The 275,030-nt window shown below is 42.5% G+C and overlaps 1 protein-coding gene across 2 annotated transcripts; it reads left to right on the top strand.

Annotated features, from left to right (window-relative positions):
- Window positions 1-31,517: 31,517 nt before the first annotated feature.
- On the top strand, window positions 31,518-230,539 carry Med13l (mediator complex subunit 13L). Of its 2 annotated transcripts, none has more exons than XM_090320164.1 (31): window positions 31,518-31,656; window positions 64,082-64,319; window positions 132,068-132,152; window positions 142,874-142,957; window positions 177,955-178,100; window positions 181,397-181,591; window positions 181,901-182,089; window positions 186,268-186,433; window positions 186,766-186,870; window positions 189,455-190,186; window positions 191,389-191,614; window positions 192,643-192,748; window positions 193,089-193,213; window positions 194,027-194,126; window positions 199,339-199,556; window positions 199,991-200,196; window positions 203,747-204,684; window positions 207,856-208,035; window positions 208,560-208,783; window positions 211,064-211,256; window positions 212,233-212,659; window positions 213,308-213,527; window positions 214,490-214,678; window positions 216,406-216,629; window positions 216,799-216,941; window positions 219,228-219,386; window positions 220,776-220,952; window positions 222,393-222,550; window positions 225,303-225,464; window positions 226,721-226,833; window positions 227,826-230,539. In XM_090320164.1, the coding sequence occupies exons 1-31, from the start codon at window positions 31,585-31,587 to the stop codon at window positions 227,956-227,958; spliced, it is 6,633 nt and encodes a 2,210-aa protein (XP_090176290.1). In that variant the 5' UTR covers window positions 31,518-31,584; the 3' UTR covers window positions 227,959-230,539. The 2 variants fall into 2 exon arrangements, with proteins under 2 accessions (XP_090176290.1, XP_090176289.1); XM_090320163.1 differs by having other exon boundaries at window positions 199,336-199,556.
- Window positions 230,540-275,030: the final 44,491 nt, after the last annotated feature.

The following is a 275,030-nucleotide window of genomic DNA, read 5'->3' as shown; positions in this document are numbered from 1 at the left end:
GCATCTGAATAGCTCCAGGCAGGAATCTTTCTTTCTTTCTTTTCTTTCTTTCTTTCTTTCTTTCTTTCTTTCTTTCTTTCTTTCTTTCTTTCTTTCTTTCTTTCTGAATAGCTCCAGGCAGGAATCTTTCTTTCTTTCTTTCTTTTCTTTCTTTCTTTCTTTCTTTCTTTCTTTCTTTCTTTCTTTTTTTTTTTTTTTTTGTGGGTCAGGGGTTTGAACTCTGGACCTGGGCTTTGTCCCTGAGCCTTTCAGCTGAAGGCTACCACTCTACCCTTGAGCCAAGCCCCACTTCTCATTTTCTAGAGGTTCATTGACAATAAGAGTCTCAGGTCCTTTTATGCCTGGGCTTGCTTTGAACCTTGATCCTCAGACCTCAGCCTCCTGAGGAGCTAGGATTACAGGCATGAGCCACCGCACCAGCCAGGCAGGAATCTTACAGAGTGATTTCCATCTTTAGAACAGCCCAGGGTAGGTGAGCTGTTCTGTGCTTCATGCTACCGGGGCTACTGGTGTGTCAGCTTCCTGAGGCTGTGGTGAGGAGAGCCTGGAAAACTCTAGCTTGAAACATAAATGATGCAGTTTGTTCCTGTTTGGAAGGGAAAGGTCTGAAAATGAGGTGTTGGCAGACCATGCTGTCCCTAACCTAGAAGGGTCTATGTCAGGTCTTCCCTTAACCCTCAAAGAGTCCAAGAGTCTGGCTTCATTGAAATCATATACTGTGATGGCCACCCCTGCCCCTTCCTTCTTCCTTCCTTCCTTCCTTCCTTCCTTCCTTCCTTCCTTCCTTCCTCCCTCCCTCCCTCCCTCCCTTCCTTCTTTCCTTCCTTTGTCTGAGATCAGCACGCAAACTGGGCACCTTATGCTTTTGCTCATTGGCCAGTGTTCTGCCATGTGAGCCACGTCTCCATCTCCAGTGCACCTCCGGCTCTCCTCTGAAGACTTCCCTCTTCACCCAAGATGATTACATTCCTTCATTTAGGCATATCTGTTTCTCCAAAACACATCATGTACCCAGCTCCTGGAGAATTAACTGTGTATCTTCTTTGCACAGTCCTGTAGGCTTGGAATTCAGGGCATTTGAGCCACTGCCCTCCACCCTTTGAGCTTTTGTTTGTTTTTAGATAGGGTCATTTGTGTTTTCAGCCTCTATCTTCCTACCTCCACCTTCCTGAGTAGTTGTGATTATAGACTCTGGCAGGCCATAGCCAAAGGCACACACGCACACACATATGTATATATTTCTTTTTTCTTTTTTTTGCCAGTCCTGGGGCTTGAACCATTTCTGGCTTTTTCTTTATTTGTGGTACTGAGGAATCAAACCCAGGGCTTCATGGGTACTGGGCAAGCACTGTGACCCACTAAGTCACAGTCTCAGCCCCAGAAGGCAACTTTTAGGCCTTGGGTTCAAGCCCCTGCAGCAGCACAAAAGAAATAGATAATAAAATAAAATAAAATCGAAGAAGTGTCAGCTAGAGAATGGAGGGAGGCCCATATTTGAAGCCATGAGTTCGAGCTTAGCTGGTGCTCATCCACGTGGCTGTGCCAGGAGACAGTGGTTAGATCTGCTGCAGCACAGGTAAGTCAGGAGTGGGGTACTCAGAGCCCATCAAATGGCCCCTCCCTGGCATTTCTTCTGGGGGGAGGACAGGCTCGCTGCATTCCACTTACTTCTTCTTAATGCAGGGGTGGACAGGGACCAGCAGGGAGTCCCAGGATGCCTTGGGCCTCCACAGTGGGGTGTTTCAGTTCTTCCCAGTGGGGGGGGGCGGGGTGCTGGGCCCTGGGGAATTCTGCAGATCGGGACAATAAGGAGCCACAGTCCGGCTTGGGCAAGTATTGTGAAACAAAGCAAGGCCCCTGGGCAGAACCCTGGTAACCTGTAGCCTCAAATAGAGTTGCTTCTGAAAATAAAGTCGTGATTTTAGAGTCTTTATTATTATTATTTAAGATATACTATTTTGTATGGATGTGTGATGTGTGAATACAAAACTGAGAGCCTTCCTTTTTGGGGGGAGGGGGCAGTCCTGGGACTTGAACTCAGGGCCTGGGCATTGTCCCCGAGCTTCTTTTGCTCAAGGCTAGTGCTCTACCACTTGAGCCACAGCACCACTTCCAGCTTTTTTCCCTGTACCAAGGAATTGAACCCAGGGCTTTAAGCATGCTAGGCAAGCACATTACCTCAAAGCCACATTCCAGCCAAGAGGGCATTCTTCTCAAGTCTGTGGCAAGGTGTCTTTGTACAAATCCCTCCCTTCTGTCCCCTGCAACCCCTCTGTACACAGAGTTAGGCTGAACAGGGACTTTTTCCTACCTTGCTACTTCTCTGACTCCCTTTCAGAGCCCCTCCCTTCCCCATACCTGGGCAGTATTATTCTAGCTGTGGAGGTGAGGGACAGGATGCATTGTGTGCTGGTGGAGGGAGAGCTTTGAAGAAGAGCCAGAAGTGGCAATGGCACACAGGATGGGTTTTCATGTGTCTGCTGCTTGCATAACCACCCAGAGTCCTGCTCAGCTCAGAGCTATGTGCATGCCATGCTGAAATGCATCACAGCTCTCCACCTCCTCCTCCTCCTCCTCCTCCTCCTCCTCCTCCTCCTCCTCCTCCCTTCTATTTGCTATTTGCATTGGGTCCCATTGTCAACACAGACAGGCCTGGTGGTACAGTGGAAATTAATGTGAGGTGGGAGGAGGGGGGTTGATGAATGGCCCCAGAGGCTTTCACATGAAATCCTAGCTACTCAGGAAGCGGAGACTTGAGGATCCTGGCTCAAAGCTAGCCTGGGCAGGAACAGACCATGAGACCCTTATCTCCAATGAATCAGCAAAAAGCCAGAAAAGAAGGCATGGCTTAAGTGGTAGAGCACCAGCTTTGAGCAAAAGTTTAGGAAGAAAGCCCTGTCCCTGAGTTCAAGCACCAGTACCACGGGAGAGAGAAAGAGAAGGAGGGAGAGAGAATGAAAGAGAGAGAGAGGGAGGGAGAGAGAGAGAGAATATAGAGGATTCAAAGACCCTGTAAGGAAGAGTGATAAAGGAAAAACTCTACAAAAGAGCCTGCCAGGCACAGGAAGGCCCCTTCCCTGACGTTCTCCCAGGCATGGTGAACACATGCTCGGAGACACAGCATACCTGCTGCTGTTCCTATGGCTCTATCCGCAGCACCAGGAAATCTATGTGGGCTCAGTTAATGACAATGACGAACACCATTTGACAAGCTAAATATTAGCTCATGAGAACTGAGTATAGTTGTAAGTCTTAAGTACAGATACAAATAATTAACAATAAGCTTGCTGGCGTGAATACAGTCTAATTAACTGCCAAAAAAAAAATCAAGCCTTAATCCAGAGCAAACTGAAAATGACAGGGAAACAAGCCCTATGCCAGCTTTGAGGGTAAAATTGGAGATGGAGAGAGAGAGAGAGAGAGAGAGAGAGAGAGAGAGAGAGAGAGAGAGAGAATGCCATTTGGTGATTTACATGGGTGGTGGTGATGATTAATATCAACTCCCCTCTGCTGACGTCAAGGCCAAAAGAAATGCTTGGGTCCCCATTTCTCCATGCTGGGGCCAGATGTCTGGGAAGAGCTTGGCAGTTGCTTGGGGGACCCTGAGAGGCAGGCTGGAGGCGCAGAGCTGGCCTTCCTCGGGAAAGCATCCATCTCTCTGAGCTGACCTCCTGCCTCTGGAATTTTGAGTGAAGAGAAGGTGAATTGGAAGGAAGCCAGTTGTCTCTTGGACATCCGTTCTTCTTCCAGAAAGGGATTCTAGACTTGGCTGTTCCATGGAAAAACTCCAAGATAGGATACCTAGTTGAGAGGCCAGTGCCAGCCGAGATTCCCGAGGCTGGGAGATCTAGAAATGAACATTTCCCTAACAGACACTGCTTTCTGTATGTGACACACAAGCAATATTTGCAGTCAGTGGAAAAGACTGGCCTGGAAGTGTTCTGTGGGAGCCACAGAATGTGGCTTCATTGCCAGTGGCATTGCTGTGGTCTGGGGGAGGCACTACCCCTCTGTAGTAAACCTTGTTCCCTTTGGTGATTTTTGTCACCCACTGGAAGCCCTAGAAGAATTTGCCAGCTATTTCCTTCCCTCCCTTGCGTTTTTCCCTCCCGCCCTCCTTCCCTCTACTACCTCTCTTGCTTGCTTGCTTTTATTTCAAAACTGGGGGTTTGAATCAGAGCTTCGTGCTCTTGATTGGCTCTCCCCCCCCCCCCCTTCAAGGGCAGCACTTGATCTGTATTATCTCCACCTCTGGCACTTTGATGGCTAACTGCAGTTAAGAGTCACCCAGACTGGTATGGAATGGTGACCCTCTCATCTCAGCCTCCTGAGTAGCAGGGATTACTGGTGTGAGCCACCAGCCTGTCTCCTGCTGGAACACGCCCACCTTTCTGATAGGCCCAGGCTGCCTTTATCCTTCAGGGACTACATACCAGCTTGATGCTAAGCCCTTTGCTTGCAAGTCGTCAAGGAATCCACCCCAGAAGAGATAACGGGAGCCAGGCTTGCATAATGTGCTCAGCACCTGGCTGTCTCACTGCCTCCCTACTCCACGGGGGAGGCCTTGCCCTCCCCGTCCAAGCCCACCATCCCTCCGTGAATCACCACAGCAACTCTAGCTGCTTTCCCACAGCTGATTCCACACGTGCTTGGGTCAACACAGACCGATGAGGGGCACTTGACTCAGCCATCAGCTCTCCCCAGCTTCCCAGTTTGTCATCCCGTCTCCTGGCTTTTCCAACCAGCATGGAAGGACTCCCGTCTTCAGGCCTTTGTGCTGCCCATTTCTTCTCTACCTATCTAATTGACCGGTCCCATCCCTGCCTTCATCCAAGCTTGCTTCAATGTCCATCTGTCAGCCCATCCATTCACTTATCCACCCACCTACCTACCTTTCCTTTCTTTTCTCACATCCATCCACCCATGATATGACCATCTATCTTGTCAATCTAGCCATCCATTTACCCATTGACATAGTCATCTATCCATCATCCATTTTCATCTACTCATCCATCCTTCCATCTACTCACCTGTCCACTCATCCATCTATCCAGTCATCTATCATGCATCCATCCATCCACCAACCATCTTCCTTTCCTTCCCTCATATCTATCTATCCACCCATAATCATCCATCCTTCTATCCATTCACCTACCCATCTATTTATCCCTTAATCATCCATTTATCACCCAACCAATCTTCCTTCCTTTCTTAGGGCTTGAACTTGGGGCCTGGGTACTGTCCCTGAGCTTCTTTTGCTCAAGGCTAATACTCGCCACAGCACTACTTCCAGCCTTTTCTGTTTATGTAGTACTGAGCAATCAAACCCAGGACTTCATGGCAGGCAAGTATTCTACCACTAAGCTACATTACCAGCCCTACTTTGGGTTTTTGAGTGATTAATCAGAAATAAGAGTCTTATGGGGACTTTCCTGCCTAGGCTGGCTTTGAACCATGATCCTTTGATCTCAGCTTCCTGAGTAGGTAGGGTTACAGTCGCAGTGCCTGGCTCCAATCTTCCTTTCTTCTTTTTCTTTCCTTTTCTTTCTTTCTTTCCTTCCCTCTTTCATTCATTCTTTCCTTTCATCTTAGGTGATTTGGGGCTAACCATTTTAAATTCAGTCTTACACTGAGACTTCCCTTGACTAGATTGGATTGTAAACTCTGTGGAGTTAAGATATAATCATTAACATTCCCAGAAATGGTAGCATGCCAGGGCTGGGGTTATAGCTTATGGATGGCATGTCCAGAGTCCTAGGTTCAATTCCCAGCACTGGGAAAAAATATCAAAACAAGGTGGCATGTCTGGCATAATACTATTCTGACAAGCTGACAAGGTGATTTCTTCCATTTCTTTTTCATAACCTAAGCCATATGCCCTTGTTAAAAAAAAAATCTAAAAAATATAGAAATCCCCCTTTTCACCTATTCATTTCTTACCCTTTGTGATTAACCACCACCATCTACGTCTTGATGTCCGTGCTTTCTGATCTTTCTCTACTCTACTTATGTGAAAATGTTCATATAAGCATTCATAATACTGTTGAAGTTCTGAGTCAGTTTATTTTATTTTTTTCAAAAAAAAATGAACTCATACTGGATAGATAGGTCTGCAAGTTGCCTCTTCCTACTTAGTACCATATCACACATTTTTTCCATCTGAGTACATAAAGATTTATCTCTTTGGTCTTCATGGCTACCGGATATGGCTTCCTCCTTACTTACTGAACCGGTCCCTTCTTGTCAGATCCTTATCTGGACTTCAGTCTTTCACCATCGGCAACCAGGCTAGGAAGAACACCCTGTTCCCAGAGCCATGCCTAGTTGTGGGAGTTTTTCTGTGGGAGAGATTCCTAGAAGTGAAATTTCTGGGCTAAAGTCAAATTCCTTCTGTTCTGGGACATTTTAACAATGCATCAGTTTGAGGACACAGATGTATATTGTCTCTGGCTTTAGGACAAGAAACAAAAACATCAACAACAACAACAACAACCAAATTAGAACTCAGAGCTTTCAGCTCAGGCTGTGCCAAGCACCACCCTATCTGGGACCATAGCTATTTTCATTCATTTTTATAGATTCATTGTCTCCTGCTTGACTCCAGCAGAGGGAAAAGAAATCAGGTCCTTCTGTGTCATTCTTCAGACATTTAGAGGAAATTGATTTTCCACATGGGCTGGAACCAAGCAAAGGATGCAAATGGCCCATAAGGCCTTGCGACAGACTTTTACCACCAGCACTAGCCACACTCGCATGGAACCCCAACTTGAGATGTTTTATTAACACAAATAATTCCTTATCAGGCTAATACTGCAAACTGCCAAAAAGCAGCAGCCATTCTAAAATAGTATTTTGTTCTAATCCCTTTTAAAGGGAAGAACTTGCGGAGCCTTAAAATGTTTGGAGGGAGGGAAGATTTTATTTTCTTAAGCAAGAACCGAAGGCAAAACTTGCCTTACCTCACTACTCTGTGTGTGTGTGTGTGTGTGTGTGTGTGTGTGTGTGTGTGTAGTACTGAGACTTGAACTTGGGGCCTGGGAACTGTCCCTGAACTTTTTTTTTTTTTTGCTCTAGGCTAGTGCTCAATCATTTGAGCTAAAAATTTCACTTCTGGCTTTCTGGCAGTTAAATGGAGATCAGAGTGTCTTTCCTGTCTGGGTTGGCTTTGAACTACAGTCCTCAGATCTCAGCCTCCTGAAGAGCTAGGATTATAGAAGTAAACCACCTTTGCCTGGCCAGAGCCCACATTCTTATGTGCATGGAGTTTGGTAAGTAAGAATGAAGCACACAGGAATTGCCAGACGGGGTCAGGGCCTTACAGAGAGAAGCAAGGAACTTTGATTTAATTCTAAGTACATTATGAAGTCACTTAAGGGTTTCAGCCATGGATTTAGCATGATTTAGCATGTATGTCTTAAAAAGGCAGCCACACAAAGAAAGGCCAGTGGGACAATACAAGAGGAATCAATACACTTAACACTGGGGTTGGCACAAAGGAAGTGTGGTAATAAGTGTAATTGTTTTTCATTATTATCTTCATTACCATTATTATTATCACAGCTCTTTTATTCATCTAGAGCTGGTTCATGATTCTTGAATGTTTTGGCTTACAGGATACTTGCCAAAGCAATCCAACAAGCCAGTGAAATCTTCAAGTTGATTTTCCAAGTATTTTTATATCCTTGGAGAGATGACACCTGCAGCCAGGAAGAGTAGTGAATGCGTTTGTGAGTGCAGCCATTTCCTCTTTTTTTGGTGTGTGTGTGGGGGGTGGGGGGCAGGTCTGAAGTTGATGGGGTTGCAAAGACAGCACTGGGTCTTTTTTTGTTTTCTTTTGGTGCTGGTCCTGGGGCTTAAACTCAAAGCCAGGCCACTCTTCTTCCAATTTTGTGCTGGTTAATTGGAGATAGAGTCTCATGAATTTTCCTGCCTGGGATTGACTTTGAACCACGATCCTCAGATCTCAGCATCCTGGGTAGCTGGGACTTAGGGGTGTGACCCCTAATGCCCAACTCATGCCTGGTACTGCATTTGAACTCAGGGCCTTGCACATCTGCATTACCACTTCAGGCATGTTCTCAGTGTGTTGTGTGTGTGTGTGTTTTGAATTTAGCTTATATTTTTCAGAATGGGTCTCTCGCCATGATCATGGTGATTCCAGTCTCTACTTCCTGAGTAGCTGGATTACAGATATAAACTACCACCTTTGTCTTAATAATTCCTTTTTACAGATGAGGAAACTGAGGCTCAGACACCAAGTCATTTCCCAGCCCTCAGAATCTGAGGTTTAGTGAAGATTCTTAGAGCTTCTAGGTCATGGGTGTGATTGTGTCTAATTGTGGTCATGCCCTCCTGCTCTCCCCCCACCCATATTATCTCTTGGGGCTGGGACTATGATGTGCCACCCCTCTGTGACTCCTGGAGAGGGTTGTGGTGCCCCATTGTGAGCACACACCTGCAAGACCAGGGCCACCTTCTCAGCTTTCTTTCCTGTTCATGGAAAGACTTTTGACCCTGCTTTCTCAGATTCTTTTCTTCCCCCATCCATCCCCAGGGCATGGGCCCCTCTCGGGTGCCCCCCCCCTTCCAATCTCTCCATGTGCACCAAGGGTGATGGCCGGGCTGGAGACAAGGACGCCTTTCTTCAAAGTGGTTCACCCTCATCTCATAAATTCTCAGCTGGGCTTGATTGGCTGCGAGGAAAGAGAGCTGGGGGGGGGGGGTGTTGCTTGGCTCCCAGATACAAAGTGAGTTGTGTGCCATCGACCCACGTGAGGTCAGCCACAGAGGCCTGCGCCTTCTCACAGATCCCAAAGGACAAAATGCCACAGAGCCTGGTCACAGGATCCAAAAAAAATAAAAATCAAAAAAACAAAAAACAAAAAACAAAACCCATCCACTGCAAGACAAAGGAAAGCAGACAGCTAGGGAGAGCCAGACGATGCGGAGGCATGGCAAACTCAGCAGCCCATTTTTAACCTGACCATTGGGAGAGCTTTTAACTCTTTCCTCCCCTCCCCCTCACAGTGTCCTGCCATGTGGAGCGTAGACACTGTCCCATGCCAGCCTTTGAAGGGAAGGCACCAAAGTCAGCCAAGCTTGCCAGCAACGTTTTACCACTTTCAAGAACTTACATTGCCCATGCAACATTATCCCAATGTTTCCCATTTTTAGGCACTAAATTAGTCCAACTGTGCCTTCTAATTCTGTAGACACAATCCAGCTTGTACAAATGTCCCTCTCTCCCATTTCTGGGTGGATTTTTGCATATTTACAGACTGCCAACTCTGTCGCGTGTTCTTGGGGGGAAAAGAGAAGTTTAAAATCATCTCAGCTGCTTACCGTGAAGCAAATGTTGTAGAGCTCAAGGTTTGGATTTAGCAAAGCTGCACATGGCATGTGCAGGAAAAGAAAACCAGACCAACATCCTACATCGACCACTATTGTTCATCCTGTAAGAAGCAGAACTGTAATTTATTGAACATTGACTATGAACCCAACCATTTCCCAGATCTCACTCTCTTTGACAAATGTGTGTGTGTGTGTGTGTACACTCGCACGTGTGCATGCACATGCACATGCACATGTGTAGATATTGTGGTACTGGGGTTTGAACTCAGGGTCTGTTGCTCAACTTGCTTGTACATGATTGGCACTCTACCACTCGATCCATGACTCCAGCCAAGCTTTTGGCTAGTTGATTGGGGATAGAGCTTCATAGACTTTCCTTTTTCAAGCTGGTTTTGAACCACAGTCCTCTAAATCTCAACCTCCTAACCAACTAGGATTACGGAAAGGGCTACTGACATTCAGCTTTTTGTGTGTGGTCCCAGTACTGGTGTTTGAACTCAGGGCCTTGAGCTTTGGCTTGGCTTTTTCACATCAAGGTAGAAAAGTCCTTTTACCTTTTTTTCAATCAAGGCTGGTGCTCTATTACTTGAGCCCACTTGCACTTCTGGCTTTTTGGTGATTAGCCGGAGATAAGGCTCTCACGAACTTTGCTGCCTGGACTGGCTGTGCATCATGATCAGGCTGCCTAGATGTGAGCCATTCCTGTGCAGTACTCAGTGCAACTCTTGCCACTAAAAAGGAAGTGTGGAGTCAGGCACTGGTGGCTCATGCCTGTAATCCTAAGTACTCAGGAGGCTGACATCTGAGGATCATGGTTCAAAGCCAGCCTGCATAGGCAAGTCTGCAACACTCTGATCTCCAATAAACTGCCTAGAAAAAGTCAGAAGTGGTGCTGTGGCTCAAATGATAGAGTGCTAACCTTGAACAAAAGAAGTTCAGTGACAGAGCCCAGGCCAGGTTCAAGTCTCGGGACTGGCAAAAAAAAAAAAGGCAAAAAGGAAGAAAGGAAGAGAAAAATAAAAGGAAGGAGGAAGAAGAAGAAGAAGAAGAAGAGGAGGAGGAGGAGGAGGAGGGAGGAAGAGGAGGAGGAGGAGGAGGAGGAGGAAGAGGAAGAAGAAGAAGAAGAAGAAGAAGAAGAAGAAGAAGAAGAAGAAGAAGAAGAAGAAAAGGAAGAGGAAGAGGAGGAGGAGGAAAAAGAAGAAGAAGAAGAAGAAGAAGAAGAAGAAGAAGAAGAAGAAGAAGAAGAGGAGGAGGAGGAGGAAGGAGGAGGTAGAGGAGAAAGAGGAGGAGGAGGAGGAAGAAGAAGAACTGGGAACGTAACTCAAGTGGAAGAGCACCTGCCAAGTAAACATAAGGCCTTGAGTTTAGTACAGGAGGGTTAGGGGGATAAAAAGAAAGGAAAAGATATGAAAGCCAGGTCTGGTGGCACATGCCTGTAATCTCAGTGGTTAAGTGGTGGAGGCAGAGCTATCATGAATTTGAGGTCAGCCTGGGCTACATGCAAGCTCTTGTCTCTAAATAAGTAAATAAACAGGGAAGGAAGTTGTGCATGTGTTGCGTAGGTTTTGTGTGGGTTGTGTGTGTTTGCATATGTTGTATGCTATCATGTGTGTATGTATTGTATAGTGCACACTTAAAAGCATGAGGGAATAGCAATGCTGCAAACTAGGCCAGAAGAGACTGGAATCTGAGTTATTTTAGTCCCACCCCCAAGTACAATTTGGAGAGTTCAAAGTCATCTCCAGCTCTGCCGAATCAAAAGTCTGAAGCCATCTGGTCCCCTGGACCAAGGGCAGCTGAGTGAGTGGGGTGACAAAATCCTTTGGACAATGCCCCCGAGGCTGTGGCTTGAGGGGGAAGCAGAGATAAAGGTTTCTTTCCCAGCTGGCCTCAGCTTTATCAAGAAACAGCAAGTCCAGCAAGAAGTTGGGAGTGGGGGAAGCAGAACACTTCAGCTATACCCGCCCAAGACAAACCCCTATGTGTCTGGCAAGAGGCAGTCCTTGCTGATTCCAGGCCTATATTTTTTCATTTCTTGTTTTAACAGTCATAAACGCCTCCCAATGCCAAAGCAGAACATGACTTTAATCCAGATAAAATAAATTCCTAAACCCTGAAAACTATATGGAGATTTACAGGCCAATTTTGAAAAGCGAGAGTCTCAGTAGATTCCAAGAATGGCACGTATCCACATGCCAGGCACTGGGTGCTAGCCTTGAAACTGTGCCCCTGGGGACCAGGTCCTGCCTGGGACGGAACAGGACTGGCGGCCACTCAGCTCCAGTGCCTCTGGGCTCTGGGGTCTCTTGGCTTTCAGGAAGCCCTCATGTGTCTCAGTGCCTCTCCCAGACTTCCCTCCACCCCTGGCTGTTACAGCAAACCACAGTCAAACTCTCCTAGCTCCAGCTGCCAAGTTTTCTCTAAGTAAACACAGAATCAGGGAGATGAGTTCTGTTCCATTCCCAGCACGGTGGGGTGGGTCAAGGCTGGCCGGGTACCAAGGCTGAGAATCAGGCTGGGGTCAGATCTAGGGTAACTGTGGGCTATGCACATTGCCCCCCAGTTCTCAGAGACTACAAATCAGGGACCCTCTGGGTCCTCTTGGATCTTATTCCCTTTCTCTGAGCAGAACCAGTGAGCTGTTGCTTCTAAGCAGTTCAAGAAGAAAAGGGGGCTGGGTAGGAAATGAGCCCTAGGCCAGGAGCTGGTAGCTCATGCCTGTAATACCAGCTACTCAGGAAAGGTTGAAATCTGAAGGTTGTGGTGGGAAGTCAAAACTGGCAGGGAAGTCAATTCAACTCTTATCTACAAGTAACCATCCAAAAGCTAGAAGTAGAGGTGTGGCTCAAGTGCTAGAATACCAAACTTAAGCAATAAAAGCTAAGGGACAGAGCCCTGGGTCCTAAGTTTTAAACTCCAGGACCAACGTTGACAGAAGAAGAAGAAGAAGAAGAAGAAGAAGAAGAAGAAGAAGAAGAAGAAGAAGAAGAGGAGGAGGAGGAGGAGGAGGAGGAGGAGGAGGAGGAGGAGGAGGAGGAGGAGGAGGAGGAGGAGAAAAAAAGAAGAGGAGGAGGAGGAGAAAAAGAAGAAGAGGAGGAGGAGGAGGAGGAGGAGGAGAAAAAGAAGAGGAGGAGGAGGAGGAAGAAGAGGAAGAAGAAGAAGAAGAAGAAGAAGAAGAAGAAGAAGAAGAAGAAGAAGAAGAAGAGGAGGAGGAGGAGGAGGAGGAGGAGGAGGAGAGATAGTTCATCATGATCATAGAATGTAAGTGAGAAAATTGCAGCCAGGCTCAACATAGCATCTTGTTGTAAGGAGTCTCTGGTCCTGAATTTATGAAGCTTCAGGAGATGATTGTTGTATTCATTGAAGTTGCTCTGAACTCAGACACTTCTTTTGACTTCTTCTTTGAGACTGTGGCTTAGGTTGGCCTTGAACTCCTGGATCAGAGCATCCCCTAGTCTCAGTATTTCCTGAGTAGCTGGGGCTATAGGCATGAACCATCCTGCCCAGCAACTCACCTCTCACTGCTTCTCCTCCTTTCCATCCCTTCTTTCTCCTTCCACTTCATTCTTTCTCCTCTTCCTCCTCCTCTTCTTTATCTTTTATTTATTTATTTATTTATTTATTTATTTATTTATTTTTTCCCAGTCCTGCGCCTTGAACTCAGGGCCTGAGCACTGGAATTGAACCTGAGTCTTCGTGCATGCTAGGTAAGCACTCTACCACTAGGCCAAACTCCAGATCCTGTCTTTCTTTTTTTTTCTTTTTCTTTTTTTTGTACTAGAATTTGAATTCAGGACCACATGCTTGCTAGGAGAAAGCGAGTACAATTACTCTAACACTTGAGCCATACCCCAACCCTTTTTATCCAGAAGTCCTGGACTGTAATCCTATTTGCCATGCTGGGATCACAGATAGAAATTGCTGTGCTCAGTTTTTGTTGTTGTTATAATGGTAGAGATGGAGTCCTTGAGACTTTTTGCCTCAGCTGGCCTTAAATGGCTCTCCAAACAATCTTAGCCTCCAAAGTATTTAGGATTACAAGGCATGAGCCTTCCTTCTTAACCCTCCCTTTTTGATCTAGTCTGTTCTACCCTAGGTAGCTTTAGGGCTTTCCAGATACAAATTGAACTCTCTCTAATCATCTGTGAGTTCCACAAAGTCTAAGGGTGATTGGACAAGCAAGACAATCATCCTTTGAAGAGGGGGCAAAAGAATGGTGCCTTACCTGGCAGTAATTTTATTCTAGATTTCCACATGATACAGTTCAGATATGCATATAACACAATATAGGTTGTTTTTACATAGATGGAAATGTCTACATATACAGGGAATGAAAGAGACAAATACACAGAGGCATATAGAGGCAAGATGCCTGTGACATTTTGCTGAGTGCAAAAAAAAAAAGAGAAAACATTGTCACACTTGTAACAACTCATTTACCTCCTCCAGTACTTTAGGCAGTCCCAGAGGACAGACATTGCAACTGTATCCTCTTCCCTGAGTCTCCAGTGCCTGGCGCCTCTAAGGTCTTTAAATACATTGTTTCTATTGCTTAATTAGAGATTTACCAACATGTTAGCACTAGCCGTGACTGAGTTATGGAATTACAGGTCATTTTCACTCTCTCATTGATATTTGTCTATATTATCACCTTGCTGAGGATCAGCATTCTGGAATTTTCCACTGAAAGGTGGAAAGGTTTCTGTATGTCTTTCCTTTCTCTTCCTCTTTGCAAATGAGGCATTTATTTCCTTTCTTCTTATAATCTGATCAAGTAAAAAGCTTTATGAAATTAAAAACTAGATGTGATGGACTGATGGGAATTGGAGGAGAGGTTCCACTCCCTTTGACACCCATTGGATGACACCAGGGCAGGAAAACCAATCAGCATCAAGGACTCAACTCAGTCCTTGGGAGGAGCTGGGCCACCGTGGGGGAACCCTGTAGATTGGATCTTGTGTGCTTGAGCTCCTTCTGTAGCTCCGCACAGCCTCAGAGCTGTCAGGACAGGGCCAAATGCACACTTCCAGGCTGGCTTGCTGTGGTCACATAGAAAGCGCCATTTTTTTAGTCGTAGCTATTTCCCTGAGGAAATAGCTTGAATGGCACACTGCAGAAATGGAGAGGGGGGAAAATCAGTTTCTGTGCTTTGAATACTTTGATCTTCCTACTCATCCTCTATCTACCTATTCATCTGCCTGTCTGTCATCTGTTATCCATGCCTATTATCTAGCCACGTATCTATCTCTATTATCTATATATGTGTACATGCACCCATCTATCCATTTCTGTTTTACTAGCTATCCTCTCTCTCTCTCTCTCTCTCTCCCTCTCTCTCTCTCTCTCTCTCTCTCTCTCTCTCTCTCTCTCTCTCTCTCTCTCCCTCCCTCCCTTCCTCCCCCCTCTCTCTCTGCCAGTCCTGGGACTTGAACTCTAGACCTGAGCAATGTCCTTGAGCTTTTTGCTCAAGGCTAGCACTCTACCACTTGAGCCACAGTATTGTTCCAGATTTTCTGTTTATGTGGTACTGAGAAATTGAACCCAGTGCTTCATGCATGTGCTACTACTAAGCCACATTCCTAGCCCTATCCACTCCTTCCTATTATCTATCTACATATCCATCTATTCTTATTATCTAATATGCATCTGTTTATCCATCTGTCCATCTATCCATCATCTATTTATCTTTCTATCCCTGTTATCTATCCATGCATGTGTCCATCTCTGTCTATCTAGATCCCTATCTGTCTGTCTATCTTCCCCATTATCTCTTTATCCAAGTACCTGTATGTCTATTGTTCCTGTGTATGTATGTATCCGTCTGTGTGTCTGTCTCTGCACCTATCTTTTGGTTATTTATCTGCCCATTCATCGACCATCTATTTATTTATTTATTTTTTCCCAGTCCTGGGCTTGAGCTCAGGGCCTGAGCACTGTCCTTGGACTTTCTCAAGGCTAGAGCTCTACCACTTGAGCCTCAGCACCACTTCTGGCTTTTTTCTATGTGTGTGGTACTGAGGAATTGAACCTGGGTCTTCGTGCATGCTAGGCAAGCACTCTACCACTAGGCCAAACTCCCAGTCCCTCGACCATCTATTTATTTATATATACTCTACTCTTTTCTCTTTGACCATCTCTAAGCTGCCCACAGATGCCATAAGGCTGAGAGACATGTGTGTTCTCCGGTACTAGAACAAGGTAGAGATTATACCTTCGTAGCAGCTATGATGATTGACTCAGAGCCTCTGGGTTTCCAGGCACAGTGACAGGGAAACCGGAAAGTGCTTAGCACATGGCCTGACCAACACATGAGGTGGTGGAAGGGGGTGGGGGAAGAGAAGAAAACCATTATTTGCAGTTCATTTCTTTGTTAGTGGTTGTAATTACAGATCTTGGCTCTTACTTCCATCAAACCTCATTCATTCACAACAATTGGTGTGAAGGGCAGAGTAAGAGGTCTGTCTGCAGTGGGGGACTGTTTAGAATCCTTAAACAAAATGGACCTTTTCTTGCTTTTGAGTACAGAGAACTTGACAAAGAAAGGGTTTCCAAGTAGTTGTATTTCCCTTCTGCTCTAATTGACATTTAAAACTCATCTGGATTTGGCAGGAATTTACTTAGGTAAGAGAGTGGGGTTAAAAGCCTTAAGATAATTAATTCTTTTTGAAGCTAAACATGCCCTACTCTGTGTGCTGTGTCTTCTCTGGTCAGCTTGACTTCACAGGTAATCCAGAGGTAAACGGCAGCTCAGGCCAGGTTGAAGGAGAACAAATTCCATTATTAGCACAGTTCAAATTAATGAGATTTTCCTTTACTTCAGTTTCAAGAGGCTAAAAGCCATTTAGTAACTCGATACCTCTTGTGAGTCTCATTACTGGAACCGTTTGTAAAACATAGTTTGGTCTTTGGTTACCATAGGAAATTGAAAAGACCCAATGACTGTTCCATTTTGGATCCAAGTTTTATGTCAGGCAATTCATTTTAAGCTTTGATGATTTTTTAATTTAAAAAATTCCCCTACCATAGCTTGGGAAAAGCAACTATTAATACAGAGGGAATACATGAAAGAGGCCTGGATCAGTTGAGTCAGTATGAACAGAGAAACAATGACCAACCAGTTTCTTGTCAGAGTTCTAGGCAAAAAGAGAGTGAGAGATGCAGGAAGGAAGGAAGAAAGGAAAGAAAGAAGGAAGGAAGGGGCAGGGAGGGAAGGAGGGAAGGAAGGAAAAGAAAAAATACAAGAATGAAAAGAAGTAAATCCAGATTTTCAAGCTTTATATTATTTTTTCCTAAGCCACAAATACAGGAAGATTTTCCTGGTTCTCTGTGTCTGGCAACCTCTTAAGATGAAGTTGGATTTGTCCCAAAAACCAAATAACAAAATTAATTCATGAACATGGACCTTCCAGAATGCTATCCTACCCCCCTACCCCTTTCATTTTGTTTAGTCACTTTTATAGTCCTTTCTTTCTTCGAAGTAATTTGGCTTTGATTGCTTCTTCGTGAAATTCTAATGGCAAGACTGTGTCTAATTTCTGTTTTATGAAGAAATCACCAAACTCTACAAAGGAATGCACTGAGCGGCAGAGTCAAATAAAATCTTGTAATGTGAAAACTCTATCAACTCTGACTGGAAAGATTCTTGTGTTTCAATTAGATCCTGAGAAATGTTCTTATATAAACTGACAAGATTTGGTTGACAGTGTTCCTTTTCTCAGAAAACATAATTCACAGTCCTGTGTGTGTGACTCACACCTGTAAATCTTAGCTACTCAGGAGGGTGAGATCTGAGAATCGAGATTCAAAGCCAATTAACCAGTGAAATGCCGGAATTAGAGCTGTGGCTCAAGGGATAGATAACATGTTAACCTGCCTTGAAAAAGCCAAGTGAGAGCTTGAGGCTCTGAGTTCAAACGCCAATACTGGCATCCCCCAAAAATTTATTTTAAATTTAAAGTAATAATAACAAGAGTTAGCATTTAAACAGTACTTTACACCTTCAAAGCACTCCATAAACATGAGCTCTAATTCTCCCAGAGTGCTCTGGTCTTTGATGTTAGGAAAAAGCTGGCTGCACAGTGGGGGCTAGAGCTCCATCCAGAAGAAGTGGGCCCAATTAGCTAATTGTAACACTTTCATTTCTTCCCCCTGTTTAGTTTCATTTTTTTTCTCCTCTCTCCCCATCTCCCTTTTGTTCTTATTTAGAGCTCTCATCCACCAGGTCATCCATGGTTAGAAGTTAGGCCCCTTTCCAAATTGGACCATCAGCAGCACGCTACTACACATCTGGCCCTGCCCCCATTCACAATCAAATCATAATAGTAATAGTAATATCTTCACTTTTTTTTTTTTTTTTTTGCTAATCCAGGGGACTGAACTCAGGGCCTGAGCACTGTCCTTGGGCTTTCTCAAGGCTAGAGCTCTACCACTTGAGCCATAGCACCATTTCTGGCTTTTCTATTCATGTGGGACTGAGGAATTGAATCTGGGTCTTTGTGCATGCTAGGCAAGCACTCTACCACTAGGCCAAACACCTGGCCCCGGATCTTTCTTTATTAAAAGGAAAATCTGGCCATCTTAACTCAGGGTTAATTCACTTCTCGGTAGAGATTTGCTTTCATGTAGGAAATGGAAGCTTGGGTGGCACTGATTGGCTAAGTCTGGGATGCCAGCAGTGCAGGATGACAAGGCCCCAGGCAGGCAAACAGTCCTTCAGTAAACTTGCACAGCCAGCCTCTTCTCCACTCTTGTTTGAAGTAGAAATTCCCCTCACCTTCCTCTCACTGTTTTGAGGCTTGAACTCAAGGCCTCACCCACTCTTGGCTTTGGGTTTCTCCAGGCTGTCATGATACCACATTAGCCACAAGCTCCACTTCCGGTGTTTTGCTGATTCATTGGTAGAGTCTCACGTTCTTTCCTGCTTGTGCTAACTTTGAACCATGATACTCAGGTCAGACTCCTGAGTAGCTAAAATTACAGGTGTGAGTCACAGTGCCTGGCTGACTTGGCATTTTATTATTATTATTATCATCATCATCATTATTACTAAGAATTTGTTTGAGTGAAAAAATGCCTGCGAGTTTGCAGATGAATATGCAAGCACATTGATGCAAGTAATAAATGGGGAGAGGAGCATGAAGACCCACACTTACACGTTGTAGGATGAAGTGAAGCATATCCAGATGACAGAGCCCAGGCACTGACATGTGCAGGTCGGTGACGTGGCTCTTCATGTCCTTACATGGGTCCGGTGGAAGCTCAGGGGTCTTATTTATCTCACACATCTTCAGAGCATCTACTGTGTGCCAGGCAGTGTTCTAGACCCTGGTGGTGCCCAAGGAACAAAGGGGATGGCATCCATACATTGTAACATTCTACTAGGAATCATTCTAAGTAGTATCTGGCAACAATGTATTTCTCAAGTTAAGAGGAATATGTTCAAAAGCAAGGTTTAGCCAGGTGCTGGTTGCTCACTGCCTGTAATCCTAGCTACTCAGGAAGCTGAGATTTGAGGATCAAGGCTTAAAGCCAGCCTGGGCAAGAAAGTCTGTAAGACTCTTCTCACCAATTAAATTCCAGAAAACAGAAAGCAGCGCTGTGGCTCAAAGTGATAGAGCAAAAACCGTGATCATGAAGAGCTTCAGGGCCAGTGTCCAGGCCCTGAGTTCAAGTTCCACAACTGATTCCCCATTCCCCCACCCCACCCCCCGCCAAAAAAAAAAGAAGCAAGGATCATGGGAATGACTGAAATAAATACTTAAATACTTAGGCCTTCCTTCCTTCCTTCCTTCCTTCCTTCCTTCCTTTCTTCCCTCCCTCCCTCCCTTCCCTCCCTCCCTTCCTTCCTTCCTTCCCTCCTTCCTTCCTTCCTTCCCTCCTTCCTTCCTTCCTTCCTTTATCTCCCTCCCCTCCCCTTTTCCCTCCCTCCCTGCTTGCTTGCTTGCTTGCTTGCTTTCTTTCTTTCTTTCTTTCTTTCTTTCTTTCTTTCTTTCTTTCTTTCTTTCTTTCTTTCTTGTCCCAGGGCTTGACCTCAGGGCCTGAGCACTGCCCTTGGACTTTCTCAAGGCTAGAACCCTACCACTTGAGCCACAGCATCATTTCTGGCTTTTTCTATGTAGTACCAAGGAATCAAACCTGGATCTTCTTGCATGCTATGTGCAAGCACTCTACAATGGGGCCAAACTCTCAGCCCAAGCAGTTTTTTTTTATAAATATATATTTCAGTACCCATGTCATAACCTAAGAGAAATGAAAGCTTATGATCACACCAAAACTTTTGCGGGAAAGTTAATAGTGACTTTCTTTGTAATCGCCCCCAAACTGGAAACAACACTAATGTGCTACAACTGGCAGATGGATAAACCAGTTGTGGTCCTGTGATGCAAAGGAACATTATACAGTACCAAAAAGGGATGGATTGTTTCCTCGTGGGGACAGGATTGATGAACCCCACATGGACTATACAAAGTGAGGGAGGCTAGAGGTAAAGGGTTATGAACTTTGTGATTCCATTTATCTGACATTCTGGGAAAGACAAATTATAGAAACAGAGGCTAGATTCATCATTGACAGGAGCTATGGGTGAAAGAAAGGATGACCAAGGGGAAAAGAGGGAATTTTAGATTGCTGGATGTTCTAAACTTTGATTACAACTTATTAATTATAGATGTCCAGAACCCTACATTAAGATGACAGATTTTACAATATGCAAATTGTATCCTCATAAGACTGATTAGAGAAAAAGAGTACTCCAGGTGAGCTAGCTCATGCTGAGAATCCCAGCTATGCAGAAGGCATAATAAGCTCAATGGGGTAGTGTGGGCCTGTGACCTCCAACTATATGGAAAGCAGAGACAGGAGGGTCTCAGGGCCAAAACTTAAAAAACTGAAAAATGAATAATTAAAAAAAAAATGACCAAAGTAAAAAAAAAGGGATGGGGGTATAGCTGAAATGGTACTGCATCTGCCTAGCGAATATGAGGCCTTGAGTTCAAACTCTAGCATTTTTTTTTAAAAAGGTAGACTGTTACCTAAAAAATATGTTATATTCCATTTGTGTAAATAATAATAGTAATGACAGGTTAAGATATATTTTAGAAGCATAGATGAATGACCAGGGTGGTAAATTACTAACAAGAGTTAGGCTGGGGAAAAGGGTGCTTTATTTTCTAAATTATGTATTCCTGTGGTGTCTGAATAGTTTAGAGGACATGCATTACTTTCAACAGGAAAGGTGAAAATCAGATTCCTATGCAACTATTTCATCCCTGGCTCTGTCCAGGCGGCTATGGAGGCACAGAACTCTATAGACATGGGCAGATTAGCCCAGGTGTTTCACAAACACTTGTCTTTCTCATGAGACTGAAGACACAACGAGGCTTCTCACACAGCAGCCTGGCCAAGTCCTTCTTCCCCTGTGGCCTGGCACACCTCTGTCCTTCCCAGGCCAGATGACAAAAGTGTGCTCTATCCCCCTGCCTGTGGCTGGTGAGAAATGGCCCTCAGGTCCCAGAGGACTGGCTTTTCAGGGCAGAGAGGTGTGAGACTTGGTGTTAACAGAGCTCTGATCCTCCTGCCTGAGCCCAGCATGGTTTCACATGTCCCAGCTAATGTTGATTGACACTTGGTCTATGCTGATCTCCCACTAGGGGCAGGAAAGGGACTTGTTATTTAGTGGCATTTTTTTCCTTTTTCTTTTTTTTTTGTGGGTCATGGGGCTTTTCAGCTCAAGGCTCCCACCCTACCCCTTGAGCCACAGTGCCACTTCCCATTTCCTAGTGATTAATTGAAGAAACAAGTCTCACATTCCTTAGTGCCTGGGCTGGCTTTGAACTGTGATCCTCAGATCTTAGCCTCCTGAGTAGCTAGGATTACAGGCATGAGCCATCGCACCTGGCTTTTTTTCTTTTTCTTTTTTGGTGTTGGTCTTGGGGTTTGAACTTAGCTCAGGTGCTTTCCCTGAGCTTCTCTTTCTCAAGGCTAACCACTCTATCACTTGGGCCACAGCCCCACTTCAGCCTTTTTTTTTTTTTTCCAGTCCTGGGGCTTGAACTCAGAGCCTGAACACTGTCCTTGGGCTTTCTCAAGGCCACAGCTCTGCACTTGAGCCGCAGTACCACTTCCAGCTTTTTTCTATGTATGTGATACCAAGAAATTGAACCCAAGTCTTTGTGCATGCTAGGCAAGCATTCTACCAGTAGGCTAAACTCCTGGTCCACTTCTGGCTCTGTGTGTGTGTGTGTGTGTGTGTGTGTGTGTGTGTGTGTGTGTATCTGTGTAGTTAATAGGAAATAAGTGTTACAGACTTTCCTGCCCTGGCTGGCTTCGAACCTCAATCCTCAGATCTTAGCCTCCTGAGTAGTAGCTGGAATTATAGGCAGGAGTCACCAGTGCCCAGTAGAAAATCATTTTGTAATATCTATTTCTTTAAAAAAAATTTCAAGTGAGCACGTGGAGGTTGCTTCTTCTTCTCCTTCTTCTTCTTCTTCTTCTTCTTCTTCTTCTTCTTCTTCTTCTTCTTCTTCTTCTTCTTCTTCTTTCTTCTTTTGGTGAGACTAAAAGAAACGGGAGGGGCGTTCTTTTCAATCCCCATTGTGGCAAATTCCCATAACACAACTTGCTAACATTTACAGAAGCTGTTGTGATTAAGTGGGAAGCAAGCTACTGAAAAAAAATCTACAACAAGAAGTCAGCAAAGTAAGATCAAGAGACTATAAAGTAAACAATATATAGAGAATGAAATGTAATTTATTTCCTGGGGGAAGTGATCTCAGCCGACAGCCGCCACAGTGGCTGTTTGCTCCATTTCCATCGACGAGAGACTATTGCAGTCAGCGGATTTGAAAATTGAGAAATTGTGTTCGCAATTTACAAAACCAATTGATTATAAATCACCAGCGTCCTGAGAGATTGGCGGAGGCCATCGTTGAAAGGAAAAACTGAGATCCAAGTGGGAGTGTTGAGTTGCCTGGTTTTCTCTAGCTGAGAACTTACACATCTAGGTGTCTGGTAAAATCCAGTGAGCTGTCACTGGAGCCAGGTGAACACAAAAAGATGACTTTCATCCCTATGCTGGTGACTCCTGCCTGTCAACCGAGCTACTCAGGAGGCTGAGATCTAAGGAGTAAAGTTCAAAGCCAACTGGGGCAGGAAAGTCCTCTTGAGACAATCTCTAGTTAACCACCAAAACAAACAAACAAACAAAAACAGAAGTGGAGCTGTGGCTCAAAGTGGTACAGAGCTAACCTTGAGTAAAAAAGCACCCAGGCTCTGAGTTCAAGCCTCTTGACCCACAGAAAAAAAAGAGAGAAAAGATGACTTTCACAGAGGGTTTTTTTTTTGTTGTTGTTGTTTAATGACTGCCAAATTGGTGCACAGATAAGGGAAAGACCACACTCCACCCAAGTATTGCTTTTAAAGAAAATAATCTCTTGCAGAATGTTAAGATCTAGGCCCTAAGGGCGAGGACTCAGCCAGCAGATAGATTACACACCTGTGCTGGAGAACCGGAAATGTCTTCTTAGATCTGGGCACTTAAAGGGCCAGACAGTTTGGAGAGACCTGATCTGGTTCCTGGACCATGGAGGCATTTGTTCAGCTTGGATATCAGCCCTCCGAAGCCAACATCCACTTGTGTGTGTGTGTGTGTGTGGGGGTCAGATCGGTTACCAACTCACCTATCCAGACCTGGGCCCATAGCCCTGATTGAAGGCATGAGTGAAACCCTTATAAAACCCTTGCAAGAGTTTGGGCACTTTTCCTGAGACCTGGCACAGAGCGCAGAACACAGAAAGGGTGAGGCATGCTGGCACAGCTCTGCACGCAGTTGGTGTCAGCCTTCCCAGAGAGCAGCCTGGCTCTGGGCTGCCTGGCCAGACTCATCTGTCACGAGCCTTGAATTCACATTTGAGGACCCTCTAGAGGGAAAGTTCTGGGCTATCTTGTGAACACTTCTTTCTTTTATGCCAGTTCTGGGACTTGAACTCAGGGCCTGAGCACTGTCAGTTTTTTCACTCAAGGCTGGTAGCAGTCTACCACTTGAGCCATACCTCTACTTCTGGCTTTTTGCTGCCTATTTGGAGATATGAGTCTTCACATATTTTCCTGCTTGGTTTGACTTTGAATTGCAATCTTTCTATCTCAACCTCCTGAGTAGCTGAGATTACAGGTATGAGCTACTAATGCCCAGTAACAGTCTATTTTAAAATGGGCTTTGCCCACCTTAAAAATCAAGTTGGCTGTTGTATACCTTGAGGCTGTTCAACTCTTGCCCTTTCTCTCCCCCCGCCCCCTCAATATGTGAGTGTATGTCTAGAGGAAACAGAACCAAGTTTCAGTTGACATATTTTGCCACCTGCTGCAAAGTGAAGGAAACTTGGTAAAGGGTAAAGAAATAATTATACATACAGTCACTTTTTTGTGTGTGTGTGGTGGAGGTAATAGAGTCAAAGAAACATAGGAGCGAGACTATACCCACATTTCTTTATTTCAAATTATTGGCTATTTGAAAACAATTCACTGAGAGTTACTAAAATCCACCCAAGCTAGGTATAGGTACTCATGCCTGTCAACCTAGTGACTCAGGAGCTAAGATCTGAGGATTGAGGATTGAGGTTCAAAGCCAGCATCAGCAGGAAAGTTGCTGGTGAAACTTTTTTTTTTTTTTTTTTTTTTTCCAGCTCAGGGCCTGAGCACTGTCCTTGGGCTTTCTCAAGGCTGAAGCTCTACCATTTGAGCCACAGCACCACTTCTGCCTCTTTTTATATATGTGGTACAGAGGAATCAAGCCCAGGTCTTTGTGCATGCTAGTCAAGTACTCTTACCACTAGGCCACACTCTCAGCCCCTGGTGAAACTCTTATTTCCAATGAACCACCACAAAACTGGAAGTGGCACTGTGGCTTAAAGTGGGAGAGTGCTAGCCTTGAAGAAAAAGCTCAGGGATGACTCCCAGGCCCTGAATTCAAGCCCCCAAGTTCAAGTTTGTACTTGCACCAGAGGAAGGGGTGAGGAGAAGGAGCTTGCATCTTAATCATAATAGCTGACATTCACAGAGCACCTATTATGCACCAGTCAGGGCTCTGTAGCCTGTAACCCACTGACCTCTCACAATACATGTAAAAGGTATGCCTGCCTATGACCTTGCTTTAAGGATGAGGAAATGGAGGCACAGAGAGGTTAAACCACAGCTTAAGGTGGTGGAGAGAAGAGGTGGTAGGGCTTGGATTTGAACTTTAAAAGTCGTATCCCCTCCTGTCCTCAGCCATAGCTTTGCCTTGTTTCTACTTCTATCTTAGGAGAGAGATTGAAGCAATTAGGATATCTGTAGAGGTCATGAGCAAAACTGTTATTGCCTAAATATTTGTAGCCTAATTGTAGTCTAAGACCCTTCTCACAGAAGGAGCTAAGCAACCTAAAAATTGACTTATGAAAGCAAAGAGATAAAAAGCATAGGATTGTCTTATGGAAGAATCTAGAAAAAAAAAGTTCTTGTACAGTTAGGGGGATGAATTATCTATCTTTGTGTCGGATATAGGCTGAAAGCCAGTGTAGTCATTGTGCCTAGCTTTGTGTGGTCTGCTTGGACAGACATTTGGTTCTCTTCTGTTTTAAGCAGCTGCCTCAAGAGGAAGGTGTAAATGTTCAAGACAGATATGAGAAGGTAAACCTCACTGGAGTTCCAAGAAAGCACATTTAAGCAACTATGATGCTCTTTTCACCCATCAGGTTGGCAAAAATGAAGGCTGGCAGAAGGTAAATGTTGGCAGGATGGTGGGGAAGTATACCCTCTTTCCTTATTGCTCTAGAGAGTGTGTAAATTGCTACAGCATTTGGGGGAAATCTTCTGCTTGTATTTTTCTTTTTCTTTTTGTCTTGCCGGGGATTGAACTTGGGATCAAAACTCTGGATCAAATTCATGATCTCTCAAATGCTAGGCAAAAATGGCACCATATCTCCAGCCCCCTGACTGTATTTATTAATAATAAAATATGCATTTATTAACAATAAAAAACAGTCTTTGGGGGGATTTTATTCCACAGAAATAAAAAAACATCATTATGTGAGTATATATAGGTAAAGATATTTATGGCACCATATTTAGACTATGAAAAAAATGGGAAACCATCTGAATGTTTAGGAATAGGGGAAATAATTGGATAAATTATGGCCCCAGAATTCTATGAGACATTATAACAACAAATATAACAATGAACTAGATGCAGATCTATAGGCCTAGAGATATATTTGTAACTAGTGGTTAAATGCAAAGAGCGGATTGCAAAGGGACACAATCCCATTTTCTTTTCTTTCTTTCTTTTTTCTTTTCTTTTCTTTTTTGGCAGTCCTGGGCTTGTGCTCAGGGCCTGAGCACTGTCCTTGCAGTTTCTCAAGGCTAGAGTTCTACCACTTGAGCCTCAGCACCACTTCTGGCTTTTTTCTATGTATGTGGTACCGAGGAATCAAACCTGGGTCTTCATGGATGTTAGGCAAGCATTCTACCATTATGCTAAACTCCCAGCCACTATCTCATTTTCATAAAATCTAAAGAACACCCCTTAGTGATGTGTCTTTACATTGTATTCATAGATGGAGCTTGCAGAACAAATGATGTCCCTCATACCAAAGATGGCTTTGGTATCTCAGAGCTCAGAGAGGCAAAGAGAATAGTATTCTTTATTTTTGTTGTTTTATGTTTTGTTTATGCCAGTCCTGGGGATTGAGCTCTGGGATTAGTCTGGGCATTGCCTCTGAGCTTTTTCACTACTTGAACCACAGCTCCACTTTTGGGTCTTTTGGTGGTTCATTAGCCATAAATCTCACAGACATTTCCTTCTTGGGAAGGATCCTCAGATCTCAGCCTCCTGAATACTTAGGATAAACAGGTGTTGAGTCACTGAGCACCCAGTGGCTTTCCTTTGTGTGTGTGTGTGTGTGTGAGGGTGGGGAGGGGAGTCCATAATTCCATGCTGTTGGAATTGCAAGGGCTTCCGTTTTGCACTGTGTAATCTGTAATAAGGTAAATTGAAGGAAGGTGTGGTAAAGGGGGAAAGATGTCCATTGTGATGTGATTACATTCTGTGTGTGAGGATGGACAAGTGACTTGTGATGATTGCAGGCCATTGATCATTGCCTTTGAGGCCTGGCGCAACTTAAAACTTTCCTGGTCATCACTGTGTGAGGTCAGTGCCTGGGAAGAACTGTGGGTCACAGAGGTTAAATGACCCACTGAAGCTTGCACAGTGAGGGCACAGCGGGGCTTGGAACCCAGGTGTGTCTTACTGCAAAGCCATGTTCTAACTCCTTACCATATGGCCCCACTCTGCAACTGTGGCAGTTTCCTGTGGTCTAATCGATGGTTCCTCCTTGGCTTCTATCTCTGCTTCTGTTTTCACTCTGCCCTTATATTTGGAAACCATAAAAGGGAACTAACCTGTCATTTTCAGAAGAAGGCCTTAGACCCCGGCAGAGTAGAACTTTTTGTTTCCTGCTTAGGACAGCAGGAGTCTCCTAAAGAGAGAAACTGAGTCATGAGGCTTTCTGGGAGGGCACCTCCCATCTTGGGAACTGGACTCCAGTTCTATGCCTGCTTCCTGGCTCCTCCCGGTCAGTCTGTGGATAGGTTTTGTTTTGTTCTTTGTTAATCTTATCTCCGGAGGTTTTACCATGGACTCCCTTTGCTTTCTCAATTGAGAACTCTGGATCTTAATCAGTCATCTCAACTGGGCAGACAAAGCCAAGGAGCTGTTGCTAGGCAGACCCACCAGTTCCTCCAAGGCTGCTGCTTTGCACACTCGAGGAAACTGAGGCCCAGAAAGCTCGAGCGGCATGTCTGAGGTTAGAACCCAGTCCTTCTGCTTTCCATTTCTATTGGCAGGGTGATCACTTGTTGCACCTCCAGGATTTTCTCTTCTACATTGAAACTGTAGACCAGATAGGCACAAAGCTACAGATCTTCCTGCTTCTATCTCTGGAGTGCTGGGATTACAGGTGTATATTGTGATGGCTTTTTAGTTCACTTTTATGATGCCATTTGAGTGCTCCATTTTATGTACTCAATTAAAATGGGTTTTTCACTTATTACATAGCCTAGGTCATATGAATGTTCATTTTGTTTTCAAGAGAGGAGCCTGATGCTGATGCCTCCCATTTGTGATCTGACCTAATCAAGAAGCTGAGATGTGAGGATCTTCGTTTGAAGCCAGCTCCTGGCAGAAAAGTCCATGAGACTCTTATCTCTGATTACCCAGCAAAATGTCTTGAGGGAGGGTATGGGTCAAAGGTTAGGGTGTCATCCTTGAGCAGTAAAACCAACAGCAAGCATCCTGGGTGTGAATTCAAGTCCTAGCACCAACACACACACACACACACACACACAAACACACATACACACACACTTTTTTTTTTCTTTTTAAAGGAAAATGCAAGTGGGGTGTGGTGGTACATCCCTGTAATCTCAGTGTTCAGAAAGCTGAGGTAGGAGAAGGGCAAATTCAAGACCAGCATAAGCAGCATGGTTCAAGACTGCTTCCACACACAAACACAATAGCAGAGACAACAGAAATCAAAGGGTACCACAAAAGTAACTCCTCTTCCTTTCTCAACTCCCAGCTCTGCTTCCCAGAGACAAGTGCTAGCAATAGTATCTTGTTAACCTTCTAGAGGTATCTCAATTAATAATCTATATTTGAGATCATTCTGTATTAGTACACATAGCGCTCATTATTTTTAATGGCTGCGTGGGATTAAATCATTTTGTTAGCTCTTCCCTAAATGAGGAACAAGTAAGCAGTTCCCAGTTTTTGCCTACACACAGTGTTATCATTCATATTTGTATGAATGCCTGTCTCCTTGCCTCTACACTCATGTGACACTTTTCCAGGGAAGATTCCTGGGTCAAAGGTCATGTACATTGCCAACCAAAGCTACCTAAGATGGTAAAGAGAGTTTTTCTTTTCTCCACATAGGCCTAAGATTAAAACAACCGTAACTGTCAAATGTTATGAGTTCAAATTTGTTTTCCTTTGTGACTATCTTAGACTACTACTCTGGCTGCAGTAACAAGTTGCCATAGAATCTAAGTGGCTCATACAACAGGGATGTCTAAGATGAAGGGACTGCTGGCTGGTTCCAGTTTGGGCTAAGGCCCTCTTCCTAGTTCTGTATCTTCACATGGCAGAGAGAGAAGCCAGCTTCCAGTTCTCTCCCATTACCCATCTTTTCTTATCATCTTGCCATGGGGGACTTGGATCTCTTGCTAATGACCTCTCAAGGGCTAAAATTCCACTGTGGTAACAACAAATTGACCGAGTTTTGGGTAGGTCACAAATCTTCAGTCCTAGCCTGGCCAGGTGACTCATGCCTGTTATCCTAGCTACTCAGGAGGCTGAGATCTAAGGATCATAGCCAGCCTGGGCAAGAAAGTTTGAGAGACCCTAATATCCAATCACCAAAAAAAGACATATGTGATGCTATGGCTCAACTGGTAGAGCACCAGCTTTGGGTGAAAAATCTAAGGGACAAGTGCCCTGGCCCTGAATTCAAGTCCCAGTACTAATGAAACCTCTAAATCCTTTAGTCTAGCAATGAGGTTGGTATTCCTATTTTTTTTTTTTTTTTGGTGGGCCATGGGGTTAGAATTTGGCCTGGGTGCTGTCCCTGAGCTCTTCAGTTTAAGGCTACCGCCCTATCCTCAAGCCAAGCCCCACTTCCTGTTTTCTAGAGGTTAATTGGAGATAAGAGTCTCAGGTTCTTTTGTGCCCGGGCTGGCTTTGAGCCTTGATCCTCAGATCTCAGCCTCCTGAGTAGCTAGGATGACAGGCGTGAGATCCCAGCCTGGCTGGTATTCCTCTTTTAAAGCCAGTCTTCCTAATCTCTTCACTTTTCTGATAGGTTTTGGGCTGGGAGGTTTTTACTGTTAAAGCCTTCAGCTTTGTTGAACCATGTGACTAAGGTATAGAGTGATGGGCCACCAGCCCCTCTAATCAGTCAGGGTCTCAGTGACCTCACACATGTCGGTGAAGTGACAGGAATGTGACATTGGCTAGAGGTTAGTGGGTGACAATTAGAACTCCCCCCTCCCCTCAGGGTAAAACCATGTGCAAGGGGAATCACAGCATGGTCTCGGAAAGTGCAGCTTTCTTGGCATCTTTCCAGCCAGCCTACTGGGCTCAGATCTGGACTTAGCTACTCAGAAACGTTGTGCACTTGGAAATATTTCAAACCTCTGAGCTTGGCCTTACTCCTGTGGAGGCTAACAGCAACATCTACTGTGGTGGTTTGAAGCTTCCCTTATCTGGGTCCCAATAGTGTCAACCAGCCATCACACCCTTCAGTGATAGTAAATAGAACTTACAACCTGTGGGCCTTGCTGCAGCACTCTTTGTGGTAGTAAAAGCTCAATTCATATATTTTAAGATTTCTGAGGACGGAAGGGCAAAGGCAGGCTAGGAGGGAAGTCTTTTATCTCCAATGAACCAACCAAGTTGGCAGTGGAGGTGTGGCACAAGTTCTAGAGTGCTTGGCTTCAGTGATAAAGCTAAGGCCTGGGCTGAATTTAAGACTCAATACATGCGCGCGCGCGCACACACACACACACACACACTAGTTTTCCTGCTTTCACAAAACCCCCACTTCTCCACTGATTTCCATTCTTCCACTTCGTGGAAAGTTTTGCGCTCCTTATCTGTTTTTTTTTTGGGGGGGGGAGTGGGTACCCAAACTTGCCTGGAGAAAAGCCTCCCATCAGCACTCCCAGGAGTTGTAGCTGCCTGAGAGAAGGGGGCCAGGAGGGAAGATGTGCCCTCCCAGCCATCGCCTGGAGCAAGGATGCAGGAACCATTTATGCAACTTAGGAATGGATGCACGCACGCACGCGAGCCGAGACGCGGCGGTGGTGTGCGGCAGCGCGGGGACCCGTGGGCCCGGCCCGGACGCGTGCGTGGAGGTCCAGCGGGACGGCAGGCTGCGGCGCGCCTGGGTTCGAATCCCCACGTCTGGGGCCAGTGACCTAATCTCTTTGTGCTTCACTTCTCCCGCCCGTGGACAGCGGCCCGCGGCGCCGGGGAGCTGTGGGAGCCGCGACCCCGGGGCCTGGCCGGCTGGGTCCCGAGGCCGCGGAGGGCGTGCCGCGGCGGGCGGGGGGCGCGCGGCCCGCGGTTCCCTCGCCCCGCCGAGGCCCAGGCCTGGGCCCGCCAGGGCGGGGCGCCCACGACCGGGCCAGCCCCGGGCGCGCCCTCGGCCGCCCGCCCGGAACACCGACCGCCCGGCACTTCTTTCTCTCCCTCGAGCTTCCTCCCTCTTCCCGGCCCGAAGATCCGGCGGCGCTCGGCTCAGCAGCGCCGCCCCGGAGCCGCCGCCGCCGCGGCTCCCGGCCCCTCCCCCCCCCCGCCCGCTCCCCGCCCCCCGCTCCCCCCCCCGCGCGGGCGGCGCCCGTCACGTGACTCCCGCCAGCCAATGGCGGGCCGAGCCGCGGTCGGCGGCCGCCATTGCTGTCAGAGCGAGCGAGCCCGGGGAGGGAGGAGAAGCGAGGCTGACTGGGGAGGAGGGGGGGGTGGGGGAGGAAGAGGAAGGAGGGGACGTCGCTCGGCTGCCGGGGTCGCCCGCTGGCTTCGTCCGCACCCCCCCCTCGCGAGTTCGCGCTCCGCGGCGGCGGCTCGGAGGCGGAGGCGGCGGCGGCGGCGGCTCCGGGGCTCGCCTCCCCTCACGCGCCGGCGGGGCCCGAGGGGGACTCGGTGGCTGGAGATAAACAAGGCGGCGGCGGCGGCAGCGGAGGAGGCGGCGGCGGCGGCGGCGGCGGCGGCGGAGGAGCCGGGAAGGCGGAGGCGGCGGCCGGCCCCGCAGCGCCAGCCCGAGAGGCAGCGGCGGCCCTGAGAGGCGGGGAGGGCGCCGGGCCGCGCGGACAGCGCCCCCCGCCGCCGCCGCCGGAGCCGTAGCCGCCGCCGCCACCGCCGCCGCCGCCGCCGCCCGAGCAGGAAGGAGCCCCGAGCAGGAAGGAGCCGCGCGCCGCCCCCCTCCCCCGACTCCGGCCCGGGCCCGGGCCCGCCGCCCCCGGCGCGGCGTCGCCGCCGCGGCGCCTCCCGCCGGCCCGCCCGCCGGCCCTCGCGCCCTCCCTCGGCCGCGGCGGGGGCCCCGGCCGCCCCGCGCTCCCCGGCGAGGCGCCGCCGCCCGGCCCGGCCTCGCCTCGGACGCCTCGCTCCGACATGCCCCGCTCTGGCGGCCGGGCTCGCGGAGGATCATGACTGCGGCAGCGAACTGGGTGGCGAACGGGGCGAGCCTGGAGGATTGTCACTCCAACCTCTTTTCGCTGGTGAGTCGTGGGGGCCGCGCGCGCGCGGGGCGGGGGCCGGGCCGGGCCGGGCCGAGCGCGGGGCCGAGGGAGCGGGCGGGGCGGGGGGGGGGGGGGCCCGGCCGCCGCCGCCGCCGCCGCCGCCGACCAACTTTCTCCTCCCGCCGCCGGGACTTCGCCCCTCCCTCGCCTCTCCCGGACGGTCGCGTCTCGCCGTCCCCCCCTCCTCCTCCTCCTGCTCGCGCTCTCTCTCCCTTTCGGATCTTCGCTTCCCCCTCCGCCTCGAATGCCATCCCGTGTGTATTTGGCTCTCCGTGGGTGAGCGCGGCGTTCGGCGTGGAATCTGCATGTGGAAGTCGTCTCGGAGCTGCTGCCTCTGGGTCGCACCCCCAGCGCCCACCCCGCGTGGCGATCACACCCCCTTCCCCTCCCCTTTCTCTACCCCCCACCCCCCAAATGTGAGAGGCTTCGCCTGGAGCGGCCGGCGCCCGCGAGCCGCCGCAGCCGCAGTCGGATCGCTAGTTGGCCGGATCGCCCGCCCGTCTTTTGAATTTTCATTTATTTTTTGGTAAAAATTCAAATTCCGTAGTGACACCTGCAGTTTCACCCGAAAACACTCGAGCGAGTGCGATCGCGTCGGGTTAGGACTGACCCCAGCACCCGACGCTCCCGCGGTTGTCAGCGCGGACGGCCGCCTGCCCCTCGGGTTTACCGCGCCGGAGAGCCGGGGAGCCATGGCGCGGAGCCCACGGAAGGTGGGGGAAGCTCTGCCGCCTCCTCCGCTCCCGTGTCTCTTAAAAACTGTTTTCCCTGTCCTCACCACGAACACACACACACACGGCTACAAGATGCCGGGCGGCTTGATGACATCGTCGTGTGTGTGTTTTTTTTTAAATCTGCCTTTGCCACTCTTCTCTGAAAACTGACAACTTTTCCTTCGGATTTGCCTGGCCGGCCTTAATCTTGAAGCAGTTTGGATGTCGATTGTTCTCGTGGTAGCCTGGCACCCAGCGACGGCGTCTAGATTCGTCGAAATTAAAAATGATAGGGCTCCGGCAACTCTTCCTTGGCGGTGGCAGTGACATTTGGTGGTAAATGCCATCTTTGCTTTTGATGGGGTCGTATTACCTAGCTCTCAAGCATTCACGTTGTTAAGCCTGGTGTTTAGACTAATAATTGCAGTGCGTGGTCTTTAAATATGTGCTTTGTGCCTGAGTTACTGTATGTAGAGTTATGTGCCCGGGAGAGTACGGATTTGTTTAAATAGTCAGCAAAGGTTTGTAAACAGATGTAAGACAATTATGTTTCAAACTCAGAATATAACTGGTAAATTGGCAGAATGGTTTAATTTAAGCCTTAAAAACCCAACTTATTTTAAGTTGTGCACCCTAGTTTTTGCAGGGAGGGATGTCTTATCTTTGGGGAGCAAACAGTTGTAGATTATTTTCTGCAACCTCTGTTGTAGATAGCATTATTTTCTCTTAATCTTTGTTTACACTGGGTAAATAATTTAGTGTTCAAATTGTAATTAGTTACATTAATTATGGGTAACATAGATGCTTTTTTTTTTCTTTGAAACTAGTGGAGAAATACACATTCTTGCCAACTTTTTAACTGGAAGTGTTACTGAATGTTTATGCAGATAAAAAAGTAAACTTGTGATTTTTATCTATAAAGACTGGATGACATACTGTCATTGCTTCGACTGTAGCAATAGACTTTTTTTTTTAACCCAACAGTTTTATCTAGATATTTAATCTGGATAAATAATTGTACGTTGTATTTCTTTCTCTCAATTCTGTGGTAATCTCCCTTGATCTTTTGACATCGGGGAATAAAACACCTATTGCCTCTTCTTTTTCTCACTCAATCTTGCCATTTGATATTAGGTTCAGGGATTTTCTTAGATCCACAAACGTATTGATTAAGGGGCACTTAAAATGGTTTTTGTTTGGCAGCTGGTGACCACATTGACACTTTTACAGGTAATTAAAATAACCAAGTAGACCCAGACTAGTGAGGAGAGAGTGCCCAAATTACCATCTATCATCCTGACTAGTAATGGCTTGTGTGTCGATGGCTAATTTATATACAGTAAATTTTGTCCACAGATCACACTCTATGTGTAGTTATTCTTTTGGATAATTCTGTGTGACTTTTTTAAAAAGGTTAAGTAAACATGGTAATACTAGAGAAGGTGTTTGGGTTTCTGTTATGAAAACAGTTTTTGTAGAAGAGGACAGGTCATGATTTTTAAAAATTATGAGTGAGACTTGTGAATTTTTCTGGCTCCAAGATTAATTTTTTTTCTTGCAAATCATGTACATCAACAACCTAGAATATTAAAAATATGATACCTAAGTACATTATATAGAGTTAATTCCCAAGGTGATATCTTGAAGTAGAGCATGATTTATAAATAGTTGACTCAAAAATGGGATGGTGTTTTGTGATAAGTACTTGGCAGTTTTTTTCTTTTTTCCTTAAAGCAAGACTTTCTTTTAGAATAGCAAGACTGAAGTAAGGGAAATAGGAAAAGAGAAACATTTCCAGCTCCTCTTGCAGGAAATAGGAACTTAGATTCCAAGCCTACGGTTTTCTGTTTTTTTTTTTTTTGAACAGAAAAAAAATATTTCTAAAAAATAGTTCTAGATACTATTAGTATAGACTGACATACAAGCTAAAGATTCGTTTTGTATCATAGAAATGACCCACTCACTTTCTGTTCCCTTGAAGTGGTCATACAGCTTAGCAAAATTGATTGTGGAACCATATTCCTTATGATTGTTGGTAGTCAGTGTTTACTTACTTTGTTTCCTGGTTTTCTACCACAGTATCACATTCCCTAAATTAGCTTCTGAACCTCCATTCCCCTTTCTTAACCTGTGAAAATGCCATTGTGTCTGTATGATATGGGTCATTGTATGTGTTTCTTCCTACTGCTGTGAGATTTGTAGCCTCTGCATTAAATAACCATGCCTGACTGTGCCTTTGTGACTCTAAACTGTTTTTTTCCTGCTGTCCATGATGTTTCTGGTGACCCTTGCTATGTATTCCAGTTACGATTCAGCTAAGTGAGTTAAATCTGCCTTTTTGGAAAGTGTAACAGTGAACCCGATGGCAGTGAGTTCACCCTAGTGGAAAGACAGATCATAATTTCCAGATGTTTCTTTTGTTTTTGTTTCTCTATTGAGGTAATATGGAGAAAGTGATTTTTGTGTTCTTTAGCCAGATTTAGGTATGCACTCTGATTTGAGGGAGCCATCACTGATTCTTAAGATACTTGCTTCATATGCATGTTGTTTTGTTTGCTTTAGCATATTGCTGACTATGGGTAATTGGGTGATGTTCTCAAATTCTCACTAAAGTAAAACACATGTACACACATCAGTACTTAATTCTTATTGAAGACCTTTAATTTTATATTTGGAGCTTTAATTTAAGGTAAATTGTTGGCCTAATTTCTTTTCATCTTAAGAGATTTTTTTTTCTCCAGAAACAGAAAAGAATTGTAGAAATCTTCGAAATCTGATTTTCTGAGCTAGAAAAAAATGGAGAGGATTTTCAAATGAAAATGACTTTAAAAAGTAAATGATTTCTTTAATCTTCTAAAGTGCTAAAATACTATGTGCAGAGTATTTTTTAAATCTCAATTTGCAATTTTAATATTTACATTTGAAGCATTTTTATGGTTCATTTCCTTTATTAAACATTTTCTGTTTACCATTTGTTGTTAGTAGCACATGGTATTGCAGTATGTATATATTTTTAATAGCAATAATTGCCACCCAGTAATAGTTGCCATATTAACCTCAAATTGCTAATAAATATTTTTAAGTACATAATAGCAATTTAAGGCATAGTGCAGCAGTTTACTGGACTGTTTTAAAGAGCTATTTGTATGTGTGATGAGTTCATAATTTTAAAGAGAAAAATCATGTACCCATGACCTGTATGCTACAAATGTTTTGCTATTTTATTGCTTGATGGTGTTCATTGGGGAAAAGCTAGGTTGCTTTGTTTCCTTTTCTTCATGAGGAATGAGTGTTGGTATTGGTGTGTGCATTTAGGACTGGAAGAGTACTTTGAGTTTATGCCAGGTGCTTAAATAGCTTAGTTATCACATTCTGTGGAATTCTCTGATCATTCTTTACATGAGTGTATTGGATATGTAATTCAGAGAAAAATCTCAAGGCATTCTGTTAAGTAATATTAACATATACTAGTGGGTTTATCCGTTATGGGAAATTCAGCTTTTTTGTTTACTCCGCTACATATAGCTTGTGGATTGTGTTCATGAACACTTTTTTTTTAATTTTTATTTTTTGTCAGCCCTGAGGCTTAGGGCCTGAGCACTGCCTTTGGACTTTTCCTCAAGTGTAGAGCTCTGTCACTAGAGCTCTACCACTTGGGCCACAGCATCATTTCCAGCTTTTTTTTTTTTTTTTTTTTTTTTTTTGCCAGTCCTGGGCTTGGGTTCAGGGCCTGAGCACTGTCCTTGGACTTTCTCAAGGCTTAGAACTCTACCACTTGAGCCTCAGCACCACTTCCAGCTTTTTTTCTATGTACATGGTACCGAGGAATCGAATGTGGGTCTTCGTGCATGCTAGGCAAGCACTCTACCACTAGGCCAAACTCCCGGCCCCCATTTCCAGCTTTTTTCTGTGTATCTGGTACCAAGGAATCGAACCTGGGTCTTCATACTTGCTAAGCAAGCACTCTACCACGAGGCCAAACTCCTAGCCCCATGGAAACTTTTTATTAGAGATTTTTTTATACTCTGCTATTAGTAAGAATTGTGATGAACTCTTTCAGTGTAATTAGTAAGGAGATTATTTATCTGGGTATTTAAATGAATACTTTAGCTATCTCTAAAAGTTTGATTCAAGATGGATTTTTTTTTTGGTCAGTCCTTGGGCCTTCTCAAGGCTAGAACTTTACCACTTGAGCCACAGCATCACTTCTGGCTTTTTCTATGTATGTGGTACTGAGGAATCGAACCCAGGCCTTTGTGCATGTTAGGCAAGCACTCTACCACTAGGCCAAACTCCTGGCCCAAGATGGATTATTTATTTTATTATCGGTAGTGGGGCTTGAACTCTGGGCCTGTGCACTGCCTCTGAGCTCTTTCAGCACAAGGCTATTGCCCTACCCCTTGAGCCACAGCACCACTTCTGGTTTTCTAGTGGTTAATTGGAGATTAGAATCTCAGGGACTTTTGTCCCTGTGCTGGCTTGGAACTTTGACCCGTAGATCTCATCCTTCCCAGGAGCTAGGATTACAGGTGTGAGCTTGCCTGCTAAGATGGATTTTTTTTTTTTTTCGCCAGTCCTGGGGCTTGAACTCAGAGCCTAGGCATTGACTTTGGACATTTTTTTTGCTCAAGGGTAGCACTCTGCCACTTGAGCCACAGCACCACTTCTGGCTTTTTCTATGTGGTTCCGGGGAATTGAACCTAGGGCTTTGTGCATACTAGGCGAGCACGCTACCATTATTAGGCCTTGCTCCTAGCCCCAAGATAGATTATTTTTGATAGAAGAGAATAATAAAAAGACTTTAGTAGAAGAAAATTATTATTATTTTTTGTCAGTTGTGGGGATTGAACTCTGGGCCTGAGTGTTGTCCCTGAGCTCTTCAGCTCAAGGCTAGCACTCTGCCACTGAGCCATAGCACCATTTCCAGTTTTCTGGTGGTTAATTGGAGAAAAGAGTCTCAAGGTCTTTTGTGCCTGAGCTGGCTCTGAACTGTGGTCTTCAAATCTCATCCTCCTGAGTAGCTAGGATTATAGGTTTGAGCCAGTGCCCTGCTAATGATTTATTTGGCCAGAGGATATTTTATTTCACAGCAGCTAGCTAGTAAGAGATACAAAGTTTATGAAAATGAGCTGTATTTGAATATTAGGTGTTGGTAAATAAGCTCTGCACTATTCATTTTAAACATTTACTGGAAATAGAAAGGAGTTCTGAATATTTCTATTAGAGCATTTAAGATGCTGTATGTGCCAATCTGCTTCACAAACTGTTATGACTTACAAGAATTTATATTTTGTCATTTGATGAACATTTCTGTTTTAAGAAGTTATACTTAATGCATTGCAAAGTGAATTAATTAGATAGGCTAAAATTGTGCCTATGGGCTATTGCTTAAAACAGAAACAAAAAAGCCTGAACAACCAAAAGCACCCATATCTTTGTTTTCAGAGGACTTGCTGAGAGTTTCAGGATTTGTGAATCAAGCCAGTCATTGGTGGTTTATGTCTGTAATCCTAAGTATTGAGGAGGCTGACATCTGTGGATCTATGTTTAAAGCCAGCTTGGCCAGGAAAGTCTGAGAGACTTCCTTGATCTTCAGTTAACCACCAAAAAGTCATACACATAGACACACACACACACACACACACACACACACACACACACAGTTTAACTCAGTATTTGTAATGTATTTTTGGAGTTGAGGACTTCTTTCCCCCTCTTGAGTTCAGATAATTTCCTTTCATAGTAGATGCTTTCATTGTTTATTTGAAAGATTTGAAGGTGTTAGCTTTGTTCTGTTGAGGGAATTCACTTCATTACATAGGAGAGATGATATTCCATTAATCTTGGTAAATATTAGCATAAATGAGGATTTGTGAGTTTACTCATTTACATGAATTAAATATGTATGCTTTCCCAATTTTTGTTTGGTATAGTCACTCTTGTACATACATAGGTTTTCTAGCATAGTTTTCCAGTTTTGCTGCATTTGAAAGATATTTTTAAGTTTTATGATTGGTATTTTTCAAAGAATTTCCCACTTACTATGTTTTGTTACTTAGTTTTTTAGATTATTGGTAGTACAGAGTAGATTCTGTTTTCATAAGTGGATATAATATGTATCTGTAGAAATTCTTTTCTTTATTAGCACTTTTTTTTTTTTTTTTTTTTTTTGCCAGTCATGGGCTTGAGCTCAGGGCCTGAGCACTGTCCTTGGACTTTCTCAAGGCTAGAGCTCTACCACTTGAGCCTCAGCACCACTTCTGGCTTTTTTCTATGAATGTGGTACCAAGGAATCGAACCCGGGTCTTCGTGCATGCTAGGCAAGCACTTTAACCACTAGGCCAAACTCCGGGCCCCTATTAGCACTTTTTAGTTATGTTTGTTGAAGTGGAATTTTCCTTTTTTATGATAATGTGTATGATGTATGCTAGTGTATATTATGCTAATATATATTTGGATTTCAGTATTTTAATTTTTAAATTTTCTTTTATTTTCAGGGTTACAGTTACATTGGTCAGGTAGTAAGTGCATTACTTCTCACACATTGATACCCCTTTCCCAAGTTTTTGTCTCCATTTCCCTCCTCCCAACCCATCCCAATCAACTTGTTTTTCCCCCCTTCCCCTCCCTATTTCAGATAAACAAATAAACCTGTATATATAATATACCAGGATTACATTATACCTGGATCACAATATACCAGGATTAAAAAGGATTACTTTTTTCTTTTTCCATGAAAATCAATTGTTTCCAAGAATGTTACTTTCACTGAAACTTCTATAGTTCATTATCCAAGTTCCTTTTTTAAAAAAAATTGGTTCTGAGAGTTGAACTCCTGGATTGAGTGCTCTAAATCCTTTAATCTAGCAATGAGGTTGGTATTCCTCTTCTTTTTTTTTTGGTGGGCCATGGGGCTAGAACTTGGCCTGGGTGCTGTCCCTGAGCTCTTCAGTTCAAGGCCCTACCCCCTGAGCCAAGCCTAAGCCCCACTTCCCTTTTCTAGGGGTTAATTGGAGATAAAAGTCTCAGGTCCTTTTGTGCCTGGGGTGGCTTTAAACGTTGAACCTCAGATCTCAGCCTCTTGAGTAGCTAGAATTACAGGCAGGAGCCCCTGCTGTGCTGCTTATTTTTTGTTGGGTGTGGGGCTTGAACTCTGGGCCTAGGTGCTGTCCCTGAGCTTTTTAGCTCAAGGCTACCACTCTACCCCTTGAGCCATAGCGCCACTTCCTCTCTCAGACTTTTCTGTCCCAGCTGGCTGAGATCCTTAGGTCTGTAAGCTTCTGGAGTAGCTAGGATTACTGAGCCACTTGTAGGCTGGCTCTCTCTCTCTCTCTCTCTCTCTATTTTTTTTTTAAGTATAGCTCAAATGTCATGTCTTCTGTGAAGCTTTCCCTTTCCCTGACTTCCTCAGGCAGAGCTACTCACGTAGGCTCTTGATGTGGTTCTGATAGGTAGATAAGCTTTGATGGAGTCAGTGACCCTGTCAAAATCATCTTGCCTTCTCTCCAAGGATGGACACTCATTCACTATTTTTTTTTTTTTAACCAGTCTTGGGGCTTGTGCTCAGGGCCTGAACACTACACTGTCTTTGGGCTTTCTCAAGGCTAGAGCCCTACCACTTGAGCCACAGCACCATTTCTGGCTTTTTTTTTCTATGCATGCAGTATCGAGGAATTGAACCCAGGTCTTTGTGCATGCTAGGCAAACACTCTACCACTAGGCCAAACTCCTGGCCCCTCATTCACTATTTTTTAAACTAATGACTGTTCTCTATTTCCCCAGGGCATTCTCAAATGTCCTTTTGTGTTTGTGTTCCATATATACATATATATATATATTTGTATATATATATGTGTGTGTGTATGTGTGTGTGTGTATATATATATATATATATATATATATAATTTTTTTTTTGGATGGGTCATGGGGCTTGAACTCTGGGCCTGGGTGCTGTCCCTGAGCTCTTCAGCTCAAGACTACCACCCTACCCCTAGAGCCTCAGCCCCACTTCTTATTTTTCTAGTGGCTAATTGGAGATAAGAGTCTCAGATTCTTAGTGCCCAGGCTGGCTTTGAACCGTGATCCTCAGAGTAGCTAGAATTACAGGTGTGAGTCATCGCACCTGTCTTGTGTACTCTGTTTTTATCTTAGCTTATGTACATGTTCTGTATTGTGAATATATATTATCTAGGCTGAATTGAATGTTTTGTAGTTTGGTACTGTTGTAGGGGAACTCTAGAAAGCTATATTAAAGATAATGACAACTGATCTGAGACAGTTCTTAATTATACCTCAGAGGAATAGGAATTTAGTATTAGATTTTTCTCTGGTAAGTAAACTATAGATTTTGGAATCTATTGGTTCCAAGAAAACCTTGGTTATTCAAGGAAAAGACCTTGAGTTAATTAGAACTAAAGCTAGACAGTTGGAATGGTAAAATGACCTAACTGTTGCAGTTAGGAGCAATTGCATATTTTAATACTTTTTTTTTTTTTAAGAGTTGGGAATGGAGGGGCTGGAATTTGGCCTAGTTGTAGAGTGCTTGCCTGGGATGCATGAAGACCCGGGTTCAATTCCTCAGTACCATATACATAGAAAAAAGCTGGAAGTGGTGCTGTGGCTCAAATGGTAGAGCACTAGCCTTGAGAAAAGTCCAAGGACAGTGCTCAGGCCCTGAGTTCAAGCCCAACGACTGCCAAAAAAATAAAATAAAAAATTCACTGTCAAAAAAAAAAAGTTGGGAAGGGAACAGATTACATTATTGAGGTAGTTCTTAGGTATTTTCTCACAATAAGCCAGGACTGAAGCAGAAAAACTTGAAAAACTTACATTTGAATGTTCCTTTTAATTTGTGTATATGATTTACAGTATACAGTTTGTTATGGTGTGTTTTAAGGTGCTGGGAGTTTGTGCTGTGCCAGATGAACTACTAGGAATTGAACTGTGGCTTTTATTTGGTTATTTAAGCTATTAATTCCTTGGCACCACCAGAGTGCTCTTTGAACCTTAAATAGTAATTCTATTATTAATCTTTTGAGATTTCTCTTTGGGAACATTGGACATTGTATGTACTAAATATACTTTTCTTCTAAAGAAAGATCATGTTTAGTGTGATACTCATGTCACACCATTTTGTAGTTTGAATAGAGAGAAATCAATTGCTGGCTTTTTTTTTTCTTAATAGCATGGCAGTTATCAAAATATTTAGCACTTGTTGAAGGAAAGCTCTCCTGCAAATTTGTAGTTTTCCTATTAGTCATATTGACTATGAATAGTGTGTTGAGTTTTATCCAGTTTACTTTTTTTTAAAATTTTTTATTTTTTTGTTGGTTGTGGAACTTGAACTCTGGGCCTGGGCACTGTCCCTGAGCTCTTCAGCTCAAGGCTACCGCCTTACCCCTGGAGCCTCAGCTCCACTCCTGTGGTTAATTGGAGATAAGAGGGTCAAGGATTTCAGTGCACTAAAGACCCTCATATCTCATCCTCCTGCATAGCTAGGATTCTAGCTGTGAGCCACTGGGCCTGGCTAGAAGTTTAAAATTTTTTGCGGGAGTGGTCTTCAAATTCTAAAATAATTAGAAAAAGTTACTTTGTAAAGTTTGTTTTCATGAACTCTCCATGACTTCTGTCACCATGCAGCTATTTACCTTGTACTTACATAATTATGTGTGTTATAGAACCCAAATACTGTTTTTTCACAGCATTCTCTTTAGGAAATGATTTTACACTTAAGATTGTCAGGTACACCTTTCCTTTGCCTGCAAATCTGGGCAATGCAGGCTCTCTTGGAGTTCACCTGGACACCAGGTGTAGGAGAGGCTGCATAGGTCTGAGGGACACTTGAGAGGATGGAGAAGCCTGGATGGCTCCACAGGGTAAGTGGCAGTTGTCTGGTGAGGGTTGAAGGCAGATTTGTCCTTCTTCCCTGCAGGGGTGCTCCCTGTACTCTCCTTGCCCAGAACCTTTCATTACAATGTTGAGATCAAGAGCTTGGAGGTACCGCTCAAATTAGAACGTTAGCCTAGCAAACAAGCTGAGTACAGCCTTGGCCCTGAGTTCAAACTCCAGTAAACCTCTCCACTGCCCACCCCCCCCCAAAAAAAACCTCCAAAGTTAGGATCAATGGCAGGTTTTATGAAGTCATAAGGTGTATAATTTCATATTTCTGTGTCTCTTAGTTTTTCTAAAATCTACTAAAGACAGGCTTTGAGCTTGCTGTTTTATGTGGAAAATGAGGATTTCTGGGACCCAGTGAGATAAAAGAAGACATTGAAATTGGTGATGGGATAGTATAGGATGGCCAATAAACTAATAGTTAAGTTTCTTTTTGTTGTTGTATATGCTATGTTTAATAAATTTAGGACATGGAGCTGGGAGTGTAGCCCAGTGGTAGAATGCTTCCCTAGCATACAGGAAGCCTTGGGTTCGATTCCTCAGTACTACATACACAGAAAAAGCTGGAAGTGGTACGGTGGCTCAAGTGGCAGAGCTTTAGCCTTGCAAAAAGTGCCCATTCCCTGGGTTCAAGCCCCAGGACTGGAAAAAAAAATTAGGACATGTATAATTCATTTAGGAGTAATGTACATCAGAACTGATTAAAAATGTATCTTAAGTTTATAGAAAGGCGTGGGGGAAAGACCTACATGTAGAATTTAATTTCTAGGTAGCTGTCTATTAAGTATGGAGGGAGAGATACGTGTTTTGCTTTATGAGACCCAGAAAAGCAGAGTTTGAAACTGGATCATGAAGGCCTGGATGGCTTTGACTTGGTAGAAGGGAATAATAGGGCATTCTTTGGGAGGTTGATTGACAACTCTTGATCTCTGTAACTGAGAATCTTTATTGAGATGCTATGAGGAGAGATGTCTTAAGTGTGTTTTGGTTTTCTTTTAAAAAGTAGTACAAAAACTTACTTTATTGTTGTTGTTGGTTGTGGGGCTTGGACTTAAGGTCTGGGTGCTGTCCCTGAGCTCTTTTGCTCTTTTGCTCAAGGTTGGTGCTTTACCATTGAGCTACAGCTTCACTTCCAGTTTTTGAGTCTCTTCTAGGCACTTTACAGGCTGGGTTCAAGGCGCAGTCCTCAGATCTCAGCCTCCTGAGTAGTTAGGATTATAGGCACAAAATTTAAAAGGTGTACAGGCTGATTTAGAGTAAGATGTGCTGATGTTAAAATAATACTGTTTTCTAAAATAATTCACTTCTGAACTTTAAGAAAACAGTGCTATGTTACGCAAAATGCTAATGACTAAAGTGACAAATATTTCAGAAACTGGACAGATGTGAATCTTAATGAGCAGATGGGATATGAAACTAAAATGGGAGATAATCCAAGATGATATAGAAACTATTAAGAGAAATGAATTAAGGAAAAACAAGTGTTGTAAATGGTATTATATTAAATAATATGTTTAAAAGCCTTTCTAGGATTGCTCTCTTATGTAGACAAATTAGAGTTCTTAAACCTTGTATCTCATTTCACTTCAGCTTCTGTGCATTTAAAATATACTTTGGTTTAGTGTTGTGTTTCATGAAGTAAACCTGCTGTTCTTAGACTCCAGTCAAGAGTATGTTTGTTGTTACATGTGCTTTAAGCAGACACTTCATGTGAATGGGGTTGATTGTGAAGCAAACAGCAAGGAAGACAAGAACTTGAAAGGTAGATTTGTGTTTGTAAACTGAGAGGCAACAATAGTGGAGAGGCAGACAAGTTGATAATTGATATAACGTCTGGTGATAGGGTGGTTGGGTTTAGTAAGATAACAGGAATGAAAGATGTGAGGACATAAAAAGAATGAATATGAAGGAAGTAGAGATAGACTCAGTTGAAGCTTGAGGACTTTGTGAATTTAGTGGTCAAACATACTGAGTTTGAACCCAAATTAAAATAACAATGAATTTTTACAATTTCAGCTAAAATTTTTGCATTTTATGTTGTTCCATTACAGCAGGTCCTTTTAATTTTCATTACTGCTTTAACCTTTTTTTTTTTTTTGGTGTGTCATGGGGCTTGAACTGGTCTGGGCACTGTCCCTCAGTTCTTCAGCTCAAGGCTACCACCCTACTTCCCATTTTCTAGAGGTTAATTGGAGATAAGAGTCTCAGGTCCTTTTGTGCCCGGGCTGGCTTGGAACCTCGATCTTCAGATCTCAGCCTCCTGAGTAGTTAGGATTACAGACGTGAGCCACCACACCCGGCTCTGATTTAACCTTTTGATGGGTTCTTACTAATGGTGAGCAAAAACCTCAGAAAGAGCTCAAATGTATACCAAGAATTTTAGTCCCATTAACTTTTGTCTTCTCAGGTTCTGAGTCTTAGTGGCTTGGTGTCCTTTGTTTTCATATAGTAGTGTTCATGGTGGTAGATTTAGCAGTCTATTGATTGGCAAAACTAGATACTGGGACTAATTAAGTATCACTGTTGCTTTCTGAAAAGCAAGGCAAATTATCATAAAAGGAGAATGTAATCATACGTTGTACCTTATCTAGTCAAAGTCAGATATCACCTTGAGGTCCATTTTTAGTGAGACTGAAGTAATCATTGAGAAGACCCTGGGCTAAATAATATACCCTGTAGGAATAATGTCTTAGGGTTTTAATTGTATATTTGACTTATATAATTACCTTTGTACACTAAGGACTGCTTTACTCATTTGAGCCATCTAGTGTCCCCCACTTCTTCATTCAGCAGTTTCTTACACGGTTGAAAGGGACTAGCACAATAGCACTTTGTGCCCTTCAGGTTTTAGTTAAGAAAGTAGAGAGGACTCTTCACCTAGAGTGTGGATGTTTCTATTACTCATTCACATTACAAGCTGTAGTGGCAAATACTATTTTCTGTTATTGTGTGTGCGTGCGCGTGTGCATGTGCACCCATGCACACATGCTGGTACTGGCCTCTCAAGCTCTCACTTGGCTCTTTTTTTTCCTCATGGTTGTTTTATCTACTGCTTGAGCCAGGCCTCCAGTACTGTTTTGTTTTAAATTTTAGTATATAAATATTTTAAGCATTCTCCCACTTAGCCTTATTGTCTGTGGTCTTCAGATTATACAGACTGTTTTATTTCTAGTAACTTTTTTTTAGTGCTTTTCATATTAAAAAAGGGAATTATAATCCTATCAAAATTGTATAATTCTAGAATAATAATAGATAGTTGAGGAAAATTTAGATATGTAATACTCTAAACCAAATCAGAATGGTTATTTATAAAAAAATTTCAGATTTGTATAACACCTGAGTGGTTAGCATTTAGAATTTATGTTAAAATGTATTTTTGCCTCATAGCCATTAAAGACCAGAAATATTTATCCTCTGAAATACAAGTTCTTGACTAACATTGAAGTTGCCCCAAATAGTTTTTAAAGTATATTAGTTTACATAAAGAGAATAATCATATGTACAGATTGAGTCAAATGTCAAGATCCAGGTAGACTGAATTCATAGTTGGCTATAAATTCTTTGAAAGGGAGCCAGGAGTTTGGCCTAGTGGTGCTTGCCTAGCATGCACGAAGACCCAGGTTTGATTCCTTGGTACCACATATATAGAAAATAAAAGCTGGAAGTGGTGCTGAGGCTCAAGTGGTAGAGCTCTCATCTTGAGAAAGTCCAAGGACAGTGCTCAGACCCTGAGCTCAAACCCAGGACTGGCCCCCCCCAAAAAAAATTCTTTGAAAGTGAGTATTCAGATTGTAGTTTGATGCTATTTGATGATAAGGTGCTGAACTGAGCTTTGCAGCCCAGGCAGATGGTGCTACATTTGATTCTGTCTGTAGGCTCCTATCATATTTTTATAGAAAATTAATTCAGAGAATCATACTTTGATATGTCTACACTAATAAGCTGTTTTTAGTATATTTTATAAATATCATTTGAAATAGGATTTACCTGTATTTAAGAAATATTTCTAATGACTTAAGATGAATAGATCCTGCTGCTAGTCTACAGGAGAAAGCCAAGAAGTAGTCCATATGGAAAAGAAGTAGACTCATTGGTAAGCATGTATCTTCTAAAGGAGTTGGTTTTGTTACTTTGTTGTATAGTAGGTATGATACACTGTTAAGAATACAGAGAGGTGACTGAAGCTGGGAAAAATTTATTGATACAGTTAACATACATTTTAGGAAAATGTTTTTTGTTTGTTTTATTTTGGCTTTGGGGCTTTAACTCAGGGCTTGGGCATTGTCCCTGAGCTCTTTTGCTCAAGGCTAGCACTCTACCACTTTGAGCCACAGGTCTTCCAATTTTCTGGTGGTTAATTGGAGATAAGAGTCTCACAGACTTTCCTGTCATGGCTGGTTGGTTTTGAACTTTTATCCTCACATCTCAGCCTGCTGAGTAGTTAGGATTACAGGCATGAGCAACCAGTGTCTGGCTAGAAGAACCACCACCACCACCTCTCCTCCTCCTCCTCCTCCTCCTCTTCTTCTTCCTTTTTCTTTTCCTTTTCCTTCTCCTTCTCCTACTCTTTTTTTTGTTGGTCGTGGTACCTAGAACTCTAGGGCTGGGCATTGTCCCTGAGCTCTTCAGCTCAAAGCTACCACCCTACCCCTTGAGCCACAGCACCACTTCCTGTTTTCTAGTGTTTAATTGGAGATAAGAGTCTAATGGACTTTAGTGCCCAGACTGGCTTTGAAACATGGTCCTTAGATCTCAGCCTTCTGTGTAGTTAGGATTACAGGCATGAGCCACTCAGCCTGGGTGAAAAAGATTCTTTATAATCCACCTTACCTTTTTAAGAATTGACAATAGAAATAATAGTCTAAACAGCTCAATCTGTTTGCAGTATTACATGAATAGAACTTTGTTTAGCTGGTTTGTGAAAGTTTGAGTTTGATGAGATGTATAAATTCACCAGTTACATAAATAATGAAATAAAAATATACTTAAGGGTATTACTGGATCCCATTGGAAGTAATTTACTTACCTTGTATTTAATATCTATTCTTTATTGGATGGGAGATAGGACTGAGAGACAATAATTGATGCCAGATTAAATGATGTGAGGAACTAAAGAGTGGGATTGTGTAGAGAGGAATCCTAAGGTTTTTAAAGAGGATAGCAACATCGTTAAACTTTCAGAAAACTGACATGGGCTTTGTGGAGTAGGGGTTGTAATGGGGAGAAACCAAAGGCTCTTAAGAGGAGTTGAAGTGGGAGAAATAGTGCGGGGCCAGTAGGAATAAAAAGGAGGGAATGGATTTAAATAAGTTTTGAGGTAGAATGGACAGGACTTGGTGACCAATTATGTAGGAATCAAATTGCAAACAGATGTTCTTGGTTTTATAGCATTTGCATTTTTTTGTATGCAAAGCAGAGAGGAACCCTTGACAGCATCTATGGGCTATAGTTGTTAAGTAGTGGAATTAATGCTTCAATCACAGTTGTGTATATAGAAGACACTGAGCTGTGTTCTTACTAACAGAACCCTGACCAAGTTTTAAGTAAGGAAAAGGAGGGTGGGGTGAAATGGGGGATAAACAGCATTTATAACCTGCATATTTCCAGAAAGGGATTGGGGTAGCAAGAATAAGATTCATAAGGAAGGGAAAGACAGAGGAAAAAAAAGATAAGGATGAAAATCCCTTTCTGTTAAGTGGCAGCTATCAGGTAAGGCAAGATGAGTACATACAAGGAAAACACAATCTGATGTGAGGTACTTTCTAAAATCTGTGTTGGCACTATTAGCAGTCATCTGCCTTCTGAAGGGCTGACATAACACCAGGCTGAACAGGTTATGTTATATACAGGATTCCTGTGTGTAGTACCTAAAGGTGAACCTTCTGTCAAGCCTGCCTGTCTTGGTGTTAACCACTTGTGGTTTGCTGGAAGCCTTCAGTCTTATGGGGAGGAGTAAACTGGGTGCCAGTGGACCTTTGAGTGTCTTGAATTCTTACTGGATTGGTGAAGATTCCATTTCCAAATTCTTGGAGTTTGTCCTTATTGATCTATAAAGCTATCAGAAGAAATTCTGATACCCAGTGTAACACTAAGCCAGTCTGCAACAACAGGAGATGCGTGAGCCTCAAGTACCATACTGCTGGTGATTCTTGCTAAGTGGGTTGGAGAAGTTGCAGTACCTTGTAGCTCCATACATATTGCTAATAAGAACAATGTTGATAAAATTTATATTTAAGAAAAAATTTAGGATAATCCACATAAAAGGGACCAGTGATGCCAGACTAGTACGGTTGGTAGACTAGGACGTTTGGCAGTCAGTGGGTGGTGGTTGAAGGTATGAATCCACTATTTTGGCAGAAAAGGAGCTCAGGATATTTAGGTTATCTGCTGTGGGCATAGAGAGAAACCTGATAAAGAAAATGGAGGAGAGGCAAAGTGGCCTCTCAGCCTTTGTGAAATCAGAGCTTTCTTTGGCAAATCTGCCTTGAGACTTTTTAAACAATTAGTTTTATATATGCAGATTTTGTCTGTATTTCAGGTCAGTGCTTTTTTTTTTTCTGGCAATCTTGGGACTGCCACTCAGGACTGGGCACTGTCCTTAGGCTTTCTGAAGGCTACTCTTCTACCATTTGAGCCACAGCACCACTTTCAGAGTTTTCTTTGTATGTGGTACCAAGGAATTGAACCCAGGGCTTTGTGCATGCTAGGCAAGCACTCTACCACTAGGCCACAATCCTGGCCCTAAGTGCTGTTTTTTTTTTTTTCTTTCTTTTTTTTCTTTTGGTTGGTCATGGGGCTCGAACTCAGGGCCTGGGCATTGTCCCTGAGCTCTTCAGCTCAAGGCTACCACCCTACCCCTTGAGCCACAGCACCACTGCCAGTTTTCTAGTGGTTAATTGGAGATAAGAGTCTCATAGTCTTAAGTGTCCAGGCTGGCTTTGAACTGAGATCTTCAGATCTCAGCCTTCTGTGTAGCTAGGATTACGGGCATGAGCCACCACGCCTGGCCCACAAAAATGTTTTTTAATGGATGCCTATTCCTCATTTTGATTTGGAGTTCTTTCTGTCACTTTCTGATTGTATATTACTGTTACCATCATTGAGAATAATTACTATGCCAAGTAATTTTTGCCTCACAAATTAGGAAAATTTCCATTTCTATCTTCATGTTCTGCCTCCTCCCTCCCTTGCTCCCTTTCTTTCTCCCTTTCTCCCTTTCTCCCTTTCTCCCTCTCTCCCTCTCTCCCTCTCTCCCTCTCTCCCTTCCTTCCTTCCTTCCTTGTTGCTCCCTATTCACTTCTCCATTTTTGAGCACATTCCTGCTCTCCTGTGCTCTGGAGTTTTCCTTCCTACAGCTGCACTATGACTTGACAGCACATTTTTCAGTTAAGCGCTGAAATGTACATATGCACTTCAGAACCTTTTCATGTAATCTCCTTGGTGTGGTGGGGACCCTCTCCAGTTGTTTTGAGTGCACTTACTGGCACAGCATGTACTATCCATTGTTGATTGCTGTAAATTCATTCAGCCTTCCCAGGTGGGCAGGCTTGGCTGCCCAGAAGCTAGAGTGTTGGTTTTCCTGCAGGTGTCATGTTTCCTTAATTTTCTACAACTGAGGTAGTACTAAGAAAATACAAAATATTTTCATGAAGATTTCTGAGAAATAGACATTGTAAAGAATTATCTATTGGAGTAGTTTAGCTACTCCAATAGATCTGATTTACCCAACACTTACATTCTTGTTAATGTGCGCATTTTTGTACTTGGCTATAATCACATAATACATACAATTCTTTATTCAGCTGCACTCACTAACATTTTCCATATGGTTACAATTTTCATAATTATAATGTTAATGGAAAGTAATTTCTTTTATAAATTTAATAAGAAATTACACAATTGTTCTCAGATTCAGGCAATATGGAAATGTCTAACAGAATATGAAGGCTCTTCTCTGTAGGACAGTAGCTATTGGTTGTTTTATTTTTTTTTATCATTACAGGATCTCTTCTTGTGTTTACACTTATTTTTGAGTGCCTATATCAGTGTGTGTGTGTGTGTGTGTGTGTGTGTGTATGTGTATGTGTACAGTTTCAAAACAGTTTCATTAATTGTTTATAAATGGAATTTATGAATCACACATGGAATAGTGGAAGAAGGAACACTGATTACCTAACAAAAGCTTAACAAAAGCCACTTATCAGTTTATGGAGTTCTGTCTTCACTCTTCTATTCTCTTTTAATTCCGTTCAGAGGTAACTCTTTTGCTATAATAGTTATTCATTGAATTATGTTTTTACAACTATAGTTCTTTGAAAGACATGCCAGTTTACATTTCTGTGGGCAATGTAAAACTCCCATTTCTTTTTTCCTTGCCTGTAATGAAACTACTCATTTTATATTCACTACTCCAAGCAAAAGTATCTTAGTGTTTTAATTTTCAATGTCTTGATTTTTAGTGAGATTATAAGCATCTTTTCATATGTATTAAGTACATAGAATTCTTCTGTGTTTTCTTTTTAACAAGTGTTTAATTTCTAAAAAGTCCCTTATCTAAATTTCCAGTCACTCACTAATAAGTATTTCAAGGCCAATCTCTACATGCTTTGTATATTTTCCCCTTAGAGCTTTTGCTGATCCCAAGAATTCTTTACTGTAGGCCTGGCCAGACTAATGCATTTTCCTTTATGAGGTAGATAGTCCTATTCCTGTGTTTCGGGTGAGACAACTGAAACAAGAAGTTTCAGTAACTTGTTCTAACTTCCCCAGGAGCCAGGTGTCTTTATTTAGAGCCTAAATTTTTAACCAGTGTATTTTGTTGTGTGCTGTCATTCTTCGCCTGTCTAAATCCTTCTAGGACTGCAGTAAACTCCTTCTGTCTTTTCAGACATTATCTGTCTCTTTCTTTTAAACTGAGTCTTTAAAAAATTAACATTGTAGATCATGTAATTTAGTGTAAGCATGAACCTAGAAACCACTGGAGCATAGATATTGGCCTGAGATTAATGGAGTGATAATACAGCTTATGTTTTTTAAAAGTTTCATCAGCGATTAATGGAGTAATAATGTAGCTTGAAAGTTCTTTCTTCAGATAGGGCAATAGATTTTTTTCCTTTCCTATTATAAGGGTATATTCCTAATTCAAAGAATCATTTAGAAAATAAAAAGAGTGGCCTATTGTTCTGATCAATTACTAGAGCAAGGTAAAAACCTACCTAAATGTATAATCTGAAAAACCCACTTAAATAAAAGGTCTTTTTTTTTTTTTTTTTAATGGTCTGAGACTGGCATTCAAACTCCTTACTTACTGCTTGCTTTAGTTCATTGGCTAGCACTCTACCACCTTCGCCATGCCTCCAACCACTTCTTGATTTTTGCCAGTCCTGGGGCTTGGTCCTGGGCTTTTTCCTCGGGCTTTTTCCTCAAGGCTAGCACTCTGCAACTTAAGCACCACTTCTGGCTTTTCTATGTATGTGGTACTGAGGAATAGAACCCTAGTCTTCATGCATGCCAGGCAAACCCTCTGCCACAAGACCTGGCCTTCCAACCACTTTCAATTAAAAAAAAAATCAGTTACTCAAATACATCTATATCACACACGATTTACTGTAGTAACAAATTCATGTGTTTTTAAAACATGGTTGAAATTATTTTTCTTCTTTTTTTAATAAGCTTGGGGGGAGGCATTTGAGAACTAGTGTGGTCATCAGACTTGACAACTTACTGCTTTATTATTCCATTATCTTTAGGTTAATCACCAGTAGCATGTAGTTGAAGATGATTGTTCAAACTCCAATTTAGGTATTCTAGATAAGGAGGAGGAAGAATTATATATTTTAAGAAAACTTCCAAAATGTTCCATAACTATGTCTAGCCATAATAAAGTTCCACACCATACATACTTTAGGAAAGCTGGAAAATGTCCTTTAAGAGGGCCTGCTATTATGCTCAACAATGTAAAATCTGTGGTTTTGTGGAGGTGGAACTTTCAAGTTTTGGTAGACATGTGCTATACAGAGAAAATACACATAATTCTGTTTATGATTTGTAAATGCAGTTGAGAAGCAGATCATCCTAATGTCACTAATGGAGCTCAGTAAAGGTTCCCAGAAATTCACGAGGATTCTTTATCTGCTAAAGATCTTAAGTCTAGCATTTATTTTTATTTTATTTATTTATTTATTTTTGTGTTGGTCATGGGGCTTGATGTCCACTTGGTCACTGTCCCTGAGCTCTTCAGCTCAAGACTACCACCCTACCCTTGAGCCAATCCCCACTTCCCGTTTTCTAGAGGTTAATTGGAGATAAGAGTCTCAGGTTCTTTTGTGCCTAGGCTGGCTTTGAATCTTGATCTTCAGATCTCAGCCTCCTGAGTAGCTAGGATGACAGGCATGAGCCACCATGCTCAGCATTCACTTCTTAAATATATTTATATTTGTTTTATTGCTTCACAAATATTTACTCCTGAGTGTTTCATGAACATTTGAAAAAATGTGTTCCTTTGGTGTAATGTTTTATAAAATGGCAGTTTGACATTGTTGGTTGGTATTTTATGTATCCTTATTTTCTGTTTACTTGTTCTATTTATGAATAAGTTATTAAAGTCTCCACTAATTCTAGGCTTATGATTTTCATTTTTGATGTTTTTGCTTCCATATTTGTCTTTTTAAAGAAATGACATGTAGCATGCGTGAGAGAGAGAGAGAGAGAGAGAGAGAGAGAGAGAGAGAGAGAGAGAGAGAGAGAGAGAGAGAGAGATGGGGTTTGAACTCGGGGATGGGGTGCTGTCCCTGAGCTTTTGCTCAAGACCAGCGCTCTACCACTTGAGTAGCAGCTCCACTTCTATTTTTTTTTGGTGGTTAATTGGAACTACTTTTGTATACTGCCTGGCTTGAGCCACTGGTGCCCCAGGCCAGAGTGTCTTTCTAAAGGAAACCCTACCCGATCTTTCCTCCCAGAGATAATTATCTTATTTCTGATTATTTACTCTCCAAAAATTTCAATGGCTTTTTTTTTTTTTTGGTGCCAGTCCTGGGGTTTGAACTCAGAACCTGGGCAGTCCTTAAACTTTTTTTTGCTCAAGGCTAGCACTATTACCACTTCCAGCTTCTTCTCCTCCTCCTCCTCTTCTTCCTTCCTGTAATGTACTGGCAATACGGACTTTTCTGTCCAGGCTGGCTTTGAACTACAAGCCTCAGCTCTCAACCTTCTGAATAACTAGGATATGATGGCAGGCATGTGCCATCAGCACCCAGCCTGCTTCAGCATTTGTAGGAACCATCTCATTTGTTTTCCTTTTAGAGGGATACAGGGCTGTACTGCTTGTTCTCCTGTGTATGAAAACAGTAGTTTCATGTTTTGTTCAATTTCAGTTTATCTGTGGTTGGACGACAATTCTGGTGCTTCTTATTTATATATACAGGTCTCATTTGCCCATGGCAAATCTTAGTTCAGAGGTCAGGAAAACCAGTATGTAATTATTTCAGGCTGTAGTCCATTGAGTATCAGGTACAAGGCTGTGATTGTAGTGTGAAAACAGCCATACATGGCATGTAAATAAATGAGCATAGTATATACTAGTAAAATTTCATTACAAGAACAGTCTATAGATTACTGACCTCTTGCCAGCTGACTGAAAAACAAATGATATTAACACTATGAAATCTTGTTAGAAAGAATCTGTGAAACTCATAAAGTTCCAAAGGAACCTTAAAAACCTTGTCCACCTAGCACTTGATATTGAAAGCTGTTTTGCAGTATCTTTATCTAATATTGACTTGCTTCTCCTTAACCTCCTATAACAATGATTGACTCTCAGTCAGGAATTTTTATCCTCCAGGGAACTTCTAACTGTTGTTGTTTTAATCAGTTTTTCCATTTGGTTCATTGTTACCACTTGGGACTGTGCTGAGGAAATCTAATTAATCTTCCCCATCAGTCTTTCATATAATAGAAGACTTAAATAATTTCAGAATCTTAAGTACTAATTAAGTTCATTCAACTGTTTTTTTTTAAATCCTATTCTATTTTTACTTCCATGTTAATTTGCATGAAAGAACTGTACATGAGGCCAGATAGCCTCTAGCCATATACAGTGTTGAGATTTCTTCAGCACCCTAGTCTTTCACTTGTTAATTTGTTCCATTTTATAGTAATCAGCTAGAAGCTGAAGGTATATAGTAACTTGTGAGTTTGTATCTGTGTTATGGGATCTAGATACTGTACTTAGCAGCCTCTGAGAGAGTAACCAGTCCTGGCCAGCAGCAAAACTGATGGTAGAGAAGTTTGAGCAGAGTCAAATGGGAAGGGAGGCATGCCTTCTGGGAGTATATTTTAGCCCAGTGAGATTTTAAGACTTGAAAGTGGAGAGGAGAACCAGGCAGCAATATATAATTAGTTTGTGCTGGTCTTGAGTTCAGGGCCTGGGCACCTTCCCAAAGCTCAAGTCTAAAATTTTACCTACCACTTGAGGCATAGCTGCAATTGTGGCTTTTTGGTGGTTAATTGAAGATGGGTCTTTCACAGACTTTCCTGCCCAGGCTGGCTTTGAACTGCAGATCTACACATCTCAGTCTCCTGAGTAGCTAGGATTATAGATGTGCCCTGCCAGTAGACACTGACCAACAAAACAAATGCCAAATTACCTTTTGGTTTTTGCATTATGATATGATTTACCTAACACTACATTGTTCTAGGAATAGTTTTTGAATATAAAATGATGTTTGTGAATACTTAATATCATTAGTAACTTCACTAATTGTATTTCTTTACCACATATTGATTAGTCTTGTTTAAATGTTACTCCTTTTCACTTTCATGGCTTATTTACATAAAGAAATAGTTCTACATTTTTTTTTTTTGTGGGGGGGCGTCAGCCATGGGACTTGAACTCTGGGCCTGGGCCTCTCCCTGAGCTCTTCAGCTCAAGGCTACCACCCTACCCCTTGAGCCACAGGGCCACTTCGGGTTTTCTGGTGGTTAATTGGAGATAAGAGTTTAGTGCCCGTGCTACCTTTGAACCATGATCCTCAGGTCTCAGCATCCTGAGTAACTGGGGTTACAAGCATGAGCTACTGCACCCAGTTCTACATGGTTTTTAAGACTAGCATTCCTTTTTCTTGGTCTTTATATTATCTTCTTTGGAGGCTAGTACCTTCACTGCATTTAAACATTTTTTTAAGAATATAATTTAAGCCGGGGGCAGTGGCTCACGCCTGTAATCCTAACTACTCAGGAGGCTGGGATCTGAGGATCAAGGTTCAAAGCCAGCTCTGGCACAAAAAGGACCTGAGACTTTTTTTTTTTGCCAGTCCTGGGCTGGAGCTCAGGGCCTGAGTACTGTCCTTGGACTTTCTCAAGGCTAGAGCTCTACCACTTGAACCTCAGCACCATTCCCTGCTTTTTTCTATGTACGTGGTACCCGAACCCGGGTCTTCATGCATGCTAGGCAAGCACTCAATCACTAGGCCAAACTTCCGGCCCTGACCTGAGACTCTTACCTTCAGTTAACCCCTAGAAAATGGGAAGTGGGGCTTGGTTCTAGGGTAGGGCCGTAGCCTTGAACTGAAGAACTCAGGGACAAAACCCAGGCCCGGGGGTAGGACAGTAGCCTTGAGCTGGAGTTCAGTGACAGCACACAGGAGGAGTTCAAGCCCTATGACCCACCAAAAAAAAAAAAAATATATATATATATATATCATTTAATTATTATTATTTTGCCAGTCCTGGGCCTTCAGCTCAGAGCCTCAGCACTGTCCTTGGGCAAAACCTCAAAGCTAGAGTTCTACCACTTAAGCCACAGAACCATTTCTGGCTTTTTCTATGTATATGTGGTACCGAGGAATTGAACCCTGGCCTTCATACAATGCTATGCAATCACTTTACCACTAGGCCAAACTCTCCCGGTCCAACTATTATTATTATTATTTTTTATGTAGTACTGAGGAATTGAACCTAGGGTCTTGTGTGCTAGACAAGTACTCTACCACTAAAGCCACATTTTCAGCTGCTCTTCAGTGGGTTTTGTTATGTTGATTGTTACTTGTTTCTAAACCCTAAATTAATAGTTTTCTAGAGCTTCCACTATGAAGATAAGGATTTAGCTCAATCTCTGTGCCTCCTACAAAGCAAATGTACCTTTTCATCTTTTTTTTTAAACCAAAATAGTTTTAATTTGAGTTGGCTCAAAATTCAGTGTTAGCATTACTTTGATCATGTTAATATCCATTACTAAACTCTTAATTCTTGTTTTCTATATAACTCAAAATACTATGGCTATTACATTTTTACTGTTTTCTTTATGTATCTTGACCCACTTGTACCCCAATTATTTGCCTGTATGTTTGAAATTCCCTTAAAGCTCTCAGTTAAATCGGGTACATTATTAGTTTCAGCTCCCTGATAGAGATTTTCCTGGAGCCACCTGACATGTTACAATCAGATTGATAGACATAGCAAATTGGATTACAGTAGGGATTTCATTTTTTCTCCCAGTTGTAGGACTTGAACTCAGACTTGGGCACTGTCCCTGAACCTCTTTGTGCTCAAGGCTAGCACTCTACCACTTGTGCCACTGTGCCATTTCCAGTTTTAGAGTGGCTAATTGGAAATAAGAGTCTCATGGGTACTTAGCTTCCCAGGCTGGCTTTGACTGAGTACCTCAGTTCTTACCCTCCTGAATAGCTAGGATTATAGATGTAACCTGCCAGTCCCTGGCAGTAGTATTATTTTTAAGGATCTACCTGTTTAAAAGCGTCTTTATTATTTCCATGTTTGATTATTTAGACTAGGATAATCTGGTTTGGTTGTAATTCTTCAGAATGCTGGAGTTAATTGCAGTTTGCCTTGTTTCTGTGTTGCTATTGATGAGTCAGAAAGTTTTCTGATTCTTTGTGTATAACCTTTTTTTCTTTTACTATATAGAGGATGAGAAGAATGTGTCTCTTCCTCTTTCTCCCTCCCTCCCTCCTCGCAGTATTATAAAAGTTTATAGTAATAGGCCTGTAAGTCTTTTTTAAACTCATTGTTACTTATTTATTTATTGCCAGTCATGGGGCTTGGATTGTGGACCTAGGCACTATCCCTGAGCTCTTCAGTTCAAGGCTGCCGCCCTACCCTTGAGCCAAGCTCCACATCCAGTTTTCTAGAGGTTAATTGGAGATAAGAGTCTCAGATTTTTTGTGCCTAGGCTGGCTTTGAACCTTGATCCACAGATCTCAGCCTCCTGAGTAGCTAGGATTACAGGCTTGAGCCACTGCACCCAGCTATTCCCTCCCTCCCTCCTTCCCTCCCTCCCTTCCTCCCCCCCTTTGTCTCCCTTTCTCCCTTCCTCCCTCCCCCCCCCCCCCACTTTTCTTTCCTTCTTTCTTTCCATAGGGCTTGAACTTGGCCTGGAAACTGTCCCTGAGCTCTTCAGCTCAAGGCTACCACCCTACCCTTGAGCCTGGATGTTGTCCCTGAGTTCTTCAGCTCAAGGCTAAGGCCCTACCCCAGAGCCAACCCCCACTTCCTGTTTTCTAGGGATTAATTGAAGGTAAGAGTCTCAGGTCCCTTTTAGACTGGCTCTGAACCTTGAACCTCATATCTCAGCTTCCTCTGTAGCTAGGATTACAGGCATGAACCACTGTGCCCAGCATCCTCCTATCTTTCTATTGTGCTGGTGGTTCTGGAGCTTGAACTCAGGGTCTGTGTGCTGTTCCTGAGCTATTTTTGCCCAAAGCTCATGTTCTACTTCTAGCTTTCTGGTAGTTAATTGGAGATGAGCCTCATAGACTTTCCTATCCAGGCTGGCTTTGAACCATCACCCTCAGATCCTGGGTTCGAGTAGTTTAGGATTACAGGTGTGAGCCACTGGGGCCTGGCATTATGTTTTAACAGAAGCTTGCTGTTCTGTGTGACTTTGTTTACTTCTTGTGATTTCCCCAGTGACTTAATATGTTTATTTTATTTTCTTGATTCTGCTGGAGTAACAATGGTTCACAGGAGGAGGGAGGTTAGGCAGACTTGGAATTTCCTATGACATTCATGTTTTAATGTTTCCCTAAAGCCCTCCCTTACTATGCTAGGGATTGAATCCAGAGCTTCTTGTGCTAGTGGTAGGTGAACATTGCACCACTTTCTGTACATACTTGGCCCAGCACTTTTCTTGAAATTCTGAGTTATCTTCTGGCAGCTCTTTGCACTGATCCTTCTAAGGCATAATAAGGATTTCATCTCATTTACAAGTTGCTTTAGTGAGTGGGATGTAATTAGCTTGAGCCAGGAGTCTTGAATTCATTTATAGTATCTAGGTCACCCCTATCACTTTACAGCTTCTGAAGCAGTGGTGCCTTGAAGTGGAGTAGATTTCCTAACATCATATAGGTAAATTGTTGAAAAACCAGGCCTAGAACCTATATCTCTTGGCCTGTAGCTGGTGTTCTTTCTATAATGATACTACACCCTAGCAAAATTCTTACTAGCACATCTGTTAATTTTAGTTTTATCTCTGAGATGCCATGTTTAAAGTGTATGTTGTTGGTCACAAGGGATCTGGTTGTGAGATATTGTAAATAAATGATCTCCATTGATACAACTTATTTCCAACATACTGTACTTTCTAAAGAATGGGGCAATAAGAATATATATGTTTTATTTAAATCACATTTATGTTAGGAAGTTCATTTATCCCGCTTCTGTCGTAATTATTTAATTAGCACAGTCTGAATTTACTATGGCTGCCTTTTGTTTATAGCAGTTCAGTTCAATTTTCAGAGAATCCTGACTGCCTGAGTAACAGATGTCAGCCGTTTCTATGTTTCCCTTTTGCCTCTCTTGTTACTATATTCTCTAAGAATTCCTGTAGGTTCTTATCTTACAGTGATTACACGTACAAAGCATATATATGATTATCTGAAATTAAGTCTATTCATGGGATGGTGTGGGCAGCTATACTAATTTTCTTTGGTACCTAAAGAAGACTAAAGATTCATGAACTTTCTTAAATTAGAAAGCATGGACATGAGCTTTAGTCATTGCTAAACTGAGTTGATGACAGTTTGTTTGTACTGTTTATTTTATAATCCTTAAGAGCTAATTGTTACCATTAGCCTGTGAAGCAGCATGGCAAAAATGGAAAGAATGTATGCTTTAATCTCAGTTATGGTTTAAATCTAGTTATACTTGCTATCTACCATTTTCCATCCTTATGGCTATTTAATCTTTTTTGAGTTTTAATTTCTTTAACTGGTTGTGAAGATCACGAATTATATACAAAGACCCGAATACTTAGTCTTAGAAATTTAGTATGAAGACTTCAGTGTGGTGTCTGATACTAGTAGGTAGTTGCTTAATAATATGCTATTGTATATATGTGTATATTACTGCTTTTGTTCTTTGTATACTTTAATTTCATCCTTTTGATTCTATTTTTATTTTTTTTATTGCCAGTCCTGGGCTTGAGCTCAAGGCCTGAGCACTGTCCTTGGATTTTTCTCAAGGCTAGAGCTCTACCACTTGAGCCTCAGCATCACTTCCGGCTTTTTTAAAGTATGTGGTACCAAGGGATCGAACCCGGGTCTTCATACATCCCAGGCAAGCACTCTACAACTAGGCCAAATTCCAGCCCATTGATTCTATTTTTAAAACTGTAATTTAATACCTAATTGTAGTTATGAATTTATCTCTTTGAATTAAGTGCACATTTGAGATAATTTGAATGTAAAATACTTTAATTAAAGAAATTTGGATTTTAGAAATACAAGTTGTTACAATCTAACAGTTCTTTTTTTGTTGTTGTTGTTATTGGTCATGGGGCTTGAACTTGTCCTGGGCACTGTCCCTGAGCTCTTCAACTCAAGGCTACTGCCCTCCCCTTGGGCCAAGCTCCACTTCCCATTTTCTAGAGGTTAATTGGAGATAAGAGTTTCAGGTCCTTTTGCTGCCTTGGCTGGCTTTGAACCTTGATCCTCAGATTCTAGTTTCTGAGTAGCTAGGATTTACAGGCGTGAGTTACCCTGCCTGGCACAATTTAACAGTTCTTGTTAATTGTGAGGCCTTAGCTTCAAACTGTAATAACCCTTCCCCAACCCCTGAGGGAGTTGGGGACGAGGAGAATTGATCTTTCTTTTTTTTTTTTTTTTTTTTTTGGCAGTCCTGGGCTTGAGCACTGTCCTTGGACTTTCTCAAGGCTAGAGCTCTACCACTTGAGCCTCAGCACCACTTCGGCTTTTTTTTCTATGTATGTGGTACCAAGGAATCGAACCCGGGTCTTCATGCATGCTAGGCAAGCACTTTAACCACTAGGCCAAACTCCCGGCTCGAGAATTGATCTTTCTGAGACACTTTTCCTCACTAGGGAGACAAGGTTGGTCTCAAACTCAGGATCTTGTTTCAGCCTCTTGAGTGATATAATGACAGTAATGAGCTCACCATACCTGGCCTTGATTTTTTTTTTTTTTTACAAAATGGTCATGGTATATGATGACATTTTACTCTAGAATACAAGTTTATGATGGAATACAAGTTTATGAATACTTGCATCAATGATTTCAATAACATTAAGTTGTCTTTCTCATGAGACATTAATTCGAAATTTAAAGCTAAGTCTCAAGGATATCCATTTAATACTTATCCTTACTAGGCTTGATTGGTATTTCAGTGTTAGTTTTCCAGTGAAGTTTGATATAATGATTTTTAGCTTTAAAATACAGGAAATTGTTTATTTATTTACTTTTAAATAATAGAGCCAGGCTCTGGTGGCTCATGCCTCTGTAATCCTAGCTATACCTAAAGCTGAGATCTGAGGATCAAGGTTCAGAGACAGCTTATGCAGGAAACTCCTTGAGAGTCTTTATTTCCAACTAACTACTCAAAAACCAGAAGTAGCCCAGTGTGGTAAAGCGCTAGCTAGTATTGAGCACAAAAACTCAGGGACAGTGCCCAGGCTGTTAAAGCCCCATGATTGACCAAAATTTTTGGTCATTTTTCATCTTTTGACTGAATTATAAAACTATTAAGTTTGTGGTTGTGTGGTTACTAAACTTGCACTTGTAATATATCACTTGCTGGAACAACTTTGTACTGAACATGGAGCAGGTGGCAGTGGTTTACCTTTGCTACTGTGATCACAGCAGAACTGCTAGAAAGTTAATAGAAATGCCAGGATTGGGAAACCATCTTGAATCAAAGCCAGATATTTTGTTTGCTGATGTGTTGGATGTTATAGCATTATAGTGAGTAAATTTCTGTACTTGAATTTACTTGGAGGTTGGATACATGTGATGTTTATTCTATGTGCCTTAGTTTTTCCAACCCTTTAAAGATGGCTAATGTCATTCCTATGATCATATTTATTGTTATATTTGTATTCCTTCTTTTGCTTCCAACCAAAGTTCTTAGGCACAGAACACTATTACTTAGATGATAATATCTTTTGGATAGGTTTTTTTTTTTTTTCTTTTGGTTGTCAGTCATGGGGCTTGAAATCTAGGCCTGAGTGCTATCCCTAAGCTCCTCAGCTCAAGGCTATCGCTCTACCACATGAGCCACAGCACCATTTCTGGTTTTCTAGTGGTGAAGCGGAGATGAGCATCTCAAGGACTTCCATGTTGGGGCTGACTTTGAACAGTTACCAACAAATCTCAGCCTCCTGAGAAGCTAGGATTATAGGCATGATCCACCAGTTTTTTTTTTTTTTGCCAGTCCTGGGCCTTGAACTCAAGGCCTGAGCACTGTCCTTGGGCTTTCTCAAGGCTGGAGTTCTACCACTTTAACCACTGCACCATTTCCGGCCTTTTTCCCCTATATATGTGGTACTGAGGAATTGAACCAGGGTCTTCGTGCATGCTAGGCAAGCACTCTACCACTAGGTCAAACTCCTGGCCCATCCACCAGTTTTTTTTAAAAACCTGTTTTGTTATTTCATTTCCTTTTTGGACATTTATTTTAAAATTAATGTTAGACTTTCTCATTAAAACAGATAGACATGTTTGTGGAAACAAAGGAATTTCTATGATAGAAAAATAGACAACATTACAAGTCAAAGTTAAAGAAATAATTAGTACCATTTACTAGTATGATGATAGTTTGTGTTTGCTGTGTGTCAAGTAGTCTTTTATATAAACATAGTAATTACATATAACCTTTACACCTTTTACATAAACATAGTAATTACATATAACCTTCATACTTACTCCTATATACTTTGAATTATCTTTGGGTTACTCATGTTTAATACTGTAAAGTCCTTTGTAAATAGTTGTGATATTTTATTGTTTGGGAAAGAAGGTCTCACTTGTTGAGTATAGACAGCTATTTTTTCCCTAACATGTTTGATGTGTAGTTTGTGGAATCCAGGTATGTTGAAGTAGTAGTAACATTTATCCCAAATCTTAAACGGGTTATTTGGTATGAAAGATTTAACAAATTATAATAATTATAATAGGGAAGAAGTAGGAAATTGTTCAGTTCTTACTGGGTGCTTAAGTTACATTTTCTTCAAATATTGAATAGACTATTATGCAAACTTTTTTTTTGGCAGTCCTGGGGCTTGAACTTAGGCTCTGGGCATTGTCCTTAGACACTTTTTGCTCAAGGCTAACACCCTGCCACTTGAGCCACAGCACCACTTATGCTTTTTTGAGTTTGGGATGCCAAGGAATTGAACTCAGGGATTTGTGAATGCTAAGCGAGTACTCTATCACTAGGCTATGCACATGGCCTTAAGACTTTTTTGGTGCCAGTCCTGGGGCTGGAACTCAGGGCCTAGCACTGTCCTTGGGCTTTCTCAGGGCTAGAGCTCTACCACTTAAGCTACAGTTTTTTCCAGCTTTTTCTTTGTATGTGGTACTGTGTACTCTACCACTAGGCCAAACTCCTGGCTCCTAAAACTTGTTTTTGAAGAGTAGTAAGTGTTAAACAAGGTTATAAAATTATCCAGTATGGTTTCAAAAAACACACACACCAAAAAGAAAAAAAAAAGAAAAAACCAGAAATAACATATGATAATTATTTCTGGTATGTTAATAATGAATTAGTTTAGAAATTTTTGGTTTGTTGTGCCTGTGATTTTTTACTCAAGCCTAGCACACTGCAACTTGAGCTACAGCTCCACTTCTGGCTTTGTTTTATAGTTTTCTTCCTAAATAGCCTTTTGGTGTGCATGATAAGATGGTATGATACTGCATGTTAACTGCTTCCCTGATTGAAAAGGATCTAAACTGAATGGGAAGAAATTGAAAAAAACCTTTGAAAGAAAACATTTTGCTTCTACAGGTTGATGAGTATCCCTTATCTAAAGTGTGTGGGACCCGAAGTGTTTCAGATTTGAAAACCTTTTAAATTCTGGACTGTTTGTGTATACTTTAGTAACATGATGCTTTGAAGCTTGGGTTTGGGAATATTTTACATTGTGGATGTTTGGATTAGGTAGGGATGCTCAAACTGTGCACATATTTTAAAACTCTTGCCTTATTTTTCAGTATAATTTATGAGTTGAATAAGGAGTAATGCAGAAAATACTGTATAGGGAGAGTTTATAGTAAGTGTTTAAGTAAATAAAATGATTTAATAGTAAATAAGATTATCAACGATGTAGAAACCATCATGGAAATGAACTCCTCCTACCCTCCAAATGAAGAAAGGTGGATGTACATTTTTCCCTGGGAAAACTCTTATGCTGTTAATTTTTATGTGTTTATTTATTTACTTATTTTTTTTTTTTTTAGCAAATTGGCTTTTCTCCCTCGATGTTGGTTACAGTAGCCTGTAAGTAAAAGGAAAAATGAAAACCATTGATTGCATTTTCTTGTCTTTTCTAGGCTGAACTCACGGGGATCAAATGGCGTAGGTACAATTTTGGAGGTCATGGGGACTGTGGACCCATAATTTCAGCCCCAGCCCAGGATGACCCAATCCTGTTAAGTTTCATCCGCTGTCTGCAAGCCAACCTGCTGTGTGTATGGCGTCGTGATGTCAAACCAGACTGCAAAGAGTTATGGATATTCTGGTGGGGAGATGAACCCAACCTAGTGGGTGTGATACATCATGAGCTGCAGGGTAAGGATTTTTATTTTTTCTCCTTAAAAATTATTTCCATCCTATTTCCTGGAACCAGTGGTAAATTGTGAAAAATTTGAGAGACTTGCTTAAAAGAAGGATCCTGGGTTTAATATTGGGTGCCTGGCTGGGCAGGGTGGCTCATACCTGTAATCCTAACTACTCTGGAGGCTGAGATCTGAGGATCAAGGTTTAAACCCAGCCTGGGAACAAAAGGACCTAAGACTCTTCTCCAATTAACCTCTAGAAAATGGGAAGTGGGGCTTGGCTCAAGGGTAGGGCAGTAATCTTGAGCTGAAGAGCTCAGGGACAGTGCCCAGGCTGAGTTCCAGCCCCATGACCCACAAAAAAAAAGGAGAGGGGGTTCTGTCAAAAGGAACATCCCCACGCTTATCCTTTTTCTTTCTGCTCCCATTTTCCTTTCTTATTTTCTTTTCCTTTCTCAGCTTTGTTGAGAATTAGAACCTTGTAAAACCACTATTGTTAAAGGATATTATTTGTGTCCATTTGGGTACGTGGTGTGGAAACAAGCTGCAATCCACTGTTTTCAAATACTAGTAAATTGCGAGTAATTAGCAGGACAGTGATATGGAAATATAATAAGGGAATGTAATACAAGCTTTCTTAGACAAAATGATGAGATGGTATTGGTTAGATTAATTACTATATAGGATCTTAATACATTTTCCCTTGCTTTGTTCTTACATTTTATGTAAATTGGCTCCATTTTAACTTCAGATTGTATCTGGTATCTGAAAACTTCAAATGAACATAAAAGCCTCATTATTCAAAGGTGCTTTTTTTTTTTTTTGCCAGTCATGGGGCTTGAACCTAGGGCCTGAGTACTGTCTTTGGACTTTTTCTCTACCACTTGAGCCACAGCACCACTTCCAGCTTTTTTTCTATGTATGTGGTACTGAGGAATCAAACCCGGGTCTTCGTACATGCTAGGCAAGCCCTCTACCACTAGGCCAAACTCCCGGCCCCCCAGGGTGCTTTTTAAGTACATGTTGTAACCAGAAAACTTTTATTAATAGTACTTGGCTTTTTTGTTTTGTTTTGTTTTTTGTGGGTCATGGGGATTGAACTCTGGGCCTGGGTGTCCTCCCTGAGCTCTAGGCTACTGCCCTACCCTTCAACCACAGCCTGACTTTTAGTGATTAATTGGAGATAAGAGTCTCAAGGTCTCTTAGTGCCTGAGCTGGGGACAGACTTTGTACCTAGATCCTCAGATCTCAACCTCCAGAGTAGCTAGGGTTACAGGCATGAGCCACCATGCCTGGCTTAGTATTTTACTTTTTTTTTTTGGTAGTTCATGGGGTTTGAACTCAGCCTGGGCACTGTCCCTGAGCTCTTCAGCTCAAGACTACCACTCTAACCTTGAGCCAAGCCCCACTTCGCATTTTCTAGAGGTTAATTGGAGATAAGAGTCTTAAGTCCTTTTGTGCCTGGGCTGGCTTTCAACCTTGATCCTCAGATCTCAGCCTCCTGAGTAGCTAGGATTACAGGCGTGAGCCACTGAGCCCAGCAGTGTTTGACTCTTTAGTAAAGTTTTTTTTTAATCCCTTTACAGAACACTTTCTATGTAGCATTCAATGCAATTCTTGTAAATCAAGACTACTTCCAATTTTTATTTTATTTTATTTTCAAATTAATTTTATTTTTGGAGTTTTAGAGCCAGGAACTCATAACTCATGCTGGCCTGGATTTCTCTGTATTCTTGTGTTAGCCTCTTGAGTGTCAGAATTTGAGGTATGTTCCATCATTCCTGGCTTTGATTCCAATCTTTATTTAAGAATGTTGACGCCTCTTAATTTAGTGTCCCATGGCTAATTTTTATTTTTTCCAAAGTACCCATTGATTTGTAGTTGAAAAAATTCAATGTTTAAGTCATTTTTGGCTGTTATTAATTTTTTCTTTTGCCAGTCCTGGGCTTGAGCTCAGGGCCTGAGCACTGTCCTTGGACTTTCTCAAGGCTAGAGCTCTACCACTTGAGCCTCAGCACCACTTCTGGCTTTTTTTCTATGTATGTGGTATTGGGGAATCGAACCGGGGTCCTTGTGCAAGCATTCTACCACTGGCCCAAACTCCCCTGTTACTAATTTTTAAAGGAAGGAGAAAACTAATTTTAATGTCTCTCTGTGGTCTGTTCTAAAAGTTATAAATGTTCCTATAAAATTTTCTTCTTTGAAGCCCTTTCCTTTTGTGCGTGCGTGCGTGCGTGTGTGTGTGTGTGTGGCCAGTGATAACTGCTGTCATAGCTGCAGCTAGGGGATGTACACCACAGTGGACTATTGAACCATTTCTTCAACTCACATCTTTCTCCTGGTACTTATAGGGGGTGTGAACTAAATAAATACAAAGGCATAGTCTGGGAGAGGTGGTTTTCTTAGCTGCTAATTGTCAAAATCTCAGTGGGTCACCTATTCAGTCACCTATTCAGTGGGTGATTCAGGGAGGACTAGTCTTAGAGCATCTAGATTTTGAATTTTTGATACTGGGCTTGAAACCTGTGCACTGTTCCTGAGCTTTTTTTCTCAAGGGTAGCTAGTGATATGTCACTTGAGCCCTAGTTAGACTTCTGACTTTTTTGGTGCTTAATTTTTAATTGGAGATATGGTCCTTGTGGACTTTTTCTGCCTGAGCTGGCTTTGAATCATGATACTCAGATCTCAGCCTTCTGAGTAGGCAGGATTATAGACATTAGGTGCTGGCAGCTAGCAGAACAGCTAGGACCCTCTCCCCTACTAGGCCAGACTTCCTGCCCCGGACATCTACGGTTTTAATCAGGATTTTTAACCTAAGATGCCTCCTGGAAGTTACTTAAGGGCATTCATTTGTTCCTTTCAAAATCACATCATCCCTGCATATAGCAGAATGCAGCTTTTTTATTTTTATTCTTTGGTCTTAGTTTGTTTTAGACTGTTTATGACCCTCACCTTCCATTCTTTTATTCCATTGTGATCCCCTATGTTTTAACATTTGTCAGCTCAAATCATAATTATATAATGATGAAGAAACCAAACTCAACTGTATAGGCTTAATTGATGTAGAAGTGTATTTATCCTTTAGAAAATTATCACTGCTGTTTGGAATAACTTAAGTTATATTATTTCTCATGAACTTTTCTGCTGAATTAAAAAGAAGGATATAGGCTATTTAAAATGTTCATAATTATTTTAGATTTAGTTTTAATCTTTAAGATTTTATTAACACTGATTTTAATATCATATTTCAAATGTCATGTTTAACAAACAAGTATTCAAGAAGGGAATATATGCAATCACTGGCACTTAGATTTTAGAACATAATTAAAATTAAGCTGAGTCTTTGTATGTCATAGATACATATTAATCTATATAATAAAACATGTCTATAGAGTATATATTCCATCACAGATTTTTTAGCTATGTTCCTATCTCCAAGACCATATCCATAACCTTGGGTACCCAAATATTGAGTCATTGCTCTTGTATTGTTTGGATCTAATATCCACATATTAAGGATACCATGCGCCTTCTGTTCCTTTGGTCTTGACTTAATCTCACTCAACATGATTCACTCTGGTTTCATCCACTTCCCAGCATTATTTTATCTTATCTTGTCTGTTGGCAATATATAATTCCATTTTATATATATACCACATTTTTTTGTATCCATTCATCTACAGTAGGGCATCTGGGTTGTGTCTGTTGCTTGGCTATTGTGGATAGTGCAGAGATGAATATGGCTGAGCACGTGTCCTTATCAATCCTGGGTTATGATGCTCAGGGTAGATGTCCAGGAGTGATATCGCAGGATCTTAGGGAAAGTCTATTTTCAGTTTTTTAGAAACCTCCAAACTGCCTTCCAGAGTGGCTGTACTAGTTTATGTTTCCACCAGCAGTGCAGTAGAGTTCCCCTTTTTCACAACCCTGCCAGCATTTGTCATTGTTTGAGTTCAGAATATTGGCCATTCTAATTGGGGTAAGGTGGTGTCTTAGGGTTGTTTTTATTTGCATTTCCTTTATGACCATGGATGATGAGCATTTTCTGTGTTTTTATTTTATTTTTCACCATTTTAACCTCATCTTTTGATTAGTCTCTCTTTAGTTCCCTTGCCCATTTAGTGATTGGTTTGTTGGGTTGGGAGGGAGGGGAATTAGTTTCTTAAACATTTGTCTGATGTATTATTGGTTAAAAAATCTTTTCCCAGTTGGTTTGGATGTCTTTCTACTTTAGTAGCTATGCTTTTTTTTTTTTTTTTTTTTTTTTTTTTTTTGCCAATCCTGGGCTTGAGCTCAGGGCTTGAGCACTGTCCTTGGACTTTCTCAAGGCTAGCACTCTACCACTTGAGCCTCAGCACCACTTCCGGCTTTTTGCTATGTATGTGGGGTACCTGGGAATCGAACCCAGGTCTTCGTGCATGCTAGGCAAGCACTCTACCATTAGGCCAAACTCCCAGCCCCAAAGTAGCTATGCTTTTATCTGTACAGAAACTTTTTATTTTTAGGTAGTCCTATTTGTCAAGTCTCTCCAATCTGTTGTGACCCTGGGACTCTGTTCAGGAAGTTTTTGCCTATGCCTATGAGTTCCAGTATCTCTCCTCCTCTATAGTAGCTTTAACTATTTTTTAGAAAATAAGCAAAGATTGACTTTTTAAAAACAAATCACAGAAATACTATATTTTAATTAGAAATTTAAAAAAAAATCACAAAGAACCACCAAATGAAGAGAGAACACAGAACTAATCCTCATCTAAAAGCAAGAGTTGTTAAAAATTAGCATGTATTAGTTGCATGGTGGGAGGGAGAGTTCTGTTTTGTTGTTTTTACACATGTAAACATGGTATCTTGACCATCCTCACATACACTGTCATTCTGTCCCATCTAATTCTCCCTATGAAGACAATTTTAACAGGTTTAATTTTTGTGTTTCCACATAGAAGTAAACCTTTTTTTTTTTTGTTTGTTTGTTTGTTGTTGTTTTAGTGGAAAGAAGAGTCTCATGGACTTTCCTACCTGGGTTGGCTTTGAACCATGGTCCTCAGATCTCAGCCTATTAGTAGCTAAGATCACAGGCAGGCTCCTGGCTTCCTTGTGAGTTTTAGAATTGTAAACTTTTATCCTGTGTGCTACCCCAAGTATTAAAATACTAGAATGATGATGAAGTCTTGTATATGGCCTTTACTGCTAATGTTGTATTTTGAGAAAGTTGTTCGATGAAATATCCTTTTTTAAAATTTTTTTTTGCTGGTCCTACACCTTAAACAAGGGTCCTGAGCATTGTCCTTGGGCTTTCTCAAGTATTTACGGCTTTTTCCTATGTATGTGGTACCGAGAAATCGAACCCAGGTCTTCGAGCATGCTAGGCAAGTACTCTATCACTAGGCCAAACTCCCAGCCCAAGTACCCATTTTTGGATGTAAAAGAGGTTGAAATGGGGCTGGGATGTAGCTCAGTGGCAAGGTGCTTGCCTAGCAAGTGCAACGTCCTGGGTTAGATTTCCAGTATGGAGAAAAGAAAATACAATTAAAAAATAAGAAAGTGGTTGAAATAATTCAGTCTAGTATTAGGAAATATTTAAACGTTAACTAACAGAATGAATGGTATTAAAAACTTCTATTTCAAAACAGGGGAATATGACATGTGAGACATTCATGAATGAATAATTCAAAAGGAATATTTTAGGTCATATAATTTGAAGACATTTAGAATTTTTTCTTCCTTTGTGCCAGTCCCAAGGCTTGAACTCAGGACTTGGGCACTATCCCTAAGCTTCTTTTGGTCAAGGCTAGCCCTCTACTACTTGAGCCACAGCTCTATTTCCAGCTTTTTGGTGGCTAATTGGAGATAAAAGTCTTGACTAACTTTTCTGCGTGGGCTGGCTTCAAATCGAGATCCTTAGATGGCAGCCTTCTGAGAAGATAGGATTACAGGTGTGAGTTACCAGTGCCCAGTGATATTTAGAACATTTGAGTCATTTCATTTTGGGTAAATTTTAGTAGAATCCTGTTAGATATGAGCACTAAATACAACAGCATTATTATTTGTAACAACTTTCTCTTACAAGGACATTTTGATTTCTTCAGTATACTTTTTAGGTATGTTTTGTAATTTCCCTTTGTTATTATGGGATTTCTCAGACAGTGTCACTTAAGAAGCACCACAGTAAAACGTAATGCAAAAGCAACCATCTTACATTTAGGGTATTCTTGTAAAATGAGAAGAATCCTGTAATACACTTGCATATTAGCTTTATTAAATTGCACTTAAAATTGCTATGAAGTAGTGTATGAGAGGATGGTAACACATTTATGGTCTTCCCTGTCAGTTGGATGAAGACTTCTGGACTCTTGTTTGGGGGCACTATGCTGTTGGTATAGTAGTTTAGAGTGGTTTAGAGAGTGGTTCAGAGGGCTGATTGAGTTTCAGTGTTTGCATGGTCACTTAATAGCTGGGTGGCTTGTCAAGTTATTAAACTAATCATTGTTTTCTCCTTGTAAATTAGATTATAAGGCTAACATTAATAAAGTACTTAGGGTAACACACACAGCAGTTAATCTATAATTGTTGGTGCTACTGCACTGTTGACAATTAACTCATACATCAACATTAAGACCTTTTAGTGCCTTTTTTGTTTTTTTCCTTTCGGTAATGGGGCTTGAACTCTGGACCTGGGTGCTGTTCCTGAGCTCTTCAGCTCAAGTCTCCTGCCATACCCCTTGAGCCACAGTGCCACTTCCAGTTTTCTAGTGGTTAATTGAAGAGTCTTTAGTGTCCAGGCTGTCTTTGAAACACGATCCTCAGATCTCAGCCTCCTGAGTAGCTAGGATTACAGGTGTGAGCCACTGTGCCCAGCTTATTTAATGTCTTTTTGAACTATTATCCTCCACCCTGGGGACTGAACCTAGGGACCTTGTACATGCTAGATGTGATCTGTCAGTGAGCTATGTCCTAATCTTTCATTGATCTTGAGCAGTTTGATGTTATTATATGTATGTCTTTGATTTTTTGACTTTCAATAAATTCTTATTTTTCTATTGAATTTTTGAGATTAGTATGGTATGCTAAGTTGGCTTTTAATCTAAACAAAGTAATGTTATAAACACAACCTTCTGGCCTGAAATTTCTGTGCCTATTGGTGATGCTACCTGAGAAATTTTCTTTGAATGTCATGGATACTAAGTGTCAATAATTTTCTTTAAAGCACTATCCAATCATGGAAATATTTTTGAGCCATTCTCCACAAGTACTAGGCCACATACATACCTATTTTCTTATAAACTTAACCTGTGGAAGAAAATGTCCACTCTGTAACTGGGTCTTGTTTTGATACTGGCCCTTTCTGATTGTGATTGGCAGTGAGTTCAGTGGAGTAAGCATTATCCTCTTGTGGCCCATCTAGGACTGAACTTTTTTCTTTAGCGCTTCAACAGTATCCATACAATCATAAAATTAGTTTTTTCTTTTTAATGCTATGGTAGTAATCTGAATAAATGCAAGCTAATTGCCTAGTTATTGTGTGGAAAAACACCCTGTAGTTTGTAGTTAATTATGCAACAAAACTGACTTGATTTAAAAAAGAAAAAAGAAAGATAAAAATTGGATAAAGGGGAGTGCTCACCTAGCATGCACAAAGACCCAGCTTCCATTCCTCGGTACCATATACATAGATAAAAAAAGCTAGAAGTGGTGCTGTGGGTCAAGTGGTAGAGCTCTAGCCTTGAGAAAGCCCAAGGACAGTGCTCAGGCCCTGAGTTCACGTCCCAGGACTGGCCAAAGAAAAAAATGGATAAAGATGGAGTTACCTTTATAAATGAAGATGGTAGTGTTCATAGTCTGTCCGCCATCAGTAGCTTCTTTTTCCTATTTAGTGTAGTGTCATATGCAAAATACCATCCTTTCCAGAAGTTAATTTCTGACTTTGCTGTTCTTGAGGAAAATAAAATAAGATTATTATTTTTGTGCCAATCCTGGAACTTGAACATTGAGCCTGCGCACTGTCCCTGAGCTTTTGTGCTCAAGGCTAGCGCTCTACCACTTGAGCCTCAGCTCCATTTCTGGCTTTTTGTTGCTTAACTGGAGATAGGAGTCTCAAGGACTTTTCTGCCTGGGCTTGCTTAGAGTGCAGCGAGAATCTCAGCTCCTGAATAGCTAGGGTGGATTAATGGATTACAGGTATGAATCACCAGCACCCAGTGAAATAAGATGCGACCCCCCCCCCCCGAATTCTCTTGAGGGATCTGTGTGTTTATCTATGCCTGCACTCATATAAGGGGGCTTGGTGTTAGGGCCTGGGCACTGTTAATGAGGTTTTTCTGATCAGTGATCGTATTCCACCACTGTGTCACAGCTCCATTTCCAGCTTTTTACTGATTACTTGTTTTTTTTTTTTTTTTTTTTGCCAGTCCTGGGCTTGAGCTCAGGGCCTGAGCACTGTCCTTGGACTTTCTCAAGGCTAGAGCTCTACCACTTGAGCCTCAGCACCACTTCCGGCTTTTTGCTATGTATGTGGTACCGAGGAATCGAACCCAGGTCTTCGTGCATGCTAGGCAAGCACTTTAACCACTAGGCCAAACTCCCGGCCCCTTACTGATTACTTGGAAGTAGAGAGTCTCATAGAATCTCCTGTCAGCTGGTTTCCAACCTGATCCTCAGATCTCAGCCTCCTGAGTAGCTAGGATTGTAAACAAGAGCCACCAGCACCCAGCTAAGGCCAACTTTCTGACACCACTTAAGTAAGCCTTTGTAAGTAAATATTTATGAGTATATACGTAAGGAAGGGAGGTGAAACCCTCTTCTTGGTGAGGTCTCCCCTTTTCACGTTATTTTTCACAGATATAGTGGGGTGTGTGTGTGTGTATGTGTGTATGAATGTATATATGTATATGTATGTATGTAGTGGGAGTGCCTATTTTGATGGTTTTTTGGGGGGGGAGGGAGTTGTTGTTCGTGGGGTTTGAACTCAGGGCCTGAGTGCTGTCCCTGAGCTCTTCAGTTCAAGGCTACTGCTCTGTCTATCCTTTGAGCACCACTTCCGGTTTTCTAATGGCTAATTGGAGTTAAGGGTCTCATGGTCTTCAGTGCCTGAGCTGGCTTTGTGATCCCCAGAGTGAGCCTCCTGAGTAGGTAGGATTTCAGGCGTGAGCCACTGCACCTGGCTTCTGGGTCTTGAACTCAGGGCCTTATGCTCTTGATTGACCTTTTTCCTCATAGCCAGAACTCTACCACTTGAGCTATGCCTCTAGCTCTGGCTTTTTGCTACTGTTTGGAGACAAGAGTCTCTGTATCCATTTTTTTTTTTTTTTTGCCTGTCCTGGGCTTGAGCTCAGGGCCCGAGCACTGTCCTTGGACTTATCAAGGCTAGAGCTCTACCACTTGAGCCTCAGTACCACTTCCGGCTTTTTTTTTTTGTATGTGGTCCCAAGGAATTGAACCCAGGCCTTCGTGCATGCTAGGTAAGAACTCTACCACTAGGCCAAACCCTCTGCCCTGTATCAACTGTTTGAATTGACATTTTTCCTCATAGCCAGCACTCTACCACTTGAGCCATACCTCTAGCTCTGGCTTTTTGCTAATATTTGGAGACAAATATTAGACAGCTTTTGAATTTGTTTAATGCAAGTTATTTTTGGCATTTTCTATTTTTTTATAAGAAAGTGTATTATTCATGTTGAAGTATGTTTAGTCTAAAGGAAAAAATTCCATTCAATTTCACACACACACATACACACACACACACACAAATAATTTAAGAAATAGCCTAGGGTATATTTATTATAGAAAGGATATCTACTTTGGTATCCTTGGTCAAACTACAATTCTGATTGTTTCTGAAAGATACTGCATTTATTCACAATGTCTCCTATTATGGAAACATTTGCTGTACCTTGTATGGGTTTCATGAAGAGTATAACAAAACAGGGTTCTTGATTTGAGTAGCAGTTGTCACAGGCAAAGCTTTTAAAATCAAAAGCCAGCCAGAGCCCCCCAAAAGATTTAAGCATGCCTCTACCCCCAGTTCTGAGTAGGCACAAAACGTTTAACAAAGAATTAAAAAACTTAGATGCCTTAAATATAACTAGATCAGTGATTATACCAGATGCATAAAAATATTTATTTAATCCCATTATGGTTGTGGCAGGGGATGAAAACACCTTAAAAGGATAAGCTCTGATTTAGTAGTTTCTTACATATTTAAAATTACAGTATTATATGACAATGATTTAAGGATGTATCTGAGAATCATGCTTTAGAAGTATTCTTTGAGCTTTATAAATTTAAAGTTATAAAGTTACTACCATTTACCTATTTTATTACTGACCTTTCATTGTATTAGGGGCTGTGAAGAGTACAGATATGAATCAGAACATTTCTTGGATTAGAAAAGCTCAATTAACCATAACCGAAGGGTAGAAAATAGCTAAGTGCCAGTGGCTTGTTCCTATAATTCTAGCTACTAAGGAGGCTGATATCTGAGGATTGCCGTTCAAAGTTACCCTGGGCAGCAGAGTCTAGAGACTTATCTACAATTAAATACCAGAAAAGCTGGAAGCACAACTGTGGCTTAAGTGGTAGAATGCTAGCTGTGAGGATAAAAGCTCAGGGAAAGCACCCAGACCCTGAGTTTAAGCACCAGTACTGGCACTCAAAGGGAAAAAAAAAAAGGTAAAAAAATAATGTCTCTTAAGAGAGGCCTTTGGTATCATGGGAATTATATGGAAGGAAACAGAACCTTGAAGAATAGATAATTTCTGAGCTGATCCTAAAAAATGGAGAGAATTTAGAAATATGAATATGTTGAGCAAACACGTGTGCCATTACAAATGAAAAATAAGAGTAGAAAAAGTTGGACAGGTTTTTGAGAAACTGACTGAAAATACATTTTTTTTCTGTTGGGGGTGGAGCTTTAAGAGCTGGGATAGTTTGGAATTAATAGATAGTTGGGAATTACTTGAGAGTATTAAAATAGGACTACAAGTTCCTTGTAGATTATGAACTATGTGAGGATGGCCTTGTATTTGACTTCTGCCCATCATTGTTATCCCAGGATTAGCATCATTCCTGGCACATATTTATGAAATAAACTAATTAGGCTAGAGAGTATATTAGAAGTTTGTGTAATGGTGTTTGATCTAGCGCCACTGCATAGTAGGTAGCTGTTCAAGTATTCTGGACTACATATGAAAATATGCTGTTGCAACAAAAGACTGTATGTGACCACATTTCCAAGAAATCTTTTCTGTAGAAAAGACAGTGATTTTTTTTTGTTTGTAACTCCTTGCTTTTACAGTCCGTAATTTAGTTACTAAGATGAAAATGTGTAGTTTTGCTTAAAATTAGTTAAATCATTTTCCATAAGTAACTTTATTTAGTGTTGTAGATAGTAGCTCGGGCACTGTCAAAAAGCATAGGCTGTAATTGTACTGTAGAACAGATGGCTATGTAAGAATATTATTTATTGGAATACAGTGCTTAGTGATATTTGTGTATCAGAATCTTTGTTAGCTCATGGATTCATCATGGGTGGATTGACCTTGGGCTGTTACACATAATATAAAATGCTAGTGCAACACTGAAGTTGATATTTGCTAAATGGAAATGATGAGCTGTAATATTGTCAATATAGTCTTAAACCATATGGACATTAGATGTTTATAAGGTGCTCTCACAACTGATTACTTTTTATCTTTGCTTGGACAAGACTGTTTATAATATCTAAGCCTTTGCTTCTGAAAGGATTTTTTTCCTTTTTCTTTGTTCCTTTTGTTGGTCATGGAGCTTGGACTCGGCCTGGGCATCGTCCCTGAGCTCTTCAGCTCAAGGCTACCACCCTACCCCTTGAGTCAGAGCTCTGCTTGCCATTTTCGAGTGGTTAATTGGAGATAAGAGTCTCACATTCTTTAGTGCCCGGGCTGGCTTTGAACCTTGATCCTCAGATCTCAGCCTCTTGAGTAGCTAGGATTATAGGCATGAGCCACCGCACCTGCATTTTTATTCCACATTTTTTTTTTAAATTTGAAGGATTAATAAAAACTGTGATTCCTTGCAGTTAAATAAAAATTAACTTCATAGTGACAGTAAGCTTGGTTTATTGGTAGCTTGAAAATTTTATATTGAAAACGAGGAACCTGGTAGTAATTAGTAGAAAAGGTTTTATCTTTATTTTTTTAAGGATTTTAATTTGGGAACTCGATTTCTGATTTGTGGCAGATTTTATTAACATTATAGACAACACAGTCTAATTCAGCCTTAAAGGCTGATTCCATTGTAGGAGCTCCTTTTCACTGTCAGATACCAGGGCTCGGCCTCTTGGAGTGATTTCAGCCACCAAATCATCATGTCCTTAATTATCTTTTTTTTAAAATTATCTTTCATATAAATGCCAACTCCCAAATCTTACCATTTGAAATTATCTTTACACGATACCTTCAATTGATCCTTCTAGCCACATTCTATTAACTTAGCTCTTAGTTGTCTTATGCATTCTTTCTCCAGTTTCTGTTAGCTTTTGGTTAATAAATCACTGCTCTCATCTGTTCATTTTTGTTCACCTTGTTAATCACACTCCATGGTTGCCTAGACTTATATAGTTCACTTTTTTTTTGGGGGGGGGGGCGTTGGTTGTGGGGCTTGAACTCTGGGCCTGGGCAATGTCCCTAAGCTCTTCAGGTCAAGGCTACCACCCTATCCCTTGAGCCATAGCACCCCTTCTGGTTTTCTAGTGGTTAATTGGAGATAAGAGGATAAGAGTCTCATGGTCTTTAGTGCCCAGGCTGGCTTTGAACTTATATCCTCAGATCTCAGCTTCCTGAGTAGCTGCAGATGTGAGCCATTGTGCCCGGCTTACATTTCACTTCTTATGTGCTATATGTTATGCTAGGTGCTTGATGATCAGTTTCAGGTAAAAAATTGTTTTGGGTTTATTCTTTCTAAATCTTAATATCATAGGGAAATACTGAGAATTTCTGATTTTCCTTTATACCTTTTGTATGTCTTAAATTCAGTTTTACTTAGTATATGGGATAGATTTAGTAGCTTTTCCCACTTTGATTGGTACTATTAATTAACCAGTTGAATACTCGGGGGATTGAAGACTAATCACCAACTTTTTCTCCAGTTGAAATGTTTTCAGTAGTAGAACTGCAGCCCTGTTTTCAGCTTTCTAGTTGTCTTAACATTTCATATTTGGTTCAACGTTTTGATAGTCTTCTAAGAATTATCATCCTCCTCCTTCCCTTCTCTTCTTGCACATTCTAGGCAAGTTCTGCTGCTGAGTCATATTCCCGGCTCCCAAAATGGGAATCTAGAAATTGCTATGCAATAATATTTTTGCCTGGAAATCTCTTGAATAGAAGGAACTTAAGTTGGATGAATTAAATAAGGAAACACTAAGTAATTCCAGTTCTTATTTTACAGTGATTTGAAGTGACCCCATGATTAAATGTATCCTATGAAAAAATGAATCACTTCAGTGATACAGTGAAATAATATGCTAGCTGTCATTTAGGATTATGTCACATTACCATTGGAAACATAAATATTGATGGTTTCTGGGAACAGAAAGAGGTAGGGATTAATCCATATTTAAAGAGTGGTGGTAGGAGATATTAACTATGTAATTTTACTCTGGCATTCTAAAATTTTAGTCTTATGTTCCCAACCGTCCATGGCTTCATCCAAAACCATTGTTGTAATTCATTGTTCTTCCTTTCCTAAAGTCTATCTGTCCCTCCCGCCTTTTTAAAAGTTATTTATTTTTGCTTTATCACTCAGTTTTTAGTTTTATCAGTTTTCTCATCTTTACTATGTGAAGGGTAAGTTTTCGGAGCTGTGGCTGCAAGAGAAATTTCTTCAATTCCTTTTCTTCAGGAGTTTTGATCTAGAAATGGTGTTGGTAGTAGGATGTTAGATAATAAGAAGTAACAATAAAGTGAGAAACTATGGCAACAGTAACTACCATTCAAGATATATTCCAGTTGAAACAAAACAAAGTAGAAATTTTTAAAGTAGTAAAACATTGAAGTGGTTTTCCCTTAGGAACCAGGCTGGCTGTAACTCACTTATAGTATGTTTGCTGGTAATGGGTGCTTTATACACTGGCAGTTTAAAAAAACCATTCCACTTTGGAAATGTCTCATAATCATTGGTAACTTTTTTTCTTTCTTTCTTTTTTTTGTGAGTCATGGGGCTTGAACTCTGGACTTGGGTGTTGTCCCTGAGCTCTTCAGCGCAAGGCTACCATACTATCCCTTGAGTCACAGTACCACTTTCAGTTTTCTGGTGATTAATTGGAGATGAGTCTCACAGACTTTTTAAGTGTCCTTTTTAGTGCCAGGCTGGCTTTGAACTGTGATCCTCAGATCTTGGCCTCCTGTGTAGCTAGGATTATAGGCCGAGAGCCACTCTGCCTGGCTTGATAATTTTTTTTTTTTGTGCCAGTCCTGGGGCTTGAACTCAAGGGGTCTGGGCACTGTCCCTGAGCTTCTTTCAATTTATTGCAGTTATTTATTTTTTTTAATATTTTTTTTATTGTAATTAATGAAAGGGTTACATGATATTTGCCAGATAGAAGGTGCATTAATTCACATACATTGATACCCTTTCACATGTCTTGGTATCCATCACCCTCCCCTGCACCCACCACCCACCCCCCGTCTTGGTTTTCCCCCCTTCCCTATCAAATTTCAAATAACCAAATACAAATAAATTCAATATATCAGATAACAAAGTGAGATACTGTAACAATATGAGATACCCAAGAGACAGCAAAGGAGATGAAAGATAACATAGTACATTAAGGACAACAATCATTCATTATATGGCTTTTGTTTCAGTATTGTGGAGGTCCTTTCAATTAGCTTCATACTATATGGCCTTATACTATATGGCCTCTATTGCAGATCTCTGCTAGTAGAGCCCAAGGTTTCTACTGGTTATGACTAATGAGGAAAACCATTGAGCCTAAGTTCCTTTAGTCTGGCTTACTTCACTTAATATGATTTTTTCTAAGTCTTTCCATTTCCTAACAAATGGGTCGATGTCATTTTTTCTGACAGCAGCATAGAATTCCATTGTGTACAAATACCACAACTTGTTGATCCACTCATCAACTGAGGGACATCTAAGTTGGTTCCATATCTTTGCTATGGTGAATAATGTTGCAATGAACATTGTTGTGCTAGTAGATTTAGTATGCCCTAGATTTTGGATGGTTGGGTAAATGCCAAGTAGTGGAATTGCTGGGTCATAGGGGAGTTCTATGTTTAGCCTTTTGAGGCACTGCCATACTGCTTTCCATAGTGGTTGAATGAGTTTGCACTCCCACCAACAGTGTAGTAGTGATCCCTCCTGGCCACATCCCCTCCAGCATCTGTTATTATTCGTTTTCCTGATCCTGGCCATTCTAACTGGAGTGAGGTGGAATCTTAGAGTTGTTTTGATTTGCATTTCTTTTATGACTAGAGATGTTGAGCATTTCTTCATGTGTCTATAGGCCATTTTTGTTTCTTCTTCAGAAAAGACTCTCTTTAGGTCTTTGGCCCATTTTTTAATGGGATGGTTGTTACTTTTAGTTTTGGAGTGATTCAATTTTTTGAGTTGTTGATATATTTTAGATATGAGGCCTTTGTCCGTTGTTTGGTTGGTGAAGATCTTCTCCCACTCTGTAGGCTTCCTGATTAGTTTACTAGCTATGTCCTTTGCCATACAAAAGCTCTGCAGTTTAATGCAGTCCCACTTATCCAGCCTTTCTCTTATTTGCTGTGATTCTTGGTCCTTATTAAGAAAGTTTCGACCTGTGCCAAGGAGGCCTAGTGTATCTCCTATTCCTTCTTGTAAAGTTTTCAGTGTGTTAGCTTTTACCTCCAGGTCTTTGATCCATTTGGAGTTATTGCAGTTATTTCTTAGTGATCAAATTGCCTGATTTTTGGTCAGTGGGAACCTATTTAAAGTTGGCTTCTTAGTCTTGTTTATATGATTCATTGATAATATCATTGTTTAACTTATTTACTTTTTTGGGTTGGTCAAGGGGCTTGAATTCAGGGTATAGGCACTGTTTCTGAGCCTTTTCCACTCAAGTCTCTTACTCTACGCCTTCGAGCCACAACACCACTCATAGACTTTCCTGCCTGGGCTAGGTCTGAACTGGGATCCTCAGATTCAGCCTCCTGAGAGATAATCTTAGCTAGGATTACCAGGCTTGTGGCACTGGTGCCTGGTCCCCCCCAAATAATTTTTTTTTTTCTTTTTGTGGGTCATGGGGATTGAACTTTGGACCTGGGCTCTGTCCCTGAGCTCTTCAGCTTAAGGCTACTGCCCTTCCTCTGAGCCTGGGTGCTGTCCCCAAGCTCTTTAGCTCAAGGCTACCACCCTATCCTTGAGGCACAGCACCACTTGCAGTTTTTGGAGGTTAAGTGGAGATAAGAGTCTCAAGGACTTTAGTGCCCAGGCTGGCTTTGAACCTTGATCCTCAGATCTCAGCCTCCTGAGTAGTTAGGATTACAAGCGTGAGCCACCGTGCCCAACATTTTTTTTTTAATTAAAAACTAATTATAAGACTGGGGGTAGAGTGCAGTGGTAGAACACTTGCTTACTGTGTGTGGAAGAACCTGAGTGCGAGCTTCAACTCCATTCTCTCCCAAACAAAGATAAAGTATGTAAAGCTTCATATTGATATTTGGCAACTCAGGTTTAGGTGAAACATGCTCATAGAATCTGCACCTTTGGAGGAATTCAGTTTGAAAGACACTTATTTAATGTAGTTACTCTATTCTTGCTGGCGAGGAAACTGAAAAGTTCTACATTGATTTCTGTGTCAAGCAATTATGAGACAAATTTGATAAGCTTTAGCAAAGCCCATTGCACTACTTTCCAGATTCTAAGTATTAATCTCTACTGAAACAGAAGTGCTTTTGTAAAATTCCCAAATTTCTTTTTATTTTGTTTTTGATAGATTTTCTTTAATTTTGGAGATCCTTCTAACTTTGCATTTAATCCCAAATGTTTTTTTTCTTTTTTGAAGAAGTACTTACTTTTCTTAGCATATTAAAATTACCCCTATTGAATCTATGGGAAGATGCTGACTTGGAAGGATTCTGAAGTCTGTGGTTGGGTAGGGCTGAGAGGTAAGGGTTGGTGGTTACTAGGAGATGGAAGGGTTTCTGTATGACAGCCTTGGGTGATTAGAAGTGATAAAGCTAATGCCTTTTTGAGGGCCTCACTGGTTCAGAGTCATATAGCTTGTTGGTGGCAGAGTGAGAATTACATCCTGGTCTCTGATAAGGATATGCTTTTCAGATTTCTCTGGGTTCCTCTTTTTTCCTTTAGTGTTGTATGGATAGCTACATCAAGTATATGATATTTCGTCTTGTTTTCAAGACTAATATCCAATAAATTGCTGTTTATCTTTTACAATTCTTAAACTCTTTAAAATAATTCTGCTTTGAATTAAGGATACTCTTTATCTGCCAAAATCATTATTGAGCTTCTCTAGTCATTTGTTTTCATGAAATTGAAATAAAACTTTTCTGAACACAGCCTCACTGAATATGGATTTTAGAGCGATAATAATAATGCTTCTTGCCTCTGCAGCTTCTGAATTGATCTTAGTTTGGCAGTGAATTATCTGTGTGTTATTTCAGGAATTTTGCACATGCCCAGCTTTAAACCACCGATTATTTTTGTAAAATGCTGTTGTGTGGATTTGGCTCATTCCATTGATGCTGAACTCATCAGATGGCTATATTGTCTTCTAGGAATGTGACTTGCATTGATTAAACGGCATAGGCAGCAACATCTGTTTTGTGAAGATAGTCTCATGTCCTAAAACTTAAAATTTCAAATTTATGGCTTCAAATATAACATTTATTTATTTTATGACATGGGAATTTTTTAATGGACTTTTATGAAAGCTTCTTTTAGCCTTATTATTATTATTATTTGGTGGGTCATGGGGCTTGAACTCTGGGCCTGGGCACTGTCCTTGAGCTTTTCAGCTCAAGGCTATTGCCCTACCCCTGTAGCCACCGCCCACCCCCCCCCCCTTTTTTTTTTTTTTTTTTTTTTTGCCAGTCCTGGGCTTGAGCTCAGGGCCTGAGCATTGTTCTTGGACTTTCTCAAGGCTAGAGCTTTACCACTTGAGCCTCAGCACCACTTCTGGCTTTGAGCTGTGATCCTCAGATCTCAGCCTCCTGAGTTGTAAGGATTATAGGCATGAGTCACTGGTGCCTGGCCTTGTATCACTTTTGTGAAAAGTTTCTTGTTTACTTTCTTAAGTAGAAATGGCTGAGATTAGATTTGTAAAATCTATTAAATCATTTTGTTCAACTACATAGAATAAAATGTTTTTATTTGTGGTATGGGTTAGCTATCTCATGTAAACTGATACAGAGGAGAAAGCAGATCAGGGTGGCCAGTAACAGATCTTTATAACTAAGAGAAGGAAGCTTATGATGGCTTCTGTTTTGCTTAATGGACCACACAGTAGCATCTGCTTCAAAGTACCTAATCAGTGTGTCAAGCTGTAGACAGAAATATTAGTGGTTTCTGGGCACAGAAAGAGGATAGAGATTAGGGTTTCAGTAGGAGGCTATAATTTTACTGTGCCACGCTAAGATTTAATGTCTTAATATCCTAATCATCTGTGTTCAAAGTCTTTGCTGTAATTCATTGTTCTTATTTTCTTAAAGTGTATCTATCACTCAGTTTTTAGTGTTTATCAGGTTTTTTTTTTTTTTTTTGACTAGTCTTGGTCCTTGAACTCAGAGCCTGAGCCATGATCTTAGGCTTTCTCAAGGCTACAGCACTACCACTTGAGCCACAGCACCACTTCCACTTTTTTCTATATATGTGGTACTGAGAAATCTAACCAGGGTATTTTTGTATGCTAGGCAAGCACTCTACTACTAGGCCAAACTCCTGGCCCCATGTTTACCACTTTTAACCACCTCAATATGTAAAAGTCAAGTGGTAAGAACTGTGGCTGCAAGAGGAATTCCTTGAGTTCCTTAAGGGGTTATGGGATTAGAGGAGGCATTGGTGACAATTTGGTAGATACTAAGAAGAGGTAACCACAAAACTAGAAAGTATGTCTACAGTAACTATTAAAGATAATTTGTAGTTGAAACACTGTCCACTAATATCTCTCCTATGGTTCTCTACGAGAAGAGTGAGTCCTATACTTCTAGTGGTGAGTGTGTAGGTGGGTTGGTGAACATTCTGTAAAAGTAGGTGAAACTAGCACCACCTTTAAAGGTAAGCTGAATTTCAGAGATTCTCTCTCTCTCTCTTTCTCATTCTCTGTCTCTCTGTCTGTCTCTCTCTCTCATTCTCTCTCTGTCTCTCTCTGTCTCTGTCTCTCTCTGTCTCTCTCTCTCTCTATATATATTAGATATATATATATATATATATATATGAATAAATTCCCCCCCCCCCCCCAGTCCTGGGCTTTAGCTCAGGGCCTGAGTGCTGTCCTTGGGTTTTTTCTCAAGGCTAGAGCTCTACCACTAGAGCTACAGCACCACTTCCAGCTTTTTTCAATGTATGTGGTACCGAGGAATCTAACCAGGGTATTTTTGTATGCTAGGCAAGCACTCTACCACTAGGCCAAACTCCCGGCTCAAGGAGAGGCACTCTTTAAGTGGACAAGATGACATAAGACAGCCATGATTTCTTTTTTAATCCTCGGACATGTGTACGACATATGAAATACACTTAGGTAACTGGAACATAGAATTTTGTGTCACTAGAAGACAAAAAGGGAAGTCCAGGTTGGGTTGTGATATACTATTAATATACTTCAGACCTAAGCAGGAACAAAAGATGAAATGTAGCCGGATGTGATGGCTACTCAGGAGGCTGAGATCTGAGGATCCCGGTTCAAAGCCAGTGCCAACCTGGGCATAAAAGATCATGAAACTCTTATCTCCAATTAATCACTAGAAAATGGGAAGTGGGGCTGTGGTTCCTGGGATAGGGTGGTTGGTTGCCTTGAGCTGAAGAGCTCAGGGACAGAGCCCAGGCCCAGAGTTTAAGTCCCATGACCCATTAAAAAAAAAAAGAAAAATATTTTATGTTTATTTTCCTTTTATAGTTCTCTAGTACTTTCAGAAAAAAATAGTTGGGTTCTTGGGAAGGAAAGTGATACTAACAAGCAGATCATGTTTTGGTTATCTGACAAGACTAAATAAACACTATTGATGTTATTTTGTATTGTTAATGGGTTTGTGCTTTCATAGGCATTTTACAAATGAACGTTCTCATATGTAAAAATTCCTAATCAAAGAAATTGATTTTATTTTACCTTGTTAATATTTTTTGGCTTTTTATCAAAGAGATGGATTTCTTTTATATACCAAGCTGATGTGTTATATTCCTTTGATTAATAAATCAGTATTGCTTTCTAATTTTCATGATTTTATTTAGCATCTGGTGAGTATAACTGCTTTTGAAGTAGTTGGAGCTCCCGCTTTTTGTCCCAGAAGAACATCTTATGGATGAAAAGAGAGGATCACTTGTGCTAAGGGACTGAAGAGTGGACAAAGAGAGAAAGCAGCAGTGAAAGGCTTAATGATATTGCAGATGAAGGGAGGAAACATGTGTTGTGTTTCTTGCTCTGGCAGATAGGGGCTGCTTGAGTCCTGCTGCTTAACCAGACTGGCTTTTCTATGTCCCCGGGTTGTTTCTGCAGAGGAAATGTGTGTATGCTGCTGTATTTTTATTCAGTGGCACTCAGTATAGTTCTGTGGATCTGTGAACAGTGATTTAGACTAAAGTAAACAGGCCATTAATTAGTAGCTAAACTTATACTTTGTCTCATCAGGGACACTGAACTGATGACATTCTAACCTAACAGTTACATTTCAGACTTAGGTGGTATGTATCTTCACAGTATTCTATTGATATGTATTCCCATCATGATTAAAACAGTAAGGTGGATGATTAAATATAAATTCTTGTAATTTTTTAAAGTCATATTGGTAGAAAGCTAAAATAGGCTTTTATTAATCCCTAAACACATAAATAAGCTTTACCAAGTATGTCTCAACCAGTTCAGATCAACCAATTAGATTTTTAAGCCACAAATGGAGTTGAACTGTCAAGGGTTAAGAAATTTCATAATGCTAATGCTGTCTAAATTACCATCAGTATTCCTTTTCAGACCATTTATTTGAAATATAGGAGAAGGTAATACTTCTGTTTTTGAGGTAATCTTCCTATGTAGCTCAGGCTGGTTTGAACTTGGATTCCACTTTTAGAGTGTTTGTTATTACAAGCATCTAACATAGTGCCTTGCTTGTAATATGTGTTTTTGTTGAAATAATTTATTATTAGTGACAGTAGGTTTGTTTGCTTGTTTTTTTTCCTTTTGTTTAAAATGTAGCTTTAGTTAGCAAGTTTTACTCCTTCCTGGAAGTCTTGTTATTTATATCTATATGACAATATTCCTTTACTTTTCTACTGTAGTCACACATCTTATCAACTCGGTTTTGGAAAGAAAAATACTCTTTTGCCTTACTTCCTTGAGTTTAGAGATTGAATTATAAAGACTTTTGAGTTGTGCTGAAAACTGGCCTTTTCTGAGTATGTGGTGGTACTGAGGTATTGAACCCAGGACTTTGTGCATTCTAGGAGAGCATTTTACCACTAGGCTACGTTCCGGCCCTAAAGTAATTTTTGAATGTGATAATGTGAGTTTGATTTGTGGATTGTGAATCTACAGGCATTTCATCCTTGTAATGATTAGAAAATACCCTGTCGGTACAAAGCAGAATATGGGAATCTTCTTTCCCTTCCCCTCCTTCCCCTCCTTCCCCTCCTTCCCCTCCCTCCCCTCCCTCCCCTCCTTTCCCTCCCTCCCCTCCTTTCCCTCCCTCCCCTCCTTTCCCTCCCTCCCTCCCCTCCTTTACCTCCCTCCCTCCCTCCCTTCCTTCCTTCCTTCCTTCCTTCCTTCCTTCCGGTCATGGGGCTTGAACTCAGCCTGGGAGCTGTCCCAGAGCTCTTCAGCTCAAGTCTACCTCCCTACCCTTGAGCCAAGCCCCACTTCCCATTTTCTAGGGATTAATTGGAGATAAGAGTCTCAGGTCCTTTTGTGCCTAGGCTGTCTTTGAACCTTGATCCTCAGATCTCAGCCTCCTGAGTAGTTAGGATCACAGGCGTGAGCCACCATGCCCAGATCAGCTTCTTACTTTCTTACTGCTTACTTGCTTCCCTTTCTGGTTTATCATTTATATTATTCTCTTTATATAAAAACTGTAGAGATAGAGAAAACTCTGGTTTAGTATTCTCACTTAGGTTTTGGTTATTCAGCACTTTCGTTTTTTATCTTTTTGCTTGAGCTCAGGGCCTAAGCACTGTTCTTGGGTATTACTCAAGGCTACCATTCTGTCACTTGAGCCACAGTGCCACTTACAGCTTTTTCTGAGTATGGGTACCCAGGAATTGAACCCAGGGCTTTGTGCATGCTAGGCAAGCACTCTACCACTAGGCTATACTCCCCAGCCCCTTAGGTTTTGGTTATAAGTTAAACAAATACCTAGTCTTTTTAAAGGCAGAAAGGCAAATGGAGATTGGTTGTGAAATGGAAGTGTTTTAATGTCTACCTGATAATTACTTCAAGTGATATCTTAAGCTTCAAGTGGCTTCACAGTGAATTAAGATTTTTCCAGACACTTGTCAAATACTGTTTACTTATCAATTGTGTTTCTTCTGTGGGCTGTTGGCAGGCAGTTCCTGATTTTCACTCCCCCTATTCAGTGCTGGCTTCCTTGTTCCCAGGAGTAGATTTGTGGCTCTCATTTCCTTCCTTGGGCCTTCTCTATGACTTGGGCTGCTCCCATGGTTAGGACTTAGCAATTCTTCCTTGTGTTAATTGGGGGCAGAAGGTGAGGGTTGGAGGTTGTGAAGACTGATACATACTTTTCTTCCTGATTTTACCTTATACTACATTTATTCTCCCTCCCTCCCTCCCTCCCTCCCTTCCTCCCTTCCTCCCTTCCTTCCTTCCTTTCTCTGCCAGGCCTTTGAGCACCGGTACTGAGCACTATCCTTGGACTTTCTAAAGGCTAGAGTTCTACCACTTGAGCCAAAGCACCCACTTCCAGCTTTTTACTATATATGTGGTACTGAGGAATCCAAACCTGTGTCTTTGTGTATTCTAGGCAAGCACTCTACCACCAGGCCACATTCCCAGCCTATCTTCATATAGTTAATAGTAATTCAAAGTACTTAAAAGTTAATTTTGTTGAAGTACTGCAAAATAGGTGGGTCACATTTTAAGTTACTTCCTAAGTTCTTATTTTAGTACCTATTTTCAGTGGGTATTTATATGTAAGTTTAAGAGTTAAAATTTTTGTTTCTAAGATAAACTGTACTGTATATTTGCTGCAATGAAAAGTAACAGTAAAAATAATTTAAAATATTTATTTTATCACTAAGGCATCAAAATAAATTAGTTTATCATGTTCTTTAAATGGTTCTTGGCTTTGTCCTGGAGATGAAATATTGAATTCTCCACGTTTGAATGTGGTTTAGTACTTGGAAATGTACATGTGCCTAATATGTCTGACAGAATGTAAAAAGTACTTAGATTTGTCCTTAAAGCAAACACAAAGCTGGGTAGGGTGGCTCATGCCTATAATCCTAGCTGCTCAGGAGGCTGAGATATGAAAATCACGGTTCAAAGCCAAAGCCAGTCCAGGCACTAATGTCTAAAGTCTATGAGACTCATACCTCCAGTTAACCACCAGAAAACTGGAAGTGGCATTGTGGCTCAAAGGGGTAGTGCTGTAGCCTTGAGCTGAAATGATCAGGGACAGTGCCCTGGCCCAGAGTTCGAGCCCCACATCCCCCCAAAAAACAAACAAAAAACAAATCAAGCTGTGAAGTGAGGGCACCAGCTGTAAAGTCAATGGCTCCCATCCTTTTATAGCTTGGGAGGTAGATATCAAGACAGATTATGGTTCAAGGCCAACATGAGCAGAAGGTTAATGATACATCTTTACCAAAAAGCTAGGCATGCTTATGACATGTACCCGCTACACATACGTGAAAGTCATAAGCGGGAGGACCAAAGTCCAGGCTTGCATAGGCAAAAAGTGAGACCTCATTTGAAAAATAGAAGGGGTGGGGGAACATGGCTCAAGTGGTTGGGTACCTGCCTAGCAAGCCCTGCTACTTCCAAAAATGAAATAAACAAAAATCTAAAGTATTCAGCTACTGTATCAGTGTACTCCTGGCCCTTTATCCTAAAAATGAAAACATACGTTCACACAAAATAATGGTTATAGCAGTTATTTGTAAAGGTCACTGCACATTTGTATTAATACATTCAGATTTATTGCCTGGATAAAACCTCCAGGGTATTATCCCAAAGTAAACATACTATGTGGGTCCTCCCTCCCTCCCTCCCTCCCTCCCTTCCTTCCTTCCTCTCTTCCTTCCTCAGTTGTGGGGCTTGAACTCTGGGCCTGGGTACTGCCCCTGAGCTCTTCAGCTCAAAGCTACCACTCTACCCCCTGGCCCACACAACTTCCCATTTTCTAGTGGCTAATTGAAGGTAGTAAGAGTCTCAAGGTCTTTAGTGACTGGGCTGGCTTTGAACCGAGATCCTCAGATCTCAGCCTCTTGAGTAGCTAGGATTACATGTGTGAGCCATTGCACCCCGCTGGTCCCATTTCTATAACTTTCTTAAGAAAACAAAGCCACAGACCAGTGGTGGTTGGTGTGAGGAGTGGTGGAATGAAGGGATGTTGATGCAGATTAGGAGAGTATGAGGGATCTTTGTAGTGATGGAATGTCCTGCATTTTGACAACACCAGTGTAAATATGCTGTGATACTGATAACACTTTTGCAAGTAATTAGCAATGGAGCTGAGTAATGAATATATGGGATCTTTTGGTATGATTTTGTGCATTTGTGCATGAATCGCTGATTATGAATAAATAATCATAGAAATCAGGTGGGGATTCTTATCTGATTTACTTGGCTTCATGGAATCAGTACATTTGGCTCACCACAAAACTTTAACCCAAGCCAGGTGCTGTGGCTCACACCTGTAATCCTTGCTACTCAGGAGGCTGAGATCTCAGGATCATGGTTCAAAGCCAGCTCATGAGACTCTGATCTCTAATTAACCTCCAGAAAATCAGAAGTGGCACTGAGGCTTAAGGGGTAGGGTGATAGCCTTGAGCTGAAGAGCTCAGGGGCAGTGCCCAGGCTCAGATTTAAAGCCCCATGACTAATTAAAAACAAAGGAAAACAAAACAAAAAACCTTGAACCCAGGTCAGGAGCTGTTTTTGTGGCTGATGTTGAAATTTGAGGGTCTTTGAAAAATGGACTTTGTAATTTGAGCAAATATTTTTTATTTTGCTCATGTTTTATCTTATTTTTAATTTTAATTTTTGCCAGTCATGGTGCTTGAACTTAGGGCTTGGGCACTGTCCCCTAAGCTGTTTTGCTCAAGACTAGTGCTCTACCATTTGAACCGCAGCACCACTTCAGGCCTTTTCTGAGTAATTCATTGGAGATGAGGCTTTTCTACTCAGGCTGGCCTCAAACTGCAACCCTGAGATTTGAATCTCCTGAGTAGTTAGGATTACAGGCATGAGCCACCAGCACCTAACATATTGTTTTAGAAAAGCTCTCACTTTGTAGGCCAGTATAGCCGTGAACTACAGATCATCTTTATCTCTGGAGTACTGAAATGACAGGCATGTGCTACCACACCAGGCCTCCTGTTCTATTCCCATTTGTTATTTTATACTTTTGGTGGTACTATGGTTTGAACTCTGGACCTTGTGCTTGCTAAGCAGAAACTTTGCCACTTGAGTCACTCAAAACAGCACCTTTATGCACTGGTTATTTTCAAGATAGAGTATTGCTTTATGCCTGGACCAGCCTGGTCTTTGAGCTTCCCATTTGTGTTTCCATTGTTTGCTGGCATGGCAGGCAGGCAGGCAGGCAGGCACTTTGGCCTAGATGGAATCTCATGTACCTGGATAGGCCTTGAACCACGATCCTCTTATAGCTAGGATTCCAAGCTGGAATCACAGTGCCCAACCTCCTACTACTTTTTTTTTTTTTAAAATAGAACCAAAACACAAAACCCTTGCCTTGAGATATGGCAAATGGGTGTTTTTGGCTATACCCTAATTTCTTCATGTTTCAAATTTCTTTTTAGGACTAATAAAAGCAGCTGTGATGTGACAGTTATTTTATAATTTGTTAATTATGTTATGTAAAATATCATACTGGTTAGGAACGGGTGATATTGCACAGATTGTAGCCCTGAAAAACCATGAATAAATCTAATGAATAAGTGAGAAAAATGATACTATTGCTGGCACTCTGAAATTCTGCAGAGACTTACATTGTAGCTCAAAATCAGCCCTATCTTCTTGCTGTGTTCAAGAGGCTTTTCATTGATTTCTGTTGAGAGGAAAGCCCTTTTTAACTTAAAAAAAGGAAAAGAAAAAAGGCAGTTCTCTGCAGGTCCTGTGGATTATAAAGATCTTTTAGCAGGGAGTTGCTCTTTCTCTGGAAAATTGGCTGTTAAAATCAGAGGGAACTCGTAAGAGTTGGCATGGGGTTTGATTAAATGGACTAGTTGGATTGGCATAGATTCCAGATTTAATGGGGCAGATACTCCCCCCTCTATTCTGTAGGATTAGCATTGTCATTTTTCTGTATGATAGAAATTATTTTTAGGATATATTGTTTTACTGTAAAAAAAGCATGTTAGAAAATCTGATAAATTGAAATTTTGGGGAAGACTTAAAGGTATATGAGTAATACGTGACTTAGATAAAACAATTTGTGTCTACATTGTGGAATAGTTTATAGTTCAGAGATACTACTAACTGGAGGCCATGGCAATGATAGCAACTAACTTGGAATGTTATGTATGTGCAAGTCATGTTTTAGCACTTTTCCTGTATTATCCATTTTATTGTTTCATTAACACTCAGACAGAGAGCCTCTGCTATAATTTCCTGCTCTAAGGAAAGCAAAGCATATTTTAAGTGATAGATGTGGGCCCCTTTGTTCTTAGCCACCACTTTTACACTGACTTCCGTAGAAAAGTGAGAGCACACATGCTAGATAATAAGGGTTGAGTTGGGGTTGTTGAAGTGGTTTGTCTAAGAGGAACAAGAAATGAGAATGAGAGTGTACGGGATGGTGATAGCTCCCTATGCACAGCACTCTGGGCATCAGCAGTAACAGGAGTCACAGCCAAGAAATCTATCCTATGCTTGACAATATATATTTTTTTTATTTGCAGTTCTGCTATCTTGCAACCCCTCATTGTGTTAAGCAGAGTTAATATTTCAATGAGCTGAATAGAGGAGGTTGGCCTTATCGGCAGAAAAGGGTCCTGAGGAAGTTGAAACAGAAGCGTTGACTGGGTACATAGTTAAAACAGAGCTTCTTTAGTATGGCTTCTCTGTCAAACCAGAGAAGTTGACTGTAAATGTATGTAAATCTTTTTCTTTCCATCCTCAGAGTTCAGTTTGACCATGTGACATGGAGTATGAATGACTGTTCTGGTTCTTCTTACAAAATGTTTCATGAGATACAATTATTGCTATACTTTACTATATGGTACAAAAAAAGGATTGTTGCTTCTTGAGGAAAATAGGAAGGCTTTGTGGAGAAGGTGGGATTTGAAAGAAGGGTGTGATGAGATGCTTATTTTAAAAGGAGGGGGCTAGCATGAGTAAGGTGTGCAAAGGAAGAAATGAATGGTGTAACAAACAATTGGATACTTTTGTAATAAGCTTGCTGGCCAAGAGTAATTGGAAGTAAATAAGATAAGAGAGGAGCAGATATTAGGAGTGAGTGTGTGCGTGTGCACACACATACACATATGCACACTCTGGGTTTCTGGGGCTTACATTCAGGACCTAGACATTGTCACCAAACTTTTTAGTGCAAGGCTAGAGCTCTACCACTTGGGCCATAGCTCCACTTCTGGCTTTTTGATGATTAACTGGAAATTTAGAATCTCATGGACTTTCTTGCCCAGGCTGAGTTTGAACCTTGGTCCTTAAATCTCAGTCCCCTGACCAGTTTGGGATTACAGGCATGAGCTGCTGGTACCTGTGATTGAATCTTTTTTAATCTTAAGGATTTAATTAATCTTAATGATTGAATCTTACTGCATCTTATTGATTAGGAAGTGATACTGGTTCAAATGGTAGAATGCTAGCCTTGATCACAAAGAGGTTCAGAGATAGCACCAGGCCTTGGGTTCAAGCCCCACAATAGACCAACAACAACAACAAAAAGGTAATTCCTAAATGTCATTGAATAGAGAAAAGCAGTTGTAGAGACTTGACTATGAAGACTATGAAGTGTGAATGTGTTAGGGGAAAGTTAGTCCCAGTGGATCTTGAATATTTGAACCAGAACAGAATCAAGTTTAAAACAACAGCAGTAACAACAAAAGTGTTGAATGAGATGTTAAATTTATTGACTGATCATACATAGGCTCATTTATCTTCACCACCCCCCTCCCCCCCCCCAAAAAAAAAAGCTGACAGGATCAGCCAATGTTTATAGGGTGGAATCAAGCTTCTAAAAGAGGACCTGTAGTTTGTGTATATCTAATTAATTGGACAAAATTTAGTAGGTCAAATAAAGACCTGAATTGAAGCTTTAAAAAATGAGTGAACTTAGAAGCATTGTGCTCAGATCAGGGTTGTTAATCATACCTTTATCTGAGTTACCTGATATCTCATAGTTCATTTAAAAAGGCTTAAGGACTTGGGGGAAAAAAGCCACCCATTTGAGAGGTAGGTTGGATCTAAAAGTGAGGATCATATCATATGGCAAGCCCGTATTTCTGTGAACTTCAAAACTGCATTGCTAGCTGCTGGAAGAATTTCTATTCTTGAAGTGGAATAATGAATAATACCCATTCTTTCAATCCCCCCCCCCTTTTTTTTTTTGGTGGGTCATGGGGTTTGAACTCTGGGCCTGGGTGTTGTTCCTGAGCCCTTCAGCTGAAGGCTACCATTCCACCCTTGAGCCAAGCCCCATTTCCCCTTTTCTAGAGGTTAATTTCAGGTCCTTTTGTGCCCAGGCTGGCTTTGAACCTTTATCCTCAGATCTCAGCCTCCCGAGTAGCTAGGATTACAGGCAGAAGCCACATGCCCAGCCCTTCCTACCTTTACAATGCAGTTTGTGAGCACAGTCCCTGACCTCCTCCTACTCAATGCTAGTGCTCTACCACCTGAGCCACAATACTACTTCCAGCCTTTTCTGTGATTAATTAGAGATAAGAGTCTCACAGACTTTCTTGCCCTGGCTGGCTTTTTGAACCACAGTCCTCAGATCTCAGGCTCCTGAGTATCTAGAATTACCAGCATGAGCCACCAGCACCTGTGAAATTAATGCATTTTATGTTGAAAAATTAAAATGTGATGAAAAATGCTATTTGGAAAATGTCATTCCTTTGGAAAAAAATCACTGAATAAACTTGTCAGTATAGATTTCTATAAAATACAGTCCATCAATTTGAGGCATGAAAGGCAGTATTATATCCTAATGATCAATACATGTCAAAAGGAAATGCTTCAATGAAGCAAAAATGAAAATGAAAAGTCAAGAAAATAGAATAAAAAAGCACACTGGAACATGCACATGACACCAGCTACACTTTTTCAGTGTATCTAAGTTAAATGGTTATCATTTGATAATCGCATCCTAATGGGATACACATAATATATTGAATTGATCTCTTGATACTGCAAAGTGATCTCTACACAAAGCAAGTGCTTTCAAGGGATGCCTTTTAAAGAACAAGGTTTCTTTTTACATGTAAATATTACAGGGAAAATTAAACCTCCAAGTCTATAGGCCCACATAACTCTAAAATAGAAATGAGTGCTGTGCAATATCTCCTGGCTTATTGGTTGTGGTGGTTTTTTTTTTTTTTTTTTTTTTTTTAAATAAGAAAGTAGTGTATACATGCTGAATAGGCTGGATCTAATCATTACTCACTTTTTTTTTTTTTTGAGCCAGCAGTTGTTTAATCTGCCGTTATTTGAAGGATCCTTTTCATGTGTAAAAGTGTGATGTTAATCTTTTATTGCCAACAAGACCATACACTAGTAGCTTTTTTATTCTAACAATAAATTAAAAGATACTTTTCTCTTTAAACCATTTATTCATTTCAAGGAATTTCTTCAGTGCCTGAATTCCCTTTAAAAATTCATTTTTTTAAAAAAATCTAAGCTTATCCTTAATCTTTTGTCTCTGTAAGTCACAGTCTGGTTTTTAGAAATTTAGGTCTAGAGTACTCTGTTATTTCTGTGATACAGATTCATTGGGTCATGTTGTAGGTTGTGTGTGTGTGTGTGTGTGTGATAGGGCTTAAACTCGGCCTGGGCGCAGTCCCTGGGCTCTTCAGCTCAAGGCTACCACCCTACCCGTGAGCCACAGCACCACTCCCCATTTTCTAGTTGTTAATTGGAGATAAAAGTCTAACAGTCTTTTTGAACTTTAGTCCTCAGATTTTAGCCTCCTGAGTAGCTAGGATTATAGGTGTGAGCCACCAGCGCCTGGCTGTTCTGGATTTTTATCTTCATGCTCTTCAAAGGATGAAAAATTTGATCCCCATGAGTTCTTTTTGCACATTTCTAATTCAGTAAAAACAAGGAATTTTGTTATGTTAGCCCCATAAACCTAGTGTGAAAGTTTTTCTACAGATGATATGTACTAATTTTTGTAAGTGTCTATTTATTTATTTATTTTTTGGTGGGTCTGTCCTGGGCTTTAACTCTGAGCCTGGGTGTTGTTCCTGAGCTGTTCAGCTCAAGGCCCTACCCTTTGACCCACAGCACAGCACCACTTCCTTTTTTTTTTTTTTTTTTTTTTTTTTTTTGTGGTTAATTGGAGATAAGAGTATCACAGTCATTACTGCTAGCTGGTTTTGAACCTTGATCTTCAGATCTCAGCCTCCTGAGTAGCTAGGATTACGGGGGTGAGCCACCACCACCACACAGCTATACTTAATATTCTTAACCATTGATTTTTCTTTCTTTTTTTGGGGGGGGGTACGCGAGGTGGCGGGGAGAAGGGCTAGTCCTGGCACTGTCTTTGAGCTTCTTTTGCTCCAGGCTAGCACTCTTACCATTTGAGCAACAGCACCACGCCTGGCTTTTTCTGTTGATGTGATACTGAGGAATTGAACCCAGTTTTTTATGCATGCTAGGCAAGCACTCTACCATGAAGCCTTCTCAGTTCTTAATCATTGATTTTAATGTGCCCTTGCAAGACTTATCTTCCTATTTTCATTTTTGCTGATTATTTATTTATTTTTCTACATGTAGGATTTTAGTTGAGCAAAATTGTTGACAAACAAATGGGGTCCTTCTAGGAGTGAATGATCTGGGATTGCTAAATACGTTTTTATGTGTGTCTTATTAATAAAAGTGAAACTGTGTGGGAGGAAGTGAAGTCATATTTCTGTCTTATCCCCTCCCTCTGTCCCTCCCTCCATCCTTTTGCCTGAATAATTGTATTTTGCATTAAAGAGGCTTTGAATCAGGCACTGTGGCTCACACCTGTAATCCTAGCTACTCAGGAGGCTGATATCAAAGCCAGCCTGGGCACTAAAGTCTTTGAGACTTATCTCCACTTAACATCCAGAAAACTGCAAGTGGCGCTGTGGCTCAAGGGGTAGGGTGGTAGCCTTGAGCTGAAGAGCTCAGACACAGTGCCCTGGCCCAGGCGTATGGTAGTAGTTTTGAGCTCAGGGATAGCACCCAGACCCAGAGTTCAAGCCCATGACTGACTCCCCCACAGCCCCCCCCCCCCAAAAAAAAAAAGCTTTGATTCTGTAAGACTTTAATAGCCCATTGAACCTGAATATCCATTACCATGTTAAGGAGAATAATAGAGAGAAACAAACATCACCTGCTCCAGGTATGTAGTTTTTAAGGTATCTTACATAAAAATTAAATTAGGGCAGAAAGTGACAGAGTTTACTAAGTACATAATAGGACCTGGAATAATCCTAAGCACCTAGGCTGGGGATGGAAATTATTTTATGTTACTTACCTAATAAAGTATTAGTGCTTCTGAAATAATCTTGTGGCTACAATCTAATAATACTCAATTATTTTTAAAGTAGTGATAAGTAATTTCTAGGTCAAGTTGAAAACTGTGATAATAATGAAAAAATTTAAATATCTTTGAACCTGAAAGATAGCATAAAATGGCCCTTACCCTCAATAGGAAATTCAAGGTCAGAGTTTATATATAAATTTAACCATACCCCTATCCATATTAACCCTGTGTGTTAACTTACACTCATGTCCACATCACATGTCTACTTTTACTCCTGTGTTAAACAATATTACAACACATTTAGTTGTAGAACTAAGTGACTTTTATTCTTGATTCATCATTGGGGTAGGCTCCATTCTACAGTGTGGAATGAGAGCTTTGTAAGGTAGGAATAAGGAGACAGAACAGCAGAGAACAGAGTGGAGAACAAAGAGTTGGTTTGGATTGGGGTGGGAGTGGGAGGGAACACATTGGGAAGGGTGTTACTGAACCAGAAGGGATTGCTTTTTACTCTAACTCCTGCAGATTGGACTCTCCCATTTTCCGGAAAAGCTGGTCTGTTCTGGAATATGTGTCCTTAGTTTCAGTTTTGATTATATGACATTTAGCCTGAGTGACTCATTTGGATTAACACTGGAAAGGTTAGTTTTCCGTTCCTATGGGACACTGGCATGGACATAGCCATTTTCAGTGACGCTAACTTAGAGATGCTGACTAGTTGGTTACAATATGGTGGTATAGGAAGGGGAAGAGGAACTACACAATGTGTGTGTGTGTGCACATGCTTGTGCAAACTTAAATGTAATTTTCTATGTATGTATGTATGTATGTCAGTCATGGGGCTTGAACTCAGGGCTTAGGTGATGTCACTGAACTCTTTTGATCAAGGCTAATATTCTACCACTTTGTCTCCTATTGTTTTAGTACTGCTTTCTGCTTAATCCCAAATTACTTTTGCTTGATCCTTTGTGTTTGGATTTATCTGTCCCCTCATAGCTTGTAGGTTCTTTTTGAGGGAGGGTTTTTTTTTTCTTCTTCATGGTAGTGGGACTTGAACTCAGGGCCTGGGCGTTGCCCCTTGGCACTTCAGCTCAAAGCTGCTGCCCTACCCCTTGAGCCACAACACCACTTCCAGTTTTCTATTGGTTAATTGGAGATAAAAGTCTTAAGGACTTTAGTGCCCAGGCTGGCTTTGAACTGAGATCCAGATCTCAGTCTCCTGAGTAGGTAGGATTACAGGAGCCATCTCACTGTGCTATGAGGGAGGATTTCTGTTTTATTCATTCTCAGTGCTCAGGATCTTGTACCTGTAAGGTCTGCCGAAAGGAAACTCCACGCAGTTCAGGAGAAGACAGTTTATTGCCTGAGGAAAGAGCAGATTCCTGCCACCCAAGATGGAGTCGGGGGAGCAAGAGAGCCTAGGGTGGGAAGGGGAGGGGTATAGACACAGCGGAAACGGATGTGATCTCAAAGGATGGGGAAATGCCTCAGTGGGGACCTCCCACTACCCCCAAGCATGCCAGTTGCCAGGGTTACAGGTGCTGGGCGGAGATTTCCAGGGTGCAGTGGGAGAGAGCCAAGGGAAGAAGTCATTTCTTCCAGTCGGACCTAACATTCCCGCCTTCTGATAGTTGTAAAGGGGAGCAGACTCTTTCTGGCTACTTCCTGCTGACAAGGGGCGTCGACATTGAGGGTAGAAGGCAGGGATGCTGTCCATCCAGAAGGAGCAGTAAGAGTTCCATGGTAGTAAAGCATGCATATGTGTCCTTTGGATGAAATTCAAAAGAAGGCTTAAGAGGCAGGGGTGCCATCTTCTTCAGGGATGCGAGATACCTTGGCATCATAGAAGGGGCAGGAGCCTTTTTCACTCTTGACAGAAGAAACCACTGTGGCTGTCCGTTGAGCTAAACTGTGTGGGAGCGGTCAGCAGGACCTGATGAGGGCCAGTCCACTTAGGATGTAAACCAGACAGATTAAGGGTCTTAAGAAAGACTCGATCCTCAGGCAAAATTTGGGGAGAGGAAAAGGGCTTTAAGGGGCTGAGGGAGCCTTGGATATGGGACAGCGGGGTAAAATTAGAAAGGAATGTTAAAAAAAAGGAAAGATATCTATTCTACAGAGCAAGTAAGAAGGCCATCTATACCTACCATGGAGATCTGGGAGGGAAAAGACAGGCTGGAACACTCAGGTAACAATGAGTAACTGGCTCCCATATCCAAAAGGAAGGATACAAGTAGCGTGCCTGCATCCTGGAGACATACCCTGGGCTCCTCCAGTGTGAGGCTTGTGGGATCCAGTGGCCCTGGGCAGCATCGCACTTCCGTTGCCAAGCTGAGTATCTTGGATAAGTTGGGCTCCTCCCCGTGTGTGGGGAGTATGGGAGGGACTGGCCCACCTTGTAGAGATGAGGAGAGATAGTCGACTTCCCCAGCATCCCGGCTGTCCACATTTTGGCGGGATCTAGATGGTGGTTGTAGAGTAGGGCAAGCCCTTGCCCAGTGGCCTTCCTTGCCACACTTGAAGCATGGTCTGGGTGGTGTGTGTTGGGCGCTTCTTCTTTGAGGAGCCTGAAGGGCAGCAGCCAGGAGCTGGCAATTTTTCCTATTACAGGCAGCCTTATCAGCTTTTTTCTGTTCCTCCTGGTTGTTAAAAACCTTAAAGGCCATGCTCACCAGATCTCCTTGAGGGGTTTGAGGGCCATCCTCAGCCTTTTTCAACTTTTTTTTAATATCGGGAGCTGATTGGAAAATGAAATGGGTATTAAGGACCATTATACCTTCTTTTGACTCCGGGTTCAGCTTAGTATAACGCTGGAGTGCCACTGTAAGGCGATCAAGAAATTCGGCAGGATTTTCAGTGGGTCTCTGGGTAACCTCCTTTAGTTTATCATAGTTGACTGCATGGTGGGCTGCCTTCTGGAGGCCAGCTACCAGGCAGGTTACCATCCAGTTTTTGCTAACCCTTCCAGGAGCATTATTTTCATAATTCCATTTGGGCTCTTCCCTGGGCACAGCCGTTGCCCCTACTGGGAAAGTATGGTCTAGGCGGTGGGTTTCATCAGCATGTGCCTGGGCTGCAACCCAAACCCTTGCCTTTTCCTCATATGTAAGGGAAGAGGACAGGACTGTATATAAGTCATGCCAGGTGAGGTCGTAAGTCTGAACAAGGTATTTAAACTCTTTGGTATAATTATTGGGATCTTGGGAGTATGATCCAAGTCGCTTCTCAATCTGGGAAAGATCTGTCATTGAAAAGGGGGCATGCACACAAATGACCCCTTCTGTCCCTGCCACCTCCCGCAGAGGATATAAGGAGGCTGTGAGCTACTAGTACAAGATCGAGTATGAGTAGCAGGAGGTGAGTCAAAAGGAGATGAAGGGGGAGGAGAAGGAAGGAAAGGTTCAGCTTGGGGAGGAGAAGCAGAGTCTTCAATGTTGAGTAGGGATCAGATACTTTAGGTTTAGGAAGAGACTCCAGGCTCTTAGGTGATTTGGCAGGGACAGGCTGCCCCTGTGCTAGTAGGATAGGGGAAGTTGAACAGGATTGGTAGAGAGAAGGGCAAGCATGGAGAGCAAAGAATGCCTGAACATATAGAACCTCTGGCCATTTACCATTGCGTCGGCAGAAACTGTCCAAATTCCTGAGAATATTATAATCCAAAGTCCCATTTTGGGGCCATTGAGACCAATTGTCTAGCCTATACTTTGGCCAGACATAATTGCAATAAAAGATGAGCCGTTTTTGGCTTTATGGAGTCTCTGAGTAGAAGAACATCTAAAGAGCGTAGAAGATATCCCAAGGGGGTGTCCTGACTTGGGTGAGACTGATGAGATCCCATTGTAATAAGAAACACTAAGAGGAAGTGAAGTCTGTGAGGGTGGGGGTGGTCAGTGAGGAGGTAGGGGAAGAGTTAGTGAGTACATGGGTGGGGGGTCCAGTAGGTGAGGACACCAGGGAGGGGTGGAGCCAGTGGTGACTGGGGGTGGAGTCAGTGAGGATGTCAGGGGGTGGGGGTTACTGAACATGGGTCAGAGTCAATGAGGACATCATTGGGTAGAGTCAATAAGGATGTTGAGTGGGAAAGTAGAGTGTTGGGGGGAGGGGGAATCCAATCTCACCAGAACATGTTGGGGGGTGGGGAGGTCTTAAACTAGACACAGGGAGAGAGCCCTAGGCAGGGGTGGGTTAAAGGAGACAGAAAAGAGGCCTGCAGGCAGGAGTCACTCACCAGGTGCAGACAGGAAACATTGTAGCGAATGCACTTTCAGCAATGGGAAAGGCAGAGTCCGGGAGTGGAGTTTCCTTTCTCTGGTTCAATGGAGGGGGGACAGAAGGCAGATTGACCCTCGAGAAAAGAGGGGATCCAGCCACTCCTGACTCTCTCCCCCATCCGAGTCACGGCACCAAATGTAAGGTCTGCCGAAAGGAAACTCCACGCAGTTCAGGAGAAGACAGTTTATTGCCTGAGGAAAGAGCAGATTCCTGCCACCCAAGATGGAGTCGGGGGAGCAAGAGAGCCTAGGGCGGGAAGGGAAGGGGTATAGACACGGCGGAAACGGATGTGATCTCAAAGGATGGGGAAATGCCTCAGTGGGGACCGGAAACGGATGTGATCTCAAAGGATGGGGAAATGCCTCAGTGGGGACCTCCCACTGCTCCCAGGCATGCCAGTTGCCAGGGTTACAGGTGCTGGGCGGAGATTTCCAGGGTGCAATGGGAGAGAGCCAAGGAAAGAAGTCATTTCTTCCAGTCGGACCTAACAGTACCTAGTATATACTCAAGAAATATCTGTTGAATAGCATTGCTTTACTTAGTTTCTAAGAGGATATTTTTAGAAGCAGCAATGTGTATATATTTATGTTAATTTAATAACAGTATGAAGAATTTGGGGGTTAGTACTGGGAGTTTCTTGAGACGTGTGATATATTTTCAAACTCCCAAGATTTCTAAACTGTGCTATTACCAAGACTATGTACTTCCAGAGGATTCCTCAAGAGGGAGAAAGTTGAAGTCTGCTTTTAGCCATTTTATACTCAATATTGTAGTAGCTAAGATTCTGCTTTAAAAAGTTTGCACAGGCTGGGAGTTTGGCTTAGTGGTAGAGTGCTTGCCTAGCATGCATGAAAACCTGGATTCCATTCCTCAATACCACATACATAGAAAAAACCCTCAATACCACATACATAGAAAAAACCCTGAAGTGGTGCTGTGGCTCAAGTGGTAGAGCTCTAGCCTTGAGAAAGCCTAGGACAGTGCTCAGGCCCTGAGTTCAAGTGGAAAGACAGGCAAAAAAACAAACTAAAACAACAACAACAACGTAAAACCCCCAAAAAGTTTGCACTGAGGCATCTAGTCCATTCTCTACCTACAGATGAAAGGCAAGGCCCAAAGGGGCTAAACAGTAGAACAGGATAAAAGGATAAACCATTAGATCTGGGTTCTTGCCTTTTTTTTTTTTTTTAAATAGTTTTCTGCTATACCATGTAGCTTCCCTGCTGACCACCAACCTTTCAAGGAGGCAGAATTTGTCAGGATTGTCCAGGGCCATAAATCATATAAATAGTTCCAGTTTTTTTTTTTTTTTTTTTGCCAGTCCTGGGGTTTAAGCCCAGGGCCTGGGCACTGTCTTTGTGCTTTCTCAAGCCTAGCTCTCTACTACTTGAGCCACAGCACCACTTCCGGCTTTTTCTGTGTATGTGGTACCAAGGAATTGAACCTAGGGCTTCGTGAATATTAGACAAGCACTCTATCACTGGGCCATGCTCCTGGCTCCCTTTTCATTCTTTCAGTAGCATTGAAATGTAGGTTGAAAAATAAAAACATCACAGTCAAAAGACTGTTGATTAAGAATTAGGAAATGTTTTAAGATTTTAGGTCAATAGGCATTTATTTGGCACTTGACATTTAAAATTTATGTATTGTGATGGAATTTCATCTGATGATATATTGATGATTGGAGTTGTGGAATTATTTCTTGGTTTATATTATTTTTATTTTGTGCATATAGTAATTTCATAGAAAAGAAATCACAGACTGTTTAACATATTCCATATGGCCAGAAGCATGTACTGAGGTCTTAAATTGTACAAAGAGATGAAATTTTAATGAAATGTACAGGAATCATCAGGCCCACATTAGCTCTTTATTATTTCACACGGCTGCTTTGAAATAAAGAACAGGATGTGCCATATTCATAATGCTTTCCTCTTGAGAATCAGCTAGTGTAAAAAATGGAAGATTTAATTTACAAATCAAAGAGAAACTGTTATCATGCAATTTAATATATAGCTGCTGCTCATGCAGTTTGCAAGCAAACACTGTGTATCATCTCTCTAATTCTTTGCAGACTTTGAGATATACCCTTATATATAATTTTTAATATTAATATTTTATCCTTTTCTCAAATATCACCTTAGAAAGTCAAGTATTATTATTGATGATTTAGTACTTTCCCTTAAAAATCTCTAAAATTTACAAGCTTTTAGTATACAAGATAGTGAACTTTTAAAGTGGTAAGAAATAAATAAAAAAGTTTTATCTACTCCCCTTCACAAGTTTTAATTTTATATAAAACTAATGGGAAAGGAAATTATCTTGTGTTATTTAGGCCATGGTAGATTTTAAATGGAGTCTAGATCTGTTCTGCTTTTTCTGTCCAGTTGGTTAAAGTATTTTCTGGCATTCTCTGGGCAGACAGCCAGTTTGAAAATAATTGCTTCAATTGAAGCAGTTTTTGTGATGTCTACATAAGCTCTGAGATTGGAATCTGTATTTATTGGACATAATAATCTTAAGAGATCTACTTTAACTCCATAGTTTTTGATGACACAAAAGAGAATTTATTTTGATGAACTTCTAAGTGTATTGTCTTTGAAAACAGAAAGCTCAATAAAAGAAATCGTTTTTTGTGTGTAAAATTATAGTGGTGCTTTTGAAGTTTGAAGGAAGGAAGAGTTCATGGATTTTATGGTTTAAAAATACTGATTTTTGGTTGATACCATTAAAATTTTTTTCTGTTTCTCGTAGGAAAATCATACTTGTACAAATGAGTCATTTAGCTGCTGTGTCATGTTACTTTAGCTTAGTGTGGTTCATTAGTCTCATCTGTAAAGTGGGAGATATTACTGGTACTTACTTTGTAGTGTTATAGAATTTACTAATTTGTTTTGAAAGCCATAGTTACAGTAAGCTCCAGAAATTATTATCAAACATTATCATCAGCCTGCTATAGTTACAGGAACATTAATTTTGACTCTTTTCCTATTTGTTACATTGCTTTGTTTCTCTCCCTTTCAGATTCCGAGTTAATATGTGTTTCACACTATTCTGACATATACATACCACTGTTAAGCAGCAACAAATAAGACCATGTTGAAATGAGCTGAATTTACAGCACTGGATTTCCCCAATAGGACAGTTTCTTTGTGTATCGGTTCTGTAGAACTAATCTTTACCTAGAGTTCTAGTAATCAAGTTGCTTGCTTGCTTGCTTGCTTGCTTGCTTGAACTCAGGGCCTGGGCACTTTCCTTGAGTTTTCTCAGGGCTAGCTTTCTACCTCTTGAGCCATAGCACCACTTCTAGCTTTTTCTATGCATGTGTTTCTGAGGAATTGAACACAGGGCTTCATGCATGCTAGGCAATCACTCTACTATTTGTTATTCTGAACCCTTCGCCTTTTCGCATTCCCTGTTGTGTTACATTAAATCTGCCTGGGTTGGAGACAAGTTCTTGGTTTGCCTTATATACTATAGAATAATCATTGACCATGGTCCTTTTGCCAGATTTTTTCCTTAGATTCTGCAGTTCTGCCTCTTGATATGGTAAAATACAGATCTTTAGCTTTTCTGTAGCATTACAGCATTGTGTGTGTGTGTGTGTGTGTGTGTGTGTGTGTGTGTGTGTGTGTGTGCATGTGCATGTGCATCTTTAGATTCCTCATCCCATGATTATCTTCCAATGTCCAAATCAGTGAGACCCTACTCTGCTCCATATATAGGCCACATCACCTCCTTACTTTAATCTCCCAAAGGTACTTGCTTCAGATGGATTTTATTCTTGGACCTTGCTATCTGGTATTGAAACAGTTTTCACAATACAGTGGGCATTTCACCCTATTTCTCTTAAGTACAATTTAAAGTTGGAAGAGAATAAGTGGTTGTCTTTGTAGGAACTGCCAAAGTGCCATAATGATCTGTTTGCACCAGAGCACTGTGAGGAAACATTGGTTTGTTTACTTTTATGAGAATCAACTTCACCATTGTCTAGGTGTTTATGTGTTTCCCTGTAGGATACAGGTACTCTTGCACTGCAGGATAGGTTATGTTGTAGAAGGAACATATGTATGGGGGTAGTGCATAGGTCATCTTGGAGTATGAGAAAGAAGAGCTTTTGTGGCACTTATGTGTGGCTCAGAGGTAGAGTACCTGCCTTCCAAGTACCGCACCCTAGAATTGCCAAAAAAGAAAACAAAAGAAAGAGGATTATTAACAAGGGCTAGAGTACTAGATGATTTGTATTATTATGTCATTTTGCCTTTTCTTACACGTAGTGGACACTGCTGGGATTCACAGACACTGCTGGGATTCAGGGTATATCTGAAGTCAGACACAGTCCTTGTCCTCAGGTAGCTTCTCTTCTGAGAACAAGTTTGTGAAGCCAGTTATTACCAGTGTAATAGTGCATAGTACAGAGGTGGGGGATGTGAATGAAGGCAAGAACATCTTTGCCTGGGGGTGGAAGATCATGAAGGTAAGAATAAAAAAACTCCATCATTTGGTCTATGTTTTGGTGGCTAGTGTTGATTTTAAGGTCCAATTTGATTGCTATATTACAGAATTCTTAAAACGATAGTGCTTAAACAAGATAGAAGTGTCTGTGGTCTCTCTCTCTCTCTCTCTCTCTCTCTCTCTCTCTCTCTCCTCTCTCTCCTCTCTCTCCTCTCTCTCCTCTCTCTCCTCTCTCTCTCCTCTCTCTCCTCTCTCTCCTCTCTCTCTCCTCTCTCTCTCCTCTCTCTCCTCTCTCTCTCCTCTCTCTCTCCTCTCTCGTCTGAGGGCTAGGGCCGGGAGTTTGGCCTAGTGGCTAAAGTGTTTGCCTAGCATGCACGAAGACCCGGGTTTGATTCCTTGGTACCATATATATAGAAAAAGCCGGAAGTGGTGCTGAGGCTCAAGTGGTAGAGTTCTAGCCTTGAGAAAGTCCAAGGACAGTGCTCAGGCCCTGAGCTCAAGCCCAGGACTGGCAAAAAAAAAAAAAAAAAAAAAAAGAGTCTGAGGGCTAATAGTCAAAGGCTGAGGTAGTGGTTTTATGATGTCAAGGATCTATCCTTCTCTGTCTTGTTCTTTTAATCCTCAGCATATAGCTTCCTACTTCTGCTACAGCAATGGAACCACAGTTTATAACTTCTTTGCTGACAGGAAAAGGGAGGAAAGAAGAGGTGTTGCCACTTTTGCTTATACTCTGTTGTTTTGAACTTAGACACTTTATTTTCTACTTCCCACTTTATTCTTCTACTCATGAAAACATAATAGCCCTATAATTATGTGTCTTTAGTCATTTATTACTGTTAAAGAATAGTAGTTGGAACTTAGCATCAGTTGGCTGTCTTGTGTTTGTGGGTTCTGTATCCACAGATTCAACCAACTACAGATCACAAATTGTGTTATGTGTGTAAGCATCTGTTCTGTACTGAGCATGGACATTTTTTCTTGTCATTCACTGTAAACCTTATTTTAACAATTATTTCCATATTGTATATGCTATTAACAATAATTCAGCGGGGCTGGGAGTTTGGCCTAGTGGTAGAGTGCTTGCTTAGCATGCACAAAGACCCAGGTTCAATTTCTCAGTACCACGTACGTAGAAATGCCAAAGGTGGTGCTGTGGCTTAAGTGGTAGAATGCTAGCCTTGAGAAATCCAAAGATATTGCTCAGGCCCTGAGTTCAAGCCTCAGGACTGGCAAAATTAAAAAAAAAAAAAGATAATTCAAGGTTGCCAGGTGCCAGTGGCTCACACCTGTAATCCTAGCTACTCAGGAGGCTAATAATAGCGGTTCAAAGAACCCGGACAAGGAAAATCTGAGATACTCTTATCTCTGGTAAACCACAAAAAAAGCTCAAAGTAGAGTTATGTCTTAAGTGGTAGAATGGTAACCAAAAGAGTTTAGGGACAATAGCCCAGCCTAGAGTTCAAGCTTCAGTACAAAACAACAACAACAACAAAAAGAAGTCCAAGGCTTTAAGTATACAGGAGGGTGTGTGTGTGTGTGTGTGTGTGTGTGTGTGTGTGTGTGTGTGTGTGTGTGTGTGTGTGTGTGTGTGTTTTACGTGAGCATCCTTGGACATTGGTATCTATACTGAAAATTGGGTTGTATATGATTTTTGTATTTTGAAGAACAATGAAATTCCATGAATAAAAGTTGCAAAAAAAGATTTCATATACCAAAGTTTTAAGTTTTATTTTTAAATGTCTTGATAATAGATAAGTGTGAACTAGACACTTGCTTAAGGCATCATTGTGACAAAGTGTTATTGCCAATAGTTGAGTAATCTTGCCCATAGTGTTAGCAGGCTAAGATCAAAGCAGATTCCATTTCAGTGCTATAAATGTTCTGAGGAATGAACATGAATGAGATATACATTCTGTGACTGAGGTGTGATAGGCTTTCTCTATCAAACCTATTGACATTCCTTCACTCAGTTTACTTCACTTCAGGAAATGGGTTTTGGAAGTATTCACAGCCTCTAAAGGAGTTTATTTACTCAACCACGTACATTCTTTTTTTCTCCTCCTCCCCCCTCCTCCGCCTCCTTCCCCAGTCCTCGGGCTTGAACTCAGGGTCTCAGCGCTTCCTTGGGTTTTTCTCAAGCCTAGTGCTCTACCACTTGAGTCACAGCCCCACTTCTGGCTTTTTTCTGTGTATGTGGTATCAAGGAACTGAACCCAGGGCTTCATGCATGCTAGGCAAGCACTCTACCACTAAGTCATGCTCCTGGCCCCATAATGTTCTTTTCTTTTGGTGCTGGTCCTGAGGCTTGACTCAGAGCCTGGCTACTATCCGTGAGTTTCTTTTGCTTAAGCCCAGCACTCTACCACTTGAGCCATAGCTCTGCGCCCCCTTCTTCCCTTTTTAAAATTTTTTAAAAAAATATATAGTTTATTGAAGATAACATTTTCATATACTTTCTTGCCTGGGCTAGTTTTAAACTGTGATCCTCAGATCTCAGCTCTCTGAGTAGGCAGGATTACAGGTTAAGCCCCAGTGCCTGGTTCCAACCTTTTAAAAGCTGAGTACTTGTAGTGTTTTTTTTTTTTTTTTTTTTGGTGTGGAATTAAATGTCCATCTTTAAAAGATGTAAAGTGAGTTATTCTGCTATGTTGGAACTTGATATTTTCATTGAGCTGGTTCCCTCTCCAGAGAGAGGAGCTAGACATGTTGTTGTACACCTATGACATCACTGCGGATGGGACAGCTTATAGGTGGATGGAAGTAGTTCAGGTGCACCCAGTAAGGAGACACTATCCTAGGAAAAAAAAAACACAAAAAAACCCAGGCAATATGGTACCAAGTTAGCATACTCTCAAGGCCTTGAGTTCAAATTCCTCAGTACTTTCCTCCTACCTCAGGGACCGTTCCCCCCCCTCCCCCAAAAAAAAAGAAAAAAGGAAAAGAAAGACTTAATCAACAAGCAAAATTGTGGCCTGGTGCAGATGCTGCATGCCTGTAATCCTAGCTACTTAGGAGGCTGAGGTCTGGAGATTGTAGTTTGAAGCCAGCCTGGGCAGGAAAGTTTGTGAGACTCCAATAAATTACTCAGAAGAAGCTGGAAGTGGCACTGAGGTTAAAGTGGTAGAGTGCTAGCCTTGAGCAAAGAAGCTCAGGGACAGTGCCTTGGTCCTGAGTTCAAGTCTCAGGACTGGCAAAAAAACAAAAACAAAAAAATCTGCTCATAGTTGGTGCTCTACCATTATACCATTTGAGTCACTCCTCCACTCTTCTACTCCCCCTCCTTCCCTCAGAGTTATCTGTTCAGACTGGTTTCAAATGTTGGTCCTCGTATTTTAGCTTCCTGAGTAGGTAGAATTACAGATGTGAGTTACCCATATCCAGCGTACTTTTCCTTTCTTAAAAATATAGCAAATACAATAAAAAAGGCCAACAAACTTGTATTTATGTTTTGCACTGTGATTTTTTTCACTTTAAATTTCTTTTATAACTGTTCGTAGAATGATGAGAAATAGAAGCTGATTTATCCTTAATAGGATCAGTAATTGACCTTGATAATAACAGGTACATAGCCCCAGCCTTTTTATTGCCTATGTGAGGAATCTATGAGAGCCCATACAGCATGGGATATGGAGTCAGACTTGGGGTTATAGTCCTCTCTCTCCCAAGTTCCAGCTGTATGACTTCTGTTTTGGCAGACCACTACATTTCATTTGCTTCATTTGTAGAGTGAGGAGTTAGAGTTACAACACAGCATAGAGTGTGAGAATTACATGCATTAATGTGGAAATCACATAAGACAGTGCATAGTTCATAGAAAATTCAGAAAGTTTAAGCTGTTAGTATTACCATTATTTCTGCTTGGCTAGAAGAACAGTTGCCCTAGGCACAGTGATTGTTGTTCATCTACTATTCAGTAGTTTTTCTTACTGACATGGGATATCAGTGCATGTATTAGAACCCTTTTTACTTTCTATTTTCAATGAAAGACTTATTTCCTTTTGTCTAAATGTTGTCAACTTGGGGAGAAGAGGAACCTGTGAGACTGGTTTCAGTAAGCCTCCACTGTACTTATGGGAAAAAATACCCTAAAGACAAAAAGAAAAACTAGTTCTTATGTGTTATTTGTATATTCAAGTATAAAAGATTTTCTGTTTGGTTACCAATTTTGTGCAGTAAGGGAACAGGTTAAAGTAGAAGCAGATGTGTATATGTGAATCTCTCCTCTGCTTCAACAAGGGAGGAATTCTTCTGTGGAAGTGTGCAGGAATAGTGGTATCATTTCTTCTGGAAGAAGGAATTTAACTTGCTTTTGGCTTTTAAGGGTTATATTGTCTTGTAACTAGTATGTGTTGTAACAATTGATGCTTTGTTAATGACCCTGGGTTATTACTGTTACCGATACTGATTGCTCTCGTTCATTCTTTGTGTTGATTTGTGATGGTGGTGTTGGTAGTGAAGATATTAGTGAAGTATTCGTGTAGATGTCAGTCAGCATGGGCTCTGCTTGTGCTTGCTGAGAGGCCACACTCTGCTTCTCTTCTTTTGCCTCATGTTGTGGCTTCTAGTTAGTACTATAATCTCTGGGTGAATGCTGTATTATAGAAAGATGAGCTTTCTGTTTCTTCCAGTGAAACACTACCCAGCTCTGTTCTGTGTATGGGAGAACGTAAGATTTTTTAAATCAGGTTATTCCACCTTCCAGCAACAGGATTAATACTAATTCCTAACATTGTGTAATTACTTTGTGATGTCATTGTCCTAATGCTCCATACTAATTTAATCCTTCTTTAAGCAATTATATTTTATTGTTGGGTAATGTATAGAGGGGTTACAGTTACATTTGTCAGGTAGTGGGTATATTGCTTCTTGAACCTTGCTTGATACCCCTTATAAATTTGTTAAGCCTAGAAGGCTCAAAAAGTTGAGAAATTTACCTGTGCCCATATGGTACAGATCACAGGCCCAAAACTGTTTCTCCCTGTTCTTTGGGATATCTTTTAGGAAAAGGTCAAATAAAGCCCAGGGCCTGTAACCTTAGCTACTTAGGAAGCTAGGATCTGAGGATCATGGTTCACAGCCAGCACAGGCAGGAAAATCTGTGGGACACTTACTATTATTTTGCCAGTGGTGAGGATTGAATTCAAGGCCTGAGCACCGTCCTCAGACTTTTCTGAAGGCTAGAGCTCTACTACTTGAGCCACACCGCCACTTCCAGCTTTTTTCTATGTATGTGGTACCTTCATGGCATGCTAGGCAAGAACACTACCACTAGGCCAAACTCCTGGCCCCTACATTTATTTCTAAGTACCAAAAAGCTGGGAATGTTGTAATGGCTCAAAGCACTAGAGAACTAATCTTGAGCACAAAAGTTCAGGGACAGTGCTTAGACCCTGAGTTGAAGTTCCAAGAAGGCATCAAAACAGCAACAAAAGAAGCCAGGTCAAGTACAGGAAAAGCTGTATGTATGGAATATACTGAATCTATATTTTTACTTGCATCTAGCAGTTAATTGCATGATTTCTTTGTCTTTTTTCTTGAAAGCTTAAAAATAAATTCTGTATGTTGACATTTTGTATTTTATACTTAAGTGTGCACTGTTAAAACACAGGAACGTTTTCTTATTGACCTAGTGTACTGTTCATGTATTGTATTTAGTTATTTCTCTTAAATTTACTTTTCAGATGTTGAATAGCCCTTTCTCCCCTTCTTTTTCCATTTTATTGGGTTTTTGGAATTAGGGATCATAGCATCAAATTTTTATCCAGGATGCCTTGAAGGATCAGTGTAGGGGGAGTGCCATGTAGAGGGCAAGTAAGGAGAAAACCCCAGCAATGTCTCATAAAATGTACTCAATTATAGCCCTGTCCTTGGAAGGGATAAGCATGTGCTTGAAGCTGAGGAAAGCTTACCTGCAAAGTTTGACACTTTAATTATCTGTCTCCAAGCAAAGTAAAAAGCCTGAAATAATACCTTTTTATTATCTCTTATTAGGATATGAAACATTGCCACTGCTAAAGTTTATTTAGAAATGGAAACAATAGTGTAATTACGCTGTGCCATAATTGTGTTAAAATAATTTCAGACTTTGCCAAAATTACTTTATTCACTAAGCATTTACTGAGTATTTACTCTTCTAAAAAACTGATTTGGAGCTATATATGTGTATATATGCACGCTCACTCTCACTCTCAGCAGTGAAGTTATAAATTCAGTAGCAGAATATCTTGTAGAAAACAAATCTATATCCACACAAGGTGGATGGAACCGACAAGTACTGCAAGACATCACCATTACAAGTGTACAGGAGGTCAAGAATTGAGGACAGTGCCTGGCTGGATTTGTGCAGGTGTCAAGAGATGGCATTTGAATGGTTCATAAGTAGGATTTGGTATTCAGAAATGGACTTTCAGGCATCTTGGGTAAACTGAAGAAGAGAGGACTGTAAAGGAAAGAAAGGACAGAGTGTAGAAGTCGAGAATGTATTTGAATGCCTTTACTATTGATAAAATTAATGTACTACTAAAAGACCTACTTTATTTTTCACTTTTCCTCTTCCTTTAAATAATCACTTTGACCCTCGGAAATGTCAACATAAAGTATAAAAAACCTTTTCATAGTACTGTGGCTTCTGTAGGCAGGCAGCAACATTAACTTTCTAAAAATGCTGGTTAGTGCTGGTTTTACAAAACTGGCATTAGATTTATTTCTACAGTTAGGTTGGTTGTAATGTAACTTCATGGTGCTCAGTTTCAGCCATTCCACCCAATTCATTGTATCTACATTTTTCTAAAGGCTATGCATATTATAGTTGATACCATTTTATTCCAAAATCAATGTTACAAAGGAGTTCCATTATACCTGTTTATTGTTGAATCTCCTTCCTAGCTTCTTGCTAATAGGATTTCTTCATGATACCTTTAAAATGCATTTTCATCAAGGAAGCAATTTAAAGATAGGATATGAATGTTTTTACCTAAAACATTTGGTGGTTCTGACATTTCTATAAGACGTCTTTGATCACAGGCAATATGTGAAGATTGGCTTGTTAAGCCCTCTTAACTATATTTCTTTTAGTAATATAACATTATAACTAGATATATTTCCTTGGAGTGATTTTGGTGGTTACAAACCTGACTAACATGTAATTTAAATAAAATGCTGGCTTTGTTTAGTTTTTTCTTAAATAACTGGTGATGTGGTAGACTTGAGGGAAATAAGATTGAGTGGAGCAAAGTTGAATGATAACAGCTGTGTGCTGGGTCCCTGTGATAGGTCCTAGTATAGGAGGTGCTTTACCTATACTACTTTTAATTTTCACATTTATAAAAGAATAGCCAGCTTCAAATCACATTTTAAATTTAAATTTTAAATCTAGTTATATATATATATATAAAATTCTAGAGTACACCATAGATATATTTACTGCCATCTGACATAGAGTGCTGTAAGCAGAAGACTCTGAAGGTTAGCAAGTGCTAAGTGTAATAGTGTGCCTGAGCAATAAATGACTGGCCAGGTGTTAAAACAAGTAAAACCCATAGAGCATAGAATGGGACTGACCAGAATAGAAGCTTAGACCTGGCTGTGAGGAATTGTGAGTGCCAGTCTCATTCCTACTCTCATTCCTTATAGACATTTGGCATACTAAAATTACAAGATCTAAATGGTAGAAATGACTTTTACTTTTTCTTTTCCCTTCTTAGATTTGCTTTCTAGGACTTTGTTGTAATAAAAGCTGAGTATGTTGATATACTGGCTGTACTGTAAGGAAAGTAAGTTCTAGCCCTAGGCAGACAGATGAGGACTGGGTACTTTGTGGCTTGTTGTGTGAAGTTAATGTCCAGTGACACAGCCTGCATGGTCAGCCGGAAAAGAGATTTGGCTTAGGGCCATATTGATATCGCAGCTATATCCATGTCAGCTCAGATTCCAGTTAGGTCTTTGCAGAGATTCTTATAGTTAGAGTCATTCTTTTGACAGCTTTATCTGTTATGTGTGTCTTTCTTAAATGTGTATATTTGGATTTTGTGTGTAATCTAATTCAGGAAAAATTAATGCATCCATTAATATAAGCTCCGTGGTCAATAAATTAAAACATGCAATGATGAGATGCTGTTATTTCTCTTTCTCCCCCCTCTTTTTATGCCTTTTACATTGCCTTCGTCCTGCCTCTGTTTTCTTTGAATGCTGTTTTATAATTCACTTATGAAGTACATTTAATTGCAAATAGCCCAAGCATTAGGAGACAGAAAAGGAACCTAACATTTCCTACTGGTTCACCTTCAGTCAACCATTTTCATTGTTTTCACATTATTTTATCTCAGTGCCTTTAATTCAGGTTGTTAACTCTACTTGAGTCATCTGTTTTCTTCATCTCTCATTAATTTCTCCAGTGCTATATTTTACTAGCCACCCTTGTAGGTTTGATTTAATGTTGAGGATTTACCATTTAAATAAACTATAATAAACTGCTAACACAGTCGGAGTTGTGGTTAAGTAACATAGATGCCTGCCTAGCAAGTCTAAGGCCCCAGTTCAAACTTCAGGACTGTTACTCCTGCTCTTAATCAAAAAAACCAAAACAACCCCCCCCAACTCAATTATTCCCCTCCCACCCCCCAATCTTTGAACAGAAATAGCACATGCCATCTTTTAAAGTCACTTGCTTGTTAAATCATGAACTTGAACTTTTGGATATAAGCCTAAGGCTCTTCTTTCCAAAGATAGCCTTTGTCAAATGAAAGTTAATATCAAAAGTGTGTCAGTGTGCTTCACACGTATCTCCCATCTATTCATAGATGAGAGATAAAGTTAGTCAAATGTGTTTTCTGAGTAGGAAACACAACAAAGTATAGAGTTGCTGAGTATAGTTAAAAGCACGTTGTGGTGTGACACTGATCTGTAGTGATTCAGTACTTATTCTTCATATAGGTGATTGTATGACAAGATGTGAGTTTTCTAAAACTATAACCAAGTGTATCTTGAGTCAGGAAGAAGAAATTAATCCACACGGAGGAGGAAGTATCTGAGGAGAGTTTTATGGACAGGAGCAGGATAGTCTGTTCAGGATTCATTTGTTACATGGATGAACAAGGGTAGGGTTGCTCAGTGTCCTAAATGTTGATTTGTTGATGATAGGAACAAACAGCATTGGGCCATTTTAAGTAGCGGGAGAAATTTTAGCCATGAGTAGAAATTGTATTCCCTACCTTCTCAAAGTAAGAACTATTTCTCTAGAAAGTGACCCCAGTTCCAATATTTCTCCCTTTAGCTCTCCTTGTCTTAAATTTAAATTTTTATTCATTGTGGACATAAGGAAACACATTCCCCGCCCCCTCTCCCCCCTCCCCCCCACATTATGGGTTGTCAACTTTCAGCATACCACTTTGTCAGTGTTTTACTACTAGATGGTTATTATATAAACCATGCCTTTGTCATAAATATTTTAAGCGGTTTTTTCTTTTTGAGCCATTTATGTTAGCTCCCCTTATTTTGCAGTAGAGAAATATAATTCACATTTATGAACTTCATCAGTGTCAGTTATGTAATAAATTTTAATTTATGGTTTTGTATATTGCCCTAAAGATGTAGTTATTATTTGTTCTTTTTAAATAGTTAAATATAGTAGAGGAGGTATTAGAGTTATTTGCACAATGAGAAGTTGCTACTCTCGATGCTGGATTGTGGTTCAAAGCCAGCCTGGAATGTAAAGTCTATGAGACTCTTATCTCCAGTTAACTACCAGAACACCAAAGTGTTGCTGTAGCTCAAAGCAGTAGAGCACTAACCATGAGCAAAAAATCTCTGGTATAGCACTCATGTCATAATTAGTGGCTAGCTACTGATGGAGTTCAGAATTAAGCAACAATACCAATTAGACACTTATTTGGCTGAGATCAAAGCTATAATTCTGAGACAGACAGACAGACAGACAGACAGACAGACAGACAGACACACACACACACACACACACACACACACACACACAGACACCCCCCCAACCGAGCCCAAATTCAGAAAGATAGAATACAATTGTGTTTAAATTTAGTGCATGAAAGACATGATGGCTTGCAGTTCTAATAGACACTAAAATCCCCTCCCTCCGTGGGACTTGAACTCAGAGCTTGGGCACTGTTCTTGAGCTTTCTCAAGGCTACCACTTGAGCCACAGTACCACTTACGGTTTTTTCTGTGTATGTGGTACTGTGAGGAATTGAAATCAGGACTTTGTGCATGCTAGCAAGCACTCTAGCACTAGGCCAAACTCTTTTAGACTAAATATATAAAATATTTAGACTTTCTGTTGGAACTAGGATAACAGATGTCACCACATCCAACTCTTGGGCCTGGGCATTTTCCCTGAGCTCTTCAGCTCAAGGCGACTGCCCTTCTCTTGAGCCAAACCCCACTTCCTAGAGGTTAATTGGAGATAAGAGTCTTGGGTCCTTTTAGGCTAGTTTTGAACCTTGATCCTCAGATCTCAGCCTCTAGAGTAGCTAGGATTACAGGCATGAGCTACTACACCCAGCAAATCTTTGGACCCTTTTTGCTCAAGACTAGCTCTACCACTTGAGCCACAGCTTCAATTCTGGATTTTTCTGAGTATGTGGTATTGAGGAATCGAGCCCAGGGCTTCATGCATGCCAGACACCACTACAGGCACCACTAGGCTACGCTCCCAGTCCCATGGGATAATTTTATGCATGTGTTTTCACTGCCATATATATATATTGTCTCTACAACTATTTGTGTAATTCTATATGGGTCAGAATTCTATGTTCGAAAAAAATTCAGTTTCAGGATTATAATACAGTGTACTGCTGCCACCTAACGTCTGCAGTCCTTCACCTGCATAATTATAGCAACTGATTATACATAGCTCTATTATGGGTCTAGATACAGAATGTTAACAGATTAATTGAGGCTTATTTAATTGCCTTTATATCAGGTTCCTGGTATAGATACTTAATATGCTAATTGATTGTCTGGAGATTAGGCTGTAGATTGAAAATTAATTTTTTTGGTGTGTTGATCTCTGTATTAAATTCAGCTCGACAAACATTTATTTGTTGATCTCAGTCCTGTCATCTCTCTGTTCTCATGATCATTATGTTCTGATGGGCATGATATACTTTAAAAACTACATAGTAAACAAAGTAATTAGCAGATGAGGGAAACAAATTGGACAACCTGTGTGTTATTCCTGTAGACAAGGAACTTATAGTCTACAAAAGCAGATAAACATTTAAAAGGCAATTAGATTAAAATGTGATGACAGTATCATTTCAACCTCTTTCCTGCTGAATAGGAAGGTCTCAAGTTAGAAATGGCCTGAAATAATCCCAGTTGTTGCAGGACATTGTGTTAAGTAATTTGATAGTTTCTAAGTCTGTCAGTGGGGAATGTGGTTCATTGGTGTTGCATGCTAGATGTTATCTTAGAGGCAATGGCCAATTGTTCTTTCTTAAAAGTAATATTTTTAGACTAGTTTTAGTGTGTGTGTGTGTGTGTGTGTGTGTGTGTGTGTGTGTGTGTGTTGCCGCCAGTTGTGGGGCTTGTATTCAGGGCCTGGGCACTGTCCTTGGAAACTTTTTGCTTAAGGCTAGCGCTCTCACTTGAGCCACAGTGCCACTTCCAGCTTTTTCTATGTATGTGGTACCAAGGAATTGAACCCCGGGATTTGTACATGTGAGGTGAGCACTCTACCATTAGGCTACACTCCCAGCCCTGTGTGTTTTTCTGGGTCCTTTTGTAGTTAGACTTTGATGTAATGATTTGCTACCTCAAACCTAACCTTTCCAGGTGTCTTTTTTTTTAACCACAGATTAAAGCTGTATTATAATTTTACTTCTATTTGCCTTTTGATTAGACTTTCCTCACTCATCATTTTATACAAAGAGTGCTAATAAAGACACTGAACCTTGAAAATGGATTCAATAGCACCTGGGCGTGTGTGCGTCATCCCTGAGCTTTGGTATTCAAAGCTAACACTCTACCACAGTGCCATTTTTTTGTCTTTTTTTCCTGAGTAGTTTATTGGAAATAAGAGTCTCACAAACCATGATACAGACACACCCCCACACCCCCACCTCCACACCTCTTTTGCCAATCCTGATCAAAAATAAAACAAAACAAAAAAACCCCCATAGCAACACTTTCAGAGTTTTCTGTTTATGTGGTATTGAGCAATTAAACCCAGTATTTTATGAATTGTAGGTAAGTACTCTACCACTAAGCCATATTTCCAGCCTGAGAAAACAGTTGTGTTTTTTTTTGAGGGTGGGAGTCATTTGTGGGGCTTGAACTCTGGGCCTGGGTGCTGTCATAGCTCTTCAGCTCAAGACTACTCCCCTACCCCTTGAGCCATAGCGCCACTTCCAGTTTTCTAGTGGTTAATTGGAGATAAGAGTCTCACAGACTTTAGTGCCCTGGTTGACTTTGAACCATGATCCTCAAATCTCAGCCTCTTGAGTTGCTAGGACTATAGGCGTGAACCACTGCACCCAGCTGAAAAAATTGTTTGTTTGTTTATTTATTTTTTGCCAGTCCTGGGGCTTGAACTCAAAGCTGTGTCACTGTCCTTGAGCTTTCTGAAGGCTTGTAATGCTACCCCTTGAGCCACAGGACCAGTTCTGGCTTTTCTGTGCATGTGGTATCAAGGAACCAAACCTAGGGCTTCATGTATGCTAGGCAAACATTCTACCACTAGTCCACACTCCAGGCCCATAGTTTTGCTTTTTGAGGCGGTTTTCTAATGAGTGACTGTAATATGGCAAACCAATTTTTCATCAAGCATCCTGTCATCACTTTGTGATTTCTACTAGTATATGCAGTCATCAAGATATAAGATATAACATGAAGTTTATTTTTTATCATAACTGAAATATTTATAGAAAGTTCAAGATATATGCTCTGGGTGAGGGGCGAAATGGGGACAAAAACATGAGAAGGGGTATCAATGTGTGTGAAGTAATGCACCTTCTATCTGGAGAATATAACTGTAACCTTTGTATTAATTACAATAAAAATTCAAGTGAAAAATATGCTTTATGATCTATTTACTAAATTTTATTAGGTAGTTGTACAAAAAGGTTAAAAATCCTGAAGTTAGGATTTGAGTACAGTACTTCTTGATAAATATCCCTCCTCGTGTGTGTGTGTGTGTGTGTGTGTGTGTGTGTGTGTGTGTGTGTGTGTGTGTGTGTGTGTGTGTTGGGGGGCTTGAACTAAAGGCCTGGGCATTATCCCTAAGCTCCCCCCATCCCTAAACTTTTTTGTTCAAGGCTCTCTCTTTACCATTTGAGCCCCTACTCAGGTGTTTCTGGTGGTGAATTGGATATAAGAGTCTCAAAGACTTTCCTGCCTGGGCTGGCTTTGAACTATGCTCCTCAGATCTTAGCCTCCAGAGTAGCTAGATTTGCAGGAATGAGCCACTGGCCCCTAGCCACATGTTTAACCTTGTTAGAGACAGCATAAGGAGGGTATGAGTTTCTTCTTGGACTTGAAATCTTAGCAGTGTCAGTTGGGTCAGATGTTGTTTTCGGGACAGTCACAAAGAGCCATCCAAAGCCAGGTCTGCACTTTTCAAGAAAGAATGACAGTGTGGTACTTAAGACAAATCAGGGGTTGGAGGCATGGCTCTGTTGGTAAACCCACTTACCAGTTTGATCTCAGTGCTAAAAAGGAAAGAAAAGGAAAGAGAAGACCTATATGGTGGAATATGCTGTGATAGCTAACTTTGAGAAAAATATCCTATGTTAAATGGTATGAACTATAACCTCTTTATATCTGAGCAGAGCTGGAGTTGCAGTACAGCCCTGCTGAATCTAGTTCTTTTCCAAATACAGACACCCCCTATTTATTATGGTAGGAAGTTCTGTTTCTACTGTGATTGAGACTGAGTCGTTGCCCAAGCAATACTACCTGCAAGAGGGAGGCAAGCCTGGCTGGATGTCTTGCCAGTGTCTTGGCAGTATAAGTTTGAGATTTTATGGGTATACCTCAGAAATTTGAAACTGAAGACTACTCAGGCAGTAGAAAAAAAGATAAAAGTTACTATGGAGCCTGCTTGCTACAAGTTGGAAATGGTGATTTCTTAGTTGTAGGTCTTAATATCCCTTGTATAAAATTTCCAGGGATTCTTTTCCTTATGTCTGCCTTATTAGTGTAATTTAGATTTAGTGTTTTCAGGCATCTCTGGCCTGCCTGCCTGCCCGCCCATCCGCTCTCCCTCCCTCCCTCCCTCCTTCCCTCCCTCCCTCCCTCCTTCCCTCCCTCCCTCCCTCCCTCCCTCCCTCCCTCCTTCCCTCCTTCCTTCCTTCCTTCCTTCTTCTTTTCTTTTCTTTTGTAGTTGGTGCGGTTTAGATCCTGTGCCTGGGCACTGTCCCTAAGCTCTTCAGCTCGATGCTACCATCCTACCCCTTGAGCCACAGTGCCACTTCCGGTTTTAGTGGTTAAGTGGAGATAAGAGTCTCATGGTCTTTAGTGCCTGGGCTAGCTTTGAACCTTGATCCTCAGCATTCGGCAAGCATTTTTTTTTCAGAACATAACTTTTCACTTTTATTGATTTTTTTTTTTGGTGACAGTCCTGGGACTTGAACTCAGGACCTTGGCGCTGTCCCTGAGCTTTGTATCGGCAAGCATTTTTCACACAGTAAAAATGCAACTACCTAGCCAGTGATGATACATCCATTTCTTTCCATTTATTTGTGTTTCCTTTTTCACCTGGTAACTAGAGCAGAGTAGTGGGCTGAAATAAATGAAAGTGACATTTCTATGTTCAAAAAGTGCATTTACTTTGACTGCAGGACATTTATTCTAAGTGCTACAACTATATTTTAAAGAGATTTTGTGCTTTAGACAAAATTCCACAATAGCATTCTATTACAGGTAATGCAAGGACAAACTATTCCCTCCCCAATAATGTAAGAAAATTTGACAAGTTACAGTTGTATCAGGAAAATAATCTGACAGTGCTGTCATTGATCCTGATCTTCTCAAAATAAGATCATTGGTAATTTCAGTGAATATATGCACACATTTACTATATTTGCATAAACATGAAAATACATTTTTTGTAGTCTAGTCTATCTGTTGCTTCTTCAAGCATCTATTTTTAAGCATAATGTCCAGATTTTGAGTTTTTATGGTAAAAAATATGAGATTTAGGTGTACATGGTATTGTGACAATGGTATAATTTTTCCCCCTGTTTTACAAGTAAAATAGACTTTTTTTCTTGTGCTGGCTAGTAGAAGTTACCTTTCCAATTCTCTGTGCATTCTGGAATATTTTGTCCATTGAATAGTTCAGATATGGTTCCTGTGGTATACCCTTTCTTCCTCCTCCCTTTTTCTCCCCTGGGTGGGGTTTGAATTCTGTGCTGAAATCTTGCTAGGCAGGTGTTCTATCCCTTTTGTCACATACCTAGTCCTTCCCCCCCCTTTTATTATTATTTTTTTAAATTAGCCCTCCCCCTCCTCTCTTGTCTTACCTATCCTGGAACCCAGTTCTAATTATGCTTCTCATGTAGCTGGGATGAGAGGTACATATCACCACACTTAGCCTTTTATTTGTTGAGGTGGGAAGTCTCATGAAATTTTTCTTCTCTGGCTTTGAACCTAGATTTTCCTGATTGCCATCTCCCATGTAGCTCAGATCATAGAACTTAGCTACCGTGTGGCTTCCTGGCTGGTTTGTTTGTTTATTGTAACATGTTCTTAGTGTTTAGTTGGTATAATCTATACAGAACATTTTTATGTATATTTTTCATAAGTAAATACTTCCCTTTCCTAGTAATTGTATTGTCTCCAAAATAAACATTAAGATTGAAAGGTGCAACGTGCGACTGTTTCATTATTCCAGTATTTCTCCAGCAGGGAGATATCTCAGGAATATTTGACTATGTCTGGAGCTATTTTCTGGTTGTTACATTGGGGATAGTAGATATAATTGATGTTTAATGAGTTTGGTTTAGGGATACTGCTGAATATTTGTTAGGTACAACATAGTGCTTATACCAAAATATATTTGACTTGTAATGTCAACCTTGCCTGGTTTTTCAGACCTGAAAACTAAGCCACAGTGAATACTTAAAAAAAAAAAAGTTTACATTTGCTATTTTAGTAAGCCCCATAACAAGCATGTTCTTCAAGTCTATTTAAATGAAATATGTCACTTAGAGTATAAGATGTATTTATTCTTCCTGTTACTTTTTCTGGTTAGTTCTAAGCTTGCCCATGTTTTAAGGTTTTTAAAGTGGCTGAGATACTTACAGTGAATTTATGAGAATCTATACATAGTCTGACTCTCCAACTTGCAGAAATTGCATGCAGCTACTTACTAACTGCAAGTATTGCTGCATTGTCTGTTGAAGGACTTCTGCAGCCACTCAATTACCAGTCCCCATACAGTACATCACAGGAAGCTGGCAGATACAGTGATCCATCTGTTATCACACCCATCAAGTATGTTGGCTCCAGAGGAAAAAGACTGCAGATTGAAGCTCAGTGTGTGAGAGAAGCAGAGAGATTCCAAGATGGGAATCATTCTTTCTGTTCACAAAGTCCTTTCTGGCCTTGTGACAAGTTTGACTTGCTCATTTCTAAAATAGCCTCTCAGTTTCTGGTATCATTACCTTTTCATTAATATTTTCAGGAAAATGAGAAATGTTAACATAGGTAATTATTTTTCTGAGAATGCAGTTTCTGAGAATTCATCCACTTTACTCCCTGGGAAATTTTTGGTCAGATTGTTGTAGAAAATGAGCAGTGGAAAATTGAAATTGCACAATCTGTCAAGTTTTATTTTTAAAATAGTTGTCCGTAACCTGAGCTAAAGCTAGTAGTGTAGAAGAGTTTTATGTTACTCCATTGTGGCCAATGATTTAAATATGATCACTTTCAAAGAAAGTAATTATAATTAGTTTTTTGGTGATTTGATGGGAACCCTTTTATTTCGTGGAAAGTCATAGATGTTTTATGATATCAGGGTCTTCTATAGAGTCTTTAAGACATGCATTCATGCTGTACTTAGGTTTTAAACCCTTAGTGACTCTTCTGGAGGTAAGTAGGTATTTTCAGGTCCTTGCTGTCCTGTGAATAGTCTATTTATCCAGAGTTTATCCTTTTGCACAGCATAATGTCTGATTTGGGCAGGCAAAAATCTCTCTCCAGATTACTGTCTGTATTATATGTCATTTTCCCTCAAAAGGTCAAAATGGTCAGAGAGTAAATCCAACAGGAAATTGTATCCTGCGAATTGGATCTTAGTAAGCATATTGCTTTTCCTACACTATAGTATATAACATAAATGTGAATAGTGACTGTTTCAATTTCTTTTATTCATCTTCAGTTTAAAGTACTTCTGAAAAAATGGGTTTTTAAAAATTAATCTATCCTGGACTATAATATTTGGCTTATCCTCATAGGTAAATAAAACATTTAAAGTATCTTCCAGATGAGAATGTTTGCTTGACTAAACACAAGGACTGTGTATTGCATGGTGGCACACACTTTTAAGTCTAGCTGGATTCTGATTGCCGTAGGAGGGTCACAATTTGAAGTCAGCTCTGGCAAAAGCAGGAGAGCCTACCTGAAAAAACAGACTAAAGCATAAAAGAGTGGATTCATAGCTCAAGTAACAGAATTATGTGTGTGTGCATGCGCACATGCGTCTGTGTCTGTGTGTTTTCTTTGATCCTTACCACCTCAAGACTTCCCCTTTGTATTTTATCTCCCTGATTTGTTTTTCTCGAGTGCTTTTCATCAATCATACTAATTATCAAGGATTCAAATTAAAACCTTATTTCTATCACATCTTTCATGTACTTGTTCATACAGAAATATTTTTGTTCTTTATGACTATTTAACTTTCATAGAAGTGAAGTAAATTACCACTGAGAATGCGTACAGTTTTTCATTAGTCATTTGGTAAAAGCTAAGCCTTTAATAGAAATCTGTGTTTTGCATAAAGATCCTTTGAGTCATTTCTTTTCTGCCACGACATATATCATTTCTCTTAGAGGTTGGGCAGAAGGGTCTGGAGATGTGCCTTAGTAAGTAAGCGTATGCTCAGCATGTGTGAGGCTCTGAGAGCAATTGCCTGTGTTCACATGTGTACCTGGAGTAATATTCAATTGTATTTTGTTAGGTTGTATTTTGCTCTGCTCTCAATGTTTCTCAAGGTCACAGTGTTTTTCTTTGTGGAAGATTCTCTTCACACGAAGATTGCCCCTATACATGCTATGCCAAAAAATTCCTGAGTAGCTGAAAAGACAGGAAATGAGTAAGTGAATAATTTCCTGTACTTGTATGCTACAAAGGAATTGGTGAGAGGGAGAACCTGCTGGAAGAGACGGGGCAGAGGATGAGCTAGCCAGCCACAGGTAAGGGAGGACAGAGACCCTGGGCTCATTTTGCTTCAGAAATAGATAGAAGGCTAGTGCTTTTGAATCTGGCAAGGAAAGGGAGATGGAACAAGCAGATGGAGGTGAGCTCAGGTGGGACTTTGTGGGCTGTGGTAAGGACCATTGCCATGATGTAGCTTGAAATGGTGAAAAGATCACATTACAAAGTGAATGAATTATAAACACAACATGTAATGTAGCTCTCGAAGTGCTACAACTCCCCCAAGGCTTCCTGAATGCACCATCACTATGAAAACTCTCCTGTCCCCCTTAGTGATAAATGCTAAGTGAAGTACCCGTCTCCCCCCCCCCCCCCCTCCTCCTCCTCCTCCTCCTCTTTTTCTTCTTCTTCTTTTTCTTCTTCTTCTTCTTCTTCTTCTTCTTCTTCTTCTTCTTCTTCTTCTTCTTCTTCTTCTGCTGCTGCTGCTGCTGCTGCTGCTGCTGCTGCTGCTGCTGCTGCTGCTGCTGCTGCTGCTGCTGCTGCTGCTTCTTCTTTTTGGCTGTTCCTGAGACTTAAACTTAGGACCTGGGTACTGTCCTTGGATACTTTTTGCTCAAGGCCATAGTGCTCTGCCACTTGAGCTACATTTCCACTTCTGGCTTTTTCTGTGTATGGGATACCGAGAAATCAAACCCAGGTCTTCATGCATGCTAGGAAAGCACTCTTATTACTAGGCCACACTCCCGGCACCTGAAGTAACTTTTCTAGTTAGGCTTTGTAGCTTACAAAAAGAAGAATTAATATGGTCAAACACCTATTGATAAAAGATTTACATGTTTCAAAAGGTAATTTGAGCAGGGCACAGTGGTTCACGCCTGTAATCCTAGCTACTCAGGAGGCTGAGATCTGAGGGTCAAGGCCGGGGCAAAAAAGGACCTGAGACTCTTATCTCCAATTAACCTCTAGACAAAGGGGAAGTGGGATTGACTCAAGAGAAGGGTGGTAGCCTTGAGCTGAAGAGCTCTGGGACAGCGCCCAGGCCGAGTTCAAGCCCCATGACCCACTCCAAAACAATAGCCACAATAACAACAAAACCCTTGAGTTAATTATTTCATGAAATAATTACTCTATGAAAACTATAAGTGTTGCAAAGATTCTAAGGTTAGCCTAATTAAAATTAATCTATAATGTTTAACTTTAGTATTGGTTTGTTTTTTGTTCTATATGACAAGGGGTATAAATTGCTTGTCTTTTTTAACATTGGAAATACTCAGAATCTTTGTAGTACACCTCATTAGAAGTGTGCAATTTGAGAGCTGGAAAGAATTTCAAGGAAAGTGCAAAAGAAACAATTGAGCAAGTAAAGTATTAGCATTGCTTTTGGATCAGACTTTCTGGTATCTGGGCCCATTTGCTTTCCAGTGCTTTGCAAATTATGTCCTCTTTATAAACTCTTGGTATTTATCTTGTCAAGTGAGCTCTGTAGAACATCATAATTTATAATGGATAAAACTATAATGGGAGCCAGGCTGGTAGGGTAATCTGTAATCCTGGCATCAGGCTGTTAAGGCTGGAGGATTGGAGTTCCAGGCCATGTTGGACTACATAGTGTCTCAATCAAAAGGCAAAAAACAGAAACAAAAACAAAACAAAAAAACTAAACTAAACTAAAAAAAACTTCCCAAGTTCACCAGGGAGTAAAACTGCAGCTATAGTTTTGGTGCTGTAGATATAGAAAGGACTGGAAGAAGTAGCAGAGCTCTTTTTAGGATGTGAGTCCTCAGAGCACTACTGGGAGAAAACCTACTGCTGTCTCATCTGTTCTAGATGGTGAGATTCTGATGTTGTGTGGTACACATTCACTTCAACACACAGGGTTTTAATGCATGTTATGGTTTATTGGTTCATCTATAGACATATTAGAGTAAGCTTCAGGTGTTTGGATTTCTTACCTGGTGTGTTATCATGGGTTGAAAAAAACTTCTTAACCTCAACAGTGTAAAATTGCTCACATATTTTTCTGTGTTACAAATCTGTTTTTTTTGTTGGTCATGGGGCTTGACCTCTGGGTTTGGGTACTTTCTCTGAGTTCTTCAGCTCAAGGCTAGCACTGTACCATTCTGAGCCACAGCACTGCTTCTGGTTTTCTGGTGGTTAATTAGAGATAAAAGCCTCATGAATTTTGTGCCCAGGCTGGCTTTGAATTGCAGTCCTCAGATCTCAGCCTCCTAAATAGCTAGGATTATAGGCGTGAGCCACCACTCCCAGCACACGTCTGTTTTTTTATTCTCTCCCCCACCCCCAGTTCTCCCCCCCCCTTTTTTTTTACTGAGTCAGCAACCCTGGAGTGAGCCCCTCATGCTTATTAGACAAGTGCTCTACCACTGTCCCCCAACTCTTAATTATCTAGCTTTAAAGCTATTTTGTTTTGTGACCCAGATTTTTCCTCTAGTTTTTCTTATTTCTATTCTTTTATTCTTTTAATATTTTTGTGTAATTTTTGGTTAATGTACTTAGCACAGTTTTAACTGTGATCTTTTAGTTCCTCTCAAACACTTTTCCTCCACTTAACCACCAAACTCTTTGTGCACTAATAGCCTAGCATATGTGAACCTTACTTAAATGGCTGAAATTGAAAGTGTTCAGAGAGAGATTCACTTTTTCAAATTCCATTAAAAATGGACTTTGCATATTGCAGTGTAATGAGACTTATAACTTCTCTAACTTAAATTAGGGCTTTTTATATTTATAGCTTGGGCCTTCTTCAGGTGCAGTAACTGATGGTTGTTAGGTGATGTGGGAAACAATTATTCTACACTTTTAATGAAAAGCACATTTTAAATATTGTTGAAATCAATACAAACAGGTTTTCGTTCTTGGACTATCTTTTTAAAGTGAAAGTGAATTATTTTTGTAATAAAACTAGCAAGAAAAAGCTGAGAGAACAACTTATTTGTAGTTAAAAAGTAAGTTAATGGCGGGGTGGGGTGACGACTGGGAGAGTATTGGAGGGGATAGCAATGTTGAAGAAGTAATATACCCATTGCCTGACAAATGTAACTATAACCCCTCTTTACATCACCCCAACAATAAAACAAATTAAAAGAAGTAAGTTAGCGGTAAAAGAATCAAGAGAAGATAGATCACTAATAATTGTAGTTAAAATGACAAAAACAGTTTTCATACTTGCCTCTGAAGATGCATATATAGGCAGGAGCTTATTTAATAAGAGGTCTTATCTATTTGCTACAGACTGTATGGCAAAGGCAAGCTGGAGTTAGTACTCATCAGGTCTGAAGGAGATGGGTCCAGAGCTAGGTCTGAAGCAACCTTTGTGTACCAGGCCTTCATAGTAGCCAGCTCCTCCTTCTCATATTTATGCATTCACATTTATTCTGTCCCTTCCCCTGTTTCTCCCTCCCTCTCTTCCTTTTTGCTGCATTTGCTATTTTAACCTATCAGTTAAAAATAATTACTATGTTGTTATGGCTGGTAGTTTATATAGGAAAAATATTCTGTCTCTTAATTAAAGGTGATTATAGTTTTTTACCCATCTATAAATGTGCTTGTGTGTAACGAGAATGCATTAGTCTCGGCCTGATGTGCGAAATGAAAAGCAGCAAGAAGCAATACCATTGTTATCACTCCAGGCGTGTCTAATGAATCGTGTTTCCATGTTCTCTCGGTCACGCCACAGAGTGCCCTCAGCCAGGGCTAAACCTTCTGTAAAATGCTCTTTAAGATTGTTGTAGCAGGAACACTCTGGATGAGTGGGGGTGGGGAGAGAACGCCAAAGAGACAGCTGCATTTCAAAGTTACAGCTCCGAGGATCACTCAGTCTAATAGCAGTGATAGACAACTGTTTAGACTTTCATGTAAAAGACAATTTGGATAGTCAGTCATGTACATGCTGGTTTGTGTGTATGTGGTGGGGGGTGGCTATCACATGCACAAGGAAAGAATTTTATATTTGATTCATTCAGTTGTGGCAATCTTGAAATCAATAATTGAGCCATCTTCAGCAACACCATTATTCTTCAAGAAGCTTATGTAAAAAAAGTTTATAAAGATGTTTATTTGTAGCATTGATGGTTTCAAATGTAAGTAAATGCTCTAAGTGAATCACATGTATTTTCTTTTTTTGATTGATTTTTTATTGTAATTAATTAATAGAAGGGTTACAGCTATATTTGCCAGATAAAAGTGCATTACTTCACATAGATTGATACCCCTTCTCGTGTTTTTGTCCCCATTTCCTTCATCTTGTTCCCCTTTCCTTTCCTATTTCAAATAAATAAATGTATGTACAATATATCAGGTAACAAAATCAGATACAGTAACTATGAGATTAACCAAAGGGCATAAAAGAAAAGAGAAATAACATAGTACATTAAGAACAACAATCACACATTATATAGCTCTTGTTTCCATATCCTGGAGGTCCTTTCACATTATATAGCTCTTGTTTCCATATCCTGGAGATTCTTTCATTTGGCCTCATCCTATATCACATGTATTTTCTTTTTGAAAGTTTACTTTATCTTGTGATCATTCTTGTCCTGATGTTGAGCTTCTTGATAATTTCTGAACTTGGCCTATTATTCTAAAATTAAAAGGTCTTAATAACAGTAGCTTTACTTTAAAATATTTCAAACATGTAAGCTTTTAACAGTGAAGAAAGTCTGGAAAGTGCAAAGACGTAAAGGACAAAATAATTCCAGCAACCCAGGATAACCATCAATTTTGATAATTGCCCTTTCTGGACCCTTCTTTGTTCATATATTTTTAAGCATGGTAATTAAGAGCATGCAGTAGTTTTAAAAGACAAACAGTAACAGTAATATCTTTGAAAGGAGTACGTAGTGAATGGGAACCAATTTAGTTGTTAGGAGTCAATAGTAGTCACTGTGTAGGATCTGTTTTTCAATATGTAGCTATTAAAGTAATGTTGAAGCCTGTTTTCTGTATCCCTTATCCTTTGAAGGTCTTGAGCAGTTCATCTAGAAATTTAGTTTTAGAGCCTTCATTTGGAATTTCACGGCCTTTATGTGGAGTCCTGTGATCCACTGAAATGCTAACTTGGGCCAAGTCTCTACTGTTAAAATGTACTGTAGTTGCCATCATTAAAATTCTGGTTATTCTACAACTGGCAGTGGACTCTGCTGCTAGAGATCCCTTTTGTCTATTGAATGGTGTCAACAGTTAAAATCACTTTAACTTTCAAATAGGACTGAACAAGTGACTCTTTTGATATATACTTTTTATTCCTAATTATTTTTGCTCTAGACTAGTGCTCTACCACTAGAGCTACAGCTCCACTTCTGGCTCTTTTTGCTGGTTAATTGGAGATAAGAGTCTCATGACTTTCTTGCCCAACCTGGCTTTGACTTATGATCTTCAGATACCTGAGTACCTATGATTACAGGTATGAGCCACTGGCATCTGGCTCCTTATTCTTAACTGATCAATAAATTGAAATTGGGAAAATTATAATCCATTTTAACAGATTTGTTCAGTAGATAACCAAGTGTTCTATTACCTGAGAGCAATTCAAACTGCTAACCAGGTTGAATTTGAATTTGCTGACAATAAGTCCATTTAATTATGAATAACTTTACCGGCACCATAACCATGATCAATCACTTGTATTAACAGCATTATACAAATAATGCTGGGGTTTTTGTGTGTGTGTGTGGATCATGGGACTTGAACTTTGGGCCTGGGCAGTGTCCCTGAACTCTTCAGCTCAAGGCTATTGCTCTACCCATTGAGCTACAGCACCACTTCTGTTTAATTGGAGATGAGTCTTTAGTGCCTGGATGGATTTGAACTGTGGGTCCTCAGATCTCAGCTTCCTGTGTAGCTAGGATTATAGGCATGAGCCACTGTGCCCAACATAATGCTGAAGTTTGAAGTTATTTTTCTTTGTTCAAATTTTTGTTGTCCCCCCCCGCCTCCCCAACCTGCTGGTCCTGGCACTTGAACTCAGAGTTTGGATGCTGTCCCTTTGTATTCAAGATTAGCACTCTACTACTTGAACCACAGCACCACTTCCAGTTTTTTCTGCGTAGTTTATTGGAGATAAGAATCTCACAGCAGGGCTGGGAGTTTGGCCTAGTGGTAGAGTGCTTGCTTATCATGCACGAAGACCCAGGTTCAATTCCTTGGTACCACATATATAGAAAGAAGCCAAAAGTGGTGCTGTGGCTCAAGTGGTAGAGCTCTAGCATTGAGAAAACCCAAGTACAGTGCTCAGACCCTGAGCCCAAGCCCAGAACTGGCAAAAAAAAAAAAAAAAAAAAAACTCACAGGAACTTTTCTGCCCAAGCTGGACAGATCTCAGCCTCCTGAATAGCTAGCATTGCAGCCATGAGCTACCAGCACCCAGCTTTGTTGTCAGTTTTTTCTTTTGGGGGGGGGTGAGGGAGCAGGGGAGGCTAGACTTGGAGCTTAAACTCAGGGCCTGGACACTAACTTTGAGCTCTCTCAATGCTAGTGCTCTATCACTTGAGCCACAGAAACACTTCTGGCTTTTTCTATGTATGTGGTACTCAGGATTTGAACCCAGGGCTTCTTGCATGCTAGTCAAGCACTCTACCACTAGGTCACACTCTTTGGCCCTGTTGTCAATTTTTAACAAATGTGATGCATCAAACCTTTTCTTTCTTTTAAGTATTTTATTTGATGGAGTACATAAGATTAAATTGGTGCTTTGTTATTATAATGTCTGCTTATTGTACTTCTTTGGAAGTAGATATAAAATCTGAAAATTCTTTTTGGACTACATTTGTATATGTTGAAATAGAGGTTGAAAACAAAGGTAGCGGGCAGGTTATAAATCTTGTCTTAGTGCCAGCCTGTCACTGGAATGTATCTTGGAAACAATATTCTTATTTGTATGCCTTGCTTTAAACCATTAGTATTTCTGGAGTTTAGAGCAAAAGTTGATATTCAGTAGTTTAAAATACCTGAATAAGAAGTAACATCCCTGAAAAACGCCACGTCCCCCCAAATTTGCACTCACCAGTGTTGGAGCTGGACTCAGTGTTCTGGATAATAGATTTCATTAGTTTTGATGCTTGAGGTAAAAAAGCAGTAGGTGGGAGTCAGAAGTGTTTTTGATGTCTAGATGTTCATTTCAGCTGTTGCTGCAATATGATACATTAAAAGGAAATGTATATCATAGCTTAGAGGAAATATGTATTCTTTGAAGGTAATTCTACTTTTAAACTGTTCAAGGCAAGAGTGACCTGAATTCTAAAAACCTAAGCTTGAATTTCTTCAGGGCTTCACAATCTTTATGTTCGTTCCCCTTTACTGTATTACTGTATCCCACCCTTCCTCCCCTACTTTTTTCTCCTTCAAGTGAAGTATGTCAGTTGTGTTTGAGGAACTGGAAGAGATATCTTCCCATGAATTCTGCTAGGAAATACAAAATCACTGAGTATTTTGCTGCTTTGGTACCTTGCCAAATTGGCCCCTCTGTCCCCCACCCCTAAACATTTTGTGCAGTTTTTCTTTTTCTTTTTTCTTTTTTTTTTTTTGCCGGTCCCGGGCTTGAGCTCAGGGCATGAGCCCTGTCCTTGAACTTTCTCAAGGCTAGAGCTCTACCTCTTGAGCCTCAGCACCACTTCCAGCTTTTTTCTGTATATGTGGTACCGAGGAATCGAACCCGTGTCTTCGTGCATGCTAGGCAAGCACTCTACCACTAGGCTAAACTTCCGGGACCTGCAGTTTTTCTTTTAAAGACACTCATCTTCAAGGAGTAAAAAAAAATTTTTTTTTTGCAGACTTGAAAGAAGTTATAAACTTAGAGGATTATGAATAATTATTTGGGCACTAAGCAGTAATCATTGCTACTTAAAATTTTGTTATATTGTCTCTTGCTAAAATCCATATAGTACATTTTTTACAGTTTGATTATGAGTATTATATATATAATACTCAATATATATATATATATATATATATATATATATATAATTTTTGCCAGTCCTGGGCTTGGGCTCAGGGCCTGAGCACTGTCCTTGGACTTTCTCAAGGCTAGCACTCTACCACTTGAGCCTCAGCACCACTTCCGGCTTTTTTCTATGTATGCGGTACTGAGGAATCAAACCTGGGTCTTCATGCATGCTAGGCAAGCACTCTACCACTAGGCCAAACTCCCAGCCCCTATGAGTATTATATTTAAAAATGCTAGGTAGCAGCAATTTCAGCATATTCTGATAATAGCTTTTACAGTTTAATTGAGATTAATGTCAGAAGTTTTTCTTTGGACTTAGGCAGCAGTTGTAATACTTAGCTTGGTTTTCATTCTTAAGTTGGTTGTAATAGGCAAAACTATAGGAGAATGTTTTAATTTAGGAATTTTTGTTTTTGTTTTATTTTGCCATTCATTTATTGCAAGAGAACATCAGTTAGGAATTTAATGTAAAATTTATAATAGTATACTGGGCTGTTGGGAATGTCTCTGTTGTTCGTTCTCTGGGTGCTGATACTTTTTTTCTGATTAAATTAATTAACTCATTAACTTTGCTTTAGAGAAAATGTTAATTTTTTTTTATTTGGATGTCCTTTTTACTGGTTCTTTTTTTTTTCTTTTTTCTTTTTCTTGTTTCAGTTGTTGAAGAAGGACTGTGGGAAAATGGCCTTTCCTATGAATGTAGGACGCTGCTCTTCAAAGCAATCCACAATCTATTAGAAAGGTAAGAGAGACACAGCATGGCAGTAGAATTGAACACTCTGGTTTATGGCAAGGTATTTAGGGTGTCTGGATGCAGTACTTTCACTATTGGTATCAATATCAATATGTAAACTAGAAATCTGTAGTTTTTTTTTTTTTTAGTTTAGTTTTTATTTTGATGTAATTGCAAACTTAGAAAAGTTTCAGGCATAGGACACAAATCATAACATGCTTCCCCTCCCTAACTGTGTATATATTTCCTGCTTTTTATGTTTTATTTTGTTCTCTGAACCATTTATAGACTAAGAGGGATGTATTTTTTTCCCCTTGAGTATTTGTGTGTATATTTCCGGACAAGGCAGCTCTCATTTATCTGAGTATCATTATGAAACTCTTAACATGTTTACCATTGCACACATTTAGTGTAGAACCTGGCATCTCCATGGTGTGAAGTAGGTGTCATCAGTTGTTGCACTTGTGTTCTACTTTGTCTTTATTGCCATTGCCAATTTTGGGGACTATAGGGCATATCTTTCCATCAATTTGACATTTATTGATTTTTCTATAATCAAATTAAGATTAAGCTTTCTAATGTAATGTCATAGAAGTGATGTTTTATGCCACTCAGTTACTTAATAAGGAGGCAGAGATTTCAGTGTCATTAACAGTGTTAGATTTTGTTTTGATGCTGATACCGGGGCTTGGCCTCAGGGCCTTGGCTGTCACTCTGCCTTCTCTGCTCATGGTTGGTGCTCTTGCTATCCCTAAATTATCTTGGTTAAGGCTGGGGCTCTTCTTTGAACCACATGTGTACTTAAAGCCTTGTGGTGATTAATCAGAGGTAAGAGTCTAATGGACTTTCCTGTTCAGATTGGCTTAAACTGGCATCTTTAAATATTAACTTTCTGTGTAATGTTAGTTTTTGTATGTTACCGTCCCTTCTATTATTATGAGTTCATCTTATAAGGATAGATGTTCATTCCCTCTGAATCTCATAAATTTAGATTTGTGAATTCGTATTTTATTTCATTATTCATTGCTCTCATCATTCATATTGTTACTTAATGTTCTGTCAGGTTTGGCTTTAGGAAACCCTTTCTTGGTGTCCCTTTGATCCACCCTTATTTTACCTCCCTCCCTCCCTCCCTCCCTCCCTCCCTCCCTCCCTCCCTCCCTCCCTCCCTCCCTCCCTCCCTCCCTTCTTTCAACTTGAAATAAGAGCCTGCACACTGTTCTTGGACACTTTTTGCTCAAGGCTAGTGCTCAGCCACGTGAGTCACAGCACCGCTGTGACCTTTTCTATGGATGTGGTACCAAGAAATCAAACCCAGGGCTTTGTGCATGCTAGCTGAGCACTCTACCACTAAAGCACACTCCCCACCCCAGATACCCTCTTACTTTCTAATACAATAGTTTGTTCCATGCTGTCAGAGATGTTTAGATGGAAAAGAATGGATTAGTTAAGAACATTTATGGAAAAACTTTTTACCTGAAGAGTCTGTGGATGTTATTTTAGGTGAAAGGACATCCCAAACCATGGACTTTGTCACCACAGTATACTGCTTATGATAGATGAGCTACAGTTGTCATCTTGAAAGGTCCCACTGCTTAAATATTTCTGTTTCTTAATCTGAACTTCAGTTCCTTATCCTGAGATTTGGAGTAGCTGTATAGCTATTCTTTCAATTAGTATTTGGCAATTCTCTCTCTTACTGGAAAATGAGACAGAACAAAAATAGTTATAAGCTACTTTCAGAAAAAATATGGAAAGTTATTTCCATAATCCTATATGATAATGAAGTTCTTATTACTAATTTATCTTTTAAGCAATTATAGTTATATAAAATTTCAAGATAAAGGCTCAGAACATATACTTCATGCTTTTTATGTGATGATTTATTCTTTTCAGAAAAATAATATTGAAGCTGGGCGTGGTGGCTCACACCTGTAATCCTAGCTACTCGGGAAACAGATCTGAGGATCTCCTTTCAAAGCCAGTTCAAAGCCAGCCTGAGACTCTTATCTCCAGCTAACCACCAGAAACCGGAAGTGTCCCTGGGGCTCAAGGGGTAGGGTGGTAGCCTTTAGCTGAAGAGCTCAGGGACAATGCCCAGGTCCAGATTTCAAGTCCCACAACTGAAGGGGGAAAAAAAAAAGAGAAAAAAGAAAAATAATATTGACTTTGTGGTTGATCTGTTTGATCTGGGTTTTTTTTCCCCGCTCCCATTCTTGTGTTTTAAATGGTAGCACATTTTCTTTGTTAGAAGACCAGGAATATTAAGGGAGAAGAGAAATATACATAAAGTAATTCACTTATTCTGGGCTCATGAATGCAGAATTTATGATGGAAATTAAAGCCCAGCTGAAGCAGAATTATTGTTTTTAAGAAAATTAATTGCAACATGGAGTAAAATTTGGAACAGATCTGAAGAACTTTATGTTTTATTGGAACTTTTGGTTTTATTTATTTACTTGACTAGGTGTCCTAACCACACTGAACCTTAGTCACTATCCTATAAATCAAGTTTGGGATACTATGCCTTATAATATGTGCCATATATTGCTTGAAATGTTAATGCCATTAATACCTTTTTCTTATGAATTATTTCACATAATGTGTATTCTTTTTTTTTTGTACTGTAAAGTACCCACAGCACTATTTATTGCCATATGAATAGAATCTTAATTCTTTTTTTGGGCACGTCTAATTCTCCCTATAAACTGGAGGGACACATTCCCATATAATGTGTATTCTTGAGCATTTCATTTGAATAATCCCAGAATGACCTATTTGAATCTTCCTATATGGATGAATTTTGAGATGATTGAAGTATCTTTTTGCTAAGAAAATAATAACCAAGCTCCCTTTACTATGTTTCATGTGGAAAGCTTGAGGTTGGTTGGTTGTTTTTTAAAATGCCAGTTCTGGGGCTTGAACTTAGGTTCTAGGAGCTGTTCCTGAGCTTTTTTTGCCCAAAGGTTGTATTCTACTACTTGAATCACAGGTCCACTTCTGGTTTATTTGTTGAGACAAGAGTCTCATGTGGGCTTTTCTTAGATATCAGCCTCCTGAGTTAGCTTGGGTTATAGACACGAGCCACTGGTGCCTGGGGATAGCTTGTGATTCTTGTGAAAAAACTGTGCTAGTTCTTTTGTCCTACTGAAAATGTCTGTATCAAAATTTAAGTTTTACGAATTACAGCCATTCGTTTTAAATGATGGTGCTTAGTACTTTTCACTGTCCGCAGAAGTTGGAAGGGCTGATGGCTACCTGCCATGATTCAGATCACTTGCTTTAACTTTTATTTGTTTACAATGCAAACTTACTGAGATATATTTTGTTATCATTTTCTGTTGTTGTTGTTGTTGTTGTTGTTGTTGTGTGTGTGTGTGTGTGTGTGTGTGTGTGTCTGTGTCTGTGTGTCTGTCTATGTCTGTGTGTCTGTGTGTGTCTTTTCTACCCCTTTAAAGTGTTAGTTTCTGGAGTAAAAAAATCAAAACTAAGGTTATCTAAATAGATCACAAGGACTGTAATTCCTTCTAGCATCTGTATAGCTCTTGAACCAATGTTTTCTTTAGTGCGAATATAAAGAAAGCTTTTATAAGGTATTTTCATTTTTTAAGCATTAATGATGTTTAATTAAAAGGGAATTCATGTACTACTTTGAGAAGCTCTCATTTATAAATTGATCTTTATAAAAGGCTATATTTACGAGGGTATATTGAATGATGCCACTGAGGCTATTTGCTACAAATAATTTCACCATAGAAATTAACAAACACTTCAGTTTTCAGAGTGAAGAAGACAATTTCATTTTGTGTTTGTTTTCTGGTGCTGAGGTCTTTCTATGTGGATGTTGTGTAGAATAGTTTAAATTCTCAGGTAATTTAATATATTTTGATTTTTTCATTTCTCATAACTCTTTAATATTTGCCCCATACTGTATTTATAATATACATAAAGGCAAAGTCATCCATCTATTAAAACACAAAATAATTACCGCTGTGTATTTTTCTATAAAGGTATTAGCGCACGCTAGCATATTGGGCTATTGTTTCATATGTTTTTTCCAGGGTAACACATATCTACTATTATTTATTTGTTTGTTTGTTTGTTTATTTATTTAATTTACTTTCAGTCATGGGGCTGGAACTCTGTACCTGGGTGTTGTCCCAGAGCTCTTCAGCTCAAGGTTACCATCTTACCCTTTGAGCCACAGCACTACTTCTGGTTTTCTGGTGGTTTAATTGGAGATAAAAGTCTCATAGACTTTAGTGCCCAGGATGGCTTTGAACTTTGATCCTCAGATCTCATGGGCCTAAATTGCTAGGATTACAGGCATGAGGCACTGTGCCTGGCATCCATTAATCTCTTTCTTATTTACCTTCATTGACAGGTGATATTTTAGGTTTTGGCTTTACCACTTGATTGTGTGAGCTTGCTGATATTTTACTTATAAAGGACTGTTTGGTTAGTTCAGTACCTTTCTTATTATAAGACCTTAGTGGATGATTAATTGTTTGCTAAAAGAAATTTAGTAAAATAATACTATTTGCCTATTGTGGGCTAAAAGCCACATTGCAAATTCTAGATTCCCATTTCATAATGTCCTTTTTATGTGGTCGTAAGTTCTTTGGACAATTTTGGTATGTGAACAGATTTCCAAAAGAGCTCTTCTGTCTTCAGAGAACAGTTAACATTGAGCAGAAATCAATTTTCTTCATTTTAATACTGTTCTGCCAGGGAAGGAATCCAATATAATTCATCTAACCCTAACTCCACATGGTGGCCTGTGCAGTGTCACACCTGAGTGGGTTTCCCCCAGTCTGTAGTTATTATCATAAAATCTTGACTTTTCTGCCTCTGTGGCAGCCCTCTTCCCGCGCCCCCCCACCCCCCCCCCCTCCGCCCCGGTCCTGGGGCTCGAACTATAGTCCTGGGCACTATCCATGAACACTTTTTGCTCAAGCACTCTGCCACTTGAGCCACAGCATCAGAATGTGATACTGAGAAATCAAACCCAGAGAGCTTTTTGCATGTTAGGCAAGCACTCTACCACTAGGCCATGCTCTCAGCCCATGTGTCAGCCCTCTTTTAAGCCCCATTTCCGTTTTGATTGCCATCGGTCTGCTTTAAGATTCTGTGAATATTTTTCCATGTATTGCTATTGCCTATTTTTTCTATTAGGATAGGCTCAGGTGTGCTGCATTAACAAAAGAGCTGAACAATCCTCCTGGCTCACACCAGTAGAAATGTATTTCTTATGCCTGTTACAAATCCAGCATGAACTGTTGACCACAGTACTACATTATAGCCTCTCCTCAGGTCCCCTGCTCACACAGACTTTTGCTTTCACTTCCCAAGTGTTGCATGCCATTTTTGCTCACATTTTACTGGCTAAAACATTTACCACAAATCGAAATAGTAAAGGGGAAGAAATCAAAGTCAAATGACTGAGCTTGATGTCATGATGGGAAGAGATGGCATATACTATGGGAAAGAATATATCAGCAATGCAGAAACTGAGTACTTCATTTTGCCATGACCTGTCCTCCAAGCAGCTCCTTGTGATGTCACTGAAACACAAATATTTCTGGAATACAAGCATAAATATATATTGTTTTATTATCCATCCACCCACCCAGCTACTGGAGCTTGAACTCAGAATCTCTCATTCTTGCTTGACTTTTTTTTTTTAATAGTTCAAAGCTGTGCCCACCAGCACCTAGCTATCCATGTTTTTTTTTGTTTGTTTGTTTGTTTTTGTTTTTTAACTGAGCCATAAAATACCCCTGATGGTGACATACTATTAATTTATGTGGTTCTGGCAATTTGGCATGGTTGCCACCCTTCCTCCCTCTCCTTATTCTCTTCTCACCTCTAAAAAATGGCAGCAATTCAGATTGTTTTTCACTTTTTTTTTTTTTTTTTTTGCCAGTCCTGGCCTTGAGCTCAGGGCCTGAGCACTGTCCTTGGACTTTCTCAAAGCTAGGGCTCTACCACTCCAGCCTCAGCACCATTTCTGGCTTTTTTTCTATGTATGTGGTACCTAGGAATCAAACCTGGGTCTTCGTGCATGCTAGGCAAGCACTCTACCACTGGGCCAAACTCCCAGCTCCTTTCACCAGTTTTTAAAGTAGTAAAATTTTGTTCTTTAAATAGTGATTTTTTTTCTCAAAGGTTGCATTCTAAGTTTATTTATATTAAGCTTATCAATAATGGAAAATTACCTTATGTGAAAGTTATAGAAAACATTCTACAGTAGTTTTTCAGGAGTTTTTTCATTTGGCATTTTTGGATTATATACCTAATGCTATTTCTCTTATAGTTGATTTCAAGTTTTCATGATATACCAAATATTTATTATATGCTCTCTATCATAATGAAGTAAATAAAGCATTAGTTGAGCGTTTTGTAGAAGTAAGCAAATGTGTGCAGTTGAAAAAAATCCCCCTCTTCCCTTTCTCCTCCTCCCCGCCCCTCTCCCTTTCTCTCCCTCCCCCTCTCTCTCCCCCCTCCCACCCTTCCCCCCTCCCTCCTTGAACTCTGTGCCTGGAGGTTGTCACTGAGCTCTTCACCTTAAGGTTAGTGCTCTACCACTTGAGCTGTAGTACCATGTCTGGTTTTCTGGTGATTAATTGTAGATAAGAATTTCATGGACTTACCTGCCTGGGCTGGCTCTGAACCTTGATTCTCAGATCTTTATCAGCCTCCTGAGTAGCTAGGATTACAGGTGTGAGCCATTGGTGCCTGGCCAGAGTTTCATATTTCAGTAATTAGCATTGTAAATGGACCCGTGAAAGCCTTGTTTTTTAGTTTTGTAGAAATACTTTTACTTAAAATATCTAGTAGTTCTGTCAAGTTGCCATTATATATGCTAGTATAACTTAATTTTAGCTGTCTAAGATTTTAGAATAAAATATATTTGCTAATTTGGATGGAAAGCAAATTTTTGTCCTCTAAACTTTAAACCATTGTAGATTCGGTTCTTAGAGTCTTTGGTTCTCTGTTATGTCCATGCGTACTCAGGGAGACTTCAAGTATTGGAGATAACCTCACAGGCTTTCCTGCCTGGGCTGACTTGGAACCCTGATCCTCATAGCTCAGCTTCCTGAATAGCTAGGATTACAACTATAAATACTGGTGCCCAGCTTGCCTCAGAGCTACTTGGTTTGCCAAGAGTTGGTGTTTAGAGTTAGTATTTCATTTGGAGAGTAAGTAAAAATAACATGGAAAAAATTAGGATTGCAGATAGGAAAATAATAATGTACTTAGAAATTTCTAGCTTTCACAGTTAAGGTGTTGTGATTTTTTGTAGAGTTCATTCACAAAGAACCAGTGAGTAAAATGGTCTTGCCTTTGTGGTTTAGATTCCAGAATAGTATATATGTTTATTGGAGCACAGTGAAGAAATGATAATACAACATTACAACAATGAAAGTCCTGAAGTATAATGTGATAGCACATACAAAAAAATGAGTAATCACTGTGAATTCCCTTACTGAATGCTATAAGGAGCAGTTCTTTAGTAGAAGTAGAAGAATGTGCCTTTAGGTCTACAGTATATGTACTTTAAAATGTAAATGTTAGAGGAACAAATGACTGAAGGCACATGTCTAATTGTAAATGCATGGAAAGAAATCTATTTATTTGAACCAGATAATCTGTTGATTTAATACTTTCGGAATAAGGAAAGTGTTAACACTGTGTGTGTGGGGTGTGTGGGGTGTGGGTGTGGGTGTGGGTGTGATTAGAGAGAAAGGGATTAGATACTAAACATTAGAAGCTAGAATAGGTACAAGTCTGTGGAATTGCAGTAGAATGTACATTTCAGGTGAAGTTATGTCTGGAAAAGAGCCTCACCTTACGGGCATTTCAGAGATGATGTGTGTAATAGGGCTTGCCTGGTTATAGAAACCTGTATCCTCTAGGGTACAATAACACCTCCCTGGCAAGTGCAAGGTCCTGTATTCATTCCCCACTGTGTTCCCTACCCCCAAATCCAAATGCTCTCACAGCAATTCATTTATGAGATAACATCACATGGATTTAAGAAATGAGGAAGTGGAAACATTTATATGTCCTTCCTTTATGATCAGATTAGATATATGATCTTGATGGCAGCTCTATAACATTTCCTCAGTGCCTCTGCTACAAAAATCGACTGTCAAACCCACCACTTACCTTATTACAAGAATCAAATGGTACACTGGGCCTGGTAATGGTGTGGTAGTGATGATAGTAGTGTTTATTGACAGTAGTGTTGGAGTAAGGAACCTGATACCAAACTTAGCTGTAAGAGGCAGTTTAGAAGATGCTTTTGCTGTACTCTGTGACTTAAGTAAAAGTCCCCCAACTTTGTTTCCATGGCCTTTGATCTGAACTGCTCTTGATCTTGAGCTCTAAGAAAGAAAAGATTCACCCATCAGCATTCTGTGTAACAGCAAATGCCCTGATAAGCAGCCCTTTACTATTCTGTTAAAGAAAACTGCCCAAAACATGGGAGAACATCTAGTTCTGTTCTATTGCAGTGGTAAAGCAACTCCTCCAAGGACAGAGACTGAGCAGTTGCCTCTACCTTGTGACCTGAAGCCACACCTGTAACCTGGAGCTGTGTTTTAATTATATGAACCCTTTTCAACCCCTGCTCCCAATGTCTACCTTGTATTCAAGTGCTGTTTTCCCATGGCTACCATGGACTAAATCTCCTTTCTTCACCGTATCTCTCTTCAGCTTATGGAGGCAAATCAGTTGCATCTAGGACTTTTGAGTTTAGCATTTAAAAACCTGGTTTCAGAGTCTTGATTGGAATTATCTACTTGTATGTAGCCTAGCTAAAAATAATTTAAGTCTTTTTGCTAGTGGCTAAACCATGGAAATACTTTTTCTGTTGGGCTTCGTACTTGCTTCTTGGGTGGAGTTTCTATATTTCTCATCCTCAATTTAATGGCATCTTGTAGTCTTTAGGAAGTCTGCTTGTTTAAATTTCAACTTAGGAAATTAGATTGACATACTTTTTAGTTTTACTCTTTTGAACAAGAAAAATTATTACTTTCAGAATAAAACCAGATGAAGCCAGTGACATTTTGATATAACAGCATTCTCAATTAACTCTACCCAAAGGGTGTTTCATGGTAGCCAGAAGAAACTCCTACCACTTACTAACCCATTTAACCTGTAATGAGTTGGTTGAGGGTTTGAACTGTTTCCATTCTTCTTGATGGCGTGAAAATTAGAGAGATAAAAGCCATTAGCAGAATTGCCTGAGTATTGAATAAAGAATTGCTAGATAGTTCTTTTCCTGGGAGGAAGAACCTTGTCTAGAATTGCATGAAGCATTTTGACAGCTTTTCTTAACAAAATATATGTAATTTCATTCAATGATGTTAAAAGATTACTGTATTTCATAATCCTCCAAATGTATGTTTCCTTCACATTTTATTTACTTTTAAAGTATGGATATACTTTATAACCAGTGGCATCTCACAGTTGGCCAGGTGGCATTTAGGATGTAATAGTCATTTGCCTGCACACTAGTGAACTTGGTCTTAACTGTGTTGCTGTTATTTGAGCTAAATCGTTGTGCATTATTTGTCTTATACGAGTTGGGTTCAATTACTATTTGACAAGTCTTCTAAAAAGATACCCTGTGATTTGACAGTGAAATCCAACCACCCAAATGTCATGGAAGTGGAAGTGAGGTGTAGCTTATCGAGTAGGAAAGCGAGTACTTATTGCAGAGGGATGAAACCTCATTTTCTTGCATAGCCAAACTTGTTTGCTTTTCCCAGCCCTCTAAAGGAAATGTGCAAGTAGATGAATCTGTGTTATGTTTTTGTTACTGACATCTATGCTCAGGGTCATAAGCCAAGCCAAATAAATAAACAAACAAGCTTATGGCCAAGAAAATATTGAAACTTGCAAGATGGGTCTTAATGGCTTAGAAGAGTATTCCTGACATTTTTAATGACACAAGAATGGAACTAATGCAGAAATGTAATTTGAAGTAATTCCAGAGTACAAGAAATTTTGGAAATAACTATTTCATGGTGGCCACACAAAACTGCTTTTGGTGGGCGGGGGGGGGGGGTGGGGGAGATTGGTCATGGGACTTGAGCTCTGGGCCTGGGCATTGTCCCTGAGTTCTTCAGCTTCTACCCCTTGAGCCACAGTGCCACTTCTGGTTTTTTAGTGGTTAATTGGAGATAAGAGTCTCATGGAGTTTACTGCCGGGGCTGGCTTTGAACAGCATAGATCTCAGCCTCCTGAGTAGCTAGGAGTACAGACATGAGCCACAGTGCCCAGCTAAAAAGCTTTTTTTTTTTTTGCCAGTCCTGGGCTTGGGCTCAGGGCCTGAGCACCGTCCTTGGACTTTCTCAAGGCTAGAGCTCTACCACTTGAGTCTCAGCACCACTTCCAGCTTTTTTGTATGTATGTGGTACCGAGGAATCAAACCCGGGTCTTCGTGCATGCTAGGCAAGCACTTTAACCACTAGGCCAAACTCCAGGCCCTAAAAAGCTTTTTTTAAATTATAAAGATGATGTACAGAGGGGTCATACAAATGTTAAATCTAAGGTCTGAGATTTCTTTGCGGTAAATATAATGTAAAATTTTTGTTAATTTTTTTCAGTTTATTTGATGATATCTGTATATTTGTTGGTGTATCTCATCTGAGATTATCCAGTGACTTGATAATTTATTATTGAACCCATAAAAGTAATTCTTGATATACTTATTGTAGGTGCCTGATGGATAAGAACTTCGTTAGGATTGGGAAGTGGTTTGTTCGACCCTATGAGAAGGATGAAAAGCCAGTCAATAAGAGGTGAGGCATTTTACAGTGCTCTTGTCCTTTTGGTTTCCTATATGTGATCACAACTATCTCTGGGACAAGTTGGGTGAGATCAGTGTATTTATTTCCTGGTTATGTTAGTGATTTTATACTAAAATAGATCCTGGCTTATAGTATATCGCATGATGGATTGCTTTGTTGGATATTAAAAAGTGCACTACAAAGTTGCTTGTCTATATATGCACATTTCAATTACTGTATTATTACAATGTTTGGAACTGGATCATTTTCATTATTTTCCTCATCATTCCCTCTCTTCCTTCCTCCCTCCCTCTCTCCCTCCCTCCCTCCCTCCCTCCCTCCCTCCCTCCCTCCTTCTTTCTTGTGTGCCAGTACTAGAGTTTGAATTCAGGGCCTCAGGCTTTGTTGATCAAGGCTGGTTTTCTGCCACTTGAGTCACACCTCTACTTCTTGATTTTTCTAGTTAATTGGAGATAAGAGTATCCTAGACTTTTCTGTCCAGGCTGAGATCTTAGGATCCTGGTTCAAAGGCAGTCCAAATGAGAACTTATCTGCAGATAATTTCCAAAAAGCTAAAAGTGGAGCCATGGCTTATGTGGTAGAACACCAGCCTTGAGCAAAACAGTCAAGGAACAGTGCCCTAGCTTCGAGTTCTGTCTCTAGGATTGGCGTGCACGCAAGTCAATTAAAATGGTGAACATTGTATAGAATGGATCGATGATCCATCTCCTCTCCTATCCTCCTTCCCCCGTTGGCTCCTCTTTTAGTTAACACTAACTCTGACTGTTATAAAACCCAGATGTCAATTACTTCTCTAAACAGTCCTGATCTTTTAGCTATCCTTTGTGGTGTGAGTGGATTCAAGTGCAGCCCTCCATACTGAATATGCTGTCCTTCCTGGTGTGGCTGTCACTGGGAAGTCTGTCCTTTGAAAAATATCCTCAGGCTACTGAAATTGTTTTCATGTGAGGAGCACAAGTGGGACAATATTATAGATTACAGTTGTTAACTGACTCTTTCCATCAGTTGTATGGAATGTAATTTAAAATGTTAATTAAAAATACAACACGCACTCCAGGGCCAGGCATAGGCACATGTGCAAATCAACCAGTCAGCAGCAAAACAGTACTTGGAGTGCATGCGTGCATTCCCTACCCTTATAGGACACATAAGTAATATCTAAATTTGCTTTGTCTACATAGAGGAAGTTCTAAAAGATGGAAGCTTAGATTTAGATTAACTGTGATATTACCCAAGGCTACAGACTGCTCCTGTTCTGGTAATAACTGAAAAATTATAATATTTTGTTGGAATTTAAGAGCTAAAAAATTTCAGAGCATGCTTTAAGGAGTTAATTTTTTTTCAAAGCTTGCATGGGTTGAGGAAACTTTTTAGAGAAATCTCTTTCTTTTGAGGGTCCCCTTCAGACTTTTCAGCTATGTCATTGTGATTCATGTATAACTTTTTGCAGATAACCGAGCCTCCTTGTTTCTGAAGGTTTTTATCAACATGGCTTATTTTCAGTTAGTGACTTTTGTGTTCGCCTAAGGAACTTTAGCATTGACTATCTACAGAATCCTTGTTAACCTTTTGATTCTAGAGCATACTCAACACTTAGGCAATTGAGCATAATCTAAACTCTGACCACTATTAAAATGTATTTTTATGGTGATCTCTGGTGGTCTCTAGCTTCTCTGTAGGAGGTTAATCAGTTGGCATCTCCCTTCCACTTCAAGAGAAGGCACCAGCAGAAAGGAAGTTTATTTCTGTGCTGGCAGCACAGATTTGGATATATACTGAAAGACAGATTGCAAAGGTAGGATACAATATTAAGAGATGTTCTGTAATATAGTTTCACTGTGGAAATTGTAAATTAGAAACAGCATTTGCTGAGATGCCAGTCTTTATTACATATCTACAGCTTTGTATTATTTTCCTTGGTTTTATATTTTAGGAAGTGGAATTCCAGAGAATTGTATACTAAAGTGTAGAAAGAGTATATTTAAAAGGACAGAGGAGGGCCTTGGCAAACCACTCACAGTGATCTTGAGTCTCATTACTCCATTGCAGTCTTTGGAATTCATTTAGGGGTGATGGTAGGGACAGGTCCCTAATTCTGGATAGGGAAATTGAGAGCCAGGGAACAAGTAGCATGTCCAAGGCCACAGTGTTTGTAAGGGCGATACCTAGGCTCATGCCTTAATCTTAGCAAGTAAATCAACTCTCCCCTTCCCCCATATGTGGAAAGGATAGCAAAAGGTAGAAGTAGTTATGAAACAAAAACTGTGATGTTCACCTTTTCAATCTGGGCCTCTGTGGACTCTGGGTAGTCTAGCTGTGAACAATAGGAAAACTGTCTGTACAGACCCAGCACAAAAGAGAAGACTGCCTGGACAGCAGCCTAAAGACTTTGAAGGAGATTCCTCACCGTCTTTTATGAGCCCTGCTTTCAGCAGCACTGCTCTAAGCTGGGTATTTAAATGCATAAATAGGAGGAAGAAAGAGGTTCCCATCTAAGCACATTCTCTCAATTAATAGGCAGTGCCTGCTGCTTACTGCCCCCGGGACAGAGCCAGTTCTTCTCTGTCAAGGGCTCCCTTGTGAGGGACACATGGTTTGTCTTCCCTAGAGCTGTCAAGCCACAAATTTTTGGTGCAGTCAAATTTGAATCTTTTAGTCAGAGGAACAGATCAGTGGTACGTAGAGGTTAGGCTGTTTACTTGAAACTTTGCTAAAATACTTCAGTGACTGTCACTAAAGGAAAATATGATTCTTTTGTAGGAAGAATTTAGTTGTAACATTTAGCCAAACATCCATTATATATGAGACATAAGAAAAAGAAAGTTTTTTTAAAACTTAAAAATTAGGCATATTTTAAATGCTAAAAAAGACTTCTAAGATTTAATATTTCATAAATATGTTTTAATTGAAGTATGTGTTGGAGAAAACTATAATGGAGAAATGTGCATTACTCATAAATTATGAAAAAGCTTCTTTAATAACTATATGACCCTGTTATTAGTCACACAAAACAGGGTAGAAAATGCAGTAGTGCACCTTATTTTTCTGCTATAGGATGAATGTTAAGCTGGAAAGAAAACTGTTGTATTCAGACATGTCTGTCATTTTAGAGATAAGTGTTGGAGTTATTATTTAGAGAAAGAAAGAAACAAAACAATAGCTTAACCTCAGCTAAAGTATAGTTAGTGTGATGTATAAGGTTTTATAATTTTAATTATTTGACTGTTTTGAAAAGTGTTATGATAAAACAGGCCAGAGTGTGAACATGTATGTATTTGCCTTTCCCAGTAATAGGTTGTGGGCCTTTACCATTTTTATCTTTTATTCTTTGTTACATTTTTTTCTTTAAAACATTAAACATGTTCAGAACTTTTGAGTTTTTAAAAAATTAAATATATTTTCATAGGGCGAAAATTAATTTAGTAATTAAATGGGCTCTTTTACATTTGTTTAGTGCTTCCTATCCTTTTGGTATTTGGTGGGTGTACTGAATGATGAAGATAGCTTGGGTAAATTGAGATCATCTGATATAAATGCTGAATTCTCAGGTAGTGAGCAGGAGCAGTCTCCTAAAACTAGTGTGTTGGGCTTTCTCAGGTCATATAGGGAGATGAAACCTGACTACAAATCTTTTCTCTCTTCCTAATTAGTTGTGCTTTCTCTTCCTTAAGCTGCTGAAAAAATATTTAAGTTGGTGCTTTAAAAGAGTATAAAGGTTTAGAAAAGTAGAAAGTTAGAAGGAAGTAAAGTGAGAAAATAAAGTTCCTTATTTGTTTTCTATCCCACTTATTGAAAGTGTTCATTATGAATGGTCTAGCACAGTCTTTGGAAAGATTCAGATGTTGGAATTTTTGTACAGTTTTTCTTAAAATCTACAGAATTAGGCAAAATCAAATACTTCCTAGTTTAATCCAAATTCCTATTCAACAAGCCATTTATTAAATTACTAAATTCCCTTTTATTATTTTAATTATGTTTACTGCTGTGTTTATTTTTTAAACAAATGATTCCTACTTTTTTGTTACTGGAGTTGGAAGGACCTATGGTATAAGACAGTTGCTTTATGTAATAAATAAGAGGGACAGTGATTTGCTTTAAGTTCCACAGCATTTAATTCCACTTAGTGGTATCAGTAATTAGATTTCTGCTCTTTCTTACTGATTTCACTCACTTTGAAGGCATGTTTCATGTATATATTAAAAAGAATGTCTTTATAAAATGTATAAGCTAATGCCAGCATACAGTTGGTTCCTGAATATTTGGATTGAAATAATTTAATTCTTTTAATACTTAATCAGGAAAGCAAGAGGGTTGGACTTAATCAGTTTTAGGGACCGTCCTCACAGTAAATGCCCATAATTTTATTTTGGTACTATCAAGGGGATGCTGAAAGCCTAGCTGCTTTATCTTTAGGCTCAAGAAATGGTTGTGCTCAATAGATAGTTTTGACTACATTTCCCAACAGACAGCAATCTTGCTTGCTAGGTTGTTTAGTGTACTCTAGTGCCAACTTTCCTATATTGTTTATTCTAATTAGAGGAAAACTATAAATGTATATAGTTATGCAATGGAGCTAGGATTGATGAGGCAATATTCAGTGTGAATAAACACCTATAATCCTTGCTACTCAGGAGGCTGAGATCTGAGAATTGCAGTTTGATGCTAACGTGAGCAAGGGAAGACTGTGAGACTCTTATCTCCAGTTAATCACCAAAAAGAGCTATGGTTCAAGGGATAGAGGGCCAGTCTTGAGCAAAACAGCTAGTGGACAGCCTTGCGTACAAACCCCAGCATTGACTTGTATGTATGTACACAGGCACGTGTGAGTGCACACACAATGTAATCATATTTTTGAGATCAGATCTTAACTCCTGTTGTGTGTACTACAGTGAAGTGAATTATAAGACTGTTGTCTTTTGGTACTAGGATAGCATGGCTAGAAATGTAGTGTGGAACAAAAAAGAGGATTTTAGTGGTTGCATTTGTGGTAATTTAGTTTGCATGGGATGTTTACTACCCTACCAAACTAGATATTGATCCAGCTACCAGCTTAATAAAAACAGGGATGCAGTATGCTAATAAGCTGTGCCGCTGTGGATGTATAGGCAGGGCATTTATGGGAATGCCATAGCTGTAAAAATCCATCTAAAGCATTCTTCTTTCATGTGATATAGTTGAAAACAAGGCACAAAAGGTCCCTTGGAAAAATATCCACAGTGACTAGCAAAGCAGGAAATTTGCTTAGAAACTGTCTGAACACATAACAATGCTAGCTTAATTCACATTAAATCAAATAGTTAAATTTCCTGAGATGTAAGGAACTACTTCTCCAAACTGATTGTATTTCTGAATTGCTGCAAATTAGAGTACTTTTATTAATCCGACTGATTTCAGCTCACTAATTAGATTTACAGATTAAAAATGATAAGTGATATTTAAGAGGATCATTTTAAACATTATGTATTATTACTAGTTTAGAAAATAAAAAGATGTAGAAATAGTTCATATATCCTGTAAATTAGAGTAAAATAAAGTAATAATCAAATTAGCCTTGAGGCTTGATAGTAGAAACTCCAGAAAACCTTTTTCTTGGGGGGGTTAGTCCTGGGGCTTGAACTCAGGGCCTGGGCACTGAACTTGGGACACTTTTTGCTCTTAGCTAGAGCTCTACCACTTGAGCTATAGTGTCACTTCCAGCCTTTTCTGTGTATGTAGTACCAAGGTTCGAGCCCAGGGCTAGATGAGCACTCTACCACTAGGCTATACTACCCCGCAGGGGTGGGGGGGGTTCTCTTCCTTCCTTCCTTCCTTCCTTCCTTCCTTCCTTCCTTCCTTCCTTCCTTCCTTCCTTCCTTCCTTCCTTCCTTCCTTCCTTCCTTCCTTCCTTTTTGTTTTTGTTTTTGTTTTTGTTTTTGTTTTTGTTTTTTTTGTCTTTTTTGGTACTGGGGATTGAACTCAGGATGATGCTTTTGCCACTGGATGGGCTACATCCCAGCCCAATCAGAAAAACATTTTATAACACTCAATGGTTTCAAATAGTTGAAAAAAAAAATCCTAATAGTATTAACATTACTTTAGAGTCATCCATACTGTGTCAGTTTAATCTTGATGTAGACTGAACTATATATTTAATCATTCTCTTAGTCAATATGGTGGCCAAAAACTACCATGTTTTACACAGGGTAGATCATTATGAACCTCTTCATTATACTGGTGCCACTTTAGCCTGGTGCTTAGAAGCCAGATTGCCTAGATCCAAATTCAGCTTTTCTAGCTCATAAATATGTAATTGTACTAGATGTGGAGAACCTTTCTTCTTCTAAGGGCATTTTGGTTATAACATCAGAAAGGGCATAGAAAATTTCCAGTATAGGCTGACTGGCCTCAGATAGCCAGCAAAACCATTACCTTTCTGTCTCTCTTGTGTTAGAAATAGTTTCTCTGGCCTTATATAAATTTCACAACCCAATGTCCTCCAGTCCCTCGCTGCCCTAGGCCCCTCCCTAAGGCAAATAAACATTACAGACCTTTAGGTTTTAACTTAGGTTAAGAAGAGAAATATTAATTATCCCTATTTTATTTTTTATTTATTTAAAAAAATTTTTTTTTGCCAGTCTTGGGTTTGAGTTCAGGGCCCGAGCACTGTCCTTGGGCTTTCTTAAGGCTAAAGCACTACCACTTGAGCCTCACCCCTACTTCCGGTTTTTTACTATGTATGTGGTACTGAGGAATTGAACTCTGGTCTTGATGCATGCTAGGTAAGCACTCTACCACTAGGCCAAACTCCCGGCCCCCTATTTTATTTTATTTTATTCCCCCCTCCCCCAGATTTTATTAACATGGATTTTTACATCGTATTTCAAATATCATGTTTAACGAACAAGTATGCAAGAAGGGAATCTATATGCAGTCACTGGCACTTAGATTTTAGAACATAATTAAAATTAAGCTGAGTCTTTGTATGTCATAGATACATATTAATCTATGTAATTAAACATTGTCTATAGTGCATATAGCCCATCATAGATTTTTTTTTTTTTTTTTTTTTTTTTTTGCCAGTCCTGGGCTTGAGCTCAGGGCCTGAGCACTGTCCTTGGACTTTCTCAAGGCTAGAGCTCTACCACTTGAGCCTCAGCACCACTTCTGGCTTTTTTCTAGGTATGTGGTACCGAGGAATCGAACCCGGGTCTTCGTGCATGCTAGGCAAACACTTTAACCACTAGGCCAAACTCCCGGCCCCCATCATAGATTTTTATGTCTATGTACTTATGTTTATTTGTCCAAGACCATGTCCATAACCTTGGGTACCCAAATATTGAGTCATTGCTCTTGTACTGTTTGGATCTAAAATCCACATATAAGCATACCATGCACCTTTTGTTCCTTTGGTCTTATCTCACTCAACATGATTCACTCTGGTTTCATCCACTTCCCAGCAAGTGCCATTATTTTATCTTGTCTATTAGCTATGTATAATTCCATTATATGTATATATATGTCACATTTTTTGTATCTATTCATCTGTAGTAGGGCGTAATTATAGTCAGTTATGTGTGCAAAAGTAATCAAACACCATTCCTGTAGGTAAAGGGCTACCTGTGGATTGTTTTACCTGTTTAAGTAAAAGTTGTCTAAAAACTTGCGGTCAAACAATTACAAACCCCCAGTTAATTCAAGTACACAGTTTGGAATGTGAACACAGTTTGCTATGTGTGAATGTAACATTATCAATGGCTAAGTGTGGTCAGGTGAAATGATGTCATTGGGGAAGGAGTTGCCATAGTGTTGTGCAGAAGTTGATGCTGTTCCTGTTCCTTGACAGCCTTTTCCTTATTCCATCCTTATGTGCAAATAGTGCATGTCAGTATTGTTCATATTCTGAACTTGATAATTAAGAATGTCTGCCCTTGAAGAAGTAGTCAAGAACAGTATGTGTGTGTTTGTGTGTTTTCTCTGCCAGTGCTAGGGCTTGAACTTAGAGCCTAAATGCCGTCTGTCAGCTTTTTTGTTCAAAGCTAGCACTTTGTTACTTGGGCCACAGCTCTCCTGGCTTTTTGGTGATAAACTGGTAATGAGAATCTCACAGTCTTTCCTATTGGCAGGCTTAGACCTATAATACTAAGATCTCAGTCTCCTGAAGAGCTAGGGTTACATGCATTAGGATTACAGGTATAAACCACTAGCACCCAGCTAAGATAACAATGGTAAAATAAAAGCAATAAATAATCCTCATAAATATATTAAATGCAGGTGTTGGGGGCATAATTCATGAACTGAGCATGAATAAAGCACTGGGCTCAGTTCCCAGCATTGCTAAATATGTATATGCATACATTAAAAATTAATATAAGGGCTGGGAATTTGGCCTAGTGGTAGACTGCTTGCCTAACATGCACGAAGACCCAAGTTCAATTCCTCAGTACCACAAATATAGAAAAAGCCAGTAGTGATGCTGTGACGCCCGGTGGTAAAGCTCTAGCCGTGAGAAAATCCAAGAACAGTACTTAGGCCCTGAGTTCAAACTCCAGGACTCACAAAAAAATTAAATATAATATCAAAGTGATATTAATGGTTAGTGATTAGAAATAGGTATTACTTAATGAAACAAAGTTTAATTTTCACCAATCTTTATAGAAACCTGATTAGGTAGGTTTTCATCTGCCTAATACTTGAAATAAACTCAAGACAAAATAAATGATAGATCAAATTTGCATCTGTTAAGGAAACAAAAACAAGATTGTAAAATCAAGCATTGGCCACACCAGTCTACTATCTGCTGTCTGCCCGTGTCAATGTCAGTAAATCATAGGTTTCTGAGCAGGGGATCAACATTGCAGAAAGAAAGCTATCAAGTCGATTGATCATAGCGTTTGAACTCAGGGCCAAGGCACTCTCAGAACTCTTTTGCTCCAGACTAGCACTACCACTTTGAGCCACAGTTTGCCTCTGGTTTTCTGGTGGTTAATTGGTGATAAATGTCTCATGGATTTTTGGCCCAGGCTGGCTTTGAACCTTGATCCTCTAATCTTAGCCTCCTGAGTAGCTAGGATTACCAGCATGAGCAACCAGCGTCTAGCTGTAATAGCATTTTTAGTAAATGGTTTTGTGGAAAAACCATCTCTTCCAAAGGTGTTTCTAGGTATATTTTTTATAATCAACTAAAAAACCTGCTTTTCTGCCGCTGAGCAAAAATGTTCGTTAACTCATAAATTTGTATTTTGATAACTCAATTTTTTGAATACCTAAAGTATAAGTACTCAATAATTCTAAATGCACCTAATACTTACATTACTATGATAAGGCAAATCTGCTTTCTTACCTTTCTTTATCTGTAAAAGAAGATATAGAATAAAGTGGCTTCTGACACTTGAATCTATTGAAGTCTGTGAGCCAAGAGCTGTGGTAGGTGATAGGTTCTTGAAATAGTTTTGTTTTGTTTTGTTTTGTTTTTTGTGGCTAAGGTGTCTCCTCTTCTCACAAATATTAGACAGCCCTATGTATAGGGAGCACAGTCCTTTGTGTAGGATGTCAGTAAGGTGCAGGAGGATGAATAGTTTGTTATCCTTTTTGGAAGAGGTATGCTGACAAAATAAGTAAAGAACAAATGAGATTCCTTTCTAGTAAGTCTTTTAATAAGTCTCTTATTATAGTAAAAATCAGGGGCCGGGAGTTTGGCCTAGTGGTAGAGTGCCTGCCTAGCATGCACGAAGACCTGGGTTCAATTCCTTGGTACCACATACATAGAAAAAAGTCGGAAGTGGTGCTGAGGCTCCCGTGGTAGAGCTCTAGCCTTGAGAAAGTCCAAGGACAGTGCTCAGGCCCTGATCCCAAGCCCAGGACTGGGCTTGTGTGTGTTTTGGAGCAGAGGAGAAAAGATTAATTTAGGTTAATAGTTTCAGAAGTTTTAATCCATAATTTGGTTTTTTCTAACATCTATTGGTGCTATAAGGAAGCTGCACTGTGGTATTTCCACATGTGTATACAATGTCCTGTGATCACATTTACCTCCTCTGTCACTGTCTCATCCCTCCTCCTTCCTTTCTTTACACGATTTCAGTATGTTTTATGGTTCTGTTTTTATACCTGACATAAAGTACTTCTATTCACCCTCTTTCATTCCTTCCCACTGGTAACTACCACCCAACAGAACCAGTTACACCTTCCTGTAACTCATTTTCTTCAGTGCACATTAGGTGTACAAAGATGTCTCCCCACGGCCATTCACGTCTGCCTATGTCAGCTCTCTCTTGCCACCTCCTTAACCCTCTATTCAGCGACTGTGAGGGCCTTTTCATATTGTGTCTGTTCTCGTATACACTGTAACATTTCCTTATTTTCATCTCCTTAATAACACACATTTGTTGAGCATTACATATTTTCCAATTATTGTTATTATTATTGCCAGTCTTGGGCTTGAGCTCAGGGCCTGAGCACTGTCCTTCAATTTTCTCAAGGCTTGAGCTCTACCTCTTGAGCCTCAGCACCACTTGCGGCTTTTTTCTATGTATGTGGTACCGAGGAATGGAACCCGGGTCTTTGTGTGTGCTAGGCAAACACTCAACCACGAGGCCAAACTCCCGGCCTTTACCAATTACTATTAATAAATATATTTAATCATGATAGTTTTAGGAAATACTTATCCTCAGTTGATGAATGTAAAATTTATGGTTGAGAGAAGTCATTTGCCACAGTTAGACCATGGGGTTAGTCCGGGCAAGGCCATGAAGGTCCAGAGCCTGCTCTCTAAAGGGCTTCTTCCCGGTAGTCTCTTCATACCTCACTGAGCTGGCCTTGGCTGGAGTCCAATAAGCACTTATAGTGACTGGGTATACTGGGCTAGTATGTGAACCAGGCAGGGCCTTGTTAGGCAGATCACACGTTAGCTGGGCTGAGAAGCCCAAGGCAGTTGAGAAAACTGGTGAGGACTTGAAGAGTGAAGGGAGTTGGCTAGGTAACCTCTGCTAGAGACAAAGCTAAGATTGTTCTCAGTGGAAGATGGCTTCTGCCAGCAAGTCTTGGTTTGTATTTACAACCTTTAATAGAGCCGCTCAGGAGTCCTTTGGTTGGCATTAGGTTCCATATGGGCTCCTAAGTTTATGGTTTTACAGCATCTGGTTAATGGCTTGTGGTGGGGAAGGTATTCAGATGGGATGAGACAGAACTCCCCGCCTCCTGCCCCCCCCCACCCTTTTTTTTTGTTAGCCAATCTTAGGCTCTGTTCCTGAGCTTTATTTGTTCAAGGCTAGCACTTAACCACTTGAGCCCCAGTGCCACTTCTGGCCTTTTCTATGTATGTGGTACTGAAAGAATCACTCCCAGGGCTTCATGCATGCTAAGTGAGCACTGTACCACTAAGCCACATTCCCAGCTTGAGGCAGAACTTTCTTGGGCAGCACCCTTACTATCCCTGGAGACTGGTCATGATTGCAGTGCTATGTTCTCCTTGGTTTTTGTGGCTGTTCATTCCTTAGAGCCTGAAAATTGAGACTCTCATTTAACCTCCTTTTTCCCTGATTAGATTTACATATCTTGGAAAGAATCTTTCAGTGTGTAGCACCGCAAGTCTGTAAACAGTGATGCTCATCTAGTGTGTGGTTGGCCACCACAGTAGTAGGAAGGCCTTGTTATGGAAGAGTGACAGTGGAGCCCTTACAATGGAAGTGAAGGAAAGTTCAGATTCAAAACATTGACATTCTGCAAAGCACACATGGGAAGTCAGCTCACTGTGGGAGATGGAATTCAGATTTCTTATTCTGAGAATATCTCTTGTAAATTCCAGGGCAATAAATAGAGGGGTCAGAAAGCAAATTTATAAGTCAGTGCTTCAGCTGTTCTGCTTAGCACAACATTCTCAGTATTTTGCCCTTCATACTTGGGTGTGTCAAGTTGGAATTCTTATTATTTTGGAAATTGTAAGCAGTATTTCAGGACTATTAGGAGTGGTTAGACAGTGTTAGCATCTGATAAGTGATTATCAGCTAAATATACTTTTAGGGTTTGAATATCTGTAAATTCTTACGTAACTATTACTTATTTTTACTGTTCTTGGGAAGAAAATGGTCTACAATTGTGGATTCTTAGGTTTATTTTAATATTGACATGTATATAAAATAGATAAATATACAATTATTGGGGTTTTATGCTTACTTGGGTTTTTAAAACATATATAATCAAGATTATTGATGTGAATTTTCTTTATCCTCCTTAGAGCCTTTTGATTTCTTGTCATCTGAGTTACCAGGTATACTTTTAATAGGCATAAGGATTATCAAGTGTCTTTCCTCAAGGCATATATAACATGACAGACAGAATTGTGAGGCCAAGTAAGGTTTCACTTTGTGATTTCCAAAGGTGTCTATATTGGCTTTGCATGTGTACGTGTTCATGTGTATGTCCATGTATGTGTGCTGGAAACAGGGCTTGAACTCAGAGCCTCAGCTTTTTTGTTGATTTATTTTGTTTGCTTTAGAGTTGATTCCTCCTCCTCCTCCTCCTCCTCCTCCTCCTCCTCCTCCTCCTCCTCCTCCTCCTCCTTCTCTTCCTCCTCCTCTTGATCGTCGGGCTTGGACTCTGGGCCTGGGTGCTGTCCCTGAGTTCTTCAGCTTGAGGCTACTACCCTACCCCCTGAGTCACAGCCCTACTTCCTGTTTTCTAGTGGTTAATTGAAAAGAAAAGTCTCAGGGTCTTTAGTGCCTGGGCTGGATTTGAACCTTGATCCTCAGATTGCAGCCTTCTGAGTAGCTAGGATTACAGATGTGAACCACCGTGCACAGCAGTTGATTTCATGATTACAATAACAATTTGAAGGTTAAAAATTAAGTAAAGCCTTTTGATATTTTGATATGGATAAAAGTTATGTGTTTTTATAAGGAAATACTTAGACTTTTTCAAAACATTTTTAACAATAAAACTATTTCTTCCAGATTAAACATTTTTTATAACCATAATATTCCAGAATTCTCTTAGTGTGTTTAAAAACATAATAGCATAGAACTTATTGTGCAAAAGTTTCAACAATATGGGAGCATAATAATGAACTTTAGGTAAAGCATTTCATCTTCAGAAAATAAGACAATTAAGCAAGCTTAAAGATGTAAATCCAGTTTTACTCTTTGAATCCCATGAAACTACATCAATCCTGTACAAGATATGAGGAAGAACTTTTCTTTACATAGTGAATTGGTTTCTTAGATCATAGTTTATGTTAAGGAAATGCCTTTTTATGTTACTATTTTATTGAAAAATGGTAATATGCTTTTTAATAGAAACTACCTTTCTTAAATCTCTGTTTCCAAAAACAGGGCAGAGTTTTCATGTAGCTTCTCCCAAAGCCTTATTTATGTAAAAGAATAGAGATGGGTGATTGACTGAGTCTGACTTAAAGGGGCTTTTACAAATACATGCTTTTCTGCTCTTCTCTACTGTTACTGTGTTCTGCATGTGGATTTAGAAAAATATTCTGCCTGTATAGATGCCTCTCACACACTAGAAAGTGCTCTTCTTGAGCAGAAAGACTACAACTGATGTACTGCAGTAGAGCAGCTGTCATTGTTTTGCACAGTTCTGTTTTTCTTCCAAAAATGCCTGTGGCAATTTGTACTCATACTTTATTACCCAAGGGCTTTGCAAGCAATAAAATAATGTATCTGACTACTTAATGGCCTGATGCGATTTCCTTTTCAGAGAAGAAGCAAAGTAGAAGACTCCTTTCACTTTTCCTCTTCGCTGACCATGCAATATTAGGCCTGTTGGGACACGTTTCCTGATGTGTTGCCAGAATGTAGATGATCCTATTGTATTGTAATTGATTCTTACCAACTGTTTATAAAGCAGAGCTCAGATCTGCTCAGAAATAATATTAAATGCTCTGCATGTATTCTTGGTAGGAAGATTCATTATATGATATAGTTAATATAATCTTTGAACTATACCTTCAGGTTATATTGTAAGAAATCAATATAATATCAGTGAGAGTGAAGTAGTAAATATGTGTTCTTTTTTGCATGTGTTTTTTTTCTCCCCTAACATATACACAGCACTTTGCCCATCCCTTTTTGCTGTCTCTTAAAAATAAAATTTAGTAAGGATTTTAGTTTAATAAGATTAAAGGAGAAGGGGGGAGGAAGAGGGAGAGAAGAAGAGATAGATATTTCCTGCTCCCTTTACCGGGAAATGAGAGTTAAAGACACTTCTCCCTCCTCTTCTGTCTTATCTCTGCCTACCAAATAGCTGGCATGACAGGTGCATACTATCCATCCAGTATGGCATGGGGTACTACAAGGAAAAGATGTGCTCTTTTGGCCAGCCTAGTACTCAGGAATCCCAGACACTTTGTATTGAAGCAGTTTTCTTTGCTTGCCTTCCACAGAAGTTCTCTGTGTGACAGGCTCAGTATGAATGAGACTCTAAGAGCCGTTTTCCATTTAAGACACCAGCCACTCAACTTGTTGTCAGAGCTTCTTGCTTTCCTGTAACACCGGAATTCCAAATTGTTTAGGGCCAGAAAAGTTTTGTCAAATTATCTACTCTCCCAAAGCAGTAAGTACCACTATATTTTTGTGCTAGTGACGTCATGGTTATACCAATATGCCAATATGGCACTGTTTGAACACCTTGTTTTAATGGTGCGACATGACTTCATGTCATAACTTTTATTTTCATTTTCTTGCTTTGTTTTGTTTATCTCCAGTGAATTAATAATTTTGCAAAAGTCAAAGCACTGTGAAGCAAGTATTCTGTATGTGTCTACTTAAAATATGCTTGATGCAGTTTCCTTCCCCAACAGAACATAAGCTATGATGCACATGTTAAATTATGCTGTACATACTGTTGCTTTTACATCTCAGGCCTTAATATGCTTCCTTGATTTTTTTGTTTTGTTTTGTTTTACTGGTCCTGGTGCTTGAACTCAGGGCCTGGGTTCTGTCCCAAAACCTCTGTGTTCAAGGTTAGTGCTTTACCACTTAAGCTACAGTGCCCCTTCTGGCTTTTCTGTTTTCTCGTTATGTGGTACTGAGGAAACCCAGGGTATCCCGCATGCTAGGCAAGCACTCTACCACTAAGCCACATTCCCAGCCCATGTTTTCCTTGATTTTTAATACTAAATATATTTACAAAGTAGCACCACTTCTGACTACTGAATTCTGATCTGAAATGAGAGGATTCATGATCATTGTTGTCCTTGTTTTATTAATTATTCAAAAATTATTAAATATTAATATTTCAATGTGTTGAGGGTTATTAGTAGCTTTCTTAGTTCTTTAAGAAGATTGCCTAGCAGGATTAGAGTTATCAACCACCTCAGCTGCTTTCTGTGATGAAAGTATTGACTCTCTGAAACACTGCCTTTCAGAGAAGGGAGAGGTGGAGTGGCGTGGCAGCCGGGGAGACTCTGGGAGCACTGGGTACTCAATGCACCTTCTACTCACAGCACATGCATTTAATCACAGCACTTCACACACCACTTGGGCCTTGAGAATGCCCAAAACAGATAATCCACACATGTGGCTGAAGGGGGTAAGTCATGATACAAAATTATATCTTTGAATTCAGATTTTTTCTTTTTTGGTTGATTATATGGGGGCTTATACCCAGGGTCTGGGCATTGGCTCTGAGTCTCTTTTGTGTTCAAAGTTACCACTTGAGCCACAGTGCCACTTCCAGTTTTCTAGTGTTTTATTGGAGATAAGAATCTCACTCTGGGACAAGGGGTGAGGTGGCTGACGCCTGAAAGTAAGCCTAGCTTCTCAGGAGGCTGAGAACTGAAAGTCAAGGTTCAAGGCCAGCCGGGCACAAAAGGACCTGAGACTCTTATCTCCAATTAACCTCTAGAAAATGGGAAGTAGGGATTGGCTCAAGGGAAGGCTTGAGCTGAAAAGCTCAGGGACAGCACCCAGGCTGAGTTCAAGCCCCATGACCCACACAAAAAGAAGGACCTCATAGGGACTTTTCTGCCTAGGAAGGTTTTGAACTGTAATCTTCAGATCTCAGCCTCTTAAGTAGCTAGGATTACAGATGTGGGCCACCGGTGCCTGGCTATATTCAGATTTTTGTTATGTAAGAAATGATAATATATGTCAATGTGTGTGGCATGCTTGTACCAATCTTGAGGTTTGAATTTCAGGGCTCTAAACTTTTATGGTCAAGGCTAGTTCTCTATCGCTTGAGCCATAGGTACATTTCCAGCGTTTTGGTGTTAAATTGGAGATAAGAGTCTCAGGGACTTTTCTGTCAAGGTGGGCTTCAAACCGATCCTTATATTTCAACTTTCTGAATAGTTAGGATTACTGGTGTAAGCCACTGTTTCTTTGTGGTATGTCAGTTTTAAAATGTAAATTCTGTTTCATAGTGCTTCAGGTTTTTGCTTCTCAACTGCTTTTCTCCATATGACTCCAGTCTTAATTAATTTTTTATACTATAGCTTATTTCATAGTATAAGAAGCATTCTGTAGAGTGGTTGTGTTCTTCATTAAATTGTAAAGCTATTTTAGTAAAACTGAATTTTAAATTTTTAAATAAAATAATGATGAGCTGAATTGTATTTGTAAATATACTAGATAACTCAATGATCTCAAAGAAAATTCTAAACATTTAGTTTTTATAATCATTAGAATTTAAGAAGTAGTCATTTTCTCCTAATTTTATGCACTTTGAATACCAAGTTGTAAAATCCAGGCTTTAAAAAAGAAAAAAAAAAAGCCAGTGCTTGAACTCAGGGCCTGAGCACTGTCCTTGGGCTAGAGCTCTACCACTTGAGCCTCAGCACCACTTCTGGCTTTTTCTATGTATGTGGTACTGAGGAATCGAACTTGGGTCTTGGTTCATGCAAGACAAGCACTCTACTACTAGTGACAAAATTTCCAGTCCACATTTGTTATCTTTGAGAGTAACATTTATCTTGAAGTTGACTTTAGATAGGGTAGTCACTTTCTATAGTAAAACAGCTCTAGTACAGCTTACTTAGCTCTATGCTGACATGGTAAAATGAAGAAAGCTAGGCTGGAGGCGAGGCTGAAGTGGTAGAGCCCACCATGGGCCATGAACAAGCAAACAAGCTAAGCTAGTAAACCCCAGTGAGGTGTGTGTGTGTGTGTGTGTGTGTGTGTGTGTGGATGAGGGGAAGTGGTGGTGGGGGATTTAGGTACTTGTGCTTTTTTCTCTGCATGAGAATCCTTAGAACTATCAAGCTATGTTGCTTATTTGTTGTCCTACCCTTACTGATCCTGGAAAGCCTCTCTGCAGCAGCAGAGTGGAGTGACTTTGGAGCTGTATTTCATAGTCAGAGTGCTGAAGCCACCATTATGTCAACATGATTGTTGTCATTATTTCTAAACATCAGAGCCTTCTATAATTAATACTGGTTTTAAACATAATAGTAATCTTCACTTAAAATGGAAGTGCATTCCATTATACTAATTGTCCATTTAAGGGTAAAAATCAAGTAATTTATGCAGTACCATGTATGTACTTCATACTGTAACCAAATCTGAAGTTTGGTGTGATCCTGATACCTTTGCTTGCCCTTGCTGCATGCTTTGGTTCTTCCTATGTCTCTTAAGAGTGTTAATGGTATTGTTATTGGGATCCTGCTTAACAAACTTGCCTTTTGGCTGCCAGTAGCTCACTGAAGTGACCATGAGATCTTGTTTCTGAAGTCTGTGGTGCTTATCCAATGTGGTTGTCTGGTCATTTCAGGTATTTAATGGAACATATTAAAGTTGGTAAATTAGCTCATTTTAAAGGGGTCATGGCATTTTCTAAAGGCCATCTTAGTTGTAAAATTCATTACTTTGTGACTTTCATTGCTAGGGATACCTGGAAACATTGTTAAAATATTGGTCTTAAAGGAAGAGAGTGTTTGCCAACTTCTTTCATAACCATGTTTTGACTCCTTAGATAGTGCTTATAAATTTATCTGAGTTGTATCTCCCTCCCCTCCCCACCCCTCTCCCCCTTCCCTCCCTCCCTCCTTCTTTCAGTCCTTTCACATTGGGGCTGGAACTCAAGGCCTGATTGCTGTTCTTGAGCTTTTTACTCAAGACTGATCTGGTACTCTTCCACTTGAACCATAGGTCCACTTCCAGCTTTCTTCTTGTTAATTGGAGATAAGAGTCTCATAGACTTTCTTGTTTGGGCTGACATTGAACTGCAGTCCTTAGAGCATAATCTCCTGAGTAGGTGTGAGCTGCCAGTGCCAGACATATACATTTATTTCAACATGTTTATTCCACCTAAGCTTGTACTCTGAATTTGACTCTGTGTGTGTATGCGTGTGCATGCATACATGCATGTGTGCATGTGTGCTAAGCCCTGGGGCTTGAACTCAGTGTCTGGGCACTGTCCTTGAGCTTTTCCAAGACTACCATTCTACCACTTGAGCCACAGCACCACTTCTGGCTTTTTCTGTGTATGTGGTACCAAAGAATTGAACCCAGGGCTTTGCACTCTACCACTAGGCCACACTCCTGGCCTTGACTTTGCTTTTATTGTGGTAGTAAATACATTGAGCCAAGGGAAATTGAGTCCAGTGATGCTTGGGATATAATGCTTTCTGAAGTAGGGGTTGCTTTGAGAATATAAGATTGTTGGTCAGACACATGTGGGGTTCAAACATGACTTTCTTATAAAAGTGACAATGGGCAAGTCATTTCTGTTTTTCCAGTCTTTATTTTTTTCTTGCTTCAGAGTAGGCATAATATTATAATAACACTTGTTATTTGAAAACTGAATTTTTGAATTTAGAGCACTTAGAATAATGCCCAGAGAAGGAGGGAAGTGCTCAGTAAATATTAGTTATGATTAGCATTCATTTCCTGGGATGTTTTTCTTCTTGAGCTTACAGTCTGGCAGTATTAGAATTTGAAAAATCTTTTAGGCCCAACCTTAGTCCTAATTCTTCCACAAAAGTTCCTATGAGTTACAACTGGAATGGTCTCTTTTTATTTTTTATTTATTTATTTATTTATTTATTTATTTATTTATTTATTTATTTATTTATTTATTTTGCCAGTCCTGGGCTTGAGCTCGGGGCCTGAGCACTGTCCTTGGACTTTCTCAAGGCTAGAGCTCTACCACTTGAGCCTCCGCACCACTCCCAGCTTTTTTTTCTATATATGTGGTACCAAGGAATCGAACCCGGGTCTTCGTGCATGCTAGGCAAGCACTTTAACCACTAGGCCAAGTTCCTGGCCCCGAATGGTCTCTTTTTAAATCTTATATAAATCCTAATTGATTCTAATTGTGAATATATAAATCTTAGTTAAATCAAACTTTTCCTCTGGCATTTATCTGTACCTTCTACTATATGTATTACCATCCTCCCTCTTATCCCCCCAAGTCTTAATGCTTGAACTCAGGTCCTGGGCATTGTTTTTGAGCTTTCTCAAGGCAAGTGCTCTACCACTTGAGCCACAGCACCACTTCTGGCTTTTCTCTGGGTGTGTGGTACCAAGGAATCAAACCAAGGGCTTCGTGCATGCTAGGCAAGCACTCTACCATTAGGGAAAACTCCTGGCACCCGGGGTTAGTTCTTATATATATATATATATATATATATATATATATATATATATATATATATTGTAATTAATAGAAGGGTTACATGATATTTGCCAGATAGATGGTGCATTAATTCCCACACATTGATACCCTTTCACATGTCTTGGTACCCATTTCCCTCCCCCCACCCCTCATCTTGTTTTCCCCCGTTCTCTATCCAATTTCAAATAACCAAATACAAATATATCCGATATATCAGGTAACAAAGTGAGATACTGTAACAATATGAGATAACCAAGGGATAGCAAAAGAGATGAGAGATAACATAGTACCTTAAGAACAACAATCATTCATTATATGGCTTATGTTTCTATATCCTAGAGATCCTTTCATTTAGCGTCCTACTATATGGCCTTTTGTATCAAGGTTTCGCTCTATTGCAAATCTCTGCTAGGAGAGTCCAAGGTTTCTACTGATTATGACAAATGAGGGAAACCATTCAGCCTAAGTTCCTTTGAGTCTGGCTTACTTCACTTAATATGATCTTTTCTAAGTCTTTCCATTTCCTAACAAATGGGCCAATGTCATTCTTTCTGACAGCAGCATAGAATTCCATTGTGTACAAATACCACATCTTGTTGATCCACTCATCAACTGAGGGTTACTTCTTAAAGATAAGGAATTGTGTTTTTCATTCTCTAATCATGAACACCTTTCCAAGCATCTAGAAGTCACCCAATAAGAAGTAATTTTTATAATCACAATAATATCAAATTATAATTAGTACCCTAGTTGTCTTGATTTCTTACTCAGTGCCTGACACACAGAAATTACCTTCTATAAATCTGTTTTCTAGACAATGTGTTTAGATTTTATTCAGTGAGTTTGCAAGGTATTAGTGATGAAACTTGCCTTACATTATTTAATAGATTGCCCACTATCTTTTTGAAATGTATTCGAAGTACACTGAAGACTCAATTCTTCATACATGGATTAGTCTTGTAAATTCATATTTGTTAATCTTTTGTATCTGATTGGCTTCTCCAAGTCACCAATTCCCTTTGCCACTGCCTCCTCTGTCTCTGGGTATTTCTCAGAGACTGAGTACACAGCAGGCTGCGACATTAGCTTAAACAAAACAAGAATGGGATGGTTAATTTGTCAAAACTGAGTGCAAAGCTAGATTTCATCACCATTAGTGAATTTTGCTTTTATTTGACTGAAACATACAAATGCCTCGTGCTTTTCAGCATTCTTTTCCCCTATAAAGATCAAAATAGATAGAACACCCTAAGCTTTTTGAATGACACCAAGTCTTTTTTTTCTTGGTGGATTTTGACAATTTAATCTCTATAGTATACCTCAGCAAAACACTGGAGCAATTTTTCCATTGATGTTTACCCTTAGCCTCTATGTCCTGCAGATCCAGAAAGATTCCTGATGGCAAAATTGAATTTTTGAGCTAGTAAGAAACTACTTATAGTCATATTTTACCTGGTAACATTTTCTCTTATCCTTTGAATTTACTGAATGAGGCTCCTTATCCATTTAGTCTGACCTTGTTTCTCTGTCCTGTGTGTCAGATCATCTCTTTGAACTAACAAAGCACCACCTTTGAATTCTAATGCTTGCCTTTCAATCCCTCTTCCACATTGTCCTTTAACCACAAGAAATCTCTCTTAAGAAAGGTAGAACATAAATTGCTTGGGTACTGTGGTGTTATTAGAATTTTTTTTTTTGACATGAGAGTTTTGTGGTTGTTGTTGGCTTGTGAATTCTTACCATGTACACGCATCTCTTTAGATGCTAGTAGCTGGCACTCCAGCCTGTCACCTGCACGCCAGTCAGCTTGGTTGCTCTTAGGTGGCCCCGTATTTCACTGCACTTTATAGCTAAGTTTTATTCTTCAGAGTTAATATCTAGGTTAATTAGAATTAAAATTTCAGTTTGAGTTTTAAAGGAGATTGCATAGTCTATTTACTGTTAGGAAGAGTAAAACTGTATTTTCTAGGTTTAAAAAACAGTAAAGTTAATTGAACTAAATAGTACATAAGTTTTTTTTGTATATTAGCAATATACATCTCTAGTTAAGCTGTTATACAGTATCCTTTAATGATTTAGTTATTTGGGAATTGCTGAAGATGTAGGTGAATTAATTCCTAAACAGATATTATAAATCTGTCATCTTATTATTTTATGTGTGGATTTTATGCATTTTCATTTATACAATGTACATTTAAAGTATACTGTTAAATATTTAAAAGAATGAACATTTCTATTGTTTGAAGACTGTAAATTTCCTGAGCTGTAAACCTAAACAATGGACTCCTGACTGTAAAAATGGAACCTCATTTAGTTATCTGTTATTGTTTGCATAAGATTTTATTGTCATTTTAATTCAGAGAGAGAGAGAGAGAGAGAGAGAGAGAGAGAGAGAAAGTATGTGTGTGTATTTCCAGTTGTTCTATAAATCTGCACACTTTCTGAACAATAGGGGACTATTACTGCTAAAGTTGTGCTGGACTTTGGACCATGAAGGAGTACTGTTCATGTCTTGGTTATAATTTCAGCTTCTGTTTTACTTTGTTCTATTTTATAAGCCTTGGTTGAAATTCACTCAGTTGATTTCAAGACCATTTCAATTCAACCAACTCTTAGAATTTTAGTATAAGGTATTTTCATAATGAGTGTTTATTTTGCTTTCTTCATCAGAGTGATATATGAGACTAAGTTTTCAATAGTCTAACCTTCTTAAATTGTTTGAATATTTTGGGCAAACTAAGAGTCTGTACATCTTAATACTATTAGACTCTTATTCCACAGTGTTAAAGTGGCCTTGTTTGAAAGTAAATCTTAACCCGAAGCAGTTTTTCACACCTATAAAGTAGAAGCTTTAGTAGCCTTTCTCACACACATCCTGCATTTTCCCCTGACTTTGCAAATAAATGATTGTCACTTTGTGTGTGTGTAGGTGCCACTACTAGGACTTGAATTCAGGGCTTGGATGTTGGAGCTTTTTGCTCAAGGCTAACACCCTACCACTTGGGCCTTATCTTCTTCAGTTGGTTGGTTTTTTTTTTTTGCTAGGACTACAGGTTTGAGTCACTATTTCTTTTCTTCTTTTTTTTTTTTTTAAATGCTGAAGTATTAAATGTTGTTTTCTAGAAAATGGGCTAGTTATAAATGGCAAGGGAATTGACTATGAGTTTTGGACTAAAAATGTGTAAGTCTTTAAAGTTATAATTATTTTAATTTTGGACTTGAGAATTGTGTTCATCTATAATTTTTTATGAGCAGCTATTGTACCTAAGTTTTAGCAATCACTAATTAAAATCTTAGGCTCTTCCAAAAGAACAGTTGCTAATACCTAAAAATAAAGGTGGCTCTGTTACATCTTTCTTTTGATCTATAATAGAATTCCCCTAAAAATAGTAATATTCTCTACATGAAAACATGTTAATAATTTAACTGTTTTAGCAGTAGTCATGTAGAAAATGCATAGCTGCAGGAAAACCAAAGACTTGTTTGATATTGAGACAAAAAACAACCTGGTCATTTCATTTTGTTAACGTGCAAATATCCTGTCATATAGCATGGTTCCTGTATGGTCAGTAATTAGGCAGGTCTGATATTGAGACATTGACTGTTCCTTTGGGAACAAGGTTTAAGTAAAGATAATGGGTAAGAATCCTTTGTCTTGCCTCAGTTTTAAAATACCATAAAATATGTTTAAAATAAGATTTTTCAAAATAGAAATCAATAGTGATAATGGGCTGGCTGTAACTTAGATATTTCTCACCTCCCAGTTAGTAGGCCTACAATAAGTCTATGGGTCCAATATGGATAATTTAGGGTCTAAGGTCCCCCAGTCTGAGGTATTTCCCATCCTCTGAGATCACATTCGCTTCTGCTGTGGCTACACCCCTCCCCTTATATAATCTCTCACTTCCCATCATAATCTCTCTTGCTCGCCCAACTCCATCTTGGGTGGCAGGAGGTCTGCTCTTTCCTGAACTGGGTGGAGTTTCCTTCCAGCAGACATTACACTCTCCTCTCCCCCTCTACCCAGTGAAGAATGACTTGATGTGCTACAAAAAAAGGAATGCTTCTTGGTCCATTTACTTCTAGGATGTTGTGTTCTAATGGCGTTTTTGCTTGTTGTTCCACCCCCCCCCCTTTTTTTTTCATAGTTATTGGCTTGAACTCTGATCCTGGGTGTTGTATCTGAGCTCTTCAGCTCAAGGCCACTGCCTTACCCACTGAGCCTCAGCGCCACTTCCAGTTTTCCAGTGGTTATTTGGAGATAAGAGTCTCAGGTTCTTTGGTGCCTGGGCTGTCTTCGAACCCTGATCCTCAGATCTCAGCCTCAGCTAGGATTATAGGGGTGAGCCACCGCATCTGGCTTTTTCCTTCCTTTTTTTTTTTTTTTTATTAGCAGGGTGCTAATAACAGGTTTTGAACTCAGCTTTCTTTTGTACTTAGCTTTCTTGCTCATTGTTGACACTCTACCAATAGAACCATGCTTTCAGACCAGCTTTTTTTTTCCTGGTTTCTTGGATATGGAGCCTCAGAATCTTTTGTCTTGGTTAATTTTGGATTGGGATCCTCTAATCCTCAGCCCTCTCAGTAGCTAGGATTACAGTTATGAACCACTGGCATCTTACTGTAATGGAAGCTTTTGATGACTTTACTGTAAGCTGCTATACTAGTCTTCTAATATTTAAATGCCTTACTCTTGGCTCTGTACCTCATTATTTTTCTATCCTTTATTCCTGTCTTCCCCATCCAATAAATAGTCAATGAAAAAAAAAGAGGCAAGGGGAGCTAGAAAAAACCCTGTGTTGGATTGCAATAAGAACTGTTAGTATGAGCCCCTATTTTGAAAGTATATATACAAGTGGATAATTATACAGTGTGTGTGTGCATGTGTGTGCATGTGTGCACATTTGTCAGCCTGTTTGTGTGAATGGGTCTCTGAGGCTCAAAGGCCCTGGCAGTGGTGGTCGATGTGAGCATTCAATGACTAGTTCTTGCTTTCTGCGTACTCATTTTCCAATAACAGGAACTCTAGTGTTCCTTGGAAAAGTGGATGATTTCACAGCTTGCCAGGGAAAGGGAGTGCTGAACCTGGCTTACTTTATGTTAATAGAGAATAAGGAAGTGCTCAAAAAGTAATAGGCCATGGTCAAAAGGCACCAAACCATTCTGGTATCATTCCTAATGGCCGAAGTTGGGACTACTTAAGCAATAAAATGAAGACTTGTTTACTTATTTATTTTTAACTGTTGTAGTCCCTACATTAATCCCAGCTAGCTTTTTTCTTAACCTCTTTTTGTCTGAGGCAGAATATACCTTGTTCAGCTGAAAGGATGATGAAAGGGGAGGGACAGGACCTCATCTGAACTCAGTGTGCACTATGACCCAGCCTCATACTCCCTTCTATGCCCCAACTGTCAAAAGGATTATAATCTTGTTTCTAAGACTGTTTCACACTGAATCCAGAAAGCAGATAGAGTGTTTTCCCTCTCACTGTCTGAGTAGTCATTGAAATATAAGAGCACACTTTATCTAAACAAATGTATAGGGTCTCTTACCATCTCTTGTCTATTTGTGGCACTGCTGATCCCTGCATAGCATTGGACCGGTGCTTGCCAAGGAAAACCAGGAGAATAAAAAGCACCACACAGGGCCTACAGTGTGGCTTAGTGATAGGAATGCTTGCTTAGCACAAAGCCCGGTTCAATTCCTTGGTACTACATACACAGGAAAAGCCAGAATGGGTGCTGTGGCTCAAGTGATAGAGTGCTAGCCTTGAGAAAGCTCAAGGACAATGCCCAGGCCCTGAGTTCAAGCCCCAGGACTGGCAAATTGTGAGTGTGGGGGGGGGATAGAAAGAGCACCTTATAAACCCAGTCTAGATACCATGAAAACAATGCAAAATTCATTTTGCTGATGGGAAGCTTATTAGCTGATGTGACTTCATATTCTAGAAATTTGATGATGATTTTCAATGATGAGATTGTTTAATCGTCCTTAGTGGTATTGAGTTCTATTCTGAGATTAACAAAATATTCTTCTTTGAAAGTTCTCTGGTGAGACTTTTCTTCTGGGATTAATGAAGAGAGACAATATTTTTCTACCTGAAGATTATTGTAGGTCAGAGTTGTCTAAGAGATTCTCATAGGTTTTCACACTCCACAGGCCCCAAGAAGTATTCTTTCTGTGCCATAGTTAATCTCATCAGGCTTTTAACTTCAGTCCTCCGATGCTGTGGGTATCTGTTTGCTTGAACTCCGAATTGTGGTCTACCACTTGAGCCACATCTCTGCTTCTGGAATTTTGTTTTCTGTGTAGCTAGGATTACAGGTGAGAGCCACCAGACCAGCTAGATACCATGGATTCTTCAGAGATGGGATTACTATTCTTCTTCTGTGGTCAGAGTATCTTGGAGCTGGGTAAACTCTTCTGAAATGATCATAGAGCTGCCCCTGGCAATTGTGTGCCTTCTCCTTGGGATTGTATGATCTGGCAGAGGTTTTGAGGTAGCAATATGCTCAGTTGTATTAAAGTAGAACCTGGTTTTGTTTTTGTTTTGTTTTCTCTTTGTTTTGTTTTTGGTTGTTGTTTTTTCCCCCCCAGTATGGACAAATATACAAGCTTTCTAGGACCAATATGTTTTGAAGATACTTGTGGACTGTTTGAAAAGTCTTTACATTTGCTTTGAAATACTGAAGCTAAATGATATATTTATCATCCATAATATGGCTGCTGGAATCCGAAAGTTGATTTCTTCTCGGAGTAGTTAATAGGAAGGGCTCTAAGAGAAGTGGCGGTCATTCTGAACCACATCAACTCCTAATGTGTTCTTGACATATTTATTTAGAGAAAATATTCCTAAGATGTGGACATCTGCTTTACACACACTGGTAAGAATCTTTAGACTACACATGAATATTGCATTGCATTAACCCTATTAATTATGCTCCAGAAAAGGACCCAGCTCTGTGGCAAGGTGCCAAATACATGCCAGTTTGAATAAAATACATGTCTTTCTGTTACTTTACCCCCTTTCCAAGTCATTTTATTTTGGATTGGGACAGGAATGAGGAATCTGCCAGTCCAGTGTAAGGGTCTGGTTTGAGGAAAGTGGTTTTGTTTTTGGATGTGTGTTTTATACCTAATTAAGTAGGTATGCATACATACTATGAAGAAGCAGATGTACTGTGGTTCTAAGTTTTAATTTGACTGTTTTAATTAAGGAAATGATGATGACACATACAGTGACTATGCTACCACGTTTAAGAGCAGTCTCAACTTTCTCTGTTATACTTCTCTGATAATGCATTTCTTTTTCTATTACCAAACATGATTAATATGTCACGTAGTGTTAACTATGCTTTTTCCTCCCAGAATACATCAAATGGGAGGCAGCCTGTAGAAGCTAAATTATTCGGAGAGGAGTCAGTGATTGATTTAAATATAAAAGGATTAATTGGTCCCTGAACCAGACTATTAAACTGTACTGTGATCTTCAGTGAAAGTGGAAGAATGAATTACAAGTGTGCTTCGAAGAATAAATGACTACATTTTTCATGGCTTTAATCCTTTTTTCTGTGTTGCTTATTGTGGTTTTATGTACTGCACTCCATTGTGTGCTTAATTGATGCAGAGGGGATCGGCTGTATAATGATTAAATAGGATGGAGGGATAGAACAGTCACTTATGGTTTAAGGTGCTCCACTTCTTCAAGAATCTACACAAATTGCTACAGGAATCTACACACAGTGAGTATTTCTAGAAACTTGTTTCTAGTCACAATTCCAGGCAGAGAAGTTAAGTTTCATTGAGCAAGAAATTTGAAAGTTCATATTTTGTGAGGATATTGTTCAACAAGGACAGCTTGCTTTACATAAGTACAATGTTTTATTGTAGGCAAACTGAATTGAGGCTTCAGCTTTTGAAGGTAAAGGGATTAAAGTTCCTTAAGTTTCTTGTTGTTGTGGCAGTGCTGTTGTTGATTTTTGGTTTGCCGATTTATGTCAGGGACAGGGAAGTTGAGATTTGGGCAGTGCTATTGATTGAAGGCTGCAGTATGTTTTGGTTAAGAGAAAAGCTAGCTTCTGGGATAGCCCTGTAACTTGGCAAGAACACTGAAGATTGATATTTGCCAATAAGTAGCAGCATTATATCAAATAAGTGTCAACACCAATTTTATTTTCCTTTTGCGGGGGAAGCTGTGATTCCTTGTATATACTTGGGAGTGAGACTTATGCATCTGTGTTGAGTATGAAAGGCCCTGCTCTTGGGGAGGCAAATACCAAATGTGGAGAGCCTTTAAGGGGCTTGCCAGAGACCCAGTGATTTCAGGAGGTAGGTTTCTCCCTGGCATTTTCTTCAAAAGTATGACTGGGATATATACTGTACACCAGCTTCCATTAAATTAACATTATAACCTCATTAATTTCTTAGATAACATGGAGGGAATTAGGGAGAAGAAAAGGAGGGAAAAGAAAGGAAAGATTAAGTCAACATAAGCAAAACAGTTCATGATTTTAATTCATAAATATGTATTTTATAATTTAGGAAATTAAAGCTTCTCAGTGCAGCTCTGAGAATCTGTGGAAATAGGCCAGTAACTCAAAGTTTGGTGTTACTATCCTATATTTATAAGTGTGGAGTTACTAGCCTATTTTTTGTGTGTCTGTTGATCCTTTATTATTTATACTAATACATAATTCTTGATATTTATGGAGAAAAAATAGTAGAAAAGTTAATTTGGTTCATTATCTACCCCAGTAGACCTCACATTTTTTTCATATCTTGCAAGACAATGAAAAAGACAGGGAAAGGGTTTACTTTATACTGTTTTAGAAAGATAAAAATTCCAAGTATATTTCATAAAGTGAGTGATACAAGAACTTTGGCAGTTATAGGTTACCGATTAGAAAGGTTAATGTAATCTGCATATTTTTCCAGGAATACCTCCATATAATATAGATAATGTGGCCTAATGTAGCATCCTCAATTTTTTTTGGGGGGGGGGTGTCTTCGGTCATAGGGCTTGAACTCTGGCCTGGGCACTGTCCCTGAGCTCTTCGGCTCAAGGCTACCACCTTACCCCTTGAGCCACAGCACCACTTCTGGTTTCTTAGTGGTTAGCTGGAGATAAGAATCTCATGGTCTTTAGTTCCTGGGCTGGCCTTGAACTGAGATCCTCAGATCTCAGGTTTCTGAGTAGCTAGGATTACAGGTGTGAGCCACTGTGCCCAGCTAAAAGAAATTTTAGTATGACTTTATAAGCTTCCTCAAATCTGGTTGTTCAAGCACATGTCATTGGCCAGAGTAGCTCCTATACATATTTTGGCAACTTAAAAATTATGGTTTTTAGGGCCGGGAGTTTGGCCTCGTGGTTAAAGTCTTGCCTAGCATGCATGAAGACCCGGGTTCGATTCCTCGGCACCACATACATAGAAAAAAGCCAGAAGTGGTGCTGAGGCTCAAGTGGTAGAGCTCTAGCCTTGAGAAAGTCCAAGGACAGTGCTCAGGCCCTGAGCTCAAGCCCAGGACTGGGGGAAAAAAAAAATTATGGTTTTTACTGTAAGAATGTGAACCTTCAAACTCTTCTCATCTCTTTGTATCAAAGACACACTGAACCATATATCATTTTCACTGTTCTTCTAGTGACAGAACTAGGGACCCTAGAGACCCAGGGAGATAACAGTGAGTTGTTCTGTGGGTACTAAAGCCCTGGTCTTTGCATGAACACAAACATGCTGTGCCACCACAGGAGCTTCATGGTCTTGAAGAACTAATTAGTGTACCATCCTGGGGTCAGTTTTACTGTTACTAAGGCTAGAATGGTAGAAAAGGACAGCTTAGTTTTGTTCATGTGTGTGTATGTCTGTTTTTGTGTCTGTGTATACATGTAGTGAAGTATAAGAACAGTAGCATAACAATTCAATAGCTACAATAAGTCTCATACTGCCTCTGAATTTAAAAAATTGCAGTGAACTTTTGTGGACATTTTTGGTATAAATATAATGTGAAAGGACATGACAGAGTTTTATACAATCATATAATCAAGCATTAAATGTTGTCCTCTTTTAAAAAGAAGAAAAAAAAAATGCCACTGCAAGAAGAGAAAGCTGAATATATGTGCAAGTGAAGGATCTCCATATTATCTTTCTGAGAGCAGCCAAGTGAAGGGAAACCATAAAGTAATGCTGGCAACTGTTCCCAAATGAGGATCTATACAGTGAGGCAGATTGCTTTAGCAAGAGGTTTAGTTAGTGATAATGTGGAAAATTTTAAGGTGATGAGTTCATAACACAGGAAACATTCAGATAAAAATTACCTAAATGCATTTTGCATTGTAAGTCGTATCAAAATACTTTTTATACCATGGAAATATTTATAATGTATTTTAAAGGCATATGTAATAGTTGCATTCTGAAAACTCAGTGTAAGAAGAAACTTTTTCCCTTTTTAAGTATATTGTAAGAGAAGAAAATTATGTGGAACACTTGTCTTTTGAGCTTTTGTGCTCGTCTAATGCTCTGCCACTTGAGTCACAGCTCTCTTTCAAGCTTTTTGTGGTTAATTGGACACAAGAGTCTCACAGACTTTCCTGCCTGGGCTACTTTTAACTACAATCCTCCTATCTTAGCTTTCTGAGTAGCTATGATTACAGGTGTAAACCCAGCTGTCTTTGCTTGCTCCCTTCCTTCCTTCCTTCCTTCCTTCCTTCCTTCCTTCCTTCCTTCCTTCCTTCCTTCCTTCCTTCCTTCCTTCCTTCCTTCCTTCCTTCCTTCCCTCTGTTTTTGCAACTCTTTCCTAGTCTAGTTGAATCCACTTCTGTCAGTTGTGTTTCTTAAATAAATGATCTTAGAAGGTGCTGGTATTCTGGCCTAATCCTATCATCTCAATATTCAGGGAGCTAAGGCAGAAGGGGATCTTGAGTTCAAGGCCAACCTGAACTACGTAATTAGTTTTGGTGAGACCTCCCATCCCAGAAACCAAAAATCAATAAAAAAGGTACTTTTGTTTTTGTCAGTCCTGGGGCTTGAACTCAGGGCCTAGGCACTGTCCCTGAGTTGCCTTTTGCTCAAGGCTAGCACTCTACCACTTGAGGCACAATGCCACTTCTGGATTTTTCTGTGTATGTGGGTTCTGAGGAATCAAACCCAGGGCTTGGTGCATGCTAGGCAAGCTCTCTATCACTAAGCCACATTCCCAGCCCCAACAAAAAGATATCTGTTTTAAATAAAGCATAATTGGAAATGACATACAACTTCCTCCCATGAATAATGATTTCCTACTTTAAAAATATTCACTGTGCTTAGGGGCTGTTCTTGTTCTCACAGTGAAACTTTCTAAAGAAACACTACTGAAACTTAGGTTATATTATCCTGCCTTCAGCAGCCATGTGTTGTTTTGATTGCAGTACACTGCTAGTGTTGGGCAGTGTATCTGACAGTGGGGCACACGTGGCTCCTCCCTTCAGGGAGCTTCTGTGATGGTGAGAGAGACATCAGAATACACACACAGATGAGGAGGAGGAGGCGGCAGGGGGTGTGATGGAAGTGCTGGATGTAGGATGTAATGTAATGAGAAACCAGATTGAAAGAATAGAATAAAACCAAATCCTGTCACCCTATTGATGTGTATCACAGTATACTGGAAAACAATTTGTATTACAGTGAAAGAAAATCATGATGGTATCATACATTTTTTTTTCTAACTTCATAGTTTTCTTTCTCAGAATTCTGGACTTCTCTGTCCTAGTAAAATGGAAAAAAATTTAGTGGAAAGCTATAACATATCACACACCTATATCAGCTGTCCACACCAAGCCCATTGTGAGTACAGGGTTCCAAAATGACATATGTGGCAGAGGATGTGTGGCTCAAGTGGTAGAATGCCAGCTTTGAGTGGAAAAAAATTAAGAGCATGAGGTCTTAGAGTTCCGATCCCAGTACAAGCATGAGCACCCATGTAGACAACTCTCCCCTCCCCAAATCACTAAAGGTAGACAGAGGGGTTAGAGATGAAAGGAAAAAAAATGTAAGTAATCTGATAGAGGTGTGCAGAGATACATGGGAATATTTACCTTTTTATGGCCTTAAAGATAATTTGGAAGATAACGAATAGGTGTTTAAAGTTGATTCTAGTAGGAAGACCCACATGGGCAATCCCCAGAGGTCGCAGGCAGTGGGCACACGCAGTGGGAGTCCTGTCTGAATGGGAGGGAGCACATGGTCAGGTATTGTGTTGATAGCTAGCTCTGTCTTTGCCCTTTACACGTTTTCCTTTTGTGTTGATTTTGTGTTAATTTTCTTATAATACAGGTGGTAAATATAAAGCTGTAGAACTAAGAATTAATCACTATGAATACCTTATTGTGAATGTTGTCCAGTAATACTTCAAAAATAAAACTCAGTTGATCTCAAATTCATACTTCACATAGACTTAAAACAATTTTGATTTTCATTTCTTTTGCCCACTTTGTTTCTTCTCTGTTCTATACACTTCTCCCCACTTTCCTTCCAACACCCTCTTTCCTTCCAACGCCCTCTTTCCATGCTTCTTTTCTTTCTCTCTTTCCTCCCCCCTCCCCCCATATCTCCCTTTGATCTTAGCATGCTAGGAAAGACCTGATATAATAACCATTGCAGTTTATAGTTTTAGAGCCACATTATTCCAGAGATAATGAGTAGTAGAAAGTGATGATTACAATATGAAAAATAGGGAAGGAAGGTTACTTTAAATGATGTGGTAAGAATAGGCTTTGCTGACATGGTATTAAGGAAAACCTAAAACACTGTGTGAAAAGAGGACCATGAGAGGAGGAGGGAGCCGTGGGTGCTGGTTGTAGTTGCTTCATTGGGAGAATTGCTGAGAGGCCTAGTGGGCTGGAATAGAGTGGAAGGGTGGGAGAGAACAATGGGTGATTTGGCCTAGGAAGTAACTAGGGCAGGGTATGGGGCTAACCAGGTTTTTAATTTTACCCTTTAATATGAAGCCATGAGGCTTATTCTACCTTTACTTTCACTTTTTCCTTTTTCCCTTTTCCCTTTTTCCTCTTTCCCCTTTACTCCCATTTTCTCCCTTTTCCTTTTCCTTTTCCTTTTCCTTCCCCTTCCCCTTCCCCCCTTCCCCTTCCCCCCTTCCCCTTCCCCTTCCTCCTTTCCCCTTTCCCTTTCCCTGTAGTAGGACTTGAACTCTGGGCTTGGGCATTGTCTCTGAACTCTTCAGCTCAAGGCCACCACCCTACCCCTTGAGCCACAGTGCCACTTCTGATTTTTTGGTGATTAATTGGAGATAAGAATCTCACGGACTTTTTTTTTTTTTTTTAAACAAGTCCTGGGCCTTGAACTCAGGGTCTCAGCATTCTCCTTGGGTTTTCTCAAGGCTAGAGCTCTACCACTTGAGCCACATACTACTTCCAGCTTTTTTCTATGTATGTGGTACCGAGGAACCAAACCTGAGTCATTGTGCGTGCTAGGCTGGTACTCTACCAGTTGACCAAACTCCCAGCCTGAGATAATGTCTTTCTGTAATGCCTTTTTTGGGAGGGGGGCACAGAGGTGTGGTCCTTGTAGGGTCTGAACTCAGGACTCAGAGCCTGGTACTCTCCCTGAGCTTCCCCCCGCATTCCCCCAAGGCTAGACCACAGAGCTACTTCCAGTTTTCTGGAGGCTAACTGGAGATAAGAGTCTAACAGACTCAGGCTGTGCATTGAACCCATGATCCTTAGATTTCAGCCACCTGAGCAGCTAGGATTACAGGCATGAGCCACCGGTGCCCCAGCACCTATTTCCTCCCTTTTAAATTAAGGACGACATTTTTGCCGTTACTGCTTTGTTTAAATAATGTGTATTTTTTCTGCTTGTGAACTTGAAATGTAGATGTGTGTTATCAGCAATATAGTTTTTTTTTAATTCTTCCAAAATTATAATCCCTATTTTGGTTTATTATATTAACCCTTCCAATGCCAAGAAGAGTAGGGGTTTCCTGATGGTGCAGCATCACAGGCAGGTCATCTCACCACACTTGGCAGAGGTCATGTTTGTGCTTCTGACTCTGACTTAACACGCTACAAACCTTCCTTAAACCATGAAAGTGTTTTCCTGAAACAAAGTCAAGTTATTAAGTAGTACTCAAAACAACATCTACGGAAGCTTTTGAGTAGTGGTTTGGTATCATGTTTTTGGTTCATCAGACTTTTTTTTTTGCCAGTCCTGCGTTTTCCTCAAGGCTAGAGCTCTACCACTTGAGCCTCAGCACCACTTCCGGCCTTTTTCTATGTATGTGGTACCAAGGAATCGAACCCTGGTCTTTGTGCACGCTAGTCAATCACTCTACCACTAGGCCAAACTCCCAGCCATCAGACAATTGTTTTTATGAGATGTTTTGAGGAATAGAAATATCTTATGGTTGATCTAAGGCCAGAGTTGACAACTTTGAAAGAATGTGGACCTGTGATAACTTTGAAATTTTTGTCATGACATTTCATTTTTATCAGCTTTGAGCTTATTGTATGGAAAATGGGGAAATATAATGCTTCAATACAATTTTGTGATGAGATATAAACTGTAAGCCAAAACCAGTGGTGTAGGCTATAATACCAGCTACTTGGGAGCTGAAGCAGGAGGACAACAAGTTCAAGGCCTCCTGGGCTACATAGACCCTGTCTTAAACATAAATAAATATGTAAATTGTAAAATATAAAATAGATACAAATTCACTTAGTAACTGTGTTGTTACCTTAATAGCATATTGAGAGTACACATACACATGGACATATATACCACTGCCCTTAATTATTATGGTGTTGTTTTTAAATTTGAGATAGGGTCTTGCTGTGTTTCAGTGTTGGCCCTTAGCCTCCCTGTTGCTGAAATGACAGGCATGTGCCTTCGCATTAATATTTTCAAGTTAACTATTTGAATCTCATTTGAATATTGTAAGCTTTAAAATTTAATGATACTGCATTCTATCAGACATAAACGAACCTTATCATTATTCCTGAAATCAGAAACTCAACTTTATTTGAACAAGATCAATTTTGTTCACAAGTGATTTAAAAAAAAAATCAGTGTCTTAAAAATTCAGTTTCTTAATACTTCTGTTTGCCACAAAGTAAACCCTAAGAAAGAAAAGCATTGAGGTTTTCTGCTAGTAGAAGTTTATATTCAACCTAGTAGTTAGATTTAGATTTTATGCAACAGGTAGGAAGCATTCTGCATAGTAACTTTCAAAACTTCAGAATGCACGTAGCCAACGTTTCAGATTTGCTAGGCAGCTTTACATTTCTGGACAAGAGATTTTGTCAGTATTACGTGTGCATAGTCACTAGAAGTTGTGTTCAGTTGGTTTGAGGTCAGCTTTTTCAGCTGATTGGTAAAGCAGAGCTGTATCTTACCTGTAGCTACATTTCTAGCACCCATTTTCTACTAAAATGTAAAACTGAGCCTCTCGTTCTTTTTTAGTGAGCATTTGTCCTGTGCTTTCACATTCTTTCTTCATGGAGAAAGTAATGTGTGCACAAGTGTGGAGATTGCCCAACACCAGCCAATTTATTTGATCAATGAGGAGCATATACACATGGCTCAGTCTTCACCTGCACCATTTCAAGGTAAGTCAGTGGTGATGTGCCTGCTGTCTATCCCTGCACCACCACCTAGGGGAGAGTTACCTTGTCCAGGAAGGGTTTTTTGGTGTTTGTTTTTGAGCCAGGGTCTTACTATGTAGCCCAGGCTGGCCTCAAACTCATGCTATAGTTTCCAAGCTGGCCTCAAACTTGCATTCCTCCTGCCTCAGCCACCTGAGTTGCTGAGATTATAGGTGTGCATCACCAGGCTCAACCTCAATGAGGTTTTGTAGGATGAACTGTTACCTTAAAGGGGCATCTTGAAAGCAAGGTAAGCATATGAATCAATTTTAGAAGAGGAAATAAATACCTATTTCACAATACTAGTTGCTCATTTAGAAAAATTATATAAAAGTTTTTGGTGAAGTTGTATTGAAGATTAGGATATAGAGATTTCCTTCAAAGCAAAGTAAGGTTGAAAAATACAGCCCAGTGAATAGTTGATGAATTTTATAAATGAAAAGGTTTCATTGTGTTAGTTAACAATGTTTCAGGAGAGTGATGGCTTACAAAAAGATTACTGTAAAATACAGTATTTGAAATTTCATCCAACATCAGACCTGCCGTTGATAATATAATTTCTGGAGTAATGTTGATATCTCCAACATTTTCTTTTAATTGCTTTTCACAATGTTAATAAGAATTAGGTTGTGATTTTACTTAATACATTCAAATTTTCCTTACCCTGACCATCCGGATGCCTCACAATAAATATCCCTTTTTTTTTTTTAATCTGCCTGAGCATTTTAAATCTTTGCTTTTATTTCTGGAATTCAGAATTTTCTATGAATGATAGTATTTAAATGTTATTGTGTTGGGTTGCATTGTACTAAAGAGTCTTGAAGTTGGTATATTATTTGCTAGATGTCTGGTTGAAATACATAAAATATAATTTAAAAAATACTAATTTTAACATATTCAATAAAATATTTTAATTTTCTAGTACCTTGATTAATGAGCAGCCTCCATTTTATTTATGATGATTATTTTTTTCATACCATTCTGATTTAATTTAATGAAGGAATCTGTTTCTTCTCTAAAGACAAACCTTTATTGAGAGGTAAGGGATAAAACATTGAATCATTCCTCTGGACCCCAGTTATCAACGAGGACCCCCTCTTTCAACCCCTGCACTCTGTCATTCTGTGTGAATTTGGGGGTTTTAACTATACATTACCATAAAATTTTAAGATACCCAATTGTGAAAATGCTCATTTGTGTGTTATCAGAGTTATTTAAATACCATGTTTTTTTGAACATAAATATGCAGAGTGCCATCTGACTTCACCTTAGACTCTATTGCCCCAAATGAAAGCAATTGTTGATGGTAATAAGGGGAATCTCTGCTCATGAGGAATGGGAGCTGTTCCACTTTGTTTGGGAATGATAATATTAGGACCACCACTTTTATGCGGACCAGTTATTTTAAATCTTAATGGTTTGTTACCACTTCAGTAAGTTATAGAAAACTAGGCAACACTGTCCTGTTTATTCTTGTGATTGGTGTGGAAAGGACAGATAATTAGAGATGGGGATGGCTGATAGATAATTGTGGTAAACATAATAATACAGAATAATGTGGAAATTTTATAGACATATCAGTGCAAAAAGAATTGCCCTTAACTGTTTGATGGAGTCAGTGTTCATTTTGATCATTGAAGAATGGAAGAAACACTCCAAAACCAATGTCTGAATGAGCCTTTAGTTTAACCCCCTCTCTTGATATGGTAGTGGTCCTGGGATTTTAACTTAGGACCTTAAACTTGCTAGACAGGTATTCCACCACTTGAGCCAGTATGCTGGCCTTATTTGTTTTGGTTATTTTTGAGACAGGGACTCGTCTGGGTCTACTTGGACTGCAGTCCTTCCTTACGTAGCTGAGAACTTTCTCTCTCTCTCTCTCTCTCTCTCTCTCTCTCTCTCTCTCTCTCTCTCTCTCTCTCTCTCTCTCTCTCCTCTGTCTCTCTCTCTCTCTCTCCTTTCTTTTTGCACTTAGGTGGAATATTTAATGCATAATAGTGACATCATAATGTAATAAGTAGAATGAGAGTATATTTAAAAGTAAAATTTGAAGGCATATTAAACTACTAAATGCCTAAAAACTCAACAAATAATATTAAAATATCTTAGAAGCATAAACATACCTCTGAAGCTGGGAGGCTGGCAGCTCATGTCTGTAATCCTAGCTACTCAAGGAGCTGAGATCTGAGGATCATGCTTCAAAGCCAGCCTGGGCAGAAAAGTCTATGAAACTCTCCAATAACTACTCTTAAAAAAACAAACTAACACACAGAAATTAAAAAACAGAAGTGATGCAGTGGCTCAAATGATAGAATGCTTGCCTTGATCAAAAGAAGCAGCTCAGGGACAGCACCCAGGACCAGAGTTCAAGTCCTAGGAAGACAGGCAGGCAGGCAGGCACACACGCAGGCACGCACGCACAGAATTATTTCCACTTTAATTGGGACTTTCAAGTGTATAATGTCTGTACCCAGCCATTATGTGGTTCCATCCTGCAGTAGCTGGGATGGCAGTCTTGTGCCACTGCATTCAGCCATTGGTTGAGATGGAGTCTCACTAGTTTTTGTTAGCCTTGAGCCAGTTCATGAAATCCCCTTTTGAGTAGCTAGGGTTAACAGGGCCCAAGCCTGGTAAAATCATACTTGGCTGCCATCCAGCTGTTAGAAGAAATGGTCAAAAGAAAAAGACATTCCATTTAATAGTAATGCTGAGGTGTGTTCCATAAACAGATACTGATTATGATAAAGTTACCTTTATGCCCAGAAAAGTATTATTTGGAAAGTTAAATAACTTGCCTTTGAAGGTAAGGTCTGCCTGAGTTATTTACAACACTGTGATGCTATTTTTTGGTCTCCTGATTCAGTAAAAATGACGTAAGTTTAATGTCAACAGACCTCTAAAACTCAAGTTATAAGCATTATGCTTCAAGCTTTGAACATTATGAGTTTTCTGTTAAAATAAGTCTTTACATCATTCTTCACTTACTATACGTACTCAGGAAGTCTTAGGATCTTCTGAGTAGGTTTTGGCTTATTTATATTGACTTGTTACCTTCTTTCATGGGAAATTCAATATTCACATCATATAACTATTATTAAATAGGTAGCAATATGTTAAAATGCGTAGATAGCAAGACTTTAGGAAATAAAGGACAATGCATGAAGTGCTACTGTGCTTTAACTTAAATTTACCAGAAATGTAGAAATGAATATAGGAATGATTTCTATAACGCAGAGCATATAATTCTCTTCTTTTTTTAGTACTGGTAAGTCCCTATGGCTTAAATGGCACACTAACAGGCCAAGCATACAAAATGTCAGATCCAGCTACCCGCAAGTTGATTGAGGAATGGCAATATTTCTATCCGATGGTGCTAAAAAAGAAAGATGAAGTGAAAGAGGAAGAGGAATTGGGATATGATGATGATTTCCCTGTGGCAGTTGAAGTAATTGTTGGTAAGAGAAAATACTTATTATATTTGCTTCATTTTCTTAATTGTCAAGATAATCATTCAGATCCATCAGAAACCTTTGCTAGAATTTCCCATCTTAATTTTGACTCCCAACACAGTGGTATATACTAGTAGTTATCTTGCCTAAACCTTGGTGGTGCACACTACATTACATATTCTATTGTCATTTGGGAACCTACCATGTTTGACAGTTGTTCATTTTCCATTGAGCTTTGTCAAAGTGCCCCTTCCAGTGAAAGAGACAGTCTTCTGTGAATTATTTCTGAGGCCTTACTGTTCTCTTTCCTTACAGGTGGTGTTCGGATGGTCTATCCTTCAGCTTTTGTGTTGATCTCTCAGAATGACATCCCAGTTCCTCAGAGTGTTGCCAGTGCTGCAGGCCATATTACAGTTGGGCAGCAGGGGCTTGGTAGTGTGAAAGACCCAAGTAACTGTGGGATCCCTCTGACCCCTCCCACCTCTCCAGAACAGGCTGTTGTGGGTGAGTGTCTTGTAGGGGAGAAATTAGAGACCAAGAGAGCCACGAAGCGAAATACTACTAGAAGAGATGGAGTTCATAGAGTAACTTCGCTATTTAACCAAAATAGAGAAGAAAAATTATAAAAACAGGCAACTAGAGTTTTATCTGTGTCCATCTACATTCATGGTTTGGTGAAATAGTATTGTTATAATTCTCTCTTTTTTTTTTTTTAAACTAGTCTAGTATGAGACTCAAACTCAGGGTTTGCGCAAGTGCTTTACCACTTTGAGCCACTTTGATTTTGAGTGTTTAATTGGAGATAAGGGTCTCTCAGGAACTTTAATGCCTGGGCTGGCTTTGAACCACAATACTCAGATCTTAGCTTCCTGAGAAGCTAGGATTACAGATGTGAGCCACTGATGCCTGGCATGCTGGTTGCTTAAAGAAAAACAAAATTGAGAGCTATAAACTACAAAATGATGGAAGTCTTTTGTCCCAAAGATCATTGTTGACTAAGGACAAGTCCTGGATGATTTTTCTGTTGCAGTATAATATTAGTGTAGCAGGCCTATGAGCTATGAACAAATCATTCTGTCAATACTAACTGCATTTGACAATTTTAAATTTTTTGTTGAGTAGTTTTTTTTTTATTGCAGTTCATTTCAGATTAATTGGAAATATGGTCATTAAGGCAAGTTCTTGATCTCCCAAAAATAACATCATGCCTACGTTAATATGACCATGTTGCTCAGAATATCAGAGTAAACATAGTCTTGGGAGCTGAACAAATAGGATAGAAACAGTGAAACAGGATACACTCTTATACAGTAATTTCTATATGAGTTAGATAAGATGGGTTTTCATTATTTTTGGCACTTGCCATGCAATGGACATTCCACAGATGTTTAATTAGAAATGTATTGGGGAAAACTAGACTTTGTGATTGATCAAACCTTGTCTTAAAACAAGATGAATTTATTCAATTCTCATGTTTTTTCTGAATCTCATGCCTTTTCTTTTTCTTTAAATATATACTTTACAAATTGTTATGAGCATTAGGTAGTATATGTGAAAGCACTTTGTAAATAATACCATAATATTTAACTAGCAGTTAAAAAGCTTCAAAGTAAACTTAGAAACTATTTTTAGTGTACATTACTAAGTTGCTTAGAAGGAAATAATCAAATGATACTCTGTGGGAAACATAGAAGAGGACAACATGCTGGGTGCTGGTGGTGTATACCTGTAATCCTAGCTATTCAAGAGGCTGAGATCTAAGGATTATGGTTCAAATCCAGCCTGGGGAGAAAAGTCCATGAGACTCTTATCTCTGATTAACCACCAGAAAATCAGAAGTGGCACTGTAGCTTAAGTATAGAATGCTAGCCTTGAGGAAAAGAGCTTAGGGGGCAGTGCCCAGGCCTTGAGTCAATGCTTAAGTCTTTGTATTGAATGAAGTTGTATTGAATGAAGAGCCATACAATTCATAAGGTATTAGAAAGGTGTAAAAGTCAACCTATTCACAGGTGGTATGTCTGTAGATCTCATTAACTACAGATTGAAAGCATTCAAGGAACTAAATTGCCTTATCTTGAACACCCGTGCACATTTTTTTTTCCTTCAGTTTTCCCTAAACAAAAGTATAAAGGCTATTATTGCATAGCATTTGTATTATCTTGCCTGTTCTAAGTAATCTGTAGGTAAGTTACAAGGTAGAGAAAGCTATATACACATACATTATTTACACACATATATATATATAGAGAGAGAGAGAGAGATTATATGTGAATTTTATATTTTATATACAGAACTTTGGGCATGCTTGATTTTGGCATTCTTGGTGAATTTTGGATTCAGTCTCCAGTAGGTACTGAGAGACGAAATACTAGTCTCAAATACTAGAGCAGATTTGAATGCCTCTTTGTAAAAGGATTTTGCTATCAAGTTTTTTTTATTACAATTACTTTAAATTGGAAAAGAAAAAAAACACATTTCTATAACTTTTTATACCATTCATCATAGACAAAGTATATTAATATAAAGACAAATTAGATTTGCTTTTGTCAGAGTTTGAATTTTTAGCAAGTATACCCAAGTATTAAGTTTTTCTCTTTCTAGTTTCTTTGCCAAATTTGTATTCACCTTAATATTGATGGCTTGCTTTACACATGATGCTTTAACTTGCCTCTCAGTTCAGAACTATAAGTTTCACCCTTCAAAAACAAGATGTCTGGCCAGGCACTATGGCTCATACCTATAATCCTAACTACTCAGGAGGCTGAGATCTGAGGATCTCGGTTCAAAGCCAGACCAGGTAGAAAAGTCCATGAGACTTCAGTTAACCATCAAAAAATCCAGAAGCAGGGTTGTGACTCAAGTGGTAGAACACTAGACTTGAGCACAAAAGATGAGACAGTGCTCGGGCCCCGACTTCAAATCTGAGGATTGGCACAGTGTATGTGTTGTGTGTGTGTGTGTGTAACCTGTATAACTTTGCCCCCAAATCCAAGAAGTTTCCCTGTTGTGAGTTTCATGTAGACTTCGTATTCCTTCAGTGCCACCCCCCCCCACATATATGGTATCATGCTAGGTGTTGGATAAATAAAACTCTGATATTACTTCATTCTTTAAGGTGAACAAACTAAAAGATTCTGGTGTGCTTATGTTAAAATGAATTTGGCAAGATTTTCATGTCATATGATGCTGAATTATATGCAAGAAGTCCTGTCATTCCAGCATTGAATATTGGCATGTTTTCCTAAATAAATACAGGGCAAAATGGATTCCTTTGTATCTCCAAAGAGCCAAAAGACTCTTAGTTTCTGGAAGCTGCTCATCTTATTGGGATAGGTACTTCCATTTAACTTTGTCCTTAGAGGTAGCAACATTCAGTGTGCTTTTAACAACTTATTTAGTTCCCCATTTCAGTTTATTAAGAGCAATTGTTCAGTTTCAGTGAGCAGCATCTTAGTAGCTGGATTTCATCTACCTTTTCCTTTTGAGGATACTATGTGCATATGATCTGCTTGCTTGGTTTTTATGATGGACACTTGTAAAATTGAACTGAATTCTTTTACTTTATGAGCCAAGTCAGAAAACTTTTCACAATAAGAAGTAGAAATGACTAGGTTTCTTGTGCATCAGTTATTTTAACTGTAAAATAACTATAATTTTGGAGAGGAATCAAAAGGCTCAGTTCAGAATGTAAACTTTTGGGTTTTGTTTTGCTCTGTGCTTAGAATTACACATAGGGCTAACTATTCAGTTCAAGTAATGATTATATTGTATTGATTTGCTATGAAGATCAACTTGTGTTATAAGGTTGCTTTCTCCGTGCCCCCCTTCCCCCCTTAACAGAAGTGGAAGTGTCCCAGAATGCTTATTGACTCTTGATCAAAATGTTTTGCACCATTTTCTGTTGAGAATAAAACAATGTATTTAATAAATCAAATAGGTGAAATGAACAGATATTGGCTGTAATTGTTTTTATATCAGAAAGGAGTGGAAATGTTCCCGCTGACTAGAATCCGCTGTGATCACTCAGAGCATAGCCAGAAGAAATGGGTTATGCACCAACTGGAGTTAGAGAGCCCAGTGAATTTTGAATCCTCGGACACCAAATGTAGTAGAGACAACAATTTTCAGTATTATAAATAGTGTTAAATGTGGGGACAAACAGTTCTACATAAAAATTTTATAGTTGACCTTGTTAAAAGATTTGTGCTGTCCTTTCTTCTGCCTGGGCACCATGTACAGCTGTTATACAACCATTGGGCTACATGAGCATAAAGCTCCCTCTACTGCTTTGGCCTTGAGACTTATTTGTTGTATTCTGTTTTAAAAATTCACGGCAAGCAATACATGTTTAAATCTTTATTTTTGTAATTATGATTCCTTCCTTATGGTTACATCCAGTACAGGTAAAGAAGGAATGGCTCTGTGTATGAATCCCCTTATGTGGTTGTATTGATCAGATCAGCTGTGTTAGGGACAACACAAAGATTTATACAGATAATGTAGAAGGGAAGAAAATATCCTAACACAATTTTATTCTTACCTTTAGGTAATGTTAATGCCAAGGAAAATGAACAAAGCTACATGAGTTCTAATAGTTGAAATGCTTATTTTGAATACAATATCTCTTTGTATGGGGACATTTTCTGAAAATTCTACCACTGCACATTGTCTTTGCTTTCCAGGTGAAAGTGGAGGTATGCAGAATGCTACCAGTCACCCAGGTTCCCAGGATGGGGGCATGATAACTATGCACAGTCCAAAGAGATCGGGGAAGATTCCTTCAAACCTCCACAATCACATGGTCCACCGAGTGTGGAAGGAATGCATCCTCACCAGAGCCCAGTCTAAGTATGTTTGTGGATTATGAGTGAGTCATGGGTTAGTTCCCATCTTCTTGACTGCGACACAGAGGCAGCAAAAAATGATAAAACTGATACTTACTTCCCTTGACTTGATTATTCAGGAAAAATGTCAAGTTCTTAAACATCTGAAGTAGTGGCATAGGGTTGGTCGCAATTGCTCAAGTTTGTGTAATTGCAGCTGCTTGTGTGGCATACATGCCTGTTTTGTCATGTGCTAAATGATTTGGTAGGCCTTGAGCAACAAGTTTCCCATCCCCATCATAGAGGAGTGAATATTAGCTAATGTTTGCAACTAAGTCACATTTTAAACCTTTTTAGGAGGAGCCAGATGTCAACTCCAACACTTGAAGAAGAGCCTGCTAACAATCCTGCTGCTTGGGGTTTTGTGGATCCAACCCAAAGAGTCAGCTGTTCTTGTTCCAGGTGGGTACTCAGAAAGGCAAAACAGCAGTTAGATGATGGCATACTTGGTTGGCTCATTTCCCAGCCTCAGAGGCCATTTGTCTCTGTCTTTTGTTTTGTTTTGAATCCCTTGCCTCACACCCGCACATTAAAGAAGAAAGTGATGAGTCTTTTCTTACATGTACATGATAGAGCTTATTGTGGGGACTCGGAGCTTATGAAGCAGCAGTCCTGCAATCAGATTGTTCCCACAGTTTCTTACAGTTAGCTTCTTTAAAAGTAAAGGATGTGAGTTTGGCAAAAAAAAAAAAAAAAAAAAAAAAAATTAACCAGTTAAATGGCAGTATTTAACTTCTTCAACTTTAAAGTAGAAAATTTAAACAGGTTGAAAACAAGATGAGTTGGAGTTAGTAGAATTTTGATAAATCTGTAGATAATTGTTAGGAAGTATTTTGTGATGACTGAGGCAGGAATTTGGAAACACCCTCTAAAAGGTGCAAGTTCAGTAGTCATGATATCTTAATTGTGCATTCATGAATAATGCTTTTCCTTTGTGCTCTGGAATTCATGATTGCTTTTACTTTTTCACCAAATTCTTACTCGGTTGGGTCTTTTAATAGCTGTTTGCATACTAGGCCATCACTACATGGACAGCCAGGAGTTTATTTCTACCCCTTACATCTTATGTGGTCTAATCTTTTACTCTGAAGGGTGCTTTCAGGAAGTTTCCTTGCAGTTGGTGTTGTGAATCAATGATAGAACACTTGTGGGCACAAGTTAGGTCTGACTTTGATCCCTAGCACCAGCGAGAGGGGGGCGGGAAGGGAGGGGGAAAAGAGGGAGGGGAGGGAAGGAAGGAAGGAAGGAAGGAAGGAAGGAAGGAAGGAAGGAAGGAAGGAAGGAAGGAAGGAAGGAAGGAAGGAAGGAAACATTCTTAATGTTAACATGTCTGTTTTTTCTTGTGAACCACGTTTCTTACTGTGATCTTTCTATTATACTTTTCCCTTCTTATCTCATTAACTTAATCATTTATCTGTTTTTCTTCATTTTCTAGTTTGAGTCTGTCACAGTGACTTCCTTTGAAATGTCTGTTTTTAGTTTTCTTCATTCTTCTAGCCACTGTATATTCCTCCTGTTCTCTCTGGCCTCGACTCTGGTTTTTTCCTACCATCTATCATCTGACGACTAGTTGGTTTTCCAAGCCTGATCTCCCTGCAGCCTTCCCAGATCAGGTTTCTTTCCTGGACAGAAATTTGCTAGGATTGTCCCTTACCTGTGGGCACAGTTCTGACTATAACTATTTGACATTGTTAGCTAAGTCATTTGATACTGCTGTAAGAGGCAACTGTAAGATACTATCCTGTTTACAGAAGTTCTTACTTTGAAGAATTTGCCATAAAAAATATAAAAGAAAGCAAAACACTACCAAAGGACTGGCATATTAAATCTGAGAACATCCAAGTCAGAAAGTTTTTATGTGAAAATGTTGAGAAGCATAGCTTTTCAAATATTCAGACATTGAGGTGATACGATAGAAAAGTTTTGCGGCAAGACGAGGGTCTTTTTGTGAGGGTACTGTGCCCCTATTCATATAAGTACCTTTTTTAGCATGATGCTTAGACTAGCCTCTTCAAAGTCAGGGATTCTTTAATTTCTAAAGCAGCAAAGACCAAGCAAGAGTGTTTTCAGATTATCTACTGCAATATTACCAAACACATTATAGAATGGTCTACTCCTCACACTATCTAATGGCCTTATGGAGCAGGGCGGCCATCCTGCCGTCCCACTAAACCATCCCATTGTGCCACACAAATCCATTTTACTGCCCACTAGGGTATCATTCAGTGCAATGCAGCAGTAATTTAATGCCACCCTAGTGGCTTTGGCGAGTTACTGCTACCCTGCAGGAGAGCTTACAATTTTTCCCAAGGAATGATTTATATATTGGGAGGAACTGGCTGACCTGCTATATAACTTTGTTGCACAGATTAAACCTTGGTATCATGTAGTGGGCCCTGAAGCCATTTCTCACACTACTTGTTCTTGCCAAGAAATGTGTTAGCATGTGAGGAGACATGGTATTAGTTTTGCTTACATGAAATGGTTCAGGTGCATCTGTACACATACACCCTCTTTTCACAGGCTGTCACTTCTGTCCCACTTTTATTGTCCTAGATCCTATCTTTCCTGCATGTAATAAGCAGCAAGTGAGACTTATTTCCAGTGAACCACCAGAAAGCTAGTAGAGGTGCTGTGGCTCAAAGTGGTAAAGCGCTAGCCTTGATAAGAGAGTTCAGGGACAACATCCAGGGACTGAGATCACACCCCGTGGTCCAAAAAAAAAATAATTAAAAAATAAAAAATATTACTTAAATCCATTTTTTCTGTTCAACTTGTATGTGATTGTTTCTTCAATTTCCATCGATCTGGATTGCATATTTTAGACACAATAAATCGAATTAGAAGCTGAAGTCCTTGTAGATGTGTTAGTCTCCAGTGTGTGCTAAAACATGCAGCCATGTCAGAGACACTTCTTTTGTGATGTTCTCATGATGCAGTTATTGTATCTGTGTATTTGTAGACTTCATTTTAACTCTCATTTTAGGCATAAACTTTTAAAACGTTGTGCAGTAGGACCCAACCGACCTCCCACAATATCTCAACCAGGGTTCAGTGCGGGACCATCTTCATCTTCATCTTTACCACCTCCTGCTTCTTCTAAGCACAAAACGACAGAAAGACAAGAAAAAGGAGACAAGCTGCAAAAGAGACCTCTGATACCATTTCACCACCGGCCCTCTGTTGCTGAAGAGTTATGCATGGAGCCAGATGCACCAGGACAGAAGCTAGGCTTGGCAGGGATGGACTCCTCCTTAGAGGTGTCTAGTAGTCGAAAGTATGATAAGCAAATGGCTGTGCCTTCCAGAAACACAAGCAAGCAAATGAATCTGAATCCTATGGATTCACCGCATTCTCCTATCTCCCCGCTGCCACCAACACTCAGCCCTCAGCCACGAGGTCAGGAAACCGAGAGTTTGGACCCACCTTCAGTCCCTGTGAATTCAGCCTTGTATGGAAATGGACTGGAACTTCAGCAATTGTCCACTCTGGATGACAGAACTGTCCTTGTAGGCCAAAGACTGCCTCTGATGGCAGAGGTCAGCGAGACAGCCTTATATACTGGGATTAGGCCCTCAAACCCAGAGTCATCAGAGAAATGGTGGCAAAGTTTTTGTCTCCCGTCCAGTGATGATGCTGAGTTCAGACCTCCAGAGCTCCAGGGTGAGAGATGTGACACCAAAATGGAGGGGCCCTCAGAGAGCACTGCACTGCAAAGGTAAGACATCTCCCTACACCAACCCTGCATCACTGTCAATGTCATGGGCTCCTCTCCAGCTCTTCCTGCTAAACTTCAAGGCCAAAACAAATCAGGCCTTTCTTCTCTGTGTAAGGCTTTGCCTGTGGAGAATGCTTCAGTGTCAGATACTCTGTCTTTCATGAGGTTATGCACATATGTCATTGTTTATACATACTGGCATGTAAAGATCTTGTGTCATTTAGGTTACTTGCAATGTATAATTTTTTGCCCTATAAAAAGAATATAACTTTGTAAGACCTCTCAAAATACAGCCTCTTTGTATGCTGCCACTTTTGAGGAAGGCCCTAGTGAGAATATTTTTAGAGCTTTGAGTCATTCATTATTCCAGATGCTTTATACAGATTATCTCTTTTTAATATTTACTACAGCCATGTTATTATGCTAATTGCATGACTTAAAACCATGGTTGTGGGGCTAGTACATGACACAGGATTTGAACCTAAGCAGTCTATTGTAGGTCCTGTGCTTTTAAAAGTCACATGTTCTTGACAAAGGCTTATCTCAGTGTATTGGGGCATTGATAGTTCATGCCTAAAACCCTAGCAACTGAGATTGGGGTACACAGTTTAAAGCCAGCCCAGGTAGGAAAGTCTGTGAGACTCTTCATCAGTTAACCACCAAAAAGCCAGAAGTAGAACTGTGGCTCAGGTGATAAGAGTGCCAGCCTTGAGTGAACAAAATTAAAGAACAGCTCCCAGGCCCAGAGTTCAGGCTCTGTTATGGGCAGATATATGCACACGCACATACACATACCCATTAAAAAATTAAAAAAAAAACACATATACACACACAGAGTAGCTTTGTGGGGCTTTTTTTGGGGTGGGGGGTTGGTCATGGGGCTTGAACTAGGCCTGGGTGCTGTCCCTGAGCTCTTCAGCTCAAGGCTACCGCCCTACCCTTGAGGGAAGCCCCAGTTCCTGTTTTCTAGAGGTTAATTGGAGGAAGAATCTTAGGTCCTTATGTGCCTGGGCTGGCTGTGAACCTTGATCCTCAGACCTCAGCCTCCTGAGTAGCTAGGATTATAGGTGTGAGCCACTACACCAAATGAGGTTATTTTAAAGTTTAGTTCAAAAATACTTTTAAAGTGTAAGTTGTACTTTAAAACAAATTATTTTAAATTGTTTAATCTTGTTTAACTTGTCATTGATTTCCCTTTTTAGACTCCTAGCACAACCTAACAAACGGTTTAAAATCTGGCAAGACAAGCAGCCTCAGATGCAGCCGCTCCACTTCCTGGACTCATTGCCTCTCTCACAACAACCTGGAGATGGTCTGGGAGAAGTCAATGACCCATACACCTTTGAGGATGGGGACATAAAATATATCTTCACAACAAACAAGAAGTGCAAACAAGGGACAGAGAAGGATTCTCTGAAGAAGAACAAGGTACCTTGTGCGGCATAGTGTGTCTGTGTGGTGTGGTTTCTGTCTGTGTGGTGTATGGGAAGGCTTTAGAGGCTTGGATGTTGAGGTAGTCTTGCCTGATCGCTCGGTTCCCATGTCCATGCTCTTGGTACTATTGTATTGAACAGCGTATTGCTCCTTTTTTTTTTTTTATGTCATGGCTCACCTTTGTTTAAAAGTCAGCTGCACATAAACGAGTGCATATTTTCCAGCTGGAGCTTATACAGTGCATGTTTCCTCTCATATGCTAATTCTTGTTGGCCTATGCTCCCTCCTATTTCTTTTTTTGTATTATTGCAAAGTACCCAAGATGAAAAGAAAAAAAATGTGCAAAATACTAGCTACTATTTTTTGAGCACTTATTATGTTACAGTGCTGAGTCTTATACCTTATGTATTCTGAATTAATATCAGCACTATGTACGACCATGCATAGACTGTTGCTAATTTTCCTGTTCCACTGCACAGTTGTGAGTACTGAATCTCTTGTGAGTCTGCTTTCTTTAAATTTAAATTGTAAGACTCTATAAAATATTAGATCATTTGAAGACATAGTCTTAAGTTTAAAGGAAAGTATGACTGTGAAAAGAGACTCGTATAGTCAAAGGGAATGCTTTTTTTAATTAAAATTTTTTTTTTCAGATTTCTTTACAGATATACCTGTAGGTCCAGAAAACTTGATCTGTAATTCAGCATCTTAAAACGTTACCAAAGGCAGATTTTAACACCATGGCATGTCTTTAATCAAATGCCATCAGTACTATTTAGGAATAAGCCACTCATTCACTCAAAATACCGCAGAGGATTGAGGGAATGTTGGGAAGTTCTTGGTTCTGTTTAAATTCCAGAGCAAGAACATGTATTTTATTTCTTTGGATGCATAGACCATGGTTTATCATACCTGTGCTCATAACAAGTTCCATTCAGCCCTCTAATTCTTTGTCTTCTCCCTCATATTCCACACTTTGGGTTGGTGTTCATGTGTTTTGTTTGGCTGAATTTATTACACAGTCAGAGGATGGATTTGGTACCAAGGATGTCACTACACCAGGTCATTCCACGCCGGTGCCTGATGGGAAAAATGCCATGTCTATTTTCAGTTCTGCTACTAAAACAGGTGTGTACTATGATTATTTGCCTCACTTGGATTGTTGCTAAATAGAATGTGAGAGAGATGCATCTCAGTTTAAAACGGTATTCTTACTGTTGTAGTAGTAATTTTATCTCATTAATATTTTGTCATAGTTGTTTTTTGAGTTCCTTTCCAAACTGATGAACATAGTTGGAAATAATTGTCCCTAAATTTAAATAAAAGTATAGGAAAGAAGTTCACAGCAGATCTTATCTATTGAGATCATGCCCTTTCCTCACTTCTTCTTAATTGATGAACCCACTCATTCTATTCTTGTTTCTTTTTTTTTTCCTTTTCTTTTTCCCCCTGCTCCTCTTTTCTACAGATGTCCGGCAAGATAATGCTGCTAGCAGAGCTGGCTCCAGTAGCCTTACACAGGTGACAGACTTGGCACCTTCCCTGCATGATTTAGACAACATCTTTGATAATTCTGATGATGATGAACTTGGGGTGAGTCTACCACAGCTACACTTGTAAAGACTTTGGTAAAAGCTAGGTGCTTCACACATATAATCCTAGTTACCCAGGAGTCTGAGATCTGAGGATCATAGTTCAAAGCAAACCTGGGGAGGGTATGATTTTTTTTTGTTATTATTATTTTAATAGTCCTGGAGGGCTTGAGGTCAGGACCGGTGCACTGTCCTTGAGCTTTCTCATGGCTAGCACTCTGCCACTTGAGCTACATCACCACTTCTGGCTTTTTCTGTGTATGTGGTACCGAGGAATCAAACCCAGGGCTTCATGCATGCCAGGCCAACCCACTACCACTAGGCCACACTCCTGACCCATATTTTGAATTTTAATTTGTAAATTTATTTTGAAATAGGCAAAGAAGATGGCGAAAAAAATTTTATGATAAAAATTTAAAAATAGTAGCTTTGGAGAGCTTGAAAGAGCTTGAGATCTACTTTAGCTTCTTTCCCCAAGCAAAGAGCCAGACCATCTGATGGTTTATTACTGGAATCATTGCTCTAATATCATCATTGTGCCATGATGATAAACTTCTAGTGACCTGGGAAGGAAGAATTGTCAAAGGTCTGCAGCCTGCTTTGATAGCACAATCACCCAGTTTCTTTTACTTGAAAAGCTCATAGCCATCCCCTTTGTTGTACTGTCTGCAGTGATCGTTTGATGTTCACCTGGTGAATGCTATGAAAGGAAGCATTTCTCCTTTATTTAGTATCAGTAGGCACATACTCTGAAATGTTGAACTGCTGCTTTGCTTGAGTATACTGTGTTTTAATGATAGTGATCTATTCTTAGGCTGTGTCCCCTGCACTGCGCTCATCAAAAATGCCTACAATTGGGACTGAAGACCGGCCTCTGGGAAAGGATGGAAGAGCTGCTGTTCCTTACCCACCAAGTACGCAAAAGGGAATCGCTGAGTTTTGGTCACTGTAACTTTCCCTGTAACACTCTTGTCTTGCACTCAGTGTTCTTCTATCTGAAATTCCTTTTCTTTTGATGTCATTCTAACTATGGCTGAAAACTTATAAAAGATGTTATTTTTGAGAAGATAGTTAATTATGTTCAGAAACTTATTTTGAATTCTTAATTCTTTTCAGATTATTACTGTTTATAGTAAAATAATGTAGAAAAATGTTTTGAGTTTGTGTTCTAGTAATGCTTTTCTAGTAGAATAAATGTTGCAAATTTGATTTTTAGAGTGATAGCTTACTATAAGGTATTGTATGAAATGTTTTCATAAATGTAATTCAGTCAGGCTTACCGGTATTTATTATCTTTTCTGATTCTTTTTTTTTTTTTTTTGCCAGTCCTGGGCTTGAGCTCAGGGCCTGAGCACTGTCCTTGGACTTTCTCAAGGCTAGGGCTCTACCACTTGAGCACCACTTCCAGCTTTTTTCCTATGTATGCGGCATGGAGGAATCGAACCCGGTTCTTCGTGCATGCTAGGCAAGCACTCTTACCACTAGGCTAAACTCCTGGCCCTCTGTTCTGGTTCTTATGATGATACATACTGTTACCTTTTGAGAGCAATATGTTTTTTCATGTTGATGAGAAAAGCATACTTCCAGAATATTCTTAATCCTAAGAAACTGCATGATTCCTTAGAATAAGTTCAAGGGCAGGTTATCTGTATACTTTGTAGCAGAGCCATAATTCCATTGCAAATCATTCTTTAAGATCTTCTCATTTACTTCAGCTGGTAATGAGAACAAATTGAGGGTAAAAACCACCATGTCCTAGGGATGAGTGGAAAAAGTTTTATGAACCTATAAATGTAGTGCTGATTTACTCAAATGTGGAAGTGGGACATACACAGAGATTGAGTTTTGACAGCTTTAGTGGATCCATAGCTTTAAAAAATATGCAAAGCTTTCTCAAGCATGACATGGTTGGAAAATTAATAATGATAGCTAGCTGGTTGTTGTAGTTTTTTAATTAAACATTTTTCTTTTTTTATTACTCTGAGCTGCAGAATTTTTTAAACATGGAACTTCACAGATCAAAAGAAATTATACTGAAATAGATACCTATGGGGTCAAATGAATGAACGTTTTTCCATGTACTGAACCAATTAATGCAAGATCAAGTATACAGTACTCTGTCCTTTAACTTGTATTCAAAAAGGGATTATTTCAAAGGATAAAGTAGAGATTGTAATTGATTGTAATTCATTTTTGGAAGTATATAATTTTGTAGAGAAAGTGTGTGGGCATGAACATAAGGATTGCTGCCCTCAAAGTGACAATAAAGTACAAGAGATAGTTTTATTGGACTTATGAGATTTAAAGAGTAAAATAGCAATATTCCTTACAAATACAAGATGAACCATAAGTGAGAATCTATACAACTGATGTTTTCCAGTAATTACATTAAAAAGGTGAATGTACATATGGAAAAACTTTATGAACTCAAGTAGCATAATTTTGACCTGTAGTCAGTATGAAAAGCGATTGAGATATTTTACTTTTTGTAGATGTTTTTTGGAATTGATATATGTTTGGTTGAACTTCTGATTTGAATTTCCAGTAGCCCTGTGTGGCTAGTGAGATATTGGCTGGAGAGTGCATGTCCATAATGATTAATTATGTATGTAATAATGAGGGAGGCAGTCAGGAGGTAACAGCAGAGGTTTTTCTTGAATCTTGTTAAGTACTTGTTAGTTGTTTTGTCTGAAATCGTGCCCTATGAAGATGTCTTTGAGGAAGCAAAATGGAGGATGGGAAGGTTTTGAAATAGTATCATTTCTCTGAAAACACTTACCCTTCTTGAGTGCTGGGGTGAAGGGCACGCTGAAAAATTAGGGGTATAACCTTTTTTGGAAAGCTTCACTTGTGCACGTGAATAGTTGGCTCAGGATGGGAGGTGGTTGGGTGTCCCTACTCAGTTTCCCCTGGAGTGCAGTAGAACTTTCCATTCCGTTTGCACAGTAGCCCTAGGAGCAAGATAGCTTTCTCCAGTTTATTCCTTTGCTCACTGTAGAACCTTTCTAGGAAGAAAATCAAACTTGCAAGCTATAGTTCTCTATTTTGGAAGATCAGAGTTCATTTCTTTTCTTTTAGGAGAGAATAAGGCCAATTCCTTTATTATCTTAAAGCTTTTTTCAGAAATTCTCTGAGTGAACAGCAGTTTCACTTTTTCCCAATCAAACCTTAATAATTGGGAAGGGGGACTCAATTTGTGTCATCTTTATCACTTACTATTTGAGATATTTGTGGCATATGTTTATTTCTGTGCATCCATTATTTCATTTAGCATGCAGTGTAAGGTAGATATTACTAACATTCTACTGATGAAGAATATATGTTAATAAAAATGGTGAAGGCCACTTTCTAAAGTGAACCTGTGTGTGCATGTGTGTGTGTCCGTGCATAAGTACCTTTGCCTGTGCGTTGTCTTACCTTTGTGAATGTGAACAGGGTCCCTGAAGTTCTTCAGGTGTAGATGCATGACTGGGTGAGTGTGGATCACCAGCTGTGAAGTTAGGCCTCGTAAGTACAAGTGAGGTCATCACATTTCATAGAGGAAATTTAAAAGCTAACTTAATAGGGACTTTATTTTGTGTAAAAATTTTAGCATATTTTTATCACATTTATAAATTTAAAAAGGCCATTTTATTATTTTGACTAGAATATTTTTTACACAGTTTCAGGATCTTAAGGTAATTTGAATTTTTTTGTGAGACAATATAAGATACACTTGAATTTTATGCTAATAGTAGCTGCTCTTTTGTCTTGGGGAAAGGTTAAAGGTAAACTATTTATATTTTTTTCTCTAGTTTAAAAAAAAAATTGGGAAGTGGTGCTGTGGCACCAGGGATAGGGCGATAGCCCAGAGCTGATACCACTCAGGCCCAATGTTCAAGCCCCACCACTGACAAAAAAAACAAAAACAACTCTTTTGGGCCGGGAATTTGCCTAGTGGTAGAGTGCTTGCCTAGCATGCACCATGACCCAGGTTTGATTCCTTGGGACCACATACACAGAAAAAGCCAGAAGTGGCGCTGTGGCTCAAGTGGCAAAGCTCTAGCCTTGAGAAAGCCCCAAAACAGTGCTCAGGCCCTGAGTTCAAGTTCTAGGACTGGCAAAATTAAAAACTGATCTAGTCCCTGCTACATTTGAAGACCCTTTTCTACCTTAGGAGCTATTAATTATATAGCATGCCAAGTACTCTAGTTGTCTCTGTCTCCCTCCCTTCCTCCCTCCCTCCCTCTCCCCCCTTTCTCTCTGCTGGCTGGCTGGCTTGGGCACTGTCCTTGAGCTTTCTCAAGGCTAGTGCTCTATCAATTCAGCCACAGCACCACTTCCAGTTTTTTTTCCCTCCTGTGTATGTGATACCGAGGAATTGAACCCAGGGCTTACTGCAAGCTAGTAGGCAAACGCTTTACCACTAGGCCACACTCCTGGCCCTAGCAGTTTATTTCTTAATTGTATCCCTCATTTCTAGGAATTGCTCACTTCTTTACAGGTAGAATGTTACCATAACAAGGAGATGCCTTGATCACTTTTGGAGGTTTCTTTCTTTATAGCAGTATACATCATTTGTACTAGCGAAATCTTACACAGAATATGGACAGAAGTAAGAGTTGAAATGTGCCATCTTCCCTCTTGGTGTTCTCTTTTCTGTTTTACAGACAGCAACTAAAGCATTGAAATGGCATTGTTTTGCCTAGGAATCATGGTAAACTTGATCTAACCTAGTGGTTCTCACCTTCCTTTCTGCTGAGGTTATTGGAACCTCCTCTGTCCCCGATAGAAAAAAGCAAGCAAACCTTTTGAGAACTATACATCTATTCAAGCTTTCTCTACTAGATGGAGGGCCCCAAGGCCTGACTGTAGCAGAACTGTACCCAGGAAACTTGGACTGGGCATTCTGACCTGCTGTTCTTTCTTTATACAGCAATAACGGAGGTAGTATCCTAGGGAAGAATGTTGACTAGTTATTCTGTATTAATTTCTGACTAGAGCTAGAAGTCAGATCTTAGTTTATTTAGTGGTTACCATAGACAACAGGATAGGAACTGGGGACCTTGAATACGATTCCAAATTGCTAATTTAAACTTAATGCATTTGCCGGACAAGACTCCCCTCTAGTGGCCAAGCTTTATAAACCCACACTTAGTGATTACTTTGGGTATATTAAAAGGACTTTAAAATAAAAAAAGATTGTGAATTGTTGAGGCAGTTTTTTTTTTCTTCTTTTCCCTTTTTCTTCTTTCCCTTCTTTTTTTCCTTTTTCTTTAAATTGAACCCAAGGCCCTGTACATAGCCTCTGAGTACTTCTTAAAATACTTTTTTTTTTCTTAAAATATGTAGTAGATATCCAACAAATTATTTTTTGACTCTAGGTAGGATTGTTGATCCTAATTATAGGCTTTTCTTTTAATGTCAGCCTGAAATGACTGCAGAATTGTTCCCCTAAAGGATGGCATAAAGACCTTCTGGATTGAGCTTTTATTGTTTTTAATATCTTATGTGTCATTGTAAACAGAATAGAATTTTTGTGTGTTTGTGTGTGTGTGCGCGCGCGTCTCCCCGCCCCCCTTAATTGGAGCTTGAACCTGGTCTTTGTACCCTTGCTTGCCTTTCTCTCTCAAGGCTAGTGCTCTACCATTTGAGCCATACCCCCATTTTTGGCTTTTTGGTAATTAATTGGAGATAAGAGTATCATGGCCTTTTCTGTCCAGGCTGGCATCTAGATCCTTAGATCTAAGCCAACTGAGTAGGTAAAATTATAGATACAAACCAATGCATTAACATTCGAGGTATAGAATTTTTAATAATGCCACTACATCTCATCACTTCCAGTTTCTTTTTCATTCACCTCCTGATTCATTTTTTTTAATTACTGGAAGAAAATGAATGTAATAGAGATTTTTTAATGTGAAGATCATAAAGCCATAAAGCATTACAGAATATTGGTGAAGTCCCAGAAAAGTATCATTCTTTCCTTATGACCATCTTTTAGAAGCTTCCATTCTTAGTGTTCTATCATGTAATTGATGTGAACATTCAGTCCACATTATTTGTGGAACCCAGTGGGGTGCCTGGCTATGCGCTAGGATATTTTTAGAAGGTTTGCCTTTAAAAGATTTTTCTTTTTTTTAGCAGTTGCAGATTTACAAAGGATGTTCCCCACCCCTCCATCTTTGGAACAGCATCCTGCCTTTTCACCTGTGATGACTTACAAAGATGGCATACTTCCAGAGACAGTGACAGCATTAGGCATGATGGAGAGTCCTGCGGTCAGTATGGTTTCCACACACCTCCCAGAATTCAAAATGGAAGTGGAAGATGGATTAGGAAGTCCCAAGCCAGAAGAGATAAAGGTAATTGTCAGTGTATTCGTGTCTCTGAGACAGACTGGTTCTCAAGTGGATTCACATACAGCTCCTTTTTTGGGGGTAGGGAAAAGGGGAGGTTGGGACTCGAACTCTGTATGGTTTTGCTCATTGATTGGCTAGTGTTCTACCAACTGAGCCCTACTTCTAGCCCCTCATGTACAGTTGTTAAAAAAGACATAATTTATGTGTCATACCCACAAAGTTTCTAAGAATCTTGGAGCATAAGATTTATCACTTGGCATGCTAATTATAGTATCTTGGCTAAACATTTTGGCAGTAGTGATATTTTTCAGCTGATCAATAAGAAAAAATATTTAGGTCACAACAGCTTTTGTGGCCGTGCTTATGAAAACCCTGAGCAACTTTGGCATGTTTTGAACAGCCTGTCAGCACTAATATTAGCTGTGTTGTTGTCACAGGACTTTTCATATGTGCACAGACCTCCACCTTTTCAGCCGTTTGTGGGATCCTCCATGTTTGCTCCACTGAAGATGTTGCCGAGCCATTGCCTGCTACCTCTGAAGATACCTGATGCCTGTCTGTTTCGGCCTTCATGGGCAATTCCTCCTAAAATCGAACAACTGCCCCTGCCCTCCGCAGCCACTTTCGTTAGAGATGGCTACAAGTACGTGCAGAGGCTTTGCTCATTTGGGGCCTTATTTCAGACCACTTGTACTAAACATGTTTGTGAAAAGTGGTAACAGTGACACATCATTTGAGAATTAGATTGATTCATGCTTTTGTGCCTGTTGTTTGTATAATGGTTTCTAAGTAAAGTTTTTAGTTTTGTTTACACAAATGAGAATTATTTGTATAGAGAAGTGTGGTAGTCATATTCATTTGGTGTGAAATCTGAGTACACAGAATCATACATTAATCTGAGTTGGTCATATTTGGGGAGTGGTGTTTTATGCAAAGTAGTAATTACAGTGTGTTACTTAAAGACACCTTAATTTTCAGTAGTAATATAGGTAAGTTTCTCTGTTGCTGACTCCACATCATGTTAGAAAGCAGTAACAGAGTGGCGGTGTGAAAAAGGAGGTGTTCATGAAGACAGGACTGATTTTTTTGCTGTCTGAAAAAACAGTACTTATATCACCAACATACAATCAACTTTCTTTGGAATAAATACTTTCTTAATTAAATAATTACAAGGCTATAAAATAAGAAGCCAGGTACTCAGGGTACCAGGTAGTACTGTATGGATGAAAGCAGTCTGGCGCACAGCTGCTCAGCCTGGCCCCAGGCGACAACAGGATAGTGGGCCCTGGTTTGTGCTCCATTCACAATGATAATAACTGGTTGGTGGGCGAGAGCTGCTGCCATAGAGTGGGCATCACAGTGGGCAGATTTTCTAGACAGTTTCCAACTTTAAAGTCTTGGCAGTTACTTCAGAATTAGATTTTAGGAACCAATAAAACAGATCTGAGGTACAGACCCATTCTGTGGGCTACATGTTTGTGACTTCCTAATAAACAATCTTGTTGAAATGGACTTTAATGCAATAACCCAGCTTCATGTTTGTGTAGTTGAAGTCAGTAACAGAACGAGAAGCTAATGGAGACATAGTGAGATCCTAGGCGTGGGAGCCAGTCTACAGTGTCATAGGATATATATTCACGCCTTCTCTCAGGGCTGTCTGCAAACATTTAATGGCTTGAGGAATCCTGTTCTTCCTCCCACTCCCCAGAACTTTTGAAAGCCTCTAGAGCTAATGGCTTATTGAGGTATCATGGAAATAACTGCATAAACAGTAGGGACGAATGTGCTCACAAGCCCTGTGCTGTGAGCACCTGACATGTGGGCGCTGTTATACTCCAGAGGTATTCCGGTGTCCTTGCTTAGTTTAGGTCCTGCTGCCACACCAGCACATACCCTGAGCACAGGCTAGCGCTCCCAGTCCCAAGTGAGTGACTCTTAAGGAAACACATTCAGTGGTGTCGTCTCTTCCATTCCCACAGGTTTTCCCTAAATGTCCCACACAGCCTCTGACTTTAGAATAGTTTAGGGAGTAAGGTCACTGTTCACATCTATTACACCTGTCTTTGCTGTCCAAAGATTGTGTGTGTGTGTGTGTGTGTGTGTGTGTGTGTGTTCATTCTAGACAGACAATGTGAATAAAACTTTCCAATGTGGCAGTCACTGCCCTTGTTTGATAGCTAGCCAGACCAAGTCTGAGTTTGAGTTCTATTTAATTCGAGTCCATCCTAGTGGATACCATCCTGACATCAATAGTTCAGACAGTGTGGTCCTACTCTTTGTGGTCTCGAGGCTCCACCACTCTGGACTTCCTCTTGGTCACATTCAATGTACCAGCGTCACTTGACTCAAGTCTGTTGCACTTTTCTGTTCTTTTCATTGTTGAATATCCAGCTTCTGATATAAGGTTGATGTTCATCTCAGTTTCACTGAATGTGAGAAACCAGATTACTGTATCATACAATTTAGTCTTACTACCTAGGAAACAGTTTAAGTATTTGTTTTTAGACACTAATTATAGATCTTTATCCAATTCTTTATCTTTAACTACATAATTACTTCAGGGTTTTGTTGAACAGGTAAACTTGAATCCAGTTAGAGTGAAAATCATTATTACACACTTACTATTTGGGTCTGAGACAATAGTAATTGCTAGCCACATTTTCTGGATCATTTTCATCTATAGTCAAGGATACCACTGTACTTCAAATTTGAATTTTTTTTTTAATAGTGCCTGATTTGTGTTTTGAGGTTTGCAGTAAAGGCATTAAAAATCACAAGAAAATTATTTGACAAAACATTTCTTAATTAGTTTTTACTTCTACATTGTGAATGAATGCATATTACACTTATTGGGAGGAAATCAATTTAACTATAGTATTTGTAAGAGAATCAAGATTGAAAAAAATTGTTTTGATTTCCAAGTATAGAGGCTCATATGCTGTTTACAGGTACATCAAAAAGAATATCAAGAAAATGTCTTATAATAATAAAACAGCTATTAGATACTACTATTTACTTGGTTATTTTTTCCAAGTTATTAGTACTTATAAGAAAACAGATTAATAGGGCCTGAAATGTGGCCTAGTGGTAGAGTGCTAGCATACACTAAGCCCTGGCTTTGATTCCTCAGTTCCAAATACACAAAAGCCGAAAGTGGTGCTGTGGCTCAAGTAGTAGAGTGCTAGCCTTGAGAAAGCTCAAGAATAATGCCCAGGCCTTGAGTTTGAGCTCCAGGACTCCAAAAGAAAAAGAGAAAAAGGATCAACATCCCAGTCAGTGTTAGGGAGCAGGAATATATAAGAGATGGAATAGGAGTGCCTACCACCCTTTTTTGTTGTTGTTTTTGTTTAAAAGAAGCTAGAAATCATGATACAGTATGTATTCTGCATGCATATCTCCTTAATTACTACTAAAGCCTTTATGGCATGTGCAATATTTCTAGTAATTAAGTACAGCACTGGCAATGGGCTAGAATCCCCTCTGGTCATTTATTATTATGAAAATGCGAGTCTAGAAAGGGTTACAATTGGAAATTAGAAAAATGCTAAATTTTCATATGTATTTGATTATAACTATTACAGCATCCTATGTAATATTCTGGCAGTTTCAGGTTCAAAAATGACAAAAACATAATTGCAAGCTAGATGAAATTTCCATGAAACAGTCCTTTAGCTAATTTAGCATCCAAACTCATGTTAGTAGTTACAACTTTTGAAACTCAAATTTATTAAACTCACTGTCACATATTCTTACAGAAGTAGTGATTTTCTTCAAAAAATTGAAGTGAGGATGATTTGCATGTGAAATATGTAGAAGTAAAGTATACTATGGAATTCTTGTTTTAGTTTTCTGTATATTTCACTGATGGCTTTGTGTTCTCTCCCCGCCCCCCCCCCCCGCCCCCGACACCCACATGTGCTTAAGTGGCGATAACAGCTTTTTCACTCAAGGCGGATGTTCTGCCTCTTGAGTCATGCCTCCAGCTTTTTGCTGATTAATTGGAGATAAATAAGCATGTCATGGACTTTTATGCCTTGGCTTTGAACTGGGATTCTCAAATCTTAGCTTCCGAATAGCCTGTAAACCACAGGTGCCCTGTCCTTCCAATGCTGAGTAATGTGCACTGGTGGTTGGGATGATGGTGAGTAGCTCTGGCATCTGGACCACGTGCTAATGCCTTCTCTTCCTTGCAGTAATGTGCCTAGTGTTGGGAGCCTAGCAGATCCAGACTATCTGAACACACCGCAGATGAACACACCAGTGACACTGAACAGTGCTGCTCCAGCCAGCAACAGTGGAGCAGGAGTCCTCCCCTCTCCAGCAACACCTCGTTTCTCTGTTCCCACACCACGGACCCCCAGGACTCCGAGAACTCCTAGAGGTGGGGGCACTGCCAGTGGTCAAGGGTCTGTTAAATATGACAGCACTGATCAGGGCTCACCAGCCTCTACCCCCTCTACTACTCGGCCCCTTAACTCTGTGGAGCCTGCCACCATGCAGCCAATTCCAGAAGCCCATAGTCTCTATGTCACTCTGATTCTCTCAGATTCTGTGATGAATATCTTTAAGGACCGGAACTTTGACAGTTGTTGCATCTGTGCCTGCAATATGAATATCAAAGGGGCGGACGTTGGGCTTTACATCCCAGATTCTTCCAACGAGGACCAGTACCGCTGCACCTGTGGGTTTAGTGCCATCATGAACCGCAAACTTGGCTATAATGCAGGACTCTTCCTTGAAGATGAATTGGATATTTTTGGGAAGAATTCTGATATTGGCCAAGCTGCAGAGAGGCGCTTGATGATGTGTCAGTCCACCTTTCTTCCTCAGATGGAGGGAGCTAGGAAGTCTCTGGAACCACCCATAAGCCTTCTCCTCCTCCTGCAGAATCAGCACACACAACCCTTTGCTTCTCTGAGTTTCCTGGACTACATTTCCTCTAACAATCGCCAGACAATTCCCTGTGTGAGCTGGAGTTACGACCGGGTGCAGGCAGATAATAATGACTCCTGGACAGAATGCTTTAATGCACTGGAGCAGGGGCGGCAGTATGTGGATAATCTCACAGGTGGGAAAGTAGACGAAGCTCTGGTGAGAAGTGCCACTGTGCACTCATGGCCTCATAGCAATGGTAAGTAACCCAGCAAACAGAGTTACACTTAAAATTAGCTTTCTTAGTACTGTGTCACAAAAATTCTAATTTTTATCTCTTCAAAAATAAAAATCACTGAAACGAGAGCTCTATTGATCTCATTCTAACTTTAAGGAATGAGGGAATACTTTCTATTGGCACACCTCTGGAGAAGAATAATTGTGTTGTGAAAATTTCCTTTTGTGTTAATCACAAGTAGGCAACTCATTGGCTCCCACTTTTCAGAGTCAGCACAACTGTGTGAGTGGTAATTTGTCTCTCTCTGGCTTCCCAGTGTCTTGTATCTCTTACTGTGAAGCCTACCCCAAGGTGCTCTGGCATTAGTGCTCCAGGAGGGCTGGGATGACCCTTGTTTGGCTTGCATGAGGCAGAGTTCAGTCCCTTGCACTGTGGCATCGTGGGGGATAAAAACTCCAGTTGACAAACACTTGGTGGGAGGGAAGGTTAGGTTCCAAGCGTGTCAGGAAAGTCCTTTGCCTTACCTGCTGCCCTCTACTGTGATGTGTCCTGGGAGAGATGAATGGTAACAGAGAGAGGAGGTGCCTGCCTTTGTGAGCTCTCTATGGAAAAACAAGCAGTTGGACGTTAATCAGCTAATAGGTCAGCATATTGAAACAAATCATTGTGAGATACTAGAGCATTATAACAGAGGAGAGGCTCTCATCTCTCATGCACAAGAGCTCAAGAGAGAGAGATTCCCTTGAAGGAGCAGTAGCATTAGCTCAGAGATCTTATTGAGGAAGAAGAGAAAGCAGACCATGTGTCCCAGACAGGAGTGACAAATGTGAAGGCCCATAGTTAGGCTGAAGGAAGGTTAGGGGTTATTAGGGACTGAGTTATAAAGAGCCCTTGAGACATGGTGGGAGTCAGGTCTTCAGATCACAATGAAATGTATCTGAAGGGGTTTAAGAAAATATGAGAACATGGTATTTGTGTAATTCTGGTGTGCTTAGCAGTTAATCTTAAGTCCAAATAAGAAACCATGCCTTGTGGTAGGGAAATAGTAGACACATTGTGGAGGTGCTTTAAAGTGTTCCTGCAGGACTTGTTACTGGCTTGAGTTTGGGAGATGATTAAAGATCTCAGTTTGGAACTTGTGCCTTTGAATAGACAGTGCTGTCATTCATAGGTCTGCACTGTGAGGAAGACATGATCTGGGGAGAAAGGTCGTCAGTGGAGATTTTGAGACTTCTGGGTAGAGACTGGGGCTGGAGCTCAGAAGATAGAAGTATTAGTCACATGGGTGGTAGTCCCAACATCCAGAGTTAACTGAGGAGGAAAGGAGTGTTCAGTAAGCCAGGGCAGAGCTGTTCAGAATGTGGACAGGGAGAAAAGGAGTCTGTGAAGGGGGCATAGAAAGGTGAAGCAGAGTGGTGCCTGTCTTAGGAATTAGGGAGGGTTAATTTGTGCTCAAAAGAGAAAAGATGGCCAGCATAGCATGCCTGTGTGAGGAGCTGAGGCTGGGCAAATTCCATCTTCTAGAGTACAGCAGTGTGGGAATGAAGCACGGCGCTGCCTTCCTCAGTCTTGCTGAGGAGAGAGTAATAGGGAAATCTTTCATTAGACTAAAAAGGGAAGTAATAGAAGTATGTGCAGTGTGCAGAGGTCATTGGATAGTCTAAGTGAGGATGATAAGACTCTTAAGGAAGTGTTAAAGGGTTGTCTTAGGTTTTATAGCTGCTTAGCTTCAGACAATGTCCTGTGCTCAGCAGGTTCTTAGTGTCTACTGAATGAATAGTTGAAGTAAAGAGACCTTCCTTTCTCCTAAAGAAAACTGGAGGATCAGCTTGAGTGGTTCCTTTCTCTGGATTGTCTGGCTGTCATGGGGTAGAAAAGTAGTCTGCATGCATCAGTAGCATCAGCTTGCCCTGTGAGGAGCTGTACTTCTCACAGGAGAGCAAGTCTGAAAAACATGAAGATGCTTAAAAGTAGCAGGTATTACTGTAAATGAATGAGGTGCCTTCAATTCTATTTTATATGTACAGGAATAGACTTACAAGAAATAGTCTTCATTTTTTCAGAAAGCTGTAATACTCTCATTTTCCACTTTTGGTAGAGGCAGAGGTAGAGAGAAACGATGTCATTGTTATTGGTTATGTGTGTGTGTACCCAGCCTGAAAATAAAAGGTGATTAGCAGTGCTTTAATTGAGGAAGAAGTACTGTGGGGATAGCTGCCCTTAGCTTCTTTGTGCAGGAACACAGGGCTTAGCCCCAGGTTGATACAAACCTATGTTTGTATAATTTTCTGGAGTTTTGTCTCCAAAGCTGGAAAGATGTTCTGGGGTCACCAATGTAGGTTCATAGAAGCTGTGTTGCATTGACTTAGAAGCACATCTATAAGGGTCTTAAAAACCCTTGAGTACCCATGTTTCAGATTTACTTGGTAAATATCTTACGTGTTTCTCCATTTCTTAATTATCTAGCAAAGTAAGTGTGAGGAAAGGTCTCAAGGCGTCATCAGGCTGATCCATAGCATATTACTTCACGTCTGTTTAGCTGTTTTCATGCACCTTTCAAGAAAGTGATGAATTTTATGGGCCTTCCACCCAGAAAAAACACATACCTATTCACATGTGTGCACTTGCATAGAGGTTGACAACCCTTCCCAGGGTGACTGTTGGCAGAAGGCATATTTATCCTGCACAGCAAGCCTCTCTGCTTGTGTGTGCCCAAGATGACTGGATCCTGTTGTTGCTTCTGCCATGTTCCATATGCTTCAGGTGGCCTTGAATGTCCCTTAAGCATTCCTTATTTGGTGGGAAAGTATTTTATATTAAGAACATTGTGAATGCTTTAAAAAAACAAAAACCAAAAAGCTTATGTTTCTTTGCCCTAATTCACAATGTAACCAAAGCATTTTTATTTGTAAATGAAAGTAATTTGATAATCAAGGAACTTATGCAGAGCTCTTAGGAAAACCTTGGAAACAAAATTTCCTCTTGTCAAACAAGTTGTTTTCGTTAAACCTTCTTATATGTAGCAGCTCATTTCCCTTTTATTTATTTTTATTACCACATCATCAATTGTTTTCTAATTGGAAAGAAGATCAAAAATCTCAGACTCCAGTGGAGCCACCAATGTATGTGTGTTGTGGGTTAACGGAGGTCCAGGTTGATGACGTGTCCTCTGTGCTCTCGTGTCTCTTCCAGTGCTGGACATCAGCATGCTCTCCTCCCAGGATGTGGTGCGCATGCTGTTGTCTCTGCAGCCCTTTCTCCAAGATGCCATCCAGAAGAAGCGCACGGGCAGGACCTGGGAGAACATCCAGCATGTGCAGGGGCCACTGACCTGGCAGCAGTTCCATAAGATGGCAGGACGTGGGACCTACGGTAGAGTCCCCTCCCTCAAAGCTGCTCTTTGCTGACAACCAAGTCCTTGTTTCACTGATGAAATGGATGATTACTAGCATAAGCTTTTATTTCCTAAAGTTATTTTTGAAGTCAAGCTTTCTAAACATTCTTAGAATAATCCAAGTGAGTGAAGAAAATAATCTCTGGCAGGCATAACCATTTAGAGTTAGACTCTCATTTTCCCCATCCTCAGCTGTGGTTCTCTGATTGACGTCTCTGTAGTCACCATCAGAATGCTGCTCTGAAATGAAATGAAGTAGTGCAGCTTGGAAAGTTAACTTCCCCGTGTTCCAGTTTGCCTTCTTAACTTTTGGATCCTTTGTAATCGAGCTCTGACTCATTTAAGACAGGGTCTTCACCAGGGACCATGTAATTAGATGATGACCTGGGAAATACTTTGCAGTGTGTTAGGGTTGTGACATTTCCCATGGGAGTTTGTGCAGCGCCGTGGTATAGTGGGCAGCAGGCTGTGAGGCTCCTTCCTAATGCTGCTGCTGTTTTAGGTTCAGAAGAGTCCCCCGAGCCGCTGCCCATCCCTACTCTGCTGGTGGGCTATGACAAGGACTTCTTGACCGTCTCACCGTTCTCCTTGCCCTTCTGGGAGAGGCTGCTGCTGGACCCATATGGGGGCCGCCGTGATGTTGCCTATATTGTGGTGTGTCCTGAAAATGAGGCCTTGCTCGAAGGAGCCAAAACTTTCTTCAGGGACTTGAGTGCTGTGTACGAGGTGAGAACACCCTTTGTGTGAGGGTGGACTGACTGGACTGAGTTTGAAAGAGGAAGCTTATTTGTTGAAACTAGGTCTCCAGGAACACTTGCAAATGCAAGTGAGTTGCCTTTAAGAGATTTTTCTGGAAATAAATTATTTTCCTCCTGTAGATTTATGTTTTATTAGATTCAGAGACATTCCTTTAACAGACTTCATGTGTGAAAATTCCACCTACTGTTTTCCCATTTCTGAGCTCAAAGTTTATAAGTATTACTCACTGGGGAAACGTGGTCACTGTGTGTCTGAGCCTCACGGAAAGCATACCTGCTCTTTTGATTTATTTGGGGCAGTAGGTAGTTAGGTAAGAATACCTGAAAACGTTATAAAGAATAACTTAGCTAGAAAAAATTTGAAACTAAAAGATGTGCAATGAATCATGTTCCTTTTATGATTCAGCACTACTTAAATTCATCTTAATATGAAAATTTTGATTCAGATAAAAAGGTAATAACAAAATATAAGCACCATGGAGATAATCTTTCATCTTTAGTGTATAAAAATTCCTGTTTTGAAGTTAGACTCATGTCTATCCTTATAGACTGTCATATTTCTTGTGCTGAAGTACATAAACTCTGAAGTTCTTGGTGACTTATCCATTGAATATTTACATATTTGGCAAGGTTAATTGAAATGAATATCTTTTCAAATATTTGTAACTGCACCAGGTACATTAGAACTATTTTATCTTTTTTATTTTTGTTTATTTATTTTTGTCAGTTGTGGCACTTGAACTCTGGGCCTGGGCATTGTCCCAGAGCTCTTCAGCTCAAGGCTAGCACTTTAACCCTTGAGCCACAGCACCGCTTCCCATTTTCTGGTGATTAATTGGAGATTTAGTGCCCTGGGCTGGCTCTATTGAAGATAAGAGTCTCACAGACTTTCCTTCCTGGCTGGGCTTTGAACCACAATCTTCAGATCTTAGCCTTCTAACTAGCTGGGATTATAGGCACAAACTACCAGCGCCTAGCTTATAAGCATTTTTAAAGCAGCCATAATAAGATGTTGGATCTCAAATTCTAAAGCTGGACATTAGTATTAATAAATGTATGGGCAAAATAAATAAATAAATAAATAAATAAATGTATGGGCAAACACAGAACCCAAGTAAATTTAGGAGTTACTTAAAGGAGGTGCTCAGATGGTGTAATGGCATCTACGAAGCCATATAAATTTCTTTTTTTTTTTTTTTTTTTTTTTTTTTTGCCAGTCCTGGGCTTGAGCTCAGGGCCTGAGCACTGTCCTTGGACTTTCTCAAGGCTAGAGCTCTACCACTTGAGCCTCAGCACCAATTCTGGCTTTTTTCTATGTATGTGGTACCGAGGAATCGAACCCGGGTCTTCATGCATGCTAGGCAAGCACTTTAACCACTAGGCCAAACTCCCGGCCCCATATAAATTTCTTTGTAGTTATTTCTTAGCACTACCTGGTCTTTGGATACAACGTACTATCAGTTCACTCGTAGCCTGTCACAGACAACTTGTCTCAGCAACTTTAAAGCCCATCATCCTCTTGAAAAAAGCTTTCAATATATTCTGTAGAGCATAAAGGATTTCTAGATCTTTTTAGAAGGAGTAGCACTGTTCTACTCCTTTGGCAGTAATTCATGGTTGCTTAGGGTGGGGGTACTTGAGGGGTTTGGTGGGGACCAAAAGGCCTTCCCTTCTAACATGGGCAGTTTACTTTTCAGGGTATTATATTAATTTTCTGCTGTAAGCACCCATTGAGTATCCTGGAGAGGAGTGGCAGAATCTTACCTTGCTCAGCCAACTATTTTCTTTAAAAAAGTGGTCAGCACGCCTACTGCTTCAGTGACCTCTGCTACTGGTGATGTCCACAATGTTTTTAACCATGTAATAGATGGCCCATAAAATTCTAATGGTGTGGAAAAGCATCATGATTACTTAAGGATTACAGAGGGGTTGTTGTTGAACACACATTTCAGTTAGCCTTAGTAGTCAGGAATCTGGTGTATTTATCTGCCCATTAACAACTGGGTGGTACTCAGTGTTGCCCTGTCGTGCACAAGTGAGCTTAGGCAAGATTTTGGAAGACAGCAATTTCTGGCACATTATTATGACCAGAAAGGACTAGCTGATAATGTTGGTTGATTACATGTAATAACCTGAAAGAAATGGGGAAGTACCTGTGTCTCTATGGTGAAATCTCCTTTGCTAGCATAACATAACAAGAATGGAATGAGGGGGCTCTGGTCAGTAAAGATCTTGTTTGTGATCTCAGATGTGTAAGCTGGGGCAGCATAAGCCTATCTGCAAAGTGCTACGTGACGGAATCATGCGTGTGGGGAAGACCGTGGCCCAGAAGCTGGCAGATGAGCTTGTGAGTGAGTGGTTTAACCAGCCCTGGAGTGGCGAGGAGAATGACAATCATTCCAGACTCAAGCTCTATGCGCAAGTTTGCCGCCATCACCTAGGTAAATAACAGTGGAATTTGGGAGTAAATATAGTAAATCTTTTCTTTCCCATATTGATGCAACACTGTATTTCTTTCGAGTTAGGTTAGCATTCTATTTTTGTACTTAGGTCTTTCTGGTAGTCTAGATAGTAAAATTCTAATTGTATGTGGTGATACATTCTTTAGATACTGCATAAAGTTTCTTAAAGAGATTATATCTATTAACACCATCTTTTGAAAACTCAGTATCACAACTTGGTATTAATTACTTAAATATAACTTGCTAATACATGAGAAAGCTTGAAGCTTAGGAAGACATACGTAAGGCATCGCGATTGAACTCATGGCCTAGATCTTGCAAGGCTCTACCAATTGAGTCATGCCTCTAGCCTCCTATTGCATTGGTTATTTTTGAGGTAGGGTCTTGTTTTATGTTCCAACTGACCCTTCTACATGTGCCTCTCAGTATCTCTGGGGATGACAGGACATACACTACTAGACACCCTCTGCTGCACCTAGCCATTTATTGAGATGAAGTTTTTGTGAACATCTCTTTCCTTGGGCTAGCATCAAACTGTGATCTCCACATTTTTGCCTTCCAAGTAGTTCATAGGCTGCTTTGGTTAGTTTTATGCTTGTGCGTAGCTGGGATGACAAGTGTCTGTCATTAACACGGTTTTATATTGGTTAAAATGCAGGCCCAGGAACCTTTTGCCTAGTCTGGCTTCAAACCATAATCTTCCCAATCTCCACCTCCCAGGTAGCTGGGATTATAAGTGTGAGCCACTCACTGTGCCTGGCTCTTAGAGGACCTATACTGTGTGTAGCAGCATTTGCAAAATATATAAGCATATATGCGATGTGGTGAGTCTTAAGGTGTCCTGGTCATGTTATATCCTGAAAACATCATTTTTTAAAGTATTTATTCTGAGTTTCTGACTCTCTCTGACACTCCTGGGCTCACTAAAGGCGGTTGTCTGCATGGACTCTTACAGCACCTTACTTAGCTACTCTGCAACTCGACAGCAGCCTGTTGACACCACCCAAGTACCAGCCTCCACCAGCAGCAGCCCAGGGACAAGCTACACCTGGGACTGCTGGGCCTTTAGCTCCGAATTCAGGCTCAGCAGCTCCCCCAGCTGGCAGCGCATTCAATCCCACCTCTAACAGCAGTTCTGCAAACCCTGCAGCAAGCACTTCCTCAGCCGGCTCCTCTGGGCCTCCAGTCTCCTCGGCTGCCTCTGCCCCTGGAATTAACCAGATGAGCACTACCTCGTCTTCAGGCTTCAGCAGTGGTGTGGGAGGGCAGATCCCCAGCAGTGGGGGTGGCTCTGTGGATAGAACACAAGGGAACATTGCCTGTGGCGGAGACCCTGAGCAGGGGCAGAGCTCCACCCAGCCCTACCAGGATGGACAAGACAGGTATGTTACTTCACTGAGCCAGAGAACTGCCTTCTGACTGGACCCCCCCCCCCCCTCTCTCTCTCTCTCTCTCTCTCTCTCTCTCTCTCTCTCTCTCTCTCTCTCTCGCAACCTCATAAATCTCCAGATCCAGTAGAATGCTTTGTTTCTTTGTGACAATTGTTAGTAGGAAATTGGAGGCTTGTAACTTACTCTGACAAACTTACTATTAAGTGTATTAATGTACCCTTAACTTGTTATATAACCTCTTTGTACAGTAATTACCCCAGAAAATAAAGAGGAGTTGAAAAAAGAATTCTCCCTTTTTAGAGAACTATACAGGCTGAGTATACCATCTTCTGAAATGCTTGGGACCTGAAGTGTTTCAGATTTTGAATTTTGGAATATTTGCATGTGCTGTATTGATTGAGAATTCTTCATCTGAAAACCTGAAATTCCAAATCCAGTTTTTTGCGCCTTCTGTCAGGTTTCTGAAATTAGGAATGCTGTTTGCTTATTGTTATTTTCCATCTGGCCTGGATGCTGGCTGGCTTGGCATGTGTGACATATCCTGTCCCCTTGAATCCATAGAGTCATCCTCCAGGCAGTCAGCATGCAAGGACTGATTGGTAATGTGGCATTGACACTTACAAATGACTCTCTGTGCAGTGTTACTGAAAGGGAGAGAATAGGAATTCCCACGGAGCCCGACTCTGCAGACAGCCAAGCCTACCCTCCAGCTGTCGTCATTTACATGGTGGACCCATTCACTTACACTGCAGAGGAAGACTCCACATCTGGAAACTTTTGGCTGTTGAGCTTGATGCGCTGCTACACAGAAATGCTGGATAATTTACCCGAGCATATGAGAAATTCTTTCATTCTCCAGGTTAATCTTTGCAAGTTTATTTCTTCTATTAGTTGTTGTTATGAAAGTTAGTACAGGTTCATGAGGTTTGTGGGGTTTTTTTTTAAATTGGGAGAATATGTAAGTTTAAAAGGAAAAAGACATATTTACAATTTGGCCTTTTAGATTCAATCATTGTCTTTCCATTGTGATGTGTTTCTAGCCTTTTTCTCCTTTTTTATGTGATCAGGATTCATTTAAGTATAAATTTTGGTCTTTTTTCTAGTTAATGTTATTCATGAATACTTTTCATTTTACTTGAAATTCTCACAATTAGGATTTTCAATGACTATTTTCCATATACAGTCACTCCTGTATAGGTGCCCATTTCATTTTCACTGCTACACTTGTACTATACTTGTAGTAGTCAGAGAAAACATGCTTGTGATTTCTTTTTTTCACATTATTTTCTCAAGAGGCTTCTTGAATATAGCTACCGATACCTTCCTTTCCAAAAAGATTACACATCTGTGCATTACTTTTGGCAGTGAATGAGCAAACTGGTCTTCACTGTACCTTTGCTAGTTTATAGTAGAATGATGCCATATTTTAGCTAGCTGAAACGTGATGCCTTGGCTGTCTTGGTCTTGTTTTGCTGTCTCTTCAGTGAAAGCAGTAGAGTAGATTGTTGCTGGTTTTGCATCATTTGAAGTGTGTTTGAAATTATTACACAGTAATTCCTGTGTATTATATGTATACATCATGCCCATAAGGAATGTAGTAAAATGCACCGTCTGCAACTTTGAGGCCCTAGTAACGGTTACTTGAGAATTACTAGTATTGAGTTATATATTAATGGAAGTGGCATTTACATGCTTTAAAACTAAGGCTCTCTTTTACTCTTCCCTGAAGAGGTGCGCACTATTTTATTTTCCAGCTGTCTTACAAGGCATTGTCAATCTCCATTTCTAGGGGTTTAAAATGATTATTGTTTGTGTTTCTAGATTGTGCCTTGCCAGTACATGCTGCAGACAATGAAGGATGAGCAAGTGGTCTACATCCAGTACTTGAAGTCCATGGCATTTTCTGTGTACTGCCAGTGCAGGCGGCCGCTGCCCACACAGATCCACATTAAGTCCCTCACAGGATTTGGGCCTGCAGCCAGCATTGAGATGACCCTCAAGAACCCAGAGGTCAGCACTCGAGGCCAGAAACTTGACAAAAGACCATGAGCGTGCTTTTCTAACTCCCAGATTGGTTGGTGGCTTGGTCAGTCTTCTGCTCTTATAGAAGACTTGGCAGGTTTCTCTAATCCTTTAAGTAGAGAAGGTCCTTCTCTGAACTTTGAGAAAAGAAGCAAGTAAGCTCTTCTTATTTTCTTCTGATGTAGGATTTAAAGCAAGAGCCTACATTTATTTTGTTTATGTTTTTGGACATTTGGATACTAATATGCAAACTCTGCTCATTGCACTCCAATTTCTCTTCTGACAGGGTGGTGTTAGATGTTTACCACTCTATCACATTCTTCTGTTTCTCATGAGTGCTCTTCCAGGCACTGCTTGCTCATTCATCTCAGTGCTACTGTGGACATGTGAATGCTTTCCCCTTTCATCTTTGTGAACCTGCTTCTGACAGTAAATGTACTTCAGAGGGAATTTTAGATGGCCAAAGCCACTCATGTGTTCAGCAAAAGTTTTACATTTTCCTTGTATTTTTAAGGACCTTATCTTAAACAGAGGTATTATAGGACAGTGTTTATAGTTTTCAAAGCTTTCTAAAATCAGATCCGCAACTTCACTGTATGAAAGTCATTTCCAAAAGTCAGCCACATCTCTTTAAAGAGACCTTTTTTAAACATGAGCTCCTGAAGAGTAAAAGTTGGGCCATGGGCTCCTCTGCATAAAACACTTAACCCTTTCCTAAGTAAGAGCTGGGAATGAGAAGAGAACCATGTGGTTGACCCTGTGTTTGTTGGAACCTGGCTTGTGATTCGCTCTGATGCCAGGGAAGAAAGCTGCTCAGCTAATGACCTATATTTACCCTGGTGTTAAACATACTTTCTATTTTTGACAAAAGTGTGGGCAGCCTCAGACGCCCCCAAAATGTCCACTTTAGACTTCTATCAACATGACCTCATTCATGTTACTGAGTCACTACTTGATTGTTTGCTTGATATTCAGATTGTGTGGCTATCACAGTTTACTATCCTCTTTACTGTTAATGAAAGTGGAGGCTCTTTTCACCTTGGAGCTATTACAATTAGTACTAGTATGAGTGCACTGGTGCCGATTATGGGGAAGTGTGTGTGTGTGTGTGTTTGTGTGTTTGTGTGTTTAGATTAAGCCAGTACTGTCAAATACTCTTCCAATGGTATGCCACAAACAGTGCTGGAAAGTTCCAGTTGCTCTGGTATTCTCACCACATTAGATTTTCTGCTATTGTTACTTTACATATTCTGATGAATTTATAGTGTTATTTCATTGGGCTTCAGTTTCTGCTTTTCTTATGTCTAATGAAATTGGCCTAAACAAGTTTACTTTTTCTAAAATAATAAGTTTTATAAACCGAACATTGGGTAATGAACCAAGGTAGGGTTTCCTAGATTATGTCAGTTACATTTTATTCCTTTTAATTTATTTTAGTTAGGTGTACTAGAGTTTGAAACTAAGGGCCTTGTGCTTACCATTTGCTTCACCACTTGAGCCATGCCCTCAACCGCCTTTTTAACTTTTAGTTATTTTTTCTGATAAGGTCTTGCGTTCTGTCAGGGGTTAGCCTTGGATTAGTCTTCCTGTATATAAACACTAGCGGGGAACAGGGTAGGGAGCGTGCTTTTCAGTCTCAGTGTGGTTTGGGGTTTTATGGTAAACACTCAAATTGAATGCTTTTGTGTTGATTTTGCTTTTCCTTTTGATTTCAGCGGCCCAGCCCAATCCAGCTTTACTCCCCACCCTTTATATTGGCCCCAATCAAAGAGAAGCAGACGGAGCAGGGAGAGACCCTAGGCGAAGCAAGCCAGAAATACAATGTGCTCTTTGTGGGCTACTGTCTGTCTCATGACCAGCGCTGGCTCTTGGCTTCCTGCACTGACCTCCATGGGGAGTTATTAGAGACCTGCATTGTAAATATTGCTTTACCAAACAGGTGAGATGCCCTTGATGCTTGTGATGTGTGTAAACTGGTGCTACCCTTTTCTTCACATGGGACTCTGTGGCTCTCCTATCTAAATGCAGTGCTGTTTGAATGTCATGTGTCTCACTGAGTGAGTAATGGCTGTGATTCATGGAGGGACTCCTTTCTCACTTCTCTTTAGGTCACGGAAGAGCAAAGTGTCTGCCCGGAAGATTGGACTGCAGAAATTATGGGAGTGGTGTATTGGGATTGTCCAAATGACATCTCTGCCTTGGAGAGTTGTTATTGGGCGTCTTGGTCGACTGGGCCACGGGGAGCTTAAAGGTGAGAAATCTTGAAGCAGAGGGGAAAAAAAAAGCTGGGTAATGTCATTGACTGAACAAAGCAGGGAGAACTGTTAAGCTTGATGTAAAAATGATACTCAGTAAATTTTAAACACTAATACATATATGTGAGTATTTATACACACACACACACACACACACACACACACACACACACACACACACACACACACACTGTGTATAGTAGTAGTAGTACTACTACTACTGCATAGAGATAATTGAAGTTGTACTTGTTTGGCCAATTGGTGAATTTCTCTGATTTGGCACCACAATAGCAAAACCATCTTACTCCTTATTCATAAAGGCAAGCAGTTACACATAAGACATTGCCAGTTACTTTTCAGTCTGGAGTATTAAAAGAACAGAGTTTTAAATTGTATCTTCAAGTATATCTGCCACTGTTTCAGTATCTTGCAAGCATAATGACCAGCCAAGAAACTTTGAAAGTAACTGGCCACCACCAGCTGCTGTGCTTGGCACAGTGCCCAGTCTAGCTACTGGCCTTGTATAGCTACCTCACAGTTTCCACATGAGAAATAGAAACACAGTTAGAGCCTTATTAATTACACATACACACACACATACACACACACACACACACACACACACACACACACGGTAAATTTCTAAGGTCTGTACAAAAGAAAGCTTGTGTCACAAATTACTTTGCAGATTTCCTGTATGCATAGACATTAATGTCGGCAAAGTTTGTCATGGGCCAGAGAGTAAATAGTTTCCCCTTTACAGGCCAGATGGTCACCACTGCAGCTACTCAACTCTTGCTTTGCAATGTCAAAGCAACTATGAGGATGACTTCGTTGATAAAACTTGATACAATTACATGGTGGGCAGGATTTGGTTTGTGTCAGGGTATGATCATGTCTTTACTAGAAATTGACACCAGAAAGTTGTGGAGATCCTGAAGTATAAAGCCCCTTATTCAGATAGCCCATGTGGTAGGCACTGCCTGAGCACTGTGTGCCTCCCTTCTGATGGTACAAGTGTGGTCACCACAATATCTCTACACATATTCCACCAGAGGCTTGAAATGTCTACACAAAGATTTTTTTTTTTAAAAAAAAAGGAATGTCACACTTAATTTTGTATCAGTAGCCTGGAGGTTAACTGGGATTCATCACTTCATTTCTGTAAGATTTTCTATCATTGTCCCTAGTCTATTGTTTAAAGGCTTTTGAGCTATTCCTAACCCATTGTGGGATAGGGAGGTTAGGGTGTAATAGGAAAGAAAAAGAGGAGGGATATCCATGTCTGGCACCATTATGCAAACAAAGGGCCCATCCCTCCCGTCTCCTGCAGAAGAGGAGTGTGAGTGTGGAGACAGGGTCCTTCTGTGGCCTGTGGCATCCTGCAGGCCTGTAGTGCAAAGCAGGTAAGAGCAACTAGACCTGGGAAGCAGCTTCTGACTTTCTGCTCCCACTGCTTTTACTTGTTTGGTTTGAAATAGGTAACTAGATATCCATCATGTTTCTGGCCACTTTGTATTTAACTCACTTTAGTTTGAGGTTTATTAGGAATCTGAAAATGTTACCCTTGCTCCTGAAGGAAAGAAATAGCTTGTTTGACAAAACATGTGCCAGTAGAGTGGCATTTGATCAGTGCATTGTGACCAGATGGCAGCTTCCTGCCTATGACACTGCATACCACGAGGGTCAGGCAGGTCAAAAGAGGAACAAGTGCTTTTCTCTTCCCAGAGTACTGTCCTTCCACAGTGCTCAGATTTAATCTACTGTTCTGGATGGAGACAGGGAAGGGATGTTAGGAAGGCAGATACAGCCCACTGAACCGTGGGTGTGGTATCTTTCAGAGGAACGTACTCTTACCTCTTGTTTATGATGCATTTGGACACTGGTAGAACCTATTCCTGCATTTCTGCTACTACTTGCCTCTTGTGGAAGTAAATTCCCTACAGCAGCACATAGAAGTTCCTCTAAGTGTGCTTTCATCCCAAGAAAAGCACTGGGCACAGCAAAGGGAAAGTGAGAGAATGAGACCAAGGAGAAGAAAGGCCAGGAGTGATACAGGTGCATTGGCAATTTCAGTGCCTACATCTACCAGTGTCTGTGCAGGCTTCTTGAAGGCCAATCTGGGTGGGATAGTAAGCCTCTGTTTTTGTATTAATAAGGGCTGTAGAACTCAAGATCACTTTCTTTATTATGAGGAGAGAATGTGGGGAACCATATTCCTTGTAGGGTCCAAACACATCAGTATGAGTTCTAAAGACTGTACCTGTGCTGTCTGACTTCAGATTGGAGTATCCTCCTTGGAGAATGTTCCCTGCAGACAATCAGCAAACAGCTCAAGGACATGTGCCGAATGTGTGGGATCTCTGCCGCAGACTCTCCCTCTATCCTCAGTGCCTGCCTGGTGGCCATGGAGCCCCAGGGATCCTTCGTAGTGATGCCAGGTAAACCTCTCTCCAGCTTCTCTACAGACAGAACCAAGGGAGACTCTCTTTGTAAGCACTTTGTCCTATAAAGTGAAAATCATCCGATCTCTTCAGTGGCAGTGATTTTTTCTTCTTTTTCCCCTCCCTCACTCCTTCCCTCTTTTTTTTTTTTTTTTTTGGTGTCAGTCTTAGGGCTCTAACATCAGGGTCTGAGTGATGTTCTGGAGCTTTTGTACTCATAGCTGGCATTCTACCACTTGAATTACAGCTCCACTTTTGGCTTTTGGTAGCTAATTTGAGATACGAATCACAGAGCTTTGAGCTGCAGTCCTCAAGATCTCAGCCTCCTGAGAAGCTAAGATAACAGGTGTGAGCCACCAGTGCCTCGGTGATTTGTGATTTTTTTTGAATTATTTTTTCTGACTACAGGTTCAGAGAGAGACAGTTGTGATATGAGTGAATGCTCAGAGCCATGACTGATGACTGACTGTCCGCTGCCTGCCCACAAAGCCACTAGATAGCAGCACAATCCATATTTGAATGTCGTTTTAGAAGGGATACTGCCCAGTCTGCAAGTTGCCCTGCGTGTATTTCTAGCTTCTTTAATGAGGATAAGAGCTGGAGCAAAGGAGAGAAAGCCACTCAGTGCCGGGGCTGCCAGATAGGAGGCCGTCAGTAGTGCATAGCCAGCGCACAGAGCTGTGGAAAGATTGTAAATTCTAATTGGCTTTTGATGAGCTACAGCTAAACTTTATACTTTTATAGTATGTTCTTATTGTCTAGATAACAGTACATCTTTGTTCCCTCTCCACACTCCCAGTGAGAAGTGCGTGCTTGTGTGGTGTGAGCTAGATAGGCTCTTTGTTCTGTGTACCACACATAAGGTTGCCTTGGTGGCTGTGCCTCTTGGGAAGTCTTATGACTTCTTTGTTGAATGTTCCAAGGTGAAAGTCTTAAAAGTAGGGGTCACTGATGCTACCTCAGGGGGTTCCTGATGACGAAGTAAATGGGTGGCCTGAATAAGGAGGTTAACACAGTAGCTGACATGTAATAATGTTAGTATGAATGGTAGTTGAATGGTACCATTTTTGTAAGATCATTTGTATTTAAATTGGGAGTGACCACAGGAGGAAAGAATGGGGATGGAGGGACAAATCTTTTAGAACTACTTAAGGAGTTTGTAAAAACACTTGGTGGATGGAGTTCGAGTGCAGTTAAACATTTCCAGTGTGAAGTTTAGGTTCCCATACTATATGCCTGCGTCAGTGTCCCTGAATGTATTCAAACAACTGGGACAGTTTTAAGTACAATAGGTGCAGACCACTCCCATTCAAGCTATTTGGAAGCTTCATGGTTGAGCTGGTCCCTGTTGTGCCAGAGAAGTTGATAGAGGTTTTGTCTTTAAAGATGCTGTCACGGTGGGCTCCGTGTTTGGCCGAAGTACTGTCCTGAACATGCAGTCATCTCAGCTGAACACCCCTCAGGATGCTTCTTGTACACACATACTGGTGTTCCCCACGTCATCAACCATCCAGGTAGCTCCAGCCAACTATCCCAATGAGGATGGCTTCAGCCCCAACAACGGTGAGTGAGCAGGACGCACGGGTGGGGCCGGGGAAGCACGGGGCATGGGTTGTCTACGGCTTGTTCTGTGACGAACCATGAGGAGGGATGGGGAACTGAGAATCATGGGGTTTGAAAACTTGAAGTAGTCTCCACTGTTACGATGTTTCTTCCTTTTCTTGACTATGGCAAGCTACCTAAGAACAGCTACTTAAGGGAGGAAAGATTTATTTCGGCTCACATTTTAGAGGTTTCAGTCTGTCATTGTGGAGTGTGGTACATCGTGGTGTCTAGGAAGCAGGAGGAGAAACCCTGTGCTGTGGCACTTCCTTCTCCACACACCCCCGCTTTGCCCTGGCCCTCCCCTTCTGAGCTGCTGGGATGCTGCTGTTCACATCCAGAGTGGGTAGCTCCCCCTCCCCCAATCCTTCTGCAAGTGCACTTGCACCAGTGTGCTTCGCCGATCTCCTCGAAGCTTCTCAGACAGGTTGACAATCAAGATTTCCCATCATAGTTATCAAGCCCCAGTGATGAACATTCCTCTGTTTTTCATTAAAGCCCAAAGTAAGGATTGCTTGATAGAATCTTGCCCAAGTATCACTCTAAGTAAATTTGTTGATCTGATTTGAATGTGAATTATTTGGGAATCTAGTTTGCCATTGAACCATTTTACTTGGTTATTCTTAATGGGTTCCTTTGGAATCAGACAGTAAAATGTTCAATTTTATTCATCCATTTGCATTGTTTTTCAGTAGGTACTGGCGTTTACTCATGTTAAACAGAGAGAAAAAATACCAAATTTTATATATAACTCAGATATACAGGATTCAAAACCCATTAAAAAGAAACTCACTTCTAGGTTGAATGAATATTTGCATAATTGTACTGGAACCAGTTGTTGCCCTAAGCTGCATATGGCCATCTCAGCAGTTTTTGTCCTTTTATGTGTTTAATTACAATGTTTAAGTCAAAATGATAAACTTTACTGTGCTACCTCCCCCCCCCAAAAAAAAAAGATGATGAGGGCCGGGAGTTTGGCCTAGTGGTTAAAGTGCTTGCCTAGCATGCATGAAGACCTGGGTTCGATTCCTCGGTACCACATACATAGAAAAAAGCCTGAAGTGGTGCTGAGGCTCAAGTGGTAGAGCTCTAGCTTTGAGAAAGTCCAAGGACAGTGCTCAGGCCCTGAGCTCAAGCCCAGGACTGGCAAAAAAAAAAAGATGATGAGTGGGTTTTGTGTTTTTTAGTTTTGCCGTTTTTCTTTCCAAATTCTGCTTTAGAAGTCTAGGGGAGAAGTTTTGGAGGAGCACATTGTGTTTGACCTGCTTTGGTAGGGGCTTTCTTTCCTGTTGGAAGGTTCAACTTGGTGCTCAGATGCTGTAAGCTTGAAATGTGTGTAATAGTCCAATTGTTTTATAGCTTTCTGCCGTCTTATCCTGATGGTTTTTTTCTCCCTTCTAGATGATATGTTTGTGGATCTTCCATTCCCAGATGATATGGACAATGATATTGGCATATTAATAACTGGGAATCTCCACTCCTCTCCCAACTCCTCCCCAGCGCCCTCTCCGGGCTCTCCCTCTGGAATTGGTGTGGGCTCTCACTTCCAGCACAGTCGGGTAAGGATGGTGGGAAGCCCCCAGGAGTAAATAATCCTTTCCTAGGTGTACCTTCCTCCTCCTGTCTAGGGCTCCCCAAGAGCTGTTGTGAGGACATGCTTTCCGCTTCCACTCTGCATAGAAGGCTGCCTGTCAAAAGAAATCTGTCATTCATTCATTTGTTCATTCATCAGTCATTAATAGTTTTTATTATAGATATGAGATTGTGTGCGCGCGCACGTGTGTGTGTGTGTGTGTGTGTGTGTGTGTGTGTGTGTGTGTGTACGTGTACGAGTATACATCCATCTGCCAATACTAGGATTTGAACTCAGTGTCTGAACATTGTCCCAGAACTTTTTTCACTGAAGGTTAGCACTCTACCACATGAGCCACAGCTCTCCTTCTTAGTTTTTGCCATTTAATTGGAGATAAGATTCTCAGGAACTTTTCTGCCCAGGCTGTCTTCAAACTTATAATCTTAGCCTCTTGAGTGCTAGGAGCACAGGCTTAGATAGATTTTTATTCTCTTCCTTTATGGCTCTTGCGATCTAACCCAAGAGTTTTATGAGATTGTTTTCTTTGCAAAATCTTTTCCTGGTTGCTTGATACTTCCCAGTTATTTTGTTTTTCTTTTTATCAAAGTAGTGGTTTTTAGCATCTAGTCCTGTAGCCCCACTTATCCTTCGTGTTCAGAACTGACTTGCAGACACATGACTTATTTGGCAAGGAGCCTGACTGAGATATTTCAGACTGGGTACCTTTGCTTACCCAGTCCTGGTCTTGTCTGTAGCCAAATTGCAGGATTGCAAAGAGTCATGAGGAGGTAGATTTTCTAGAAATGTCTAAGAACTTGCCAGAGTGGTAAGGGAAATCCAGCACTCACGACTAGTTTCCTCAGCAAGTTTCCAAAGGATATCGGCAGGGGGTTAGCAGGAGATTTCTTCCACAGCACACATTAGGCGGGCCTTACAGCCAGGTGACTCATGCCTCTTCATAGTATTGTACATTTTATTCACAGTGCTTTGAACTTATATAGGAAAAATTGGCTATGTGTAGTGTCTTAGACTGATTGCATATAAGCAACTACCATAGTGTTCTGTCTTGTGGAACTTGTCTCACCAGCACAGAGTTCATTACAGGACAATCTAGAGAAAGCGTACTTAAAGCTTAACTTAGTCACAGAGTACATGAGAGTAGGGCTGGAGACCTTACTTACACTATCCCTATTTTACTGCCTGCCTCACTGCACTGAGGAAGAGATTTTAGATGTATTTCCATTATAGCTGTTTCTAGGAAAGGACAATTGACTTATTCACTAGAACTAAAAGCACAAGTTGTACAGTGGATCATTTTACAGCAGGACTGCTGCCAGGACCTGTGTGCCTGTGTCTTTGCCCACAGCCGCCTTGTGCTGGTCTGTGTGCTGCCCTTAGGACCCCAAAAAGCCCTCCTTGCTGTCTGTGAAGTAAAAATTATAGTGTCTATTGCTGTAACTTATTGTGTCTCTTAACACAGCATTATTGCTCATTGAAGTGCATTATTAGTTTCATAAGAAACTGGCATGCTGCATTTTCTCTCTCTGTGGGAACTTCAGTCCTTCCAGCCTTTAGCTGACTCGCACAGCTTAAATAGCAAGGCTCAGATGCCTTTCTCCTCCTGCCTCCCTGCAGCCAAGTAACCAAAAGCTTCTTTAGCTTTTCCTTTTTTTAGCCATTAATTATTCTTTGACATCCAATTGAGACATTACAAAAGGTCAAACAGCTGGGTGCTGGTGGCTCATGTCTGTAATAATGCCAATGAGACTCCTAACTCCAGTTAGTGCCCCCCCCCCAAAAAAAAAAAAGTTGGAAGTGAAACTGTGGCCCAAGGTAGAGCACAAACCTTAAGTAAAAAAGTTCAGGGACAGTGTTCAGGCCCTGAGTTCAAGCCCTGAGACTTGGGGCGGGAGGGGGGGGAGCCAGGGCTTGAACTCAGGGCCTGAACACTGTCCTTCATCTTTCTCAAGGCCTAGTGCTCTATACCACTTGAGTCACAGCACCACTTCTGGCTTTTTCCTATGTATGTGGTACCAAGAAATCAAACCCAGGTCTTCGTGCATGCTAGGCAAGCACTCTACCACTAGACCAAACTCCCAGCCCTAGGACTAGAATTTAAAAAAAGCAGAAGAAGAAGTGGTATGCTCAAGGTGCAGTAAGTTTTTATTTTTTTTAACCTAATTGGCACAGTCGAGATGGATATTCTCTCTCTCTCTCTCTCTCTCTCTCTCTCTCTCTCTCTCTCTCTCTCTCTCTCTCTCTCTCTCTCTCTCAATGCAAGGCTTAAAAACAAAAACCACACAAAACAAAGGAATTGCTGAATAGAGTATGAGTTACAGAGGTAAGATGGACAAGAGGCTCTAGTAAGAGCACCGTGCCGATCACCAGCTCTGCCCCGAGCAGCTCTTAAGATGAGTGGCATGCGTGGGCGAGCAGCCTCATGGTTACTCCTCTCAAGGTCGGGGATGGTGGACCGCCGGTGCACTCCTCTGTGACCCAGGGAAATCGAGGCCCATCCACCTGATTTTTATACTGTAAAGTAGCTGGAATGGTTCTGCCCTCGCTGATGTGTTTTGCCAGTATCTTCTGTGGAGCACTAGTTCTCTGCTGACGGTGTGCTACAGAGACAGGGCCTGTCCGGTTTACCTTTCTCAGGCCCCTGGGGCTTTTGTGCCAATCAGGGGTTGATAACTGCAGTGTTGCTGCATGCTGACTATGCTTTGGGTCTTGTTTTACAGAGCCAGGGTGAGCGTCTGCTTTCTAGAGAGGCTCCAGAGGAGCTCAAGCAGCAGCCTTTGGCCCTTGGGTACTTCGTGTCGACTGCCAAAGCTGAGAAGTTGCCCCAGTGGTTTTGGTCATCTTGTCCCCAGGCACAAAACCAGTGCCCTCTCTTCCTAAAGGTTGGTATAGCATTATGTTGGCATTTGTGAGGTGTGAGTGGAACATATCAATCACTAGCTATCTTTTTTCCCTCTGCCCTAGTCTGTCAACACACTTCATAAGAGAAAGTGAGAGTTGGTTAAAAGCCACACATATTACAGCTTGCCTATAATCCTAGCCAAGTGTGAGATATCGAAAACTCTTTCCCAGCCTGAACAAAAAGGATTAGACCTTATCTGAAAGTTAAAAAGGGCTGGAGATATGCCTCAAGTAGTAGAGCACTTGCATAAATGACAAGTTTACACTTCACACTAAGATCCCACATTCACACTTGTGTTTATTTCTTAGAACCTTGAAATTGAAATGTTAAGAGTTAAAAACAAAGGATTGTGTGAGATAACTTACAATGAACTCATTCTAACGATGTGTCATGTACAGTTTAGCAGAGAAAGGTTTGACCCAGTTCTCTTTGTGTCAGGGGCAGTGCTGAGAGAGTGGCCCGCATGTGTCCCTGTGATGCAGCAGACCTGTACCCCCCCCTCCCCCAATGATCTGTGCATATCTAACCCCAGCGTGCAGGAGACTGAGGCACAAAGAGGACTTGCGTCTTAAAGGAATACAGGTCAAGACCTGCCTTGGTAGTAGGTCCCCCCCAACTAAACTATCTACTTCCCCCCAAAATGAACCTTAAATGTCCCTCAGCAAGGGGCTGATGGGATGGTCTCTGTGCACCCATACAGTGGGTGCAGGCTACCCAGCACATGCCCTATGTATGTGTGTGTGTGGTGCACGCTGTGCCTAGACTGCATCTGCAGTGTCCGTCAGCATGTACCCCAGGCTGCCTCTCGACTTGAGGGAGGGAGATTTGGAAATTATCAGGAAAAATTACTAATAGATTATTTTCCGGTGATATTAAGGAAGCATTGTGCTTTTCTTAGTGTGTATGATATTTGTTATAGCTTTTAAAGGTCTTTAGAACATTATAATCATTTTTGTTTTAAAATAATCCACAAAGGAAAAAATACTCAACAAATAATGGTGATAGTTCGGGTTGGAGAGTGGGTGGATGGAACAATTTTTCTGTATATTTGGTCATTTCTGTTAAAGGAAAAGTAGTGGGCTAAAAAAAGGAGTGTGAATCCCCAAACTTGTGTTTTCAGCAGGGTTGCGTTCCCCAGGGGGTCGCTCTCTGCTGCACGGGCCCGCCCTCTCCTGCTCTGCGCCAGGCTTGCTTCTCTGGGTGTGGAGGCTAACGGCTGTTGTTTTTTTCCCCCAGGCATCACTCCATCATCACATCTCTGTAGCACAGACAGATGAACTTCTCCCTGCCAGGAGCTCCCAGCGGGTCCCTCACCCTCTGGACTCTAAGACCACCTCTGATGTTTTAAGGTAGAGCCGCAGCGGTCCAGTTGTAACCATCCCATTGCTCGGGGTTCTCTGTTGTCTTAAAGCAATTGTGGTACGGTGCAGGAGAGGCAGCTGCCAGGGACGAGCGGGTCCCCAGGAGGTGGGGGTAGGGGCCACATTGACAGGGTCCCTGGCTGTGCCTAACTCTGCCTGCCTGCCTGCCTGCCTGCCTGCCTGCCTGTTGAGAATGGGTTAGGATGGGATGGACAGGGCAGAGAGGTGCCAGGACTGGAACCTGCGGGGCTTGGCTTCCAGCAACACTAGTTAGAGATTCTATAATAAAACCCACTGGAACATGAGTGCTGCTCTGGTGAAATGCACCCACAAAATGTGCACTCATTCTCCTGCAATGCTTTGAGCAGGCAGTGAAGAATTCCTTCTGTACTTGAGAAAGTACACAGTGTGTTCCACAGTTCTTTTAATTTTCCGTGAAACAAAACTCCAGGCAACCTGAATATGGGAGCTGTCTTAACAAAAGGGTACTCATGTCTAACTACAATTTTTTGAGCTAGGTGTGGTGGCAAAGGTCTATAAGCTGAGCGGTCAGGTGGCTGCGACAGCAAGATCTCAAGTTTGAAGCCGGTCTGTGTTACATAGCAATACTCTGGCTTGCAGGGGAAAAGTTTCTTCTAGTAACCACAATAAGATAGTGGAAACAAAAGTCGTGGAGCTTGTCTGCGGTGAAGCTCTGTTAATGTCTGCTGTTTGCCTCACCATACCAAAGGGTGACCACGTCAGCATCTAGGCGATGTAAAACATTTCTCAGGCATGAGGTTAACTTAGACTATCCAGTCACCGGAGGCTGCGATTGGTGCTCAGTCAGGCTTGCTCTCCTCATCCTCCAGTTCAGTAGCCACCTCAGGATGAGCAGAGGGGCCTCTGCCTGCCCATCCACCCCAGGCCTGGTGCTCCCTGCAAGCAGGCCTTCCCCCGGGTGGGAGCGCGCATGCTCATCATCTGTGTGCTCCCTGCAGGTTTGTGTTGGAGCAGTACAACGCGCTGTCCTGGCTCACGTGCAATCCGGCCACCCAGGACCGCACTTCCTGCCTTCCCGTCCACTTCGTGGTGCTCACTCAGTTGTACAACGCCATCATGAATATACTTTAATGGAAAGCACTTGTTCTCTCTGGCTCAGTTCCTTCTCTCCTAGCCTCACTCCGAGGAGCCTGCGACACTCTGCAGTGACCCACCCTTTTCTCCAGACCGCTGTCCACAGTCCTGCACTGTGGCGTTCTCAGCAGGCCCGTGTCTGTGCTGCAGTGTTCCTTGCCACAGTGACTCCTTGACTCGTCTCACACGGACCTGGAAACTTCCATAAGCAGCGGCTTTTAGCCAGCGTGTGGCATGCAGCCCACAGGAAATGGTGGCTGTGGGTGGCTTTGAAATGGAAAACAGAAGAGGCGGCAGTGTCCTTTTGCACAAGAGTCTGTCCTCAGCCTCTGTCTAGCCCTTTGGACGAAGTCCTCTAGCCATTGCTGTGTGGCCTGTGGGTGACCTGAACTGTATAACCGGGATTTTGTCAGCAGTGCCCAGCTCCACGGGCGGCTCGGCACTGGGGTGCACTCTTCCCCCGCGCGCACACCCCGATGGTGCCAGTGCTTGGGTTGCTCTCCTACCTGTGCGTGTACATACGAAAGGTCTGGGGACAGCTTCATCGTGTTTATTTATTTTGTTTTGTCATTTTTTTGTGAATCTCATTCTTGAGGACCAGGTACCGTAGCTGAACCCCGTGTAAGATCCCCTGCTGGGTTCTCTGACTCCATACCTCTGTCCTAGAAACGATCATGTGAGAAGTGACAGTGCCACGGCCACCCAACAGCAGGTTTTGTCAAAGACAGACTGGGTTTTCAGGAGTTGTGCTGTGCCACATGACCAGCATTTTGTGAAGGGTGACACTTTCATATCCAGGGAAGTCAAGCTCAACTCAGAGTTGAGGAGGCGGTTACTTCAATCAGCTTTATATACAGTCACATGGAAATGTCTTTTCTAAAGAATTCTTACCGAAAGCCAGGTCTCTCCTCTCATTAGATCATAGGGGCTTGTGCATACCACAGTCCAGGTGTTTGCTAATAAAACCAGTTACAAATATGGTGAATTTTTTCTGGACCATAGGAATATTATTTCAAAGAAATATTACAACTTAACCATTAAAATTAGTACTTGAAGTTGAGCCTTCATGGTGGGACTTTTATAAAAATACATTTTTAAAGCATTACTGGCTAATTGAAGTATTTTTGACTCCTCATTCCAGGCCCAGGGGTGGGTTTGCCACCCTGTTTCCACCCGGCTGGGGGCAGTGGGCAGGCCCCGGCCTCCTCTGGAACCCTCGCCACCGCCGGGCCCACCCGGCACTGAGCTCTTGTCCGCTGTGGAGAGAATCATGCAAATTGTAAACGTTCTTCCAAGAGACTTTTATGTCCTGGTTATTAACAAAAGAAGAAAATGTAATAATTGATATGATTTTGTAAAAGTATTTTTCTTGAAATAATCTAACGTTTAAAACAATATATTGAAAAGGTTGTGTGGGGGGAAGGTGAAAGCAGAGAAACAGCTTGTAAATGATATTTGTGTTCTCTGCACCACCAAGTTAAGGGGGAGGGGCGGCTTTCGCAGTGTATAGATGAAAAAAAATCCGATATATCAAAACCATTTGTATCTAATGTGTACAGTGTAAAATTGACTTTAAAAATATTGCAGTGCTATTTTTTCTTAATCAGAAAGGAAAATTCTCAAGGCCTTTTGAAGAGCATAAGATGGTGAAGATTGTAAACTTGTATAAAATTATCCTGGGGAGAAGACAAACTGTAAAGTAGTTATTTGTAATCTTTTACCACTTTGGGGTTGCTTTTTTTCCCAGAATTCATCATAACTTTGAATTTTTTTTTTTAACGGGCTGTTTTTAATGCGGGGGCTTTTCTTCTCTAGAAATGCAATTCTAAGCAGAAAAAAACAAAAAAATAAAAAAACAGAAAACCCTACAAAAATTTTAAAAAAAAAAGGCAGCAAAGGGTAGTTTTCATCTGGTGTCTTATTTAAGTTTTTTAAGTTAAGAAAAGCTGGTGACATATTTATACGTTTTTGTGCAAAAATAAATGAATGGCAATAGATTTTAAAAAATCTTATTATGTACTTCTGTGTGAAAAAAAAGTCTGTATAATATTTCCCTTAAATATGCATTATTTTACTTGTGAGTTTTTTACTGAATTAATCTGAAATGTACAAGCCCTGGATTTGCTACAGAGTGAGAAGTTATTTTATTTTTTTTTATTTTCAATTTTGGAAAATCTGCAGAAATCAGAACTCTTACCATGGTTTGAACTAAAAAGGGGAGATGGGAGGGAAGGGTGGGGTTGTCCAGCATGCTTGTATGTATAGTCCAGAACCTTTTTAAAATGTAAAAGCTGTACATTTCTGGGAAGTTCTGAATTTCTTTTGTTTCCTTTTCCTTCCAGCATTTTGCAGTGAGCTTCTTTTATATACAGCAAACAATTTGAGAGAATACAAAAACATGTGAAGTTCATTTAAAAAAAAAAAACTACAGTACAGCGCTGGTACAGTACACTAAGACTTTGATAAAAGAAACAATAATAAAAGGCCTCCATTTTAAATGTCATTCATATATACCTTGTGGATGAGAGCTATATACTTTTACACTTTTTTAGAGGAATAAATTATTGAATTACTGAGATTCTCGAGTGGCTTTTTTCCCCCACCCATCCTGTCTTTGTAATGAGATTTGTCTTCTACTGTTCAGAAGGTGCTATGTGTACATCTGAATGTGTGTGTGTGTGTGTGTGTGTGTGTGTAAGATGCTGTGTCCTCACTCACAGATGCACTTATAGTATGCAGGTCAGAACTAGGCCAAGGGTCTGACCTAAACATAGTTGCCAATCCTTTGATAAGCCACAGTTCTCTTTATAGTCTGCCCTTTCATTGTTCCTTAGAAGTAATGGCTGTTTTGGTAATTCACAGGCCAGAGACAGTACTTTGGCATCTGCACAACCCATGCAAGCCCGTCTGTAGTTGAAAGGCCACCACTCACTGTGCTGTTGAGTCCTCTGGGCTCACAGGGGCGCCAGGCAGTGCTTAGTATTGGTGTTCTTTATAGCGGGAAGATTTTCCTCAAACTCAGCAGGTGTGGCCCAGTCTCTCAGTTGGTATAAAGATTACTTGTTGCATGCACATAAACATTTTGAGGATTGGCAGAGGGAGGTTTGCCTGGCACACCAGGGGGGCCATACACCATCTCTGCATTGCTCACATCAACAATTCCACGAGTCATTTTTGTGTCCCTGCTGTTCAGGAAATTAGGGCAAGGGATTTCTTACATACTGGTATAAGAACCAATAAAAACAAACAAAAAACCCATTTTGAAAAGTGCAGTTTGTCAGAGTTTTTGAAAAGCAAACTCTGCCAAGACCTGCTGCTGCCGTGTTAAGCCACACACTGCAGTGTTTTCTGTGTTATTTACACAGCTCAGTCTAGTACGAAAGGAGATTCATTTGGCTCTCCGTTTTACCCCGTTAGTCGATAAGATGCCTTTCAATTTTTACCATGACTGTTAAATGATTCTCTTGTTTATATCCTCTTGACAAAAAGGGCACTCTACTGGTAATTATTCCTTGTCATTAATACCTGCTAGACAGTTCTGTTGTGTGGGGTAATTAAAAGGATGTAGTTTGCCCTGGGCTTTGAACAGTGTGCATGACCAGATTTACCAGTTTTCCTTTTTGCTTTACATCCCCAGGTCAAATTTTAAAAGATTTTTTTGACCTTTTCTGTTTTAATCTAGCAATGCAAAGAAATGAGACAGGTTAGCAGAGTGGGTGAGGAAGGGGATTCTGTCTCCAGGATGGAGGCTGGTGGAGACAGAAGCCAGGACTTTGCTCCATGAGTGTAACCATGTGTCGATGGGAAGTCCCAGCGTGAGGGACAGCCCCTCTTTGTGTGTCTGTGTCTGTGTCTGTGTGCTGGGACTGGAACAGAGGTAAAGCCTGCCACGGGATGTGGAAGCCAGGGCCTGCTTCTGAAGTGTTCAGTGAATCAGACCCAGGAAAAGCCAGGGTTCACGAAGGAGTGCCGAATGCATGATCACATGGATGTAATTATGTGGCCAGGGGAGGAGGCTGATTAGAGGCAGAGCCACCGAGGCCTGGGGCTGTGGTGTGCCCAGTGAGGAGAAGAACCATTGATGGAACATGCCACCAGGCCAGGGATGGGGCTGAGGAAGGGTCAAGGGCATTGGTCAGCTGGGCAGGGTAGATAACTGAAAGGAGGGGCTGGAGTCCTCCCGATGGATGTTTGATGGTTTTGTTTTGCTTTCTAATGTGCAAGAGGCTAGGATGTTGAGGTGTGCAGGGTTCTCACATGGAAGAGGTTGGGGGCTCTGGGTGAGGGTGCAGGACTGGTTTGAGGTGCTCACCACCTCTATATGGATGAGTACATAATCAGCCCTCCAGTGCCCGCCAGCACCCAGCTGCGTGCACTGCTGGGACACTGGGCCCTGCCCACACTTGGGACATGAGCCAGTTACTATTTTTTTTTTTACAGTCATAATTTGGTCCCTCTGTATGGGTGGATCTGATACTTTCTTGTGGTCAAGTCACATTCATACATTTTGAGGCCACAACAGCAAAAAAGCAATGTACCTTTCCCAGCATGTCACTTGGCGTTAGGCAAGTTTCTCAGTCTCCCGATCCCCTTGACCTCTTGATAAAGGCGGCATCTCTACTGGAATTCCACGGAATTGAATAGTTGCTACCAAATACCACAGAAAAATTATCCACGTTGGTGCTATGTGCCAGACTGTCCACCAGGGGGCAGTCTTCACCGACAAATCTGCCCGGGCAAAGGCAGGGTATCTGAAGGCAAGTGGAGGCTTGGGAAGGCAAGGTCGGAGGCCAGCAGAGGAGTCTTGGTTCAGGGGCATGGGGGCCAGTGTAGGAAGATAGCCTTGAAGGCCATCTAACCTGGCAGATTTCTGGCGTGCAGATGACGGAGCCTGAGGGTGGCAGCTCCTGTGTGTTTGGGAACTGAGAAGTTTAGTCTGGAGGAAGGCTGGGGAGTGAGAGCAGCGTATGGAGGAGGCTTCCCTCTAAGCCATCATGTTTCCTTCCAGCAGGACCCTGCATCACCCAGACCCTGTCCACCCAGGGGACCTTCAGGGATGAAGCAGCTCTGCTCTGTCCCATCTCCTCTCAAGGGAGCTTAGCTCAATCCTCTCCCCATGGCAGAGGACCTCAGCCTGCAGCCTGTTGTGGCAGGCTTGCTGCGGGCCGGGCCCCGAGGTGGACAGTGGAGCTCCTCTTTCTGTCTCTGGGGATGGTGTTCTGGATGTTTCTCTGCGATGTGACGGGGCCAGTGTGCTCTTCACGTGGGTCTGCCTCTTAGTCTCCGTCAAGGGACTCCACGGGTTTGCTGTTCTGGCTGGCATGGGAATCCAGTTGGCTCCCTGCAGATAGCCAGGGAGGCCATGGAATCCAGGAAAACTGACGACTTCATCTAAAAGGGCATTCTGCCTGGATCCCAAACCGCTGAGCGCTGTGCCCGAGGCCTCTCCATGCTGGCAGGGCCAGCACTGTGCTGGAACCCCAGGGTTCTGCAGCCTTGAAGAAGGACCCAGAAGACCCGGCAGGACCCGCCAGTAGGAATTTTAGCAGGAAAAGAGCAGAGGAACCCAGACAGAGGTCTTATCCAAAGACCCACATGCTCAGATCCTCAGATCCCTACATGGGATACCTGAACACAATCTAGCTCCACAGCACCAAGAAAACAGTTACCACTGAAAGAGATCTCCAGTCTAGGAAGACAGTCACCCACAGAGAGCTGGGACCCCAGAGTTCTCACCAGCAAGACCAGAAGCTGAAAGTTACTGTCTGCCACCTGCGAGGGCACAGCTCTGACAAGCCAGAATCCTATACCCAGAGAGCCTGTCAGCCAACCACTCATAGCCTGTCTTCCAGAAGAGGAATGCATGTCCTGTAGGAAGAGGGGGGTGAGGAGAGCACAGTGACTCACATCTATAATCCTAGCTACTCAGGAGGCTGAGATCTGAGGATCACAGTTCAAAGCCAGCTCCAGTACTAAGAACATGAGACTCATCTCCAATTAACCACCAGAAACTGAGAAGTAGAGCTGTGGCTCGAGGGATAGGGTGGTAACCTTGAGCTGAAGAGCTCAGGGAAAGTGCCCAGGCCCAGAGTTCAAGCCCCACAACCCACCAAAAAAAAAAAAAAGTGCACTTGCTCAGTATCAACCAGGAGCACTTCTGAGGTTATAATAAACCACACAGAAGGAACTCCTGCCACGGCTAATGGAGAGAAAAATGTGTAAGTTTTCGATGTGCTGGAGAGTCAGGTAAAGTCAAAGGGACATATTAAAACCTCAGATGACAGAACCAGAGTATGGCTCCTGACCACACAGAAAAGTATTGGGATAACAAAAGTCAGCCAGCCTGGCACAAAGCGCTAGAGCTGTAGATTACATTCTGAGACGGGTGATGCAAGAAGCAAGATATCAGAAATAGACCCAAGTGTGTCAGCAATCAGAATGCGTCTAAGTATGCCAGGTCAATAAGATTGTTCTATTGGCTGAGAAGCAAAAATAAAACAGCTACCAGCTGTGCCTTGTTTATCAAAGAAATAGCTGAAGCAGTAAGAGTACAGGAAGATTTGCAGTAGATAGAAGGATTAACAGAAAAAAATCATAAAGCTGGGCAAATTCTAAGAGCGAGCTTGTATGATATATTATTATCGGGCACAAAAGACTTGAAGGTGAATAGCACTTTGGGGAATAAAGAGGCTTACACCATAATGTTAAAAGATTTAGCTCACAGGGGAGTTAGAATAATTTTAAACTTGTAGGCACTTAACATATCCTCAAACCCACAATTACAGTGGAATATTTTAACATGCCTCCCTCCGTAATTGAGAGATGAAACAGATAGAAAAGGAAGTCAGATGGGAGCACACAATTAACAACGCAGAGCTAATGGGTATGCATAGAACCCACAATTAGAGGCAGCGGGTCTTCCTCGAGCCCTTCCCAAAGCCAGCCTGAGCAAGGAACTGCAGCGGACTCTGGGAATATGGCAGCTTCACAGTGACTTCACTTCCTCAACCCCAATTCTGGTCTGGCAGGTGTGGATATGACCCTGGTCTGGCCTCCAGCAGAGGCTGGTGCTTCTCCACTGGCTCTGCTGAGAAAACCACCACCCCAGCAAGCTGGCCACACACTGGCCCACCAGCACCCAAGAGGACACAGCGGGGTGCTGACTGTGGCATGGGCCTGTGGCTACCTTCCATGTACGTTTAGAAAGTCCTCATTTTTGCACTCTGGATCTGGATATAATGGCATGCCACCCCCCGTGTGGGGATCACGGGATGGTTTCGCTGTGCACCATGTGTATGTGTGTCAGTGCTCAAGGTACTGGGATTTGAAGGTCTACTACCTGGGCCATCCCTCCTTACTTAGGTTCATGCTCTTGTCTTTTCCAGAATGCCAGGGAGGTAGAGTCACACAGGATGCAGCCTTTTTCTGCCAGCTTCTTTCACCTCGTGATGGCTTGGCACTCATTTCTCTTCAGGTCTGAATAGCCATACTTTGAATTCTGCTTTTTTTTTTCTTCCTGTGCCAGTGACACATGTGTGAAAGAAAGTGACTGAGCGCCCTCCCGGGGCGCCCACTCTACTCCTGAGTCTGATGTTCCTGTGATGTGAAGACACGTCTCCTCCACAGCCCTGAGAATAGAACCCGGCTGCACTAGACCACGGTGACAGCCCCAGAAGGAAGAGTCTCATGCCCAGACATGAGGGATGGCTGCCAGGGTCTGGCTCTTCACGGAGCCCCTCTGTGCCCTGCATCCGTCCCTTGGGGCCCATGGGGGCGGGGCATTACTCAAGACCCTTCCCCCCCCACCTCCTGAGCAGCTGGAATGGCAGAGCTCCGTTACTGAGCCCAGTAATGGGTGCGTTTTGAGGCTTTCCTGTGGAAACTGGGTCTGAGCACTGGAGTGAACCATCCCTACCTGTGGCCTCTGAACTTGCCACTGGGAGGCATCCTGGCTGCTGGCAAGAGGTATTCACACTGAATCCCGCGGTGATTGAATTTTTCCTTTCTATCAGAATGCGGGTTCAGCATGTTAAAACCAGTCAGCCCGACGGGTGCCCTTGCACAGGGCTGCTCTGACTCACCTTTCTTGGTCTCTCCACATCCTGAATATTCACCGTTACAGACTCTTTGGCTGTGCCTTGGGCAACTGGGATGGAAAGATGGGTGAGATCTCTCATTCTCCCAGTCTTCCCGGATGCCCCCACCTCAGCCAACAGCTGTTTCGTGCACATTTCAGCCCTTCGCACCCAACAGCTGCCAGGGAAAGGCTTGTTGAATGGATGGATGGATTCCCAGGGACTGACAACAGGAGTTTCAGTATATTATCATCACCTCACTCTGTAAGGAGGCAAAACCCTGCATCTCCAGGCCCCAGTTCTTATAGCTGGGCAGGTAGACAGAGGCCTCGTCTCTCCTCCACTCAGCTGACTTTATGCCACACACCCTGTTTTCATTTCTCCTCCCTCCCATCCTCCTACCCTCCTTTCTTTCCTTCCTTCCAAACCCCACTTCCTATCCCCAGGGCCTTTGCACATGGTGCTTCTGTTGCTTGGCTTTGTCCCTCCCCCTTTTTGAGATGGGGTCCTGACATCTCTGCTCCTCTAAACTAAAGCATAGGACTGAGGTGGTTGTCTTGTATCTTCCTCATGGGCCCCACCTGCCTGGCACTCAACAGGGCACTCACAGGTAAGAGCTTCCTTGCACACCAGGTCTGAGCCAGGCCTGTCCTTCTGCGGGTGGCCTGCAGGTGTCGCCACAGACCGGGAATGGTGCCGTATCCCCGGCAACTGGGTGGGGTGGATGGGAAAGAGAGGCAATGGCGGGTGGGGCAGTGGCTGCCCAGATGCCAGGATTCCAAGGCTCAGAGTCCTGGACTCCCGGTTCCACTTGTGGAGAAGCCGTGAGGGCCCGGCAAGAGCAGGGCCACACCACAGCTTTGCTTGTCTCCACGCGGAGAGGAGCCACAGAGTTGAAGCCTTGCTTCCTGGGCCCCGGCACCCAGCCTGGCCTCGCCCAATGCATGCGGCACCCCAGACTCCTCTGTGAGGAGTGCAGGGAGCCCCTCGGCCCCTGCCCCCCACCTGCACTGCGCTGACCGCCACCCAGGCTGGCGGCACTCTCTGTTCTTAGGGTGCCCGGGGTCCTGACCGGGCTGGGTGTCCGGTTTGGAGTGGCTCTGTCATAGGCCTCTGCATTCCTCTTGAGCTGAGCTTGACCTCTGCTCCCGGGGGTTCCGGGATGGCCTGCTCTCTCTGTGCACACGTCAGGGCGGAAGATCAGGATGGCCCAGGACCCCCCCCTGGCTTTGGGTAAGAGGACTGAGTATCTGTCTTGGCAGGAAGGTGGGAGAGGAGTCTCCTCACTACTGCAGCTCTGGGCGGTTCGGGCAGGTGAGGTCCCAGCTCCTGCACTAACCTCAGTGCCGCGCTGGATTTGAACCTGGATCCCTGGATCTGCCGTCCCCGAGCCTGTCCTGTGTGTCATCTTCCCTAAGTATTTCCTGTCCAGCCTCCCGGGGAGCCACCCGCTGCCTGTCCCTCCGCTGGCCTTAGCCACCGTGTGTGCCTGTGTCTCTGTGCATGGGTGCACCCATGTTCCTGCGTCCGTGTGTGCACCTGTGTGGGAGCCTGTGCGGTGGAAAACATGTCCAGTGGAACTGTGGACCAGGTGAGGCCATTCTTGCCCCAGGGCCCTGCGATGTCACCCACCCTGTAATGTGCACTGGGCTGTAGGCACCGGGCCACCTAGCTCACTGGCCTTCTAGGTTGGATAAAGCTGGCTGCGCAGTGGCCAGCCCCACAGCCTCCTCTGGGCAGCCAGCGGTGGCTAGAAATGACCGTCTCAGACACAAGAAGAGAGAATTGATTTCCTTTCTTAGGCCATCTGGGAACATGATTCAGGTGAAAAAGAAGAAGCAGAAGAAGAGGAAGAGGAGGAGGAAGAGGAGAAAGAGGAGGAGGAAGAGGAGGAAGAGGAGAAGGAGGAGGAGGAAGAGGAGGAGGAGGAGGAGGAGGAGGAGGAGGAGGAGGAGGAGGAGGAGGAGGAGGAGGAGAAAAGGCTGGCTGAGCAGACCAAGTTTTCAGGGCTTTGTGTGGCAATACGATTATTTTTATTTTTGGCAAGTCATCTGGACACCTGTGAAACAGCCCGCACTGAGTGAGACTCGCATGCCCTGAGTCGGTCAGAGATCAGAGCTGGGGTGTCTCAGGCTGCAGCAGGCGTCCTCCCCCTGGGCTGCAGTGTCTGTTAGCCAGGCAAGGCCTGGGATACGCGAAGGAGGGCTGGGGACCAGCCTGTGTTGGGGTGCAGGAAGGGGCCACCAAGATGTCCACGCTGCATAGTCATGATTTGCTCAGTGTGAGAGGAACCGAACAAGATTCAGCATGGCTGAGCCTCCCCCTGCAGACAAAAACATCGTCCATGGGATACAGATATAAAATCTGAAATAGCCCAAGCTCAGTGAGGGTGTTAGCACTTAGGAGCAGGATGTGGGGTACACACCTGTAATCCCAGTCACTCAGAAGGTGGAAGCAGGATCTGGAGTTCAAGGCCAGCGCAGATAAAGTAAAGAAGACCCTGTCTCCAAAGACAAATGGGCGGCTGGCCTATAACCCAAGTCATGGAGCAAGTGCAAGGTCCCCCATTCAATCCCCATCCCTCCTGCTGTTAATAAATTACTTAATTACCCCCCCCCCACCCCAGGAACTCGAGTTAGACAGAAAGCCACCTTTGGGAAGAAGGGAGCCTGTGGTGATTGTGACCTGGTGGTCTCAGTATTTCATTGTCTACTTAGGGTCTGTATGCATTGCCCCCCAAATTGAGAGAGACGGACAAAGGGGAGGTGGAGACTGTAGCCAAGGAGAGAGACAGTGCACTCAGGCCCAGGCCAGGATGGCACTGGAGGTCCAGCCTGTGGCCACCTTTCTCCCAATAGTCTGTCCCCAGCCCGCCCCCCTTCTCTTGGGAAGTGCAAGGCTCAGGAAGGAATTTGGCCTGCGGGGCCTGTGGTGGGCTGGGCAGGTGGTGGAGAGCTTGGCATCTCTATGAACAAGAGATCCAGGCTTCACAGCCATGGCTGCAGCCTGGGCACAGCCTGGATGGGGCAAGGGGCCCCAAGTGGAGTGGCAATTGACTCTGCTCCACCCATTTTACCCAGTTCCCAGTCTTCCCCACTCTGTCCTCTACTCAGGAGTTCGACTGACCCTGGGTCTCTCCTCTGGGAGAACTCTTCCTCTCTCTCTTCTGGCTCCAGTTTGCTCTGTCCCAGCCACACTGGGCTCTCATCATTCCTTCCTGAGCTACCTCAGGACATTTGCATTCCCTTTGCATGACTCCACGGTTGCTCTTGGCCTGTTCCTTCCCCTTCTTGCTCATCTTTGCTCGGTGATCAAACACCCCCGCCCTTGGCCATACTTTCTACTCGCCTTGCTTTGTTATGCCCACATAATATTCTCTATAGTTGACTTGGCATTTCCTGCCATGCTTCCTCTCCGAGGAGGAGCAGGGGCCCTTCTGGAACATTCTGTCCCGGGCTGGACAGACACTCAAGTGAGACATGGCTGGGGAAAGCTCTGTCCAGGGAGGCGCTCGCTGGCAATCCCTGTGGGGTTTCGTGTGATTAAAGGTGCATCTTAATTTGCCCTTTCTGCCCTTGGTCCTCCGTGGCCATTTCTCTTTTCCCTCTGCTTCCCGCTCCGGGTACTCGATGAAATCACATTAGCTCTAATAAGCCTTTGATGACTTGATTGCAGCCCGCCCAGAGCGGCTTGTTTTGATTCTCCGTGGACTTTGGCGCTGCACTTCTGAACACTCGCTTTTATCTCTCACTTGCCACTTGAACCCTCCCCACCCCCGCTCTAAAAAGGATGAAAAGCTTAGAAAAACATCAGAAATATCCTTTTATTCCCCCTCACCCCGCAATTGATTTGGACGCTTTGTTTTGATTCTCCTCTTGGAAGTGGCGGTGTTAAGAAAGAATCACACGTTTTGAAAGTGACCACCAGGCCTTTTGTGGTTCTGATTGCTGGGGGCTCTGAGGATATGGCACCAAAGGCAATGTTTGGGGTCCCAGTTGCCGCCATGCTGCTCCCCTCCGACCATTCCAGAAAGGAGATTCTCCTGTGTGTGTCACGGAGAGGCCACCCCTCTTCTGCAGGGACCCCAGAGCCTTGGCTTTTCCCTGCTCAGCATGGTGTAAGGATTCCGTGGATAAAGTCAGGTCATTTGTGGCCTGTGCTGTGGTCACCCTCACCATCCCTCCTGCCTCGCCGGGCTTGCAGTGCGTGCCAGTGTGCCCTCTTTGTTGATTGTGATGGGGTCTCCATTGCTTTTTTGTCCAGACTGGTCTCAAACGGTGACAGTCTCTATCCTTTCTCCTCCAGATGTAGTTGGAATTATAGGCAGAAGCCATTGTGCTCGGCCTGTTTGCATTATGTTTTTCCTTGTTGGTTGTGGTATGTCAACTCTGGGCTTGGGCGCTGTCCCTGAGCTTTTCTACCCAGGGCTAGCACTTTACCCTTCAGCCACAGCTCCATTTCTGATTTTCTAGTGGCTCAATGGAGATGAGAGCCTTAAAGGCTTTTACCATATGGGCTGGCTTTGAACCGTGATCCTCAGATCTCAGCTTGCTGAGTAGCTAGGATTACAGGCATGAGCCATTGGCACCTGGCTTCATTATTCTTATCTCAGTATAAGTGGAACTATACATTCTTCTAATGGAAAAGAACTATGATGAACCTTTCCTATCCAGTCAGTGCTAGAAGAGTGGGGCTTGCCCTGTGTTTGTTGAATGAATAAATGATTTTCTCCAACTGGTAACTCCTTTGTGTTGTACTGCTGGACTGGGGAGCCGATGGGAGGTCAGAAGGCTTCTTCTGTCACTGATGCACTGTCAGGTCTGCAGGAAGACCTGGGGGCTTGGTAATCAAAGGAGTATGGCCTAGTGGTAGAGTGCTCACCTAGCATGTATGAAGCCCCGGGTTCAATTCCTTGGTACCACATACACAGAAAAAGCCGGAAGTGGTGCTGTGGCTCAAGTGGTAGAGCACTAGCCTTGAGAAAATTCCAAAGACAGTGCTCAGGCCCTGAGTTCAAGCCCCATGTCTGGCAAAAAAGAAAAAAAAAGTCTTGGGGACATGAAACCCTTGGAGAATCTGAACCAAGAGACATGCTTTCTTAAATAACCGACCCTCCCAGGAGCCTGGACCAGCCCAGGCGTAAGCCCCTCTCCAGTCTACCCCCAGAATCCCCAAGCATGAACAATATAACCTGGCAAGCCTGGGCGCTGAGGTCCGGGCTGGCACCATGTGTCCCATCAGGAGACAGTTTCCAGGGCTCTAGACTGTCCGGAAGGGTGATTTGACTAATGACTCCATTCCTCCGAGCCCCAGGCGGGAGAGGAGAGGCACACGCAGAGGTGTGTGGGGAGACCAGCCCGGCCCCAGGTGCAGAGCGGGGCCCATCTTCGGCCTCTGGACCATAGTCAGCGCAGCAGGCAGGAAATGAGAGGAAATTAATTTTCCCCCCTCTTCTCTCCCCTCCCCTGCCATCCCCCTGTTTTTACACAAGGGCCTTTTAAAATGTCGCAATAGATGTATACAACAGCCTCTTTGGGGCTCAACTCCTGCCTTTAGCCAGAATGCTGGGCCTGTTGCCTTGGTAATGGGCCCCCTTAGCTGTGTAGCCCAGGCAGGATTACAGAGGGTTTCTGGGTACTGGTCCTCTTAGTGCCTTTTCTTAGAAGTTCACAACAAATGAGACAAAGGATTCCTAATAGATTTTATTGCTCTGGCCCCTTTTAGTACAGGGAAGGAGCCCGAGTCATAGGAGCTGTGAGTGCCGTTTAAATTGGAGAGAGAGCGAGGCTGAGGTTGTCTGAGCAGCAGGCTGGGGCGGCCAGCCCACAGGCCCTCGTGCCTAATGGAAACCCTGCCTGGGCACCATCAGTGGCATCTGGGTGGAGAGCTGGGGCACTTAACCTTTCCTGAGAGCGGAAGGAAATGGCCACATAACTGCTCTCTTGAAACTCCATCGTGATTCAGGCTGCAGGCGGGAGCTGTGTGGGTCGTTGCTGTAGCCAGGCGGGGTGGGCAAGGGTAGATTTCTGCCCTTTCGAGAGAGGCAGGACTCCATTAGCTGGGGTTAATGGAGGAAGATGAGATGATGATGATGATGATGATGATGATGATGATGATGATGATGAAGACGACGACGACGACAGTGGTAATCACATCCCCACAGTCTTAATGCATCTGGAGAGAAGCAGAATGCCCCGTAGCCCTTTTCAGAGTCTCTTCTCATGACAGCAGGGGGAAACTGAGGCACCAGAAGATGAGGCAAATTCATCCACGTTGGAAACTGGCCAAGCCCCTATTGAGGAAGACACAAGGACATCTGCCTACTCCTTCTGCACACCACCTCCCTCCCCCAGGCTCCCCCCCACCCCAGACACAGGCAGGCCTAGCCATGGCCAGCAGAGGCCTGTGAGCCAAGGGGTGAGTACAGTGTCCTGAAGCTCAGGTGCTCCTTGTGGGAGAGCTGAGTCCCCAGGGAGCCCAGGGCAGTCCTGCCACAGGCGACAGAGCTTGTGCCTGTGCCTCCTGAGAAAGGGTGGCAGATTGGATAGCTGCGCTGGCACTGTGGCATGCCAGCCATATGTGACCTCCTCTACATTGACAGATGCAGAAAAATTAATCCCCGCTGCCTTCCTTTTTTCCCTCTGCCTCCTTCCCTCCTCTCTTTGCTTTCTCCCTCCATCCCTCTTTCTTTCCTCCCTCCTTCCCCCTTCCCCAATTTCCTTCATCCCTCCCCCTGCCCTCCTTTTTCTTCATCCCTCCCTCTCCTTTTCTTTTTCCCCTCCCTCCCTTTTTCTCTTCGCCTCCTTCCCATTTCTTCCTCCCTCCTTTCCTTTCTTCTTCACTTTCCTCTCTTTTACCCCCCCCACACCTTCCTCTGTCCTTTGGAGACCCCGGCAGTCACTTTGTAACCCAGGCTGGGCTACTCGAGTCTCCTGCTTCAGCTGCCCCAGTACGGGATGGTAGCCTTGCACCACATCTGGCTAGATGGCTTTTCCTTTCTAACTACTGCACAAACCCCAAGATATAGGCAGCTCCAGATTCATGTCACAGTCTTCAGAAATCTTTTTTTTTTTTGCCAGTCCTGGGGCTTGAACTCAGGGCCTGGGCACTGTCCTTGGATACTTTTTGCTCACGGCTAGCTCTCTGCCACTTGAGCCACAGTGCCACTTCTGGCTTTTTCTGTGTATGTGGTTCTGAGGAATTGAACCCAGGGCTTCATGCATGCTAGGTGAGCACTCTACCAGAAGGCCAAACTCCCAGCTAGAAATCTTTTTTTGTTTGTTTGTTTGTTTTCTGGCAGAATCACATTTAATAGAATGCCCTTCTGAAAACTCATTTCAAAATAGAGACCCTCTCCCCAACTGTAAAAGCCATAAAAATGCAAAATACTTCTTTAGGAAAAACTGAATCAAAGTTATGCCTCCACTGTGCAAAACAACTGGACCCTGTTTCTGCCAGCCAGCTCCTGGAGGGGGAGGGCGGCTGCCTGCGGTCGGCTGTTCTCAATCTACTCTAGATCCAGGTCACTGCCACCCCCCCACTCCCCCAGGGAAGACGCCCTCCTCTCCAGCACTGTCCCTACTCCTGCCCTCACAGGGGCTAAGGACCGCTCCCTGGGGGCCCAAGGACTGGGGCTGGAGCTGGGCGTGACAATGCCCACAAGGTCCATGGAGTCACATGGAGAGAGCCCACCACCGCCTTCTCCTGGGGGCGGTCATCTTTGTAGTCCAGGGAGCAAAGGCTCCTCGAGTTTTTCAAAGTCCGAATTATTTTGAGCAAGTCCAAGGACGGGCGTGTCCACCTGGCCTCAGAAATCTTTTTTATTTGGAGATAAATTCAAAAATACAAAAGTCTTAAGAAAGAAGAATAGTATAAAGAGCAACCCTCCTCCCCGTGTCCTTCCATAAGTTCACTTCTTTTTAATACTCCACTTGGTTGACCTAGGTGAGTGTGTGTGTGTGTGTGTGTGTGTGTGTGTGTGTGTGTGTGTGCTATCTTTCTTAAGCACGTAAGGGTAAGTTGTATTTATCCCGACCTTTGATCCCTGAAGTTTTTTATGTATGTCTCCAACCAACACAGGCAGCTCTGAGGCCCTGTGTCACAGTGTCTGACGTCAGAGACTTTAACCTGGACCCACTGTTTTCTTGGTGACCTTTTGCAGCCCAGCTTTGGCTAAGGGCCATGTACTGCCCTCTAGTTCTGCCGGCTTGCCACATGTCAGGTGCTGGCACTTAGCTGTGTTTCTTTTCAGCTTCCTTTATGACACAGTGGACATTCCCAACTTCTGCATACGCTGGCTGAAGCTTAAAATAGCCTATTATTTATTGGATGGTTTTGAGAGCATTGTACATGCAGTGCGCCAGGCTCGGTGCTGTGTGAGGGTGAGCCGGATGGTTCTTGTCCTAGAATGGAGGACAAAGTGCAAAGTGATGCTTGCTGGGGTAAGCAGACTTCTGCTCCAGCACTTCCTGTGCCGCATCTCGTTGAACCCACAAGGTCCTGTGAAACTGAGCTGGACAGTTTGTTCTCCTCTGTAGGCGGGGAAACGGAGGCTCAGGAATGTTGGTGTCAGCTTTCCTGAGGTCACACAGGTGGTCAATACAGCTAGATTTGACACCTGAGGGTATCCTTACTCTGGAAACCAACCCTGTACTAGTCCATGTTGGAAACATCTCATGTCAGTACTTCATTCATGGAGTTATTGACTTATTTCCTCATTGTTTCATTCACTGGTTATTTTAAAAATGAACTCATCCAACCATTGATCATTATTCATTAATTTATTCATCCATCAATCCAGTCATCCAACAATCCAACCATACAATTGTTCATCCATCCATCCATCCATCCATCCATCCATCCATCCATCCAACCTTTCATTCATTCAACCATCCATCTATTCATCCATCCATCAACCCATACAACCTTTCATTCATTCAACCATCCATCCATTCATCCATCCATCCATCCATTCATCTGTCTGTGCGTTCATCTATCTATCTACCCATCTACCCACCCCTTTACTAATGCCTCTGTGTCAAGTTCTGGGGATGTAATGGTTAACAGAATGGATGTAGTGCCCTGTCCTCACAAAGCTTTGATCCAGTAGGAGAAGACAGGTAGTAAATGAGGTAGGAGGGGGAGAACGCAACCTCATTGGAATCTCGGGGAAGTCTCCCCTGCTGATGTGAATCTGGGGTGTTGTGGGAATCTCTACAGGAGGGCTACCTCTGTGGAGGAGGAAGGAGGGAAACCTTCCAGGAGGAGGAGGTGGCCCACAAGCTGCCATGCTAACTGTGGGAGGCTGTGAAGCTCAGAGGTGGGGAAGTGAAGGTTTGCAGGTGGAAACGGTACACAGGAAAAGGACGGCACTTGGAAGGAAGTCCCAGCATTTAATCATCAATTAGCTGTCCCACCTAGGACTCGTGTCAGCAAAACACACGGGGCACCTCCATCTCTTCTTTTTCATGCCTCCAGCTCCGTGATGGGCGCCATGTGGGTGTAGAGCAGCCCTGGGACCCAGCTGCGCTGCACACCTCCAGTTCAGGGGTAATTGTTTCCAACCCTGCTCCCAGAGATGTGTGGTGGACAGTGGCCAGGGCACGTCCTGCTACCACTGTGATGAACAAGACAGACCCTCACCCTGTCCCAGAGCTCTGCCATTTGCATCACAGATTTCATGGTAACATTCAGGACAGTTTTATTTTGAATCAACTTAGAGAGTTAAAGACTCTCCAGAGTCTTATCCAGAGCAGCTCAGACCCAGCCTCGGTTTCCCTAGCCCTAGGTCTGGCATTCTGTGAAGCTACCGGATGGGTGGGTGGAGCCTCTGGATGACTGGCAGCTCCTGGCTCCGCCTCTAGAACACCCCCTCCCCCTGCCCTATTGCTGTCATTTTTGGCCCTGGGATGCTCCTGGCCTGGCTGCTGTATCTGGTGCCTACCAGAGGTGGTAGCACGGGGGAGAGGGTGATGCCTGTGATGCCTGCAGGTGGACTCGGGCCAGGGGAGAGTTTGTTGAGTGAGTGCAGGGAACAGTGCCCAGTGGTGTCCTCCATGGGAATGCTCAGCTGTGTGCAGGTCACGGTGACCCTCTCCAGGCCGGGTCACACATGTGCTTCTCCAGCTAGCAGAAATCACACAGCAGACAGCACCAGTTCAAAGCCGAGGCCCATCCCTCCAAGTCCCTGGTCCCCCGATGTCCTAGACCCACGGTCTGTGTGAGCACACAGAGCTCTGAATCTGGACACAGGGTCTCCCCGTGCCTGGAGTGAACTCTTCCATGTCTGGTGATGGCCCCAAGGCCTTGTCCAGGTTCATATCCGTGGGAACCTGAGTGGCCCTTACCAGCCTCTCCCCCCTCTGAGCAAGTCCCCCCAAATACCGCGCTCCCGTGCCTTTCTCCATCTCCCACTGTCACATGTGCCTCTCCGCTTCTCCCTCTCCTTCTCATCCCAGGCTGTGTCCCCGGGGACCCCAGCAGTCTCCGGGGCTTCACTGGCAGCTTGTGTGCATATGGGATGGCTGAGTGCCATGGCTCCTTCTTTGACCCTTACTCATCAGCCTTGGAATTAACAGGGACACAGAGGTCTCAGACTCTGGGGTGTCTGAGCAGCACCCGGCTGATCTAGCGGGGGGGGGGGGGGCTGGCCAGGGATCCTTCATGTGTCCATCTCTCATCTCCCTCCTTCCTCCCATGTCCGTTGGGGTGCTAGCTTCTGTCATGACATAGACAAACCCTGTCCTCTGTGTGTGTCCTGCTGGGGCAGCTAGTGGGAGCCCGGGTAGGAGGTCAGTGGGCTGGAAGAGAGAGGGCCGGACACTTTGCTACAGCTTCCTTGGTGAGGGGACAGCTGGGTGGTTATGTCACCCTGCTTAAGGTTTCAGCCCTGACATCAGCGCCCTGCAGTCAGCCCCCGATTTCTTTGGTGTTAGGGGTCAGAAGCACCCCAGCTGCCTCCACTCTGCAGGGTGGCCCCTCTCTGAGTCCCCTGTGCTCCACACATCCTGTCTCTATTCTCTGCTTCTGGCTGGGACACTGACCAATAGCTGACCAACTATGAAGGTAGCAAACCTGTCTGCTGGGTGACACTTGAAGACATCCATTTGGCCTGGGCTGGTGGATTTGCCGAGGAGTAATTAGTTCCATTATGATGGATGATGCTAATGTAACGATAATAGCTTCCCAGCTAATTGTTTAATAGACATCAAACTAATTACCTAGCATCCGTGTCTCCCGCCACCTTATGACAGCCCTGAGAGTTGATAGCTGGGACCTCTCGGTTCCCAGGAGCGAGCACTGAGCCAGGGCCAGCTTGGCTCTCTGGGGCAGCCCTGTTGCAGAGTGACCCCTTGACCCCTTTTCACAGGTGGGCAAACAGAGGCTTGGCAAGGTGTGTGCTTGGTTCCAAGGCCACCCACCCAAGCTGACTCAGAGCCCCTGACCTCACCGGAGGACCCGTTCCCAGCATGCCATGCCCAGCAGTCTGTAAGTCCAGGGCAGGCATTATGCTGAGCAGACTTGAGGCCCCAAGCTGCTGGGGAAGCCAGGCCTGGCAAACACCCAGTGGTGTGTCCTCCCGCTCCCCATCAGGACAGGCCCAGCGTTCAAAGGCTGCCCAGGCAATAGCCAAGAGAAGACCAAGGGAAGCCCAGGAGGCCAGAATTGGGTCCTGCACTTCTGACACCATCATGTGACGGAGGGGCGGCAAGGGGGAACATCCATCCCTGCTCTGACCTCTTGAACACAGGTCTGGGGGTGTCCCCAGATTGTGGTAATGGAGTGCCCATGTGGAGTCTGGCCCAGAGTTCGCACCTGGCCCACTTTTCTTTGCAGTCTTGGCCAAATCTGCCCAAGACTTTGGCTGTGATGATGCACTGGAAAGCCGCCTCAGATCTGACCACGCAGCCAGCCCTGCTCACCACCCTCTCAGCTCCCCTGGCCCAGCCAGGACGGCGGCTCCCTGTCCTGTCTGAGGTCTGGCATGGCAGCCATGTGTGTGATATCTTTCCCCACTCAGGACACTGGTGTGCCTTGAAGGCCTAGAGAGCCTGCCAGCCTGTGGTGTGGTGAACATTTAGGTAGCGATGGGTAAAGGCCTCAGGCCTGGCTCCAGGACTCCCAAGGTCCCTGGCCTGTCCTGGTGGCATTTGCATTGTCTGGGACATCGCTAAGAACCTCCAGCCACTCTGCAGCTGCTACCCGCAGGGTCTGAGATGAGCTCCACTGTCCTGGGGACCGGCTGGCTGGGGTTTTATAAGCTGGCGGGACAGGGCTGTCAGATGCTTTTTCCGGGAGAAGAAACAGGAAGACTGTGAGCTGCAGACGGGTAAATTACATCTTTATAGAGCTGTTGCAGGATAGAGCGCGGGCCTGCGTGTGCTTTGATGGTAGGAGACAGCGGGTCCCATAACAAGGCAAGGTGATGGGCAGGGTCCGAGCCGCCCCGTAGGGGGGTCCGCTCCTGCCTGGAAACCCTCTTCCCTCAGGGCTCCTTTCTAGAAACATCCACCCTGCCTCACCTTAGGCTTTGAATAGTGCCACAGACCTGCCACATTCCTCACTGCGGGCAGAGAGCGGGAGACGGGGGAAACATTGGGGGCCATGTTGTGTATTTCCTCCTTCCGTTCCCTCCTGTTTCCTGTTCTTTACTCCCCTGCATTCATCCATGCATGCATGCATGCCTTCATTCACTGGCTTGCTTGCGTATGTGCATCTTCAAGACCGGACAGATGCCCAGGAAGCTGAGGTCTGCGCACCTCCATGATTCCAGAGTCCAAATCGTTCGCTCAGCACAAGACTTGAGGCCTACTGTGTGTCACCTGCTAGGACTGCGGAGCGGGAGCCACACCTGTGCCTGCTGCGCTGCAGCTGTGCTCAGAGCCGGGCGCAGGGCCGTGGGCAGGGCAGGGCGCAGACGCAGGGAGGCCCATGCTGAGCTGAGCGCTGAAAAAGAGAACTTACCGGGCTAAGGGCGCCAGCGTAGGTTGGGGTGGTGAGGGCAGAGATGGGACATTCCAGGCCAGACCTGGACTGGCACACAGGCCCCTGGAGGAGAGAACGAAGACTGAGGAACACAGGTGTGTGGAGACAGTGTGGGGCTCGGAGAGGATCTCACGCCTGCCTTACCATTCTTGGAGCTGTGGAAGGTTCTAGAAAATCACTTTGCTAATCCTTTACCTGGGACATGTTGACCAAGACCCAGAGGCGGCTTCTACTGGTTCCACCTGGAAGCTGGGCCTCGAGATCTCGAGGAGAGAAGGCTGCCAGCCTCCACCCGGTGGGTGCCGGCGTCCTGCTGGGAGGTAAGGCGTGTAATAAGGGATATTTTGTTGGGCTGTGCCTTCCAGTGTGGCTGAGCTGAGGTGTCTCCTTCCGGGGGGGGGGGTCAGCGTACCCCAGCTCTACCTTGCTGTGGGCTCTGAGTTCTCCCCACTTCATGCTTCTCTGGGAGGTCAGTCCCTCCAATCTGCTAGTGGGGCCACAGGGAGCCCCCAGGCCTCGCTACCTGTACCCCTAGTCTGCGACGTGTGCTGGGGAGACATCCCCGCACGCCAGGCTGCAGGCCCAGGCCGTGGCTCGGGTGCTGTGGTCACAACACAGCCTGGTGTTCATGTTGCCATCCTGTTCTGCTTACATCCTGTGGGCACTTCTGACATTTACTGTGCCCAGGTTGCTGTTCTGTAATGGAGGCCAGAATGTCTGTGTGCTGAGCGGGTCACCGGGTCCTGCAGCCTCTCAGCTCCCCTCCCAGGAAGCCACTGCTTAGCTATCTCTTGCCTGCTCTTCCAGAGATTCTCTATGCAAATGAGACATGCAAATACCGTGTAGAGCATTAGTTTTAATGCAAATGCCAGGGTGCAGTACCAGCTTGCTCCTGGCACAGAGATGTGGTTCTTGTGAGACCTATTAGATCAGTTTGCTCTTTTTAAAATAGCTCTGTAGTATTCTACTGTGTGACTCTATGGCCCTGTTACATTTTGCGGCGAGACACTGCTGGGGTGGGTTGTATGTGTGTCCTGGCACTTGGCTGGGTGAACACTCTAAGAAGGACTTGCTGGGGCTTCAGATTGAAATTGTGCCAAATGGTACTGGTTTCTGCCCCTCCACCAGTGTAGAATGGCAATGCATATTTTTTCCATGGGTTTGTCAATACGGTGGACTGTCAAATTAAATACGTATATTGTTGAGCATAGTGGTTCCCGCGGGTAGTCCCAGCTGCTCAGGAGGCAGATGGGAGGCTCAAGGTCTGAGCCAAACTATGCACAAACACAGCACACTATCTGGGAAACAGCCTAAAAGTGAAAGGACTGAAGCCTGACTCCACGTTCAACACACACACACACACACACACAACAGCTTAGTGTGGGATCTGTACCATCCTTTTTGAGGTCACCTGCCCTGCTAATGGCTTTTGTCCCGTCTACTGCAGCCTGGGAGCGAGCACTGGGGCGCTAGCACCCATGGAATTTCTTGGCTTGGGCCCTTAGAGATGTCTTTGCTTCTTTCTTTGCTTCTTGGTGTCGTTTCTCATAGGCAGAGGCTGCCTATGACATCAGGGTTTTCCATGATCCGTTTGATTGGCACCTGCTTGAGCTGAGCCCATTCAGGTTATAGATTCACAGGGTCAACCGTGTTTGCTGTTCCTGCCTCAGGGACTTTGCACAGCTCTTCCTTCCAGGAAAGCTTTCCGCTCAGGTCCCTGCACACCTCCAAGACATCCTCTCTCCAGTGACAGCCCCCGTGCTGATCAGGACTGAGGGTGAACAGGCCGATAGCTCTCCTAACAAAAGAATGGGACAGCCACCGGACAGCCCAGCAGAGCTGGAAGGGGCTGGGGAGACATGGCTTCCAGAGGCAGGGTGGCTGGGAGGGCATTGGATGTCTGAGCTGAGACGCTGTGGCTCTCGTGACCAATGCAGAGGGGAGCCTGGGAGTTCTAGGCAGAGGGAATGGCAAGCCCAAGGCCCTGTGGTGGCCTGCGCATGCGTCAGGAAGGGAAGTGGAAAATGAGTCACGGGGCCCAGTCTAGGGAGCTGAGTTGGGCATCTGGTGTGAGTGGCATGAGATCTATGGCTTCACAGGAGTCTGATCTCATTAGGTTCCAGGCCAGCTGTGTGTGGAGTCCATCCTGGGAGGTGAGAAGAGGGAGACAGGGGAAGGGAGGCCGGGGGAGGGAGGATCGGCCAGGACAGCACCACTGGAGTGCCGAGGTTTTGCCATGTCTTCGTGAAACAGACTCCATTGATAGGATGACCTCTTCGGGTTTATTTACTGATTTTTTAATACAATCAAGGAAATAGGGTACTTCAAGCTTTTAGCCAAAAGGGCCTGTGCCAAGAACCAAGTGTTTGCTTCCGTTATTTTCAAGTCGAATTTCCTCTGGCAGGATAGACAGCGGCTCATGTACAGTAATGGCCCTTCTGCAGTGCCTCCAGTCATTAAAGAACACGCGTGGCACATCCCAGCCTGTTCGCGTGCATGTGTATGTACTCACGCGTGTGACCTACATTACCTCACTCGATTGTGAAGGAGGCACCTTACAACAGCAGCATTGCAGGACTGGGGGTGTGGAGTACTCAGAGAGGGGACCAGGCCCTGGGTTTGCCACCTGGACACACACCGGTGTGTACACACACACACACACACACACACGATGCGTGGAAGTCCGCTGATGCAGTGGGGGACGCGCTCTGTGAGGTGGGCTTGGACTCGGCTGGTGGCCATGGAATCGACTTCTGTGCTTCACCACAGCTAAAGCTGGACTGGGAACCAACCCCTCAAAACCCACTTGGCCCCACAACTTCCCTGCCATCTTCCATCCTCCTCCGAGGGCCTTCTGAGGGCAAGGGCGTCTAGGCGTGGAAACAGGGAAGCCAGTCTAGGCTGTGGATGGCAAGGCCCCTGGGGAATGGAATGTACGTGCCACCCCACGCTTAGCTAGTGATAGTGGGGTTTGGATCCGGGCCTTTCTGGGCAGGTGATCCACCGCCTGAGCCCTACCCTGGTCCTCTGTGTGCCAGGGCTCGGCCTCCTCGAGCTTTTCCTCCCCCTGCCTCCATCGGGGGAGAGGGAACGTGTTCTCCTCTGTGACAGGAAGATGAAGGCCACTTAACCCGAGAGGGGGATGCTGCCCACGGCGGCTTTGAAATCAGAGCCTTCGTATCGTGTTCGCACATCTGAAACACATCACTGCAGAGGGGCCTAGAACGAGCGGCGAGGACGGTGCCTTGGGGACAAATGAGCACGACGTTCCCCTGGGACAGGCCATGGCAGGTTGCTGGCACTCACTGGTCAGCGTCAGGACAGCTGTAGACATCCCTGTAGATGCCCTGTCACCCCCGGATTATCCAGGGTCACGTTCCCTAAGGACAGGCGGTGAAGAAGTACACTGGGGACAGGATTTATGGCTGGGAAAACCCAGCTTCTGTGGCCTGGCTGCTCCCTGACCCTGCTGGGGCCGTCGAGATGGACGCCCGGGAGGCCAGCATGTCCCAGAGGTGTAGGGCAGAGGAAGGGTTGATTCCCAGGAGCTGGGGACAGGCAGGCTTGGCGGGCAAGGTGGTGGGGGAGCAGAGGCCTGGCGCTGGTAGAGGTTGCCTCCACATCCGACCCAGAGAGCCAGCAGCAGGAGAAAGTACTGCAGAGTGGTTTCGGAAGCTCCTTCCCCCCTTGGCTCCTGTTTTTAGGGGGGAGATGGTGCAGGCGTCTTGCAGCTGAGGGGGCTGGGATAGGGGATAGAATTGTCATGGGTCTTTGGGGGTGGTGCCCCTGAACCCCTCCCCCTACCATTAAGTTGTTTGTTTTTTGGTCAGTACTGGGGTTTGAACTCAGGACATTCACTCTACCCCTTGAGCTATTTCCTTCTCAACTCTTTTTATTTCAGTTACTTTTCAGCTAGGATCCCACACTCAAAGATCTTCTGCATAGCTGGGATTCCAGACACGAATCACCGACTCCAGTTTGCCTGTTGAGATGAGGTCGTGCAAACTGTTTTGTTCAGGTTGCTTTGAATCCCTGCCTCCTCCTCAGAAGCCGGGATTGCAGGCGTGAGCCGCCACACCCAGTCCTGAAGTGGGTCTTGCTGGGAGGACAGGAGTCTCCCAGGTGGAGAATGAAAGCAGGGGTGTCCAGGCAGAGGGGATACAAGCAGAGTCACGCCTGTGAGAAGCCACGTGGCTTTCTGTAGGCAGACTCAACATCCTGGAGCGCAGTGACGCTGCAGGGCGTCTGAGGCACCAGGGTGCGTGGTTTATGTGTGGGCTACTTCCATTCTGCTCATTTCTGCAATGACTGAGGCAGAGGCAAGATGGAGGGTGGGGACGTGGTCAGCGGCTCTGGAATCTCAGTGCGTGTGGGAACCCAAGCAGAGGCCCTTCCAGTGCCTCGAGGCTTGGCTGACTCAGCTTCCTTGTGGTTGGTTCAGTCCTGGGGCTCAATGGCTGTGTCCTATGGCCTTTCGTGGCCCCATGGTGGATGGGGTCCCCCTGGCTCTGGTCTCAGCTGTGTGGCTTGTGGTGGTTGACGGGACCCAGCCAGAGGGATGGGAAGCTCGTGTCCTCATGGAGACTGAGTCCATGAGAGAGTGCTGAAAAGTTTCACCCAGGAATGTGGACACACTTGCCCAACACTTCCGGGAGTATGGGGGGTTGAGGACAGGAAATGGCGCTGCAGAGCTGGCCTTGACATGCACGTGAAGCAGGCCACGTGGTCTGGGTGGCCACATGATCTGGTTGGCCATGTGATCTATGTGACCTCTGATCCAGGGCAGAGGAAAACGACTTGAGATTGATCTGGACCTGTCATTTGGTTGGGGGCTCAACTCCACTCTGGCTGGTTAGAGACAACTCATAGACCTGTGAACGGGAGAATAAGTGATTTCCTGTCCTCACAAGGAACTTGGAGGGTGTTTTGTTACACAGCAATGCTGAGGCTAAGCTGACTGATACAGCCGGTTGGGCTTGCTTGAGCCATGTCTCTCCCCTAGGGGGCTTCTGGACCACCATCCCCTGTGTGTTTGCTAAGACACTTGTCACGCCCATTTGAGTTTTTGTAAGAATGTGTCATACCTCAAACGCCACGCACAATTCTTGAAAACTCCTTTCTAGATAGTTTTGTGCACGACAGCCCTTTCTAGATAGCTCTATGCACCATGGTAGATGGGGCTTGGGGGTCTGCCACTGGGGGAATTAATGATTAAAACAGGAAGGCCTTCTCCCTACCATCTCTCACCCCACTTTTCTGCTGCCTGTTAAGGCAAGTGATTTAGGGTCCTATGGAGCTTTGAGGGACTCAAAATTTATTTGGGGGCAGGGAGGGGGACCCTGGAATGGGGACATGGGGAAGAGCTTTCTTATCCTAACCAGGCATCCAGCACAGATGATGTCATGGCCACGGGGGAAGACAGAAGCCCGCCAAATTGCCAAATCAGTGCAGGACACTTCCTGTAGGAAACAGCAGGCCTTGATGTATGGGGTGTTTGACTGTGTTAGGCACAGACACGGCTTGGCTTTTCTTTTTATGAAGGCAATAAGCATTTATAAAATCCCCCTCCTTCTACCCTTCACCTAACTTATGAGCCCTTTAGCTGTAACCTTCTCGTGACCCGCAGTTTATATAAACCCAAGTCATTTAAAACTCAATCCAAAGTGAAACACGTTTCAGTCACGGCAAAATTAATTCCCTCGCTCTGCATTGGTCTGAAACCTCGTTTGGGGATGGGGGTTTGGGGGGGTGGGGTGTCTCTGTGGCTTTAAGGGGGGCTGGGGAGAAGGAGAAGAAGGGGAGTTTTGTGACGAGGAAAGAGGCTTCGAACAGGAAAGATATTTATAAAGCGGCACTTGGGTACTGTTCACTTTGGAAGGAATTTTGTTATAATGGCAATATATAAATCTTTGCGTGGTCCCATAAATCACAGCTTCCTGCACAGCCAATCAGAAGCTGCGAGGCCCCAGCTCCTTGGAGCACTCTGTCTTACTAGAAACATCCACTGTAGCTTGTTGGATGTGGCTGGAGGTGGACCTGAAAGGGAGGGGAAAAAAAAATCTGGCTATATTTGAGGTGAGCGTGTGGAATGTCTTGAATTACTCTGCAAACATTTTAGATTTGATAAAACCCAAGACATGGCTTTTCCAGCCCTGCTTCCTTCTTCCCCAACCCCCCCCCCATAATTATTAAACCCATGTGCACATCAAGAGAGGTTTAATCCATGTGTTTCTCATTCATTTACACTTAACTCATCAAAATATTGTTTTTAAAGGGCTGTTTGTTGTCCAAAAAGCCTTTCTCCTGAGCTTGAAAGCTTAACTCCGTGGAAACCGGAAGCCGCCTTCTGCCAAGACGGAACGGGTGATAAGTCCAAGGGTCTTGGTTTTGGAACTATGCAGCAATTGTTCCAGAAGGTTCTGAGTGGAGCCAAATAGTCTTTGTTTCTATCTCCAAGAAATCTCAAGACAGCCATGGGCCATGGCAGGGGCTGGGGGGGAGAGTTTCAACAAATAACATCTCTTCCCAGCTGCATAGAGTTGCGTAGGGCTGGGTAGTCATTATCAATCGAGCTAGAATCAAGCACATGTGGCCAGAGGGGCCAAGGCACGGTGACTTTGTGTGATTGTCTCAGAGTCAACCATGGTGTTTATCTGGGCACCCGCCGTCTGAGGACGAGCCACTGGTGGGTTCTGCCCCACGTGGGGAACTGAGGGCTGCAGTCACCAGGGTGTGGATTCTACCCGGGGAGAAACTGAGTCATGGAGACTTCGAGTGATGGGTTAAGATCAGCCACTCAGGGCATGGTGGGGCTTGGATTTGAACCGAGTTTGCCTCTGGGCGTTGATCTGGTGACTGTCACAAGACAGCTGTGGTTAGTTCACTCACTGGACTTTGAAGGACACGGGTCTCTGCCGTCACCTGGCCGCCACTGGGGACCCTGCACAGAGGTGGTGGCGTAGTCCCTGCTGCCATGGGGCTTCTCTGGTGGTGGAGGACACGCAAGGCCGGTCACCGCACAGAGCTCTGGGAAGGACTCAGGAGGGACGTGGAGGGGACCTTGGACCTGCGGCTTGCAGGATGGCACTCTGGGTGGGCAGTGGTCCCCCCCACTTCCTGTGCTAATCCACCAGGTATTGGAATTGGGCTCTTTGGACATGGGGGCGGCGTAGATGTGATTAGTTGAGGTGAGGTCTTTCTAGAGCAGGCCGTCCCAGTCCCTTGACTGACTGGTGTCCTTAGGAGAACAGGAGACTCGGAGACAGACACATATATGCGCAGCAATGGCCTGTGGCCGTGGGGGTAGACACTGGGGGACATGCAGGTGGCAGATCCTCGCCTTGCACATGGCACTGGAGAATGGCGCAAGGTCCTTCCTGCTTCCTGGCTTGGACTTCCGGCCTTCCCAGAGGTGCCCAGTTCTCTCAGTGACCTTCTGGTCTTGGGTGCTTCCTGACTGGCATGGTGGTAAGGGTTGCCCTCTGCTCAGGGTGCTATCCTTGGTTCTAGACCGCCAGAATCACCTACAATGCAGGACCATTCCGAAGTCTGTTAAAAAGTTAAACATGGAAGGATTTAACTTCCATCTTCCCCTCTCCTTGAGTGGAGTAAGGCTGGGCCATCTGCCATGTTCCTACCACCGTGGGCCCAAGAAAAACTCAGATGACAGCCAGCTAGGGAACAGCTCTACTCCAGAATGTTCCAGGATGGACTGGAAGTTTGGTGGAACTGAGTGTTGATTTTGCCTCACAACCAAGGGTCAGAGGGCTGGAGCCTCCATGTTTACTATGCACACAGAACATACAGATCTCACGCTTGCACTGCTCACTCTCCCTCACAGACATTCACACGCTTATCTACATTCTTGTCTATTTAAAGCTGTTTTAACAAGTAAAAGACACCAGGTTACTAATACAGCTATATTTGAAAAATGGAACTGCAGGCCATTTCTCTCTCCACCTCTCATTTACAGTCTTGCATTTCCCCCCTCTTTTCAATGAGCGTGGTTGGTTATGTAATGAATCCACAAATGATTTCCACACCTATAAAAAGAGAAAATATACTATTAAGGGTATTGCCTCCCACAGGGGAGTTCTGTGGCAGACGATTAATGTTTACAAATGAACTCCAATCTAATGTTGGTTCTTAAAGTATGTGGCTTTAAAAAGTGGTTTTCCTACCCTCACACCAGGCTGGGAACGGCATGAATGCAGAGCTTGTACTTACTTGTGTGTATCAGGCAGGTTGACAAGGGAAGGGAGGCCAGAAGGAAGTGGGGGAGCAGGCATGTGAGAGAGTTCTAGAAGACACAGGGAACTTTTGTTTTTATTTTTTGGCTTTCCAATACAGCTCTGATGTAGCTAAGATACACGTGACCAGGGACAAGTCATGTCCTACTTCTGCCTTGGTGTTCTATCTGTACAATGAGAAGATGGAACTAAACGGTTCTCTATTTGTGCTCAAGAAGTTCTGGCCCGCTGCTCGTTTCTGTCGATAAAGTTTTATTGGAACAGTCCATGTCCATGTCGTTTGCCGATGACTGGACGGGAGATGTGATGTGGAAGACACTGACTGTCTGGTCTCTAGGAAAAGCTTGCTGATTCCCATCCAGATTCAGTGGAAGCTCTGGCTTCCCACACCCATGCGCAGGCGCGTGAGGTCTGCCCTCACCCCAGCTCAGTGCGTGGAGGGAGAAGGTGGAGGTCACTGGAGGGGGCTGCAGGGGGCAGGCCCGGGAGGAGGAATGATCACAGGCGAATCCCGGCCAGGCCAGGCTCTGGTGCTGTCAGCACCTTCCAATCCTCTGCAGAACCCCTGCTCAGGCCCTTCCCGGGTGGGCAGCGCATGCACGGGAGTTTCTCACCAGTGTCCTTCTTGGACTCTGAGAAAGGGGTTTCCATCCTTGCGGTGCAAAGACATCCCAGTGGCTTTCCAGCAGGACTGATGTGGACCCCGTCCTGTGGGGCACTCAAAGCTGCACGGCTGCTCCCCAGACTCAGCCTCCACTCGCTGGCCTGGGCCAGGGCCAGGCAGGAGCCCGTCTTGTATGTGCACGAGTACGTGTATGTGTGCGGTGTGCATGTGTGTGCCTTGACGCAGGGGTGCCGAAACCTTTCGAGCCATCCTGCCCTTTCTCCACAGGGAGCTCCGTAGGCAGGATGCCCCCAGTTTTGTGGGCAAACGGTCCTTCCTGCACCACAGGGCTACCCGAGACTCTGAGTCACACCCCCACCCAAAATCCTGGTGATTGGTCAGCTGCCAGGCCCGAGTCCTGGGGAAAGACAGACCCCAGCCCACACCCCAGCCCACACCCCAGCCTACATGCTCTGGAAGCCTCCAGCACTCCGTGACCAGTGCTGGCAATTGCTCATCTTTCTGGAACATTCCAAGAACGTGTGACAAAGCACTTTCTTCTCTTCCCCATCAAAGCACTCAAGTCATGACTCAGTACAGGCTGCTTGGGCTCTGCTTCCCCTGGGGGGAATCTGACCCTGTTTGACTCTGATTTTCTGGGCTGAGCTCAACAGGAGCTGGAGAGCCAGTATGGCGGAGCTCCCTCCCCAGGGCATCGTGGCTGAGCAGCCTGACCCCATCCCTGTCTTCCTTTTGACTCTTGTCTCTGCAGCCTACAGGCTCATTGTGTTTCTCTGGAGCCATGAAATGAAGTTGATGGAGGAAGGCGAGAAGGAGGAGGAGGAGCAGTGGGAGGAGGAGGAGGAGGAGGAAAGGGAGGAGGAGGAGGAGGAGGAAAGGGAGGAGGAGGCAGCAGCATCTGTCATAGTTCTTCTTTGCATGCGGTTCCACCTCATTTCACGTCTGCCTTCCAGGATGAAACATGAGTAGAAACTAGAATTTTTTAGTGAAAGCCAGAGATACGTGACCCCTCCCTTCACCACCCTGCAGGAAAGAGGAGTCAGAGCCACCTCCAAACCCCATGCCAGCCTGATGCAAAACCAGCCCTGTCAACACAGGACAAGAGGCAGGGCTCCACTCTGCAAATGCTGTTCCCAGATCGTGACATTTCACCAAAATACATGCACTGGCTCTGTCCATGGAAACTGTAGACCGTGAGCTAATTAGCTTTGTCTAATTAGAGGCTGACTTCAAGCCATGATCCTCAGATCTTGGCCTCCAGAGTAGCTAGAATTAATGACAGGCATGAACCACTGGCACCCCACAACTTCTGCTTTGCTTTGGCTTTGCCGTCCCGACCTGACTCTGCTCTGCCATGTTCCGGTAGAGATAGAAAAGCCCCTTTCAAGTCTAACTCTTGGGCCAGGAAACATTCTGCAGAATGCTCCAAAGGCAGAGTGGGAGGGGCGATTTCTTGCTTGAGCCATGCTGGGGCCAGCAGCCTTGAGATCAATCTCCCTAAATGACAATTAACAGGTGGACATATTGAAATCCTGCAGCACGGCCCCTGAGTCTATAAATCCACAAGGGGACCGGATGCTCGGCATTCTTAATCAAGCCTGTTTTCCTTATTAATCTCCAGGAGCGGCAGTGATTTATAAGGGGGCCTCCACTCCGTCTAGAAAATGACATCCATTTCACAAAACCCCCAAGTATGGTCCAAATCAATTGGCCATGAGCCTTTCCTATTTCATGCTCTGTGTCACGCCGATCTTTTTAACTTGATTGTTCTAGTCTCAAGTATTCACTTAAAAGCCTGGCCTGGGCCTGTGGACATCACAAAAATATTAGTCCAACACAATAATCGTGAGATCTGGCTTTTCAGTGGCCACATTGGTAAAGGATGGTGAATGAGCAGACACAGTGTGGTGGGGGCGGGGAGTGGGAGGTCACTTGATGCGAGAGGAGCCAGAGAAGAACAGGGAGAGGCAGCTTTTTGGGGCCCACCCACATCTGTGGGTGTCTTTGGGAATGGGGAAATGATAGCAGGAGCGCCCCCTGCCCCCCGCCTCCCTGGTGTTCAGGAATCCGAGGATTCGAGGAGCATGCTGGATCCGCTGGGGTCCCAGGGGAAGCTGGGTAGTGGGGGATAGGAGACTGTGGGAATCCAGTCATGAGTGGTTCTCAGCCGCACCCTGAAACACCTTGCAGTAGTCACAGCCTGGTAGGGACCCGACTCCACCCAACTCCACTGCAGCTGAGAACCAGCCTGGATGGAGTCCGCACCTCCCTTGGCTGAGGGTGAGGGTTGTCCCACCCGAGGGCCCCTCCCCCACACCGCCTGGGGTGGTGGTAGCACTGTGAGTAGGGGGCGCTCCAAGGTGGCCAGCTGCTCTCATGAGTGGCCGGGTCACCTGTGGGTTCCAGGCTGTGGGGCAGTGCCAGTTTGCTGGTGTAGTTAGTCTTCCTCTCCATGCCATCTTCTCTGCCATGTTGTCCTACAGTTTGAGATCCTCCCCAGAGGCTGAGCAGGGAGGCTGCCTTGTTCCTGGACTCTCCAGCCTCCATACCCAGGGCTCAAGGAATCCTCTATTCTTTCTGGATGCGCCGACATTGGGTTGCTATAGTAACTGGAAACAACTAAGATGGCGCTCATGTGTCTTCCATGTGACTGGCGCTTCTGGTAGGGCCACAGGGATACACAGCATAGCACATAGCCAGAGAGGCCATGGGAATGAAGTCCTGACAAGTGTCCTCACGCTGCACCCCCAACCCGCAGCAGCACCCTGGGTACCGCACAGGCTGAGGAGGACAGGATTCCAGGGCCACTCTGAGGCCTTGGCACTGCTATCAGGAGGAAGCCTGGGACAAGTGTGAGCCCCGCTAATGGGGGCCCCTGGTGACCTCCTGGTGGTAATGGTGTCGGGCGTGTGATAAAGGGGGAGGTGGCAGGAAGCGCTGTGTTTACAGAGCAATTTTCTCAGCATGGGTTCAAAGTGCAAATTGCTTGTGTGAAGAGGATCCTGCCCAGAGAAGCTCAGGAAGGCCGGGGAGGGCCTGGCTCCCTGGAGGGCCGAATGCTGAGCCCTTACAGCAGCCACAGGGCCCTTGTGTCCTGCTTTTCTGCTTCCTTCCTTACTCAGTTTTCTCCGCTGCAGTGGTTTCCTTGCTGCCACACCTCACTACCTAAGCCACATTTCTGCCACAGGACCTTTGCTGCAGCTGTTCACTCCCTTCTCCTCAAGTCTTACCCCAGTGGGACTCACCCTGACCATCTTAATTAAAATCCTCCCCCTCTTACTCGTTGCTAATTCCTTTTACTCTCCTCCCACCCCCCTCCCCCCCCAGCCTCAGCTTTCCGCACTCAAAGTCATTACCCTATTTCCTTCTATTGTCTTTTGTCTCTGCCCTCTAATGGCAGAAATCTTTGTTGGTTTTGTTTCCTTTTGCATTCTCCTGTGCCATCTCTCTCCTGCTCGGCCAGGAACAGATGCTTACTGTTAAGTGTCTGATTGATCTCCTTCCCAGAACTCTACCGAGGTGCTTTAACCTTAGGTTTTGAATAAAGAAAGTGAGGTCAGAGAGGTTAAGTGTCCAGCCCAGGTCACAAAGCATGTGACTTACTGCCAAGAACCTTCAGCTGCTACTCTTCTTTGTTCAATTGCTCTGTAAGTGGGGGGCTAGGGAAGGTGGCTGCCAGCTGACTGAGGGGTACCCCTGGAAGTACAGAAAGACATCCCATGGTCTTAGCTCCACACAGCGCCTAGTGGGGGCAGTTTGTCTGCCTGGTTAAGCTAGCCAGAGAAATCAGAAAGGGTCAGCCATCCTAGAGATATCAGGAAGTAGGCTACAAAGCCAAAGGGAGATTCACCTGCCTGTCTGAGTTTCCTTTTGTCTCTGCATTCATTCCTGCTGGAGTCTGGAACTTTCCATGGGGGGGACACAGAACATGGTCTCACTGGGCCCCCTTCATGTGTGGATTGAGTCTGACCTTGCTCTCCACCCTACTCAGGTCAGGGTGGGCCCGAGACTAGTGTGGCTTATTTGCATACTCTACCTCTGGGCATCAGCGATTGGTTGGAAGATGGGTGTGCGACACAAAAGGTCCAATAGGAATCCATTCTGAGATACAAAGGGGTCCAGCGAGAACCCACTGTGGGATGTTGTCAGGAGCCTTTATTTTCCTGGTCGAATGGGAGTTGGGGCTCCTTGTGGCCTCCTCAGGAACTCTAAGTAGGCATCAGTCTGAGGATGGTCCACAGAGAGACCGGAGAGCTGGGATCCAGAAAGAGACAGACTCTGCTCTACATCTTTGAGTTCCTATATTGAACTGTACCTGCAGCCAGACTCCTGACCCATACAAGCTGTAGATTCTATTTCTATTTTGTTGGGTGGCTTCAAATCAGGTTCCTGTCACTCAGAGGACATCTCATTACAAATGAGTTTTAAGTGTGTATGTGTCCTGGCCTATTTCTGTGAGGAAAAGTCACCTAAAGGGACAAGGCATTTTTCACATTTCCTTATTAGAAGTGATAGACAGCAGTAGATGCATTTTTCTTGTATTCCTGAAGTGCGCATGCGTGCATGAGAGTGGAGGGGTACCTGAAAACTCATGCTTTCCCATTTGGAGTCCTCAGTGAGCCCAGTGCTGTTTGTGTCTAGATGCTTGATCTGTCTCTAGGGTGCGGAGACAGGGAGTCAAACAAACCTTTCCTCTCTTTAAGTTGCTTATCCCAGATGCTTTGTTACACTGACAGGGAGCTGACTGACACCGTGGCTGTAACACTTCCTTTGCCCTGAGGGGAAACCCGCTCGGCTCTGTCTGTGCTGAGAACCAAACACCCCGGTGTCACCAATGTAGGGGCCTTCTGCCCGCTGGACTGATATCTGTCTTCAAAGTCCGTCCTGTGTCCTATTCCTATTAAATAGAAGGGGCAGCCTCATTCATGCTAAAGTGCAAATGGCTACCAACACAGTGGTTTAAGTTGGATGTGATCGGTAGAACATACTTGATTTCCAGTCACAATGGCAGCTATAGGGGCTGTTAGGAGAGAAGTCCCTGCCTAGTTCTGGGGGGAGTAGACAGTGTGACCATTCACATACCCCACTTATATCTGAGTTTAGCCCTGAAGGAGGCTGGTGGGGAGTTTTCTAAGCCTTTTCTGAGCGTGGTGAGATGGAAAGTGAAGAAGCTGCGATTGTCTAGGTGTGACCTGTCTCTCTGATTGCTCCCCACTACTGGATGGGGGGGCAGTGCTGCTACCCAGTGGTCTGGAATAGCCTGGCACTGGTCCCCGAGGTTGTCCTCCCATGAAGGACGCAGAGGGCAGAGTCCCTGTTCCTCTTCACACCTGATAAGCGAGTCTGAGTTTAGCCAAAGCCCATGGCACAGAAAGAAGACGTGCCTGCGGGCCCCCAGTGAGTCTGGAGACACGGGGAGTTAATGCGCTTCTGGCCCGGGCCCAGGCTCCGGCCGCTCCTCTGTAATCAGCTAAATTAGTCCACTGGTAGGACAGCTCATCAAAGATCGGCTCCAAGGCTGGACTGATGGACAGTCACCTTTTCAAGGAGCTCCGGGCTGGGGGATAAATGGCCCATTTACTCAAGAGACTGCAAGCATGTGTTTTCTTCCAAGTCAATAATTTTTCCTCACTCTTCCCAGTCCTGGGCAGAAAGAGGGCTCAGGTCACAGCAGGTCTGACTGACCCATGCTTGAGGACAGAGCTGGCACTGAACCCGCTCCGGGCTGGCTGAGCTGGGATGGAAGGCACTGTGTAGAACTTCCAGGATCTGACACAGAGTTGTACTTGGGGTTAGGCAAACAGTTCTTTCAAAGCTCACTGTGGAGGCCACACAGTCAGAGACATACACCTGGCCTGTGCACTGCAGGGACGGGTTTGCCTGGCTCTTCCAGGAGCCCCGGGGCATAGTGCCCAGGCATACGCCAAGTGACACTTCACGTATGGGTTTAAAAGGTCTGCGTGCCCAAACAATGCAAGCAGAAGTTACCTGACCCCTGAGCACACAAGGCAAGAGGTCTGGGGCTTCTGAAGGCAGAATCACACAGGCCCAGTCAAATGGGTCAGGAGAACAGGAGATGGATACCAGGTACTCACACCTGTGATTCTAGCTACTCAGGAGGCTGAGATCTGAGAATTGTGGTTTGAAGCCAGCCTGGGTGGGAAGGAGTCTGAACGGGTCCCACCCCACTCTGGGGCAGGGGGCTTCATAGCTCACGGCTTGTATCTGGGCCATTTGTCTGCTTCATGAGTTTTGGGCAATGACTTAGGCAGACTCTCTGTGCCTCAATTTCCTTCCCTGGAAGATGGAAAGGAGAGGATAATCCCTCCCTGTGGGGGATGGTGAAGGTTGTGAGTGCCTAGCACATGTTAGTGTCATTACACTACTTAAACACCTTTCCACATGACAGAGTTAAATGTGACCACTGGTGGAAAGAGCGAGCCCCTCCCTGCTTCCTGCAGTCACCTGTCACCTGTCATCCCCACCCATGCCAGCCGCTCACCTGGGGACGCCCTGGCCACAGCCCAAGCACTTCTCACTCAGGAGTGCCCCCTTTCTCCAACGCCCACACCTGCCCCGTTTCACACTGGCTATACGGCTTAATTGCACAAATCTCCTTGCTGGTGTGCCTTTTATAGCTTGATTGTTCATCTCACAGATTATCAACACACATTCTGGGTTAGAGTACCCTGAACCAGGTAGCTTAAACCACAGAAATTACTTTTCTCCCAGTTCTTGGCTGGATGTCCAGGCAGGGTTGGTTGTTCTGAGCTTGCAGTGCAGTTCCTGTCTTGCTGGGACCTTCTTGTGGCCTCCCTTAGTATCCGTGATGGTTTCTATGTTGAGGGTCTTTCTTGCCCCCCTCTGTATTTGAGCACTTTCTTATATTGCTGGGATAGATTGATCTGTTCTGAGTTGTCTGGTTCCGTCCTCTGCTCATCCAGTTATCCTAGGGCTTTTGTTTCTCTTTATTTCTTAATCTTCTAGGAAACTGGGAGCAAGATTTTGTAATTGAGACAGTTGCTTTGTGAATGCTGAAGTTATATCACCAAAGGTTTTACTAAGTGGTCCCTGGCATATTTATTCACTATTTGTAATCTTTTCCACACACCAGCAGTTATTTTGTCAGTTCATTTCCCTTAACTGCATGCGGATGGTGGTTCCTTCCTCCTCCTCCTCCTCCTCCTCTTCTTCTTCTTCTTCTTCTTCTTCTTCTTCTTCTTCTTCTTCTTCTTCTTCTTCTTCTTCTTCTTCTTCCTCCTCCTCCTCTTCCTCCTCCTCTTTTTCTTTTTCCTCTTCCTCTTCTTCTTCTCCCTCCTCCCCCTCCTCCTCCCCCTCTTCATCTTTTTCCTCTTCCCCTTCTTCTTTTCCCTCCTCCTCCTCCTCCTCTTCCTCCTCCTTTCCTCCTCCCCCTCCCCCTTCTTCTTCTTCTACTTCTTCTTCTTCTTCTTCTTCTTCTTCTTCTTCTTCTTCTTCCTCCTCCTCCTCCTCCTCCTCCTCCTCCTCCTCTTTTTCTTTTTCCTCTTCCTCTTCTTCTTCTCCCTCCTCCCCCTCCTCCTCCTCCTCTTCTTCTTTTTCCTCTTCCCCTTCTTCTTTTCCCTCCTCCTCCTCCTCCTCCTCCTCCTTTCCCCCTCCTCCTCCTTTCCCCCTCCCCCTCCCCCTCCCCCTCCTCCTCTTCTTCTTCTTCCTCTTCCTCTTCTTCTTCTTCTTCTTCTTCTTCTTCTTCTTCTTCTTCTTCTTCTTCTTCTTCTTCTTCTTCTTCTTCATGGTTAAATCCATCAGGCTTTGCCTCTTTGTTTTAGATTTTTAACAATCAAAATTCATAATGCCTCTTTCTCCTTCTATCTACTTTTGTGTCTCTCCTAGCTTCTGAGTTGCTGTACAGAGCATTAATTAGTATCCTTTGAGGTATAATGATCATAGCATTTTAATACTATGACTCAGACTTCTGATTGCAGCTTTGGGCACTTCCTCTGTGATTTTTTTTCAAGATTCACTCTTCCTATTATTGTTATTTTCTTGGTCATAATTATTGGTTTGGATTCCCTCTTTGTCCTCCAGTTATTTGGGAGCATACCTTTGTATATCTCATTGGTTAAGTTCCCCCCCCCAAAAGTGCTTTAAAAATAACTTGTTTGATTATCCTGTGGTTGGAAAATTATATTTTCTGCAAGTTCTCACTGTCTGGCATCTGGGCCTCAGATGCTACTGTACATAGACAGGCCTGAACTTTGAGGAGGTTGAAAGTCAGGATGTACGTGGCTCAAGTGGTAGAGCACCTTGAGCCTGGAGTGGCTAAAGCTAAGTGACAATACACGCTTCCGAGTTCAAGCCCCAGTATTTGGTACAAACAACAAAGATGATGACAGAAAGACAAGAGAGTCAGGATGTCCCTTGACCTAAGATAGAGCCGAAGTTCTGCCTATAGATGTGGTGTGTCTTGACGATGGCTGTGTAGCAGTGGAGGGGGTGCTGCCTGTTGTCCTTGTGTCTGGAGCCATGAGATACCTGGGGTAGGCATCGTAGTGCTTTTCTCCTGTAGGCTAATAAAGGTTGGCTGGTGTGGGAGGCCACGTTCCCTTGCCCAGGGCCCTGGGGTCTCAGGCTGCTCACTTTTCTTTCTGGGGGAGAGCGAGGAATGGAGCAGGCCTGGTTCCTGCTAGGCCTGGGTGTGTCCAGTTGGTCGCTTGCTGACCTTCCACTGTCCTCTACGAAGCCAGCCTGGCCTGCAGGCAGCCCCTCCTGGATCCACTGGGAATGCTTGTTTGTGAAGCCTGGAGTTTCCTGTGCTCTAAGCGCAGAGTGGGGTAGCGCCTCACCCTCCATCTGGGTTAGGTTAGGGAGTCCGTGTGTGTGCATGTGTGTGCCCTAGTGTTCGGGCATGCGCGTGTGGAAGAGAAATGGCCCTATTATGGGGGCGCTCATTACAGAGGCCTGGAAAAGGTTAGGCCATTTGCAGACTATATGTCTTAATCTTCCGGCCACTGCACGCTAACCTGGAAAGAGGAGCTACAGCTAGCGAGGCCCTGGCTTCCTTCCAAGCACCGGCTCAAGCAGACCTTGACTCTCCCCGCCGGCCACCCCTCATTAGAGCTGGAGATTAGCCGGGGGGAAGGTGGGAGCTGCAGGTCTCGGTGCACTGGAGATTGGTGCAGAGCAGGAGACCCTGCGCTTGATGGCAGGTGCACGTGGGGCCCGAGGTACGCTGCGCAGGCTGCAGCTTTGCAGCCGTGTTGATAGGCAGCGCGTCCCTTCACCTGCGGCAGGCTGGTTCTTATCTGGGCTTGCCATTTTCCAACGACCTGATTATTTGGGAAACCCGAGGCTTTCAGAGGCTGGATCTCTTGCTGGTTGTGTATTCCATATGCCGCTGGACGAGTGGCACAAGGGAGGCGTGGCTGCCCTCTGTCACCCCAAGGGCCAGAACCAAAGTGTCAGGTTACTTATCCCTCTGAGCCTCAGTATCCCCCCCTGTGAGCGGGCTAGGCATCAGTCAGAGGCACGTGTATGGTGTACCAGGAGGGGAGACACAGCACCATGAGGACTCATTCTTTCCAGGACACTTTCCCTCGGGCACCAGACAGCTGGGGGTCCCCTCCCACCATGTCCCCTTCCTCTCAGTCCCCTTCTCCACTCTCCCCCCGCTGCCTCCCCTCACACCTGGAAGTGCAAGCTCCCATCTGCTCCCATCCAGCAAGCTTCTGTGGGGCTCACATTGGTGCCACACCATCAGTGAGGCTCCTGGCATCTTGCAGGCTTTTGAGCACTGTGGAGAAAGGAGCTGCCCTGTTGAGGGCTCTCCTGTACTAGCTAGCCACCTTGCCCTGAACCCCAAGCAAGAATGGAGAGCTCTACCCAACAAGGCTGAAAGTGGTCCTGGGAACACTGAGTACATTAGGAGGGGCCCAGGGCAGACATCACTAATCGATGTCTGGATCCTCATCCACTGAGCTCAGACCTGAGTGGTCACCCAGCCATCAGCACCATTAAGTCAGTGTTGGCCCAGATGGCCTCGGGGCAGATGACAAAGATTCTGTCTGGTGTGCCTGTTGTGAATAAGCCAGTTGGATGCTGCCATGAGCTGTTAGGTTTTAATTCGGTTTGGGAAACTACCATGCAGTCTTCAGGTGGAAAAAGAAAGTTGATTCCAGCACTGTGGGGGGTGTAGAAGGGAAGGGCACCTGGCAGGATTGAGGTTAATGTAGGGAAACGGTGGGAAGAAGGTGTGGCCATGCCAGATGCTTATTTTCTTGAGAAAACCCCACGGTAGGCCTGGTGGTTCAGGTTGCATGGATCCCACTTTTCTACTCCATAGTCTAGTGCTTGACCAATCAGCACACTCCAACCTCACCTCAGTGATTGGTTCAGAACCAATCAAAAGCACTTCTTTCCTCTGGCATCAGAGATTGGCTCGAAGCAGGGAGCACATAGCCAATCAGAGCACTCCGTTCCTCTCCCATCTGAGACTGGCTTTTGGGTAGGCCATGTGACCCAAAGCCAGGTGTTTTAGACTTGGGTGTAGTCCAGGAGCAAGTCATTTGGGCACAATGCTTGTAATTTTCCAAACTACTGAAGTAGCTAATAAGCAAGATAAAGGATTTAAAAAAAAGAAAAAGAAAAAGAAAAAGAAACTAGCCTGCAGGTATGCAAGGCGTTGTCCCCTTCCCTCATCTCGAAGACTCTTTGATGGTCACAGAGGTGGACTCTAAGAATGCCCTGAACTTCTCTCCTCCGTAATAATACATGGTAGGGAAAATGAAAAGATGAAAAATTGAGAATCAGATTACCTGAGGATTGCTGGGGACAGATGACATGAGCCTGTCTCTGCTCTGGCGGCCAGGCAGCCAGGTGGGGCTTTCTGTTCAGACCCTTATCTCTCTGATGAGCTGGTAGCCAGGATGCTGATCTCAGAGGAGGGCAGGTCATCCACCTGTGACAGAACCTGCTGAGTCTCAGGTGCTTTCTGCCCGTGAACTTGAGTACAGGTTAAAGTGTAGAACTCACCTGCATCACCAGAGTGGACGTTGTCTGGTCACCTGGGTTGAACACTTGAGAGCGGATGGAAACTTTCCTTGGAAAGGGGGACAGGGAGAGAGCTAAGGCTCAAGTCTGGAGCCTGACCTTCAAGAATGGAGCATCCTGGGCTGGGAGTTTGGTCTAGTGGTAGAGTACTTGCCTAGCACTCACAATGACTCAGGTTTGATTCCTCGGCACCGCATACATAGAAAAAAAGCTGGAAGTGGTGCTGAGGCTCAAGTGGTGGAGCTCTAGCCTGGAGAAAGTCTAAGGACAGTGCTCAGGCCCTGAGCTCAAGCCCAGGACTGGTAGGGAAAAGAAACGAAAGAAGGGAGCACCCTTACTCTCTCTCCCCTGGAAGATACTGGACAGAGCTCTTGGGGCTGAGATATGGAGGGACCCACAGATTCAGGGAAGCCCACTATGCATTCCTTTTTGGTGTCACTTTTCAGATAGGAGCTGTTGTGTATGCTTGGGATCACCTGGGGATCCTCCTTCTAGTTTAAACTTTCTGCCCAGCTGGGAGGACAGCTGTGTGCCACCATGCCCAGTTTTTAATTGCCTGAGATGGGGTCTTATGAATGTTTGTCTGGGTTGGCCTTGAACTTTGATCCTTCTGATCTCCACCTCTCCATAAGCTGGGATTAAGGGCATGAACTACCAAGCTCACCTTAGGTTAAAGTTTTACCGATTACAGTACCCAGAGCATGGGTAGTTAGATTGGTTTAGATCAGGGATTGGCACACATTTTTCCTTCAAGGATCAGATAATAGGTATTTCAGGCCATGAACCACATATCCCTCTTACACATACAGAATTCTGCTGCTAGAGCATGAAAAAGGTCACAGGTAATATATAAAGGTGATAGCTTGGGTGTGGTTTTATTTATAAAAGCAGGCAACTGACACATGGGATGACTCCTGCTTAGACCAGATAAAGTTTTGTCTTTGGAACAAGGTCATTCCTCCTTTCCAAGCCAAAAGATGGAGTGTGAGGATCCAGAAGGGCATTGACTGGTGGTTCATAGGGAAAAAAGTTTAAAAAAAGAGTTGATAATGGGCAGAATAAAAGCAAGTTATTGACCAGAAAGTTCACTGTCCAGTAAAAGACCCTGGGAATAGGAGTATGGCTTAGTGCTTGCCTAACATGCACACAGCCCTGGGTTTGATTCCTTAGTAGCACATAAATAGAAAAAGCCAGAAGTGGTTCTGTGGCTCCAGTGATAGAACACTAGCCTTAAAAACGCCCAAGGATAGTGCCCTTGTCTTCAGTTGAAGCCCTAGGCCTGGCAAAAGTAAATAAATAAATGACCCTGAGCGCTGAAAAGAGCTCTTTTGAGACTTTCTCGGCAAGTGGAGACCCAGGCTTGCCTGCAGTCACTTTCCTCCTGGGACTTTCAGAAGGGCGTGGGGAAGGAAGAAGAAGTGAAAGAGAGGAGGAAAGCCCAGAGGCTCATGTTTACATATTTTCTCTTTCTAGCCTGCTTTCAAGTTTACAACGTCAACATCTTGTGGAGCAAGCAGAGAGCGCTGGCTGGGTGGAGGAGGAAATTACCTTCCTTTAACTATCCAGGCCTGTGAATACAGTTCCTCTTCCAGTGGGCTCCTCTCCCACCTAGCTGCCAACTCTTCTGGAAGCAGGAACCTAGGTGTGTGGCAGTGACAATCCACATTCTGAAATACTCCTCACTGGGCAGACCTCAAGGGGTACGGGGAGGAGTGGAATCAACCAGTCTAGAGGAACAGATGGAAGGTAGCCCTGGCTACCACGAAGCCTACCTTGCCTCCACTCCTGCAGAACCCTTGAGGCACAGGCTCCGTGGAGGGGGGCTCCTGCTTTCCACGTGGATCTGGTGTGGCCGGCTGGGGCTCCCGCTCCCAATCAATCAGTGGCTCTGAGAGTATGTCAGAGCTCAGACCCGTGCATGCACCCTGATACGTCCCATTATCAGTTGTGTGCCCATGAGACGTGACTGCTTTGGATTTCCTTGCCAATTAAGTGAGCTGACAGTGCGTTTGGATGGTTGTTGTTGGTTTCTATGGTCGTCATTGTCTAGTTACCTTTCTTAGGGTGAGCTCCTGGCTGATGTACCTGTCTGAGTCATCTCTTTAGACTCTAGGGTCCCCACACCCCACAGTGCCTTTTGCTCCACAGGGGTTCAAAGTAGATTTGTGAAATCGAAGGATGGGTCATGGCAGAACCTGACCACCTGACCACAAGTACTGCTTCCTGCTCCTCTCAGCATGCAGAAAGACTACATTTCCCAGCATTCCTTGCAGCTAGGGCCATTTCTTGCCATGGGAAGGTTGCGAGGCTGTTCTCTCAGTTCAAGGTATGCAGTGTTTTCTGTCCTGCTAATAAGCTACTTTGGGTGGGGCTGCAGGGTCGGGGTGGGGGGGAGGATGTAAAGTCTCCATGTCAACGATGCTTCCGTTTTTACCAACATGTGAAGGTAGCAGTTAGCCTAGAGGGATGGGGAAATATACATGCAGGATGAGATCACTGGTCTCTGAGTGGGAACCTGGTAGTTAAACTTCCCACCTTCCAGTCTCCTGGCTCACCAAGGTCATGCAAGGTCACAGCTAGGGCCTTTTGAATTCTCCGGTGGCTCCACACTAGAGGATTAATGACTGGCTTCCTTTTGGTCTAAGGTAGGTCAACAAATAGTTCCTACAACAACAGGTCTTTAACTTAACCTACCCAGTCAGTAAACAGTGCCCTAGGGGTCAAATATGATTCAGACTCCACGGCTGTCCTTGGGCGCTGGCCTCTCACACTTCCATAAAAACTTGACTCCTTGCCTCCCTCCCCCTGGAGGTGGCCGACTTTCAGTCCGCTGGAAAGGCATTACTCATCCACCTTCTCATGGCTTCTAGGATGCTTTGCATCTTGCCTGAATTCTTCTGGGCTCTACAACGATATCCGCTCCCTACACAAGTGACCCACAGACAAGATGCAAATGAAGGTGCGACCCTGTTCCCACGAAACTGTCCAGAGAAGGAAGTGACAGGCTGGGTTTGGGGTGCGGGTTGCTGATCAGATTTGGGGGAGACGTTGGACCCCCCTACACTTTTCGTGGACACCTTGGGGGTTTTCTCCATCCGTTTCCTTTCTAGAAAAGAGCTTCGCAGGCTGTATATAAAAAGAAGGGGTGTGTGGCTTACCCCCCTGAGGCTGAGAAAGTGCAAGGGCATGGCAGCCTTCAGCAGCCCTTGGGCCTGGTAAGGGCTTTTGAATGGGACATAGCATGGCAGAAGCATGGGGTGGTGGGGAAGCTGGACATAGGAGGAGCCCAGTCTTGAGAAGCTTTCCTCCTCTCACTACCATTGGGGGGCCACGGAATAGCAGCCTGAGCTGTGGATGGGTGAGCAAACCTCTGCAGGACTAGACATGGTTCTTCTCTTCCCCCAGCCCTGAGCCTCACTGTGGTGGACTCCCCATGTCTTGTGCTGCCTTACCCAGGCACAGCAGAGAAGGGGAGATTCGTCCACCCATGATCTGGTTTGCAGGATGAGCGGAGTGTAAGAGTTTAGACTGAAATCATCATAGAAGCAACACTAATGACAGCATTCAAACCTTGGCCCTCAGGGGCTCCAGAGAAGTTGCCACCTGCATTTTGTGAATGAGGAAACCCACACCTGCTCAGGGACAGACTGCAGGTGGGGAGTGGAGGCGAGGCTCCTTCCTGGCCTCCACTCCCAACCTCTGCTCTCCCAAGCTCCAGAGCACCTTGCCCACCAAGGCAGCGCATGCACCCAGGCATGGGATCCAGTACTGTGGTTCAAAGGAGGCCTGGCATGGCCCTTGTCAGTTTCATGGAGCCTGGCTGAAGAGTCCAAGGGACGAGTCTTTGCTGGAGACTGAGGGGGGTGTCTGTGTGCCTTGCTGAGAGCTTTCAGAAATCACCAGGCCGCAGAAATGCTTTTGGCTGGAGGAACTGAGCTGACTCCACTCCACCCACGGTGTGGACTCTGCCTGACACTGTGCCTGCCTGCAGCTGTGCCTCGAGCTTCAGGCAGAGGAGTCTGTGTGCTACACAAATAAAACCACGTGTTCTGGGGTAATTTAGGACACCTGTTTTTGTTTTAGTATGGGAATGGAGCTCTGGAAAGCTTGGTGTATGGCATGGTCTTTTCCCCTTTCACTACACAAGAGGTTTCTCTTCCCTTTTCCCTCCTCTGCTCCTTCCCTCCTTCCTTCTTCCCTTCCTCCCTTCTCTCTCCTACCGAGCTACTTGTCCTTCTTTCTTCCCTCCTCCCTTCTTTCCTCCCTCTCTTTCAACACTTAAAGAAGGACACCATGCCTTGTGCTCGATGCTGCCCCAGGCAGGGGTCAAATGCCACCCAGTTGTGCATTTCCAGTGTTTTTCAAGTTCATCTGTGGCTGTCACTGTTGTCCCAGGGCACTGGGGACAGAGCAGGCTGAGCAGTCTGAGTGTCTGTCCTGGCAGGACTGGTGGTCAATGGTGCCCCAAGGTTTATAGTCTGTTCCTTGGCAGAGAACCATCATGGCAGTTTCTCAGCTGTGTCTCATGGGACTACCACGGGCCAAACTAACTGCCAGGCCTTAGTTTCCCCAGCTATCAAGCAATGGGGTTAGGTCAACTCTGATTTAACTGCGATACTGAGCCTCACCTAAGTCCACCCCATTCTTGGTAATATTAATGATCATGAGGGTATGGTTAGCTGGCTAGGGGTGAGGCTGGAGGGGCGAGCAGGCAGAGCTGGCCAGGAGCTTGGGAGTATCGGGCAGACTTTTGGTAGGTGAGGGTCACATTTAGACTCAGACTTGAGGGGAGCTGCTGTCCCCCAGGGCTAGCAGCACCCCATAAACCTGGGGGTCTAGCCCCTGCTTCTGTCTCCTCCAGACCTCTGCAGATTCTCTTCCTTCTGCCCAGACCACCTTCCCTTCTTCCCCAGCCTGCTCTTCCTTAGTGTCCCATCCAGTTCCCCCTTCCTCTGGGGCTTTCCAGTATCCCTTCCCATCTTCCCCTGGCAGACGGGGCCAGCCCACAGCTACGCTGTGACAGCAGGTGGCTACTTGCTCTGTTATAGTGCTCAGACGTTTGTCCATGGCTGTACAGCTCAGGCTCCTTTGTCAGGAGACTGGAAGCTTCATGTAGACTGGGGTGGCTCTGTCTTGCTCATGCCCACTGAGCCCGAGGTCTGGGACAGTATGGCACATGTGAAATACACAATGAATAAATGATGGTTGATTTAAAAATGAAAGGTAGAGGGAGTAGTGGATGGATGCATGACTGAGGGAGGGGTGAACAAGGAAGAGAGTGGATGGATGAATAAATGCGTGAACATGAATGAGGGGATAACGAAGAGTGAATGAGTGGATAGGAGGTAGGTGAATTAATGAAGGAGTGAATGAGTAGAAAGGGAATGGGTGAATTAATGAATGCACAGTGAATGGAAGAATGAGTGAATTAATAAATGGATGAGTGAATGAATGAGTGCATTACCATCCCCTGTCTTCACAACGTGGCCAGCCTGGGAGGTTGAGTCCCCACTGCTGTTGCCTGGCTCTGACACACACAGGGAAGGCCCCTGTTCATGCTGGGAACAGTTGGTATTGTCCCTCTGTCCCGTTTGTCACCAGCTCTGAGTTCCCGCAGCAGCTGTTCTTGAAGGGCAGCTCCTGAATCCAGGCACCAGTTTTCCTTGCAATTTCTGGAGTCCTGGGCTCTTCTGGCTCACCAGTCCCCGGGAGGCCTGAGCGACCCGAGTGGAGATGGACAGATTGCAGAGGTTGTCCAGTCTCCCACGCTGAGCGCAGGAAGTGAGTCACCTCCCCACGAAAGAAGGGAGTTTCTGGGAGCTACTTGCTGCAACTCACCATCCCCTGACCTCTCTGCCCCGCACCAGCGGCTGGGTCAGGCCTCCGAGGCGGTGATTCCGGTCCTGGGCCGGAGAGGACAGGGCCTGCTCCCGGGGCCTCGTAAAACGAGCCCAGGATGTGGGGATGGCTGGAGTGGCTGCTCCTCTGCTCTGACCGGCTGCACCCCTGCCTATTTTTAGCGTGGGGTAGTGGACAGGGCAGCGAGCCAGCACTGCAAGATAGATTTCTGGTCTTGGCTCGACTTCTTACAAGCGTATGACTTTGGGGCCTCCA

Source organism: Megascapheus bottae, chromosome 28, assembly GCF_031878675.1.
Source record: "Megascapheus bottae isolate mThoBot1 chromosome 28, mThoBot2.hap1, whole genome shotgun sequence".
Classification (NCBI taxonomy): Eukaryota; Metazoa; Chordata; class Mammalia; order Rodentia; family Geomyidae; genus Megascapheus; species Megascapheus bottae.
Note: the sequence above shows the minus strand (reverse complement) of the source record. Positions and strands in the feature narration are given on the sequence as shown.

Excerpts from the sequence above, each read along its gene's own strand:
- Med13l (XM_090320163.1), top strand. The coding sequence starts at position 31,585 with ATGACTGCGGCAGCGAACTGGGTGGCGAACGGGGCGAGCCTGGAGGAT. Across the intron at positions 178,101-181,396 it reads TTCACCTGCACCATTTCAAG|TACTGGTAAGTCCCTATGGC; the intron begins GTAAGTCAGTGG and ends TTCTTTTTTTAG. Across the intron at positions 182,090-186,267 it reads TCCAGAACAGGCTGTTGTGG|GTGAAAGTGGAGGTATGCAG; the intron begins GTGAGTGTCTTG and ends TTTGCTTTCCAG.